The sequence below is a fragment of the Manis javanica genome, chromosome 12 (genome assembly GCF_040802235.1).
Source record: "Manis javanica isolate MJ-LG chromosome 12, MJ_LKY, whole genome shotgun sequence".
Lineage (NCBI taxonomy): Eukaryota > Metazoa > Chordata > Mammalia > Pholidota > Manidae > Manis > Manis javanica.
In genome coordinates, this window is record NC_133167.1 from 108,034,749 (window position 1) to 108,304,175 (window position 269,427).

Here is a 269,427-nt window from a genome sequence, read left to right on the forward strand (position 1 = left end):
GGGAAGATAAGGTTCAAGGAAAAACCGCCCAGTTAAGGGGCGTTGCTTGAAGACAGCAAAGGCTTTGCAGGGAGATGACTTCCTTGCCTATCCGGATCGGGCCAAGCCCGTCCCCACAAGATCACCAAGCAGGTGCAACGGAACAAAATTAAGAACAGCCCAAAGCACCCCTCATCATTATCTCATTACATAAAAACGCAGTTCTGCACCCCCCTAACCGCTCCCCCACCTCCACCCCTAGCTTTTCTGTGTGCATTTGGGAAAAGACATGCACACCAAGAGGAATGGGTGTATAGCTAGAACTGTCAATCAAATGACTGCACCCTTTCCATCAAAGAGGTGTCTCCCAGTTAGGACATGATAAACAGACCCTCCCCTAACAGACTGGGGCCCCGTCCGCCCGGACCCTGGCCCGCTCCTCCCTGGGACTGCGTCCAAATACAACTCCAGCTCCGCCTCGCTGTCGTGTCTCTGCCTTTCAGTTCTTTGTTACGTTGGGGACAAGAACTGAGGCGAACAAACTCGACCCGCGACAATACTGTGTGCTTTTCACTCTTTAGATTCTTAATACTTTTATTCCCTCGCTTACGTAGATCCTGCTCTGGAGCAGAAATGACTGTAGTCTGGGCGGAAGGAAGCCTGGGCTTTCCCGCTTCGGTTTTCCATCTCCAAATGCTGCCACAGCCATATGACTTCATGTTTAAATAGTGCTTTAAAGTGGTTCCTACAGCTTTTGTAAAGAATCTTTCAGCTCACGTTTTCCCCAGAGCGTTTGCATGAGCAGACAGCATTTCTGGCATCCTGCAAATAAGGCCGAAGCTGAAGATCACACGGCCAAGGAGGGACGGGTGGCGACCAGACGCAGGACTGCTCTGACCTAAGCTGGTGGTCTTCCCTCCACGTTATTCTGACTCTGAACAAACAGGTAGATGGAAAACAGTGCTAGTCACGCAGCAGTGGGGGCAAGGTGCAGAGTGATTATCAGGGAAGTCGGTTTATTATTATGCTAATTAAGATTCTATAGAGTCAAGGTTTGCTTGGGTTAGTGGAGGAGGAAGCTTCCTGGGAGAGAGAGAGAGATTCTGTGTCGATACTGAGGTATGTGGCCAACAGGTGTCACTGAAAGGTGACGTATTTTTACAGGGCATGGTTGGAAATTTGAAGGGAAGGCAGCAAATGCAGGGGAAGTCATTGAGAGCCACTGAGGTCCGAGAAGAGCCGCCCCAGAGACTAGAGAGACTCTAGTGAAGAGCAGTGCATGTAGCTTGTAGATGACCTACTGGGACATTGTGTCAAAGCAGCCAGAGACAGGTGTTTGCTAGAGAGAGTAAGCTTTGCTCCTGAGAGCTTGGCTTCATTTTCCCTGATGAAGTAGGGAATATCTTGTTAGCAATATTCTTCAGATGTAATGGCCGTGCGTTGTAGTAAGAACTGTGAAGGAAAGAACAGAAGGTGTTATGACAGAATGCAGTGGGGAAACCAAGTTAGCTGGGGAGCAGAGAGATGCTTTTGAAGATGTGGCATTTGATCACAACTCTGAAAATGTGTGGCCTAAGTCTTGAATTGTGTGAAAACTCTATGTTGGGGTTAAATGTAAAGTTGCCATGAATATGCAATCTAATACATATTTTCTGACATGAGGAATTCTTTTACTATGTATTATGGTCAATCATTCAACATTGTATTATATATGCTAATAACTGTAACATACATGTATGTATGCATACATATTCCTATCACACACATAGATGATAATGAGAGACAACCAGTAATAGACTTCCTTGCAGTCTTGAAAACCTGTCATCAACTCTAGAAACGAAGTATTAATTCCCCCTGAATCTGTGAATGCCTTTGGCAGTTCAAGAGAAGGATCTGTGCTTTCTAAAATGGTATGAGTTTATTTGGCATCAGACATCCTGAGATCTCTGTGTTGTATCTCTTGGATTCTGGTGTCTATAGGAAAGCACACGTGCAAGGGCCCAAGTGGTTTCTGCCATCGGGCTCCGTCCCGAGAGTGTCCACGCTGGTGTTCAACGTCCAGGCGCTTTGCCCTTGAGTCACCACCTCCCTCCCCCACACCCTGGCACACCTCGTCTGCCCTTTAGCTTCCTGTTTTTCACATTTTAGGATTCGTGACCTCGTCGCCTCTTCATTCCTGGTCTTCTGCCCCCCACGTTTCTGGCCCCAGAGCCCATGTGGGCTCTGTGTCCCCTCGCTGGAGCCCCACAGGGTTCTCAGTCAACACACGTGCTCTCTCCCAAGGCAGCGCTGTAGCTTTTCTTATAGAAAAGACAAAAAAAAAAAAAAAATCAGCCAGAGTAATGTCCCTGGAGGAAAGTCCTGCGGGATCCCATTAGCAATCAACGGGCAGGGGCTGTTTACCTTTGAACATGAAGGGCTGCCTGGTAGGATCTTGGTACCCATTGCTCGCGTTAATTGGGCATTTCAAAGATTTTTCAGACATCCTTGTGATAAATGTTTGGTCTTCCTTACCGGCCGGGGTGTGGGCCTCTTGATCACAGGGACTAAGTGTCATTGTTCCCTTTGACAGCCCAGAGCCGCCAGGGTGGACACATTTGAACAATCGAGTGAATGAGTGAATAAAGGGCTGAGCAGGTGTGAAGTTGCCAGCTCCTGTTACTGCAGTGCCGTGTTTCCATCCAAGAACTGGAGTTCTATGGTGGGAGATTTAATAGTATATGTTTGTTCACCAATCAAGAGAATTTCTGTTCTAGGAAGAGCATCTCGCTGTTGGAGGGAGCGGGGCTGGCGTCTGGGTCCTGAGGGATCGGGGAAGATGGGCGGATTGCGGAGCGGAAGGGGATTTTTGCAAGGACGCACTTGGGAAAGAAAGCCGTGGGAAGCAAACCGCTGTTCCTGCTCTTGGATTTTTAGAGGGAATATGCTGATTCACGGGTCAGAGGGTTCGTTCTAGGATGTGCCAGCAAGGGTGCGCCAAAATTTCAATGAGCTGCAGAAAAAATACTTTTATCTTTACATTTTTTATCTTACGAATGGATATTAGTACGCTTTGGTGAAATACAGGGGGAGAACAATCTAAAAAGCGTGCAACTCAGCAAGGATAGTAAAGGAAATAAAGTTTTAGTGTTGATTTTTACCGGTTTGCAGGGCATGAAATACAGCTTCATTCATTCATTCTTGCTTAAAAAAAAAAGGGGCTGTGAACTGGTACGAGCTGGAGACGGAATAGGTCATGACTGAAGGAGCAGCATCTCTGCTCTCCTCCTAAGTGGGGAGAAGGGGAAGGGCTGAGGTGGGTGCCCAGTGTGTGTGGGGGGCTGATGCCAGCTGCGGAGAGAGCAGGCATGAGGGTGGGAAGTGGGGGTCTGGGGGTGGCTCCGGGGTGCCGTCTGCTCGCCCAGAGCCCTGGGCTGCTGATTCCCAGCAGAGGGAACAGTGGCCGAAGCTGTAAGGCAGTGGGAGCTTGCGGGTGGGGACACGGGGACTCAGAGCAGCCTGGTCCCAGGGAGCTCGACCCCCGTGGTGCCCCCTGGAATCCCACCCAACTCCTCCCCACCAGACCCAAGTCAGCCTGGTAAGGACTGTGGGGGGTGGGGGGTAGGGGCGGGGCAGCTCCACTGGAAAAGAGTGAAAACTGTTTCATTTGGGAAAAAAAAACATAAAAAGTACATTCTAATGTTTTTTCCTGCGTCCAGTGGATATTTTTGTGCTCAGTCTCCGTTGCTCGCCCTCATTGTGTGTCATGACTGATAGTTAAACGCTCTGTAGGCCAAGCTTGGCATCATCTCCAAGCTCCGAGTCTCAGGCTAAAGCCCACCACCCCCAGCCCCAGCCCACAGGAGACACAGGTGGACATCAGGATAATTTAAACTACAGACTATGATGACCTCTCTCCTGAAAATAAAATAGCCAGAAACCAACCAACCAAATGAGCTACAGGGCAGAGAGAGGGAAAGAGAGAGAGAGAGAGAGAGAGAGAGAGGGAGAGTGTGTGTGTGTGTGTGTGTGTCTGTGTGTGCATGTGTTTGTACAGGTATGTGTATTATGTTTGGGTGTGTGGGCACATGCATGTGTATGTACATATGTGTGTTAGTTGTATGCATATGCAGGTATGTGTATGTGTTACATGCACACGTATAGGTGTTTAATATTAGGATATGTGTGCACTGCTGCATGTATGTGCACATGTGTTTGCATGCGTGGCTATGACTAGGTCATATATAAAAGCGTTTCCTAAACTCTCAGCATCCCTGCATTTAAGCATATTGCTTAGGGCAGGATTTTTCAAACAGTGAATCAAATTTCTGGGTCATTAAATTAGTTTAGTGGGTCTCGTTCAGCATTTAAAGAAAAATAATTTAATAAAAAGAGACAAGATTATAATGTTTGGAAAACACTGGCATGGAGATTGAAGGAGGGTTGGGTCACACAGCCCAGTATTCCATGCCCAGATTGTGACATTCCACAAGTCAGTTATCTAGAGAGATCCAGTGTCCTAGTCTATAAAGCTGATAGGGTTAAAACTCATGGGACTTTATGATTAAATCAAGGAATTAACACATATAAAGTGCGTAGTGATATGCTTGGCATAAGTAAGCCCTTAATAATATTATACATGATTAAGGGTACGGTATAAAAATAAAAACACTTTGAAAAGTATAATTTATCCTATCAGTGTATTGTTAGGTGATCTGAATAAACGTGCATGTTTTAGAAATTTTTTTATTATTTCAAATCGATTTGTTTTTATCCCAATTCCCCTTAGTTACCCAAACTCCGGAGAACAGTAACATTCCTCACAGCACCGGATATATTTTTAATCTGTTTCCCTTGTGTCTCTTACCTGTCTTGCTGACTTTATAACACTTGCAGTTAAGAACAGCAAGTAGAAACCGAAGGGAGGTCTTTGGAAGTACATTCTGTGATGGCCGGTTACTCAAATAACCCAGGTTTCCCGTCCTTGGACCGTGACCTTACTCCTCCCCCCACCCACTTACCCCGCCTGACTTTCACGCTGCCAGACTCCCTCCGGCGGCGTCAAGCTTTCCAAGCCCTGGATTTCCCGTGCACTTCGGTTAACTACGGTTCAGGGACTGAATATTGCTGGTGCGCTGAGTGGGCAAGTGCCTTCCTTCTTTCAATGGTGTGTTCCCAGATGGCAAGGGGACACTTATTTATATTTTTATCTAATAATTCATCCCTCTATCCTGTTACATCATACCCAGAATTCTGTCTCTTTGAGATTGTGCAACTGACTCTCTCCCCAAGCTGGACAGCCCCTCTGTTCCCAAAAGACATCTTGCAAACATCCCCCTATTTCCTTCATTTGTTCGCTGGTATAGTTGCAAAGACAGGGAGCAGGTTTGTCTCCGTATCTTTCCTATTAATGCAGTTCATGTTTTCCATTCCAGCCGTTACCTTTGATGTTTCTTCTAAATGCTTTGTGGGTCTCTGAAATCCCCTGCTTCTCTGTAAACAAAGGGATAAATGAGGTATGGAAAACAGCCAGCAGCTAACAGAAGGTCATGGTGTGGCTCCAAAATGCTTCAAGGGTAAATATAGTTTAATGTCTTTGTGGATGATTAATCAATTTATTATTTCTGTTTATACTTTTTCAAAGCTAATGGTTTATGAGCTTTGCCTTGATTACAGCAATTAGTAAATGAAAATGTGTTTGCATTCCCACCATTATGTTTACATTTCACGAGTCTTACTTTTCTCAGGAGGGAGTCCTCTTACTAACAGCTCCAATCAAGGCCGACTGCCTCAAATACCCAGTCAACAAACCTCCAAGCTGGTAGCACAGATAATACACATTTCTCACTCTTTGGGAAAAATTAAGTTTTTTTCCCAGACCATCAGGGGGTATTTCACTTAGGAAAACAGCTCATAAAAAAAAAAAATCTTACTATAAAAGAGTGATAATAGGGAAAAACTTCTACTAATTTTATATAGAAACAAAAAAAGATCTTTTAAACTTCATGCTCCCCTTTGCATCTAAAATACAGTTTGCTGAATAACATTAGCAGGTACTATTTTCAGAAGCATGTACAAGAGGCAAGGTATATATTTTTCTACTGGTTCTTAAGAAAAAAATTAACAAAAGACACAAGAGAAAACAGTGACTTTTAAGATCTTAGATTAATATTAAATTATCATTGGTTTATTCTTTTCTCCTTTTATGAGATAATCCCTGTGAATTCCATGAGATTTCCGTTCTTTTGCTACAAAACAATCAGTTAGACTTTACCTGGCTGTTTAATGATCCCTTTATATTTCATCAGAGGACTAACATGCAGAGGTGTTCGGGGCACTCCAGGAGGGTAATATAGAATGTGTCTTCTAGCCTTCTGATTAAGAACAGAACAAAACAAAAGAGCAAAATTGAAATATAATAGGTCTTTTCTCCCCTAGCTCAAGTGCAGATTCCGTTTGGGTTTCCCTGAGCCATAGACCCGCAGTTCTCGGAGGTCGGCTGGTTGTGGAAATCGCAGCTGGCAGCTCCCACAGGTCCAGCCTGCATCTCCATCCGTCGTTGCTTGGGAGCAGTTAGGTAAACCTGCTGTTCCACCTTAACGCAATCCAAGCCTCCAGATACACTGTGTGCAACACCTATTCCCTGGACGGATAGACCTGTGCAGTTTTTGAATCCATATCTAAATTTGACTTTAAAATTAGCCTTTTACTTAACTTAATGACCATCTAAGTGTCCATTTCAGCAATCCCTTTTGAATGCATTTGAACAAGCACTTAGGTGTGCACACACACACACACACACACACACACACACACACACACACACACACTGTGTCCTTTAATTAATTAAGTTAGTTCTTGAGTGAGGCTGGCTGGTAGAAAAGTCATCGTGTAACTACAGTTATCCTGATGTCCACGTGTGTGTCGCACAGGTTGGGGAGAGGGATGGTGGGAAGCAATTTAGCCTGAGACTCAGAATAGAGTTAGGAGATAATGTTAACCTTGTTTATCAGAGAAATATTTGAATTTTATTCATTGTCGTGACATGCAGTGGAAGTGAGGGGCATGAATACTGATCTCCAAAATAAAGTTTGCAAGACGATTGGCTACCACAAGAAAACATTAAACTTATTTTCTATGTCAATTTTTTTCTACCTAGAGCATGTTTTGCTGTGTTTCGCTGGTCCTGGTGCCACCCCTTGTTCTCCATCAGGCTGACTTTGTGTCTGGGGTGAGGGGAGGTGTTCTTGGGGGAAGGCAGTGGGGCCCATAGGCATTGAGTTCGCTTGTAAGTTCTGTAATGTATTTTAATTTACTTCCTGTCTGGTAAAGTGGAATTCTAAACTGTCTAATTTTGACCAAACCAACCGTCACAAAATGACAAAAAGAAGTGAAAAAATAATCCCAAGAAATATGTTGAATGAGAATATACCAATGAAACAAATACAGTGAACAGCCAGAAACTAGCTGAGGCTGATCATAAACCCCAGACGTAATTTAGCCCTCAAGATAGGTAACCCTTCAGTCAAGCGTCCGGAAGTCAGTGGTGTCCCGGGAAGGGCAACTCATGCTGGGAAGGGAGTGTGAGTTTAGAAAGGGTGTGTTTCAGAAAACCATCTAAGTATGTCTACCCTAAAAGCTTTTCATATTTACACACTGGGGAAAAACGACCTTGGAAGTAAATTACAAAGTCTGTGAAATTAAGCGTTATATTAAGTATTTTTTTATTTTTTGGAACCATTTGAGATTTACAGAAAAATGGCTATGTCAGTGCAGAGGATTTCCATTTGTTCCTGTTAGTAGCATCTTACAGTAATATGGTACATTCATCACAATTCATCAACCAATATTGAGACATTATTATTAAAGTCCATACCTTTTCCAGATTTCCTTAGTTCTCACAGGTTTTCCAGTTTTCTATTTCAGGATTCCATACAAAAGGCCACACTTTATTTCCCTGTCATGTTTCCTTAGGATCCTTTGGCTGCGAAAGTTTGTCAGGTTTTCTCTGTGTTTGGTGACCTTGAGAGTTTTGGGCCAAGATAGTCGGGTATTGTATAGAACGCCCCTTACTTGGGATTTGTCTGAAATTTTTTTCATGATTAAACAGGGGTTATGGATTTCTGGGATGGGGACAACAGAGGTCAAGTGTCATTTTCACTGCATAATATCAAGGGTATAAACTCTCAGTTAGGACTTATCCCATGTTAATAGTCCTATATGTGAACACATTAGTCACAAGCATAAAATATAGTACCTTCTAACTAATTTGTTAGAAAAACTGATCTAGGTGAGGGAGACAATCATTTGATAACCAGACTTAGCACAAACTTTTGTGTATTTAGTGGACAGGCGGTAAATAAACATAGCCAGTCATCCCTTTCTTCCACTTTGGAAGCAGCGGTGCCTCTCCCGTTACGGCAGCCGTGCAAGAGTCAATACTGAATCCATCGGGATTTAGATCCAGTTCTCCACACTGATGTTTCACAAAGGGATAAACAAAGAATTTTTTTAAATTAAGCATATTGAGTCACATCCAGAAACATATACTGGTTTTGTTAAGTTAAACAAATGAAGCAAGTACATAAATAAAATGAAGCATATTTAAATTAATACAGCATAAAACATTTTCTTTCATCTTTTCTCATTTAAAAATATATCTCTTTTCCAATGCCTGCAGAGTGCCAAAGCAATCAATCAAACATTAAAGGGCTTTCTATGAATGCTAGAATTTTAGGATTGGAAAAAGCTAAAGAGTCCTTTTTATAAATTGGAGAACTGGGGCCTAGAGTGAGGCAGAGCTTTTTAGGGCCAGAACTAGGATTCAGTGCCCATCTTTGGATTCAGATAGATGTGGATTCGTGACTCAGTTGCGATATTTCAGTGACTGTGGACAAGTTGTCTAATTTTGCTGAGCCCAGATAGTTTCACAAGTGGTCTGACGTGCGGTTTTTGTACTAAGTACTGTTACACCGCCTGGTCGATGAGCTCGTGAGCGGCTCTCAGTGAATGACTTACATTCCCTTTCCTTCCCTTTTCAGTCAGACCTCAGTAGGAGTTACAAAATTATTTATTTGAAAAATGCCATGATGCTTTTAATTAATGTGCCAGCGACTGTTGTTTTTCTGTTTGACTTTGATATTTGAGCTTCTTTCATGAAACTGAACATGACTTTTCTCTCAAACTACTTAATTGGCATATGATTGATATATAAAAGCTATGCATATTTAATGTACATGATTCTGTGCATATGGGGATAAGTATATACCTGTAAAACCATCACCACGTAATATCAAGGGTGTAAACTCTCACTAAAATTTATCCTATCTCTGTCCATCTACTCTGGAAGTTTCCTGTCCGTGTATAAAGGAGCTCATACAATATTTGTCTCCCTGGACCTGGCTTATTTCACTAGCATAATGGTCTCTGGGTCCATACATGTTGCGAATGGTGGGATTCCTTTCACCTGTTCAGGCTGAATAATATTCTACTATATCTTTATCCATTCATACATCAGCAGCATCTACTCTGACTGTATACAAATTGGCTAAGTCTAAGGATCCCTAGTCATTATACCCTGTGATGTTCATATGAGATATTTATGGTATCCACCAAAATCTTTTCAGGTAGATTCTATTATTTTAGCAGAATGGCAAATACATCAGATTGTTTCCACATCTGGGCTGTGTGAATAATGCTGCTGTGCATGTGGGGAGCAGATAACTCTTTGAGATCCTGATGTCAGTTCCTTTGGCTACATACCCACAAGTGGCATTGCTGGGTGACGTGGTGACCGGCGGTTCAGTGCAACTTTCTGATACCTCCGACCGGTGGCTAACCCTATGTCCCCCTTTTACTCTCTCAGTATATCCAGAACTTTTTAGCCATTTCTCCTATTAAATACGCTTTGTTTAAAATTTCCATAAGTTTCTGTTTATATTTCCACAGCCAGCTATTGCTTGGTACAATTAATTATATTCAACGCAGAAGATGAGATACATGCAATAATTTTTTAAAAATCACATTCGTAATACGGAGTTTTTGGATTTAAAAACTCAAAATATGTTAACTTTTTTATGGAAAACCAATCATGAAGCTATAAAGATCATAGATAAATGGAGTTTCAATCTTAAAGTAATGAAAATATATATTACATCAATTTTTGAGCAATCCCCTGCCATTTGTAATTGTAGTTTTGCTCTAGATATTCTACCGTGGGATGAAAATTTACACTTCTTTTTTTTTATTGTCTGAGATAATCTGCAACAAAGTAAATTTTTAAATCTGAATAGAAAAGACTAAAACCAACAGAAAAAAATCAGTAGGAAACAGAGAAAATGCAAGAAACAAAAAAATGAAAAATAATCAATGGTGTCAGGAAGCTGCGCTGAACCAGGATCTCAAAGAGTTTATCTTTTTTCTTTTTTCTGAAGTGGATGGTTTGGTCGATGGGTAATTTAATTCCTAAAATAAATAAGGGGTGTGTGTGTGTGTGTGTGTGTGTGTGCGTGCGCGCGCTGAATAATGCTGATTTGGTTATAATATTTCAGTCTCTGGGAACTGGCCAAATATCAACTTACAATATTACAGGACTTTGAAAAAGCCTAACAGATGGTTTTAAATATATTGCTTCAATAACTTTATTTTTAAAAAGAACTGACTTGGAATTTGTGGGGTATATGCTTGGTTTTGGCCGATATGTGGGAAGTTAAAACGAATGGCAAAAATTCTTCAATCAGAAATGAAAATCCATTTTTTAATCTTATCTAAAAGTGAACCGAACGGATTTTCTCTTGCGATCTGTAATCCCAGAGAGAAAAGGGCATCAGCACTCTCCTCCTGCGGAGGCTGAAGTTGTAGCATCTTGAGCACCTCTTTAAATATGGAAAATCACTTCGACCTCCGTCCTCTTTCCTAGGCCTTAGCCACCAGCAGCTGAAAGGAGCCTTTTGCGTGTCCCCTCATGCCTGCACCAAGACAAATGCCCCCTTGACCCAAGTATGTCATAGCATCTACTCTGACTGTATACAAATCGGCTAGTCTAAGAGGCCCCTAGTCATTATATCCTGTGAGGTTCATATGAGATATTTATGGTGTCCACCAAAATATTTTCAGGTAGATTATAGAATGGCCACCATCTTTCCCAATTCTGAGGACACCATATTTGTCCTACTACTGCTGAACTGCAGTTAACAGATAACAAGGTAACTTACTTCTAAAAGATAATGTTCTTGTCACCTAATAGGGACCAACATGCCAAAGGACTCACGTGTTTGCCTATATACATGCACCAGTTTTTCCTCTTTAGTCATTGTAATGTCTTGAACTCTATTTTTAATTCTCTAGGAAGTGCACCTTTAAAAACTTGTAGGTAGGTCAGTTGTCTATATGAGTTAGTAATACTAATTTTCTCCATTATTCTCTTTGAAGTGCCATGAACTTGGTGTCTATAGAGCCTGGCTTCCAAATTTATAGATTGTAGTGGTCCATTTACAGGTATTTAAAGGTTCTAAGTTGCTGTCCATATTTCCATGCCATTTTTTACTTAGCAGGTTTAAAACATGCAAATATTTGCCCACTTTAAAATGAGAAACTGAAGAAGAATCCTATGTTTTCAACTCAAGTAAAATTAGTAAACAGCTTTACATCTGGTCTCTTCTGTAATAATAATCGTAAATACGATTATGTGCCAATTACTAAATTAGAGTGAATTATCTCCATAGAGAAGTACGCAGGAAGAAGGGTTAGGGTCAGGGTTAGCCAATGTTTCCATTGTAATATATCTCTGTATTTATTTGTTATAGAGAAAACTAAGTACAATGAGTATATTTAAATATATATAAGAAACCTGTAAATAGTAGGGAAGGGTATTGTATATTTTCCCAATAATATCATGAATGTAAGGGAAAAATGTATTTTGTGTAAATACACACACACATATATGTATTAGACAGGTAACAATACAGTTCCATCACCACAAGACAGAGTCGCTCTTTCTCTGCACTGAATTGTGGCAATTGCACCGTATTTGGCTTCTCTGAGACTCTTCCAGGATTTCTGAGGCATCCTTTTGTTGTGCTGGAAGTATTTTCTAGGTTGTGCTCAGTTCTTTCAGATGTCCTACCAAGTGTGGTGCAATGGCCATTCTTCTATGTTGGTCTTAATCCTGGGGCTGCATTTTCAACAGTCACAACTTTGGTCTGGTAAAAAATGATTTCCTATTTCAACCTTTCAAGTCAAGGAATAAATGGGTTCTCTGCTGCCTTCTGAATCTGCCTGCAAGATGACTTGCTTTTTCAGAGTTCCATTTATTCTTGCAGTAACTGATGGATGACGTAGCCAGCAGTCCCTGGCTCTCCCATGAAACGCACTTCCTTGAAACTTACCAATGCAACATACTTGTTATGTATACTTTTCAATCTTCCAATGATCAAAATTCAGTTTTCCCAATTTTTTTTCACTATGTGACAATGGTTACAATTTTTCCAGTATCTTAGAACAGTTCCTCAGCTCACTTAGTCCCAGGGCCAGTGCCACGTATTTCACATTCTGGTTACAGAAACACTCCCCTTCTGGTACAAGTTCTGGGTCAGTCACGTGGGTGTATAACAAACACAATGTCTCAGTGGCACAAAACAGTAACAGGTCAGTCCTGCTGGCGCAGCTGCACTTTCCGGGTGGTTCTGGGCAGGGGGCTGCTGACCGTCTGTGATTCCAGCGCCAGGTCTGACTCGACCTCCCGAGTCTGATTCAGCAGCTCAGACTGAAGGGGAGGGTGGTCCCTTGGGTGACATTCTTCTGAGGATGGTGGTAGAGGTGCAAGAGGGCCAGCCAACCTCACCCTCTGCTGAAACATCTATTCATATCCAATCAGCACATGACCAGCCTGAAGGCAGAGGCTGGGGAGTAGATCCCTGTTGCCACGAGGCAAAGATGTGAATGCAGAATTCATTCAGAGGAGGAGTGAAAAAATAGAACCAGTAATTCGATCTAACAATTATTTTTTTTTCAGAACTTACACCTTTCTTCTAATAGTGCTTGTCATTGTCAGTCACTTCTGTCTCTATCAGTAGGTGCTGAGCCACTAAACTCTTAAAGAAACTGATGTTTCCTCTGCATTGCACGTGCCTACTAAGGGTGATGGCACATCATTGGCGTCTGCAGAGATGCTACTGTGTGATCATTGCTAACAGAAAGGTGGAGACAGAAATGTTTTCTGTGATGCATTTTCATCTACTTGAATTGCTGATAGAAATAAAGGGGAAGGGTTATTTGGGTCCTCGCACTGTTCTCAGTGTCTGCCCTCGCTTTTCTGCGTGGTGCTTAGAAGAGATCTCGGACCCACGGTGGATGACGCCTCCCTCTGCAGAAAGTGTGGCCAGTCTGTTCTTCTACATGTTTCTCCCACTTAAATCTCCTTTGTCAAAACCCTCAGCCCACTTAGAGGCATTCTACTATATTCTATTTCTTTTCATGTGCAGATATAGAACTATTGAATCTCTATCTCTTGTACTACTCCCATCATGACCTGCAACCTTCTGGACATTGACATGTCACTTTAGGAATGCAGTGGGGCGTTTAAATGATTAGATGTTTACTGATCTCAACTACATGGTGAGAGAATTAGTAGATTTTTAAAGTCAGCATATCATTCTTTTGTGTCTATTAATCTTTTTCTCTTGGTTACTTGTGCTCATAGAAAGATGATTATTTCATTTGTGTAATGTTCAGCCTTACTAGAAATGAAAAAGACCCAGAATTCAGAAACTCAAGAAAATTTAGTAGGAATTGTAATTTATTAAGAAAGGGAAATCCACTAAGTATAATGGAGTTTTGAACTCATAATTTGTACTTAAATTTTGCATTTGGACTCTCAGCTTCATGAGTCTACAGAAGATCTAAGTGTAGGTTTATTGCATTAAAAGCCAAAAAAAAATCAACCTAGAAACGCTAACACCTACATGCCAGGAATATTCCCTCAAAGCTAAGGTAGCTAGAGGCTATATCATGCTCGGGGATTCCAGTGAGCAGATAACTTGATTATTTGGTTTCAGCAGCTTAAATTCACTAGTTCTGCCAGGGGACTACCATGGAAAGGTTTCAGAAGGTTCTTATTTTCCTTCTTGGTCAGCTCAGAGCATCTTTATTCCCTCACGATCTCTTTTTAATCTTCAATTCTTTTTTATCTTGAGTCTTGTTTTAGCTTCACAAGGTTGAATCCCACTCTATATTTATTTACAAAGAACCATGCGTCTGAACAATGATCTCGAGCCCTCCCCGTGTGAGCCACTCTATGGCTGCATCATGACAGCAAACAGGAAAATCATTGTTCAAAGCTCTTTGGGAAGACACGGCTCTCTCGGCTGCCTCCTGCGCTGGCGTGGGGCTGCAGCTGGGGGTGTCACCCAGCAGCGGCATTCTGAGCACACAGTCTGTGTCTTTGATCACTTGCTGGGAGTCTTGGAGTATCACTGAAGATTTCTGGGAGGTATTCTCTTTGGATTCTAGCAACAGCATGAAAACAACTTTTGGTCTGCATGCCACTTGGTGGGGCTTCCTCTCACGCTGTAATCAGCGGGGCTATGACAGATTCTCACCGTGAGTCGGCATGAAGATGTTTGCATTCTTCGTAGTGAAACTCAGAAAGGATGTGTGGCTAAATCTGGAACTACAAGCCGTGCATGCCCTGAGGCCATCGGCCGAGGAAGCCAGGCAGCAGTTTACCCTTGAGGAGGAGACTGGCCCAGGGCAGAAGGGAACCTCTTGCCGAGTGGCTTCTGGCTCTTGAAGGTGGGGACGTTGTCCGTGGGGTCAGAGATGGAAGCTGACATATCAGAGAGCCGGGGAGGCACCTGCTGCTACTCTCTGGGCTCCCAAGTGCCCCCGTGCCCTGGAACACAGGAAATCCCGTACAGTGAGAGGTGCCTGTGGTAAGACATGTAGGGGGCTCTGTAGATATCCCGGCTCCAGAGTTGGGGCCTTTACCTATTACACTGAAATCTTACTGCTTCCCCTTTACAATATTTTATTTTATTCATTCACATACCTAATAATTATTGAGTACTTCCTATGTGCCTATGATACACAAACATGAATGACCTCTACTTTCAAAGACCTCATATTCTAGTTTGAATAAAATAACTTGTCTTGGAAAACTAATGACTGGACAAGGCAACAGGAACTTAAGTACCTAGTTGTTTTTTTTATTGGAGCACTGCTTAACACCCCGTCCCTTGGGTGAGATGGTCAACCTCTCTAAAACCTCTTCTGTAAATGGAATTTCTGTGTATTTTGTCATTCAATGAACCAACATAGGTAGAAACAATTTGCAAACGGAGAAGCCAAACACATGCCAGATGGTAGCCAACAATGATATGGCTGTGTATGCCTGGACTTCAAATACATTGCTGCTTTCCTTCTTCAACTGTGGGTGTATTTTTATATCCAAAAACTTTGTTCCCTGAATAGGTTTCATTCCAAAAATATTTTACACTAATACTTTACACTTCCTGTAATTTAATCTTCATGATACTAAGCCTTCTGTTTTGATTCCATTTCTAAGATTTGGATCCTGAGGACCAGAGAGGTTAGTTAATTCACACAAGATCATGCTACCAGTAAATGGAAGAGCCAGCCAATGAATCCCGTTGTTTGATCCTGAAGACAGTGCTTTTCCTACTGAGTATGACTTCTCTTGGTTGGGTTCTTGATGAATGAACCTTTTCATTCTTCAGGGATCTTACATTTTCCTGAAAGATCTGGTGATAAGGCTACAATTTAACATACATACTCTGTTAAGCAGGGTGAAAAAGGCAGTGAGTAAATACTGCTTTTCGTGCAGACTTCAGAGAAGAAACTATTTTGTTCCAGTTGGATTTTTGGTTCAAGAAAGAGGACCAAGGCTGACATGTCAAAAGAGACCCCACAGAACTCGCTGGCCCTCTTCTACCACGTGACGACACCGTGAGAAGCTGCTGCTTGTAACCCAGGGAGCTCTCACCAACCCCAGATCTGCCGGCACAGCGATCCTGGACCTCCCAGCTTCCAGGACTATGAGAATTTCCCGTTGTTTATAAAGCCACCAGGCTGCAGTGATTCTGTCATAGCAGCCCAGCCATGCTGGGCATACATATATCCACTTGCAATTATTTATCTGCCATTGGTTGTTAAACACATGTCTCCCTGGCAGGGTCAGAGAGGCGAGCCGGCTTTACCGCCGCAGCCGCACATGTGTAACATCCGTCTGCAAAGCGTCGTGATCTTTAGTAACGAAGTAACCCTGGCGGTGGAGAAGCCTCTTCACATGCTCCTGGGGAGCTTGAAGCAAGCCCGCCAAACTCAAATAGGCACAAACATTCCTGTACACTTTCTTCTTCATCTTTTCAGCGATTTCTTGTGTCTGGATTTGACCTCTAGAGCTGTGTCATTGCCCTGTAAATCCTGGGGAGAAAGCTCCTATAGGGATAATGATGGAGCCAGAAATAGAATCCCAGGACTTGACCCTTCCTGGTGACTTTGAGTCTCTGGATTAACCAGCCTGCAGCCACCTGCCATGTAGACCTGCTGCTACATGAGATGATGGACTCTTCTTAAGACCCTGAGTTTGGGCTTTCAGGCACTTGCAGGAGAAAGGACACTTCCTCAGTTACCCCCAGCCTTGCAGAGAAGTTAACACACCAGGAAGATGCATAATATTAATCTCAGGGATTTCGGTTTGTCTTCTCCCATCACATGTCCACCACTTCCTCATGGACATGGTCATTTGAATTTAATGCTTATACTTACTCATGATAAAGTATGTAAAAGATAAACTTATAAAATGTGCATTCATGGGACAGTCCTAATGAATTATTTTCCCGTTCTGTGCCTGTATATGGGGATACTTTGGTGGGAACTGTCTGTCTAATGACAAGGCTTAATTTTGATGTGGGGAATGATTATGTTCAATTTAGCACTGGGGGAAAATGGGTTTTGTGTGAATAAACGTATGTCTTGTGAAAGCTAGTTATTTTCCCCAAAGTGTAAAAGTATACATGTATAAAAACATTCTTTATGCAATATAAACAAGTTGTTTCATTTGTAACATCTTAAATCCTTGTTTCACTATGCTGTTCAGTTCAGTATCTACACTAATTTTCAAACAAGGGCTTTGCTACGTAACATGAGGAAGGGCCCCTGGGGGCTCCTCAGAGGCAGCAGTAAAAGGCAAAGAATATTTTCTTCTTCTTTTTTATTTTCCTCTGCCAGCACCTGTTAAAATAGGGTGGAAAAAACAGAAATCTTGCAATTTTCTCTCAACTGCTTCTTTAAAAAATAAATGAGATACTGATTTGCTGTAAACAATGGAATATTTTTCCTTACATGGATATTGAAATTTAGTGGGATGAAAATTATGGTCACTTTATATACCATCAGTGCATATTAATTCTGACATAAGTTTTTGTGGCTTCCTTACATTTTTATATTTCTTTAGGATTTGGGTTTATATATATCGTGCTGGGAGTTACTTTGGAAGGACATGATGACACGAATTGAATCCTAAGTTGGTATTTTAAGATCAAACACTAAAAAAATAGATTTTATCTATCCTCTGGAAATTCTGTTAGGGATGGGTTTTTCCTAATATGATTTTTCTTTGAATGGAATGAATTTTTCTTATATTTAGGTTTCAAATCCCATTAGTTTCTAGAGGAAAAAGCACATGGCTCAGTATTTAGTAAGAAATCCATTTTTTTCACTGGAATCTTTCTTGGTTACTCTTCTTCACATATTTTTAGTAATATTCTTGAACATGATAGATGGAAGAGAATAAGGAGAGGACAAGTTCTGTGCACATGTGGGTGGGTTTCTCTCAGGTGTTTCCCATTGTCTGGAGCTCAAGCCCTGCCCTCTGGGCTGTATTCTCCACCCCCACCCACTTCCCTCTCCTCCAGTCTCACCTTCTGAAATACCCCGCTGTTCACCCAGGCTCTGCTTGGGGAAAGAGCACTCATCTTGGAGTCTGAATTTTAGTTCTACTATATCCTCGTTTTAACTCTAAAACTATGCTATTTAAGCTGCTATTTCTTCCTTTATAGAATCAAGATGCTAGGAACTTCAGAGGGTGTTTGGAGTCTGAAGTTCACATAACTCATGGACTGAACAAAATAGGCCATTTAGTTCGAGGGAGATCCTACACCAAATATTTGCTGGACCTTGTTTCTTAAATGTGCAATCAAAGAATCACCAAACTGAAAGAGCTGAAGAAGTCTGTAATCTGCGTCCTGATTTCATACATCAGACGACGTAAACTCTGACAAGGGTATAATATACAAAGGTCACCAAACAGCCTGGTGACAGAACAAGCCTTGGGACGGCCATGGGTACATTTTCATTCCACCATCAGTGGACCTACATACAAAACCAGGCTTCATTCCAGCCCAGACCTGTGTTTGCATTTACCCCAGGCATCCATCAAAATGCCAATTGCAAATTGACCTTTAGAAGCATTAAGCAACTTAATTATTTTCCAAAATTTAATTTGATGGTCTGATGCCAACTCATTGCTGGATCTAGACATTTTCTGTTTCATGAAGTTTAATTATTTGTGTACTTTGGGTGTGTTGCTGGGGCAGCATTGTTGTTTCTGGGAGTGTAAGGAAAGTTTGGAGGAGCAGGTATGCCCAATACACCCAAAAGTCCTGCCTCCTATTATTATCTTCTTCCAAAGTGTCCCTTGACTTGAAGACCACTGGTTCAACTACACAATTGCTTTTTCTTGATTTCAAATTGGCTGAACATTATAAAAAAGAATCTTCAGAAATTTAAAAAGAAATACTCAATGTTGAAGATGTTGGTTTATATTGGAATTATTACTAACCTAGAAGTCTAAGATCCACTCTTTACTAATGTCATGTTTTGAATAAGCCAGTTAATAGTTCTAAACTGTAGTCCCTTAGTCAGCACAAAGGAATAGGGTATTAATGATGTTGTCAATATTTTGGGTCATCAGTAATCACCTAGGCATTTTAGAATAAGATTGGACCTGCATAAATGTACTGTCGCCTTGAAAAAGCTGAATGACTTTTGCATGTGCAATTATTGTCTAAGACCTGTGCTAGGACAAACATGTTTAAAGAAACTGTCACTTATCAGGAGGGGACTGGTCGGCCATGGAATCCCAGAAACCATCGGAGCCTCTGATGTCAGCCGGGGCCATCTCCAGGCACTGTGACTTACTATTCTTGAGATATTCTGGTCTCATCTGTAAGACCATTTCTGGGGTTAGACAGACAATGAGGTGACTCCTGAGAGTGCGTGGTGAGGGTGCCTAAGAGGAGGATGTCTTACTTGGGGGTGTTTATGGCATTTCTCAGCTCATAAATCTGTAAGGGACAAAAGTGTTCCTACCTTCCTATCTGCTCACCCTATTGCAAACTTGAGAAGGGCCTACTCCCTCTGGGGGAATGGAATTGGGTGCATGGTAGCATTTGGGTTTTGATTTTCTGCCACCTTACAGGTCAAACACTTAACTGATGTTAACCAAGCTTGAGCCCACCATTTGCTGGGTTTTAGGAATGTGAACCCAGGACGCGTAATTTGATGCGTCTGGGTCTTCATGAGCTTGACCTAAAAGCGGGCAGCACCGGGGGTAGAGGATGTCTAATCGCCTTCCTCCTGTGGTGACGTCGGTGGCGGTTTATCTCACATTACTGGCTCTGCCCCACATGTTCCGGCTCCTACTGGAGAGAAAGCCAATGTCAGCCTGTGCCAATGAGAAGCAGTGGCTCAGCAGCTCCCCGGAGACCACGCGCCACACGGGGTCAGTGGCGCTCTGCCTGCCGAGCGGACCCGCCCCAGTCTCAAGGCAGATGGTCAGCGGAGGGTGCATGCTACGGACTGAGTATCTGTGTCCCCCAAATCCACGTGCTGGAACTAACCCCCACGGTGATGGTGTGCGGAGGGGGCCGTCGGGGGGGGGCTGAGGTCATGAGGTCGGAGCCTCACGAGTGCATCAGTGCCCCGAAAACAGCGCCCAGCCGCTCTGCCCTATGAGGCGGGGCGAGAAGGTGCTAAGAGCAGGAAGCCCTCGCCAGCCACGGACCCTGGGGGCGCACCCCTGCGGGACGTCCCGCGTCCCGTGCGGTGAGAACCAGCCCGCCGTGTGTAAGCCCCGTGTGCGGGGCTGTGGCGGGAGCCGAGCTGCGAGCCTCCGTAGAAATGCAGACGGAAAACAAGCACCGGCGCGCCTTGCTGCCCAGGAGGGAGGCCGTGCCGTGCGGAAGGCGCCGTTTCCCCGGGACTCGGTCTGGGAGCCGCTCAGCGGGCCCACGAGCAAACCTCCCCTCGGCCTGCGCCCACGCGCAGCGAACCATCTCTCTGGGGAGTCGCGCTGCAGGGAAAAAGCGACGGGGGTCCGAGCTCGGGCACAGGGAGGGGAGACACGGCCGGGAAACCGGGTTCCAGGGCTTTGTTCTGAATGCCCCCCACCCCCCGCTTTGGCCCCGCAGCCCCAGGGCCCCGTGCAGACCGGCTCTTCGCTCGCAGGGCGTTTGCCCGGGGCAGGGATGATCGGGTGTGATCTAGGGGGGAGAAGGCCTGTTTGAGGAAATGTGCCATCTTCAGGGAGGCCCCCGCTGGCATTGCCCGTTGCTTCCCAGCCTTCGTGTCACCCCGACGTGTCCCCTGCCTCGCGGTGCACGGCCCCCGAGCGGGACCTGGCGGCCGTCACGATCCTTGCTCGGGTGTCAGTCAGACTATTCTCACGGGTTCTCTCTCTCTCCTTTTCTCGTCTGGCCCGCCCGGCGGTCTCGTCTTTCCGCAGAACCTTCCACAATCACTGTTTCTATTTCACAAGGACTGTAGTCTCCGTGTGCGCCGTGGTCCCCACCCGCCGAACCCGCTCATTCTCTGGAAATAGCTGTGCGGCTGGGTTTCTGCTGACAGAATCCGATTTGCTCCTACACCTTCGTGTTTTGCTCAGTGCCCTTTTGGAGTCTGGCAAGATGACTTTTAATTATCTCTGCTGCTTCCTTTAATAAGCAGCTCTGAGCAGTTTCCCAGGGCCTCCTCCCGTCTTCCTGCTTAGGTCGCTGTCGTCTCCCAGAGTGCTGTAAACGGGGACATCGAGGGCAGCTTGGTGCCAGTAGCTGTTAGCCACGCTGTCAGCGTGGGGCCAGGTCTTGCCAGGTTGAAGGGGGCACCTGCCTGAGACGGGACGTGGCCTGTTTGGAAGTGGAGGCACCGGTGGGGGCAGTCATCACAGTGCCAATCGCCTCTCCCTCCTCACGGTCCCCTGGCCCCCTGAGGCAGAGAGAAACGCCCACCTCTCGGGGACTGGGTGCCCATCTGGGCTACTTCCTCATGTATGTTGGAACCCATGAGCATTATTCTGCTGCCCTTGTTCTGAGACAGAGAGATGACAGAAGGAAAACTTGGAGCAAATTATGGGGAAAAAACAAGAAAAAAACAGGTGCTTAGTTTGTAGGCCAGGAAAACATATTGGCTACCTCAAACTGGCAACTAGCATGATGCCTCAAAATCCCACCTCCCAAAGGAATACCAGGGCCCTGTTTGTAATTTTACTCCTTATGTCGTTTGCCAGGGTGAGACTTAAGGAAGCGGAGCCACGTTTAATCCTGTGAGCAGCTCCTTGGCACCTGTAGTTGCTGGGGAAAGTTTACTGAGAAATTCCTCTCATTGTATTTGTTCTCCTTCAACTTTCCCCCTCCATCCGTGAATGTTTCTCTGGGCATCTGACCATATTGTCCTTGTCCTGAGTCAACTTTGCACATTGGCCTCCATCTCCACCTTCTCCTGACGCGCCGGGCTTGGGTCCAGCCACCAGCCTCCCTCCTTTCAATCCTTCCTTCCCTCCAGAATCACTCACTCTTTCTTTCTGTCTCTCCCTCCAAACACTTCTCTCCTTGACCCTAAAAAAAAAATGAAATAAGCTAGCATATTAACAAGGTCCAAAAGAGGAAGGCAAATAAATTATCTGCAGCCACCCAGTCCAATAATTTCTCTGCATTGTTCTCTTCGGAGGGATGCTGCCTGTGTGTACTGAGGGTTGGTAGGCAAACCCCAGCTATGGAAATGGTTGTTTCTTCTTAAGCACGTGGTTGAGAATGTTTATTATAATACACAGTAATTTGGCAAAGAAGGACAGAATTATTACAGTTAAATTGGTAAGTTATGCAGCTGTAATTGATTTATCTTGCTTATGAATGAACTTATGAAACTGGACCCCTTTTCTTGGGAACAGCCTAAAAGCACGGAACTCAGCGGGCAGGTTACTCTCAGCAAGTGTAAATACACTCAATGGTGTTCACTGTGCATTGGGTGCATTTTGGGCTTCATTTCATGATCTTCCCTTTTTTCTGGTTTATCTGTAAGATCAGAGAGAATGTCTGATAAATATGTAGTTTCTCCTTTCCTTCCCCATGAAGTGGTGGCAGTCAGAACTGTGGCCTGGGCACGGCTGTCCTGCATCCTTATGTCTGTTTGTCCCCAGGACCCCTGCGTGCTGCCCTCTCTTCTACACTCTGCATCCCAGGATTTCTCTGGTGTTTTGTCCCCTGAGTGATGCCATCTGATTCCATCTTGTCTGGCTCCTGCCTGTACTTTGTCATCCGCCTCGTGTGGTCTGACCTGCTACTTTGGTGTGAATGACCTCTCAGCCCACAGCGTCTTTCTCTCTGTCCAGTGCTGCTTGTCTAGCTGTCTTCCAGGTGTCTTCATTTGTGACCCCACTGACCCTCCGTTACTGGCAGCCGAACTCACCAACTCCTCTCCCGAACCCGGGCTTCCTGGTTCCCTTTGTTTCTATTACTTTTGCTGACATCCTCCCAATGGTAAGACCTCAGAGGGAGTGACTTTCCCTCAGCTTTCTCCTTGTCTGTGATCCTCTCCCTACACAGCCTTCTATTCTTCATCAAATTAAGACTCTCACCAGCTTATGCTAACGCCTGTAAGTCTCCTTCCTCACTGACATGTTGCTGCCTGCTTAATCATCTTTATTCATGAATGAATGAAAGTAGCATGACACACTGAATGAGCCTGGCCACTCGAGTCAGAGAGGCATGGGTTTAAGTCTTCCCACTGGCTCTTGCTGGGAAAGCTGAGTTACCTGATCTCATCATGTAGCTTCAAAGTTGTTTTTGCAAGTCACAGTGGCTGGTTGGCTCTGCCTATGTGGCTCCGGGCCGAAGGGGCTGTGGCTCCGGGCTGAAGGGCTTTCAGCTCCAGGCAAGTTCACTCTGGACTTGCTGAGACTGAATAACAATGGAATGCTGGGGGTAAAAGCACTTACACCAGGCTTTATTCTCACAGAGGCAGGTCAAGTGCTAGACGCCCGCGTGAATCTCTGCCTCTGCTCTCCTCTGCCCTTACCATGGGGTGGAGCTCTTTTTATACCAACTTGGCATTAAAGGCTGATCACCAATGGTGTATGCAGGCATGTGTCTGCTCAGGAGGCTGAGCATCATCACACGGACAGAGTGGGTGAGGAAGTTAGGAGCAGGTGAGGATCCTGGCTGTGGGACTTCCATTTTCCCTACAGCCTCATGACAAGTCCCGTGCTTTTTACAGCACAATTGTAGTTCTTTTTCATGGGACATATCCACTGTGCGGTGGTAGGGGACTGTAAGGACAGGGACCATGCACTGCTCTGCAGAAACAAGGAAATAATGTGGCTCAGAGGTGCCATGGGTGGCTGCCATCAGTTTCACTGCCAAAGCAAATCATATGACCGTGGCTCACTTCCAGCAGTCAGAGATGGGTATTGATAACCTGTAACCTAGTCCTGGGCTTGTGCTTGGAAGGTGTGTGTGCCATGTCTAAGCAGAACTGTTGGGCCCTATACCCTCTTCCATAAGAGAGGATTATCCAGGTGGGATGCCCCTTCAGCCTAGAACAAAACTTTGTGGAACAGAATTGCTACTGACCAGGGAGGAAATTGCAACAGAAATGAGAAATGAACTGTTACTCCAAGCCGCAGAGATTTGGGGATAATTTGTTACTGCAACACAACTGAACGCAGACGACAGTATGAGTCAGAATTGTACTTTCAGTTGTGACCTGCTGCTCTGCAGCCACAGTAGACGCAATAAAATCCATAAGAACCTATAAACAGTAGTTACCAGGTTAATTATCCTAGTCAGGGTCCTGGTCATGCACTTCCCCTGCTCAAGCCCCATTTTCTTAGAATAGTCTAGTTTTTTTAGTTTGCCAAGGTATTTTTTTTGTTTTGTTTTGACCTCGACCACTTTAAGAAACTACTAGTTGTTAACCTCCACCATCGGCTGTGTGATCTTCAAAAGCCTAGTTTCCTTCTTTGTAATTTCTAATTTCTGATTTCCTCCTTTGTAATGTTCCTTTAAGATGTTCCCCTGAATATAATTTACAGTCCTTATGCTTCAGAGACCACTTTCCACTGATCTTCCCTTCTTGTAAAGTTCTTGATCCCTCAGGTAGGTGACAGATCCCTTCCTCCTGTTTCGGGAACATTGTAACTACATCATCAGCTGGCATACCATTTTCTTATTAAGCAACCAATGAATATGCCATCTTTATCTGAGAGAGGCTTTATGTGTCACACTCTTGGTACAGCCATGAAGAGTTAAGTAAGCTTCTTAGATCCTGAATAGAGGAACAATTCTATGTCTGATGTGTTAGGTTCTAAAACAGGCTGAATCAATAAACAGTAAAATTTGATTTTTTTGGTGTGCTCTTTCTAAGAGTATTTTAAGCTTGAAAACCTCACCAGAAAAGCTCGCATACTCATAGGTTGGTGACTTCATGGGGTCCCTTAAGCAACACCAATCTTGAACAGCCAACTCCCTGCCTCAAAATCATCTTCCTCAAACGTACACCACATTTAAGTACAAACTGTGAACTTTGTGTGTGAAGAATGAATGAGTAGAAGTCTTCTGAGGCTTCATCCCAAATTCCTGCGATGAGAGTCCTGTTATTTGGAAATTCTAGGAGCCACAGTGACCTTAGTCTCGGGAAAAATGCCATGAACCGTCCGTCTCCAGAGACGGCTCCGTTCTGCCCGCGGGGCCGGCCCCGGGCCTCGTGGGCGTGTCCGTGTGCTTCTCCACGGCTCTGGATTCTCCGAGTATTCTTCCCGGCTCTACAGAAACGACAACTTTTTTTAAAGTGTGAAGTTCAGCACGAGCCCAGAGCCTTCATCCCGAGACCTTTCAGGGCTCCTGGGACGCGCAGACCCTAGAGAAAGCCATGCTAATGGCATTCATCTGTTTTTGAAAAAGCTCAGACTTCCCGGCACCATTTCAAAAGCAGGATACGAAAAGTCCCCTAAAATCAAAATTGAATGTTCTCCAAATTGAACTGAATCAACCAATCAACCAATTCTGTTTGTTCCAATCTTGTTAAACTTCACCTCCTTGGAAATGACTAATGGAGCAGAAACCTAAAGTGCATCAGCAGCCCAGTTTTCTGGACACTGGACTGGTGGTTTTAAAGTGCAGCTCTCTGGAGTTCTGGGGCTACGGCAGACATCCTGGGGTTTTCTCTGAAGGAAGCTGGGCAGGCCCAGGGACCCAGAAGGAGGGAAGGAAGCCCTCCCCGGGGGCTCTTAGTAAGTTCTGCTGGTTGTAGCCATGAGGAAGACTGCAGGCCTGTCACACAGACACAGCTCTAGTGCTAGTATCTCAGAATTAAAGTGGTTTTTTTTTTGAGAGGGCATCTCTCATATTTATTGATCAAATGCTTGTTAACAACAATAAAATTCTGTATAGGGGGGTCAATGCTCAATGCACAATCATTAATCCACCCCCAGCCTAATTCTCGTCAGTCTCCAATCTTCCGAAGCATAACGAACAAGCTCTTACATGGTGAACGAATTCTTACATAGTGAATAAGTTCTTACATGGTGAACAGTACAAGGGCAGTCATCACAGAAACTTTCAGTTTTGATCACGCATCATGAACTACAAACAATCAGGTCAGATATGAATATTCGTTTGATTTTTATACTTGGTTTATATGTGGATCCCACATTTCTCCCTTTATTATTATTATTATTTTTATTTTTAATAAAATGCCGAAGTGGTAGGTAGATGCAAGATAAAGGTAGAAAACATAGTTTAGTGCTGTAAGAGAGCAATTGTAGATGATCAGGTGTGTGCCTGTAGACTATGTGCTAATCCGAGCTAGACAAGGGCAACAAAACATCCACGGATGCAGAAGATTTCTATCAAAACATGGGGGTGAGGTTCTAAGCCTCACCACTGTTGATCCCCAATTTCTCACCTGATGGCCCCCCTGCGACTGTGCCTGTCTTAGGTTGTTCCTCCCTTGAGGAATCTTACCCATCTCTGGCTAACCAGTCATCTTCCGGGGCCATACAGGGAGATGTAAAGTTGGTAAGTGAGAGAGAAGCCATATTGTTTGAAAAGGTTAGCTTTTTACTTCTTTGCAGATTTATGCCCTGTGGCTTCTATGCCCAGCACTTGTCTCGAGGTATCTTTACCACCTGGAGGAATTATGATACTCGGTAAATTCGATATGAGGCACGAATTCTATTTAAGGGTTGTAATTAGGAAGGAAGAAGAAAAGCTATAGAGGTAGCAGATGGAAGAAAACATGGGATTAAAGTGATTTATATGGAAAAAACCCATCCCACTGTAAAATGGGTGAATGAATGAATACATAAATGCAGAGACCAACATTCTGCATTTGTTCTTTTATCCATGTGGCTGCTTCTACTGTGAAATAATTTCCCATTTCTTTTCAGAACTACAAGGAGTCTCTTTGCGGCCACTCTGCGTCTCTACGTGTGCTCCACGTCCCCGCCTTTTGCCCCTGCAGGCTCCCTGAATCCCTTCCTTCTTTAACCTCGGCCCTCCCTGGAATTAGGCTCCCCAGTGAGCTGATGCAGACAGCAGCTGGGTAGCTGGGCCTGGGCTGGGGAGTGTGCTGTGACCCCCCACAATGAAGTGAAGGCAGTGAGTTTGGGCAAGGGGGGGACCCCGACTCGGTGCAAAGGGAGGATCCCTCAGCCCGCCTTTAGGAGGCGCTCAGACAAGCCCCAGAGGTACTCAGCTGATGCTGCCAGCCCCAGGAAGGGTCTGAAAGGGGGCGGGTGGGCCATGATCTTGTCCTCAGCAAACACAAATCCCATGAGCTGCTGTAAGAGGAGGCATAGCAGACTAGAGCCAGACCAGGCTGGAACAGGACCATCTTCATGCATCCCCTTTAATTTCTGCTCAGCAGTGGTGGTTTCTGTGTCCCACAGGGCATAGACATTTCTCAATATTGCATCTTTATTGTGAATTGGGACCTTTAAAATAAAGTATCCTTTTTCTTTACTCAAAGTTTCTCACCTGAATTTGACCTTGTCTTTCTTTCTGAATGACTGCATTTGCTGGGCAACACCTAGCCCCCTCCCTTTCTTGGTAGTTTTTTCCAGTTCACTCTGTTTTGGGCTGTGTCTCTTCTCTATACAGCTGGACTGTTCTGTACAAACTACCCTAAAACATTTTTTTTATATTTAAGTTATGCCCGTTTATAAGTTTTGTATTTTCATGTTACATTTGCTGTATATTTTTGTTATATTTACTGTGCTCTTTTCCCTCTGAATTCTTATTTATGTGTACTGCTTATTGTATTTAGGAAGTCAGTGCATTTTGTTCCCATGGGTACCACTGCAGTGACACTTCACGTAATGACGTCAGAGCTTTATTCCTCACTTAGACGTGTGCTGTGCGCTTTACCACATTCAAAGGATGTCTGATCACTCCTTGTACAATCATCAGTGCCAATAATGCACTTTTTCCTCCCTTTTACCATTTGCCTCATCTTGTTTCGATATTGTCAGACCACGCCTCCAGTCCTACCCCACCTTTGTCTTACTTCTACATCTACATTGAATACATTCAGGGCTCGGCCTTCATCTTTGGCTGGGGGAGGGTGAGTCTCCCAGGGGTGTCCTGATTACATGAAGCTTGTTCTCTGCAGGATCCCCATGCAGGAAGATGAGTGTATATTTCCTGAGTCCTTGAACACTTTTAAACCTTTTCCATGGATTCATACTTGGGTAACTTGACTAAATGTAATAGTTGGCTAATACTCTTTTATCAAATTTACTTAAAATGTAGCTTTGTATGTACCTTCCTTTGCTACTTTCAAGAGCTCTGATGCTAACTTGATTTTATTTCCTTTGTGACATATTTTGCCTGGAGGTTTAGAAAATGTGTCTTGACTTTAAAGTCAGACAGACATATTTAGGTCATATCTCGGAACTGACCATTCTGTGTCAATTTCCTAGGCACCTAATAGGCCCTTTCAAATGTAAATTTATGTATTCTTAAATCTTGGAGAAGCTTCCGTGAATTAGAATTTTAAGCAGTCTGCTGTTTGGTTTTTCACTCTTTGAGGACTATAATTATAATTTTGTATCTTCTCTTTTACGTTAACTTCCTCTTCAATCATTGTATTTATTTCTTTATGACATATTTCTTTTGTTTTCAGTTTGCGTTCCTTTCTCTTTAGGGATAGTCTAACTTATTCCTTATTTCATAGATATTTTTTTCCTTTAAATTCCTTGCCTGCATTCAGGTGAGTCTCAATCAACATTTGCTGTGTGTGTCCATTTCTGTTTCAAGGTTTTGAACTTCTGATGGAAAGTGTATTTCCTGTATCATATCTACAAATAGTTGGTGAAGGGTACTTAGCTACCGCTGGGGCAATTTGTCAGTGAGTTCCTCTGTCTTCTGTTGAAATTTTGAGGTGGTTTTTTTTTATCAGAATCAATTTCTTTTAGTGCCTTCTTTTAATAGCTTTGTATGGAAGTTGTCTGGTCTTTCTTCCTGTCATTTCAAATATTTTGTAATGGTTCATGTATTCATGACCCAGGTGTGGGTGCAGATTTTGGTTCCTACTTGGTTCAGTTTTGTTCTGTCGTCTCTGAAGGGCCTGACTGGCTGTCGCTCCCTCTTCAAGTGCACAGTGCCTCTGAGGGTCACTTCTCCTTCCTGGTCACTTTCCCTTCTCTGAGAGCTTGGGTCTTTCTTGGTCTGCCCTCTCTTCAGCACTTTTCCAGATTCCTTCCTTTTTCAGGGCAGCAAGTTCTCTGCTCTTACGGGTCTCATGCCTGTCCCCAGGGTTTTGCCTTACAGGGTGGGACCCTTTTCTAAAAGCGGTTTCATTTATATTCTTCCACCACTAAGCCTCTGGTGTTGACAGTCATTTTTCTATGGCGAATATATGGGTGTCACGAAAAATCTTGTATCTGTTTCCTGGTACACCTCTGCAAAATTCTCTCTGGATTATATGCCAGGGGGATATTGGTGATTGTGTGGGAAACTATACAACCAAGAAAGAAGTCTCGCCAGAAAAAGAAAAAGGGCAATTATAAATTGTGCCTAAGCATGTCATAAAGAAATTAAAATATTCTAATAAAATATAATTTCTACATGTGTAAAGTAAGAACACAGTAGGGTTGCAAGATTTTAGGGTAGAAAAGCTAAGACATGGGCAGATAAAAAATGTTAGCTGGCAGAGATCAGGGAACAAGTGGAAAGAAAAATATCAGAAATAAAAGCAACACAGGCATTATTGTGAAGATAGGGAAAAAATGTGTCACTGGATACACATAAAGGAGACTTGCTTGTATATCAAATTCTTATTCATATAAGAAATACTGTGGAGAGATCTTCATATATTTCTGTATATAGATATAGACATAGACCCATAAATGTAATTCCCTGAAGAAACAGTCTACATGATTATTTTTTAAATCTATAAAACACAAAGATTAAAATAATTACATAACAGATATAATACACACATACATATAATATGTAATATAATGTATATACATATATATAAAAAACAGATGTAATATATATATATATATATTGACAACATATAAATGCAAATGCAGAAAGGTAAAAACCCCTGTCTGCGAAGTCATAAGAGTCACTCTAAACTTTGTCTCAAAAATAATGGAAATAATGAATGGGCAAACATACACCAGGCATATACAAATAAGCAGATAGTTAGAAAGAAGTCAGATAGATGACTGACAGGTCAGAGAAAACAAAGTAACTTAGTAGGTGTCATTATGGTGCAATGAAGCAATATCGTATTTAGGCTAAAGACAACCGTTTAAAACAAGGAAAGTACCTACAATGTTAAAGAACACATTTCATCATCCAAATAGAATACTTACAGTTTTCCAAGGAAAAACTATCATAGTATATGTTTTCATCAAGCAAAAACTACAATTTATAAAAGTAGAGATGAAAGCACAATAATTTTACAATAGACATTTTCTACCTGTCACTACATGAGAGAGGAAGACGTGGGAGACCTGAGCGGCATAGATAGATCAAACCGGACTCCGAAGCTAAAAACAGATACACATTGGATTCAGTTGTCCATTACTTATTCACAAAACCTGACTACAAAACACCTCAATATTTCTAAGCAGTAGGTGAGTTCCCTTACTAAAAGAGGGAAGCATAAAGTCGTTTAATTCTGTGTAAGTTTGGAGCTGTTTTTTGTGTGTTCGGTTGAAGTTGTCTACAAGGCCATCAGACACTGGGTGGGCAAGTTTTATGTAATTACTGATTCAATTGAATCAGTGACTATAGATTCATTCAAATATTCTATTTCTTTGGAGTCAGTATTCCTGCAGTTTTAATATTTCTGGTGTCCAATAAGGAGTCACCCTTGTATTATTCAACTGTACAAAAGTTCACAGTGGCATTTTCTTAGCAGAACCAGAAATGTAGCTTCCCTAGAGCAGAAATGACCTCTTGAAATAATTCATCAGTACAAGTAACAGAGGGGTCTTACTATGAAAGATACCATATTATGCTCTCTGGAAAGGTAGGGTTAATAATTTCATAGTGTTTTAGGGTTGCAGCTAAACCTATTGTTAACTTTCCTGTTACAGTCTTCTGAGAAGATCTTCCCTTTTACTCATGTGCAGTATTTTCTTTGCTATATTTTAATCAACAAGGTCTATGTATACTTGAAAAATCTGTCTTCTTTAGTATGCAATTCAGTAGAAAGAATAATCAGCTAGCAGATATTTATCAAAAATGTATAATGCGGTTAGATACTGGATGTGGTCCTACCAAAAGCTGCCCTGGGAAGTTATTGTAGTGAGTAGGTAGGTATTCGTGGAAAGAGAGCTGAGCTATACAGTTTAGCCTGTGATAAGAACTGGCAAGCTGTTCAGGTAACAGATGCTACATTGCGAGAAGGCTGTGTGCCTAAATAATTTCTGGAGTATTTGGGAAAAGCTTCAAAGTAAAGATGAGATCTAAATAGAATTTGAAGAAATTTTATGATAAATAAAGAAAGCACTCATACATTCCGTTTTAGGTCTCAGGAGCCCTATGTGGCTTACAAAGAGGATGGTAAGAAACTGGTTCCAGTTTCCTTTTCATGAGAAAGGGTTTCCCAAAGGTAACTATGAAAGGTTTTGTTGAAACAAGTCCTAAAAATGTGACTATGTGGAAATCAGAACTATCTGAGAAGTTTCCAAGGAAACAACGGGCTTTTATTTAACATACTTTATTACAAACTTTTGTTTACTTTCCTTTTGCGGATAGAATCAGAAGAATTTCCTAGTTTAGGAAAATAGCTGAACTCCAATACAGTAAATATATTTCTCTCTTAACCCTATCTTAAAATGCTTCCAGGATGGTAGAAAACAGGAGAACATTCTCACTGTCCATTACAACTAATACGATATAAGGAACCAAGATTGAATTTGCTTGATTGCTTAGGAGAGTTTTAGAGGAAGAAAAGTTCTTGAGGCATAAAAATAGGTAAGTAAACGCAGGACTCTAAAATAAAAAAGGTTGATTTTTTTAAAAACTTTATGTGACTCAGAAGTCACATGGAGACAATTAAATAATTTCTCTCTTTTGATGCCAAAAGTATGGAAAAGTACCAGGATAGGAGAGAAGACAAATCTAAGAGGTCTCTAACATTCTGCAGGAGCTAAATAGTGAGTGGTAAGGACTGACCTAACCTGTTACTCTGTGGAAAAAAATCTGGCAGGTGTGCTGTGCAGAAGGTTCCATGAAAATCACTCCCAAGCTTAGTTTTTTTTGTTTAGGGGAATCTGGAAAGTTGTCTTCATCTATAAGAAGTTTAATGTTATATTTTCCGGAATAATTTATAATCTACTCCTTTTTTTAAAGAACAATATAATATTTTTAGAGCAGCTTTAGGTTCACAGCAAAATGGAAAGAGGGGGTCCAGAGATTTCCCATATGCCCTCTGCCTCCACACATGCACAGCCACCCCCATGATCAACGTCCCCACCACTTGGGATGTTTGTTACCGTTGATGAGCCTGCATGGACACGCCATCATCACCAAGAGTTGGTGTCACTCTGGCGTTGTACTCTCTATAGGTTTGGACAAGTGGATAATGACATGTGTCCCCCATCAGTGTCACACAGAGCAGTCTCACTGCCCCCGAAACCCTCTGGGCCCCACCTGTGCCCCTGCCATCCCCTGACTCACTGTCCCCATACTTGGGCCTTTTCCAGGATGTCACAGAGTTGACGTCACACAGCGTGTGGCCCCTTCACACTGGCTGCTGTCACTCACTGATGTGCATTTAAGGTTCCCTCATGTCTTTTCTGGATTGACAGCTCATATCTTTTCAGCCCTGAATACTGTTCCATTGTCTGGGTGGACCACAGTTTACTTACCCACTCACTGATGGCAGGACATTTTGGTTGCTTCCAAGTTTTGGCAATTATAAATATTAAGGTTGCAGCCATGTGTAGGCTTTTGTGTGGACTTAAGTTTTTACCCAACTTCTCTGGGTAAATATCAAGGAGTGTGATTGCTGGGTCATACGGTAGGCATATGTTCAGTTTTGTAGGAAACTGTCAGATTTCCAAAGTGGCTGCGCCATCACGCATTTCCGCCACCAGAGAACTAGAGTTCCCACTGCCCCGTGTTGTCACCAGCACTTGGTTTTGTCAGTGTTCTGGGTTTTAGCCAGTCGAGTTGGTGCATAGTGGTATGTCATTGTTTTAATGTGTGTTTCCCCGATGACATATGCTGCCCCTTCTTTTATATAATTGGACAGATAGTGCTTGTGAACATTGTATTTTGAAGTATATTCTTCTAGATGTTTTGCAGATTCCCGTCTTGCAGAATGTATGGTCAGCTGTGGATTGCTCATGGTAGCCCTTCACTTGCTCCCCCTGCTGCCTTGGATGAGGGCACGTTGCCCACTGGCAGCTAATGACTGAAGATAACTGACTGATCTTTTACAGCATAAATGAGCAAAGTACCTCAACTCTTTCAAATAGCCTGTGCAATTGTTGTGAGATGCCTGGGAACCAGGCACAGAACAGGGTCAGGGTCCTAAGGAGGCCAGGGGTCAAAGGAGCCTGACTAAGGAGCCGTAGGAATGGGCGTTTAGAATTCCTCGGTCAGTAGTACTGCCAGCGCTGTTCAGACAACACTAATGAACGTCCCTGCAGCATGATTCCAACCAGCCCCACATTTTGAGCCATATGTTTGACATTCCTGGGTGGGATGTTCAGTCAGCTAAACCTTGCCCTGACCCCCGGGAAGCGTGGAGAGAAAAGGCCAGGCACCATTCCCTGTAGTTTCCCTAGAGAACCTGTGCCTTCTGGCTCTCAAAGTCCTGCATGTTGGGAGATTTCTACCAAATACAAAGCAAGTTTGGATGATAGGCACCCAATGCGAGGACAAACATTTCATCTAGAAACCACTAAAAATACTGCAAAGTGCAACATGATATGATTTGCATTTTGAAAATCCTCTCTAGCTTTTATTATAGATCATGAATTGGAGTGAGGGTTTCCTATAGGCAGGGGGTGAGTTAGAGTTCTAGTCCTTTTTCCTAAGAGAGAAATAACTGTCTCAGTTCCAATGAGAGCGCAGGCCCTGGTGGGCCCTGTGTGGGTCCGGTGGTCACTCCTGCACCAATATGCCACAGCCCAGACAACGGGACCCCATAGGAACAGGTGGTGTCTGCGGAAACCACCAGGTTGGGTTGATGTAAAGCTTCCCAGAGAAAACGGTTGCCGTCCATGAAGGATAAGCTGGATGCCGGGCCAGTAGGGGGCAGAAATCCAGTGTGGGTGGCAGGTGGAGGGTCACCCCAACTATGAAGGCATTTACCTCTGCAAGTCCAGAGATGGCTCATTAGTAACGTGAAGAGGCGGAGCTGATTGGCGGTTGACTGTGACTCAGTTTTTATCACATGATTAGGTGTTGTATTACAAGTAGGATGACACAGATACTGCTTTCACTAGTCAACAAAGTGTAGACACGCCGTGTGCAAGAAATGTCAGACAAATGTGATCTTAAGAATCAGGACCTCTCACATTTGCTGAGCGCCTTCACATCCTGATATACTGTCTGTCCCTCACCCCTTTTCCCTGAACATCACACCAGGATGGGTACTAGAATTGAAGCCCAACATGATGCCCTTGTCAGTTGTAAAGGACATGACGTGTCCCTGGGAAGCCTCGGGGCCATGTCCCAGTTTACTGCTGCTGTTGGGTCCTTCCCTGCCGCCTCTCGCTCTCTGATGCTCCTCTGATTAAGTGTCCGTGGCCCTTCAGGTTCTCTGCTACCTTAAGATGCAAAGTGATGTAACACAGCCTCAAGTCTGGGCATGTTTGGGTCGGGCTGTATGGTTATAAGACGTTGACTCTCATTTGTCTCTCCCTTTCTTATTTGGTGCCTGGGATAAACTGTGAGCCCGAATTTTCATTCTTTATCCCAAATAGCTTTGTGGTTTCTCATACAAAATAGAATTTGTGGGACCCCTGTGATGTTACTTAGTTTCTAAGCTGAGCATGCCTGCACTGTGATCATTGTTATATTAAAGCAAATAAAACTATGGTCTGTTAAAAGCTATGCAAAATGTGGGTTATACAGTTTGAATTATTCATCTGGAATAGATCTTCAGTGCAGTGAGTGATGGTCTACTTGACAATAAGTGATAAATAATAGTGATTTTGATAAATCCTTTCGGATAGATGGCTTATGGCAACGCATAAACAGTGGGAAAGCATTACATTATAAATTGGGATCACTACCCCAGCACAAAATAAACAGCCGCTATGACTCAGCTGTTAACAACAAGAACCTAAAAATCTAAAGTAAAGAAAAATGATTGAAATTCTAGAGCAATCATTCTGCCTGGTGCTCTGAACTTAGTTTCAGGTGGGAGCAGAGACTTCATGGTACCGTGGAGTTTGTGAACTTAGTGCGTTCTTCCCAGGGGTAAACATGGGGTTTCATCACCCACCCATCGTGAACGTGTTTATTGGAACTTCCCCTGGGAGAGGAGAGGCACAGTACCGACTACAGAGGAAATAGAAGCCTGATTAAAGCATTTAAAATTAAAATTTAGTGAAACTCTCCTGGAGCCCTATAACAGAATGAGTGAATGTTTAATATTGTCATTAAGGTTGGTGAAATTAGTAGGAATTGATCTAAAGATTTTCTGTGTTTATGTTTTTTTATTTTCTAATAGGCACTCTATAATGCAAAATCTTTTTATTATTATTATTTTTTATTTTTTTATTTTGGTATCATTAATCTACAATTACATGAAGGACATTATGTTTACTAGGCTCCCCCCTTCACCAAGTCCCCCCACGTACCCCTTCACAGTCACTGTCCATCTGCATAGTAAGATGCTGTAGAATCACTACTTCTCTTCTCTGTGTTGCACAGCCCTCCCCGAGCCCCCCCCACATTATACATACTAATTGTAATGCCCCCTTTCTTTCTTCCCCCTTATCCCTCCCTTCCCTCCCGTCCTCCCCAGTCCCTTTCCCTTTGGTAACTGTTAGTCCATTCTTGGGTTCTGTGATTCTGCTGCTGTTTTGTTCCTTCAGTTGTTCTTTGCTCTTATACTCCACATATGAGTGAAATCATTTAGTATTTGTCTTTCTCCGCCTGGCTTATTTCACTGAGCATAATATCCTCCAGCTCCATCCATGTTGCTGCAAATGGTAGGATCTGTTTTTTTCTTATACCTAAGTAATATTCCATTGTGTATATGTACCACCTCTTCTTTATTCATTCATCTACTGATGGACACTTAGGTTGCTTCCATATCTTAGCTATTGTAAATAGTGCTGCAATAAACATAGGGGTGCATATGTCTTTTTCAAACTGGGCTGCTGCATTCTTAGGGTAAATTCCTAGAAGTGGAATTCCTGGGTCAAATGGTATTTCTATTTTGAGCATTTTGATGAACCTCCATACTGCTTTCCACAATGGTTGAACTAATTTACATTCCCACCAGCAGTGGAGGAGGGTTCCCCTTTCTCCACAGCCTCGCCAACATTTGTTGTTGTTTGTCTTTTGGATGGCAGCCATCCTTACTGGTGTGAGATGATATCTCATTGTGGTTTTAATTTGCATTTCTCCAATGACAAGCAATGTGGAACATCTTTTCATGTGTCTGTTGGCCATCTGAATTTCTTCTTTAGAAAACTGTCTATTCAGCTTCTCTGCCCATTTTTTAATTGGATTATTTGCTTTTTGTTTGTTGAGGTGTGTGAGCTCTTTATATATTTTGGATGTCAACCCTTTCTTTGTCGGATCTGTCATTTATGAATATATTCTCCCATACTGTAGGACGCCTTTTTGTTCTATTGATGGTGTCATTTGCTGTACAGAAGCTTTTCAGCTTGATATAGTCCCACTTGTTCATTTTTGCTTTTGTTTCCCTTTATAATGCAAAATCTTAAAAAAATTTATTAAGAAAAAGACACAACTTACAGTAATCTATATCAAAAGTTGATATCAAATCATCAAATTTCATAGGCAGCTGGACTCATTTTAATATCCTTGCAACTTCTCCTAACAGAAAAAAAAGTGAGGATCTGTTAAAGAAATAGCCTAGGAAATATTTTTTCCTCGTCTCTATTAGAATTCTTCTCTTTCCTTAATAGTCTTCCTCTGTGAGGTTTCCCCCCCAATCTCATGATGAACTCCTGGTTATTTCTTCCTCTGAGCTGTTCTATTGCAGCAACCTCTTGTCATGTGAGGCACCTACTGCCTTGAATGACAGGAGCTATGCAGAGGTTTGTTTACAACGTCATCGTACTTGAAATCTGACACCAGTGGGTCCCTGCTGCTAGACCATTGCCACCAGGAACTACAACTCACTGCCCATCAGCTTTGCACCACTTCACCAAGATTCAGTGCCAAGGGTGAGGGCTTCTGTTGAGCCAGTTCTCGTGATGGGTCTGTGCTCCTGGACAGAGAGTGGGGGGCATCTCGGTTTGTCCTCCAAACCTGGAGGTGGGTCCCTACCTTCCACCATGACTAATTGGGGTCCTTTAAACCAGAAGGAGGCAGTGGGTTGGAAGGTGAGTGGCCAATAAAATACAAAGTGTCATTTATAGAGATAATTGCCAAACATGATAAAAAGTGTTGACATAGACTCAAATTCATACATAAGAGTGAAACACTCAGAGATATTTCTGTGAAAGTCAGAAACAGAATGAAGATATATCATTGTCATTTGCCCTTATGCTGGAAGTTTTTGGCAATGTGATAGTACATGAAACAGAAAGAATATACTGGGTTGGGGTAGACCCTAAATCCAACGACTGGTGTCTGTATAAGAAGAGAGAAATTTGGACGCAGAAACACAGAGAGGAAACACACAGGGGCAGGGTGAAGGCCATGTGACACTGGGCACATTTATTAGAGGGTGCAGCTATAAGACAAGAATACCATGGATTTTGCCAGCAACTTTCAGAAGCTGGGAAAGATTCATCCGTAGAGTCTTTAGATGGAGTATGAGTGTTAGGTTAATACCTTGACATCAGGCTTCTAGTCTTCAGAAGCATGAGAGAATAAATTTCTGTTGTTTTAAGCCACCCAGCTTGTGAAACTTTGTTATGGAAGCCCTTGGAAACAAAGTGCTATTTAAAATACAAAGTGACATTGGGTGGAAGCCATAATAATATTGAATTATGCTAATTCTAATTATTTGTAGGTACAAACCTTCATACTATTTTTTATAGATAGTGCCATTGGGGAAATCTATGAGGTCTCTAAGAAAATGCAACAGAAATTGATAGGCCTTCTCCACAAATCTACCTCACGGAATGCCTTTACTTCCATGGTAATGTGATTATTTGTGTCGGTTCAGTAAGAATCTGTCATGCTGTACAACAGAGTATAAGTGGAAACACTGAATTTGTAATGTAATTTTCTGCATGTCAGAAAAGTTGCAATTAGAAGTTGTAACTAATGGTAGAGCAGATCTGTTTGGAGGTGATAATTCCACCAGTAGTGGACAAGAGCTGTACTTCCTATTTAGGAGTAGTGATTAGCTTTTGGACCCTAATAGCAGCTTAGCGTCCATCCCGTGGCTTCAGATTTGTTGACTATAAAGCAAGGAGAACTACATGTGATAATTTAAATTTTTTGCTGTACTTAAGTTTCAGAAAAATATGGCACTTTTAGAGCAAAATATTCACAGTAAGAAACATATCCAGGGATTTCCCTTTCTAGCCAGGATAGGTTAACTGGAATGAGACTCGCTCTCCTACCAAAATGACTATGTAACTAAGAACACAGGCAGCAAATTCCAGACACTAAACAGCAGGCAGTGCCGGACCTGGTCCTTGACAGAAGAGAAACCCAAGGGGTGAGCGTTATGGCTGCCCAGTGTTCTGTTCTGTGCACACTGTCCTGTGATTGATGCTGCCAGGCAGCATGGCAGACTCACTAAGTGGGCAGGAGATGAGGTCCAGGATGCTGAGCCAGCTGGGATTTGTGGGGTACGGGACTCACGACTGGCCTGGATGGAGGACTAGGCTTTACCCATGTGGAGTGAGACTCCACAGCACTTACTGAAGTTCTCCTGTTGGAGCCCTAGACCTGAAGTGTGATGCCAAAGGCTGTGAGTGCTTAGGGACTTATAGCGCACAGACTGGGGTCCCTCTCTCCCATGCCAGAGATTCATGTGGGATGACAGAAAGGCCGCGACTGCCCCTGCATAACAGTCCTACTCTAAGATTGAGATCAAAACCCAAACACATCCACCCCAACACAGAGCAAAATCAAACATGATTGGAACAGAGCCTACCAGTGATTCAACTGGCTGGCAGAAAAATACTCCTGAGAAGTCCGTCTCTGCAGCATTACAGTGTGACCAGCATACAGTAAGAAATGATTCAGCCTAGAAGAAGCAGGAAAATGTGATCAATTTAAAAACCTGCTGTCAGTTATACTTTAAGTCAAAATGTTGTCTGTTTTTTAAAAGGAACTAGAAATAGGTCTGAAGCCAGCTCAAATGACGGAAGTGCAGTGAGCACTTTTTGGTCATTATTTTAAGTCTGTTTTGTAAGTATATTCAAAGACTTAAGGGAAAGGCTATCCACAATTAGAAAAGAGATGGGGAATCATAGTGGATGGATGAAAAATATCAAAAAGAACCAAATAGAAGTCCCATAGTTAAACATGTAATATTTGAAATAAAAATTATAAGGGGTGAACATAATATCATATCAGGTACTACTGAATAAATTGTTATTGAACATGAAAATAAATAAAAATTCATCCAATAAGAAGAACAGAAGAAAAATAATGGGGTAAAACCAGGGCCTTAGTAACCAATGGGACAATATCAAATGGTTTATCCAGTGTGTATTTGTAGGTCCAGATGATAGGCAAAGGAAAACAGCATAAATCAGAAGAATTATTTTTTAATAATAATAAGTGGATTATATTAAATTTCAAAAGTCAATTTATAAAACCATGAAGCTCAACCATAATAATTACAGAGTATATCAGAACCAATATAAGTACAACATACAAAAATAAGCAACTTTAGCATATCATAGTCACATTGTTGAAAGTAAAAGATAAATATATCATCTTAAAAGCAAACAAAGATCATTGACACATTTCATACAGAAGAAAAAGGGTGTAAATGATTGATGACTTTTCATCAAGGGTAATGGATGCCAAAAAAAACCTATCTAAAGTGCTGAATGGATAAAAATAGTACTCTTAAAATTTGCTTTTTTTATCCAATAAAATTTTCTTTCTAAGTTAGAGGAAATAGACACATATGCAGAATAAAAAAATATATATATATATATTAGAATAAATGCTAAAGTAACTTCTTCAGGAGAAAAGGAACTCACAGTAGATGGAAGCTCACGTCCAAAGAAGAAATGAAGAATGGTGAAGATGCGTGGATGAATATGAAAGTCAATTTTTTTCTTTGAACGACAGCTGACTGCCTAATTAAAGAAAAATACCATTTTGTTGAGAGTTTATCACATATTTGGGGGTAAAATAAGTCACAATAATAAGAAAAATAAGGGAAAGTAGAATTTATAGCTTCCAGGGTGTTATTTTCCCTAAGTAGGATATGTCTAACTTACTGTGGACCCTACAGTGCAACACCAAGGGCAAATTTTAAAAAATGAGGTTTATAAAGACAAGTAGCTAAAAAAAACTAAAAACACCTACAAAGAAATTAAAATTGATGTTAAATTAAATCACTTAACCCAAAAGAAGGGGGGTGTGCGGAGAGGAACAGAGGGGCAGTGGTATGTGGCCAAGCTGGAAGACAAACAGCAAGACGGCAGGTGTGGACCAGACATGCCAGTGATCATTCTGAGTATCAGCAGAGCTAATGGGCCCATGAGGAGGCAGAAATTTTCGGAATAGGTACAAAAAGCAAGTCCCAAATATATTCTGTCCACAGTAGACACTTTAAATCAAAACATGGGGATAGCTGTGAGCCGGCAGGGTTGCAAGTATTTCATTCAAGTCATGCCGCTCGAGCCCTGTTGCTGTCAGACAAACTGGATATTTGAAAAATATCATTTCAAGCTAGATTTTGAAACAAGCATTAGCAGAATATAGAGGAACACAGTGATAAAATTAAAGGAGGAAACAGAGAAATCCAGAATCACCATTGGGGATTTTAATGCTCTATCTTAAAATTTGGTCAGAAGAAATTGGAGGGCAGACAAAAAGCATCAGTGATAAGAGGAAAAAAATTGATAATTTGATTATTTATATTTGAGACTTCTGACAGAATGTGGTGCCCAGATTTCCTGGTGTTCAATGCCTGGACCATCCTGATGGTTGATTAATGCAAAGGGATCTTAAGGGAATTCACTGAAGGGGATCTTTGATACCATTACCTAGTGACCTAAGCATTTATTTTTTTACAGCCTTATTGAGATATAACCTACATAATAAAGTTTGTTTATTCAAAGTATGCAGATGATTTTTAAAACATATTTACAAAATTGTTCAGCCATCGCCATAGCCTCTTTGTCAGTGTTTCCATCCTTCCCCAAACAGGCTCATTCCCATTAGTAGTCACTTCCGTTCCTGCCTTACATCCCAGCTCCACTCAGCCACGGATTTGCTTTCTGTCTCCGGACATTTGCTTATTCAGTACATTTCTCGTACATAGGACCACACCTTACAGGGTCTTTTGTGACTCCTCTCACTTAACAGAATGTTTTTGTGATTTATTCATGTTTCAGCATGTGTCAATATTTCACTCCTTTTTATTGATGAATAGTATTACACTTTATGAATATATGACATTTTATTTATTCATCAGTTTATGGAAACACGTTAATTTTTTTCTACTTTTTGGCTAGTATGAGTAAGGCCACCTTGAACATTCGTGTGCAACTAAGTATTGCTTTTTGTATGTGTGGATCATTTTTATTCTTTGACTGAGATATGACTGACACATAAGTTTTGGTTTTGAACCTGCTTTGGGGCAGTTACAGAGATAGCCTTTTTAGACAGCCCAGTAAACCACCAAGGCAGAATACACTTTGTTTCCTGTCTGACACCAACTTGCTTTATGAAGTTAAGCCACTTACTTAACTTCTCTGAGCTTCAGTTTTCTTTATCAATCTGAAAAATATAAAATGGATATAGTAAGACTTAAATGAGATAATGCATATAAAGTACCTCTTTGTATGTAAGGGGATTCAATAAATGATAGCACTAATTATATATACATAATTCACATATTATGTATATATATGTATATGTATATGTGTATAAATATATCCATACATTTGCACACACACATATATGTACATGTGTGTGTGTGTGTATATATATATATCCTTTTCTCCCTAATTCTTCAATTGCACTTAAATCCTTGCTGTTGAGTTAAAAAATTAGAATCAGAAAAAGAAAATCCTGGTTTAAATGGTACCTTAGTGCATTGTGGCCTCACATGGCTGCTCTGTTAAACAGGGGGCTTGCCTGACCCCTAGTCCTTTATGACTTTAATATCTTAGGTTGCGAAATGCATTTGAAACTGTCTTCCACAGACTTGGTAAGTGAGCGTTAGGCTATTTCTCCAGGACCACATAGCAAGACTGCTGTAGAGTCAGCATTTGGATGTGGTGGCCTTATTTTAGGTGGAAGGAATTCGTGTTACCGCCATTCTCTCTCAGAGTTGTAAAGGGTCCCGAAGAAATGAGTGCAGAGTTGCTTAGTCGGCTGCCTGAAGAACCAGATGTGAGTGGCGACATGTTCATGTTTTGTGAGTTTCCATCGTTTCCAGTCTTCGTCTCGCCTGTTGATGTGAGGGGGCTTGTTCGTTGCTTTGGCTTGAGATCCGTCCTGTCTTGATTCTAGAGCATCCGAAACACAATGTGTCTGTCTCCCTCACGCTTTCTGTTGTTGAGGTGAAAGTGTGGATTTCAAAGTTTACTCACATAATTTAAAAAAAACAAACGTGATTGAGTGATTTTCCCCTTTCAGTCCTGACGTTCCACTGTTTTATTTGCCGGGCACGTGGACATCCCCGGCTCTGGAGTCTGTGTGAAGGATTTGCAGCAGTCTTGCACATTTAACGCGCGTGATGTGCATAGCCTGGGCGGCTTTTTCATTAGACCTGAACAGCCTTAAATTGGTGTTCTAAACGTTCCACATCCTACACGGAACTGGTTGTGTCGCTTTTCTTGGGTGTGAAAATAATCAGTATCTTGAGTATCAAAACTGCACATTCCATCTAGAGATGACATAATGGCATCTATTACTGCAGTGTAATCACGCTTGTTTAGTAAAATGTTTGTACGCTAGGGGATGATCCCAGTGAGTACGTTTGAGTATGGCTAACGGTTTATAATTCCTTGTCTATCAGGCCCTGCTGGGGGTGTCTGTGTAAGCCTGGCAGACTGTCCACAGGCTGGGCACAGCCCTCGCAAAGGCGAGCCACAGGTTGTGTGCCACCCAAAACACATAGTCAGACGCACAGTTATAAGTCATAAAGGGACACAGACGGAGCCCGGGGGGTGTATCTCTGAGAATGCGCAGGCATTGTTTTGCAGGCGTGATGTCACCTGGGGTCACACTGGGTGGAATCATTACTGCCTCGCAGGCTGATCAGAAACTCACACACTTTGGTCCAGAGGCTGTGCCAGTCAGGGCTCATCTCCGTCTGCCGGCTCCGTTTCCTGTACACAGTTGGGCTCTCTTGGGCCTCCTTCTCAGAATTAGGTACCCTTAGATATTTTTAAGCTTGTCTTTCATTTATGCCAAGACAGCAAGCATATTTTAACAATAATCCCTGACTGACAAGCTAATATCTTTTTCTGCATTTCCTTCTAATGTCTATTGTTTTTGATTATTCTAATACATAGAGTCTTGTTTTCTTATGCTTGGATATCTTTCGCTTTGTATTGATTTGGAGAAATAACCTGAGACTAAGGATACAGATTTTAATTTTATCCTCCCCTCTGGTGTTGGGCAGGCCCGTGGGACACCACAGGTATAGATGATTGCCATCTGCAAACACAGGATTTTAGGGTCTCTGGACCACCCAGTTGACACAATTTGGAGGTGTATGTTCACTCAGGCATGGTTTTATTTCTCGTTCTCCTTTGCTGTGTAATGAAGGGTCAGGAAATCTAACTCTACACTGATTGTTAAAGAGAAATCGGTTCTTGTGAAACCATCGGAGGGGCTGGGAGAAGCACCGTCACAAAAGAATGGAAGTTGCATGTGGAAACCAGGAAGTTTCAGGACGCCCTGGAAACTGCTGTGAGAGACCCCAACTGCCTGCTCCAGGGAGGTGAGAACACGCTGGGGGGAGCGGTGAAGCCCTTGGAAGACCTGCGGCCTCTGCTGGGAGGGCAGAACCTGCAATGCAGCCCTGCTGGAGAGGGCGGCGAGGGGATGGAGTGCCTAGGTTCCTGCCTCTGTAACATAAACAGGAGCACAGAAGGGAGACACCCAAACCCGGTCTGTAGCCTATTTCCATGTACGAATTCCTTCCAGGGAAGAAAGTCAGTAAATCCTTCCTGGCTTTGCTGGTACTTCTTTAGGAAACGCAATTGCTGGCCGAGCAGAAGGGAGGCGAGCTTTCCTCTTGATTTTGCCCTTGTTTTTCTGAGATTTGATTTCCTAATTTTACCTTGTCTCATTAGCTCTTTGGTGTTTTTATTAAGTTTTCCTTGGTGGGGATGCCGATATGAGTCACGCATTTGCTTTATCAGTAGTCAAAGTCTTGCGTTCTCTTTTTTAACATGAAATGTTATCCCCTAGTGGAAGTAAAAAGTGTGTGGACCCCTGTCCTTCAGTCTCTCAAATAGATGGAAATGAACAGAACATGAAAGTTAATGGCACTAAGTACATTTTTTAATTGAAGAGTCTTCATTGAGGATTTAATACACTAAAGGGAAATTGCAGTCTTGTTTTAATGAACTTGAAATCTATGTTAGTATGTTTTTGTTTTTTATTTTTTTTTGAGATGCAGAGGATCCATATGCATTTATTCAGTACATTTTCTTCTTTAATGTTTCCCCAATCCTTCAAAAATAAAGGCAAATGAGGAAAGAGATTGGAATGGGGAAATACGGTTAGGAGATTGGGCTTTGCCAGAATAAATAATCCCACTACATAATATAACAAAATTACTTTTTAAATCAAAATAAAAATAGGATAGTCTTGCCCTCAAGCATGCCTGAAGACTCCAATGTCACCACACAAAAATCTTTGGAGAATGACACAAACGTACATGGTTTTTTGTGCTGACTACTGTCCCCAGTAACACTTCGCAGGTTCCAGAAGCATTACGATGAAGGAGTGATTGCACGTTGAACTAGATAGTTTCAATGCCAAATAGCTCCCAAAGCCCTTTCATTTACAGCCAGAGAGAACTTTAAATCTTTGCAGAGTCTGGTTCATTACCAATGAAAAACAAAATCCTCATGCCCAGAATAGTTCTGATTAAAGAAAATCTCAGTGTGCACAGGAAAAGTCGATGTGTTAAAGACTCTATGATATTACATGCTATATATACTTGCTTCAGGAGTGCTGCAGCGTATGGGGTACAGTTTTTCTCTTTTTGTTCTACCCATGTGATTTTATTTTTGTAAAATGAAATGCTAAAAATCACTGCTACAGAATTTTATATATCTTTTTAAGGAGTACATCACTGTGCTAAGAAACATCTGATGTATAATGTCAGAAGGTAAATTAGATGAAAGAGAGAACATGGAAGAATAGAGTTTCCTTCACAAGTAAAGATACAAAATGAGTGGAAATGTGGACATGTATTCACTTTATTGTTTAACAGGTATTTGCTGCCTGCCTGCTATTGTCCAGTTACTATGTTGTTTGTCTTGTGCCGAAGAGATGGAACTGAACTCCTAGGAGGGAAATATCACAGCGTTGGCAGCTTCCTATGTCTGTGTTTAGGTCTTAGTATGGGTCCTCAGATAATTAGAACTATCGTCTGATCCAGCAGTCTCCCACGTTTGGATATATATCCAAAGGAAATGAAAACAGGATCTCGGAGAGTTTTCTGCACCACACGTTTGTTGTAGCCTTATTCACAATAGCCAAGGTATGGGGGCCACTGTAAGTGTCCATCAGAGGATGAAAGGATAAAGGGAATGTGGGGGCTATATACCCAATGGAGTGTCACTCAGCCTAAAATATATATGGACATTATGCTAAGTGACACAAGGTGGTCACAGAAGGGCGCATGTCACTCTAGGAGGAGAGTGACAGCTGCCGGCGCAGGGCCAGCGGGTCTGGGGCACTGGTGCTCAGTGGGCTTGAAGCTCGGTTACACGTGGTGAGTGAGTCCTAGACCTGCCGTGCAGCATTGCGCCTATGTTAATACAGGCTCATACACGTGACACCACAGTCAGAGGAGCCTCACGTTCGGTGCTCCTGGCACAGCGAAAATGATCTGGAAAGCAGCCTAGACGTGCAGGCTTGTTGAGTGTGAGCCACGTATCTATTCGGCCTTGGGCAAGTTACTCTCCTGTGATTCGGACCCCCATTTGTTAAATGGGAGGATAAAAATGGTAGCTATCCTGAAAGACTGTTATGAGGATTGAGGAGTTACGTTTAGGAAGTGCTTCCAAGAGGCCCTGATGCAAAGCAGTTGTTATGTAAGTGTTTAAATAAATGAAATTTCAGGTAAGGTCAGGACTGAACTTGTCCACTGGAATCTGACGTTGTCAAAGGCAGGGACAGTAAGTGGGGTGAGGGGTGGAGGTGGAGTGAGGTGGGGGCACCCATCATCAGACGAGTGGGTAACGAAGGTGGGGTACATGTGCACAGTGCAATATCACGCAGCCCTGCAAAGAATGACATCCTGCCGTTTGCAGCAACATGGAAGGACTTAGAGCATATTACGCTCTGTGAAATATGTCAAAGAAAGACAAATACCATATGATTTCCTTACCGTAGACTACAAAACAAAGGAACAAACAAAATGGAAACAGACTCATAGACACAGAAGTAAGAACAAGAAACAAACGGTTAGTTACCAGAGTGGGGAGGGGTTAAGAGGCAGGCAAAATAGGTGAAGTGGATCAAGAGGTAAAAACTTCCAGTTATAAGATAAGTAAGTCATGGGGATGTAATGTACAGCATAGGGAATTTCGTCAGCAATATCGTAAGGACCACTGGTGACTAGGCTTATCATGGGGCTCATTTTGTAGTATAAAGCCCAATATTTTTGTAAATAAATATAAAGTTTTAGATTATCACTATGGTATACCCCTGAAATGAATAGGATAGCATATGTCAATTACACCTCAATAAAAAAATTAAAAAGTCATCAGGACTGAAGAACAGCTCGTATAGAAAACCTGAGACAAAGGTCCAGCACCTTTGGGGTGTGGTTGTGGTTGCCTGGACCTTGGTCAGAAAATGGGGGAGGAAAGGAGAGAGAGGAAGGGAGGGAGGAAGCCAGTGTCGCCCTTCACACCTCTGTCCCCTTCCGCTCCTGCATCATTACGTAAGAAACCATGTACGGCTCTTCATTATCTATCTATTACTTGAGGATCATGGAGTCAGGGTGTAGACACAGTTCATCTAGCCCCGAGCCTGGCTCCGTGTGGTGCCAGTGTTGCCCTGCATTCCATGGCCGATCCACGGGGCTTCTGGTCCTGCTAGTGATGTGGTGGGAGACTGAGGCTCAGCACAACAGGCTCGTCTGTCCCCACTCTTTCTGTGGATGGAACAAGATCTCAGTCAATAGGTGGGTGAGCTCTGGTTATAAACTGTTGGCCTTTTTGTCTGACATAAGTAAGGTGTTGTAGGAACTGCCTCACATCACTGTCTGTCTTGCTTTCTGTGTCCTGAGGCATGTGACCATAACACGGGACTTGGTTTGCAGAAGATTATCTTGAAGCCCTCGAAGTCAAAGGAAATAGAGTTCCATGAAGTGTTCCACTGACATTTTCACTGGAATATTAATATCCTTCTTCCCTCAAACTAGATGCATTTAGCTTGATTACACCTCCCGCCTCCCCCACCCAGAGGCTCCACTCTCCCCGCAGGCTGCATAGCAATTCCTCACCTGCGGGTGCTCCAGACCAGACGAGAGAAGAGTTTTGTCTCATGTCTGTTTTACTTCGAATCTGTATAACTAGCAATACGGAATTCTGATTAATACAGCATCGAGCATATTACTAGAATTCCCTATGACTTCAGCATTTGATTGGGATTTGTTCAATGTGATGACAGGATAAAGGCAGTGGGGATGGTGTTTTGCAGGGAGTCATAGAAATTTCCGAACCACACTCAGTGCTCCTGGGAAAAATGACTTCAGGGTCCGACAAACATCACCTCACCCATCTCTGCCTAGGACAGTTACTGTCCCTTCTTTGATTAAGACACTAGAAGCTAAGAAGATTGAAAAATGATAAACAAGGCAAGGCTATGTGTCCTTGAGGGACCATTCTGTAATGTTTTAAGAGAAATGTGATGTAATTAATCTAATCCAAGTAGAAAAAGAGAATATACATCATCCTGACAGGTGAATACTAAAAAATACACACAGGAAAACAGGAACCATCTCCCCCGCCACACACACCAAACACATGCACTCACAGTGTCAATTCAGTCTTAATCGTGTAAGACCTTGGGTCTGTTCTGGACACATTCATGGTGTAAGACAAGTCTGGCTTTGTCAGCCCCTTTAAAGCCCAACACTGCCCCTGTGCAAACAGGACAGGTCTGTAGAATCAGCAACCCTACTATCTTCTTTCAAGTTAACTGTTAACAAACCACTGGGTATTTATAGTATATTTATTCTGAGAGCTGGGTTGGGGTATTTTCATTTGATAGAAATTTTGACGATTCAGAAAAGCTCTGAAGGAAAAAAGGAAGAATGCTCTTTTATCTCTTTCTTGTTATATGATAGAACTACCCTCTTGAAGGAACTTTTTCATTTTTCTGGTCAGGACGGCCCTGAGGATGGGCTGTGGGCTCCTGGGGCAGCCACAGAGCTCACCACCTCTACTTGTTCTCAGCACATATTCATAGATGGTTTTGCCTCCACATCTGAAGGTGCAAATGAGAGAGAGTGATTTGTGACCTGTTTCCTGGTAGTGCTCGTGAAATACCTGAAGGCAGATACTCTGTGTAAATCCTCTGGGAGGTGCTATGCTCAATGAATGTGTCACTCTGCAAATTCATAGTTCAAAATCCTAAAGCTCCATGAGATGATGTTTGGAGGTGGGGCCTTTGGGAGGCAATTAGGTCATGAACATGGGGTGTCATGAGTGGGATTGGTGCTCTTATGATAGAAATCCCACAGAGCTCCCAGCCCCTTCTGCCATGTGAGGGCCCTGGGAAAGGATGACTGTCCACGAACCATGAAGTCAACTCTTAATGGACACTGAAACTGCCAGAGCCTTGATCTGGGGCCTCATGCCCTCCGGAACTGTGAGAAATAGAGTTCTGCTGTTTGTAAGATGCCCCAGTCAGTGGTGTCCCGCCTGCCACAGCCACTTGAATACTAAGATGGGGATTTGTTTCTGTAGTGCCTGTATAACGGGATGGTGGCCCTGGAAGTGTCCTTTGGCCTGTCACTCCTCGTGGGTCAGTCTGGGTGCATGTTTCTGAGCTTCTGCAGGTGCTGGTGAGGAAGGAAAGGGTGATGAAGTAAGACACTGACTGAGCCAGGGGAACAAAGAAAATCTGGATTTAGTGCTCCGTTTGTTAAGCTTGCTGTTGGAGGAAACGGGAACTGAGAAATTCGTCATTAGAAAAATCCGTCTGCACCGCGAGAGGTCTCCCATTCCCATGGCTGAGAGCTCGCTCGGCAGCAGAGCCCATGGACGTGGACTGAGGAAGGGCACCGGGGGCGGTGCCCCTTTACCAGAATAGGAGCCCATGTGCCTCTGGGGCCAGCAGTGCCCAGTGCCCCCCCATCACTCCCACACCTCCCCGTGTGGGGACTTTTTGCTGTACTGCGGGCTTGTACCACAATATCAGTGCCACTAGTTCCACGGTATAATTTTCTTAGCTTTTTAGGAACCTCTTCCCTATGCAGTCCTACTTCCAAAACTAAACAATGTAGCAACAGGGAGACAAAGCAGAGGAGCATCTTTGACTTTCTGAGTGTGCTGTGGGTTTCCGTCACTGCCACTCGGATGTCCATGACCTGAGTGGCTTGAGGTGCCCTGTGCATTCTCTCAAAGCTGTGCAGCCGGGAGTGTGGGGAGCTTTTCAGCTTCCCTGCTTCGAGGCTCCAAAGCTGAACCTGAGATGTTGTTCGGGCTGCGTTCTGCTCTAGAAGTTCTGGGAAGATTGGTTTCTGGGCTCCTTCAGTGGCTGCAGGACTGGGGTCCCTCATTGCCCATTGTGATGGCCTCCTGTGAGAGGACGGCCTCCCTCATTACCCACTGTGAGACCCCTGGGGACCTCTCTCCTGCACTTGCAGGCCCCCCTTCATCTCAGGGCCAGCAGCCGCGAGGTACCGAGTCTTTCCCGCTCTGCCACCCTCGGCAGCCTGTCTGTCTGTCTGTTTGTCTTTCTCTTCAGCTCTTCCCTTGGGCTCACCTGTGTGATCCAGAGTGATCCAGAATAATCCTGTGTGCCACTGTGATTTATAGTAAGTGCGTGTTTGGTCTTTGTCGCCGTCTCTGGCACAGGGCTCCTGAAACCCTTGGTATCTCCTAAGTCCTGATAGCGGTACAGGCGTCGTGTCATGTCGATGAGGGGACCCTGGGAGGCCCTCAGGGTGGGCACTGACTGGCAGTTGGGCCAACCTGTGACAAGAAGGCTGGGCCTGTCAGTCCCACCTGACCTCAGGGAGGGGAGAGGGGCAGGAGGGCAAATCAATTGCCAATAGCCAGTGGTTTAACCACTCCCACCTAAGTAGTGAAGCCTCCATAAACACCCAAGAGGGCTGGTTCTGAGAGCTTCAGGTTGGTGAACGCAGGGAGAGTGGCCCCCAGGAGGGCAGGAAGCTCACCCCTCCTGTGCCCTGCTCAATGCAGCCGGTCCACCCAGCTGCTTTTTATGACATACTAGTGATCTAGTGAGTAGGGAGTTCCTCCAAGGCCTGTGAGCTGCTCTTAGCAGCTAATTGAACCAGAGGACAGGGTTGTGGGAACCTGGGATTTAGAGCCAGTCATTCAGAGGCCCGGGAGACAACCTGGGGTTATGACTGGCATCTGATTTGGGGTGAGGGGATATCAGCAGGGGTGGTCTTGTGGAGCCGAGCTGTTCAGCTCTGGGATCTGATCTGTCTTGGTGGTTAGTGTCAGAATTGGGTTGAATCATACGACACCAGTGTCCTGAGAATTACTGGAGGCTGAGTGGGAAGTGCCCCTCAACCCCCCCAACAAACACCCTGGAAATTGGGTCTCAAACTATTTCATATTCCTATTTCTAATGTCAGCTGGTGAGCAGCTTTAATTCCCTCTGCAAAGCGCCTTTTGCGACGTGACATGACCTATTCACAGTCATGAGATTACAGGGGCTGAAATCCCGCCAGCCTCATTCTGTGCAGAATAATTTCTGTGGAACTGACAGCCCCAGGGATGATTGACTTCTGGATGGAGAAGAAATAAGGGGCTTAAGAGAAATTCTCTTCTGTCTGACAGGCCCGAGGTGACACTGCTTTCCCTGGTTTCAGCCAGACCCAGGGACGCCGCTGCCCTGGTTTTGCTTCTCTCCCGGCCTCTGCCTCGCCTGGGGCTGCCTCCACTCCCGGACCGCGGCAAGGGCCGCCGTCGGCCTTGGGCACCAGTTCTGCACCCTGGCAGCTCCCCTCGTGCACATCTCGCATCCAAGTCCCGGGATGCATCTCCTCGGGGCCTCCTGTATGCACACTCCTCACCCTCTTTAGGGAGAAAAGGGCGCCGAGCTGTGGGCCTGGCTCGATGCCGACCCTGCAGACCAGAGGGCAGGTGCCTCCATCTAACCAAGCCGTGGGAGAGAATGAGGCAGGGGCACTTCCCAGGGAACAAAGCCCCGGGGGCTAGAAGACAGCCCGGCAGGGGCAGGGCAGGAAAAGCCGGGTGTCTTTAGGGGTTTTCAGTTTTGCCGTCAACCCCAGAGCTCACTGCGAAGGGCTCCTTCGTGAGAGATTCTGCAGATCCATTTGGTTGCCTGATATGTTCGGAAGGGTCTTAATCAAATGTCTTTGTCTCCATATTCCACCCCTGGATGTGTTTCAATCCTAGTAGTGTTTCATGCTAAAGTAAACAATTGTGTTTTCTGCAAATCTCACTATCTTTTTATAGTCCCAGACGCTGTGTCCTGCTAACTGATTTTGCCCCAAGAATTGACGAGGAGGTGTTTCCGCTGCAGCTACCTAATTCTGCTGAGTTCTCTGTATCCTGGGCTTGGCCAGGGATCTGCCGGGGGTCCTCTGCTCCCTGAGCTGATTCCTTTCTCTGTGGCCAAATGTATCCCCTGGCATTTGGAAAATTGAGTTTAGCAAGCTGCAGATTCCCTAAGTGGCAAGGGTCTCTCTTCAGCTCTTAAGGTTTTCACAAAATGTGGTCTAAACTGCAGGAATACTTGGCTCAGAGCTGAGAACAGATAGGGGCTAAGAATAAATGATTTCTGCTTTTATGTTTTTGACCAGGGAAGCCGAGCAGTTCTGGTGACACAAAGGATTGAGCCCTGCCTGCTGACCCTGCTGACAGATTTTGGCTTAGATCACGTTGGTGCCCACCTAGGTCTCCAGCGGACACTATTCAAGGCAGCAGGAGTCACTAAAATGTACCTGCTGGCAGGTGAGTGTTTGTTACAAGGGATGACGGATCTGAAAGCCACTCCGACTTTTCTCACACCCAAGGGTGGTTGTTGACATCCTTTGTCAATGCTCAGTGGCCGGGAGGGACTATTCCAGCGGGGTAGAGTTTGCAGCATGTTGAAGATCACATAGTGAATAATTGGAAAATTTCTGCTGTGTGCATGCAGGCTCTTCTGTGGTCAGGAGGTGGGGGACTGTTTGAGTAGCCGTGCCAGCCTGGGATGGTGAGGGTCATGCAACTGATCAAAAGATACGCATGCATGTGTGTGTGTGTGCATGTGTGCATATACACATGGCACCCTCCTCTGCTCCGCAGCCCACCTCGTTTACTTTTGCCCTAGCATCCATCACCTTGTATTGTGAGCACAGTTTTTTTGTTTTGCTTTGTGAAATTGACATCATCTGTGTTTAGCTGAGCATATAGCTCAGGGAAGGCCTTCGAATACCTGCTGAATGAATCAATCATGCTCCACGTAAACTAGAAACTCCTATTCATACAATCCTATCCTGAGGACCCCAGCTAGTTTTCCTCCTTTCTACTCTTGGACCAGTTCCTTAAGGAAACACGACTTCATGACAGATAAGTGCAAGCATACTCACTTAAAAAAAACATGTTTTAAACTTTTTTTTATTGTGCTCTTTATATGGAGCATTAATAAAAGAAATACCATGTTCCTTGGTATCTTGCCTTCCTAAATACTTCACCGTGGCTCTCAGGCCAAATGGCGCAAGTGACCAGCGAGACGGGCTGCTGGCAGCTCAGCTGCTGCATTAGGAGGAGGACCGGGTGGGCAGGCCCGGCCCCACAGGGGGCACACATGTTGGTTCTTTGGTGGCTTCGGCCAAGACCACCATTAGGAAGTTTTTCCACCTGTTTTGTCATCAGAGATTTACAGTCCCAGGTCTTACGTTTAAGTCTTTGACCCATTTTGAGTTGATTGTTGTACCCGGTGTAAGATAAGAGTCTTATTTTATTACTTTGCATGTGACTAGCCAGTTTTCCCAACACCATTTGTTGAAGAGGTTGTGCTTTTTGCCTTGTGTCATCTTGGCACCCTTGTTAAAGATCAGTTAACTGTCTATGCGTGAGTTTATTTCCAGTCTCTCTATTCTCTTCCATTGGTCTATGTCTGTCTTATGCCAAAACCATACTGTTTTAGTTACTATAGCTTAGAATATATTTTGATTTCAGGATGTATTAAGATCTCCAGCTTTGTTGTTTCTCAAGAAATCTTTGGCTATTCAGGGTCTTCTGTGGTTCCGTCTGAATTTTGGGATTTTTTTTTCAATTTCTGTAGAAAATGCCATTGGAATCTTTGTGAGGATTACATTGGATCTCAAGATAGTGTGGATGTTTTAACGATTTTAAGTCTTCCAATCCTTGAACAGAACATGTCTTTTCAGTTTTCTGTGTCCTCAATCTCTTTTTTCAGTGGTCTTGATGACAATTTCTTAAATATGATGCTACAAGCACAAATAACAAAAACCAAACAGACAAGTTGAACTACATCAAACTCAAAAGCTTCTGCGCAGCAGAGGATATAATGAGCAGAATGAATATGCAACCTAAGAATAGTAGAAAATATTTGCACACCATATATATGATAAGTGGTTCATACCCAAATATGTAAGAAACTCCTACAGCTTAATAGCAAAAATCCAAACTTTCTAAAAAATGAATCAAAGAACTGAATATGCATTTCTCCAAAGAAGGCATACAGATGGCCAACAGGTACATGAAAAGATGCTCCGCATCGCTAATCATCAGGGGAACACCAGTCATAACCATGGCGAGGTACCACCTTGCGCCAGTACATAAGGCTTCTGTCAACAAGACAAGAAATAGCAAGTGCCAGCGAGGATGCGGGGAAAAGGGGACCTCCTGCACCGCTGGTGTCAATGTAAATTGATGCGGCCACTGTGGAAAGCAGTATGGAGGCTCCTCAAATAATTAAAAGGAGAACTACTATGTAATCCAGCAAGCTCACTTTTGGATATATGTCCAAAAGAAATGAAAACAGGATCTCAGAGAGGTCTCTGCCTCGCACGTTTGTTGCAGCATTATTCACATTAGCCGAGGTACGGGGGCCGCCTAAGTGTCCATCAGCGGTGATGAGTCGATAAAGGAAATGTGGTGGATATGTATCCAATGGAGTGTCATTCAGCCTTCAAATAGAAGGAAATCCCGCCATATGAGACAACATGGATGAAGCTGGGGGACATTGTGCTAAGTGACATAAGCTGGTCACAGAAGGGCAAATTCTGTACGTCTTCTCACGTATGTGAAGCATCTTATACAGTCAAACTCATAGACACCAGGAGGAGGGTGGTGGCTGCAGGGCCAGGGAGGTGCAGACAAGGCAGAGGTGCTGTTCGGTGGACGTAAAGTTTCCGTTACGCAGGATGGATTACACCCTGGAGCTCTGTCTGGTCAACAATACTGCGCTGCTGTGCACGTAGAGATTGGCTAAGAGGGTGGATCTCATGTGAAGTGTTCTCACCACAAATTTAAAAACAAAATGAAATGAAATGAAATGGCCTGGGCTGCCTCCTGCCTGTGGTGTGCGCTGGCCATGCTCCACCCTCACCCACCGAGCCTGAGCCTGTCTCCCGGCAGGGCTTAAACAGAAGGCAGCCCAATCAATCGGCAGGTGATTAGAAGTGATTATCCAGCTGCCTCTAGCGCGGGTCTACAGGGAAAATTGAATCCTTAACTGTAGGCAGAACTTGGCAGCTTTTTCCAGGGCTGCCAGCCCTGAAGTTATCAGAGTTGGTGACTATTTACAATGCTTTCCATGTTCACAGCGACATGGGGCAAACAGCATCTAGGGTTGTTCCGTGTAACTGACAAGTAGATACAGAGCACTTGACCTTGTTTGAAAATAACAACGGTGGCAGTGGCGGCGAAGAAGGTTTTGCTCAGTGAACTGCCCACATATTTTAAGTTTGTCTTCTTGACAGGGAGGTAGGCAGGCTCCCCTCAGTTCAGGCTCAGAGATGCTGCATTAATTAGGATGGCACAGCACATGGACGGTGTGGCCAGCCTTCGCGTCTGACTCCAAAGCCTGTGCTCTTTCTCCAGCCTTGATGCTCTTCAGTAAAATCAGCAGGAATAGCCCCTTGCCTGTCTGCTGCCTTCGGGGCAGAACTCCGTAAATACAGGAGAGGGTGGCGGCTTCTCCTCGGGTCCGGACCTGCCGGGGCACAGGCAGGAATGGCCCTGCGCTCTCTGGATCATGGTTCCGGAGTGTCCATCCTCTTCTTCAGTGTTCTCTGGTTTCTCTTCGTGGTCTTTGGTGTCAAGGCCGGTCTGACCATGGGGTGGGGTGGGGTGAGAGGGCAGGCAGGCTGTCCAGGGGCTGACTTCGGGTTCCGAGAGGCAGTGTGAGAGGGAAGATGGTGGGTCACGTGATGGGTATGAGCAGGCCATCCTGGAGAGTTGGGGCGCGCTGAGGAGGGCGGACGGGAAGATGCCGGTGCGGGTCCTCTGTGCATTGCACTAAATCCCACTTGCTGTCTGAGGAAACCGAAGCTCGGAGAACCCGCAGAATAGCTCTCCTTAGGCACACAGAGAACGTGGCAGCGCTGAGGTGGGAACTGATGCTTTAGAACTGAGCCCAGGCTTTGATTCTCTGACTTCCCATGACACCTAATGAAGGAGGACCATGCCCCTCAGGGAGGTGCTGTGAGGCATGGCCCAGAGGTCAGGGGATTCTCCTTCTGCAAAACAGCCCTGCCCCTGGCCGTCAGCACTGCCCCGTTTGCAGGTCCCCCGGGGGTTCTTCCTCAGGGTTACCAAGTATATGACAAATGGCCCTCAACACTGAAAAAGCCGAAGGACTTGCCATGCAGTAAATGACGAGCAAATGATCACTGGATTTGGGGATAAAAGAACTAATGAAGACGTAAATGAACACAGGAAAATGAACCGGATTGTCAATACCATACCGCAAGTTAAATCAGTCAGAAAAATGGCCCCAGTTCATTGAATAGCAAAACCCCATGTTTCACACGGAGATCCAAGATTCATTCCACGCTGGGAGTGATGGGCATGTCCTCGGGACTGTCCACTGTGGTGACCCAGCTAGCGCCTGTCTGCACCCCGCACCCCAGATCTCTGACATGTTTTCATCTTAATAATCACTGGTATAGCAACACCCCGAGCAGGCACCGTGCTGTACCAACCATCAAAGAAAGCTCAGAGTCGCAGAGCCAGGAACGAGGGGTGTGGGGCCCTGCGTGGGGTTCCCCCACTTCGGGTCACTGATGGTTCTCCTGCTGTCTACGTCTGAGCCATTTTTGTCCTCCCTGGGTGTCCTTGTTTTGCAATATTCAACATTTCTCATGAACGTCCTCATTCCACTTGATTTCCTTCCGCTTGGAACTGCAAATGCTCCTCTGTCACTCTCCTTCCGCAGGAGCGCGTGGAGCTCAGGTCTTCGAACGGGGCTGGGTCCCCAGTGTGTGTTGGTCTGTGTCTGATTTTTTCTGCTGCTCCTCAGCTCTTGTCCCTGCTCCACACACTTAGGACAGATAGTTTTACATTCTTCTCATGTATTTTACAAAAATCTCAATCTGTCCTTCAGATTACTGATTTAATTTAAAACTAGCTGCCTGTTACTTGGGAAGGACCCGAAATGCCCCGCCTGCCTGTCACGCGGCTGTCCACACCCTTGTCAATCTCTTCCAAGTGCTGGGATCCTGTTCAGTCCCTCCATCTATCCATGCATCTTTTGGCACGTAAATACAATTTGTCATTCTCTGTTTTAGAAATTATTTTGAAAATTCTTTTATTTAAAGCAATACTTCATTATTAGGAAACATGAGTTATCTTAAGAAATTCAAGAGTTACACTTTTTTGTCATAAAGCAGCAGCAAAATTGAAGAACAACATTGCATTTCTTTAGTTGAGGCAGACATTTATCATATGAGTGTGGAAACCCTGATTAGTCTAACAAGATGCTCTGATTGTACGAAGATGCACACACCACATTGATTGATCCGGAGTGAGAAGTCCAGTGACACTTTTTTTGAAAATTTTATTTGGTTATCAAATGTGTATTTTAGCATAGCTTATAGGAGAAAGTCAAGGGGATCTTCTGTGGACTTTGGAAGCACAGGGAACCTTTCCTCCAAAGGACGGCCCTCAACACAGCATATAAAGGCCTTTACGTGATCTTTTGTTCCTGAAGAAATCCCATCTGTGCTTTGAAGACAGATGCAGATGCACAGCCCTGGGAGCCTATCCCCCCCCCCACTCCGGCTGTGAGCCGGTCCCCCTGCTCCAGGCTCCCACGGCACGTTGAGTGCACCACCAGCGCAGCTCGGCTACACGGCAGCAGACAAACCCGGGCAACGTCCTCACCTCTCAGGGATGTCCGGGGAGCATTTGTTTTCTGCACCTTAGAGGGTGCGCACCACAGCCTGAGAGAAACGTGCATTTCACACCATATTTATTCCGAGTTGGAAACAGGAAAAACAGGATGAGCGAAGCTTGGAAGGAGAAAGACCAAGGGAATTTGCTGGCTGGGATCCAAGCTCATCCTGAGGACAAAGACACGCTGATGGGCTCTTCAGGCCTGCGTGCACCAGGTTCTGGGTGCCCCGTGTAGGAGAAATTGCATCTTTTGTCAGAAAAGCTGGGCAATTCAGCACATCTGGCACAAGGACAAGGTACATAGGATATGTTAAATGGTTGCAGATGAAGCTGGAGGAAGTTTAAAAGTAGTTTCCAGAAGGAAAAGTTAATTAACATTTATGGTGCATCTGATATGTGTCCAGAACTAAACTATGAGTTTCCACAAGTATTATTGTCTTTTATACTCATATCACCACACCAGGTGTATTTTTCCCATTTTTCCCATCTTTGGATGAAGACCCAGGATCATAGAAGTTAATCTTGTTCCATAAGCATATTGAATGCCTACTGTGTGACACTGTCTATAAAGATCAAAGGAGTCATCGTCGTTGCTTTCAAGGTTCTGGACACTGGTAGGGCAGCCTAGACAACTCAACACTTAGAGATGGCGCTATTAGCAGGATATTACGGGAAGGTGTTTGGTCTTCCTGGGGCCAGAGGTGTGGGTATCATCTAGGAGCGTAGGGCTCAGGAAAGCTTCACAGAGAGGGCAGTCATCACACTGAGACCTTCAGGAGGAATAGAAGCCAGCTATTTGCAGGCAGGGAGTGGATGGAAGAGAGAGAGAACATTCCGGGCAGAGGACAAGGCCTGCATGCGAAGGCTCCGTCGCATGAAATACCTGCAGACAATTTGCTGTGGTTGAGAGAATGCTGCTCTTAGGGCAATTATGGGAGCGAAATCAAGAGAAATGTGGGCACCAGGGCATGAAACGCTGGGTAATCATGGCAGACATGCATGTGGCTGCAGTAGGGAAGCAACTGGTATACCCATCAGCACAGTCCCGCCTCAGCATTCAGCTCAGCCCATTACCCAGAAACTCCAGGCTAAAGAGTGGCAGGGATGGAACCCAGGTAGAGCCAGGGGGAGGCAGGAACCCTGCCGAGGCATGAAGAGGGGCCAGGGTGCACTGTTTGGAGGCAGGGAAACAGGTTCTGCCTCAGGGGGCAGGTTGGAATCAAGCAGGTGGTGGGCTTCACAGACCCATGCATGTTTCCTGAGCACTCGTCAGTGAACAGACGGATGAAGAAGATGTGAACACACACACACACACACACACACACACACACACACAGTGGAAAATTATTCAGTGTGGGAAAGAAGGAAGTTGTGCCATTTGCAACAGCATACATGAATCTAGAGGGCACTGTGCTAAGTGAAATAAGGCAAATACGGTATGAGCTCACTTTATATGGAGCTTAGTAAAGCCAAACTCATAAAAATAGGGAGGAGGCGGGGGTGGGGGAATTGGGGAGGTCTTGTTTATAGGTGCAGACCAGCAACTGGTAGATGGGGACGTCCTGGAGATGGAAGGCACAGTGGAGTGATGACAGCAACATGACCATAAACTTTCAAGTCACCGAGAGAATAGATTTCACCTGTTCCCACCACAAAAAGTACACAGTAATTATGTGAACTGATAGAGGTGTTACTCTATCTACAGTGGAAATCATACTGTAACATATAAACGCATCAGATCTACCTGTGTATGCTGGACATTTGTACAACATTACATTAGTTAAATATGCATTTTAAAAAGGTCGCGTGCATGAGGGCAAGGGCACAGGGGATATAGGAGGACTTCAGCTGTTTGAATACCATCCTCTTCCTCTTCAGTGGCCCGTCCGTCCTGATGACTTCCTGAGTCTGCAAAGTGCAGACGTCAGACTTCACTGCTTTAAATGTTTCCCCAGAACTGGACCTGGGTGAATATAGCTACAGCTAGTAATTTGATGTGCAATCATAATTTCAGGAAAAAGGAGTTTTTCTCTCCACACTGTTACCCACTGGCCAGGCAGAGTTGTCCTGCCCAGTCTGCCATGTGCATCGCCGCCTCCCCCCGCAGCCTCGAGGGAAAAGGTCACTGAGGCTGTGTCCACGCCGAGTGGACCGGTGTCGAGTGTGAGTGAACACAGTGTCTATCTTTTCTTTTTATATTCCCTTTTTGGTTCTCGAGTAATTTTTTTGTTCTTGGAGACAATGTTAAAAATGGAAAGATACTTAAAAATATACCATGCAAACAGTTTGGTGAAAACATGCCCCTCAGGGTGTTTATCACATAATAACTGTGTCTGTCTATGTGTTTATCAGTAATTACACTAATATCATGGTTGTAGTTCACAGCTTTATGTAATTTTTTGTGTAAGTCCAATAAGAAAGTCAACAAAGGCAGCTTTTGTGACTAAATTTCTGTTAGAATCTTCCAGGAAATAAGGTCTAGTCATAGATTTTGGAGAAAAGAATTATGATCCAGTTTTGGCCATTGGCAGAGCCTTGCTTTTCCCTGTTTTATCAGATTTTTCTTTTCTTTGAGTACCCACGGTCTCCTGACCTTCTCAGTGTCCTGTCTCGGCCACTTTAACTGGGACATCTAAAGTATTCACATTTCCTAAAGGGCTGTTACACCCTCCTGTTGTTTATTGAATTTTGCCTATTGATCTAATTTGAATACACAGTCCCAGAGGCCTTCAAATAATGATGCATTTTTTTAAAAAGAAAAGGGATTTAAAGCAAAGTTTATTTTATTTTCATTCGGTTTTCAAGTCAAGACATTACCTGGGGAAAATTTCAGCAGGGGAGCCAGTGTCTAGTCAGGGAAACATTTCTTTTAAGAAGGCAACATTGCACAAATGTGTTTGGGTGACTAGCAAAAAGTACACTTACAGAATTTGGAGGGGAAGTGAAGTGCCTCATTAATTTGTCATTTAGAGACGCTGTAAGCTAAATAAGTGTTGGAAGAACGTTCAGTGTGACTTTAAGAATGTTCAAGTAAAAGCGAGTAAGCAGCGTGTCCTGAAGAGGTGGGTGCCGCCGTGGCCTGGCTGTGGGCCCTGCAAGCGGGGGTCCTGAGGCAGACGGGGAGAAGCCACGCATTTTGCTGACGGACAAGAAGTGAAAGGTGTCAGAGCGTGTGTCTGACATAAAAGTTGTATTACGGCATCCACTGTCTTCGGGAATCCTGATCTGAGCAGCAAGAAAAGGTGAGATGCAGTGATGTAGTGACCCACGGGGCTCTGCGTCCCTCTCAGAACTCACAGACGGGCAGACGTGTGTCTGCAGCGGGGACGCAGAGCAGCTGTACTATGCCACGTGCCCGGTGGTGGATGGGACAGAAAGGCAGGAGCCAAGACGGGCTCTCGGCAGCTGACGGCTCCTCTGCCACTGTCTGCTCCCCATTCCCCACCACCCCCACTGTGTGGGGGGGCACCTGTGGCAAATGGAGAGGCGCTGGTCCGTCAGACGGACCCTGGGATGCACGGGGAGCAGTGCTTTGGCTGAAATGAATGGGGTCGTAAGGTTGAGGGAACATACTTTCTAGTATAAATGTTTTATCTGAGGCTATGTGCACGTGAGGATGGGAGCCATCACATCCGTGCCATTTTCCATCTTGTGCTCAGATGCCTGTGGCGGCCCAGCAGGCAGTCAGTGAGCCCACAGGGGGGCACGCTGGAAGGCTGGCATTAATCATCAGGTGGTTTTCATGCACCCCTCTAATACCTACGTTGACTCCAGTGCTGGTCTTGGGGCTACCTAGAGGAAATTCAAGCACTTCTCCTCGTGATGGTCTGTGCGTGCGAGGGCGGCCATCAGCTCAGACTCTGTCCTTATTTTCCTCAGTCATCACGTGTCTTCTTCCACCCCTGGGAGGCACACGTGTTGTGATGATTTCTGTCTGAAGTGTTGTCTTCTGGACACGTCCCGTTCTCTGACCCTGAGCCAGGTCTTAGGGCTGAAGAGACAGCACAACCCATTCTGAGAATGGCGTTGAGGCCGGAGAACTGGCCGCAGAGGCTGCGGGTGGACAAGGCAGAACCTCTGAATGGGCTCTTCTGTTTCTGCTGACGGGCCACAGACTTGGCTACATCGTTCCCTTCTGTTTGGAATAAAAATTTTTAATGATCTGGAAGATACTGTGTGCTGCCCATTCACTCCAGCGCAACAAGACTAACGTGATTCTGTGGCTTCCAGAGGGACGGGAAGCCCCGTGATTGCATTTGGCTTCTCCCAGTCCCCCCCGAGACAGGCTGTCCCGCTCTCTGAGGCCTCTGTGAAATCTGTGAATGCCCTCGTGTGTTGATATGCGATGGTAATCACAGAGCCAGAACGATTGGCCGGAACGAGATGAATAATCAATTCTGCAGAAGGAAAAGCAAATGTTCTGGAAACAGAGAGATTGCCTGAGCTCGGGCCAGCCGGCTGGGGCGGTCCCGCCAAAGGCACAGCTTTAGTCTGTGGAATCAGCCAGGTGAGGTGCATTCCTGCTTGTTTCTTCCAGTTCATGAGATTCAAAGAATTATTTTCCCTGATGAAGTCTGGAAGCCACAAAGAAATGGCCAAGAAGTCTGGTTTCTTTTCTCTTCTTGAAAAGCCTCTGAAGCAGGCAGACCCCAGGCCCAGGCCTCTTTCGAGGCACCCTTGGGAAGTACAGCACCGTGTGCCTTATAAGGTGCAAGTACTTGTGTGAATGTTCAGTTTAGTACATTTCTGCCTAGGATCCTCATTTCCACGGGAGCCAAAAGGGATTTGAGAGAGTATTGCAATTGACAACGTACATGGGCATTATCGTAAACCCTCTCCTTAAAAATGACAGGACATGACAGAGAACAGTGGGTCTGCACATCACAGGCAGAAAGTGTGAGTGAATGTCTGAGAGGAAAGCATCTTTAAAGGGCAGTCTTCCCAATGAGGAAACTTCTGTCAGTGGTCCCACATCTTCAAAAAGAGTGAAAAAGACAGGAAGCCAAGGATGGCCCTTCACGTCAGCTCAGAGCCTGTAATTCCCCCAGAATCTTGAATCGTATTGGGGTGAATTTCCAGAATGCAGCCATGAAGCTGAGAAACCAATATTAGGATTTCAGCAGATATGGAAGCCACCAGCCATGGGACAGTGGGACAAATGATAGCCCTTCAACATCTAGGAATACATCCTCGGCCTTGACTTACTTAAGAAAATGATCCGTAAGATGTAGAGTTAAAGGCCTGTCAGCTACACTTTGAGATTTTGGACCTTTGCTTTTTTAAGGTCTTCCTATCAGGAAGGGATGAGGGGATTTGCAGGTCATAGACAGCATCGCCTCTGTCTCCAGCTGTCGCTCGTCAGAAGGGTCTTAGGATGGGTCGGAATCTGGGTCCCACGAATGAGCCCTAATGCTGTCCTTTGCAGTCACTGAGCACCCTAGTGGATAAAGGGTTAATGGCACAAGCCAGGCCCCTACGTCACCCACTTGCTGGCTCCTTAACTGACTGTACTGGTGCCAGTTGAGTCTGGCCTGGCCACAGCATAGCTTTGTAGAGGGAGAGGTCTAGGGTACATGTTGATCATTTGCTCCTGCAGCTAATTTTTCCAGGAACGATTCTGTCCATACTCTGATGAGCCCAGTGAAGGGCACCTCAATTATTTTGGCATCTTTCACTGGCATAGAGGGGGGCTCCATGATGCAGTGCTGGGAGTTTTAGGGTGATTCAAGGGAGCTTTGACATCCTGCAGAGAACGGAGGCAGCTGATCCAACCTGGCAGCTTCTCTGCCCGGAGGCAGGCTCCCGCACACTACCTCAGAGCCTTCCACCTCCAGGCCGGCGTCCCAGGCCAGGTCCAGGAAGCCTCTGGGGGCTCATGGGAAGGAGAGTGGAGCTAACTGATCTCCCATTTATTCTGCCAGTCAGAAAAATGTCATGAGTCACAGAATCGTCCACACAGCCATGAAAAGGGGAATGGGAAGTTTCAAAATCTGTCTATGAAGTGCCAACCCTAATCACTCATGGAGGCCTGTGAGGTTGGTTGGGTGTAGATTCACTGCAGAAATAAGCTGCAAAGGAAACAAATCACAGGCTGCCTCCCAGGGTGCCCTGGATTTTAGGCCACAGGTTGTGTGTGTGTGTGTAGGGGAGGGGACAGGAATGGAAGGTCACTCGTTCCAATCTTGGGTATAGAAGCTTCCTGTAAACTTCCGTTTCTATGCCCCTAAATCTAATCATTTCTGAAAAATAGGACATGAACTTTTCAGTTCTGTTGAATCCAGGAACCTCAACCACTTTGCTGAATGGACTGTATGTTTTCCTGAAGACCTCCAAAATTACAGTGAAAACCACTGACAGATGACTGCCCAAACTTGACTTAACTGTTACGGTTGAATCCTGAGAACGTGCATCTGGTTTAACTCATGTCCCAGGGGAATCAGTAGCACAGTTGTCTTTATGTCTGTTTTTATTTTTATTCTAACCCAACCTAACCAAACTGTACCATTATGTGGAAACATTTATATATTCAATGAATTTTTGAATCTTTACTCAGTGCTTAGAACTCCTTTAGATTCCAGGCAAAGTTGTAAACCTTGGGGAATGACAGTGGATAAACTTAAGTAAAAATCATTGCTGTAATGTCTTACATTCTAGAGCAAGTAGATAAACACATGGAGAAATAAAAGATGCCAGTTGGTGATGAATATAATGGAGAAAAATAAATCGGGGGGAGGGATCAGGGGTTGGGGTTTCTGCTAGATGGGTCTGGGAAGGCCATAAAGAGAGGAACTATTTGAGAAATGATCTAAAGAAACTGGGAAACGATTCATATGGATACCTGGAGGAGAAATGTTTCGGGCAGAGGTCTATAAAATTTGAAGAATAAAGTGAACATGCCTGGTGCATTCCAGGAAAAGGATGACTCGGGTGGCTTTAGTGAAGTGAGCAAAAAGAGAGAGAAGTAGGTTAGGTCAAGAAGGTGGTGGGAGGCTGCTTAGATTATTCTGGGTTTTTTAATCATGGACATGGCTTTTCAGTTGGAGGGCTCTCAGCAAAGCAACTGAATTATGTGGTTCATATTTGAAAAAGATTGTTGTGAATAGTTATAAAGTCACAAAAAGGCAAGGACAGTAGAAGGAAGAAAAGTTAAGAGATTTTTATGGCAAATCAGGCTGGAGTTGGTGATGCCTTTGACTGCTGAGGTTGTCCTGATGGCTTCAGAAATGGCTGGATTCTACATGCATTTTCCTCCAACTCTTTGTTTTGCAAAAACTTAAACATCTAGAAAAGCTGAAAGAATGTTACCACAATACCCTTATCATTGTATCATCATCTTTACCTACATTTACTAACTTGTCACATTTTGCCACAAATGTTTGACTTTCTGTTTTTGTACACACACATATCCATGCACACATATACACATGAAGGCATGTAGACGAACCATTTGAAAGTGGCAACATGGTATTTCAGCATCTATCTCATGAGAAAAAGGACATTCTCCTATTTAACTTCAAAGCCAATACAACATGCAAGAAAATTGTATTGATTACATAACATTATCTAATATTCAACTCATAGTCAGATTTTTCCATTTCTGTCAAAACTTTCCTTTTGTAAATGGTTTATCTTAGTTTTTTTTGCTTGATTTTAATTCATAGCATGTTTCAGGGCATGCAGTGCACAGTAAGAAGCCCCAACAATTTAAACAGTTGCTTAGATTCTGAGTTGTCTTGCGATCAGGACAGTGTCATCAATGCAGACAGAAGAGCTGCTGTGGGTAAAACCGCAATATTTCCAGGATCCCTCACCTGGCCTTAGTCCATTTCCATATTCATAGGTGCTGCTTCCTGCAGCCCCCAGGGACAAAGGGTGGAGAGAAGCTGTTCTGTCCTCCCCTCTGTTGTGCAATTGGCCTGGCACAGGGGTGCTGCCTGTGGAAGGGGCTGGGCAGGAGGGAGCCCATGCTGGGTTGGGGAGGAACGGTCTCAGCAAGCGTGGCTGCCAGCACGTGACAAATGGAGCCAGGCCTCTTGTGGGTAAATAAAGGATCTCTCTCAGTTTAGCTTCTCCTTTGACTGATTTCAGCTTTACCGATTTCACTGGTTTATTTGTCCCGGGGTTGGAACACGCTTTTCCGCCAGAGCCACAGCTGCCCTTGACCCTTCATTCAGAGAAGACTTTGATGACAGGCTTTGCTGAGAATTAGGTAGGAATATGAGAGAAAGGCAGGGCTCATGCAGGTCCAAGGTTTCTGAGCTTGGATAAACTGGATAAACAGACCTGCTGTTTGCTATTAGATGCCTGGAGTTCAAGGGGAAATCTGGGCTGGAGATGTAAATGTGGAAGTCATCAGCATGTAATTGGTCTTTAAGGCTAAGCAAGCAGATGAGCTCACCAAGGAGTACAGTTTAGCAGTGAAAAGGCCTGAGGACCATGGCCTCTTGCTCTTCCCAATTAAGAGGTCAGATAAATGAGGAGACAGCAAAATGCAGACCAAGAAAGGAGGTACAGTGAATCTGTACTGCTTGGCGCAGATAACACTAGAACAACTGTGATTCAAAGTGGAGCATTTATCTGCATCAAACTCTGGTGACATAGAATAAAGCCTGAAATCAGACCCTTTGCTTTAACAGTGTGAGGTATTAGTAAGTTTGACACAAAGAAGACTTGGTGTAATGATGGGGGCAAAAGCCCAACTGACAGGAGAGAAAAAAAAGGAGTGAAGCCATTAAACTTATCAAGGGATTTTACTCTCAGTGGCCAGAGAGAAATGGAATAGTGGTAAATGGAGGTGAACGTAGGGGATCAATAGAGTCTTTTAACTAATGGGAAAAGTTAGTTCGGGAGAAGGGTGTATACTGAATCTTGGTAATGGGGTGGCCAATTTTATTTGTCCACCTGTGTAGGCTACAGTACCTATGTATTGGTCAGACATTAGTCTAGGTGTTACTATGAATGTATTCTTCAAACGGGATTAACAGTTAAGTCAGTAGACTTTGAGTAAGGCAGATAATGTTCATAATGTGTGTGGGTCTCATTCAGTTAGTTGAAGGTCTTAAGAGAAGAAAGACAGACGTGCCCTGGGAGGAGGGAATCCCATCGGCAGACCGCCTGCAGGCTGAGCTGCATGAGAACTCTTCTCTGGGTCTCCTGCCCAGCCTGGCCTGCCAGCGAGATTTTGGGCTTGTACCTTCACAAAATGGTGACATCAGTCCATTCATTGAAATATGTCTATTTGCCATCTATCTGTGTGCCAATGTATCTGTTTATCTATATTTCCATCCATCCACCCATCCACCCATCCATCCATCCATGCATCCATGCATCCATCCATGCATCCATCCATCCATCTATCCATGCGTCCATCCATCCATCCATGTGTCCATCCATCCATCCATCCATTCATGTATCCATGCATCCATCCATCCATGCATCCATCCATCCATCCATCCATGCGTCCATCCGTCCATCCATCCATCCATCTATCCATCCATCCATCCATCCATCTATCCATGTGTCCATCCATCCATCCATGCGTCCATCCATCCATCCATGCGTCCATCCATCCATCCATCCATTCATGCATCCATCCATCCATGCATCTGTCCATCCATCCATCCATCTATCCATGCGTCCATCCACTCATCCATGCGTCCGTCCGTCCATCCATCCATCCATCCATCCATCCATCCATCCATCCATCCATGCATCCATCCATCCATGTGTCCATCCATCCATGCGTCCATCCATCCATCCATCCATCCATCCATCCATCCATCTATCCATCCATCCATCCATCCATCCATCCATCCATCCATCCATCCATCCATCCATCCATCCATGCATCCATCCATCCATCCATCCATGCGTCCATCCATCCATCTATCCATCCATCCATCCATCCATCCATCCATGCATCCATCCATCCATGCGTCCATCCGTCCATCCATCCATCCATCCATCCACCCAGCCAGCCAGCCAGCCAGCCAGCCAGCCATCCACACATCAATCACCCTATTGGTTCCTTTTCTCTGGAGAATCCTAAGGGATGCCAGTTCATACATTGCAACACTCCCTTTAGAAAGGAACAGGAGCAAGGAGTTGCCTTTTAGCAGGAATGAAGAGAAGCAGCTGAATCCATGTAGTGATGGAGTTTCGGATCCTGCTGATGGCCTCAGCGCTGGGTATTCCTGGGGTTCACTGTGGTTCAGTCATATATTTGAAGTGAGATGTCAGAAAGCTGTGTGCTTTCTCCACTCACATGCAGCTACTCCAATACTGGGCCAGAATGGCAGAAAATGGTAGGCGAGGGGTGAGATCTTGCCAGACAGGACAGAGCTTGTGAGGGTGAGGTTTTCAGAGTCAGTCTGGCATTGTGATTCCGTTCCCTGCTGTTTAGGCTTAGGGGTTGGCGGGACTGCACTGAAGGTCTCAATTAGTAGTGTTGACATACTACTCGAGTCAGGATGTAAGTAAGAATGAGATTGGAAGAGAGGATGAAGGTACAGCGTAGAATGCTTGACCTTGAGATTAGGAAGAGGTGGAAGAATTTAGTAGTAATGACTAGGGTGCAATTGTGGGATTAGGTGGTTTAGGACTGGTGTTGGCCAAGGCATTTGAAGGGTAGGGCCCAGGTACAGAGTGGAGAGAGCCCTGGACAGCCACCGCTGTAGATACTGCCACCAAGAAGTGTGACATGAATTGTGATCTGACAGGAGTTGACTTCTTCAAGAAATGAAGAAGAGGTAAGACCTGGAATTTGGTGGATGACAGAATCTGTGTCACCAGTTTCTATCCCTCACTCACTACTTCTGTGAAACCAGAGAGTTTTAGCAAGAAAAAGAGAAAATTATTTGGGGGTGGCAATGATGAATAAGAAGCTGTTATAGAAAAGTGAAGCTCCTGTCCCCCCATGATATCCACACCCTAGTCTGTGGAACCAATGAATATATCATCATACAAGGCAAAAGGGAATTGGTAGATATGACTAAGCTTAGGGAACTTGAGATGGGGAGCTGATGGTTAGGTGGGACTCACGGTAAACGGGAGACCCTTTCCTAGATGTGGCTGGAGGAAGAACTCAGAGAGGGCAACGCTGCTGCCTTTGAAGGCAAGGAGGGGGGCCAGGAGGCCAGAACTGCAGCAGAACTAACATCCCGGGTGGTCTTAGCTCACAGAGAGCAAGAAAACGTGGACCTGGATTACATGGCCTCAAGGGACCGAATTCTGCAGCAAGTCAAACGATCAGGAAACACATTTACCCCAGAGCCTCCATAAAGGAATGCAGGCAGCCAACACCTCATCTTAGGCCACAAAAGACCCACGTTGGACTTATGACCTACAGCAATAAGGAACTAAAATGGAATCGAACCCGTTCCACTACCGAGTCCTGTGCTGTAAATGAATGAGAGAAAAAATATCACAGCTGGAGAGAGTTGTGAAGAAGGAAATTTCATCCTCCTCACGTTTCTATTGATGAAGTTGGAGTTATTCTCAGGACATCACAGCCAGCTCCTGCCTGGACTTCCTGAACAGATGTGAGGTCTCTGAAAATGCAGTCGGCCATGTGGGGGCTGAACCTGCTCCAGAGAAGGAGAGGGTAAGCCTGGTGTTGAAGGGACTGGGTAGGAATTCAGAATCTTCTTGCTCAACTTAGGTCTTTCGACAATTCCCTGTGTCTATGAGCAAAAATACAGCATTCGTTATTGAAGCCAGAATTTGGGAGTCATTTTAAAATATTTCTTTCTAAACTTCTTTCAAATTCCTCTACTTTATTTATCTACATTTCCTCTGTCCAAAGCATCATTATCTCTAATTTAGATAGGATAATAGGCTCCTAACTGGTCTCTCTTTTGTTCCGTTGTCACCCATCTCAGGGCTTTGCTAAATCCGTGCTCTCTCTGGTGAGCAGACCGAGGTGCCCGCGTAGGTCAGCCACTCCTATGTTGTCACTCATCTGTAACTCCATTTGTAAGCTTACTTAGTGACGTACTTCTTTGTTTTTTTTTTTATTTTGTGCTTTAAATAAATTCATCTCTCCAACTCTGAACTTTGATCCTGTTGAGGGAATAGGGTGCCTGTTTTCACTCTCCACTGAGGTTTCTGGGACACCTACCAGAGACTGAGAATATGAGTGCGTGCGTGAGTGCCCCTGAGAATAGCTGCCTCTGGGACGACACCAAAATCTACAGGCATGTGTTGAGAAAAGCTCTCAGTTTAGCCTGATTGACATCTTTGAGGAACACGTCTGGGATTGGCCCACACTCTACATTCCCGATGGACTACCTTGCGGGATTGTTTTTGTACTGACATCTTTGTGACATAACGTATGCCAAGGCAGATCTGCAGAGAGCCTGTCACCTCACCCTCATCACTTTGAGGGATGGAAGGGAGCATGTGTGGCAAGCCTTGCAGGTGTGTTGGAGACGATGACAGAGAGATTCACGCAATACCCCATCCAGTTTCTAGTGTTTCGTGCAAAGCATTTTAAAACATGCACGATCAATTTGTTCAGTCAAGTGCTGTGTGTCCGGGATGGAGGGGAGGTTTCCTTAGATCTCAGCAAAGCTACTCCCACACTCTTCCTGTTGCCTTTTGCCTTTGCTCAGTCTTGTCTAGAACGAATCCGCATTAAGGGCTTGTGTCACAGGAAGGCCAGGGAACTCTGCATTGACATCCCCTGCTATTAGCCTTTCTCTGCAACACACCAGTGTGCATTATTGTTTGAACGAAAATTTGGTGATTGTAAGTGCTCACTCCCTTTAGGAAGAGTATCTTAATTCAGAAAATTTGAAGCAGGAAGAGGTCAAAGGACTAATATAGTACCTAGTACAGCTTTCAGTGCTTGGATTTGTTTTGGACCAGGTTGCAGGCAAACTGAACATAGTAATAATATCCCTCTGTCAGGCGTTATGCTATCATTTCCACATGGACTGCCTCACTGAATCCTCCCCAAAGCCTGTGAAGCTCGGAGATGTTAGGCAAACTTCCCAAAGTCATGTAGGATAGTCAGTGGCTGTGTTATTTTTTTCCCCCTCTTCCTTCCTTCCTACCTTTAAAGCCACATCAGACTCTTCCAATCCATCAAGTCAATTTTTATTTCATAAAAAAATTATTTCAGCTGGAGGGAAGTAGGAAAAAGAAATACAGTATTTATTCCAAGATTGTTTTTTTGGGGGGAAAAAGACACATAGTAGTGCCATCAAGAAGCAATATGTTCAGCAATTATTTCAGTTCCTCGGAACAAAGAAAATCCCATGGTCCTCCTTTGGGGGAAATAATTTGTAGGTGGAATCTGTAGGTATTAATAGGTTCAGGAGATGATGAAATAGGAAGCACGTAAATCATGTTCACTGAAAGCGAAGGAGGAGCTCCCAGGAACACCTGCCAGCGTGACAGAGAGCCAGCCCCAAGTGCCGAGAAGCAAGTCCCCAGGAAGCGAGATGATAATGTACGTGGTCTGTTCGATAAGCACTTAGCCTGAGGCCTTTCCAATATGCAAAGGACAGCCAGTCACTCAGGTGCGTCCTTCTGTCTTCTCTGGTGTGCTGACTTCCTCGCAGCCAGCCCAGACTCACCCTGCATAAGTTCATTTATCCCAGAAGATCTCCCTGGTAGCTGCTGTTGGAAGAGATTTTAAAATGTATGCTTAAAAGAAACGTATCTGAAATGGATAAATGTGGCTAATGAGATGTCTTATCATTAAGCTGTGGAACTCACTGCCACAAGTTATTAGGACTCGAGAATCTTCAAACAAGAATTGAAACAGGGATTGCCTCAGCAATCCCGTTAAGGGAGATAAAATTAGCCAGAGGATCAATAGTTCTACTTTAGGGCTTCCTCTGAGGACTAGATGAAGTTGCAAAGATTTTTCTTTGTGTCGTAGGATATCACTTAAGCATTGTAATTTCACATATGAAATCCCTCAGTTATCATAAGCATGAGCAGTTTTCCTATAATTACTCCCTTGTGATATCTAGTATATTTACCAGGAATTAACCAGCATTTCCCTTTCCAACACTAGGTGCACGTTTTCTGTTTTGGTTGCAGTACAGTGGTTATGAGATTCTAGCTCCTTTTAGGCCCATGGAAATGGTGCAGTAGCAGTGCTTGTTGAAAAAGAAGAAAATGATGCTTAGTTTTCCATTTCCTTCTCCTTCTAGTGAATGATTTACAAAATCTTACATATCAAAAAATAAACATTAAACCTTGACTTGAAAAAAAAAGTCGCTTCTTTTTGCACTATCTTAATTCCATCTGCTTCAGGATACACAATTGAGGTTTCAGTGTGAGAAATATGGAGAAAATGTCTCTACCTCATTTCTGGGCTGACTTCAAGCCTTTAAGAGGACAATGCTAGAAATGAGCTCACTCTATTTACCTTTCCCCCAAAGCATCCTGATTAATTACACTCTTCCTCAAAACAGTTCTGCAATGCTCAGAGGCAGCCAAGACCCTCAGGAAGAGGTTTTTGCATTTAATTAGCACATAACTAGATCAAATGCTTGTAAATATGAGTATCGGTAACATGGTATGCAGTCTTGGGACACAGAGTTGGTAATATAAGGCCAGCAGTATTGGGGAAATTTTTTATTACATTATTGAACAGGGCTTTTTAAAGTTTCTGATAGAAATACATGCTAGAACTGTGGAAAGCAAGATTTGATAGGACCTCTGGAATTCAAGGCTTGTTATTTTTCCTTCTGTATTTCAGTAGAGGTTCTACTAGAATTCGGGATCTGACTATAAAGAATAAGGCATAGATCTAATGAAAAAATACAAGTTAAAAGTCGTAGAATGTTCTTAGATGTAGCAATAATCTTAGCTTTAGATTGCTTTGTTCAGTGTACGCAAGATGGTCCTACACACAGAGGGATAGTATCTCTGGTGTGGGTCCAGTGCCTGCTAATGACAGAAATAGCATCCCCGAGCCACATGGTAACCAAGCAGACCTGCGTTCCAGACATTCGGGGTGCTGACCGTCTCCCCAGCCAAGGATGCTTAGATGGGCGTGCCGGAGGTGATCGGTGATCGTGAGCATTTCCCCTCCCGCCCACCCCCGCAGCTCAACCCCTGGGCACCACCAAGGTCACTCAAGACATGAGTGGGGGGCCTGGGCTGGCACTCTGGCCGCTGAGTTCTTCCTGCAGGTCTGCTTCCATTAGGCTGCCGTGGCTGCCGTGGCTGCCAGCGTGGACTGACAGCTCACTGTCAGCAGAAAGCAGTCACCCTTCTGTGACGATGACAAAGCGAAGTTTTCCAGGCCATTTCCAAATAGACCGTTTTCTCTGGTATCTTAAGTGTTCTTAGCATAGCAAAGAATATAATATTGGCAGCTTACAAAACTGTTTTCCTCTATGCATAAGCGCATGTATTTAAGTGACGTACCCATGGTGCTCCATAACCCCAGGTACAGGGCTGACAGGAGAGAGGGGACATTACCTTACTCGAGAGCTAAAGCCTCATGTACTTTGTTGTGAAAAATAAATGGGTGTTTTCCAAGGATGGTTTGAAAATTACTGCAATCTTGAGGCAACTACAATTTTTGTGCCATAAAGCCAGTCTTATTTTGCGATTCCGTTTCCATGGCAAAGCTGACATTCAGGAAGTGAGACAAAGTTGAAAGTCACTTCACTGTGACCTTCTGTATTTTCATTTTTTAATATGTCAATTGTCTATTGTGATGAATTTGCATAAATATATACATTTTTAATTTAAACTTTTTATGTTACAAAATCATTTTAGTGTTTATTATTTTAAAACATAAGTGACTTGCAAAAGTAATCATTCAATATTCCAAATGCAGGGAAAAAATATACACAGCACACCCTGTTTGTTTTTGTTTAAGGAATAGTGGGCATAGAAGTAGTTGAGAACCAGATATTTGGCCAAAAAAAAAGAAGAAGAAATAGTATCATAGTCTACGCTGAATAAAGATCCCTTTTGTATCCTTTAGAATGTGTATCTCCTCCTCCTTTTTTTTTTTTTTTTACAGTATTATATAAATTCGTTTTCCTTCACCTCCTGGGGAATTATTATGACTTTAACTTAGAGTTGTTCCAAATATTGACTAAGAATGGAAAATGAAATTTTCAATATTTTCAAGGGTATTTTAAGGTACATCTTGATTTTCCTTTCCTAGTCTTTCTTACAATCATTACAATAAGAGATACTGATAAATTGAAGTATCAGAATTCAAAGTTATTCTAGAAAGTCTGTGATCTGTGCCAATATATCATGAGAACCCTGTTGCTTATAGAAAAGAATGTAAATGCTCCAGACTGCAGAGTCTTTTCAGTTTGAAACAATATTTTGGCATTAATTCAATGAGCTAACTAGGACTTTGGGATAAAATGTGAAGCAGTCTACATGTAAAGGACTGTATGGGCTCCAGCCTGAGTTCTAAGCCTCGCACAGGGTGGTGGGAAGGGAAGGGAGAAAAACTGTCAGTTTGCGCGGGCACGTGGCAACACTGGAAATTCGGCCAATATCGCAGACCGTGGCACAGGCAGTGCCGTGCTCTGCTTTGCTGCCCAGAGGACATGTCTGCCATGGATGAGTAAAACAAAGTTGGCTGGCTGTGCCTTCTGATGTCTCCCTTCCTCTGACTGCAAGTCTCGGAGAGCATTTCAAAGTACACAGCTCAGTCTTTCTGGGGTGTTTACATAGTCACCCCGCCACGTGCCCAGATGCAGCCATAGCGGAGACTCCTGTCACCAGGTTCCCACCCAAAGTGCACGTGACCCTTCTGGAAACCATGGTGCAAGGATGCGATGATGTCACTTGCCAAATATGAAAAGCCGGAAGTGTGTATGGCACTGAAGTTACCGATTACAATTAGTGTGAATGGTTTTGGTGAAACTGTAAGTGGCTCATAAAACTGTCTAGAAAGATTTAAGCAGTAGATTTCTGGAATGATGCCAAGGGCCACTGAGAATGGAATGAACCAGCTGGAGAAACTTCATAACCAGGTACACATCCGTAAAGTGAGCCCAGATGATCTCTGTCCCCCAGTAAAGCATTCCTATACAAAAACTGAGAAGCGATGCAGCTACATCGTTAAAGAGAAAACATCTTCATTAGTAACGTCAAGTTTAGTCATAAAGGCATCATTTGCGTCAACCTATTTTTATGGAAATGATGTTTGGGGAATAGCTCTCCATCTCTTAAATAAAAATCCATTTACTTTAAAAAGTAGGGCATCTTCTTACAGGTAGAATTGCATTTGTAGTGAGGGGGCCAAGCTAGACCTCCTCGTTGTCTCTTGTGTTGGGACCCGAGACCCGATGATCCTTGATTTTACTCCTACGTATGAACTTTCCTCTTTCTGTGTCTTTCTCCCTTCAAACAATATTTTTGAATTCCAAGTGTATGTGAGATAGTGTTTTACCTTTGGCATTGTGGAAGGGAGACAGATACAACAACGCCCTCGGACAGGTCATAGTCCAGGAGGTCATGTTGAAATGAAGCTTAGGTAACTAGGCTTGATTTTTTTTTTTATCTCTCTCTCTCTCTCGTTTTTTTTTTTTACCAGTTTACTGCTCTGTAAATGCAACTCTGAGTTAGTACCAAGTCACCATCCATCTGCTCCAGAAACTGCAGCAGTGCAAAGGCCCTGGTGGGCCTAGAGGGCACAAGAATGGTCATCCGGCTGATCGTAACCCCTGGATGTTTTCAGATAATCAAGAGGGTCGATCTTCCCATCCTTCTTGTAGGTTTTGGACCACAGTTTGAGAATAAAGAAAATCTGAGGCACAGAAATTTTATTTTTACTTTAAAATACATTAAAAGAAAACTCATGTTATTTTTGCCTTCAAAATTACTTTTATATCAACATAGTTCAACACAAGGTAGAAACTCTCTTTAGAAGCATCAGAATTTTATTATGCAACTCAGGTAAAAATAAAGTCTTGCTCAATACTTTTTGTTGTTACAGGGGAAAAAAAGCTAGCAGGGTCATTTTCAATATCAAGTCGACAAACGCACTCTCAAAAATGTCACCATTGAGTGAAAACCAGAAATGCTTGTTTGACTCCATCTTGATGGTCTCCTTTCCTCCGTGGTTGAGGCTGATGCATATGGTAAAGGTCAGGCAGGGTCCTCCGCCTTTGGTAAGAGCCGGTGCTTCTGGCCCACAGAGTAGTGACCCTCATTGAGGGGGAAGCATGATGCAAAGACAGAAACCTAAACGCAAAGCCCTAAGAACCCTCCGTTTTGCTCTCTGAACAATGTCGGTTTTGACATGAGAACCCACGTGTATTGAAGGGCATGAAAAATGGGAATATTTCTGGACGGGAGGCAGAGACACTTTCTCCCTGTGTTTCCTGCAGCTTTGAGGGTTGTCTGGGAGAAGCAGTGACTCCTTGTCAAAGCAGCATTTGGAAGGGACCTTGAAGAGGGTGAACCGAGCCGCCTTCAGGAGGCCGGAGACACAGCTCTCAGGAGGCAGGGAGGCTGATCAAGGGCAGCAGGTGAGCACTTAGAGCCTTTGAAGAGAGACACCCTAGAGGTTTATGGGGGGCGGGAAGGAGAAGGCTGAGGAAACTGAACGCTTCCAGCAGCACTTCTCCGGAAAGGACATTGTGCATTGCTGCTTCCGCTTTCTCCCTCTCCTTGCTGAACCCCCACCCCCACTCCCCCCATTTCTCTTGTAAAGCCACTGATTTAATTGTCTCTTGGTTGTTTATATCCTGGGAAAGAGGCATAGAGACAGTGGGAAATAGTCCCAATCACACATCCCTGAGTTGTTATCCTACTAGACTGTAACCCTGCTGTTGCTCCTCATGGCACCTGCTTCTATTCAAAGACACGTGATCCTTTTAGAATTCAAACACACGGTGCTTACTGGTGAAGGATGTCAGTGTGGGTTCTCGAGTCCAAGACGCCAGGGCGGCAGCAGCTGGAGCTGTGGGGCTGGGGCTGTGAGCTGTGGTGTCTAAGGAGCCCTGGGGGAGGCACACTGAGCCGGTGCTGTTCACTCAGAGGCCCGGCCGCGGGTGAGGACATGGGGGTGCAGAGGGAGACGAGCTGTGTATGCTGTGTGTGTGTGGCTGCCACGCAGTGGTACCTGAAGTGCAGACTCAAGAATCTGGGATGTCAATGAGTACCAAGATCAAAGGGGTGGTAGGAAAATGCAGAGCGGGGCTCCAGCCGTCGGAGTTTGGGGCGAATGATGGGAATGACAGAGGTGGGTCGGGGGCTGAAGCTGTCCAGGACTGTGGCACTAGCTCGCCGACAGAACAGACGATGGATACCTGGTCAGGGAGCCGCAGCGGTGCGAGGTCATCATGCCCGCTTTGCTTCCTGGCCTCTGATTATATCTTAGAAGTACAGTTGTGGAGTCGTGACGGCACCAGTGGTGTCTGGGTTATCCGTGCTTCACTGAGTATGTTGGGGGGAGAACACAGATGCTGGAAGCCTATCCATGATAGGAAAACGAAGGTCAAACTAAAGTGGCAGAAGGTGAGTCAGCATTAGAAAGGAATCCCGTGCAACGGTAAGAACAGGAGGCAATGCCCCTCTAGAAAGCTTGGCATCCTGGGTAGGAACGGCAGGGTGGGCGCCAGAGGCTGGCTGTGGGCTGCGTGTTGAGGGTCCTGCTGCACCAGTCCAGGGGAGCCCGTGGTGGACAGAGGAGGCCAACTCTGAGCTCTGTCCGGTGGGGGACGGTCCCAGTTCTAGCATTTTCCGGCAAGTTCGGCAGGGAAAGGGGCAGCCAGTGTTGAGATTCATTCCCATATCTTGCGCCAGCAAAGAAGAAAGAATCGTCTACATCATTGCCATCACCATGGAGACCATTTTCGTGCCCGAGCAGCTTTGTCTTAAACTCCCTCCCAATCACGTGGAAGATACAGTGGGATGTAGTGAGCTCAGCACAGTCATGAAATCTGTGTATCTTGGCGTGTGTCACTGACCACGATGTCGTCACAAAGGAGTGTGCCATTGCATCTCCGCTGTGCGTGGCTCTCTCCGGGAGCTCCCCCCGGCCACGCGCAGCTCCACGCGACAGCCTTCTGTGTCAAAAACCAGCTCTGCTTCATTGTGATATAAAATGGTGAACGAAGCTGAAATTTATTTCCTTCCGCAACTCTTCAGTCCACAACTGTTACAGTTACACCAACGTGAACTTTTCTTCCTTGCATGCGGGAGTCACCGAGTTGTTACCTGGGGGGATGTGTCAGGTGTTTGGTGAGGAAGTTCTCTCACCAAAACTGGGGGACTGAGGCCAGAGGCGCCATCTGGGCAGGTGCACATCAGCCGGGAATTCACCTCTGCCGCCATCCTCAGCTTCCAGCTCTGTAGCTAAAAGCAGTTGCCAACAGTTAGGGACCACGGTCTCCTCCGTGTGTAAGGGAGACTGTGACACGCCACCTGCACGTGGGCGGAGGCGGCCCTCACAGCTGGTGCAGGTGATTCCCCGCCGTGAGCTCTGGGTTCTTTGCATGCAGCCAAACTATAGAGGATCCCAGCCGGTTCCATTTCTGACGCCTCTCCTGCTACTCTGAAAAAAAGCGTCCTCTGCAGGGATCCTTGGAGCTGAGTGCCAGCAACTCGCATCCACTGGGAGAGGGGGCAGATAATTGCTGGCTTGAATTGATTTGCATGCATGCTCCAGGCGTCTGTATGGCAGGTGTGCAGGTGTGGAGAATACTACTTCTCAAAATTTCCTGCTGCTGAGCATATGCAGAGCACCTAATGTGTACATTCCCCAGGCTCCCTCTCAGACCGGCTGGCCAGGAACCCCTGGGGAGGGGGCGCCTGTGGGTGTGTGTTTTGTAGGCCCTCTGTTTCTTATACTCTAAGAAACCTGATAAACAGTGGTTTTGTGAAAATGGCAAATTGGTATCTGTAGTTAGACACTGGAAGAACACACCTATATTGGCCACTGTGAATGAAATCCTGAGTCCCTGTGGCTTGAAGCCCCTATAATTTTGGAAGCGTCCCCTAAACACGCTCCTGCTTCTTTCTTTTCCTAGCCGTAGGACAGGGGTATTGTGGGCAGCTAATATCCAAAGGAAACATGGAAAACAGGCAAAGAGAACACAGCACCTCTCTTCGATCAGCATCTCTGGGGCTTCGCGGGCCACAGGGCGGGACTGGGTCATTGTTCCCACAGTGTCTTCTTTCAAAGATTCCTCAGAACTACAACCAGTCAGAGCCACACAGAGAAGGTGCGGGAGGCAAAGGGCAGAGCAGGAAAGCACATGCGACATGTGAAGTCCTGAGCTCAGGCCCCCGATCACCGCCAACCAGGCAGGCCGCCCCGGGGGCATCCCTCGCCTACTGCCATCACGGTCACTAGGTGCCCTTGCCTGCTGAAGACGGGGTGAGATCATGCGTGTGAACACTGCTTCCTAATAGGAGGTCGCCTTTCATTCCCATCCAAGTTTCCTATTTTAGAAGTAAAATGAAAACCTAACAGAAGAATGCTCTGACTACCAGGGCTTCACGAGAAGCACTTGGGTGTTGGAGCAGTTTTGAGTTTCCACTAACCCATGAGGGGAGAGATGGGTGTCAGTGGAATGGTGACAATGCCACAGTGATCGGGGCTGAGAAGAAATGAGCTGTCAAGTCAGGAAGGACGTGGAGGAGCCTTAAATGCACATCAGAGTGACAGCAGCCAGTGTGCAAAGGCCACACGCTGTGTGATGCCAGCTCTGGGATATCCCAGAAGAGGCCCAACTATGGGGACAGTAAGTCAGGGGTCGGCACAGATGGGACGCAGAGGGTTTCGGTGCACAGAGACCGCTCTGTGTGACACCAATGGGGGACACACATCATTACACATTTGTCCAAACCCACTGGGTGTGCACCACCGAGCGACCCTGATGCAGGCGGTATGCTCTGGGCAATGGGCACGTGTCCGGGCAGGCCTGTCACTGTGACAAATGTCCGTCTGAGGGGACATGGATAATGGGGGAGGCTGAGCAGGGGGAACACTGGGGTGTTTGTGGGAACTCTCTGTACTTTCTTCTCAAGTTTCCTGTGGATCTAAAACTGCTGTAAAATATACAATAAAAGTAAAAAGAGGGGCGGGGGTACCACCGTCTGTCGCATTGCTGTTGCAGATGGCCAGATGGGGCCGTCCGCAAGGGGTCTCATGCCGTCCTAGAGCAAACACGGGCAATTTGTGTACTTAACCATCTTCCAAAGCAGGTCACTCTCACCTCCCCCGGATACGGCAGGATTCAGGAGCCGGCAGGGGCACTTGCTGCAGCATTTTTGTATAGAACAGTAGTGAAAGTCTCCGTTCAGTCTAGCCCCACTGTCTGTCAGGAGGAAAAAATCAATCGCAGGTCACATGCAAGGCAAAACAGCCCGCCTTTAACACATAACGTTTTCTCTGAGAAATAACTGAATTCCACATCCTGGCAAGTAAGGGTAAAGGCCAGAAAGAGATGGGGAGAGTCAGGAGAAAAAAGAAAAGTGTTGAACATTTTAAAGAGAGGAAGAGAGGCTGGGGGAGAGTAGAGGAAACATAGGGCCTGGTGTGGGAGGAAGAACTGTGTGAGGGAGAGAGACGGGGGTGCCCAGGAAGAGACACACAGGGGCTCCCTGTGGATCACTGGGCCGTGGGCATGAGATCTGTTATCTCCCGTGACACCCCCTGTGAAGTCCAGAGCACCTTTGTAGTTTGGAATCAGCTTTTCTACAACGCAGGACAGATTTCTCTGCTTCCAAATTCCAACGTTCACAGTTGCTTTGAGAGAAAATTGTATTATTCTTAAGCCTTTGCAAATGTTGCAGTAAAGAGTCAGCTTTGGAAGTGGGCTGTGGACGTCCAGACCTGTCCATGCATTTATTGCCCATAAACGGTTTTAGTTTGACTCCAAGTATGTATTTCCTTCCTGCCTTCTTTACCTTTTAATCTATTGTTCTGAATTAATTTGGAAATGAAGTGCAACTTTAAAAGTCTGTACTGTTGGAAATGATATTGTAAGAAGAACAGCAACAAAGCTCTTTGTGAAAATATCTTGAAGACTAAATATTTACAATTGGTGGCCATTTTTCTCTAACACAGTATTGACGGTGCCAAGGAGCAACCGGGCAGTCTTCAGCGAGTGGTTTCTCTGGAGAAATCAAGGCATATACCATTGGTCCAAGGCTGGGCAAAGATAGACTGTTCATGTCAGTTACAGATGAATTGAGTCTTGATGTAGAAGTCGGGGTGGGGGCCCAAAGACAGCTGTTGAGGAAGAACTACAATTGGAATGGCTGACCCGTGTACAGGAAAGGCTATGAAGGAGAAACCCCGGGTTGGAGATGCTGTGAAATGCTACTGCGGCCATGGGGAGGGAGGCTAGCTGTGGGCACAGCAAGGACAGGAACGTGACAGGTGTATTTAATGGGAAAGTGTAAAGGCATGGTGGTTCCTTTCCCTGGAAAGAGGGCAGGGCCTTGGGGGATGCTGATGGGGCGCCGTGGAGAGGTAGGCAGGCAGGGGAACTATTCTGAATTAAAATATTGCCTTAGATTTTGAATGGATGGCAGTTCAGGTGGCAGTAAAGGCGGCTAATTCAAGGTGTTGGGAAAGTAAACTGTAAAGGGTGAAATTGTGGATTCAGGGGAACAAACCCCACAAAATGGCACATAGTAGAAGGGAAAGTGCATTGCAGAGGCTCACTCACCGCTTTTCCTCCAGACATATCTTTAGGAAACGAGTGCAAAGTCTTGGCCCTGATATTGGCGTGCCTTGTCCGTCACGGTGCTCCTTGTGACCCAAAGACAATACGTGTCCCTGTTGTGTATGGGGTGCTTAACTGGCACATAGCATGTCCTCAGTAAATGCTCAGTGGTACATCTGTACATGTATTAAGCAAAGTGATAAGGAGTGGATCAGGGCTCACAGATGCCAATCAAGTGCTGACAGAATCTGTCAGTGTCTCCTGGAGGGGTCTGGCGTGAGTGGAACTAAGACCGCATCAGCCTCTATGCGGAGTAGACATGGGCTGAGCTTAGTGCGCAGGTGCACAGAGCAGAGGCTGTTACTGTGCAGGCAGGATGTAGGTGCACCACTGTGCGCTGACACCCTTCATTCCCTGCTTGCACAAAGGGTGGGATGCGCGAAGCCAAGAGAGCTGGCTTCCCTCGGGGCCCTGATTTTCAGTGGCCATGTCCCACTGAGGATGCCCCTTGCATGTCCTTGGCTACAGGATTTATATGTTGCTATGTCCATTCTTCCAACGTTATAGATTTGGTATGAATATACTTTGGGTAATTTGAAAACACTTTGCAAATCGTAAACCCCTCTAGGAATGTCCATGTAATATTTGGTCAGGTCAGGACAGAGCTGTCAAGGAAAAACCAGGTACAAAGCCACTGAAAGGCTGTGTGTGGCGCTCCTGTGAGCACAGTCTCACCAGCTCTCCACGAGACTGGAGGCCAGCTGCCCGCAGGAGAAAAAGGTGATTCCTTCCCAGGAAAGGCTGTTGGAAAGCAATACTGTGTCCTTGAATACTATGCACAGAAAAATCTTGAGAAGAAATTCCAGTTTTTCCTAGAAATTAGAACCCAGTAAATGCTTCAGTATTTCCTGATGATAGAACTACATTGCACCTGGGTCTAGGTGTGAGCCTGCCCCACCTGTCCCGCACTGGGATCCCTGGTTCATGTGTCGTCTCGGTGGCCTCACTGATAATGCGCTAATGTGCTGTGACTAAACAGTTAAACGTTGGTCTCCTGCCCATGTCCACCTTACGTACCCAAGCCCTTGGCTTAGTCAGAGAAGGGGCCCTCATCGATCCAGTCATTGAGTCAGCTCAGAAGAGTGAGTTCTTGAATTTTCATAGCTGCTGAAGCTGGTGGAGATAATTCCACAATCCCAGTGGTCACCTGAGGACAGGGAGGGAGATTTGTCTCCAGATTGTGGGTGGAGAGGAGGCAATGAGGAGGTGGCTGACCTGAGGTGGCAGGCGGTCGGTGCAGGTGGGACAGGACAGGACTCTGTCGGGACATGTGGCTCTGAATCCTGCCTCTGCGTCTTCAAAACTGTGACCTTCAGAAGTTTGTTTAACCTCTTCAGGCCACAGTTTTCTCATGCAATAAGCCTATTTACTGGGATTAAACGAGCCCAGTACCTAGGGCCTAGGAAATGCTAATACAGTACTAACACCGTGATCTTCATTATTTTTATCCACTCCTGCCTGCAGAGCAAAGGAGGCACACAGCAACTGATGTCTTGACCCTGTTTTAGTGCAACTCTGCAGTGTGAGCCGCGGGCCACTCACGGTCCACCCGTGGGCCAGCTTCGCCTGGTGACATCACTTGCTGATACCCGGCCTGTGTTCTCCTGTCCCTGTGTTTGTCTTCACACCCACAGCAGACAGATGCTCATAGGTGATACACCGGATCATTTCCTCCGTTTCCTTTGAAATGTCCGATACTTAGTACTGAGTCTCAGTAAATGTGAGTTGAACAATTGAAATTTGTTTGGCAGATGATACAGATATGTTATGATCTGTTATGGCAAGAACAGGGTAAAAAGGCCTCAGGGGGGTGGCAGACCACGAGCTGGTAAGATAAGTGCTTCTGCGTGTTAAGGCTTATTCCTCGGCTCAACTGCAGTTTATAAAATGCCTCATTTAATTCAATCCTTATAATAGCATTCTGCAGGAGGCGTTCAGTCTCATTTTTTTAGACTTAAATTTTTAGTGTAGTTTTAGGTTCACAGCAAAATTGAGAAGAAGGAGATTTCCTGTATAACCTTGGCCCCCAACACAGACACTCCCTCCCCGTTGTCCACGCCCCCACCAGATGGGACATTCATCAAGGTGATGGACCTGCACAGGCCCGTCCCCATCACCCAGAGTCCAGGGTACCTTAGGGTCACTCTTGTGCACATTCTGTGGGGTTGGACGGATGGGTAATGATGTGTGTCTGCCATTACAGTGTCATACAGAGGAGTTTCACTGCCCTAAAAGCCCTCTGTGCTCCACCCGTTCATCTCTCCCCACCTTCTAACCCTTGGAAACCATTGGTCTCTTTACTGTCTCCATAGTTGTGCCCTTTTCAAGGATGTCCTATAGTTTCACATCACACAGCATGTGGTCCATTCAGAGTGGCTGCTTTCACTCAGTGACGGGCATTTAAGGTTCTTCGATGTCTTATCATGGCTTGATTGCCTATTTATTCTTAGCCCTGAATATTATTCCATTGTCTAGATGGATCACAATTTATCCAATCACTGTGGAAGGATATCTTGGATTCTTTTAAGTTTTGGCTATTATGAAAAAAGCTGCTAGACACATCCATGTGCCAGGTTCTGTGTGCACATAACCTTCCAACTCCTCTGGGTAATACCAAGGAGTGCAAATGCTGGATCATATGGAAAAAGCATGTTTAGCTTTGGAAGTGACCACCCAACTGTCTTCCAAGGTGGCTGCACTGTCTGCATTGCACCAGCAAAGAATGAGAGTCCCTATTGCTGCACGTCCTTGCCGGAGCTCGGTGGTGTCCAGGTTCTGGATTTTGGCCATTCTGATAGGTGTGCAGTGGTTCAGTCTCATATTTGAAACTTTCAGTTTTCTCAGAAAAGGAAATAAACTCGGAGTGGTTAAGCAACATCTGAGGTCACAGTCTCACGAGGAAAGAGCTGGGATCCAGGTACAGTTGTGTTTGATGCCAAGTTCTCTCATCCTTGCCTTGGAGAGATAGAGTCCTCCTCAGATTTAAACTTGAGGACTGCCCAGTTCTCCTTATGCACAGGTTCATATGGGAGATAAAACGAGAGGGTCTCCTTTAGAGTACTTTGGAAATTATAGAGCATTATGAATACAGGTAGTGACTTGGTATAATATTTAGAGAAAGCACAACCATTTTGAGTACCAGTTTTAGCAGGAAGTTATTTGCATGATTTTGAGTCCATCAACTTCACCAGACCTTAGTTTTTCTGATCTATCTAAAAAAGGATGGCTACATTTTAACAATTACTGTGACATGTGAGCGTGTGCTAAGCATTAACAATGTAAAGCGTCAGTGTCTGAGGCTTTGTAGGTGGCGAGGAGGGTAAGGGGCATCCTGATGGGGACTGGAGGGGAGTCATCAGCCTCCAGGCCAAGGGGCAGGAGTTGCTGGTCACATGGAAAGACCCCAGAGGAAAAGATAAAAGTTGGGATGGTAAATAGATACCAGGTCCTGGTCTCCCTCAATCTCGCGGTGACGCGTACCATAAGAAACTGTATCAGATGGCCTACGCGATGGCAGATGCAGGTGAGAAACAAAGACGGGCCCCTCTTACTGCCCCACAGGATGTGGCTACTCAGGATCCATGAGAATTTCAATGACATGTGCAGCTGGAGCTGAGATAACTTGAGTTTCTTCATTTTTAAGTTAAGAATTTTTTTTTGTTTCTTTTCATTTCTTAGAACAAAAGTATTTAACCCATTTTCATCCTTAGTATATTTTATCTTGGTGACTGTGTATTGAGTAAACGGGTGTGTATTCCTTATTCTGGTACATACTGGCCATGATCCTGCCCCCCCGTCCCCCGAGCTTGTGTCAGCTTGCAGCTCTGTATTGCATCCCTGCAACTTTACAGCAACGGAACGAACTCATTTTTAAACCGATGAACAGAATATCTATGGCAACGTGCTATGGATGGGCTTCTTTGTAGATAATGTTATGTGAATTTGAATATTAGCTTACATTGCAACATTCTTGTTTTCATCATCCATAACATTAAATTCTAACATCCATTTTTATAGGCAATTGTAGGAATAAAATTATTTTTTGCTCCATAATTTTATTATGTGCATTAAAGAAATATTTTCTCAACTCCCTTCTCAGAACGCTCCTCTCACTTTATAAAAAATTGTTTTGATACAGCAGAATGCTGTGACAATAGTTCCAAATCTTGCACTACTAAGATTCCAGAAACACCATTATTATTAACGTCTTAGTCCATTGATTCTTGACAGAAAAGCACAATAGGAGCAGACAAACACATCTGCGTATTTTGAGAATACAGGATAGACGTAGTTGGCTCGGAGAATTGCACAAAGCCGTGAGGTGCAGGAGCCCAGCGCTCGCTTCTGAAAAGAAGGACGTTTCCGATGGCTTTGATTGCTCCACAGCAGATGCTTCCTGTGGCAGGTTAATTTGCAAAAACATGAAAACAAAATAAACCTACTTATTAAGACCTTCTCATTTAAGTCCCATTTTGAGCGGGGCGTCAGAGCACTTTACAGAGCTGCTGTGGGGATCCGGGAATGACGCGTTTTGTTCTGCCGTGTGGTTTTAGTGAAGCATAATTTGGTGATTCACATTCTGACTGGTGACTGGCCATCCATTCAGATCCCTTCCCTAAAGGGTACAACTGCCCATTCAAATGTTTATTAATAAGAGAGTAAGACTTTGATTCAGCCCATGCACACTGTCAGATCCACTGATTGCAATGCATTATTTAAGAGCTGTTTGCAGTGTGTTAGAGATAAAAAATTGCCAGTATTATCAGGTGGAATATTGCAACAAAGAGTCTACTATGTAGTGAACTCCCTGAGAGACAAATGGTACTTTTTGGGAACCACACACTTTACTGTTGATGTCAAATCGTGTTTTTGGTGGATTGCTGTCATGGAGCGCTCTCAGAAGTAGTCTTCGGTGGACAGTAAAAAATGCAAATGGCAATTCGTCGAGTAATGGTTGCTTTGGACCGGCTCTGAAGTGTTTTGTGTCATAAGCCCTAAACTATCAGCCTTATTTATGAGGCCTGGGTTTAGGAACTCACCAACTATTGAGATGATTTTCAGCCAGTAGTATAGACATATTTCTTAATTGCATGTTACTGTTGTGGGTGACTAAACATTATCTTCTCTAGAGATAGTGTGTATAGGTTCGAAGTGCTCCGTATTGGTTCAAGTCCTAATGCCCAGTGGACGTGGCGGCTGCTGGCAAGGAGCTGGCCCAAAGGACAGGGCTCCTCGGGCAGCTGGGCCAGCCCAGACAGCTAACCCTCGAGGTGTGACCCACGTGTGATCATGGCCTACATGTCTTTTCTGTCTAAGTGTGAAGCTTCCTGTGACACCATGCCTGACTTTGGCCTTCCTTTCCCATCTGTCTGTTGCGCCAGTGAGGGACTGGCACCACCTGCTCATGACTTGCCCTTTGCACTTTCCTTCTGTTCCTCTTGAGGGCACGAGTTCGCTCTGTCACACAGTCTGGTGAGTAAGCTGCACATGGTCAGCACAGCGCACCGTCGCACCTGCCTGTGAGACATTAAAGACTCCATCTTTGTTTTCTCAGTAAATGGTCCTGCATGGTGGCTACTGAGTCATGCGAATCATCTGCAGCCAGAAGAAGATGGTTCTTTCACAGGTCCTTTAGCGCACCATCAATGCTGTATAAGATACATCCAGACTTATCTGGAAAAAGATGACTGTCGTTACTTGTAAGCCAAAGAGAAAAACCATGGTATGTCATGTTTCGTTGTTTCCAACTAGGCTTAGTGATTATCTCCTATGAAGTTGGGGGCCTTTGAGAAGTCCTCTGGTGTAACACCTGTTTCCCAAGTACCCACCGTTTCTCAGTAGCCGTAAGTGAGCTGTGGATTAGGGTGTTAACGCTTGGTCTCTGGCCTGTTGAATTCTAAGGACCGTCCCAAGAAAGAAGAAAAAGGGAAGTACCGCCTCCTACATGCAAAGGACTGAGGGCACAAAGTAATTTAATGCTTTTGTGTAACCAGCAGTGATTATCATTATTTTTTACCTTTTTGAGCATGAAACATGCAAGGGCTGGCCCTATTGTAATGATAAACACCAAATAAAACTTCTTTCACATGGTGAAAATGGGGCACATCCTTATTTTAGAGATGTTTTGCACAGAGATAGATTTTCCTTGGCAATCAGTCACAATGTTGTTTTTCTTACACTTTGAGGTAAGGTTCACCTGTTAGAATCAGCTGTGTATGTGCTAAGACTCTTTGTGGACTTTGGGAAGCATTTCTGTTTTTCCTTTTAAAATGAAAATCAGCTTGGAACTGGAGGTAACGGAAAAACAAGAATTATTGAAAGAGGAAAGCGCTTAACAATAGGAAGGAAAAAAAATCCTTTATATGTCTTAGGAGGTGCTTTCTTTAAAGAGAGGAAAATCTGCTTTTCTGTTTCTAAAAGTTGACCTCTGTGGGGTCTCCATTCTGCACTGTGGATTATCAAAAGGGAGCCCAACCGTAACGAGAAGTCCAAATCCAGCCCTTTGTAAGGAATTTTCTTTTTTTTTGTACGGACCCCTGAGATGGAAGCTTCCAAACTGAGTTCCCCTGCTCCTGCCGAGGTTGGAATCGAAATTTCTTTTCACAATTACTGGGCGGCAGGTGAGGCCTGAGCCTCCGCAGGCCGAGGGGCACGGCACAGCCCCGGCGCGGGCAGACTTGGCATGGATTTCCTTCCGGCAGATTCAAATCTGCCTCCCTGGATGGGGCAGAAGAGAAGAAAAAAGGAGGATGCAGTCGCGTTTTGCTGTGACTTACCAGGTTTCTGTCGCTGGCATGTGCCACTCTCAAGGAAAATTTCTGTGAAGTTGTTCAGACTTGAAAGATTCTTTTAAAGGTTTGTCTGCATTTCTTTCCTAGGGAGAAAATTTCCCCTAAAAATGAAAACTTGGGAGAGTAGGTGAAGGACCGATGTTTAAAAGAGGAATTTGTTTTTTGAAAAATCAAAATCTGGGATTGTGTGACTTGAGGTGGTTAGTCACCTGAATGGAAGAGAAAATGGCAGATGGTTGCCTTAATTGGCACCCATTCATCCCTTATTTTTTTCCATTTTTATAGGATGTCTGCTATGCCTGGTCATGGGCCAGAAGCTGTAGTAGATATAGAAATTAAAAAGATGTACCTTGTGATAGCTAAATATTTGTGTCCACTTGACTGGGTCATAGGTGTCCAGATAGCTTTTGTAGAGTTTCTGAATAGGTACGTACTTGACACTGTTCAAAAATACGACACATCTTTCCCATGTGCTCAGCCCCCCGACCCCGCCTCCCCCATCCACAGAAGACGGCTTCTAACTGTGTTTATGTGTATCCTCCCAAAGGCTCTTTTTGCAAATGCAAACATCCATTATTATTCCCCACTTTCACACAAAGATAACACCTTATGCTTTCTTTTTCCTAGTTTGCCTTTTTCCATTAAAATACACGTCTTGGAGATTTTCCATATTTTAAAAAAGCTGAATGCTGTGGAAGTGCTGTATTTTACTAGTGTCCTATTGATATTTCAGTGCTTTTCATCTTTTACTATTATAAACTATGTCATATAATCAGTTTGTATGTCACGAAGATACCTCCAGAATAAGTTGCAAGAGCTAGGATTGTTGAGTACAAAAGATACTGAATTTGCAATTTGGATTTTACGTGTATCAACAGTTGTCATTTGCATTTATTATCTTGATTTTATTCTATGCGGCACTTGTTTTTTGATAGCATTACCAATAGTATGCTGTTGTCCAAATTCTGACACTCTGATTAGTAAGCTAAAGGACTCTTGGGGTAGGTTAATAATCACTTTTCTTATTAAAAGTAGATTTGAGCACCATTTTTTGTATGTTGAGATGATTTTGTGTGTGTTTTCCATAAACTCACTGTTCGTTGTTTTTGTGTATTTTTATGGAGTCAGTGGTGTTTTACTTGTAAATTTAAAGGTGTTAATTGTAAATTAGTGTTAGAAATCCTTCAAGGTCATATGAGTCGCAAATATTTTTTTCCTAATAGATTGTTTGCCTTTTGACTCTGCTTATGGTGCTTTGTTTGTTCCATACCCTTGACTTGGTGGTTAGAACAGAACACGCTTTTCCAGGGTTATGCATGCATTCCACCATTCTCATATTTTAAGTCTTTTTCAAAATATTGACTCTTCAACTTTGATCCAGTTATTTTAGTTTATTTTGATGCAAAATATGACATCATAACCCAGGTTGGCTCTTCTTATGTCGTTAAGTGCTTTCGCAGGATGCAGTTCCTTAATAACAACTCTTTTCTTAATTGACTTGCCACGCCAGCTTTTATCGTGCATCCAGAGAAGACGCCGGGTCTATCCCCGCCAAATTAGAGATGTAGTGAAACCCTTCAAAGTGATATTAGCTGAGTCACGATATCATGCAGAAGAGAAAGTCAAAAACAATAAAATAATAAACTCCAGGGAAACAGTAAAAAATTAACATTAAAATTAAAAAGGAAAATGAAGACAAATAGCCTTATCACATATAAAGTGCACATTATCAAGCTCCAATAATGAATCCACATGGTGTAAGCCCATGAGTAGGTGGACAGATCAATGGGACGCACAGGACCTCCAGGACAAAGTCTCTGCAGGGACACCATGTGCTTTATATGGGCACTGTTTCACCTGTGTTTTTTAATTTTTAAAAAAATTTTAATGAACCTACTGTTTTTTTTTTTCCTAATCAATATTACTCCCTGTTTGTTTCCTTTGCTTTCTCTGTTTTAAAATGTATTTCCTCTTCTGTATGGGTTCCTGCGTTTTCTCCAGTACCTTGGGATCTTGCCAGTGTCTTACATCCTGCGATGTAAGACATCCAGGTCTCATCCTCTCCTGCTGTGCCATCCTCTCTTCACCAGTTCCTCTGTTTGTGATTATGGGTACGATTGCTGCACTGAAGAGGTTTTTTAAAGGTGGAGAACATTTTCTGCTAATGTTAATTGCTTCATGACAAAACCTTCTAAGGATATTCTTCAAAGATTGACCAAATTTCCTCCTTTGTTTTGGTATTTAAATTTTTTATTAGTATATTGACTTTTCCATTTCTTTATTACTCTGGACCTGTGGTTTGCCAAGGTTCCTGCAAGGCCAGAGCAGTGTAACTTCCCAGCCCAAGGACCCTATGAAAGACAACCCCCCATTCTTGCCAAGATGCTCCTCCGTGGGAGCTCTGTGGAGGGCCTGTCCGTTTTCTTCTCCAACCAAGGTGAAAGGGACAGGATTTTGTTGGCCAGCCCCGCCTTGCCCAAGACCCTGCACCACCTGCAGTAGAGACCACACCTGCAGTAGAGACCACGAGCCGGACGGTGCAGCTTTTGCTGGATCTCCGTGACTTTTGGCAGGCCTTACACATTTTTGCACTCTGTCTCCTAGTTTTGCTGAAAACTGAGTTAGTGCTTTCTGCCTTTTCTCCTGATGGCACCTGTACAGCAGACGGGAGGGACAGATGAACGGAAGGAACGGCCGCTGCAGCAGGGGGCAGCAGGAACAGTGTACGGGACAGATCCTTTTCCACAGCGTGTCCCACGCCATTTAATCCTGACAACACCCCAGGAAGAAAATGCACGTGTTATCCCCATTTTACAGGTCAGGAGACGGGCACCTGGAAAGTTAGGCATCTTGACCTTTGCACTTAGCTGGCAAGTGGGGCAGCTGCAGATGAATCAGGACGTCCTGCTCACGTCTCTGTACCTATGCCTGCCAGGCTCCATGAGACCACGCGTGTGCTGCAAGTCTGTTTTGCAGACGTTGGATCTTGGAAGTTACATGGGTTTAAGAACACAAGTGGCCACCGGGTGGAGGGAGGAGGCAGCAGGGGGCGGTCAGGCTGTCCTTAGACTCCTGTGGACAGGTCCTGACTCATGGGCCGGGGCCTGGGACGCTGCATTCACAGCAGGCTCTCTGGGCAGTGCGAATGTGCTGGGACAGAGGACACTGGCCGGGCAGTTCAAGGCAGAGATAAACAGCATCGGAACCAGGACATCTTCCAAGGGCATGGAAAGAATGAGAGGGGGTGAGCAAGTAGCGGTGGGGTCACAGGACTTGTGGACAGGTGGAATGGAGGGATGATGCATCAGCAAAAGGTGCCCCCCCGCCCCCAGAGCCTCCGGTTGGGGCGATGCTTTCAACCTGCAAAAAAAATATATAGTGCTTAAGGGAAGAGAGCAAAGCAGCTTTGTAGATGTCGAGTCTGAGGTTTCCACGGAGAGGGAGAGGCACGCATCTGGGCATCAGCATCGGGCCTTAGACAGAAGGACATGGGAGGGGCTTCCTGGGTGGGTGCACGGGCCCTGTGCCAGAGGAAGGAAGCCGGGCATGCCCTCAGCCACTCATTTCTTGGACCGAAGGTGCAGTGGTGTGACCGTGACAGTGACAAGGAGCAGCACAAGGACAGGGGGTTCTGTGTTGCAGGAGTGCACGAGATGAGCTTGCACGTGTGGAAAGAGGGGTGTCTGCCTTTTCTGATTTCTGGCAGGGAGGTCCACTTGCAGGGGGACATTGAAGCCTGCCTCTTAAACCATTCCTGGGTCTCTGAACAGCTCCTCCCATCACAAGCTCACCATCTCAGGAACTAGCTTTTCTCTTGCAGATCAGCCTCAGTATTTGTTTGTTTTCCATAAGTTAAAATGCGATTAGAATTCAGTCTGCTTCCCTTTACCCACAATCCCTTGTTCAGCTCCGGTCTCTGAAGTTAACACGCAGTGAAGTAATAAAGACGATGGTTTCAGCCAAGACACCGCAAGCAGTGTGCCTGTCGCCCAAAGCCTGGGGCTGCGAGCTGGAAGACAGAGTCTCACTAAACTGAGTTAGTCTCTCTGAGAGCCGGTTTAGCTGCAGCGAGCTCCTGTATTGTGCCTGCAGAAGTGGAAATGGGGAAATTCCAGCGAGATCCGTGCAAATCAGGGATTGAGCTTATTTCAGGGGGTCACCCCCACAGCATCCCCTCCTTCCAGGGAGACTGTCACCGTTCGTCAGGATTACCGTTGTCCTGGTCACGTCTCTCCTGGAAATGCCTGTGACTCTGTTATTAGACGTCGGAGACTCACTCATGCCTTAAGGGAATACGGGCTCTGTCAGAAGGAGAAAATGAGGGACATTTCTGGAGTCCTGGACATTTTCCAGAGAGGCCTTCAGGATGCGCCACTCAAGTAGGCAGATTCCGTGAACCAGGAGAGGACAGAGCGTCACAAGGCTCCCAGAAGTCGGGGTTTCAAAGGGCACAGAGGGGCAGATGGCAAATCTGAGACTTCCCTTTGCCAGATTTCCTTGTATGCAGCCCTTTCTGGTATCTTCTTTGAACACAAATATTATTAGATCCTGTGCCAGCTCTCTTTCTGCACAGCAGTCTGAATATGATAAAAGTTTTAATTTAATTTTTACATGTTTTTGTTGCCTACACAGTCTGCATTTCCTCCTTTCTGGCTGGGGAGTGGAACCCGGCGTGGGCGGGCAGGTCCTGCTTCATCTCCTTTGCTCATCTTCCTCCTGCCTTCTCTCTATTCTGTAGTCATAGTCCTGTTTCTCCTCTTTCCTAAGAATAGTACATAAATAAGGTTTTAAGAGGGTATGAAGAGCGCATGTATACAGCCAAAATATGCAGAAACACTTCAACATTTATGAAAAATACAGCTGAATTGCAAGTGTTTTTAGGATTAAGTACATTTTCTTTTGTTTTTCTTAAACTTACCAAATCAATCCTATTAATATCATGTTCTCATGAATTATGTAACAGCTGAGAGCAAAGGGTAGGATCTGAGAGCCCTGCATTTTAAGGGTCTGTATCGTTTCTATGCAAAGTGGGAAGCTTTGTGCTCCAAGGCCTTGGTGCCTGTGTGGAGACACACCTGACCTGACCGGCGGCGGTGGGGCGAATTGCTTCGTCTCCCACTGCAGCTCATATCAAAACATTTCGTGAAAGTTCGTTAAATTTTCCAATGTTTTTTGAGAGGAGAAAACAAGCTGTTATGATTTTAAAAATAGATCTATAAACAGAAGGCATAAAGAGTTTGGGAGATGGAACTTTAATGAAACAAGGAAGGGAAGAAAAATACATTAAGGAGAAAGTCATAATGAATCATAGAATGGTGGAGTTGAAGCAGTCCGCTGAGATGGTCTGTTCTAAGCCCTCATTTTAGGATGGAGAACTGAGGCCCACAGATGTTATATAAGCTCATGGAGTATTAGAAGGGCTTGGATTCCCATTCTGTGAACATAACTCTCTCGGAGAGTGTTAGCCACTTGTGAGTGTTCCATTCATATTTTTTTTAGCCCAGCAGAGTTCTCTGGGGTGCTTTGAAACAGTAATTTCCCTACAGTAATCTTGAGCACAGAGGCTATCTGACTGTGTAAAAATTAAGCTGGGCCCTAGGAATTACTCAAAATGATCTAGGATCTGGGACGTGCAAGCTTGTAGCTCCAGAAATTCAATTTTGACCATTTACCAAGAAATGATCAGGTGCTGGGGAATGCACTGATGCAAACCTGACTTACGAGCCATAATTAAGCATGCTCATGTCTTGAAAGTTTAAATCAGTGAGTGAATGAACTCTATACAATGTGTAATCCCATGCATGGAAATTACATTGGTAACAATGAAAATAGGATGATTGTTATCATTCCTCATGGCTAGGTCCAGGCAGAAATCCCAGTTAGGTCTAAAACATTTTCATTAATGTTATAGCCTGACAAGATGCCCCTATCTTCTGCAGGGATGTTGAGCTTCTGATAACCCATTTCTAGAAACTACCCTCTTGGAAACAGTGGGGAAATTTAACCAATCCTTGGTGTACACAAAATGATACAGTGGAAAGCTCTCTGATTTAAGACTCCTGAGACATGGTTCAGTGTCTATTTGGTACTGTGTAGTCATATCACCCGGGGAGAGTCAGGACATTGCTCTCAGCAGTCACTTCCACATCTCTGAGATCTGGAAGTAGATCGTGGTGAGTTCCAGGGCTCTTTGCAACGCTCAGTCTCAACCATCACGGGAGTTTTCTTTTCCGGACACTACAAGCCCTTCTCTGCCTTTCTGCATTTTGCTGACGCTAGTCAGGGGGATACCGCTTGTTTGTCATATTTTTATGCTAGACAGCGATTTCTAAGTTAGTGTCACAGTCGAGATTTTCTAGGAGACAGACCCGAGGTGCGGACCAAATGCTGGCACTGCAGTCGGGGGGCCTCGGCAAGGCTGTGAGGGTGAGGGAATTGGGGGCAGGGGGTGGAACACGCTGTCCGGTGGGGCGTCACGGCACAGCCCTGGGCTCACGCCTCGCTGCGCGTCGGTTGCCGGATGCCTGAGCTTCTCTGAGAAGCCTGGAGTCTGTGTGCCGTGGAGTCCAGCCCTTGCCCCACCATTTGATGTGGCTATGCCCTGTTCCTGGTTTGCAGCTGTGACACGGTCTTCCTTGTGTTGTCCCCGTGGGAATAAACCACTCCCACTGCCTCCCTGAGACCCACTCAGAGGACTCACTCCTCCCGAAGCTCCGGGCTGGTGCTGGCGCCTGTAAATCCCGGCAGCGGGCTCAGTGGTCCAAGCACAGGCCCCACCAAGGTGGCTGGACTGTGGCCATAACTGATCCCCTCTACCACCCATTTTAAGTTTCCTCACCCTCACTGTGACCTCTCTGGGTTTTTGCCTCTGGGGGTGAGCAGGCCTTGAACCTGAGGGCCTGGAGCTCTCGTTTATCTCCCTCTGTGGGTTGCTTTCCCCCTAGTGGTTGTTGCTGGTCCAAAGTGCAAAGAGGCTCCCCACATGGGGCCCAGCCCCAGGGCCACCCCTCCTTCTGTGGCAAAACCCCACATTGGCCTGGTAATCAGGAATATGTCCCAGCCTGTGTGCCCACAGATCCTCTTCCAGGAGGAGCTAGAAGGCCCCGGAGATGGTTGCAGCTTCCGCCTCCATGGAGTTCAAATGTCCTGTGGCATCACTGCCTTCTCCTGGGACCTGGGATGCTAACTCACAGAGGGTTAGATTTTGGCCAGAGGAAGCCCCCATATTGAAAGTGGGTACCCAGGTGTGACAGTGGGAGGGGCAACCTCCACACACTGGTACCAGGATCCTAACATTGTGTGAGCCATTTGGATCCGCCGAGACACAGATGTGGGCCAAAACTCCCTTCTTCACCTGCTTCCCTGAGCTCCTGGTTCCACCTTGCGGTTGATGGCAGCATTTTAGGTCATCAGACGGTGGTGTCAGCTCGTGCCTGTCCTTAGAAGTCTGGAGAGTCTGCTGTGCACATCACATGCATGCCCTGGAGAATGGCCTGATCTCTTTAGGGCAGGATCAGGGTCCACCTTGGGATGGATCACACAATCCCTCTTCAAAGAACTCCTTAGGGCAGTGGTTTCTGTGCATTAACTTCCCAGTCCTCTGACTGTGAAGATCGGTTAGACCCCTGCTCAGCTGTTCATCTGACTCCTAGGAAAATTGTGACCTGTGGCCCAGGGTCACAAATAGACACCCAGATTTCCACTCTGGCTTTGCTACCATTGCAGGAACTATATCCATGCTTCAACTCCAGGGATTTGTGAACGCAACGTTGAATCCCAGATCATGGGTGAGTGTCCCCTGTTGATTAATTCCCCACCCAGAATTACACTCTATGCTCAGGTCTCTGAAGAATGCACACTGAGACCCTTTTGCAGCTCTGCCCCTTTTAAAATCAGGTCCTCATCTTGATTCTCAGCAGAGGTTCATCTGTGGCTCAGAGGGAAGGTCCATTTTCAGAGATGCCCCAGGGACCTCAAACGTCTGCACTCTATTGCAGGTTGGCAGCTGACAACCCTGTGCCTATCGTTCTTATCGGGCAGCCCCTCTAGGGCACTGGGGAGGCTGCCGGACCCCACAACCATGCTTTCCGTTTTCCTCACGGTGGTTTGGATGCCCCTGCTTGTCAGGGGTTACTGCCCTCTTGTTTACCTTGTAGACTTAATATTTCTGTTCCCCGAAGATGTGCTGAAGCCCGAAGCCTCAGCATGATGACATTTAGAGATGGGGCCTGTGGGAGGTAATTAGGTCTAGATGAGGCTATCCTTCTAAGAAGAGGGAGATGGGAACCCCCACCTCCCTCCGTGCACGCCCCAAGGACAGGCCATGCAAGGACGTGCCCGAGAAGAGTTGCATGTGGCCGTGATCCTGGACCTCCAACCTCTGACACCAGGAGGCACACATGATTGCTGCTAAGCCCCACATTCCACAGTGTTTGTTGTGGCCTCGCATGCTCGCGCTGGCCATCCAGAAAGGGCTCCTCCTATTTCAGGCAGACGCGTAACCCAGCGTAAGATTCCCTGCTGAGGCCTGCTTTTGCAGAAACACCGTGACAGCGAGCGTCTCGGCCTGGGTCCCTCAGTATGTGTGTGATTTATTCAGGGGTTACAAGCCAAGGTGCTGAGGGCCTGGGTAAGAGGAGGTGGGCGGGAGGAACATGTGAGAGAGCTCACTGTCCCTGGGCTGGCCGCCACCGGGGCAAGAGCCGGGAGAAGGCCCCGTGGGGTTGCCAGCGGCTGCGTTTCCTGGAGTGCGGGGTGCTGAATGCATGCAGGAGGGCAGACCCTGCACAGCTCAGCAGTCCAAGGGCAGAAAGGCTCTTTTGCCTGCTCTGTGCCTCCCTGCCGCCCCCCGCCCTGCTAAGGCGTACCCCGGGGCAGGCATTCCTGCTCTGCTCTCTGCTGTCTCTTCTGATCCCTTAGGGGTTTCTGGGGATGCCACGTGGGGGGTCAGCATGTAGGGTGTAGTCCTGACGCTCAAGGCTCAATCAGAGCCTCGCCTGTTTGGGAAGCATGGCAAGACATGACCGTGAGGTGATGTCATGCCAGACCCTGGCCGGGCCTCCAGAGATTGGGACGGAGTCTGAGAAAAGCTGAGATGGCACTTGGCATTTTTGACTACCCAGTAGCTCATGTCCTAGACATTGTCTGTATGGCAGAGGGTGAACAGTTAATAATACTCCATCATATACTTAAAAGCATGCTGAAGAGTAGGTCTTCTGTTTAGTGCCTTTAGCACCAAAATGAGTAAGAATTTGTAAAAATTAGAAAGACAACTGAAGGTAAAGAATATGTTTATGGCATCAATTGTGGTGATGGTTTTGTGGGTTTATTATCTCTAGACTTATCACAGTGCGGATGTCACCGGTGTGAAGTGACATCACGGGCATGAGAAACTGCTGCCTGCATGTCCCCCTAAATCGCTGTCTCTGTGGTATGTGCCCAGCGCTGAGTTGGATGGTTCTCAAGAAGACATGCAATTCTCATGCCACAGAGATAGCTGTACATTCCCTCCAGCTGAGAATTCAGGTTAGCCCATGGATTTTGCCAATATCAATATTGATAAAAAAATTATCCAAAAGCTTTCTAGTTCTAGAACATAAGAGAACAATATATTCTGAGACACTGGTTTTTAGAGCTTGAGTTTGTGCTTTGAGGACCTATGTGTTTGTGCAAAATAAGATGTGATGCCTCTGTAGAGAGAGGATAGCTACAAGGCTGGTACAGTAATGTCAGCAACCAAGAAAATCTTTGGATTGGAAGTGATCTAGAGTTTATGTAGATGCATCTCCTAATTTTAAAGATCAAAGTGACACTCCGAGAAGTGGCTTGACGATTAGGAGCAGACAGACACACAATGGCCATTTAATTTTCAAGTCTTGAAGACTTCTCTCGTTTCTGCTACAATATGAAAAAACAGTCACTAATACATAAATACTTAATTAGCAAAGACAAAGTCTCCATTTGACAAAGAAATAGACAGTTGTTTTGCACATGTTTTAGGACTTCTTTCTCTGGCTATTGCTGTTCCACTATTTAGACTCTAGGCAGCGTCTAAGAGTTTATGGAATTCCCCCACGTGTGTCCTGAGAGCTTGAGCTCATTGGACTGTTGACTCGGGGCTACTGAGTAGCCTTAGAAAGAAGTGGAGGTGATTCAGTCGGAGACCATAGCCCCCATTTCAGTTCTTTCTTGGCGCTTGTGTTTTGCCTGGCACAGTCCCGGTGCCCTGCCAAGTGTAAGGGAAAAGTCTATTACAGGAGCTCACAGATGTCCCCCAGTACAGTTTTACAGCAAGGTTCAGCGATCACAAAATTTAAAGGACCCAAGCAATATAATCTGGAGAATTATATTCCTTGAAACTGTAACCCTTTAGCAAGAAGAGTGTGTGAGACCAGCCATGAGGCTGTGGGGAGGAGGGCATATTGCCGAGTCAGGCCTGGGTCCAGCCCTTCTCCTCAGCAAAGGCATTTTGTTGGTGACTCAGATACTGTGTGTAATTTATTGTAAACATTTATTAGTATGGGTTTCAATTCATTCTCCTTTGTAGCCACCTACGTCTTTTAAAAGTAGTTTCAGATAAATGTATACACATACACACACATACCTCTTACGTATATATAGATATATATATGCATACATATGTGTATATATGCGAATTAAAAACAAACTCAACTGTGCATTTCCTTGGGTAGTTTTGAAAACCAGTTGCCAAGATAAGATATTCCTGAAGTCAGGGTGAAGCTGGAAGAGTCTGTGAGAGGACAACTTAGTTTTGCGTGGGGAGATGGACAGAAATCGCTGTCAGCAACACTGAAGAGCTCGAAACTTTTAAATGAAATAACAAACCCTTAATTTCCCCCCTCCTGTGTTACTGCTTTACAATCCCTCCCACACAACTGAATGCTGCCCCATCCTAGTTGCTGCAGGAAAGACAGGGAGGGCGGTGCTCACACAGCGGGAGTGGCGTTCCCAGGCCCCGCCCACTCAGCTGTTGGCCCCGCCCAGCACGCAGTCTGTAGATGCTGCTCTTTGGCTCAGAGCCGCCTGGTGCTGTAGCTTCCTGCGGGTTGTTTACTCCTCAAGACCAGCGCCCAGCATGTACTTCCTTTGGGCCGTTGTTTGTGAATGAGAGAGAAATCCTAGGCCCCGAGATTGATTCCCCAGCAGAGGATGCAGCTGACCGTGTAGTGTCCCGAGAATAGCTGCTCGCGTGCGTGGGTGGGCTTGTTGGGTGTGGTTTCCCGAACAAACCAGGTCGCCAGGTGAGCAAAACTCACTCACAGATTTGAGCCACAGTCTGGCCCATTTTGAGTGGTAAAAGCTACCATTTTTGGAATGAGCAGAAATAGTGAAATGGAGGCAGGGTGGAGAGATCCTGACTTATTCTGGAGTTCTGCCAAAAATATCAGCCAGAGGCAGCCAGGTGGTCAAGCCAAGACTCATAAACCTGGCAGTTCTCATGCCAGCTGTAAAACATAAATGTATGCCTCCAACTGAGGTACAGAACTTAATCATGAAAAGGGAAGTTTTATATATGTATGTACACATCCATATACACATATATCACACACAGACCTGCATATATGTACACATACTACACACATGTGTGCAACCCATATATGCACACATACACATCCATATACACTCATATACCACACACACATATGTATATACACATACTGTGCACACACTCCGTATACACACATATACCACACACACACCTGCACATATATATATACACATACTTCACACACACGTGTGCACATCCATATATACACACATACACATCCATATACACTCATACACCACACACACATACATATATACACATACTGTGCACACACATCCATATACCCACATATACCACACACACACTTCCACACACACACTTCCACATACACACAACCATATATACACATATACTACACACACATACATCCACATATATGCTTACTATGCACATATACACACACAGAGGAGGGGAAAAGTGAGAGGGTGCTGATCCTGGGTGGGGTACTCAGGAAATCACACAATCTATTACCACTTAATCATTGAAATAGCAGTACTTCATGCCTTGTTAAAGTCTGCTTTTCCATTGCTGTTGCGACCACCACTGTCCCTTGACGCAGCTGAGGCTGAAATGGCACTAACTGAAGGTGGAGGGGTCACCGCCATCGCTTCTCCAACTCCCAAAGCTCTGAATTTCATTGATCTTTTCTGTTATTTTCTTAGTCTCTATTTCACTTATTTCCACCGATCCTTATTTCCTTTCTTCTCCTAACTTCGGACTTTGTTTCTTTTTCTTTTCCTAGTTCCTTTAGGTGTAAAGTTAGATGGTTTGTTTGGGAGGTGTGCTTGCCCCTTGCAGGAGGCCTGCATCCCTGTGAAGTGCCTGTGCCGCGTCTCAACACTTTTGAAAATAGTGTTTCTGTTTTCATTTTTCCCAAAGTAGTTTTTGATTTCTTCATTGACTCACTGGTTGTTCAGTAGCATGTTGTTTAGCTCCACATGCTTTTTTTCCAGCTCTTTTCTTGTGATTGATTTCATGTTTCATAGCATTGTGGTTACAAAAAATGCTTGATATAATTTCAGTCTTCTCAAGTTTATTTAGATGTGTTTTGTGGTCTCACATGATCTAACCTGGAAAATATTCCATGTGCACTTGAAAAGAATGTGTATTCTTCAGTTTTCAGATAAAATGTTCTGTATGTATCTATTAAGTCCATCTGGTCTAATGCATCCTTTAAGGCCAATGTTTCCATATTAATTTTCTGCCTGGATGATCTATGCATCAGTGTAAGTGGAGTGCTAGGGTCTCCTACTATTATTCTATGCTGTGTATTTCTCCCTTTAGGTCTGTTAATATTTGTTTTATAGATTTAGGTGCTCTTATGTTAGGTGCGTAAATAGTTATGAATGTTTTATCCTCTTCTTGGATTGACCCCTTTATCATTTTTTGATACCCTCTGTCATTTGTGTAGTCTCTGCTTTAAAATCTGTTTTGTCTAAGTATTGCTACTCCAGCTTTCTTTTCATTTCTATTGGCATGAAATATCTTTCCATCCCTTCACTTTAAGTCTGTGTGTATCTTCAGATCTGAAGTGAGTCTCTTGTGGGCAGATCCATATAGATGGGTCTTGTTTTTTTACCCTATGTCTTTTTATTGGAGCATTCAGTTCACTTATGTTTAAAGTAATGATTGACAGCCATGCACTTATTGCCACTTTGTGTGTCTTTTTCTGGTTGTTTTTGTTGTCCTTCTCTGTTCTGTTCCATTCTCCTTCTCTTGGTCTCTTCCCCAGTGGTTGTTGATTTTCTTTAGTGGTATGTTCCTTTCACTGTATCTTTGTTGTATCTATTAGGTTTTTGGTTTGTAGTTACCATGAAGTTCACATATATTGACCCATGTATAGACAGATCTATTTCAAGCTGATAGTCACCAAGTTTGAATGCATTCTAAAAGCACTACATTTTCAGTCCTCCCTCTACATTTTATTTTTTGTATCCCTTAACTATCTATTGAAGTTGGAGCTGATTTCACTTGTTTTGTCTTTTATCCTTGATACTGACTTTTTAAGTTGCTGATCTTTTGCCTTTTACCAGTGAGAAGTTTACTTTCCTGTCTTTTTTTTATTTCTGGCAATGGCCTTTTCTTTTGCAGTTACAGAAGACACTGTAACATTCCTTGTAAGGATGGTATGATGGTGATGAACTCCCATGGTTTTGCTTGTCTGGGAAAGTCTTTTATCTTTCGCTCCATTCTGAATAATGACCTCGCGGGGTAGAGTGTTCTTGACTGCATGTTCTTCCCTTTTGGTATTTCAAAGATATCCTATCATTCCCTTCTGGCCTGCAAGTTTCTGCTGAAAAATCAGCCAATAGTCACTCCCTTGTCTGTGACTTCTTATTTTTCTCTTGCCCCCTTAAAGACTAATGCTGACTTTTGCATTTTGATTATAATATGTCTTGGTGTGGATCTCTTTGGGTTCTTCTTGTTTGGGGTTCTGTGTGGTTCCTGAACCTAGGTGTCTGTTTCCTTCCCCTGGCTAGAGAGGCTTTTAGCCATTATTTCTTCACATAATTTTTCTGCCCCTTTCTGTCTCTCATTTTCTTCAGGAACCCCTATAAAGTGAGTGTTAGCACACTTGATATTTTCCTAGAGATCCCTTAATCTATCCTCTTCTTCAAATTCTTTTTCCTTGCTTCTGTTCTGATTGAGTGAGTTCCACTGTTCTGTCTTCCGTATCTGGTGTTCCGTATCATGCAATCTGCTGTCAATTCCTTCTAGTGTATTTTTTCATTTTAGTCACTGTATTCTTTGACTCTGATCGGTTCTCTTTTATATTATCTAACCCTTTGCTGAAGTTCTCACCATGTTCCTCCATTCTCTTGAGTTCACTGAGAACTTTATGACCATTACTTTTAATCCTTAGCAGATAAATGACCTATTTCCATTCATGAGGAGATTTTTCTGGGTTTTTATCTTCTTCTTTCTTTTGGAACATGTTCCTGGTCTCCTCATTTTGTTTGACTTGCTGTGTCTGTTTCTTGAATTCAGCAGAACAGCTGCCTCTTCCAGTTTTTGAGGGGTGGCCTTGTGTACACTGCATGAGCCTGGCAGCTTTGGCGAGCTGGCTGGAGCTGGAGCAGGCGCTGGTCGAGGGGGCCTGCAGCTTGCTTTACCAGAACCACCTAGGAGGCCCCAGAGCTATTGCAGGTTGGGACCTGGAGCCCAGGATGGCTCCAGAATGCGGAGGCCCTGCTCCTATCTGTGATATCTGGGAGAGGGATGGTGCTCAATGGCACTTTAAAACTGGAAAGAGTTCTAGCACTTCCCCACCCAAGTGACGTATGCTCTGGGGTCAGTAAGTGGATTTCCTTCACTTGCAGTCCAGTCCAAATGCCCTTTAAACCACTGTTTTCTCGTCGTGCCCCAGGGTGGGTGAGTCTGCACAGAACCCCGCAGGAGTACCCCTCCCTACTGCAGGCCACAGTGTCAGGGGTGAGTTCCCTGTTGTCACTGTGTCTTCATCTCTCCTGCTCTTCTCTGTGTGGGTCCCCTACATCTGCTGTGCAGAAGCTGTTCACTCAGCCCCCAGTTCTCCTTCAGGGGCACATTCAGTGTGTCCACTGGGGAGATCAGTTCAGGGTCTTCCTACATCGCCACCCTGGACCACCATTCAGGATTCTGCAATAAAAAAAAAAATTCCCTATGTGAATCAAATGGACTCTGGTTTGAACACGTTGCATTTCCTCAGGTTTTCTTTAATTGTCATTCTCAGAACACAGCATCAGCCTCCCCTGAGTCTTGCTAGAAATGCAGATTCTCAGGCCCCTGCCTAGACCAACTGAATCAGGAACTCTGTGTTTTAACAGGCCCTGCAGGTGAGTCAAGTGCCTGTTAACATTTGAGAGCTGCTGCCCTGACTTACCTCTCAGATCCTTAGGGAACAATGCATTGGTCTGGACATCAGCTCTCTAGAGAGGGACACTGGTGCTCCGACAACACGGAGGGTAATTTTGTGTTACAACTACTCTATGATACTATTTCCTAGTCATGTTTCATTGTTCCCACCATGCAAAACAGGAAACCAAGTTGCATATAATATTCCTACAGGGTAAACGTTAAGAGGAAAGAAAACCTACTTTCATAGAGAATGAAAAAATCAGTAGAGTTTTTTATGAATCATTTTTTCCTTATTTAGTCATTATTGGTAGAAGTTATGCTTTGATAAACATTATTTTTATTCAAATTAAATAACACTTGAAGAATCGGACACTTTATCACCTTTCTTTAAGCCAAAATATTAAAAATCGTTTCCAAATACTAATAAATCTCCTTGCCATTTTGGGGAAGTAGAGGTCAAAGATACTGCCCTTGTTTGCATGTTAAAGATAAAGAAGGATTACCCAATTTATAGTCACTTTAGTCATAGTGTTCTTTCCATTTTTAACTGACTACATAGGAACACATAGTTGACTTTTAGTTGCTAATTTCTTACATTTTTGGAAGCATTCATTTATAATTAACCTTTGAACACATTTTAAATATGTCATTTTGGCTTATAGCTCTTAAAAAAGCTGTACCTAAGAATAACATACTATTTTGTGGAATAATTTAAAATAAATGAAGTAACTAGCTTGAAAAAACTCACTGGCTTTTAGTGACCTTTTGTCATTTGTCACATAATTACAGAGCCTGCTCTTTTTAACAAACCCTCTTGTAATCATCCCATCAAAAATTAGAGATGCTAATATTTTAATCATCTGAAGTTTTAAGTGCTTTTCCTAAATATCTCCCTATTATCTACTTTTTAGTAGTATTATTAGAAAGCACACATATGCAAACAGGCTACACTGAAGACTTAACACATCTTAATAAATGTACACACTTCTGTACATCCCCCAGTTAGGTAGGTAAATTGTTAAGTAAATGACAGATAAATGGTAGATAAATTGAATATATATAAATAATAGAAAGATGATAGACAATAGATCAGCTTACCATTTCTTACTGCTTACCAAGAAATAAGCATTATTTTATAAGAAATAAGCACATAATTTGTGTGTGTGTGTGTAAATATTTTAGGTCAGCCACTAAGTAAATAGGCATTATGGGACCCTAATCCTAAATCAGTTGAAGTTGAGATGGTTAAATTAATTTATTGGAGCTTAAATCACTCTATCAGTAGGCCAAGTTTCTCTGTGCTCTTAAAATACTGTCCTAGGATTTGTCAAGTTTGCTCCTATACTTTGAGGCACCCAGTGGAGTCCGGCGTCAACAACAACCTTATCGTGGGGCTTGTCCTGGCATTGATTCATGTGACGCGCTTTTATTTAACACCCACCACTGACCAATGAATTTTTTTTTCATAGTTAATCCTCTTGCTCACGACTTAATCCATGTTGCTGGTGTCTCATTACTCTGTGCTGTTTGGATGGGAAGAGGATGGTCTCTGGCCAGCCTGCCTTCTGCCCTGAGTAGTCCTCCGACCTTGGGCTACTGACAGAATGTCTTCATGCCTTCCAACTGAGGACAGTCGTATCTGTGTGTTAAAGATCTGCTGAGTTAATGCGTGCAGTGTTCTTGCAGAACGACACAGGGAGGTTTCACGAAGGTAGCGGTGGTTATCCTGTTTAAGCATGCCCTGTGGCATGCGTGATGCTCACACGCAGAGATGGCCGTGCCAGCTCCACCGAGTGCTGCTGTGTGGCAGCATTCAAAGCAACAGGCTGCGTGCTGGCTGCCCATGCCATTTCGAAGCATCAGATTGCTTTTCTTTTCCCCAAAAGAGACCCTGGGAATCCCTTCTAGTATGGAGGTTATTTAGAGTTGTCATGGGAGAATGTGGTAATAGATTTATGCTGATTCTATGAGACTGTCTGCAGCAGGGTTGGGGCAGTAAATTTTCCCTGGAGAGCAGGCAAAAGATACTATATATATATTTTCTTTTTTCTTACTATGTAAGTTTCAGGTGTAGAGTATTAGAGCTTTGCATCTGTATACACTACAGCGTTGATCACTGGAGGCCAGCTGCCACCCACCAACGTGCATTTGACCCTTTGACCCATTTTGCTGACCGTTTTGCCCTTTGGTCACCCCCAGTCTGTGTCCACTATGTGTCTGTCATTGTTTTGGTTTGGTTTTTAGATTCCACCTATGCGTGAAACCTTCTGGTATGTGTCCTTCTCTGTCCAACTGATTTTTCCAGCCTGACACCTTCAGGCCCATCCTTGTTGTCGCAAACAACAAGATTTCTTTTTTTTTTTTGATGCCCTGATCCCTATACGATTCGCGTTTCTCCAAACAGGGGAGTGGCCTTCCTTAAATTCCATTATTTCATAAACAAGTTTACAAGTACGCGTTTCACCGCACGCTGGCCTACGAGAGCCCCGTCCCCCAGGGCTGTGTGGCCTTGTGGTCGGGGCGCTGGAAGGGAGAGCGGCACACCCTCTGCTCAGCGCCAGGACCGCAGCCCACCCTCCGCTGCCACGCGTAGCAGGAGCATCGTGTCCACGGCCGACAGGTGCACTTCTGCTCCAACCGGGAGGACCACGACGACTGCTGGGCGGGCTGGTGACAGGGGCACAGCTCCAGCAGGCGGCGAGGAGGATGGGGCAGGTGCCCGATGGATATCCTTACTTTGGAGCGTGAGCAGTTCAAGGCCAGCAGGGCGAAGGACCGAAAGTCTGATGTCCGGAGGCAGGCGGGGAGGCGCTCGGCAGACACGCCCTCTTCCGCGGCCTCTGCCGGCGAGGTCCCCTGCCTGAGTGACCCCCGAGTGACCACCTCCCTTCCAGTGCGCGGTGTCCGGCCACAGCAGCCCCACCGCCTCTGGACTCGCACCAGCACCCGAGGGAATGGAGCTGTCAGTGCTGAAAATAGAAAACCTTGGTTGAAATTAAATAATAGAAGGAGGTAAAGAGCCCTGCCCTCCACAGATCTGCGGTTGATAACGCTGCTCAGAGCCTCTTGTCTTTGCACCACGCTGCACACTGGTTCTGAGAAGCAGTCGTGCACGCAGGCAGGGCTGCCGGAGCTGACCCGGGGCAGCAGCGGGGACGCATGTGTGTCCCAGGGCCCCTGTTCTGGGTTCCTCTGTATCTGAAGCGCAAGCGTTAGACTTTTCATTCCCCCTGCCCAACGAAGGTCCTCTAGTGGCTCATTATGTTTGATTGTGCAGCTCCATCAGGGGTTTTATTTTGCTCTGAAAATGGGTTTCGTTGACCCTTGGCTCGCCCGTGCCGCCTGGTGCAGGATGGGTGGGGGCGCTTCTGCAGTGTTCCCGGAAAGAGGTGGTCTAGCGAGGGCTCCCCTCCTCCGGCGAGTGGCATGGGGTGGCACGGCGTCCGCCAGCCCCTGTAACGCGGCCCTCGGTGTCCTGGGTGCTCTCCGCCTGCCATCTCACCGGATCTCGGTGACCCCGGGAGGTGGGGGCAGGTGGCACGCTCAGTACGCAGGCCTGGAGCTGACGCGGAGAGCCTGGGCAGCTTGTTTAAGGCCTCAGGCTGGTGAGGAAAACCCCAGTGATGCAAAAGTGCCCTGCAGTCGCTGTGCTCTCAGAATATTTGTATCTAAAAAATCTGTACGGCGTTAAAGGCCTTTTGTGTTCTCCCCTCCAAAAGCACCCTGGTGTAGATGATTTCATATTCTAGCCAAAGAAATAAATAAGGGACTGTTAATATTTCCATTTTAACGACTTAATCATATGTAATGATACAGTTGTCTAACCACACTGAGTTGAAACCACTCTGATAAAAAGTTTGGCTTGCCCTATGGAATTCAAGGTTCCATAGACAATTAAAAAATTTTTTAAATACTGCAAGTAAGTCAAAGACCCACATCACAAAGCTTGAGGTTTCCGAGGGGCTCAGAAACCGCTCCATACAAACGTCATTCTGCGTGCTGTTCAGCTCTCCTTGGCTGTCCCTGTGACGTGGAGCGACGCCGCGGCCATCGGACCGTGCTGTGCGAGGTCCTCTCTCTCTCCTCTGCCCTACAGCCGTTCCCTTCTTGGTGGTCTGGGTGCTTCACTGTGCCCGATGTCTCCCTGCACCATTTCTCACTTCACTTCTCTCTTCCAGCCCCTCCCTGCATGTACTATGCCCTCCAGCCACATCAGATGGTGCTTCAGAATGATATGAGATTGGAAATGCATTATTGAAGGGATATTTAGCACAGGCTAGTCTGTGAGCATGCTGTTCATGTTCAACCACTGTACTTCCACTCAGCCAGATTCCACCAAGTTGAGCGCCCTTTCCCCCAAGTGCCCACCTCGGACAGACCTCTGTGAAGCCCTGTTCATTCATCAGTGCCTGTTAGAAGCCCTGCTGGACATCCTGGGTGTCAGAGTGAATAGCTGTCTCATCTGGGTCTCTCCATGGTCTTCACTGTAACACTTGACATGTGTTACCCACGCGAACAGAGATTTTGTTTTGTTTATCTGTGTTTCTAGAATCTGTTACGGCATTGTGTGTGCAACAAGAATTGGTGAATCGGATCCTTGCCACGGTGGAAGTGCTCATTGAAAGGTTCAGGGGAGAGAGAAAGGAGAGAGGTGGTACTGCAGGGAAGGCACACTGTGGTTGCACGGGAATAGCAGATTTTATTTTGGGGTATTTTAGGGAGCATTTACCCTTCTATAGGCTGTCTGTATTAAGGTGGCTGTGTTTGCTGTACTTTCTCAAGCCCCAAATTCTGTCTCTTTTAAAGCATACATGGATGAACCCTATGTTATTAGTTTTTGGCAATAGCTCAGAGTACGATGGACTCTCTCATTTCATGTGCAAAGAGGAGATAGAAAAGCATTTGCCCTGTCTCAGGAATCTCAGAGGCCACTGTAGCATCAGGGAGAGGGCTTTAGGAGCACTTACATATGAATCATCATCTGATTACACTGTAAGAGATTCAGTACAAACTAATGTTTTCAAAACAGGATTGAAATATGAGCACCATTTCAAGTTTCTGTATGATCTTAAGGAAGCTGATAACAGTTCAGTTTGTTTTATAATTTGCATGTTAGAATGCTGCAATATATGTAAAGTGTTCTGGGTTCTTAAGGCATATGCTTTTAAAATTCATTATCATAAAGTTAAAGGCATCATTTATTTACAAAAGCTTGATAAATTGAGAAATATTTGTTGAGCATTTATTCTAGGCATTGCCTGGAATCCAAAATACATCAGGTATGGGTCTTGCCCTCAGAGAGATCTCTGTACTCACGACGTTTTTTTTAAATGTAAAGGAATAATGGTAACCACATGTTATTAAGTCACATAGAGCAAGCCAGTTTGAGTTCATAGTGTAGTAAAGCCATTCAGAAAATTGGGGCACTTTGCACACATGGTGAATTATTAGAAGAGCTAAGGAAAGAAATCGTGTTTGATGAAATCTTTGGAAACTGTCATCAGAGCTGGGTACTGATTTTTCTCTTCAAGTAGTGCCATCATGTTTCGATTTTTCTTATGTTTTTAATAAAATGTGTTTCCAAATATTCTACATTTTAAATACCTGGCACCCCCTCATTTATTGCCCTTCCTTGAATGTGACTGTATTGCCAGGAGAAATTATTTTTAAATTGACAGAGAGAAGTGCAGGCATAGATCAGTAATGGAATCAGTAATAGTGGGCGTTTCCAAAATTAATCTTAGGTTTTAGTCTTGTAATTTTCCTTAGAATTTTTAGTCTTCGAGAGCAGGTCCACTGTTTTCCTTTCTTTGCATTATCACTCAGGTCATATTATTTCTATGCCTTCATTTAGTGCATAATGAAATAGAATAAACATGTACAAATGTCAGTTTCCTATTGGCCAATACCTGTTTATGCCAGAAGTGAGGAAGGCACAGCACGTGGCCCTTACAGGTGACAATGTTGGTCTGTTAAGGGGCAGCACTCAAGAGCACCTGCTGGGTACTAGACACTGAGATAAGCCTGGCTCACATCTGTAGGCTTGTCTCTGGACATCCTCAGTGCAGGAATGTATCAGGGCTAGGGTTTGATTTTCTTAATCTGATTCTTTAGAAACAAAATCCTTTTAAACAGAATATAAGGAATGTACAGCACATACGTAGTAAGAAAAGGGGTAAAAAGAAACACTAAATGTTAGCAATATACTTTTTTTAAAAGACTGATAAAAATGTATGTATTTATAGGGATTGCTGGTTCTTGATGAAAAGTGAAATAAAAAAAAGAGGACCTTCAGGAGACCACTAGAGACTTTGAAAGATTCCTGTAGATATTTTCAAGAACGTTAGTATTTCTTGACTTTGATCTCTTGTTATATTTTAAAAATTAAAGTTGTACAGCCCTGTTGTTTAAAAAAAAAGGAAGGTGATTACATACTGTATACAGTAAAAAGTAAAAATTTCCATTTCTCTCTTGACCAAAACCCCTCTCCACATTAAAAACAGTTGAACAGATGTGCATTATTCTAGGCCTTTCCATGTGTATGTACAAGCACCTTGATGTCTGATTCGTATAGGTCTCTTTCTATTCCTGATGCCACCCCTTATTATTTTTGTCAGCACCACAGAACTATTTTTCTATTCTAATTTGCATCATATCATACATATTTTTTGATCTATTAATTCATTTTATAATGTTTCATGTACACTATTCTTTATCTGCTTATAAACCATACCTTACTCTTTTCAGAAAGGGCATAAAACACTGTAATACTGTTGTGCCATATTTTAAACATTATTTTATTAAGAGTACTTAGAGTTATAACTGCTAGTATAGCAAGCAGCAATTCACAGTACATTAATGCAAAAAATACTTATTTTCCCACATGTATAAGGGTTACTTAGGATGGATTCTGATGAATACCATACAGAAAAAAATCCTACTAAAACACTACAGCAATTAACACTCTCAATACTTGGTATGAGAGGGACATTGTCTTGCTCTGAGCAATACAAGGCAACACCGGTGTTTGCTGACTTCACTAAACTTCTAAGTGAAATTGTTTGTTATTGTTATGTGAGTCTGCATTTCTCATGCACGTACCGGGAATGTGTGTGTAGTCGACGCCTCTCTGAATTTCTTACTAAGATTTTAGTTATGCATGTTATAATACTACAGAATCTCTCAGATGTCTAGCTTAGAAATGGTCTGAATAATTTGAGCTTTTCAAATGGCTGTAATTGAGGAGTTATTTCTGCAAACACCATTCATAGTCATTAGAATAGGGCCCTCTTCCCTACTGGAATGTGAACTCTGTAAGCAGAGATAGTCCCACTGCCGTCCCCTTAGCCGAGAGATCCATTCTTGGCTAAGTAGGTAGGCGAGTCGTAAACACCAGTGGGGTAGATGAAATGAGCTTACGATTCGAACTCAGTCATCGTTTCCTCTTTGCCGAAGTCTGCAGCATCGGCCCTTCATACAGGAGGCAAAACTCCCTCCTTCCTAAAGGGAAATTGGCACTATGACTTCTGTTCTCTTAAGGCAACAGGACTGCTGTGGCTTCTTTCTCTCAAGATTGTTTATTTTTTTCTAAACAATGTTCTTAATCCCTTATTTAATCTTTTACCAGCTCTTGCCAATGGGTGTATTGCGCAGTTTGTGTATGCCACATCTACAGGACTCACTCTAGGAATGTGAAATCTGAAAGTAAAATAGTGCTTACCAGAATTTCTAGAGAACTCATGAAATAAGTATCCTATTTATAAGGTAACTCTCAAATCATCATTACTTCCATTTTTCATGAAAAACATTTTGTCTCCAAGATAACTTCCCAAGATAGCATCCGATGGTTGACTTCACAGTGTAGTTTTCATAGTTCTGGAGATATTATTGCCCCTTGTCAATGAAAAGAAACCCCAAACCCAATCAGTTAGTTAATATATGTGAGCGTTTTATGAACTACAAAGAGCAATCAAAGAACTAGGTGGTCACATTGTTATTTATTGTATCTCTTCACAAAGCACAGTGTGCGCCAGAATTATTCTAGGTGTGACCCAGAGACACAGATTCTTTTTTATGTAGGTAGTTTCAAGTAAAAATCATAAAATTGACTCCAGACCATCGTAGACTATCCCTCACAGACATCTTCCCAATGCACAACTATAACCAACACATTCTGACTGTCATGTAAAGTTTTTCAGTTTTTGAAGTTTTAAGTCTGTGAACTAATGGTATAAACCAAACTAAACGAAACAAAGTAGTTTATTTGCGGAAGCCTCTGACCCCCCTAAGAAATGCTGTGGCTGATAAATGACGTTCGCTGCTTCATGCATGACTGTGTTTACATGTATGTATGTTCATGAGGATGGCTGGATGGATCCATAGGTACAGAGACAGGCAATGTGGGACTTTCTATCCTTTGTTATGATACCTTTTGGAAAAGTCACACTTCAGATTTGGTATTATTTTTATTTGACGATACCCATTTGAGTAAAGAGTTAGATTTTAATTTTAGACAGGATTTCTAAAGCATGCCGAGGCCATGCCTGCTTCATGAGGAATTCCGTTCTCAGTGTAAGTCTAAGAAGGAAAGTGTCCATTCGCGCTCTCAGATTGAGATAGTTCCCCACCGCGGCTGCTCCTTCATTATTGTACCTGCTGGCAGGAATTGATAAACTAGTTTTGAATTTAAAATGCAGACCTTTCTCAAAGGTTCTTGCCACATTCTAAATAACTGCCCATTTATAGGATGGACTCTCCCACTGGGACGTGAATTGGTAGAGGATATCCTTCGTCTTTGTAACTTCTGCTCTCCTTGTTGAAGTAAATTAAGGCGAGTTCCCTTTGATGCTGGAGAAGATTCCATCCCGCTCACCTAAGGGTGCTTTGCCTTTACTCTGGAACATTAATTCTCATAGCATGTTCTCCTTGACCTTGGAGAAGGCCGCGCACATGCGGGGGCCCACCGGGGCCTGAGTAGTAACCAGCATCACCCTTCTCGCCCCCCTAGACATCCCCGTGTCATCCCGGGCGTCTGGAGCCAGTTCTGTATGACTTTCTCCATCAGGCGGACCTGTAAAGAGAATTTAGCTGAGGGCCCCTCATTCCTTTGTTAATACACGATGACATTTTTGTTTTTCTTTTGCATGTTTTTTGAATACTGATTAATCCACAGAAATCAAATGTAAAAATTACTCTTCTCTTTTGTTTAACTGTAGAAATTATGTGTATTTTCTTTTTTAAAAAAATCATAATACATCTAAGCAAAGGCTGGTACATTGCCAGTGAAGTGACAGGTCCCGATGGAGATGCCACCATGAAAGGGCATTTCTGGAGATGCTGTGCTGAGCTGGCTTAGGACAGAAGAGTATAAAAATGGGACACATTTCAGCAATTTCATTCAACAAACTTTTACTGACGCCTGCTGTGTGGCTGGCATTACTAGATGTTCAGGATGTACATGTGTGTACACACAGACACCCACTACTCAGTCATTATTATTGTTTATTAAGCATTTTTTGAGGAGTTTTAGGTTCACAGCAAAATTGAGGGCAAGGTACAGAGAGTTTCCATATAACCTCTGCCTCCCCGCCTCACAGCCTCCCCCATTATCCACGTCCTCCCCCAATGGCGCATTTGTTGCAGTGGATGGACCTCCATGGACACGTCATCGTCCTCACGGTCCACTGTCTACCTAAGGGTCACTCTCGGTGCTTCACAGCCCGTGGGTTTGGACAAATGCACAGTGGTGTGCATCCATAAGCGAGTCATAAGGGGCATGTCCCCTGCCTGAAAGTCCCCTGTGCTCGTACTATTCATCCCTCCACACCCCAGTCACTGTTTTAAGTCCATAGTTCAATAAGGGAAGGCCATTAGAGAAAAATAATATGTACTGCCAAGAAGTCGATGGAAAGAGCTGTGGAAAGACAGCTTGGGACAGGCCTCACCAAAGAGCAAGCGCTGGAGTCGGACCACAGAGAGAAGGAGGATCGTTCCAGATGGTGAGTGTCGGGGCTCTGCGCGCTCCGCACGAAGCTCTCGGTGCTGGGCTCAGGCAGCTACACGAGTGTCGTTTCATGCGACAAAGGAGAGACAGGCGGTGAGGGGTCAGGACAGGACACCGCCTTGGGCCAGGTAGCAGTGGGTCCTGAGCCCCACATGCGGTACCTCAGATTTCACTCTCAGATTCAGGCGGTGGAGAAGCATGGAAGAGCTTGATCGGTTTTGGGTTTTATAATAATTTTATTGGGAAACTGAAGGATTCAGAGAAATGGGAAAAAACTAAACACAGATGATTAGACAGAAATTATTACAATGGTATAAGCAAGAGATTTTACTCAAGAGACAAGGTCCCCCCCATTGTGATAATTAGTATTTATAAATATCCTTAAGAATTGAAGGTATAAGCATGGTATAGGTTAAGTTGGACTTGATATTGAGTATTTGACAATGGGTTTTCATCTTTTCCTGCATATTTCCTGCATATTTTTCTGTTCTTGTAAAACACTCAAAAAATACTTGAAGAAAATATCTATAAGGCATCATAGCTTTGGACACATAAAATGCAAACCAAGCATTGGGAACTTTGAGATATGCTCTGATGGGATTGGAAAGAAAATATATATAGTCTGGCTTCATCCCTTCCCGTCTTTGTGATCTTGGATAACTTCTATAACCCTCATTCTGATTTTGGGATAATACATTATAAGTCCCTTCTCTATGTGGAAGACTTCAGATCGCTTTATTTTTCCCAATTCCAGTGCCTTCAGGTTGGATGGGATGCCTGACAGTGGCGTGAGATATAGTAGGAAGAAAAAGCAGGATCATTTAGCTGTGACTTGATGTTAGAAGTTAAGGGGCACGTGGCTCGGTTCTCCTCTCCGGGTCGGGAGAGCAGACAAAGATGTGAGGCTCATGAAGGCATGGAATCTATAAGGAGTAGATATTCCTGAAATATCCTCAGTGAGCATATTCTACAGAAAATAAGACAGAAGTTGTGGCGAGTGGTAGAATAGATTTAGGTCTAATGGAAAGTTAATGCCAGGGTCTGTTCACATGCCCTGTGTTTTATCACTACCAGTTTTGCGACTGTCATTTGGAACTTGAAACCCACCCATTTGCCAGGTCTTATTATAAGTACGTTTTTGGGTTGCGTGTCCCCTCAGCCTTTGGCGTAAGTAGTAGAGCCTAATCTATCTTGGACTCTTCCAGACAGTACGGAGAAGGGATCCCCATTTCACTCTTTTCATTAGTTGCTGAGTTACTTACTAAGGGCCAGATTTAATTTCTCAGAAAATCTGAAAAGCATCAGTTTATTAAAGACATCGGATATGTCCTTTTATCACCCCAGTGGGTGCAGCCGGCTAGTTCCACAGGCCATTCACAGGGTCTGGCAGAACGGAACGGTTTCCATCCCCGTAAGGTCTCCTGGAGAACGCACAGAGTGAGGAATCAGGAAAATTCCACAAGGGACAAAGTGATCTCTTCGAGTAAAAGAAGTTGGCTAAGTCAGGCTGAGCTTTAATTCCACGTAGCTCTTCTGAGTTGGATGTGGAGACCAGCAGGGATCCGTCCATGGCTGGGACGGGAAGGATCAGATGTTTGTCTTTCTGCCATTGGCAGTCTTCCAATCTAGTTAATTTCTGGCATCGGTACTAGTCTCCCTGCCTTATCAAAAGCAGTTCTGCAGAGATATGATTTATCCTAGGTGTGAAGATTTGCAGGTAAGCAGATTCCACCACCTTTACTGCTAAATCATTCTGACGTTTAACAACCTTCCCTGCCAGCAAGTTCTTTCTTATATCTTAAGGGGTCAGCAGCCCGAGTCATAGCAGACTGTGAAGAAGTGTGTCAGCCCGGACACGCGTGTGAGCGTGTACCGGCAGACACACCCATGTTGGTGAGGGGCAGCTCATCTGACTACCACACCCTTTGTGGGGCCACTGACGGGTGATGGTCAGATTCGCATTAAAATCCAGAAACACAATGACCATAGAAGGAAAAATGTTTCCAAAGCCAGTTTCTCAATATTTGCATCTTTTTCCCAATGTTCTCTGGGCCCCTTCTTACTCCTACTGTGATCTCAATATTCTTGTGAGTCCCTTTCATACGAGGTGACTGGAAGCATGTCAGTTTCTGACAATCACTGGCATCTTACGGTTTTCAGGCTGTCTCCATGAAGCCCTCCCAATGGTTTCCAGGTTACTGTGCTATTTTCTAATCTTCTTTTCCACCTACTTGTCTTAATTATAGCAAAGCAAGTGAGACTGGAAATCCATCCCATTCAGTGGGGCCTACCTGTGCCGTATCTGTCCATTAACATCACTTTCTCTTATTGCTTTTTTGGCTGTGGGAACTCGTAGGATTTAAATAGCTCCGAAATTACTTATTTAAGATTCACTCATTTCCTACTGTGGGGTGAGGTGAATCGGTTCCGCTACAAAGGCGCCATCAGAGCTCCACACAGCTCTGTTCTTGGGGGCTGGAGCTGGGAGTGTGGTACCGTGACCCACCCCCTGAAGGGACAGTCACGGGAGAGCTGCTCTGAAATCGGAAGCCAATGAAGCATTCAGTATTTCTCTGTGTTTATTTGTTAAGACCAGAAAAGATTGTCATGACACACATCAAGTGTTTGGTTTTGGACGGTCACTGAATTGGTGATTAATTTTGCTTTTTTGTTTTGTTTTCAAGAGTATTACTCAGGTTTATTTATTTTTTTTGTCCTCTTAGTCATCTCAAGAGGTATGGAATAAAGATATGGCCTGTTTCTGTCTCAAGCAAGTTTTATTTCAGTTGAGAGAGATAAATAATACACAGGAGAGAGAATTGGGCCACAGGATGTGACAATGCACAAGTAATACAACGTGCGAGGCAGAGGGGTTCTGAGAGGGAGGGAAGCCCAGTGGACTGGGTACAGCTGCTGAAGTTTAACGGGAAAGGTTTAAGGAGAGGTTTGTGAAGGAAGAAGAGGGCATGGACTTGTCAGTGTCTGCTGGACAGTGGGAGCCGAGGGGTGGGGGACCCTTGATCTTCTGTCCTGGACACCTCAGACTAGCCTTAATCAAAATCCCATTAATGTCCCCAAACTGAGAGAATTCACTCCACTTGCACTGTGCACCTTTTTCCAGCCCTCCTGCTAAACTTGATAAGTACCTTAGGGATGGGTTGCTATGAAGATTTCTTCAGAGATTCCATTGAACTCTGAATAGATTTTCAAGAAGGCCAGCAGAAACCAGGTAATTAGTAACTCTGAGGGTCAAAGAATTCTGGAAAAATCTTTGTAAATTGAGTTCAGGGCTAAGTAGCCCTGATTCCAGAACCGTGGGTGCTTTCTCTGCAAGACCATGCAGAAATCTCCATTTCTGCCTTCTTGAGTTGCCATTTCTGAATCAGTCACCCCAGTTTCTTTGAGAACTCTGTATTCAAACATATATTATCATTGATACACATGTACATTTATTAAACTCTTATTCTAGTAAGATTTTTAACTGTTGCCTATAAACATTTCTAAAGATGAAAGGCATATCTTACTGTAAGGCATCCTAAACTCTAAGATTAAATTGTGCCAAAATTTAGAGTGAGAAAATATATATACTTGGATCCCAGTGTGATATTAAAAAAAGAATCTTGATTTTTTTTTCCTACTTTCTAAGTGTAGTATTTAGTTTCTATGTTTAGTTTGTCTTTTTTTTTTGAAGATAGTCACATTTATTTATTTTATGTGTTTTTTTTTACTGAAATATAGTTGATATACAATATTATATTGGATTTTTGGAGTTGAGTTTTTGAAATATAAGGTAAAAAATGCATTCCATAGATTTCAGGGGTGTTTCATTTTTAGGGATGCAGTAGCAAAGTACTGGGCTTGGGTGGCTGGGAACCTACGACAGCTGTGGTCTCTGTGCAGACAGCTGGAGGTGAGGCCAGGGCTCTGGCAGGGTCGCGCTCCTTCTGTGACCCGGGCGGAACTCAGTCCTGGCCTCTGCCAGCTTCGGGCGGTCTGTTGGTGAGCTTTGGGGTTCCCTGGGGCCTCTCCTCACCCCATCAGCCTTCCTGCTCACCTGGCCCTTTTCCCAGGGCCCTCTGCCTTCGCACGTGGCACTGGATACCCACCCTTCTCCTCATCTGAACCACTTACACCTGCAAACCCTGCTTCCAAATAGGTCACATTCTGAGCTACTGGGGGCTTGGATGTCAACATGGCATTTGGGGGGACAAGGGGAGGCACAATTCTGCTCCTAACAAGGGATAAAATGATACAATCTGAGAAGAATTGCAATGGCTTCTCCGTTTTTAATTTTCAGGTGTCTGGAACTTTTTATGTTTAGATGACTTGGTTAAAATCTTCAGAAAGATATTAAGTAATAGGATGATAAAGGACTTTATGTCTTTCTTTGAAAAGAGTATATACTATTTAGGCTGAGTAAAGTATGTCTCAATAGATCTTTAACAAGTTGCTGCAACTCTATTTTAAAAAGCTGAGGATTCACTGGTAATATCAGCTGAGCAAGAGTTTTCTACTGCCAACACCCAGATCCGGGTCTTTAATACTGTTATTCCCAGCATGGACAGACAGGCACCACACTGACAGGGTATCAGGGAACACCTAGGAAATGACTTGCAACTGAAATTAAGAAAACAAATAAGGATAAATATAAAGCATTTAATTCATTTTTAAAAGATCAACCTTTAATTCTCAAGTAGGATATTCTTGGCTGTTTTATATAAAAAAGAGAAGCAGCTTTTGGTGGAGCTGTCAAAGTTCATTCATCCTTAAATAAAAGTGATGTAAATATAATATCCAGAACATCCAGAATATTCCTCATCCTATGTGCCTAATTCAATGAGGACGTGCATCAGAATGGTTAAGCCCAGAGAAAGTGGCCAAGAAGGTGGGTTCGGCAGGTGGGATGGAAGACCCTTAAGGCAGCTTTAGCTCAGTGCTTTGAATTGCGAGGTCCCTGCATTTCTTTCGGGCGTTGGAGGTCAGAGAAGGCAGTCAGAGGTAGTGGGAGCTGATGGAGTAGTTCCCAAGCGCCACAGTCTCCAGGGCCAAGGGCACTGCCCTTGAGAGCACGACGGCATGTGTGATCAGCACACACCCTGCCCTCCCTGCATCAGACCCCGATGGCTCTCTCTCATCCCGCCGCTGGTTAGGTCTGTTGAGCAGATTGCTCCTGCTGCAAGTTAGATGATGCCCATGAACTTCTAAAGACGTTTTGCAGTCTTATTTTTAAACTAGCAAATGATTGGCAAAATGACTGCACCCACCTAATGCTGATGGCTGACACTGATGCCTGCGCCCAGTAGGTGGCGCTGTGGAAACTAAAAGCACAAATCAGTCACTGTTGTCACCGGGGTTCTTCTCTACCGTCTCCCAAGGATCTCTTGTTTGAGAATGGATGCTTATTAGTGCTTGCTCCCTTATTAAGAACAGATCTTTCCCCACCCCTAATTCTGATAAAAGTGCAAAATTCTTAGTCCAGGATGAAGAATAGATTTAGTGTTTTTGACATACTGACCAGCCTTCAAGTCAATTCTGATCCCCATGGATATTGAATATTGAGAATTCAATGGCTTCTAGAAATTCAATACATGCAGTAAAATAAACTCTGTGATAAAGCTAATGTTGCTATCACCACGGAAGTCTATTAAGACTATTGTTTGAGAGAACTGGACAATGTGGGAGCTTAAAATTAAGAAATCAGAATCTATTCATAAAAAAAGAAATCTGATTGAAAGCAGATGTTCTATTTTTCCCTTTCCATATCTGTGACATCTAGCTTTATTTTGCTAATGACCCTGATTGCCTTTTGTCCACCAATTCCCCATGACAGTGTCACTTGGACTCTTGCAAACTTTCCTTCACCCTTTTTACTTACTATCTTTCATCCTGTATTTATTGTGCCCTGACCCTATTCCAGAACTGTACTAGACCAGGATATATAGAGACAAATAAAATAAAGACTAACAGAGTCTCAGCGTTCCAAGATTTTACAATCCTGTAGAGGTGATAAACACTTCAAAAAAAATGAGTGCACAATTTATTAAGTAGTGTCCACCTTCCAATTCTCAGTCCTGTCACTAGGGGATATTCATCACTGAATAAATGAAAGATGGCTAATCCCATTACCCTGGACAATCTTGCTATTTAAATGTGTTAGAGGAAAAAAAAAATCACTGGACACTTTGTTAATAGAAATGGAAGGACCACTGCCTCTAATGAAGGACTTGAGCTAAAAATATTCCAAAATTGGTTAGAGGATACCACTGTCACCCGAGGTTGACCTACTGCATCGGGCTTTTATTAGGCGAAAGACAAAATGGTTTCCTGTGATGGGTTTATTCCGATGGGAGTTGGGGATTTTCTTGCTTCTCGGTTATTTTTATGACCTGATGAGGCCGCACTTAGTATTAACTATTCTTGACTCACATTAATACACAGAATTTGCAAATTAGAGTCAACTATGATTTGCAAATTGGAGTTAATTAGGAAGTCCTAATACAGTGCCTCCTGAAAAGGCCAAGACACTTTGCATAGAAATAGCCAATTTACAAGCCACAATTTTCCAATTGCTTTTTGGCAAACAATTATTCTTGCGAGCTGTCCTCAGAATTGGACTGAAGAGAGAAATCTTCACAAAGTGGGTGAGGATTCAGGAAGCATCTGCAGGGCTTTCTCTCCCTAAGGACTTGGGGCCGAGCTGCTCTTCAGGTACAGAATTTAATAAATTTGAGGAACTTCAGTAACTCATCAGTGAAAAGCAAGGTGGTTAAGAAGAGTTCCAGAAGCAATAAATGCATGATTGTCATTGAGATGCATGTGCTGTCACCCCTTATTCTTCCTTCTTGTGGAACTTCAGAGTGCTCCAAACAAGAAAGCAGAACCCCTTTTTTGAACAGTAACAAACTTAGAACTGACAGAAGTGTGTCACTCAGAATGTAAGGTATGAAGATCATGAATAAGTGCCTCAAGGAATTAAGTGGAATCATACACCAAAAAAATTGTGCCATTGGCCACATTAACGGAGTAAAGGAGCGTCATTGCCTTCTTAGTGCATGCTGGAAAAGAATCTGATACAATTCACTATCCAGAAATTAAAAATAAGAGCTTCACGTTTCTAGAGACCACTAAGACATCCTCCAGTCAAGAACACATATGATACAGAAACTTTGTACTCAACATTGCTAAGAAATGTCCAAGACCAAGTCAAGAATGTTTCTAAGATCAAGGGCAAGGGAAGGGTGTTCAACACTGAACCAAAGTTCTGGGCGAAGCACTAGGCATTGAGCCGAGAACACTTGAGCTGAGAAGCAGAAAAATCAGAATGAAGGAGCAGATTTCATAGTTTGAAAAGCACATGGTTACCTGATCTTGCAGCTAAGTATAAATAGCCAGATATTAAGAGATAAGCTGTTGACAAACTCAGAAGAATTCGGTAAAATCTCTGGAAAATCAGCTTACAAAAAGAGTGCATATAACACTAATGGTTTAGAAAATACATTTGAAAAAGAAAACCTTTATGAAAGTAAAAAAAAAATAGAAATTGACATCATAAAGTATGTAGTAGACAGTTATAGGCAGAATTTAAATTCTGTTAAGGGATATTAGTGATGTGAATAAATAAGAGCAATTATATTCATGATCATAAATTCAGTGAAATTTCAGTAAAAATGTCTGCAATATGTTTTACTAGAGATGTTGAACCAAATCTTGATATCTATATGCTCCCACATCTTATATTTCCTAGTGTGAATTCTAAAATATATAAATGTCTTAGACAAGTTTAAAACTAGGACCAAAGGACATAAAATCACTATACCAATACTAATATATAAAATGCTGTAGTAAAAACGCAGTGTATAACAAATTACAGAAACAAACAAGTTAATGAAGTGGAATAAAATGATAAGGAAGAGACCAAAGATAGATGAGAATTTGGTTTATGTCTCAAGTGACAACCCAAGTTATTCAGGAAAAGATGAGTGACATGTAGGTCACATTGGGCAGATCTGCTCACTAAGGTGAATTTTCACCTACAGCACCTCATGAATATTCAAAATAAATCCTGATGAGTTAGTGACTAAAATGTTGTATATAAAACTCTTAAAGTGATGGAAGATAATATAGAAAAGTATCTTTATAACCCTGTGGTAAAGATGACTTTCTTACTTTAAAAAGCCTTAACTCTCAGGAGAACACCCTGGTGGATTTGAATACAGCAAAATTAATGATTTCTGCTCAACCTTAGGCCGTGTACACAAAGCCAAAATAGAGGTCATGGGTTGGGAGAAGATATTTTCAGTGTCTGACACCTACAAGAAATCAATACCTAAAATATGCAAGGGACAGCTGTGAAATGAAACTCAGTAGAAGGAAGATGGGAATGTAGGAGGTCATCGAGAGCAGCCGAGCTCAACAGCAATCAGAGCTGGAGCAGAAGGACAGTGAGGTGTCAGCCACACCCACAAATTAAAGAGGAGAGTCAGAACACAGTGCTAGCTTGGCTATGTGGGAAGAGGACTTTCCTGCACTGCTAATTGTTATCAAGTTAAAGCAGATCGTTAGGGTGGGTCCCAGTCCCACAGGACTGGCGTCTTTACACAAAGGGGATGACTTTGGACTCAGGGACACAGATGGGTGGAAGACGACGTGATGACAAACAGAAGAGATGGCTGTGTACCCGAAGCAATGTACACCTCCTGGGCTTGCTCGCCAACACCCGGATGCTGGAATTAGGCACTGAGGAGTCTCATTCTGGATAATGGTGCGGCCAATACCATGATTTCAGAAGATTTCAGAGCAATAAATTTCTCTTGTTTAAACGACCAAGTTTTTGGTACTTTGTCATCAAGTATGCTCACTTTATTTAAATTGGCATAAATATTTTTGCAGAGCAATCAAATAGTACTTCATTATGCATGTGCACTAACAATGTGAGGATCCCTCTGGTACAGGGATGCACAACAGGAAATCTCACCCCGGAGTCTGTGTGGGTCAGGAGGAACCAATTTATGGAACATGTTAATAGTAACAGACAGTTGAGGGCTGTGATGGGGTGTTTTGAGCAGTCAGAGGAATGAGAGCTTTTCACAGGGCAACAAGACTGTGGCCAGCGTGGCTTTGCACGCTTGTCACATTCTGCTACATTGTCGCCTCTCAGAGACAGTGTTTTTTGTTTTTTGTTTTTTTCTTATTGTGCTATTATTAATGTACAATTAATTGAGCAACATTATGGTTACTAGACTCCCCCCAATATCCAGTCCCCACCACAAACCTATTACAGTCACTATCTATCAGAGTAGTAAGATGCTATAGAGTCACTACTTGAGAGACAGTGTTTTCTTAAGAGAATGTTTCATTGTTTGAATCAAATACATATAAATTTCCAGTACTTATAAGCAGTGTTGCATCAAAGTCATTTTCCAAGGGAAATATAATTGTTATTACATTAAAAATACATTTGTGGAACTTCAATATTATTTCAGATGCCTAACGCCTCACAGGGTAGGCAAGTTGTGATTAATTAGCCCTTTATCACCTATGCCACATCTATATGGAGTTTGACCTTTGTATAAAATAAACTTAAAAGGTTTGTACATTCAAGATAAACTTGAAGGCAAGTAGATTTTGATTAGCTTGAGCTTTTGAAAGCTGGAAGGAAAAAATACTAATGAATGGAAATTTTGTGTAGTTTAAGGTTTTGTTAAACAATTTTGGAAGAGAAGTTATTGCCAAATTAGAAACTTACAATAGAGAAAGATGCAGCCAGTCTCTTTTTAAAGGCTGTCTTCATTCTGAGTGAGTTCACCTCCCAAAGCCTCAGACTACCATCAAAGAACCCTGATTTCATTACCTTCTAACACAAAGGTGTCATTTTCTAAGAATACATTTAAAGAAAGTAAAATACAAATTAATAGTATGGCCAAAATACTCCCAAAAGTTTGTTCTAGAAGTGAAATAGCTCAATCTAATTGACATTTTGTCTCAGATTTTCCCAGTCTGGTTGTATCTCAAAAGGACCCCTAGGCAAAATATATAAAGAACTCACATGCCTCAACACCCAAAAAACAAATAACCCAATTTAAAAAAATGGGCAGAGGATATTGAACAGACAGTTCTCCAAAGAAGAAATTCAGATGGCCAACAGGCACATGAAAAGATGCTCCACATCACTAATAATCAGGGAAATGCAAATAAAAACCACACGGAGATATCACCTCATACCACTTAGGATGGCCAGTATCGAAAAGACTAAGAACAACAAATGCTGGAGAAGATGTGGAGAAAGGGGAACCCTCCTACATTGCTGTTGGGAATGTAAGCTAGTTCAACCATTGTGGAAAGCAGTATGGAGGTTCCTCAAAAAACTAAAAGTAGAAATAACATTTGACCTGGGAATTCCACTCCTAGGAATTTACCCAAAGAATATAATTTCTCAGATTCAAAAAAGCATATGCACCCCTATGTTTATTACAGCACTATTTACAATAGCTAAGATATGGAAGCAACCTAAGTGTCCATCAGTAGATGATGAACGGACAAAAAAGAGGTGGTACATATACACAATGGAATATTATTCAGCCATAAGAAAGAAACAAATCCTACCATTTACAACAACATGGATGGAGCTAGAGGGTATTATGCTCAGTGAAATAAGCCAGGTGGAGAAAGACAAGTACCAAATGATTTCACTCATCTGTGGAGTATAACAACGAAGCAAAACTGAAGGAACAAAACAGCAGCAGACTCACAGAGCCCAAGAAGGAACTAGCCATTACCAAAGGGAAGGGGTGTGGGCGGGCGGGTGGGGAGGGAGGGAGAAGGAGATTGGGGTATTATGTCTGGGGATCAGGGGGAAGACAGTGTAGCACAGAGAAGGCACAGAGTGCATCTGTGGCATCTTGCTGCACTGATGGACAGTGACTGCATTGGGGTATGGGTGGGGACTTGATAATATGGGCAAATGTAGTAACCACATTGTTTTTTCATGTGAAAGTTTCATAAGAGTGTATACCAATCATACCTTAAAAAAAAGGGACCCCTAGAATCATTACATATGCAGTGTGTCAGCCCCTTCAGAGTTTTTCTTAGCTTAACCTATTCATTTACTCTACAAGAAAATAGAAATGGAGGGAGTCACTTATTAATGTGAACAGCTTGTCCTGGAGGCATTAAAACTGTGCTGAGCACTGTTTGCACTTGAACATTTGTATTTAAGCATTCACCAAAGTTTATCTAGCATTCTTTTCCTATATATAAAGTGACCGTACAGTTTATCACTCAAACCCAGACATTTCTGAGAAGGAAAGAGAGAGCTCATGAATCCAACACTGAGACCACAGAGAAAAGCTGGGACTGTCCTGGGCCGACCAGGACACACGTGCCACTCCGTTTACAGAGTCAACATTTAAAGGCAGAATGAACAATCGATGATGTTGAAGCCCAAGGACACGGCGAGAATAAAAGTTTTAATCCCAAAAAGCCTTATCATCTTTTATTTTGTTGTAGGTAATCAGATTCTTTTTTGGCTCATGATAAAATTCAGATGTTAATTAAAAATGATGTAGAGAGACATTTCTCTCCCGCCTGTGTCAGGGTGAGTTACAGGCTCCTTGGAAAAGATGTTCTAATTACGGGAAGAGCAGTGTATTAAAACACCGAGGTGTGCAGCCAGTCCCGTGGCTGCCCCCTCTCTGCTTCACCACTAAATTGAGAAGATGCTTCCCTTAAACTCAGCTCTACTACCGTCCATCAATCAACGGACTCGGCATAGAATTCATGCAGTTTTAAAGGCATTTTTTATGAAGAGGATTATAATTCATGTTCAAAATCCTTCTTTGAAATGTGCCCAACTCTAAGTTTTTCAAGGGCGTGACAGCTAATGGAGAAGTGTCCTGTGTTTTTGTCACTCCTACCTAACTTTGTATCTTTTGAATTTGATTTTACCCTTCGGATTTTTTTCCTTTATTACTAAAGAGAGTGAGGAAAACATTGCTAATTGACCATTGCCTCTGAGAAAATATTTTAACGCCAAAGTTGTAGATTTCATGTTTGATGCTAGAGGTCAGAGCTGCATTTGTGCGGATTGTTTTTGAGGGAGATGAAACATCAGACACATTGGATGGGGCACACTGGTTCTGCATGCAGGGGGTCACTCTCATTTCCTTGGTTGGTAAATCACCTTTAAGTCAAGGTAAGAGGACTCCCTTCTCTTCTGGAATTGAGAGCCCTCAGGTCTTTTGTGTTGCAAAATTGCAGTCTCCTGGAGAACATTTGAATAGATGCCCTCAGAAGTTTGAATGGCTAAGTCTCTCTTTGGGAAAGGGGATTAATTGGATGCCCCGTTTGGAAATGAGTCCTTTTGTAGACGGATGGAGAGGAAAGGGATAGTTCTCTTTCCTGTGTCTGTGAGAGTCAGATATTTGTGCGTCTGCACCATTGCTGGCAGCTTTTGTGACAGTTGTGTGGTATCATTTCAGCATAAATTATTCCAAAATCTTTTGGCCACTCATCCTTCCAACAGCGAGTGCTTCTATCTCCAGGACCCAGACGCCCTAAGGAAGTCCATGGGAGGACCCAGATGTGCCTGTGAAGAGCATTGATTTTTTTCCCTATTACTGGTCAGACCACATTATCTGTCTTATTTAAATCCATCTAAACTGTAGTGACATCACATATGTACATGTAGCATGTATTTTCTCCATGCTCCCCTTTGGAGATATTGAATTATTCAGGACAGTAATGTCTATAATGAGGGTCAGAATCCACGCTTTTATAATTTGGGCTAGTAAGGAGCAGGGACTATTGTATTTAGACAGATTTCCATCCAAATTATTAATTCAAAAGTTGTCTCTTAAATTGTGAATCTTCAGTAACTGAGAAGATGTATTCGCTTAGAAAAACCTATTCCCAACCCATCTTCCCTAGAGAAATCATATGTAATTCAAAATATCAAAACATAATTTTAATGTAGTAGAGATCTTTAAAATAACACTAAGAAATCCTTTGAGTAATATAAAAATATAGTTCTTGTTTATTTTTAAATTTTTATAGTTTTCTATTTTTAGAGTATTTAAAACATAGTTATAAACACAATGTTATATAAATAGAAAAACTAAACTAGCAATACCTGTTAACACACGTGATGTACCTTATTCTAGAATTACTGCCAAATTGGTTCACACACCTGATCCTTAACCTTTTTAAAGCCATTTCTGTACTTAAGGGACTTGAAAGGGATTACTGCACCTTAACTGTTTTCATAACTGCCAATTGGTATCTTACCAGTGTAGAGGTGGTTTTTATTTCATCATAAATGTCAGCCATGTTTTTAGTCTGTATTGAGCTCAGTACACTTGAGTGTCCTTGCTTGGAGGCAGTCTGCACGGGTAGAGTGCACTTTGGGGTCACCCGAGGTCTGTGCACATGAAGCATGTCTTGTAGCTTAAGACCCAGATCTCCCCTTCGAAGCTATAGATGCAGTTGTTTCTGAAATCAGTTGCTGTGACTCTTTATCGCTAGAAGAGGATCTTTGTGTTGGCAGCTTCCTTTAGTGTAGGCAGCTGAGAGATCACCCATCCTTGGATGGTGCCAGTCTGCACCCATCAGAGGTGCTCCCGATGGCACTCCTGGGGCCTCTGTGCCCCCCCCCCCAAATAGGGGCTCCTCTGTTCCTGGCAATCCCTAGGGTTTGTCAGACCCTCTTAGTTCAAGGGACGCCTTCGCTTGGATTGTCTTTTCCTCTTGTGGTTAATTTCTAAAGATTTTGCATAACTTTTTGGATATTACTAGTATTTCAGTATTGCATATTATATATGATAAAATATTTGAAAATTATCAATAATCAGGTATCACAATAGAAAGGTGTTTCTCTTGCTTAACTGTGTTATTGTCAGATTTGATGAACTATGCATTAAAGTTACATTGTATTTAGACAGATTTCCATCCAAATTATTAATTCAAAAATTGTCTCTTAAATTGTGAATCTTCAGTATTATAAAAATATATGAGTAATATAAAATTAAAAAATATCTTGCCGTAACTCATCACATTTTGATTATTTAACTGGACCCAAGGTATGTATCATTTGGAGTTAGTCATTCCAGAGACTGATAAGATAGCTTAATAATATCTAAAATTACATGAAAGACATCCTTTTCTAATGTAGTGGAAGTGACATTAAGGTTAATTAATCTTATCTTTATTCCTATTTTCCCCTCACAGCTACAGCAAGTCATTCAGATTTTAGAATGTATTTAAGAAATATTAGGTATTAATATTAGAATTTAGTGATGTATTTTTTGGATAATTGGTATGTTTAAATAATTTATAGCAAATTTTTTCAAGGGAAATTAATTATGATTGACTGTAAATTAACTAGTTCAGGTGAAATAGGTATACTGTATAATTTTTTAAAAAATATGAAGCAGTACTTAATAAAATATTGGACAAAGAAATCAAATCATATTATAAGGCAATCTAAATGCCCAAATTCTTCTGTTTTGGAACTTTAAAAAAAAATCAAATATTTGAAATAAATGGGACATTTACAGATAATCCTCCTTTTTACATGGCTTAGAAATTTTTGCTAAATTTGGATAAAGTGATAAAGAGTCACAGCAACTGATTTCAGAAACAACTGCATCTATAGCTTCGAAGGGGAGATCTGGGTCTTAAGCCACGAGCCATGCTTCATGTGCACAGACCTCAGGTGACCCCAAAGTGCACTCTACCCATGCAGACTGCCTCCAAACAAGGACAATCAAGTCCTTGGATTTGGAGTGTATAAAACATCACATTTAATAAACTCCATAAGACATCCATTTATTGTTCTAATGGCAGCTTATTGAAATAGACGCGCTGTGCAGAATCACATGCCTTTATTTAGAGGATCTGCAGATTAAATATGACAGAATTTCTTCCTTTCTATAATGGAAGAATTAGCAGGTAAATAGAATTTTTGTGTGCCCAAGAAGACAGGGGTTATTTGTGCCACCTTTCCAAGACAAGAGCTTGGTTCGGGAGCAAATGAGGGCCAGTGTATATCCTCTTTGTTTATTGGTAGGTTGGCACATGTACGTATGCATCTGTGTGAATGTGTGTTTGGTGAAAGAGGGCAAATGCTAGACAGAATTAGGTGAGGGCACAAACAGAAATCAGCTTATTTTATTTCCTGCTGTTAAAATGATTAATGGATAATATTTTCACTATCAAGAATATTTGAGAATATAGTACAAAGAAAAAATGCAGCACACTATTAGACACGTCCATCTTTTATTTCCTTTCCCTTATTAATTTAGCCAATACATATTTTAGTATTCCCCATGTATCATGTATTAGGCAGTTTGATATAGAAATAAATATATTAGTCCTTGACATTTATAGGCTCACAGTCTAGTAGGGGAGGTTTTCAAACATATTCCTGACATTAATTGGGATAGGTGTTGGGGTGATGTTCTGTACGGAGTTTTGGGGAGGGGAAGGGGAATGAGCATTTCTGCTTGGTGGGGGAGAAGGTCAGGAAAAGTTTAAAACCAGGGAAGTCATGTTTAAAGTGAATTTTAAGAGGAAATCAGGTATTTATCAGTTGAACAAGTTAAATAACTATATTCTGGTCAGAAGAAATAACATGGGCGTAGGCCATGTGGGGTGGCGGGCCAGAGCTGTGTAAGTATGTCCTGGCTAGAAAATGCGGCGCAAAGAGGTGTGACTCAGTACAGTATCACATTTGTCACTCACGGGGTTTATTTTCCCATGTGACAGCTCCAGAGAGGCAGTTGCCGGGATGGGTTTGGAAGCAGGACTGTGGAGGCTTATGACTCCCCCAGTTCTCTGGGGTGCACCCACAAGGGTGTGCTATGGCCACTGATCATTTCAGGCCTCTCTTTGCTTTGCCTTTCCTAGACTATGTCTCCAAGATACATTTACTCCACCCCAGGGAGGTAAGGTTGTCAAATATTCTAAGCCATCTCATCCCATTAAAAAGAATCATTATTTGGCGGTTTATCACAGCTTGTTTCCAAGGGAGGGAGAGAAGTAATCCATCTCCATGTCCGTATCAAGAGGTGATCACAAGGCGGGGGGGTGGGGAGGTAGCGAGGGCATATCTGGACCAGAGAGGTTTGGTGGGGCCCCTTTTTTGCCGCCTGGTCATGAGAGACGCAGGCGAGCAGAAGTGGATGACTGCTTGTAGGCAATAAACAGGTTTCTCCCACTTTATTTCTCCCTTTGACTGATTTCAGCTTCAAAGTTTATTTGCCATGCTGGGAATATATTTCCTCCCCTGAGTTACATGGAGTAAATGAGTACCTGGTAGAATTCCTGCCATTTTCCCTCTTTGCATTGCTGCTAAAATCAACAAGAATATGACAAGTTCTAATCCTGTTTGGGTATGGTCTTTAGTTATAATAGCAGTTTAATTTTCTTAGTGTGCCCAGCAATAATTTCTGATATATGTAAATGGAGTAGCTGCCTGTTGAATATTCAACAGCAGAAAATAGGATTTATTTTCATTCAGCTTCAAAAGTTCAGCATCACCTAGCCTGGGATCTAGAATTTTGCATTTGTTGGGTTACATTCCTTCAGCTTAATCTAAAAATGTGCCTTGTGTGTATTATTTTTCTCCTCTTCTTTCTTGTACCTCCTGCATTACCATAACTGCTGTCTTTAGAGAAGAACCTAGTGTCAGTGACACAGCTGTAAATAAGGCCAAGAACACAAAATAAGTTTATTTTTTGTTTCAATCTGAAGAGGTCCTAAGTTCATAGAATAGTAACTGTTATAAATTACATGATCAGCTGGTAGTAACCACTCATATGCTTTCTGCTCATGGTGAATCTTTGTGCTTCTTATAATAGTCAAGTTGCATTTATATTTACCTTATGGAAGAGAAATGTAAGGGCCTGATCACATCTATTTTTAGAAACTATTAAGAATGGGACTTTGTGTCTCTTAAAACATTACAATCTCAGGGAATTTGTTACTTGAGATGATGCAGTAAAAGTAAGAATATGCCATCCCTAAACACCTGGGATCCTTCCAAGCAAGGCAGGATGGTGCCAGAGGGGCAGCATGAGGCAGCCGAGGGTCAGGCTGTTCTGCAGGGGCCACAGTGTGAAGAGCCAGCGTCTGCACGACACTTGTCTAAGGCAGGCACTGAACAGGGACCGTTCTTGCCCCAGCTGGTGAAATTCTTTCTATCAAACTATTAGCAACTCACAGATTGGGAAGCTGAGGGCTGGTGGCTTTAAATACCCATGAAAAGGTCCATTAGCCGGGTTTAGGGGAGAGAATTTCCCAGCCTGCATTTTGGTGGTGATACTTTACAACATGCAACCTGTGCTTTAAATATTGTTTTTTTAAAAAAACATCTAAAATGCACTCTGTTGCCTGTTTTTAGGTGTTCAATTCAGTAGCATTAAGTACATTTATATTGTAGAACAGCAGATACCTGGGATTTCTTCATCTTGCAAAACGGAAACTCTTCATCCACTGAGATAAACTCGCTATTTCTCAGGCCCTGGCAGCCACCGTTCTGCCTTCTGTCTGTGAAACACAGGTTTCGATGACTCTGGGGGAGATTGATTCAAGTCCTGACAATGTATGTGAAGGTTTCTCTGCCACTGAATTAACATCATCAGGGATGGATGATGTTTCTGCAGGGCCTCTCTGCTCACAGTCAAGATCTGCTTAAAATGTTACTGAGTTGAAATTTACCAACATGAAGATGTCAGCCAGTGTCACAGGGAAAATAATTTCTGGTTTTTCATTCAGTTTAGCACATATTTATAGCATAGCTCCTATGTGCCAAGCTCGGTGCTGGGACATGGGGGGGCCACCACAGTGAATATCCCTTTCTGAATCGGCTTGTTTTGTGACTGAGAAAATGATCGTGTAAGAATTCTTTTTAGGCTGGAGGCAACATTGTTACACTAGAGGAACACGGGACTGAATAGCAAGGAAGGAAAGAGACGCTGTTTTCAAGGAGACCAGGGAGGGAAATACAGAATGGCTGCAAGTAGCTGGGCTTTGAAGGTTTCCCAGTTTAGTGACAAGGAGTGTGTCAAAGTTTGAGCCCACTGAGTTTCGTCCTCAGAGAACCAAAGGATATTCCAAGATCAGTCAAACCAACTCCATCCATAAAGTCTGTCGTGGCCAGATGTGATGCTCATAACATCCATTCCTATTCGACTGGGCAAAACACAGCCAGCATGACCTCGGGAAGGCTGTATCTACCCTCCGTCCTCTCGGAGAGGGGTTAGGTATTTGTTAAAAATAGTTATAGGTGTCCTTGCTAAGCTCTGGCTATCCATTCTTTGATTTGATGTTACTTTATAGAAATAGTAGTAGTTAAGAGACATAACATGCCTTTTGTATGTCAGAAGAAAACTAAGTGTATGCACAAGATCAAGAAACGAGGAGCTTCAAAAGATAAAAATATGTAACTAATCCTCTTTGAGTAGAACATTCACTTTACAAGCATCTGTTGAATCGCACCTGGCGGGGTCCCTATGCTGATGTGTGAGGTCGGAATGTGCAAGACGATGGGCGCTCAGAATGCCAGTGCTGAGTAAAGGAGCACAAACCGTGCTTCCCATGTTTTCCCAGAAACTCTTAAGTACTGTTAGTGAAAAGCTTGGGCAAAAAAGATCTCACGTCTGAAAAAGAAAACCGTGAAAACCAGACCCAGGAAACCAACAGCTGTGGTAGGTCAGCCCAGGCAGACGTACGTTTTGTTAATATTACCGGGGCATGTTTCTTGATTTTTAAACTTAAAAGTCATGTCAACATGTAGCTCAGAGCCAAATAGTTGGGACTGCGTCTTCCTCTGGCTTCAGCGGTGACAGATCCGAGATGCACATCACAGGCAACCCACTCGTGGACATGGAGCAGAGTGACTGTGACCCGGAGCCCTTTGAATAAATGTGGTTCTTTATCAGCTCTGGAGACATGGTCTCAGGCACAACGTGTCCATCAGCGTTTGTTGAAAATAAGTCGTCACATGTCCCCAAGCCATTGGAAAGTAATTAGCCAGGCACTAGCTAAGTGACATAAAAAGCTCAAAGTAGGAAAATTAATTTAAAAAAATGAGAGGCAGTTAGGCTGGCTGCACTGCAGTGAACTCCTCTCTCTCCTCCGAGTGACCAGTTAGATGTCCACTAATCTGCTTCCTCCAGGACAGAATCATCAGTATCCTGAGTTCAGTTCCTTATCAGAGTGTTGGCTACACGTCAGAAATCCTTTTTGGCATGTAGAAGTGGTCGTGATTCTTCGGTTTTTCTGTTTCATTGTTTATTTTGTTTGCTTTGCTTTTACGTGCTTGTCAGCAATGCATGAACACCAACCCCTTTCACGGGCCTGATGGTTTCAGGCTTTCAGGTTATTTAACTCACAGTTTTGTCCTCAGATAATAAATACTTTCTTGTAACTGTCATGTAGCAGTTTTGGGGTTCCAAGTACAATATGAGCCCTACAAACGGAGGTGGTGATTTGGGGTGATACTCTTGCTTCCTTACACTTCGAAATACCATATTCTTACAAGAAAAATATTTTTTTTCTTAGTTGGGTGTATTGATTAATTTCATTTCACTCCTCTCCCATCTGTGCTTATGATCATTTCGCACCTAACAATTTGGAAGTATTTTGAGGTGGCTGTCACTCGTGTATACATTAAAGAAGGAAAAAAGAGAAACACAGTTAATGCTGAACCATCTCAGTTCATTCTACCTGCAAATTCCTCAGTATGATGGAGGAAGAACCTCCTTAGCTGATTCCGCATCGAGCACCCAGCCTTGGTCGCAGCAGGTGGAGTAGGGGTCTAGTGTGATGTCTGGGGTCCCATGGGGGGGCGCTGGGAAGCTGACTCCAGCCTACTCTCTTCCTGTGCCTTTACCATCACTGTTGCATCCTGAATGATCCCAACTGTACTGAATTCACTATGATGGGCTATTTTTGGTCTTTTCCTTCTGTTTTCCAATTAATAACAAGTTGACCATAAACAGGTATAAGAAGGGAGACCTACAGACAAAACAGGATGACAGGGAAGACAGGGAGAGAGACACTAGTCTCTTAGTGGTGGCCTTTAAATTTGGTTTTCAACTCCTAGCAGCCAAACAATGAAAAGGCCCTGCTCTCATGGGATTTGCACCCACAAGGAATTCATACCCCTGGTTCCTCAGATAGAACACAGCTCTCCCTGCCCCTAGAGTCTCAAAGAGTTTCTCACCCAGAAACCTTCATAGAGGCCAGTGTGTCTTCACACTGGGATGTGATGGCATTGCCGGAACAGAGACTGAATAAAGGGCTCCAACTAAGGGCGCCTTCAGGGGAACTGAGATTGTGAGGCTCGCATTTCATGGGTTCTGCCTGTTAGACCCAGTCTGGCTGGAAAAGCACCTATAATTTATTCCATGAGTTTTGTTTGTTTGTTTTTAATTTTAAAGGCTTACAGACTCATGAAATATAAAAGCATTTTTTAGAAGAGCATGACGGGTGACCAATAATGGCCTTAAAGAATGAATGTAACTTACATTAGGATAAAATTATGGGGGTGAACGGAAGGGAATTACAAGGTCAGTGAGGAAAGAGTAGCAATCTGTGATTTCTTCCTTCTAAAGAAGGGCTTGTTCCTATTTTTAAATGGAAAATGGTCAAGCAGCTCTGGTATTCAGATTTCATTGGACATTTTAAAAAATGATATCACGGTTTTACTTTCAAATGCCAGTATTTGTAATTTCAAGTTACATCCTTTGAAAGTGTTTCAATTTATTATAAATATTTTAGATTCAAACTTAAGTAGGAATGGATAGGCCATTTTCAAAATTCTCTTATGCATTGTAAGAGCAAAAAAATTGGATGGCCTCTGTTAGAACTACTGTCTCAGAAATGTCCAATAATGATTGGCGTGACTGGCTTCATATGAGTAGTTTTGGAAGCGTTCCCAGTGCTGTGAGACCAGTGTGATGGGAAAGCGTGTGAGCGTGTGGGAGTAGGGGGAGGAGAAGGCATTAGCTGGGATAAGGCAGTCCAAGTACATATTCCCCAAAGCATGTAAGGTCAGAACTTAGACTTTCTAGTGGCAGTCCTGTCAGGGTCGTCACCAGCCACATGTGGACACTTAATTCTAAATTAACAACTGAAAATTAAAAATTAGTTCTGCTGCCACACTAGGCAATTTCAAGGGCTTAATAGCTACATTATTTAGGGGCTGCCTCATGGGGTATCAGAGGTGGATTATTTTCTCACTGACAGTTTTGTGGTCTTGAAGAATGGGTGGACTGCCTAAATATCACTTTTCTCAAATGGACCTGACCTCAGATTTAGGCAGCAGTGTATTTTTCCCTGACGAGGGTCTGTAGAGTATAATATACTAAGTATTCTTTGTTGCACACCGGGGGACAATCCATGAGCTTCCAGCTCTTTGGAGCATATGGTGGGGTTGACAGACTTTCAAGAGAATGCAAGAAACTGACATTTGAGTCCGTTGGAAGCTATACTTCAGCCAACATGTGAAAAAATTGAGCCTTACCTGAGACCTTTTCTTGATAGAATAGGGTATTTCTGAATATGTCACTTTTTTTTTTGTAGAATCAGAAGAAAAACAAGCATTAAACTTAAACATTTTTAGTATTTACTGTTCACAATACAAATGCAACACTGGCCATTGAAAATGACTCATGGATTCTTCTCACAAATGCATAATCCTCCTACGTGTTATTGACTCATTTTCCTTTATTAAATTTTGTCTTTGGTGCAAGGCGGTGTGATGTATTCCAATCTGACACCTCGTACTCAATTATTATTTTTTTTTTGAGAGGGCATCTCTCATATTTATTGATCAAATGGTTGTTAACAACAATAAAATTCAGTATAGGGGGGTCAATGCTCAATGTACAATCATTAATCCATCTCAAGTCTAATTCTTGTCAGTCTCCAATCTTCTGAAGCATAACAAACAAGTTCTTACATGGTGAACAAATTCTTACATAGTGAATAAGTTCTTACATGGTGAACAGTGCAAGGGCAGTCATCACAGAAACTTTCGGTTTTGATCACGCATTATGAACTATAAACAATCAGGTCAGATATGAATATTCGTTTGATTTTTATACTTGATTTGTATGTGGATCCCACATTTCTCCCTTTATCATTATTATTATTTTTATTTTTAATAAAATGCTGAAGTGGTAGGTAGATGCAAGATAAAGGTAGAAAACATAGTTTAGTGCTGTAAGAGGGCAAATGTAGATGATCATGTGTGTGCCTGTAGACTATGTGCTAATCCGAGCTAGAACATCCGAGCAATAAAACATCCACGGATGCAGAAGATTTCTCTCAAAATGGGGGTGGGGTGGGGGTGAGGTTCTAAGCTTCACCACTGCTGTTCCCCGATTTCTCACCTGATGGCCCCCCTGCGACTGTACCTGTCTTAGGTTGTTCCTCCCTTGAGGAATCTTACCTGTTTCTGGCTAACCAGTCATCTTCCGGGGCCATACAGGGAAATGTAAAGTTGGTAAGTGAGAGAGAAGCCATATTGTTTGAAAAGGTTAGCTTTTTACTTCTCTGCAGATTTATGCCCTGTGGCTTCTATGCCCAGCACTTGTCTCGAGGTATCTTTACCACCTGGAGGAATTATGATACTCGGTAAATTCGATATGAGGCACGAATTCTATTTAAGGGTTGTAATTAGGAAGGAAGAAGAAAAGCTATAGAGGTAGCATATGGAAGAAAACATGGGAGGATTGATTGTTTCTTTGACATATCTTCTTGTAGAGTAACTTAAGCATGTATGGGTTTTAAACTACTAACTTGCGCACACATATTAACAAAATAGGAATACGGTGACATAAACAAAGCAAATCTATAATTACCAGCCATCTCCAGTGAAGCCAAGAAAACCAGTTAGGCACCCTAGGCATTTGTGAAAATTTGTCTATGATATGATGGATATTGTTCAACTGTACTTGAACAGCCTGAGAGAAATCAGACAAATTAAAGCAGCCCATTTCCGGGATCTGTTCACCTCCCATATGTCCTTTTAACCGTAGATAGTCTATAGTCGTAAGATTTTGGAGAGCTACAACTTGCACCCCTCCCAACTCCTGGTTGAGTTCCAACAGTACAGACCTGGTCAAATTCGTTGTCTCACTGTATGCACATGCCAGCCTAGACATCTCCCTCCTCATTCCAATGGCAAGTCCAGGAAACGGTGGGGTGGACGCAGCCACAACCGCAGCATCGCCCGGATCCGTGTGGAGGCTTTTTGATGATCATCCCCCGGCACGAGTCCTCCAGAGAGTGCTGATGCCGGAAGCTCCTCCTCATATCGTATCTTAGTTCATTTTCTGGGTATCCAAGCTAGGCCTTGATCTTCTGCATAGAAACAAACAGACCCTTTGCCCACACTTTGACATGCCCTCTATACCACTGTGCAGAACTCACTGGAGGTCAGCACACAGGGACTACTTTTTTTTTTTTAAGAGAAGGAATATTATCAGAAAAGAGTACCTCCATAGCTGATCATCTGACACCCTTTAAGTGATCAACATTAAGGATATTTAAAGCATGTGTTAATCTTTGATTTACCAATAGTTTTATCCTATCAAGGAGTAATCCCCCTTTTCTTTCTTTCTTTCTTTTTTTTTTTAATCTTTAATCTACACTTACATGAAGAATACTATGTTTACTATGCTCTCCCCTATATCAGGTTCCCCCTAAAAAGCACATTACAGTCACTGTCCATCAGCATAGCAAAGTGTTGTAGAATCACTACTTGTCCTCTCTGTGTTGTGCAGCCCACCCTCCCCTTTCTCCCTCCCCCCCATGCATGCTAATCTTAATACCCCCCTTCTTCTTCCCCCCCCTTATTCCTCCCTGCCCACCGTTCCTCCCCAGTTCCTTTCCCTTTGGTACCTGTTAGTCCATTCTTGGGTTCTGTAATTCCGCTGCTGTTTTGTTCCTTCAGTTTTTCCTTTGTTCCTATACTCCTCAGATGAGTGAAATCATTTGGTATTTCTCTTTCTCCGCTTGGCTTATTTCACTGAGCATAATACTCTCCAGCTCCATCCATGTTGCTGCAAATGGTTGGATTTTTCCACTTCTTATGGCTGAGTAGTATTCCATTGTGTATATGTACCACATCTTCTTTATCCATTCATCTACCGATGGACATTTAGGTTGCTTCCAATTCTTGGCTACTGTAAATAGTGCTGCGATAAACATAGGGGTGCATCTGTCTTTCCCAAACTTGATTGCTGCGTTCTTAGGGTAAATTCCTAGGAGTGGAATTCCTGGGTCAAACGGTAGATCTGTTTTGTACTCAATTATTTTTAAAGAAATTCTTTAAACTTCCTATGAGGTATTATGAAAATTAGTTATTTCAGAACATTTAGCAAGGAAGTCTTTCATTAACACAAATGAATCAATTGAGCACATTAACAGTGATTAGAATGAAACATTTTTACAAGTCAGATGAAAGTAAACCCAAGCAGTTTTTAGAGTAAAAATCTGAAGATCAGTAATATCATTTAAAATAGAAAATATAGACTTAATGCAGAAAAAAGTATTTGACACACTCCCCAGAAAAATTGCGATTGACTTACAGTGAGATAAATATCTAGTTACATTTATACCAAAGCAGGGGTATTGATTGATGTTATTAAGGTCAAAACTTACCTCAAGTGAAAAATAAATCTTGAGTTTTACATTGAGTCGAAATGTCAATACGTATTTTGTTACAAAAACACTGAAAACACACCAGGGGCATATTTTAATTTTTCTTATAATGGTTTTCAGGGAAGACTGCTCTTTCTCTTACCACAGTTTTGAAAGAAATAAACTCTAAGATATTGGAGCAAGGAATTTATCATGTCTGATTTGGAAGCATTTCCTTTGTTCTTTTTGTTTTTGTTTTTTTCTTTTGGTCTCCTAAGAGAGAAGGTGTCTTTCCACACACCTGCCCCTCCACTGTTTATTTTTAGCCTGTAACAGGCAACTGTTCATTTGGTAAGAGGGAAAAACAATTTCCCACAGGTGATACAATGCCTCACAGGGGTCCCAGAGTGACCGCTAATGTGCAGAAGGACCCTCCTGGGGGGTGCCCTTGAGGCATGGGCAGGTGCCCAGGTTGGAGGAAAGAGCAGGAAAGGTCCGTGATTTTAAATTGTGCAGGATGTTTGCTAAGTCTAAGACTTGATTTTCCTCCCTCAGGAGAAAAATACGCTCCGTGCAAGTTGTCACGTGCTGCGAGGTGTGCATGTTAGTGTGTGTGTGTGTGTGTCGGTGTGCATGTGCACACGTGCATGGGGATGTACAGGATGGATTCGACCTCTCTAACGTTGTAGGTCTGTGTGTTTGCTAGTGTCTTCGGGAGAGAGGTCAGGGAAGGACTGCCTGGCTCAGAGACTTGGCCGTGTTCTCTGCAGTCAGAGCTCCCTTGTACCTTGTGCTAGGCTTTGCCACAGGCATGACGTCATTAACACTGTGACGAGGCGAGTCTGAGGGAGGGACAGTTTGGAGCAACAGACACTCAGTGGTGTTCACCTGCAAATAACCAGATTTAGACCTTTCCTCGGCCATGTCCCATTATCTCTGTAAACAGCATCTCCACATGGTGTCACACACATGGTCAGGGCCACAGCAGGTGGGCAGAGCTCTGCTGGCCGTCAGGACCAGTTCTTGTGTCTCCTGCCCTGCCTTCTGCCTCCACTGGCCTCCTGTAACCCACCCTGATGGCTCCATGTGGAGTCCTAAGTCCTCTGATCCAGTTAGTGTAGAGGAAAACGAAATCTGCTTTCAAATCTGGCACAGGCTGCCAACATCTCCCGAAAGTGGAGTGTTTTGTGTGAACCCTCTGCTCCCAGGTAACCTTGAAGCCTGGAGTGGAAGGGAAGGCTCTCCCTGGCTGAGCTCTGAGCTCACGGTGCAGCCAAGAACGGCCCGGCAGTGCCCATGTACACCAGCCTGTGGGCGGTGTGCAGCCCAGGGCCCTGGGCTCAAAGTCCTGGAAAGGGCAAGATCCCGAGGTTGTCAGCAGGGGTGTTTGGAGCAGAAGGGTATGCATGGGCCTCTTCACATTAAGCCCAGTCTTTTTTTTCCTGGAAATTTTCCCAGTTTTCCTGGAATTGTCCCACATCTTGGGAACTCCTCATTCCAGACACACTTGGAGAGCTGGCCGCCCAGCTGATGGTGAGAATATTTTGAATCACATGAGTGATCACAGGAGGCTGGTTCTGCAGAGGGCAGACACGCTTTGAGGTGGCAGAATGCCGAGCCGAGACAGGCAGCCCCCTCTGGCAGGCAGCCAGTGCCGCTCGGCGGGCTGTCGCCCAGAGCAGCCCTGTGGGGGGCTGGGGGCTGGCCTGGGCGCAGTGGCGGGATTCCCACAGCTCGTTGGCTGCCGTCACTGTGGGGAGGCTTGTCCGCCTGGGGGAGAACAGCGCCCAGGCACCGCGAGGGTGCTGTCCTCGAGGGGCGCACACATCTGTTGGTGCATTGGCAACATTAGGTTGCTTCAGTAACAGACCCCGGTTGTCTCTCCCCGGAGCAAATGATGGTTCCCCATTTCTGCCACACTTCCCCTGGCATCAGCTCCTGGGCACTTACTGAATTTCTTCTTGATAATGTGGTGGTGACCTGCACACTGCCAGACTTCCCCTGGAAGGACCATCCTTACAGAGCAGGGGTGAGGCCCGTGGAGATTGGGGTGTGCATTCTCCAGCAGGCAGCACACACCAGAGGGGGAGGCTGGCCCACGGGGCACAGCACTGGGGCTCTGCCCTCGGAGCCTGAACAGAAGTCAGTGCTGAGCGAGACCAGAGCTGACATCCTTGGTGCGAGCAGTGGCGGTGAGGGGACAGAGGCTGGCGTGAGGCTCCGGGCTGAGGGCCTATAGAGCCCCCGGCACCACACCGTCCCAGGAGCAGCACACAGAGGCCCTCCCTGCTGTGTCCCCCTGGGCCTGGCCACGCTCTGTCCCTCCACCTTCGGGACAAATGCTTAATACCCTTACAGAGTTTTTATTTTCTGCCTAAGTCCGCCGGAGCCAATTAATTTTGTTTTTAACAGTGACAGTGACGACCCAGAAGGCATCCATAGAGCTCCATTGAGCTTTCAGATGTCATCTTACTTAACAGGGAACTAGCCTCTGTTCATGGCTCTTCTCCCTGGTAGGGCCTGGAGCCCAGCCCTGACCGAGCCTGGTCACCGCCCGTCACTGTGCTGTGACCAGGCTGCTTGCCACGCGTGGCCATGCCTTCAGCCTACCATTCCCATGGCTTCTCATTTATAACCTGAAACAGTGCTTCAACATGAGTGTGCTGTGAGGGGGAGCCCAGGGCCTTTCTGAGGCTCTGTGACCCCACACAGAGTCGCGCATGGGCCGGACACAGAGCCTGCAGCTGCTCCACACGTTGCCAGTGCCCCACAGTCCCTGAAGCATGTTTGCACCTGACAGCAAAGGCTCTGTTAATCCCTCCTCCCGTGTTTCTTGGACGTGCTGCGTGAGGTGTGATTTCAGTGTGCCTCGTCAGGATGTCCTAACAGAAAAACAGACGTGGAGGGACAAGACTTGTGTGTGAGTTCCAGCTTATTACATGTTAATCCTTACAAGTGACATTTAAGAAGGAAACGTATTCAGCAACTCAAGCCCAGCGTCATCTTCGGTGTTTGTACTGGCTTCCTGCTTCGGAGTTTTAAGTGTTTAAGTGTTAGCTGGTTGCATGTTATTTGAAATTGCATATTTTACCCTTCATCACTGCTCACTCTGTGTGCTAGCGAGCCCCGTGTTTTGCATTTGTGGGGGCCTACTCCCACTTTACGGCTGGAAGATCAGGCTCAGAACCCTCTGCAAATGCTGCAGTCGCAAGCGGGTTATTACTGGGGAAGCTGGTAGTAGTCGTTCATTGTAGCACGTCTAATAGTGTTGTTCAGCGCAGTTGTCAATGGAGTTATGTGCCTCTGTCTGTAATTGGTAAATTATTCATTTTGAAGTTGCTTTTATACAGACAATTTCAGTGGAGAGCAGTTCTATGCTTAATGCACAGGTAGAAAAATGTAAACAAACTATTTGCCTCAACAAGGCCCATTAATTGTGGTGCCCCGCCTCCTCTGTGACAATATGTAATTGCTTCTTGGACATGCATTAATATTTTCTTTTAAAAAGTGGCCCATTGGCCTGGAGGAGTGTTTATTGTTTTGTTTATGAAAAATTGCTTTCTGATGTCTGATCCGAGTCATTTGTTACCTTGTATTTAAACCCCACAGTGCTGTCATCTATCAACGTCACATAGGGGTTGTCTTGCATGAACTGCCGGTTCCCAGTGTGTTTCTTCTGAGTCCCTGCGGTGTTGCCAGGCCTTCCCTCCCTTGTGAGCTATGTGCTGCAGACTCACTGTTTTCCCTCTTGGAAAAAGATCGCCTTAATTCCACGCGGCAAATGTTATCTCGCCAATCAATTGTTATTCAGATGGTGCACCAGAAACCACCATTGCCTTTTTTAAGATTAATTTTCTGTTCTGACAATTTTAGTTTGGAGCCCGGCTGCCCAGAGCAGACCCACCTTTCCTAGCCTCCCGTGGTGACATGGGGACTCAGGGACAGAGGACTCTACTGTAAATAAAGGGTGGACACTTTGACAGACCTCCCTTAAAAGGCAGCTGACTCAGGCACCTGGCCCTTGCAGCCAGAAACCGGGCCTAGCCAGGGCTCCCTCAGCGTGTTCTGCATGGTGCGGCCCTCACCTGTGCCAATCAGCGCCAGTGGCCCATGTACAGGACCTCACGGCTGCAGCGGGAAACCAATTTCTAGCCACATCTGACAGCAGCCAAGGAGAAAGGATATGTGCCTTTTCTTTCATTATCACACTGTCACCTGTGGGGTTACAGAATCCCTCTGACTTCCTGAAGCAGGTGTCAGTGACAAGCATAGATGGTGGCAGTGGCATCCAGGTCCTCTCTCTCTGAACAAGCGCTCTGCCCTTTGCCACTGTCCACAGCTGGAGTGGGGGTGGGCTTGTGCACAGGAGAGCCCCGATATCACTTATTCTTCCCCAAATGCTGCCACCTGCTCAGCCTCTCGCCTTTCCTGCAGGGGTTTTTACTGACTGAGTTACCAAAGACTGTCACAGGGACTTACAGGCACATTGGATTCTATTTTGATATATGGAAGAACTTATTTTTTCAAGGAACTCAACTTGCCTACTTTCCTGTGATGGCAGCCATTCTAGGGCAATGTGCATGTGTCAAAACGACGGTTTCTTTTGGGGGCACTGCTGCCAGACAGTTTGCTAATTAATCACAGGTCATGCATCATCATAAAGTCTTAGATGGATGTAATTAGATGAGAAGGCAGGTCATCTAGGACAATGCTCATGTTTGGCAGACAGAGAAAATAAGGCCCAAGAGATGAAGTGGTGAAAGGCACTGTGTTAGGAAAGGGCCTTTGCTGCAGTGAAGCAGCCCTGGGCTCGACCTCTGTCTCCTGTTATAATTTCTGTTACTTCAGCCCGTGTGGACCCACAAGGTGGTTCACAGAGTGACCCTGGGCCACCGAGTGCTGCTGGCCTGCCGATCCTCAGCCAGCCTGAGCGTCTTGTTTAATTAACATCTTTATGTTCTTTGACTGACTTTATGAATTCGTTTGCCGTTTTAAAAGCAGTTTCTCTGAAAAACTGCTTGTTTGACAGAAGTAAAAATTCAGGCGAGATCCCAAGGAAAATCGGTATGTTGGAAGCATCAGACAATTCTTCCAGGTCGGGTCTCCACACGCTCTCTCTGTAGATTCTTCCTGCAGAGCCTGATGGGGTCTAAGGGGGTTCACCCAGTGCTGTCGCTCCCAGATAAGAAGCCACCCCAGTCCTATCTAGTACCAGATCTCCCTCTTCCAGTGTAAAGCTCCCACCTCCCCGCACCCCAGACCTGGTTCGGAATGGGAGACCCGCAGTGCCAAGTGGTCCTGTTGCTCTTCTCTCCTTCCCTTCTTATGCTCCCCCCACCCGTCCCACTCAGGAGCGGTTCTTGGTTGAGCATAAGCCTCCTGTGGTTGGACAGACAGAGAAAAAGGGAAGGTCTTGTGAATACAAGCCCCTATATTTCTGGGAGTTTCAGTCTTGCAGAATGTGTGTGTGCGTGCTGTGCAGCGGTGGTATTGCAAGCGGACGTTTTCACATGGGGCAACTGCAGATGGCTCAGTTTCCCCTTCCCCGACCCAGCCAGGGCTTCCACACAGAACCGTCCACAGGGGAGATGCAGGGTCCGACAGGCGCCCTCGACCCCCACCCCCAACTTCCACCTCTGACGCCGGCAGACTGTTCACCTCCAGCCTCTGCCCCTGAGATCTCCTCGTCCTGGTGGAGGGAGGCCTGCTAACGCGGGCACTTTTCAAAACAGCTTATGGGTAAAATGCCACAGCTGGTTCATGGAAAATACCTGTATATTCTCGGACAGTCAGCTCACACCCAGCGTCAAGTTCTTGACTCTGTCTCCAGTCAGCCACAGCCGATGTGCATTTAGACCATTAACACGCGAAGCAGTGACCAGGACCTGTGTCGTTTGGATTCCAGGCGACCAGGATTTAACCTTCTGAATGGATCCTTTAAGCCTCCTGTTCACTGGCTCAGAGTGAAGGGTACACAGCTGGATCAGTTTCCTATGGACACTGTAACAAATGGCTGTAAATTCAGTGGCTGAAAACCACAGAAATCTATTCTCTTGCAGTTGCAGAGCTCCAAAGCCCTAAATCGTTCGCAGGGTCTGTTTGGCCTCTGGAAGCTGCAGGGGGGTCTGGGGGGATCTGCTTCCCGGCCTCTCCCGCCTTCTGGAGGCCATCCGCATCCCTTGGGTGGTGCCCTTTCCTGCATGTTCAAAGCCTGCACTGTGGCCTTTTCATACCCCTCTCTCTCTCCTTCTGACCCTGCTTCTCTCCTGGGCCTCTTCGCTGACCCTGCCGCCTCCCCCTCCCGTATGAGGAGCCTCATGGTGATGTTGGCCCACCAGGAAAGGCAAAATTGCTCTTCCAAGTCAAGATCCTTAAATTGACTACATCCGCAACGTCTCCTTTGCCACACAAGGTGGCATGTGAAGGGTGGAGAAGTATTCTGCAGAGAACACATGTGAGATTTTGTCCACCAGGACAGCCTTGGGCTGGACCAGATGAGGCCCCCGATCCCCGGAGGCTGAGCCACAGACCCCCAGCTGGAGGAGCGGAGCACATGTCTGCAGCCTCCCCTGAGCTCTCAGCAAGAGACCCCAGTGCCGGGAGAATGGGGTGTCTCGTCCAATTAAAAGAAGTCAACTTTGAATACCCACTGGCTCCAGAAACCGTGCTCACTGGCTCGCTACAATACCTGCGGTGGGGTAGTGGGCGTGGTCCCCAGCTGGTGGGAGATGTGGTGAGCAGTGGGGGAGGGGAGAACAGCCAAGCCATCTCACAGGTGATCGGTGTGCACCTGGAGTTACGAAGGAAAGACGTCACTGATTGCTTTAAAGTTTTCATTATCATCATTTTGGTTATCCTAGACCGGTGGTGTTTATTATTTTATTATAAAAGATACCCTGTTTTGTAAATGCAACCACCCAGAGAATGTTTTTTTACCAGAGTTGCCTTGAGGCTTGCCCTAAGTTTATCCAGAGATGGGGGAACTTCACAATAATATTTCTACATTCATACATATTTACACTTTAAAAAAATTGCCTGTAAAGGTAAATTAAATGTTACTGAATCTTGAAGCCTCCTTTAGCTTCAGATTCCTGTGGTTTTAATAGTTTTCTTCTCTTCTACGGATTTCAATTTTCTCCATTGAGAATTTAGGATAAGGGAGTCTATCTTTCTTTTGTATAATTGCACAGTATTTAAATGTGGACACTTTTATTAATGTACTTTTAAGTGCTATTTAAAGTTAAATCATTTTTTTCATGAAAATGAAATTAGGATTTAAAAATGCATGGAAATTATAAAGGAGCTGTACATTATAATGGATCTTCGTAAACATACCTTTAGCCCAATTTTTTTTTCTAACACTCATGTTTAGGAAACACAAAGAACAACGATAGAAATAAAAATGTTATCTAGAAATCAAACAGAATAATATTTATTGAGATAGCTACAGAATTTCTAGGAAACAGCTCCTATCTCTGTGCATTCCTGTGTTTTTCAGAATGCAAGCCTTTGGGCTGTGAAGATGAAGAGAAGAAGTCTATAAAGAACAGGTTAAGGAAATTAGACAGAACCAACCTCTTGATGAAACTATATCACTAAAATAAACACAAGGATTAGGGTCCTAATTTGCTTGAAGCCAGACTGTGATTCATATTTCTTCTTACTGGTAATGTTTCTGTTATTTTTTAGTCTCATATATATTCAGTAGAAACCTAACCTTTATGACCAGGGTGAATCAATCATGAAACTCAGCAGAAGACAGTATCAGAGAGAAAAAGTGCTGCCTTCTGAGATGATCACCTTTGACCTTTGCCAAAGAGCAAAAACGACAGAAAGAAGGTGGCTGAAAACAGTAAAACCACCTTGGTAATTGCTATGCATTTGCCATGTTCTTTATTTCCAACACAATAAAATCTAATAAATAATAGAAGAGGGGCTCTAGCAACCCATGGAATCAATATTTTATCTTTCTTTTAATGAGTTTCTTAGCAGCTTGTATGCTTTCAAACCTGCCTATGATTGTTTTAATTGTGACTCATCCTTAATAGGACGCCGAGAATGAAGGAGTCCTTTCCATTTTTTTCCATTTTTTATTGCATTCATATTTCATTTTTAACTTCTGAGGTATAACACACACAATTAAGAACACTGTGTTCTCCTTTTTAATACAAGGATCAGTAAATATTTACATTTGTATTCTCGTATTACCCCACCCATATCGTACTGTGGTGACAGTGCTGTATAACACATAATGTATAACACAGGAAATGTAACTATGTAACATGTAGAGATACTATATAACATTAGCGGGTTTATTATTCCTACTCTAAAATAACTTGAGCATTTAACATTCTTCTCTGTTTACTTTTTGAATGCATATTTATATTTTAAAATAGCAATAATAAACCCATTATATGTTAATACAGAAAAAAATTACAGTGGTAAGAGGGCTTACCATGGGATTTCTTCCTCGTAATAAAACTTTAAGTGCACAATGGCCGTAGCACAGGCAACAAAAAGCAACAGTAGGCAAGTGGGAGCACGTCACACTAATAAACCTCACAGCAGAGGACACAACGCAGTGAAGAGGTGACCTGCAGTGTGGGAGAATGTATTTGTGATACCTGTTAAGAGGTCAATATCCAAAAAAAATATAAGGGACTCATACAACTGACTGCCAGCAAAGAAATAACCTGATTAAAAAATGTCCAGAGGTCCTGAACAGACAGACACTCCTCCAAAGAAGGACACACAAACGGCCAACTGGTGCATGAAAAGATGCCCGACATCACTAATCATCAGGGCAATGCCAATCAGAACCACAGTGAGATGTCAACGCATACCTGTTAGGATGGCAGCAAGAAAATCAATAAGTAAGTGTTGGTGAGGATGTAGAGAAACTGAAACCCTTGTACACTGTTGGTGGGGGTGTAAATTGGTGCAGCCACTGTGGAAAGTAGTATGGAGGCTCCTCACAGAATTAAAAAGAGAATTACCATGTGATCCAGCATATATGAATATAGACCCAGAAGAACTGGAATTGGAATCTGTTTAATTTTTAGTGTGCTAGATATCAGGAGGTGTGATCCACATGAACAAAAGACATTTGGGAGCCTCAATAATTTATGAGTATAAAGGTTTCCTGAGATCCAAATTTGAGAGCTGGTGATGTAGTCTAAGGCTCAGGGGCTTCACCTGTGGCTGCATGCCTACGTGCCTACGAGAAGGAGTGTATATGTTCCCAGAAGACGCGTGTGAGAGTGCTGCTAGCAGGTGTATGTTCATAATAGCTCCCAAATTGAAATAACCTGAGTGTCCAATGACAAGAAAATGGATAAATAAATTGTAGCATGCTTACAAATTAAACACTATAAACCAACAAAAAAGAACAAATTACTGTTATATGAAACACCATGGATAAATATTGAAAACAGGATGAGCAAAAGAACCGAGACACAAAAATAAATGAATTCTGGGTGATACCATTCATCACAGAATAGTTTGTCACAGAACAGGTAAAACTAAAACTCAGTGGTGAGGAAAATCAAGCACCCCTCAATTCAGGAGCAGAGGTGGAGGTGTGGGCTGGACAGAGTCACAACGGAAATGTTGACATGTCTTGCTAACATTTTTTATTCACTATGCTTAAATGAGAGAGACAATAAAATCAGGCAATAACAATAAATATGTAAATAATATAACACACAAGAACAGTAGACATTAATAGAACCGTTGGAAGAGCATAGGAATTGAGGACTAATGAGCCCCATCACCAAATCATATTCAGAGACGGCCTGGTTTGAGGCTGAAGGAAAATCGCTCCTGCGGACACCCTCTGCGTTTTCATGTTTTTGCTGTCGGTGCGGTTCTCCTTGACCGGGCAGTCTCCTCTCCCACGGGACTGGCACGCGCTCTCTGTCCTGCATGGGTTCCAGAGGGTATGGAAGGTCCCTGCACCTTGTGAAAGCCCAGCTGTGCTGCTGTGATTCCTGGACCCCTGGCCACTTCCCCGGCCAGACTCTGAACCCTGCATGGAGGGACCATCACATCCCACTCCCCCAGCACATAGTAGGTGCCGACACGCTGCGTTTTCTCTATTAATCACACTCATTGATTAGGCAATTATACATTTATTAATTCCTCAAAGTATATAAATGTATTAATTAAATATTTAGCATAGGAAGGAACAGTGCTGCTTATGAAATGAGAACATAGGAAGAATGTTCCAGGTCAGAATAAAGCTAAGGCCTGGAGCAGGGGCACTGCCCCGAGCTGCTGCAGCCAGGTGACCACCAAGGGGGGCGCGTGCTGGGACAGCCACCTGCATGCACCTGGCTGAGGAGGGCCCAAGAGAATCCAGCCCCGCTGGCTCCCAGGCCCGGCCCAGGCTGGGGAGGGTGGCAGCAGTGGTTGGTTGGAGGAGGCGTGGGGGTCGGGGTTCGGAGTGACAGAGGCTGGAGCACAGGCAGCCGAGGACCGTGCAGGTGAGGGAGTGCCGCTGCGTCGGGAATCGGGACCTTGTGGGAACCAGCGTCAAGTCCCCAGGGCGTGCTCCTTGGCCAGACTTCACTTACAAGACACAAATGCAAAGACAGGACTCCTAAGCATCTGGACTTGAAGCTCTAAGTGCAGGGTCCCCGTAGACCTATCCGGCACCCCCACGAAGTGGGCCCGGGTGTGGGTGGGAGGACCCCTAAGGGGCCTGGTTGTGAGCGCCCTACAGGCCGTGCCCCTGGCCGCAGGTTGGGCAGCTGGGGCTCTGCTGTGAGCAATGCTGCCAGCAGGGGTAGGTTGGGGAGGGGTCCCCAGGCGGCACGGACACAGCGGGCCTGATGGGGAGCGAAGCTGCACCGCCCCGTCTGGACCTGAGGGCCAACATCGTCCGGATCTCTCAGGGCCAGTGACACGCTGAGCTGCCATTAGGACCTAACTGAGGGATGATGAGAAGCCCGAATGATGACTGAGGCTGACCTTCCTTGTATCCTGAAATACTGGAGCTCAGGACAGAGAAAACTGAGTTGAAAAAATTAAAAAAACAGGACATTTCTTGAAGCTGCGTGCTGTCGAGCAAATCCATGCTGGCTAAGGTGGAGGTCCCACCTGCCCTTAGGGTCTGCAAGCCCCCCGTCAGGACTCCGATGGCTCCATTTCCAGGCTCTGCTCTCAGGCAAGGCAGGCAACGTGCACCAGGACATATACAACCTAGTTACATGTTGTTAAAAATTTCTTCTGGCCCCAGACAGACTGGGGATGCACCCAAATCCATATAGGAATTTTTGGGGGAGTGGATATTATTACAATACCAATAAAGGAGTCTGTAGGCATAAATGAGTATCTCTAGTATTAGATAGCTTTAAAATATTTTTTTTAATTTAGTTTTTTTTAAGCAAGGGAAGGACAAACAAAATCTCTACACAATTAAATTAGCCCCTAAAAGTAAAGTTTAACCCAGTTAAAACACAGGCTTATGAGATTATCAATGATGTCATTTACATGTAGAACTTTAATTTTCATAAGGTTTTATCTTTATGGCTCAGGTATTTCCATATCCTCTAGTATGTTTGATTATTTATGTTTTACAATATAATTCTTCCTGAAAAAAAAAAAAGTAAATGCCAGGATTTGGAAAGTTTTTAACAAGTATAGTTTTTCTCTTTGTAAGTTTTTTAAGAAATTACCTAAATTCTTATAACATATCACTATGTGGATGAGAATAAGTAAGTCAATAAAATATAAAGACTATTTCAGAGACAGGTGGAAGGATTTGTTTCTGAGATAAATTTGCCAAGTCTTGCTCTTTACAATGAGCTTCTGCTGGTCCCCCAAATGTCCTGATTTGCTTTGCTTTGCCTGCGCCTCACACCGGAATCCCTGTGCCCCGTTCCGTGCTATTCTTGGTTGGGGGCTTTTAAAGCAACCCCACGACGTACCTAAGTTTGTGCTCTTTCCTGCTCTTTCCTCCTGGTCCTCCTCTCTTCCCTCACAATACAGTTTTCTAATGTGCTTTTTTTGGGGGGGGGGTGAGTGCGGTGCAGGTATTGACCTGTCATTGATCTATATCCACCCATGGACTTGGTGTCCAGCAGGATCCAGTGATGTTCTGAGGAAGGTGAAACGTATATGAGGAAAGTAGATGCAGGTGAACTGATAAAATAATGGAATATATATGCGTGTGTCTGCCCAGGGAAGCCATTCTTGTCCCATTTACCACTTGAGTTAGTCTTTTTCTATCAGATTAAACTATCATGTGTATTTGGTGGGTGAAATAAATCAGCAATTAGCATTCTTACACCGTCCAGCTCTTCTCTCCCCCGTCTCTGTCTGTCTGTCTCTCTGTCTCACCCACAGACTGTACAAAGTCATTGACACCTCCACGTTCAATGATTTGGCCATATTAGTTTAGCTGCTCATTTTCTCTCATTCAGTTTCTTATCCTTCAAAAGGTGCACGTGATAGCTTATTATCTTACTTGACTAGCTTTGTTAGGAAACAGGGTGGTCCACCTAAGTGCATTCACTACTGGCTGATGGAAAGTCACCTTTACGGGAAGCCTATGTGACATCACCTGTGTGGACCGAACCCTTGCAGAATCCATCACATATCACCCTGTGTTCTATAAAAGCATAGGCACAATGCCTCCCTTTCTTCCTGCATGCCCATCATTATGGCACCGACCAGCGTGAGCAGATCCCTGCAGGGGCTATTAAAGTGTCGGGGATGATTTGCTTTGCCATTGTATGAACCCAGAATAATGGATTTTTAAAAACACCTTTGTCTATTTTGCACACCCTTTGCTCTCCTGCTCGCAGGGCTCATTTCTTATTGCCTCGGTGGTCTCTGCCTTTTACATCCCTCTCACTCCAAAATTCTAACCTGCTTCTAACAGTCTTCTGCAGACTCCGAAACAAAAGGATCCAGAGGTTTGAAATTCTATTTGAAATAGATTCTGAAGTTATTACTTCAAAAATAACATAGGACAGTGTATAGACTTTAGTGTGAGGCTGTTTTGATCCTCAGGCTGCTCACTGAGCCACTCTCCTTCTGTTTTGGGTGTTTTGTTGGTAAGGGGCTGGGTACCATTAGTCAACAGCACACTTTGACTTTGAGCAGGTGTGTTTATTTGTGAGCATCTATTTTCACATCCTTGAATGAATAGACTTGATGGGATGACTCCCCAAATCCCTAACATACATCAAAAATTTATAACCCTAAGTGAGATGTGCCTCTGCGTACGAATATGAGTTGGAATATGATTATAGGAAATACCATAATAAAAAGCAAAATATATGTTTAAAAATGAGTATCATTAATATAGGCCTGTAGGTATGCAAATAAGGACATTACAGTCTATATTACATAAATATTTTCTCATTGTTATAAATATACTGAATTACATTAATTGCTTTTAGAGCAAATATGATCTTGCCAGAAGAATACTTAGACTTATATGTTATTTTTTCGAACATATATAATATCCTTTATATGTTGTATAATTAATTTATATATAAAATTATATATGTACTTTTATTTTATTTGAAATACTGTGTTACATGCATTAGCCAAGTGTTGGCCAGTATGTCTCAGAGATTTTTCTGGAGTATTCCAATAGGGGCACTTAACATATTTTAATCCTTTTGGTGTATGTTACAGCCTATTTTTTTGTTTTGTTGAGATGGCTCTTCTTATCAGATTTTTAAATTTCTTGTCAGTGTGATATCTCAAAGATAGGCCACATCATCTGTTAATGACAGTGAGTAAAACTCTACTAAACACTTTATCTGCATTATTAGTGATGGTGGAATGCTCGCTGTGAGAGAGAACCATAAACCTGAAACTCCTGTGTGAGAAACACATTCCACTCTTCTTGAGTTCAGTTGATGCTGGTCATGGTTTTAAGGATTTCAAATTTAGAAATGTGAGGAGCTGTTGTTTCAGAAACTAACAATGTCATGCAACATTAGTCCATTTCCAACAAAAAAAAAGAATCCCCAAACCTCCAGGGATGTTGACCTTCCAGCCGACCCAGTTTCCAAAGGGTATGTGGCACGAACGAGCGCTGAGAAAAGGCCAGGGAGGTAAGTGGGGCTGCGGGTGTGAACAGAGGTCACTGCAGCTGAACCAGAGTTGCCCCTGGGCTGGGAGGAGCATGATGGGCTACATGGATTTTCTGCCTGGTAGATTCCTGCCAGAACTGTCTCCGCATTGGCACCAATGGACAATAGCCCAACAAGATGCAGTAAACAAGAAAATCTTCAAAGGCAAAATTATATTTTCCAACCGGCCTGTCTCACTCGCTCTCGGCTGTCATTTCTGCTCGAATTTGACAGGTAGTCATTGGAGGCATATGTTGCCTGTGAGCCTTGATCTCGCAGCCGTGAGCCTCAGAGCCAAATTGACAGTAATTGCATTTTAAGTATCTATCAGCTCAAGAATCCGCAGATCTGTACGTGGTTTTTGTAGAGATATTGACCACATGAAACCAGAGTGCTGTGAAGTGTAACTGCCTTCATGAACTCGGATTTACTGAACGCCGGTTGGACTAGAGTCCAGAGTTTGCCCAGAGCTGCGAAGGAAGTGCAGGTGAAAAACACCAAGATCCCACCCTGTTGTCTGTCATCTAAGAGCTGAAGTAAAGCACACCCCTGGCCCTAATGCCGACACAGCGGGGCGGGCACGGGAGAGTCGTGAATAGAGTGCAAAACTAATTTAGATGAGGGAGTGACCTGTTCTAGCTGGAAGTTTCAAGGAAGGATGAAGTGACATCTGAACATCACATCTGTGTATGAACAGCAGATAAAGTTAAGAGAATGATCCTGGTGAAAACATACCTGGAGATGGGAAAGGATAAGGTAATTCCTTAACATGGGCAGGAATTAAAGGTGAATTAAATGCAGGCCAATGAAGGATAGAAATGCCAACGCAGTTGAAAATCATGTTGAGTTAGATTGAAAGATCTGAAAATTATTACAGAGAATATGTTAGTTTTTTAATAGGGAGACACCCTGATTAGAAGAAAGGAAAATATGTAGATACATAAGGAGAGGGACAATTTTCTGAGGATAAGTTAATTTCATATTTGCTATAACCATTTGTATGGATGATAAACCCATTGTCTGGGTGAGGCAGCCAAGGCCCGGGGAAGGTAGGGAACAGGGTTCCGGGGCACCCAGCTGGTAAGGAGACTTTCAGTGTTCAAGAGCCTCATTCTGACCCAGAGCCTGGGTGCTCACCCAGCATCAGGATTCTGCCTCCCAGAAGGTCACAGGGTCAGACTGGTCGTGTGGCCGTGAGGCCCCTGGGGAGTCAGATGCCCATTCGACCACAGAGCTGAGCCAGACACCCCTCTGCCTGAATGTTTCTAGTGCTGGGGTTCTCCTTGGTCATCACGGCTCATTATTTTCTTAATGAAATTTGCATTTGTGAACACCTTCACATTTATGTGAGAGCTGTAAAGATAATGCCAGGAGGTGACATGTACTCAGCCCTGCCCTGAGGCCCGACAGAGTATCTCCTGCTGCCTGGACATTTGAAGCCAGGGGCGCCTGGTGGCCTAATGCCCCCTCTGCTCCTGCAAGTCAAGTCCCCTGGCAAATGGCCTTCCGCATCCCATGACTACAAGCAGCTCCTGCCTGGCTCTGGGGACTGGGTTGGGGCCACCGCGAGCCAGCAGTGGAGTGACTCAAACAAAACAATCACATCCTCCCACTGGGGGCCCCTCACCTTCTCGATACCATGGAGCCTGCTTCCTGCAGCCCCTGGTGGCCCCCTCTGCCCTGAGCGCACCCCACATGTGGGCTGTGGCCTATGGTGGCCTATTATGGACACTGATACATTGGTATTAACTGAACCCACACTTTCCTCAGATTTCCTTAGTTTTGTATAATGCTCCTTTTCTGTTTGAGGACATTACGTTATGTTTAGTTAGTATGTTTATTTAGCTCCTTAGGCTCCTGTTTCCTAGGACAGTGTCTCAGGCTTTCCTTGTCATCTGACCTTGACCATTTTGAGGACAACCGGTCAGGTTTGTGGAGTGTCTGCTGAGACGTGCCTAGTGGTTTTCTTCATGATAATACAGGGATTGTGGGTTTGGGGGAGGAGACTGCAGAGGCGCAGTGCCATTTCATTGTGACATACAGAGCGTACGCGTCACCAGCGTGAGTCACCACTGCTGATGCTGACTCGATGCCCTGGCTGAGGAAGCGTTTTCAGAGACCCCTGCACCTCTCCATTCTCCTCTTGTCTCTCTTCCTACCTACCTACCTGTCTACCTATTTACCTACCTAACTACCTATCTATCTACCTATCTACCTATCTACCTATCTATCTGTCTATCAATCATCTATCATCTATCTATCTATCATCTATCTATCTACCTATCTACCTATCTATCTATCAATCATCTATCTATCTATCTACCTATCTATCTACCTATCTATCTATCAATCATCTATCTATCTATCTACCTATCTATCTACCTATCTATCTATCAATCATCTATCTATCTATCTACCTATCTATCTACCTATCTATCTGTCTACTTACCGGAATGGAATCACGGCTGTTTAGCTTGTGGATCGGGTATAATCATCACTACTTGATTTTGTTGCTTGTAAAGTGCCAGCATTGGCCTTCGGGGACCCTTCATTGAGAGTTGGTTTCTGTGTCCATTTCACGTGCCCACATCACTGTCTGTTTTTTAGCTGTTCTCTCAGTTTCGGGCACCACAAAGCGCCCCAGGATCATCCTGTGTGATTCCTCCCTTGGTCCCAGAATCGGGCATTCCTCCAAGGAGCGTGGCTCCTGGGACGGAGGTGGCGCTGTGCGCTGAGGGCTGGCTGCTCCGTGTGCCGTTGCTCCTGGGCCTGGCTCAGCCGGCGGAGCCAGGAAATGGGTGTGTGCGTGCCGACCCATGTCCTTCAGATGCTCGGCCCTCCCCACCGTCCCACGGCTCACCTGCCTCATCAACCTTGCCACACAGAACTCCTGGAAGGGGCAGCAACCCGGTCCACTTTGCTGTGCATCAGGAGTGTTTTCCTCAGTGTTTGCCAGGTAGCAGGTGCTCAGTCATTCATGGGAGGCAAGGAAGGGCAGGAACAAGGGAGAAGGAAGGAAAGAGCCAGCCCTTCCTTGTGCAGGAAATACCCGCTTCAGCCGCGATTCCTGAGGTGGCTCCTAGTATTTCCATCTCACAATTAGCTGCACTTACCATCCAAGTGTGAAAGCAGATCGGGTAGTGTATTGAATTCTTTCTAGATACAGAAGCTCGGCGCTAATCTCTTAAAATATTCATTGGCTACGTGAAAATAACACCTCTCAGTATGTTTGGCAGGGGTGGTTTTGATGCCCCAGCTCTGGTATCCTTTGCATGTGCACATTTGCTTGGTTAAACTTTACTGTCCTTGCTCTGGGGCCAAGGAGGAAAGCCTCAGGGTCGCTTTGGTTCTGAGCAGTGATTTCTGCCCCACGGAAGCCACGCTGCATTGCCTCCGCTGAATGGCTCCCGGATGGCTCCTGGTGGCCACCTGAGGGGCCAGGTGAGCCTGGGGATGATCGGTGGAGACCCAGTGTGGGGAATATAGTGGACAGTAAGCTCACTGTTGATTTGGGATATGGAAAGCGTGCATATATAAAAACACTAATGATATAATGTGCTTAATATGAAAACCTTTGCAAAGTTTTCCCCTGTAAACAACGGCCACAGAATTAGATAACTGTTCAGTGAGTTATTAGGTGCTTATGGGAAATTCCCAGGCCATAAGATAACATGTTTTTTTGTATAATACTCATGAAAAACGGGGGGAGTAGGCTTATTTGGAGTAACACCGTAACACCACAGGGCCCTATGTGAATGGGTAATAACCCTCATGAATTAGGTAAAGGCATCTAGTGTATAATTTAATTGTCTGCAAGTCCCAGAAAATTCTTAAAACAATGCCATGATTTCTGCTGATAGCTTCCAAATCCGCCAAGTTCAGTGACTAATTAACGGTGCATTAGCAGTTTGATAAATGGGCCACTAAGCAGTTCCACGGGACTGGAGTAGGCTGCTGCTGGTTGAACACTGAAAATTGAAATTCCCTTAAAATATCTGTGTAACAAAGGTTCTTGAAAAGAAGAGAACTGAATGACCAAAACTACCATGAGAGTATTACTGTTTTGAGGAACTTTTCAGATAATCACCAGTTTCTATGGAAAGTGAGAAGTTAACACTCCGAGGAAAATAACATTATCTTGGCAAAGTTTTATGCTCAGTCTCAAAATGTGAAGACGACCATTTAAAGCAGAAGATGGGTACGTGCCCATGTCTGTACGAGTGAATGCCTTCAGAGAAGGGCACCCATTCCTCCAGTGGCCCACACAGAGCTCACTGCCACGGAGGAAAAATCGCTTTCCCTTGATCCTTCCCAGTTCTTGGCTGAAACCCCCTGTAACAAAAGACAGATTAATGAGACAAGAACATCTGTTAATACGTCTGCCTTCCATATACACAGGAGAAGTTCAGAAAAAATTTTAACTCCCTGAGGTGGCCAGAGCACCACCTTAAATACCATCTCCAGCTGAAGATAAGACGGGTGCAGGATTGGGAGGCCAGTCCAGGTGGCCGGGGGAAAGAGAGAAGCTGAGGCTGTGGCTGCCGGGCAGACGTGCAGATGGAGGCCAGCGTCTCCCCAGAGGTCAGGGCTGCCCCCCACTTGGAGCCTTTCTTCCCTTCCTGGGACTGAGAGGGAGACACTTACACACAGAGACTTCCCTTATAAATGCGCATTTCCCTTACAGAAGGCAACTTCTCTGCTTTCAGAGCTTCTCCTGTGTCCACAGTTTCCCCAAATAATCCTCATGTCAATCAGGCATATTCTTCTCCCCAAAGATCAGTCTATCTGGACAATAAAAAGGAATGATTTGTTGCTTAATGATTACCTTCCTTGTTATTTCTTCACCACTGACAGCCTATAGCCCAAACTGCTCTGTCCTGTTCACTGCAGAAATGTACGGTTTCTTTGTCTGGAGGTGTGAACGCTTCCTGCTCCGGGCTGTCCTTCAGGTCTGCAATCTCGTGTAAGGCTCCCAGTGCAGGTAGAAATTCAGGAGCGTTTGTGAGCCTCTCTCCTGTTGATCTGTCTTTGTCAGTTCAGTTTTTACACCCAGCTGGAACCTTAAGAGGGTCGAGGACAACCTTTTCCATCCCTGCAGAAGGAAGGGAGGGGCAGAGCGGGGGAAAGAACGAGGCAGAAGAGAAGCCAAGCCCTGAGGTGTCCACCTGGGGCAGGAAAGCGGAGCGGTTTAGTCAGCGGCTCTGAATCTGGCCTCTGGAAGCGGGAGAGGAAAGGGAAGCGGGAGAGTAAAGGCTCCAACCAGCTGCGGGGCCCTGTGCGCGTGACCAGCGCGGGATGAGGGGGCACCAACGCCCGGTCCCGGGTGCACCGCTCCACCAAGTGAGCCCCCCGGACCCGCTGGTGGCTGGTCGAAATCCGTGGAGAATCCCGGGTGCAGCAAAGGGGAGGACGGAGGTGTTGCTGGGCAGCTTCTGGGGGTGGGGGGGCTCCCTCTGAGCACTTGGGGAAACCTTAGGCCGGATGGGGCAGGGCCCCTGACTCTGAGCAGCAAAGACCTCTTTGTCGTTGGGACCAGCCTAGCTGAGGAAGGGATTCACTGAAGCGGGAGTGGCAGCGGATGGCAGCGGCCGGGCAGGCAGCAGAGCGCAAGGAAGGGCAGAGGGAGGGAAGGGAGGCTCCCTGGACTCCTGCTCCGCACAGGGCAGCTCCCCTGCCAGCTCCTGAAGCCAGGGTCACCCGGAGTCCCGCGTCCACTTGAATCCACACGGCATGGGAACCAAGCACCCCCCAACCCCAGGATCTGGGGGAGCCGCAGAGCCCTGCATGGAGTGAGACGGTGTTCTGAGAACTTCCCCAAGCAAAGAGGGGAGATTTTCAGGCAGGCTGCTAAGGAGCGTGATCGCGCAGCTGCAGTGCCGTCCTGGTCACCCAGGTGATGGGAACTTGCAGGCCCGGATCGGAGCTCTTAGTAGCTACTTCCCTTCTAGTCTGAAGTGGAAAAGAGAGAGTGAAGATATCTGCTTAAATCTAGAAAACTGAAATAGCAAAGTAACAAAGATGCTTACCACTGGGAAGGGGGCCTCTTAACCTCCTGACAGGCTTGGAAGAGCGTGGACACAGAGCAGGGTAAGCTAAGCAGCAAGAAGATTTTATTTAAGACAAAGTACGTGCTTGAAGAGAAGGGGGTGAGGGCAGCCTCAGAGAGGGGCATGCTTAAAGGCTTAGGATGCGTGTCTTTCAAGGATTTCAAGAATGAGGCCAAGGGCCAGGGTGGCATAGATCTGACATGTGCTCCCATGGTGTCTGTCTCCAGTGGGAGACATCACGTCACCCCACGGTCAGTCCTCCAGATATCCTGTAAGATAAACTTAATGCAAGTAATTGATTGATCCTGTTTTTCTCTAGGGTAGTGGTGACCCTCAAGCAGGGGAACATATCATTTAGGACCGCTCACCCTGCCTTAAGACAGGGTCAGTTATTGGCTGATTACCATGAACTATGTTAGGAATCTTACCTCCTAACTCCCTGGTTTTTAAAATGGAATCTTAGCCTTGAGATGGAGTCTCTCCTGTTCCTGCTATACTAGTAAGATCGTGGCCTTTTTCATCATAGGCAGGAAAAATTAATCATGGTGCTTGTCCCATGTGCCTGCCCTGTCTCAGAGGGACCAGGAGAGAATTACTGTTGGTGTTTGAATTTTGACTTTTACAAAACAGCCTTTGGTGAGTTCAGGGGGAGATGCCTTAAAGCTCTCCCAAGACCGTGATTCATGTTATGTTATATCTATGACTATATGTGTAACGCACACACGAGTGTCTGTCTGTGTGTGTGTGCCTGTGAATCCCTGATGGCATAGGCGTGCCTGACGTAAGGAGGAAAATGTGCATGTAAGTCCCATTCCCCCTCAGTCTTAGATGCTATGACGTCAGCATCTCTTCTTTCTTGTGTGTGTGGTGAGCCCATGTCCCTGCTCTCAGGCGTCTTCTCCCGTTCGCAGGCTGGACACACTCTTTATGTTTTGGTTTCAGCCACGGGAGCACTGAGTCTCTTACCTCATGTGTATCCTCGGGTTACAGGCTGGGTGTACTGGGGGCACTGCCATCTGTGGGTGTCCTCTGTCAGCAATTGCCCTGTGAGTCTGGGCATGTGGCCTTCCTCATGTGCATGCACCTCAGGGGTTCCAGGTCTGCCCAGGCCACAGCACAGGGGACCCTGGAGGCTCAGACACACGCTAGCAGCATTAGAGCTTTGAAACCACCTAGCACCCTCCAACTCAACACCCCGCAACTCAAAATGTCTTACCAGTCACCCTTGCTGCCAGGTTTTAATCTTGGAGCCCCCCGCATATCACCGTTCCTCTGTTATTTCTGTCTATTGCCAGAGGCAGAATAAAATAAACACTAAACAGACCCTGAATTCCTCTCCTCTGATGGCTAATACATGGTTCCCTACTATTTTCACTTGTATTAGATCAATTTATTCTACTTGGAATAATCTGTTTAACTTTTTTGAAAGTGAAAGTCTCTTATCTTCCTATTTGAGGCACTTGTGATATCCCACACAGATAAAAAGGGTCAATCTCACCCTGGAATATATTAATTCTGTGACCTCAGGTCATCATACTTTCTGGCTCTTGGTTTCTTTCCCATTAAAATGAATATGTGGGGGTTACATGATCTCTAATATCCTCCCAGTTCTAAAATTGTACAATGCTGGTAGTCTTCAAAACATCATCAGGTTGCCAGAACAGATTATTAAATACTGCCTCAAAGAAAATGTTGCACCATTTTAAATCTGAGATTTTTAGAAATGCCCATGGGTTTTCTTAATTGGTTGATGAGTGATTTAAAACAAAATAACTGAAAGAAAAATAATTTTTCCATCAGCCTTTTCTAAACAATGTTCTTGTCTTTTTTTTTTTTTTTTTGTATTTCTGGTTATGGAACTAATAGAAAGACAATTAGTATCAAAGTTGAAATACCCATCTGTCAGTATTGCTAGAATTCCTATGTAAAATTAGCTGGCACTCAGCATTTGTTACTTTAACAAAGAGTTCAAGATCCCTACTGACTTGCTAATTGTGAATCACACAGAACTTTGATTAGTCCTGAAACTTTCTTTTATGTTTCTGCCATGAGCCTGATTGCTTGGCAAAGCACACAAATACTTTGCACTTCGTTTACACCTTAGCCTCCTTTGCAAGGGTTCATTCTTAAAATGTCCCCGGGAAAGAGGTCAGCCTTAGTAGTCCCATTCCATGGAAACAGTAAATGCCAATGCAAAGTATTTCTCCCAAGGCTCAGACTCTAAGTAGAAATTAGAAATAAAAATAGGACAGAAAATGAATGATCTGAGTCCAAACTGGGAGTCACGAACAACTGAGAGGACAGTTGGTGTGATCCAAGTGCCGTATTTGTAACAAAGGTAATTCAGCCTCCAGGCTCAGCCAGGTACCATCAGGAGAAGCAAAGTACTCTGAAAACATCACTGCAATAGGCTTTTAGCAATGTGTTCTCCATCTTACATCTGCCTTTTCTTCTACTACCATTTTGGTGCAGAAAAGTTAAATTCTCTCAGAGCGTACTGTGCCATGAATAATACATAAGTACTAATAATAATTCTAAATCTATGTCTACATAGTTAGATTCTATTAGGAAAACAGTAAGACTGTGTTATAATTACATTTAAAAAAATCAAGAACAGCTTTTAGGTATCTGTTATTAGTCATTGTATGTATGTGGGGGGTGATAGAGGGTCCACGTAGTTCATCAATATACCATCTGGTGGGACGTGAATCAAGGGGACCCTGGGTGTGGGAAGGGTTATAGGGTGTATGAGAAATCTCTGCACCTCCCACTTGGTTTTGCTGGGAACCTAAAACTACTCATTATATGTATGTGTAGGTATATATATCCCATATGGTAGTTGCCCTGTTTTTAATTTTTTGAGGAACCATAAGTTTTCTACAGTGGCTGCACCAATTTACATGCCCACCAAGTGCACAAGGTTTCCGCCTCTCTATATCCTCGCCAACACTTTTTTGTCTTTTTGATACAAACCATCCTAACAGGTGTGAGGCGACATCTCCCTGTGGTCTGATTTGCGTTTCCCTGATGTCCAGCGATGTGGAACACCTGTTTCTTATATTTGTTGGCCTTTTAGTTTTTTCTTTTAAGAAGTGTCTATTTAGCTGCTTTGCCCATTTTAAAAATTCCGGTTATTTGTATTTTTGGAGTTGAGCTGTATGAGTTTCTTATACATGTTGTATATCAACCTCTTATTGGATATATGATCGGGAACAATTTGCTCCCATCCCGTGGGTTACATTTCTTTTCTTTTTTTTTTTTTAAATCGTCTCCATGGCTGTGCAGAGGTTTTTCATGTGATGTGACCCCACTTGTTTATTTTTGTTCTTGTTGCTTCTGGTTTTGATGTCATAAACCAAACAATTGTTGCTAAGACCGGTGTCAAGAGGTTGTCTTCCAGACAGGTTTATGGTTTTAGGCCTACATTTAAGTCTTTTAATGCATTTTCAGTTGATTTCACGTGTGCTGTGAGATCAGAGTCCAGTTTTATTCCTTTGCCCGGGGAGACCCAGTCTCCCCCACACCATCTGCTGAAGAAACCCTGCCTTCCCCACTGTGTGTCTGTTTTTACGTCAGGATCAAACCGTGTTGATCACTCCAGCTTTGTAATACAGTTGGTCTCTGGAAGTATGATGCTCGGGATAGGTTTGACTTGTGGTGGTCTTATGTGGTTTCATGTGAATTTTAGGATTGCTTTTTTTCTCTTTTGATGAAACGTACCTTTGGAATTTTGATAGAGGTTGCAGTCTCCCTTGGCTTTACCCGTCGTGGGTTCTATCTAGTATTCACCTGGCCAAGTTCATGAGGCCAAAACATGTTACCGTCAGTGTAAAGTTGACTTTAATAGACGGTCACTGTGACTGCTGAGCTGGCCACGGGAGGATGGGAGGATAACACCAGAGCAATTCAAGTGATGCAGACAAGGGAGGCATGTGGACAGGAGTTGGTCACCATATTGCTGAGGCCTCCTAGGTCCAACACATTTGCAGAGGGGCTGAGAGAGACGGACAGGTCAAGAATGGCTTTGTGCATTTGGGATGAGCAACCTGGGATGGAGCCGTCTTGTGTTGAGTTGGCGAAGGCAGTATGAGCAGCAGGTGTTGGATGGAGGGGCAGGCAGTGGGTTAAATTCCGTTGCTCGAGATGCCTGCATTGGGCATTCAAGCACAAATGTTGAAACACGTTTGACCAGCTGGGGTTCTGGGGTATGTCATAGGGCGTTGATTGGCCAGACAGCAATGCCATGGGCAGGAGATGAACCACAGACTCCAGAACAGCTATTAATAACCTTAACAAGGGCATTTTTTCTGCTTCACATGGTTGAGGTGAAGGCCAGATTGGCACAGGTTTCCTAGAGAATGGGAGGAGGGGAGATGGCCCAGTGCAGACGACTCTGCTAAGGAGTGTGGCTGCAACAGGGAAGGGACAGGTAGGGGTGTCGTGCCAAGGCATAACTTTGTTTCCTTTCTAAGGTAAGAGAAATCGCAGTACATCACTGCTGCTAGGCCTTCTCGGGCACAGAGTTGGGAAGTGCATGTGTATAGGGAGCCCTGCGTGCACACACCTGTATTTCTGCGTCACTGTTTGGGCTGTGTCCATGTTTGTGCACGAGTGCGTGTCCCACGAGGACACACTCCCTGAGATCCAGTTCAGTGCTCCACAGCTCACGGCGGAACCTCTCCTTTTCTCATTGTGAATTCAGTTTCCCACGATGACAAACCCACTTAGCCACAGTACGCCTGTTGATGTGGTGAATTTTAATGCACACCTGAACCTTCAGCACTGTTGACCTGTAGCCCTGGGAAACACATTATTAACTAAATAAGAGCAGAATGTGCCACTGTTTTGGTCTCTGGCTCTTCAGTGTCCAGTCAAGGTACCACTGTCCAATGTGACCCCCCAGTTTAGTGTAGTAAAAGGTTTCTCACTTTACCAGAGCTAGGTTCATGCGTTACTGTTTACATTTCATTTTTGTTCACCTCACATGCTGGTTGTCTTCTTGTAACATGGACATCTTCATGTAAATTCTTCATGTAACATTGGATATCTGGGGGTCATAGGGTATCCCCAGAGTCAGGGTCATGCAAAACATGGCACACGGGGAAGTAGTCCTCTCCGCCCATTCCTCCTGCCCTCCGCACCCCTTCTTTCCACCCATCTCCCACCCACCCCTGTGAGTAAGCAATTCCTCTCCTTTCTGGTCTATTCTTCCCCTTTTGCACGAATAAGCAGATGCATGTGTATTTGTTATGGCTCCCTTTTTACATAAAAGCTTTGTTTCACTAGAAGTATGCTCTAGTGAAATCACTTCACATGTGTCTATAAAGATCTTTTTTTTTTAAATGGCTGAATAGTATTTCACCATACAGATGTACCATAATTGATTATTTATTCAAATGCCCTCCCATACATGGGATTTAGGTGGTTTCCAATATTTTGCAATTCCAAACAGTGCTGCTACCAAGAACCTTGGTTATTTGTGTTCTTGTGTTATCATCAGTGGAGCATTTCTGTGTAGATTCTTAGAAGTAGGTTTTCTGAGTTACAGTTAAGTGTCTGTGTAGATTTTGTTGGCTTGTTTGGGGTGCTTTAGGTATGGGCAAGCTTCCCTTCAGATGTGTTGAAACAACTGGCGTTCCCATCAGTGATGTATATGAGAGGGTCTGTTTTCCCAGCAGCCTTGGGAGCAGAATGTGTTGTCATATAATTTTTAAAAAACGGGTACCAACTGATAGGTGAGATATATGATCTCGGAGTTATTTGCATTTCTCTGAGAATGAGTGAGTTTGAGCATGTGTTCTTACGTTTGAAGGACACGTCTCACTGTTCTGGTGGCCTGTCTGGGTGTTCAGTTCTTTGTCCGGCAGTGCATACTGAGAATGTTTCCTCCCGGAATGTCTCTCATCTTATGATTTTGCTTATGTTGTTTTCATCATGCATTTTTAAATGAATTTTCTGTGTAGCCCAGTTGATCAGTTCCTTTAATGGCTGTAAGATGTTCAGTTACTCTTAGGAAGCGATTTTCCCTGCACCAAAGTTCAAGAGGAAGTTATCCATGAAATTTTCTCGGTCTTCCATGGTTTTGATGTTTGAATTGCATCCCATAGATCCTGATAAGTGATGCACCGGGGATATAATGTTTTTAATTCTGTAATTTTAACTTGTTCTTCGTCCTTCACACAGAAGTTGGGTCATAGAAATTTTAAGTTTTCCAGGTGGGAGGACCATTCTGTCACTTCTTTTTGTTAGTGTCTTTCCATGTATTGCCTTGTGATCAGAGAATGTTGTTTGTAGAATTTCAACTTAATGGAATTTACTTGTATTTTCTTTGTGCTGTATCACATTTTATGATTGTGCTGTGAGCCCTTAAGTATTATGTTTTTTCTATTGTCCAAATTTAGGCTTCAATTTATGCTTATAGAACTTACCCTATTGATATGGTTGCTGAAATCTTTTCTCTCTTCACTTACTTTGTGTCCGTGTGACCTGTCTGGATGTGAGACTGGGATCTTAAGGTTTCCTGTTGGTGTGTTTCTATGTCTCTTAGCATCGCCTGCAGTGTTTGCTTCGGGAGGATGCTTGCTGAGTTACTTGGTGCATAAATATTCTTAAATGTTCTATCTCCAGTGTGGGTTTTGACTTTTAGCATTAAAAAAAATGTCATTTTCTCTTAAATTGAGTGTTTCTGACCTTACACTGCTTTGTTTGACATCAGGACTTTGAATCCTTTTTGCAGTGTATAATCTGATCTTCCTGTCTCTCTTTCTATTACATGTTATATATATATTTTAGCATTCTCGACTCTAGGGTGGAATTCCACTATTCTGGGCACCCGCCCACCCCCAGCCACTTCGTTAGTGCCCCAGCCCCGCCGGCTCTGCAGCTCCGTGCTCTGTGGCCTCGGCTTCCCTTCCTCCCAGAGACGCTGGTGTGGGGAGGTATGGGAGGGGCGTGTGGGGAGGAGGTGCTGGTGTTTACTGTTGTTTTCTCTCTGTTTGATCACAGTCATCTTTAGTTTCACTATTGTTTTCTTTCTTCAAGTGTGTCTAAGGGGTGTTTCTGTGTGTGTTTCAGCCCCATGTCACTGTTTGGGCTGAGCAATTTGTGAAAAGCACTCAGAGAGCTCCGCACACAGCTGTTGCTGCTGTGCAAGGCAGCAGAGAGGAAAGATGTGCAGCTGACCCAGGGCACGAGGCACGGCTCCTGTGTGAGTCACTCGGACTCGGTATTTCCTCCATTTGTGCACTGTGACGTGTGCAAACCATTGTCGACCAGAGACACACAGGCTCCTGTGCAAACTGGCCTCATGGGCCTCCTTCGCCCAGCATGTACCACCGTTCTAGACTCCAGGAGGGAGAGCAGGTGCTCAACATGTGCACAGAGTTGGTACACAGAGGTAGGCCACAGTAAGCCATTTTTATCATCCAGGGAAAGGTCCACATCAGTCTAAGGAATGCAGACTCCCAGGCAAGTGCCCTGATGCCAGGCTAGAAGAGCAATCCTTTCTAGGGACAGGCACATTCAGGCTTGTAGGTGTTTTGCAAATGCTTTTCACTTATGTGAAGTTATTTCATACAGTTGTAGAGAAGCTTGGAGATACTGTTTACCACACACCCTTATTCCAGATCTTACCAAACAGAAGTGATCACTGTACAACTTTGGTTAAATGTTAAAACTGTTTTTCTGTGTTAGCATTTCCTGAGAAACATTGTGTGTAGGGTGGTAACACATCAATGAAAAGGTAGAAATTCTGCAAAATGTGGAAGAAATAGGTTAGAGGGACAGGAAGTACCTTTGGGAAATTAGGAAATAACCAGTATTATTCAGTACATATGTAAATTACTCTCATGCGTATTAGTATGTATTATGTAACATGTGTTACATATTTCTAAATCAATGAATGAACTCAATATGAACCATGGGGACATGTTTATTTTCATACTTTTTGGAATGTTTACATTCTGGTAAGCATTGCAATCCTGAGAGAAGGACGTGCTCTATGGTTCAGGCTGCAAATCCCAGTGCTTCTTGCTGCCAGGTCAGTAATGCGGAAGTGAGGTGTGACATAGGCTGAGTGACAGTGAGGAATGGTCTTCAGTTAACTGGAGAGCATATGTCTTCATTAAAGCTCTTCAGGCTCAACAAAGAACGCACATAGATTATCCATATGTGCAAAAGGGTGCTTGCTGAACAAATGAACAACAACAAAACAAAACACACTTGGGGACTGGATTCATCCTTTTGACTGCCAGTTTGCAAATTTCCCTCAGATCTTTCAAATCTTGACTCATGGAACCTTTCATTTTTTTTTTCATTCGTGTGTAGTGTTCACAGAACACATGTGGAAAACACACTGTTCTGTGTATATAATCCCAAGTAGTCCAATAGATACAATTTTAAATGAACGGGTTCATGGTATGCATGATATTCAGACTACTTTTTAAATAATGTGTCAAAGATACCTTTGCTGTCAGTGAATTTTTTTGTGTGGATTTGTATTAAGAAGAAAAATTTTAAAACTGTATTCATATTACTTTTCCTGTGGTTAAAAAAAAAGCTCTATTTGCTAACTCCGAAACCATTAATTTTCTTTTTTGGGGGGTGGAATAGGAACATGAGTGATATCATGGGACAACGGAACTCCCCGTGTCCCCAAGTCAGACCGGCGCTTCTCATTAGTCTGCGGTTTGGGCGAGTGTCTCCACCGCCCCCTGGTCCCCGAGCCGTCCAGCCGAGAGCCTTCCAGGAAGCAGTGAGTCATGGCACAAGCCCCCTCGTGTCACCAGCCCAGCGTCTTATGTTTGAACAAGTGATGGGTAGCAGCTACCGGGACCCCCGGGACGCGGCGGCGGCGGAGCGGGGCAGGTGTGGGCCCCCTGGAGGTGCAGCGCGGGGCCGCCGCCAGATGGCGCCGCTGAGCCGCGGCCCGGGGATGCGCGTCCGCGGGGCCGGGGTCTGTGCGGCCCGGGGATGCAGGCCCAGCCGTGCGCGGGGCTTTGCGAGGCGCCTGGGGGTCCCGGCGGACGGAGGCTGGGCCCCGGCCCAGGTCCGCGCCCGGCCCGCGGTGCCGCCCAGGCCCCGGCCGCTCCAGAGGGCTGGCGGTGAGGACGCGCGCAGGGGCCGCCCGCTCCCCAGGTAGGGCCCCCGCCCCCGCCCCGGGCCCCTGTCACCGGCCGCCCCCGCGACGACCAGCGCGTCCTCGGGGCAGGGACTCCCCGGGGTCCCGGAACATGAGGGGGGCTGGGGGTGGCGCGGGGCGGTGGGCAGGGGCCCGTCAGGTGCCCGGGGCTGCGGGGGCGGCGTCCCCGCCATGGGCCCAGGTGTGCCCGGGAACCTCCTGGGGAACCTGCCGACGTGGTCGCCGTTTCTCAGTTTCCTCGTCGGTGAAGGGAGGTCGGTGTGACGCGCTCCGCTGTGCAGTGTCCCTCTTGCCCGGAAGGGCGCACCACGCGGTGTTGTCACCACCTGGAACATGCTGGCCGTGCCTCTGGCCGCTGTCCCCACATGGGGTGGGACCCCCTTCCAGCCCCTTCTGTGTCACGTGAGTCCTTATGAAACAGAACCGGCCCGTGCCTTCCCCTTGCTGGAATGCTTTGGTGACTCCTCCGCTGCTTGTGGCAGGACCCCTGGGTGTGGACGCACTCCTGGGACCTGGCCTCTGCGAACCCCCTACCCCGCAGCTGTGGGGCGTGACCGGCTGTCTGCCTGGAGACCCTTTTCCTCTCCTTCAGCTTCCTCGTTTCTTCTGTCATCAGATACCAATTCTAGGACTCTTTCCTGCCGTAGAGCCCCAAGACCCCACAATTATTTATATGCCGGTACTTCCTACGTCACCTGGAAGCTCCTGGATCCTTGTCTGTCAGCAGCCTTCCACCTCCAGTATAATGAGTTATTGCAGGGCAAGATCTGGTCTTTTGCATGCTGATCACCTTATTTTCTAGATTTCCTGGATAAATTCAAGAATTGCTTTAGTAAAGTTAAGACACTACAAGTTTGCTTCGAGTAAGGCTTATACAAAGATATTCCAACCTGGAAGGTGGTGAATAATGAAATAATTAAATGGATAAATAAGCAACCAAAGAATAATTGATGAAATTTAAACTTTTTCTTCATCCTCTTGAGAATCCCCAAAGCAGGATCTAATTCATAGAGCTCACATACATCCACTGTTCTTTTCTTTCCCTGGAAATTCTCCCAGAAAACTTTAAATTGAGCTTTTCTGTCTTCTAATCTTTTTCCCCTTTGATTGTTCATGCAGTCAGCCCATCCGAGATTATTTAAAGCTCCTCCCAGCATTATCCTGACTGCCCATTTCTAGGGTCCAGAATTCAGCCAGATTAGATTCACTTTTACAGGTGATAAGGCTAAAAACTGTGGGTACTCCCAAGGTTCAGATATTCTTGTCAAAATAACTGAAAAAATATATATTGTTAATCCTCATTATAAACTCGATATTTCCTGGCAACTGGTAATAAAGTAATTAAGCAAGGAGGCCATCGGACGGGGGTGGTTCTAATGCCTTCAAGTCAGAATCAGTGCACTTGAACCTGAGAAATGAAACTGAAGGACAGCTAACCTCAGACAGTCAGCGAGGCTTCCCCAGATAAGGCACTCGCTCAAAGATTGACAGCCAAGTATTAACGGCTTTGCTTCACCTCTACCTCTAAATAAAATCGTTTCCCCAAGTTTCTGTGGCCCAGCTCGGCTGACCAGTTTTGGATGGCCAGTTGGAATCAATGTTCGCGCAAATGAACTGTGGTACATTTTAATGTACAACTCTTTTAACACAATTTTCGTTGTGGCAGTGTGTTTTCTAGTTAATGAATAATTGGAATTACTGTTTAGGTACCTGAAATATTCAAAGCAGTTAAATAAAGTCATAACAAATTTGTTGAAACTTAGAAGTACATGTTAAATTCGTGACATTCTTCCTTCATGATAAATCTGCTTTATCTGAGAATGTTTTAGGTCAGTTTTACTGAAGCAAAACTTTGAATTCAATAAAATTTTCCATTTCTAGGTGCATAGTTACATGGATTTTGATCATTTCAGACAGTCATATAACCATCATGACAATTAAGATTTAGAATGTTTCAATCACACCAAACATTATTCTCCTGCTTCTCTGGAATAAATCGCATCCCAGTAGCTCCTGGCGACCCCTGCTCTGAGTTCGGTCCCTATTCTGCATGGTGCAGACTGTCATATAAATGGCATTGTGCAGTGTGGGTCCTCACAAATCTGGCTTCCACTCAGTTTAGTGTTGTGGTGTCGTCCGTGTTTCCGTGCCAGTTACAGACCCCTCACTACCCTCACTTGCTGAATGTGTCTCCTCTGTTCCCCCGCTCACAGCATGGCCAAAAGGTTGTACCCTGTATTTGACGATTACAAATAGAGGGGCTGTAACTACTCCCAGGGTTTTGGTAGACATGTTTTCAGGTTGAGGAAGTCTTGAGTTTGGTGAGAGTTTGTAATCAGGAGTGAACATTGAATTGGGTCTAAAGCTGTTTCTGAACCGATTATGATGGTCAAATAGGCGCTGTGTTCCATTTGTTGGTGTGGTGAATTACATGGCCTGAGCCTAAAATTTTCAGCTACCTGGATTGCAGTGGGATTTTTCTTGTTGTGTTGAAGGGAATGTATTTGTTGTCCCCCCCCCCCCTTAGCATCTCAAATATTTTATTCCTGGGAGAGACGGGCCTCGAGGTGCAAACAACACTTTACAGTCATAACTGCCGGTCCCCCCCCTACGTCCTCTGCCCGCCCAACCTTGTTGCCTGGGAGACGCCCTCCTTTTTCTGATTCCTGGAGGTGTCAGGTTGTTTGAGTTCTTTCCTTTTTTCTTAATCTAGGCATGTATGTGATAAACTTCCTTTTTGCAGCCACTTTTGCTGCCTTCCATAGGCTTTGGTCTCTGCGTGTTCAGATGATGTGGGCAGGGCCCTTCTCGTGGGCCGGGTGTGTGCGACACCCTCTCTCACACTGCAATGGACTGTCTCCGCCCGTGAATGTGTGTGTGTTTGAGTAACATTAGGATTGCATACAATTTATCGAAGTTTCTCTCTGCATCTTGAGCATGATTTAGTTCCTCTCCTCCTCATTTAAAACTATTTTTTGCTATTTTAACTACTTTTCAGTTGAAAATGATCCTTATTGTTTTTTTATCTGAGTGAGAAGACACATATACTTTAGAACCTCTTAAATTTCACACAGGTAATTTAGAACGTCTTAAATTTCTTTTTACTTGCTATTATGGCTGATATGATTCAGCCATTTTTTACTTCTATTTAAGTTACTCCAGGAAGATACATTTGTTTATTAGTTCTTACAATTGTGAGCTTTAAGTTTATCATCCTTTAAACATGGGTAGTGACCTCAAAGTTCCATGATTTGAAGTATCAAATTATTGTGTTGTTTGTTGACTACATATTTTTAAGCTGTATTAGTAGCATTCTATTTTTGTTTATAGGGGCATTTTCCTCAGGAAGAAATATGTCCCTAACTATATTCTTTACAAAATTATCATTTTTTAAATACACATTCCTGTGCGAGGTACTTACCAGGAACCCTTTAGTGGCACCACATAAGCTGTGTATCTACAGAAGTGTAGTATAATTTTTTCTTCCAGGGTTGTATAGAAATAGCTGAAGAAAATATAAGCACTCAGGAAGGCAGACTTTAAACAGGAAATGATTCAGGAGAATTGTAAAACCTCTCTTTATATCGAGGCAGTGATTTTTAAATGTAGCAATCTCGTTCGTTTTCACCTTTTATGTGTGGTGGGGAGCTGACAACAGACGCAGATATTTCAAGAGGACATATAATCAAAACGTCAGCTTACCAAAGTAACCAAAAAAGATACAGTTCAAAAGGGCAAAATGATTACAATATATCTCAAACAGCACTATGCAACACTACTGAAAAAATAGTCAGTTTTCCACATTTTATCAGTTAAATTTCTACCAAGTGATCACACAGCACAGGGGCACTTTCCCTGAGAGGTGCCGGTGGCCTGTGGTGCCTCAGTAGATAGTCTTGTATTCTCTGATCTACGTGACACTATATGGATTTAACACGGAATCTGAATCTGTTATTTCTTTCCCACAAGCTACTTGACACATTGAACTTATGTAAATACAGTGTACATAGAACCATCATTGCTACCTAGATTAATTTTTTAATCAATGCAGAATAATTAATAATTGATTAATTCTTTAAATCAATGCAGAATATTTGCTTGCGTATTAGTCAATTAAACCCTCTTGTGATTAAAAGTATATACAAATGTTTTGGCTGATCATAAAGTTGAGATTAATTGAAAACCATTTTTATTATTTTTGAGTAATTTAAAGAGTAGCTATTTTAAAGAAAAAGTATTTCTAAACTCATCCTTTACAGTCCCCAAAATTTACTTTTTTTCTGTTCTCTCTGTATATACCCCCAAAACATTAATTGTCTTGTATCAGAAGGCATATAAGCCCCCCTCTCCGGTCAGTGGTCAGAGTCCTGAAAGTGGGGTGAAACAGCCCTGCTGCCCCAGCCTCTGGGGGAAGGGGTACCCTAAGGAGCATGAACAGACCGGAGCCGTGGCCCCCAGCCCTAGGGCAGTATAATCCTTAGGGACCTGGACCCAAGGCTTTATTTACTAGGAAACTGAAGCAGTCAGAGACCAAAGAAAGCATGTGAAGCCACAGCAGGTGTCCTGGCTGCGGCCTGTGAAGCATGGTGAGGTTCAGTGTCTCCTCAGTAGATGCTGCCCGGCTCCTGTGGACCTGGGGTGGCCTGGTTAAAGCGTGTGGACCACACTGACATTTATTTCTTTGTAGGCAGAAGCAAATCAGCAAACAGAGACTCACTTCTGATATTGAAAGTTGCTATGTACGTGCATTTTCCTAAATACTCCTTGGAGCTGTCGCTGTAGGGAGTGATGCCACAGGTCATCCCGGAGGGCCGGCTCTCTGATGGCGCCGCACGCGCAAATGCATGCACATGGAGTCTTTTTCTTTACCTTGTGATTTGTATCTCACTTTTATCCACACTAAAAAGTAAGAATAGAGAATTAGATAATAGTCTATGTGCAGAACAGCTTACAATAAAACGTTGAACATATTTTATTTGCATAGCTTATAATCCACAGCTTGGGGCTGTGAGAATTTATTGAGGACTAGCACACAGCTTTGTATAATTTTAGAGACAGATAGATAACTGAGATTGTCCACATATATGTAATAATACAGAAGGGAACAGTTTTTAAAGGCACTAATTTATGTTTAATAAAATAGATATTTTAATAAATATAAAATATAAATGCATCTGATACAAAACTATTTTATAATTAGATGTAAATGTGCATCTAATATAAAGCATTAGTTAATATTTAATACAATAGAAATGGAAATACTTGAAAAAAGTTCATAAATATTGAGAATACAGATTATTCAGAGCAGCAAAGCAAAGTAAAAATATTAAGTAATCAAAAACTTTTTACGGAACGCTCTCAGAATATACACACACAAGATCAATTGATGTGGGCGTTTAATGTAGTGATGATTATTTATCCCATGGTTTTATGGTAAATGTGCTGATTTTCTGGGACAAAGTAATTAGAAAAGTATAAATGACAATACTTTGTCCCCTAACTTAAAGCTTTTTCTCAGTGCCATTTTCCTTTCTTCTGCATTAAATTGCAAGATTTGTACTGGAAGAGTCCCACTATATTTAGCCATTTAGCTCTTTATTGGATATTTTACATGGACGAACATCTTCAAATAATCATTCAACAATAAAAAGGTGTTGTTAAAACAGTACTAACCAATATTATGTTCTTAGTGATTCAAGAATCACTTTAGAATAACATTTAGAGAACTATATGGTATAAGTACTATTTAATATACAACTTAAATGTGCATTTTTAAAAGTTACTTTTAAAGTGGGATTATTTTATTAAAGCCCTTTATTCGCTAAACTTTACATTTAATCTGAAACATTTTGTAATTATATCCCAGCGTAGCATTTTGAGCCTTGATCCTTAGAAGTCATGTTTTATTACTCAGCGTTTCCTTTTGTGGTGAGGAGACTGCATAACGGCCCCCAGTGTTATTTCCTTGTATTTGTATCTTTGTTTAATCCCCTCTCCTGGATTCTGGACTGACCTGTGCTTGTCTGAAGCCAGGAGAACATGTCAGGGGGGTACGTTGTCCCGTCCATGACTGCGTTACGTGAGGCTGTAACTTCCGTCTTGCTGGCTGACCCCCTTGTGGGCTTTGATGAAGCAAGCTGTTAGGTGGACATTACAGTCAAGAAAGAGGAGAGAGGGGAGAGGGAGAGACTGTATGAGTGCATTGCACCTGCAGGGTGCATGATGGTGGCATTCTGTGTAGAAGTGGCATTTTGCCATAGCTTGCCCGATGCCCTTAATAGAACACATGATTCGGAGTTGCTGTGGAGGTTGATGTGGGCTGAAAACAATTAAAGCTAAATTTCCAATTGTGAAATTCTGACCTAGGTCTGTCAGAGAAACGGTGAATTTTTATTTTTTAAGAAAAAGGAGAACTCATTCCTTATGTTAGTTTGAAGCTCTGGCTGAGAGTTAAATAAGAACAGATAGTTGTACCTAGGATTCCTATAGCTCAGAGCAGTAAGATTCACGGTGGCTCTTTTAATGAACAAGGCAAAACCAAAATATTTTCCATCTCTTTATGCGTATTCAGAAAATGGGTTTGTGTATAGCATGCTGCTCCTGTGACCTTTGGAAAAAGTGTAACTCTAAGAACTCCAATTGCTCGTTCTTGGGAAGCAGCAGGTGAGGGCGCACATTGACCACGGTCAGCCTAAGGGCCGGGGTCAGCCACCCAGGTGGACGCTGAGAACTGAGCAAAGTCCGTGTGGTGCGCGTTGGGGCAGATGTGCCGCGTGTTCCTCATGCTGAGGTCCCATCAGGGAAACCACACGTTGAAACTTGTCACCTAAGAGAAGAGATGTATTCTCACTCTTGATGGCCAACACTGGTATTTCTTTTTCTCGTCTAAGACAAAGCAGGTGATCAGAACAGAGACCCGGAACTGAGTCCATTGTCAGTTAATAGCCCTTGATCACCAACTGGCTGGTTTTGTGAATTTCTTTAAGTATTTACTGAAAGTCTCCATTCCTAGTTTACCACATTGAGAATTAAGTGTGTAGTTAAGCCAACTTTTGAAAGCTATACTATGAAAACGTGGTGATGTTAGAAGCGCTGGCACAAGGGAACACATAGAGTGGACGAAGGTACAGGGCCATTTGGAGGTCAGTAGGTCGAGAAACCGGGGTCCATGTCGGTGTGTGTGTCCCTTAGAAATTCATAAACTCAACCATCATTTAGCTTCATTAAAAGTGTCTTCAGTGGGTATTTGAGAGTCAGATCAGATCTACTTGACCTTCATAATCTTACTAAAAATCAGTCCAAGAACCGAGAGGCAAATTATACTGTTCAAGTAAATTCCCTATAATGATTTCACTTTCACTAGCAGGGTATTGCACAGTTTTTGTTTATATTTTCCACACTGGATCCCCAGTGATGTATTTTTTTTCATAGTGTGAGCACAAAATGAAAACTGCAGGTTAAGTAAATAAATGAAGAAGAAAACAGCAGTCACTTAAAATTACTGAACCAAGGCTGGCCAGTCTGACTGTATTTTTGTTTTATGTATCTTGAAGGCTTCTAATTCTTGCAAATTGGGGAAGAACTTAATGGGGTAGTTGTGATCAAAACAGCTGGTAGGATTCCTTTATTTTTTGTTATTTTTTTTTTATAGCTGAGTAGTTTTGAGTAAATCTGGAGGAAGGATAAAGCAGAGTGTGGTCATTGGGAGGAGAAAAATGGAACAGCGCCACGGGTCAGGTAAAGTCCAGTAGAGACACGCAGTCCTTGTACGCAGCAGGCAAGCTGCTGACACGTGGCTCTCAGAAGCACAGTGCACCCTTGCTGAACAATGACAAACAGCAAAGGTGGCAGGAAAATAAAGATTCTCAATAAAAGATGGGCAGGCCTTTAATAATTACCAAAAATGGGCAGGAAGTCCATGATAAGGAAGTGGTTAAAAACTAACAGGGGGTAGACAACACGCATTGTTTTTTGTGCATTTCGAAGTGTTGGGAGAAGAGATTCATAGACTTCAGCACAGTAGGAGGGTCTATGGCCGAAAGAATCCTGATGAAGTGATGAACATGGAAAGTAAATCGAGCCCCAAAACTAGAGCATGAGAGGAGAACTGTTGTGCAGATCAAGTTTATTTGCCGTCTTGGTGAGCTGAGAATGGTAAGTAAGAACCAATAATAACAATGACTCTACATGAATTAGATGCGCCTAATAAATGCTCAGCTTGGGTTTAGAACCTAGCTGTGTATTATTCAGAAGCAACGCGATTGATTTTAATGCCGTAGAAAGATTGGGAAGCAAAGGAGAATTCTATCCAGGGAAGTGCAAATGAGGGCGAATATTAACATCCACCAAAGAAGAATCTTAAGGTGAAAACCATGAATATCAGTTAAGAAGAACAGACTAAGGAGGAAGATCACATAGGAACTGGAAACCGTGTGCCACGCATGTTGGGAGCGCACTCGGCCTGACTTTGTCTAATTAAGTATGTGCTTGCTCTGTGACATACCAAGCCCACTCCCGAGTGTGGAGCTCAGCAAGCGTTTTCAAGCGTGTTCCTAAGGCCAGGTTACAGGGATGTTTGTCAGCGTGGTGTTTGTGTCACGGGAGGGGGTCGTTTCGTCCATCACTGGGGGTACGGAGAAATAAAAAGTGACAAAGTAGGAAATGCTAGGCAGTGCCTAGTATGAACATGATGTGTGCGCACTGTGATGTAATTAGATACTAAAAACATAAAGCTGAATAATTTCTAAAAAGTGAATAGAATGGGAACTATAATATCATGCCATTACTATGGGAACTGTAATTACCATGAGTTAAAATTGAGTGAACTGCACACAATAGTGCATGTCGGACAGCTTCATGCTTTTCATCTGCATCGCTTCCTGTGTTCTTCACATGCAACATTTTAGAGTGTTGTTCGCCTCTGGGAAATGGCACATGTGAGGAACGGGGATGGAGAATGGGCGTCAGTTAACCCATTCATTCATCTGCAGGGGAAGCTTCCACAGACCAGTGGTAATAGTGTGTGTAGTTTAAAAATGTGTAATGGGCTCAACATCTGCACCCAAAGACAGACAGAAAATGCAGTTAAGTAGCAAATTCCTGACACAGCAGCTAAGCCTCTAAAACATCTGTGAACAACAACAAAAATAAACAACAACAACCTGTTTGAAGTACCTAGAGAGTGAATAAAAGCAAGTGGTGCTTCTCATTTGTTTATGTTTTTAGGTGGGAGGTGGGGAAGTCTAGTCCTGACACGGAACAATCACCCTACCAGGGATGGGTTTCCCGGTTTCTTTGAGGGTCTGTTCAGTCCCAGCCTGGGAGGAGAGAAGCCTGACAGGAGGAGCCACAAGGACCCAGGGCCAATATAGGGTGCAGCCAGGAGCTCAAAAAGAGATGTATGAATTACTATGTGCATGTCACATGCTCACTGTCGTAACTGCATTGTGAGTGATGAAATCTCAGGGGCGAGTTCTCACCCAATGTGTGACTCAAACTGGAAAGTCAGCATGGCCCCGAGAATTTATAATGACTCCATGCACAATAGCCAAAAATGGAAAAAAGCCAGAAGACATTTCAAAAGGTGAATTAATTAAGAAAATACTACGTATTCATATATGATAAGGAGCTACTGATATGTGCAAAAATACGGGTGGATCTAAGAATCATTGTGCTGGTTTGAAGAAATGCAACGACAAAAATAGAGTCTCTACTGTGTGACTGAATATATATATAAAATTCTAGAAAATGAGAGCAGCAACCTCATCATTGGTGTTGGCGGCACAGAGGGCAGGGTAGCTGCCACTGTGGGAGGCAGTTTGGGGAGGGTGATGGAATTGTTCTAACTTTATTATAGTGGTGGTTTCATGCATATTTTCTTCTGTCAAAGCTCATTGATTTGTGCACTTAAATAGATACATTTTATTGAACATAATTTATACCTCAGGAAAGGTGGCTTTAAAAAGTAATCTGAAAATATGTGAGGCTGGGCAGACCTACAAGATTACAGAGAACTCCACATGAAATTTTTCTCAGAAGTGATTGGTGCACATAAAAGATAATTGGTACACAGCAGAAAACTGGATTATCAATTTATTTAGATATAATGACTTCTATGTATATTTGTATTTAAAATATACTAGGTCACAAAGCAAGTCTCAGTAAATTCGAAAGAATCAATAAAACAACTTATTTCCTATCATAAAGCAATATCAATAGAAAATAAATCATTTAAAAATAACACAAAATACATAAGCTTAGAATTTGAATAAAGTGACCTCTAATTAAATTATGGATTAAAAATAACTGTTAATGAAATTAGCATTTTTTTAGAACTATGATAATGAAGAGTATATGTATCAGTTCAGGTAGGGTTCAGTTAAAGTAGTGATGGAATGTTACAAAAGACTGAAATTGAGAAAAATAATAATATTTAATGATCAGAGTTAAGATAACACCTGAACCAAAGCAAGTTCAAAGAAGGAAATAATCTATTAAGCCGATCAGATAAGAAACAAAAATATAATAGAAAAAACCAGTAATGCCACAAGTTCATTTGTTCAAAAAATAATTCAGTAGGTAAATACTAATATCTATGAAAACTTAAAAAGAAAAAAAGTATGAATAGAAAAGGTATATATGTTCTAAGAGAGCAGAGATGTTGACAAATCATAAGAATAGATCTCAGTGACTTTTCCAGTGTCATTCCTGTATAATGCAAAAGTTTCTATAAAAATAAATTGAAACAGAATTTGATTAAACTTGTATCTCAAAAGATAATTAGATATCTTCATATTTTTATGAAGATATGACCTAAATCTAAAATCATTACTTTATGGTAATGACATTCTTTACTCCTCCAACCCCAGCTATAAGAAAAGTCACCAGGTTCAGGTGGTTTTAGATAAACATCTTGTCAAAACTCCAAACAATGGTTTTTATGTATCACGAGTTGTTCAGGTGGCCCCAAAGAACGCGGTGCAGAGATTGGGTGTGAGGGTGTATCATGAGCACTATGTTTTCTTATAAGCAATTAAAAATTAAAAATATAATCCAAAAAGTAGCTTTTTGAAGGTAAAAATTATTTTTCCCAACAGATACAGAAAACACATTTGGCAAAATTCATTAAGAATTTGTTTGATAGATTGAGAATGGCAGCTTTCCTAAATTGTTTATTTACCAAAGGTACAGGAAACTAATAGTGAACTTTTGAAAATGTTTCCTTTAAAGAAAAAAACAAAGTAAAGGTGCCTGATACACTTCCCCGATTCCATACTGTATGTGAACCTAGCCGAAGCATAATAGACCCCCTTATGTGTATAATGTTTGAAATGACCTACTTAAAAACAAACAAAAAACAAAAAAAACCTCTTTATTCTTAACTGGATTGTCTATACTTCAAAACAAACAAACAAAATCTTAAAAATAGAACTTAGAAAAGCATTTGGCCTGGTATTTAGTCAAAAATCAAGAGAAATTTGGTAATATTTCTATATACCATAAATGACTAAATTAGCAAAAAAATAAAAACAACTATACACCATTTTGAGTACTGACAAAAATTGTAGCAGTTACAGGATTAATTCTAAGAAAAATTACATAAGTCTTTACAGAGAAAAACTGATATACGATCACAAAGAGAAGGATGCCATACTTGCCTAAATACCAAAGATTTTATCCTAAAGGCCCTGACTCCCTCCAAAAATATTTAACTTTAATGCAGTTTCAAGGAAACTGTAAAAAGAAATAATTTTGCAACTTTGAAAAATTCAGTCTAAAGTTTATGTTCAGCAGTCATGGGAACAGAAGCAAGGCAAATATGAAGACATCAAGAAGGGGGATTTGCTTTAAACATCTAAGTGTGAATATGTGGATCTACTGAAATTAAAGAGCGACAGCCAAATAATTCAGTGGAGCAACATCAGAGTTTCCAGAAACAGACTCAAGCTCTTACTTGGCATGTGTACGTAGTAGAAATACCATTTCAATTCCATGGGGAAGACAGGTTGAAGTAGGAAACAGTATCGGATCGCCTCTCAGATCCCTGTAATTAGGGTGCTCATCTCATCTCACCTCATTTGGGAAGAGTCCCCCTCGTGACATATCAGCTCCCAAAGGCCCCACCTCCTCATACCAGCACCTTGTGGGGGGTAAGATTTTAACACATACATTGTGGCAGGACACAAAATTCACACCATAGCAAACGCCTGTCACCCACCCACTTGGATCTGACCCTCTCAATATTTCTTTTAGAACAAAACATTTCTACACCAGATACAGGGAACTCCATCACTTCTGTGGCACCGGCTCCCTCTTCTAGTGGTGGCCTCTCCCTGGTGCCCACATGTCTGTCTGTGAAATAGAGATTGATTGTGCAGAACTGAGTGATTTTTCTACAAGTCCATCTTGCGGGATGGAGTCAGCTCCTGCCCTTCCCACTTGTATTCATGGGTATTTCATCGGCGACATTTCTTCTGTGCATAAGCAGCCCTAAAGTTCTTAAGGGAAGACGGTAAGGCTTCTGCTCAATCTCTATCCTGCAGAGCCTCAGTCTCACCTGGCCTATGAGCATAACAATATCTTTCCTGCCTAAACCTCCAGGGGAGAGTAAGGGCCAAATGAAAGTTTTGCAGGTAAAAGCATTCTGAGAGCCACCAGTTAGGTACAAATGTTATGTTTTATTCTACCCCAATGGTTATTTTTATATTCAAAATGGACCATTGATTTATAAGCTATAACCCTATGTGCAGTTATACTTTTCTGCCTAAAAACTGGCAGATTAGGCTTCACCCATGTTAAAATAATTACATTCACAAGTGAAAATACTTTTCCATGATATTCATCTGCTCACACTGGGTCCATTCGCCCATCACTCATACTAGAACTCCGTTGGCTCATGGCATCATTTTTAAAAGCCATAAAAAGCTCTTGTACAAATCATGTAAAACTGTTGTTCTGACAACATAAATGTCCCATGCATCAAAAAAAACATTAAAATTATGCAACCAGCTATGAAAATGTGTCCACAGGAGGAGGCTTCATTGTTTCACGAGGACCCCTGCAGCAGTACAGAGCGGGGTGCCAGTCAGCCGTCCCAGTGGAGGGCAAGTCCAGCACGAGCAGTGCCAGTGACCTTGGAAGGTCTTCACCATGACAAGAAGCAAGAAGCCACGGGCCAGGCCTGCGTGGGGCCCCACGGGCAGGTGGAGATGGTGCTCATCGGATCAAACTGTATCTGTGCCATGGCATGTAGATTCTCATTTAAAGAAAAGAATCATCTGTTCTTTTATACTCTTTCCTATTTTAATATATTTCTCTGTATTCTTCATTTCAAAATCAAAACACTTTAATATTGGCCTAAGCTAATATTTTGCAAGATTTTTTTTTTTTGGTACTGAACCAAGCCACTGAGATGGAAAAGTCTTTATATAAACCTCTTGATTTGTTATGCAGCTCTCACTGTACCACACTTGGCTTTATCACACTTATGCATGATACCTATCCGTGTATGTGTAAGTCTACCCGTGGCTACTTCAGGAGGTATGTGCTTCACCACAAAACTTGGATCAAAAAATATGTGGCACAGTCCCACTCTGTGGTGTCCTTCTCTTTCCGTTTGGTTTTTTAAGAATGTGTATCAGTTGAAAATCATACATACAGTAAACAAAAATGTTAAGAAAAATGGCATACTTTGTTCTTAAGGATTTCAAGGAACTTTAAACACTTTTGTGGTGTAATGTGTTTGCTACTGGTCAGCAATATGTACAACATATCAGCAGTACAAAACAATGATTACCAGCAATGAAATTGAATTGGCAATAAAAAATCTACTAAGAACAAAATCCCTGGAGCAGATGTCTTCACTGTTGAATTTTATAAAACATTTAGAGAAGACGTAATATCCAGTCTCCTCAAAGTTTTCCAAAAAGTAGAAGAGGAGGGAATACTTCCAAACTCATTCTCTGAGGCCAGCATCACTCTAATACCAAAACCAGGCAAAAACACCACAAAAAAAAAGGAAAATTACAGACCAATATCCCTAATGAACATACATGCAAAAATACTCAACAAAATATTAGCAAACTGAATTAAAAATTATATCAAAAAGATCATCCATCATGATCAAGTGGGATTTATTCCAGGGATGGAAGGGTGGTACAGTATTTGAAAATCCACCAACATTGTCCACCACATCAACAAAAAGAAGGACAAAAGTCACATGACCATCTCAATAGATACTGACAAAGCATTTGACAAAATTTAATATCCATCCGTGATAAAAAATTAGCAAAATGGGTATAGAGGGCAAGTACCTTAATGTAATAAAGGCCATGTACAACAAAGCCCCAGACAGCATCATACTTACCAGTGAAAAGTTGAAGGCTTTTCCTCTAAGATTGGAAACAAGACAAGGATGCCCACTCTCACCACTTTTATTCAACATAGTTCTGGAGGTCCTCACCACAGCAATTAGACAACACAAAGAAATAAAAGGCATCCAGACTGGTAAGGAAGAAGGGAAACTGTCCTTGTTTGGAGATGACATGATATTGTACATTAAAAACCCTAAAGAATCCACCCAAAACTACTAGAACTAATAACTGAATTCAGCAAAGTATCAGGATACAAAATCAATACACAGAAATCTGTTGCATTCCTCTATACTAACAAACTATCAGAAAGAGAAATCAGGAGAACAATTCCATTTACAATTACATCAAAAAGAATAAAATATCTAGGAATAAATCTAACCAAGGAGGTGAAAGACCTATACCCTGAAAACTACAAGACGCTCATGAGAGAAGTTAAAGAAGACACCAATAAATGGAAATACATCCTATGCTCATGGAGAGGAATAATTAATATTGTCAAAATTACTGTCTTGCCTAAAGCAATCTACAGATTCAATGCAATCCCTATCAAAATACCAATAGCATTCTTCAACAAACTAGAACAAATAGTTCTATAGGAACCACTAAAGAGCCTGAATAGGCAAAGCAATCCTGATAAGGAAGAATAAAGCTGGGGGGATTGCACTCCCCAACTTCAAGCTCTACCACAAAGCCACAATAATAAAAACAATTTGATACTGGCACAAGAACAGACCCATAGACAAATGGAACAGAACAGAGAGCCCTGATATAAACCCACACATATTGGCCAATTAGTATTTGATAAAGGATCCATGGATGTACAATGGAGAAGTGACAACCTCTTCAACAACTGGTGCTGGCAAAACTGGACAGTTACATGTAAGAGAATGAAACTGGATCACTGTCTAACTCCATAAATGAATTAAGCTTGAAATGAATCAAAGTCGTGAATGTAAGTCATGAAACCATAAAACTCTTAGAAGAAAACATAGGCAAATATCTCTTGAATATAAACATGAGCAATTTTTTTTAAACACATCTCCTTGGGCAAGGGCAGCAAAAGCAAAAAGGAGCAAATGGCACTACATCAAGCAAAAAAGCTTCTGTATACAGCAAAGGACAGCATCAGCAGAACAAAAAGGCATCATGTTTTTGATTGAACCATCTCAGTGGATGTGAAGTGGTAACACATCTGTGGGTCATATTCATCTTTTCTATTAATACTTGCAGTTTATCCATCACTGTTTTTTGAAGACTTTCTTTGCTTATTGAATTGTTTTGGTGCCTTTGATTTTAAAAAAACAGACATATAAGTGTTTTTTTTCTTCTGTTTTTCTTCCACTGATCTCTAAGCAAATTGTCTATTTTAAAAACCACTTTATTAAGGTATGAATGACATACAAAAATCTGTGTGTATTTGATGTATACAAACTGATGAGTTCGGATCACAATCGATGCCCTAGGCGTATCTTTCACCTCCCAGAACTTCCTCCTGTTGTCTTTAATAATGCTAACAATAATTATTATTATTATGTTTTAAAAACACTTAACATGATATCTACACTCTTAGCCAATGTTTCACAAAATAATGTAATGTTGTTGAGTCCAGCCAATGTGCTGTACTGCGGATCTCTAGGGCTTTTCTCATAGAACTGACACTTCGTACCCTCCGACTAAAATCTCTCTGCCCCCCTCCTCCAAGCCCCTGGAAACCACCTCTCCGCTCTGTTCCTATGCGTCTGAGATTCCTCCTGTCGGGGGTATTACACAGAATCTGTCTTTCTGTTTCTGGCGGATTTCCCTGAGCATAATGTCCTTCAAGTTCATTCATGTTTTTGCAAGCGTCCCTTTTTTTTAAGACTGAAGAATTTTCCAGTGTATGTGTGCACCACACGTTCTATACCCACTCACCTGTTGACGGACATGGAGGTCGCTTCCATGTTTGGTTATTGTGAGGAATGCTGCAGCGAGCGTGGGAACGTGGACACCTCTTTGAGATCCTGCTTTTGACTCCTTGGGATGAATACCCCGCAGTGGGACCCCCACATTGTCTGGATTATATAGCTTTAGAGTTAAGTCTTGAGGCTAGGTTGAAAAGAATTTCAACTTTTTTTTTTCTTCTGTTTTTGGTTGAACTAGGTTCTTGAATTTCCATGTGAATTTAAGAATCAGCCTGTTATTTCTTCAAGAAGCCCCTTGATGTTACGATTGGAACTGCATTTATAGATGAGCTGATGTTATTGAATTGGAGATTAACTTGACGGTGGCTGGGAAACAGTTAGAGTCTGATTTCAAATATGTGAAATTTATGGAAGATTGTAATATGTAACTACATACACATCAATGGGCTTTTCCAATCAAAAGAATTAATATACTTTTATGAAACTATATCGTGTCAGAGCACCCCAAGTACCTTATGGCTTTGAATGCTTGCCTGGCTTGCTGTCATTTCACTCTGGTGATTAGTGGGTGAGGGAGGGAGTAGCTTCCAGGGAGGTGGGTCTCCATCGCTGTCTCCCTGCTTGAGAAGAGCTTCCTGCTGGCATTTGGTTGCTAATTGCAGCGTTTCCCGACCTGTTAATACTCCTTGGCTACACACATGCATTAAACTTACATAAATGGTCCTGACACCCACTCCCTGGCTGGAGCAGAGGAGAGATAAGCAAACCAGCTTGTTCTAAGGTCCCTCCGCAGTTCACCCCCTGGAGAATGCCTGCCATCTCTCATGTCTTCAGCCTTCGGCACAGCTTGACTTTCTCTGCACCCTCTCCTCCCTCTGTGATGTTTCTCCTTCCTGTCACCCAAGCATGACTGATTCCAAGTAGGTTTTGCTTGGTATCTGATTCCAGCCATTTTTTAAAAAATCCAAGTCCATGTTTTTCCTATAAGGAGTTATGTTTGGAGACATAGTCATTTATGCTTAACTGCAACAAAGAGCTTAGAGAAACATGAACATTGATGAGTGAGAAGAAAAGTTCTCATTTGATATTTTCCAAGACCTGTTTATTTTTAATCTGGGTATTGTAGGAGGTCCTCTAGCTGTTAAGCTGAGGAAGGGGGAATCCTTCAGTCACAACTTATCGGTTATTCATCTGAGATGCACTGAAGTTTTGTGAAAAGTTATTTTTTACTTTCTTGGGAAGTCACTTTCTGGTTTTGATTGTCTTTTTCATTTTACTTAATTGTTGCTGATAAATATTTATTAGTTTTAGTGCTGGGAGAACTATGGAGAGCCATTTTTGAGGGGCAGTTACCAGTTTTTAACTATTTTTCTCAGATATGGTCTGTGTTATAGCAACTCAAAATAAGTTCTGCTTTAAAAAAGAGACCCTGTGCTCCCTTATCATTATAAACTCACTCATTCTTGAGGAAATTCTTGTATGAAGCAGCACAGAACAACTAACACAGAGATGACCCACATGAGTTTATAAATATGTGACATATAGGACCAAGGTCAGCCTTTCAATTATATGGATATGCCGTGGAGGGAGATTATTCCACTTCAGGCACACAGGCTAAGGGTTCTAGAATCTTTTGTAAAAATGTAGTATACATAGACACGCACACACACACACAAAAAAAAAAAAAAAAAAAAAAATTTTCCCAGTGTTTGAACAAAAGTATGGTGAAAGCTTTCCATACAGTATTACTGCATCCTGAGGTATTGCATAGTAAGTCAAGAAAATGTCAGAGGATTCAAATCTGTAACTAGGAAAGACACAATGTGATGCACGGCACCATGTCAGTCTGCTCAGGCTCTGTAACGAACCACAGCCTGGGTGGTGTGCATAAAACAGGCCTTCCTTTCCCACTATTCCAGAGAACTGTGCCGGACGCCGGGGCCAGCATGGTTGCATTCAGGCGACGGCCCTTCCTCTGGTTCACAGGGGGCATCTCACTGTGTCCCCATGTGGTAGAAAAGGCAGGAGACTGCCCCAGAGCCCTTTATCAGGGCACTCTTCCATTCATGGGGCTGCGTCCTCATGACCTAAGCACCTCCCAAAGGCCCCCTCCTCACACTGTCATATTTAGGAGTTAGAGTTTCAGGATAAGAATTTTGGAGAGACACAGATACCCAGAGCATAGCAGACATGCTGACACTGATAACGTTAATAAGAGCTCATTATTCCTACTTACAAATGGAAGAGACAATTTTAGTATGACAACAAAAGGTGTAGCCCTTGACTTATGCACCTGATCTTAGTCTCTCTGTGAATATTTTCCATGTCTATAGTTTTAGATTTACCTGCTGCATGTGAACCTATTTATTGTCTCCTACCTCATGGCCTCTCTACCATCTATTGACTTAATGCTCTTTTTTTAAGTATATGATCTTATAAGATTCAGTTACCAAATTGACTGAAAAAGTGTTAACCCCAATGGACCAATAATTAAAATTACTATTGTAAAGGTATTCAAGGAGCTGTGCTCCAAATGGCATCAGGCCCAGATGGTTTTGTAGGTGAATTTCACCAAGTCCACATGAAATAGAAAATCCCTGTGATCTATAACTGCTCCAGAGAGTACAAAATTTTCTAACTTATTAGCCTATCCCTGGCATTTCCTCTTAGTGATTCTACACCGACCATGTGCCACCCTCCTCATGACTGTGAATGCCCACTTATCCATGTGTGTTCAGAGTCCAGCCCAGTCCTTCTCCTTCTGGTCTCTAAGCTTATCATGATGCCCCTCCCACCCCCCTGAGTAAGTCAGTCTTCCTTACCTTGCTTGAACAGGTGCCACGGAATTATTTTTTCTCAACACCATGCTTCCTGGTTGAGAACCACAGTCCCAGGTAACTATGTGTAAGCCCAGTCTACTTGGATATTCTGTGGCTGTGGGTTGTTACACATAACATTTCAATTGGTTTCAATACATTTCCTTGCTGAACATTTATCATTCTCCCCATGTATTTGTCTCGATTAAATCTTTAGGCCACTGAAAGTGAAGACATTTATTTTACACTAAAAAAGTGTTTAGTACACTAAAAAAGAGCAAAATTTTAGGTACTTTGATCGGATGGGAAGAAATTTAATGGAGCACTTTTGCCTCCTTTTCTGTTATCAGAGAGGCAGTGTTTCCTGTAAAATACAATTACAGTTTTCAGTGTTCTTTTAGCTTGACTATAAGATCTTCAAACCATGAGAAGCTTCTTAAGCAAACTGATTTGTCTTTAGAATGACTTCCAGTTTCTCTCCTAAAACGTCTTCTTGCTGTGTGCTTCTGCTAGACTAGATTAAGTGGGACTTGAATAACAACTTTTGAGTGTACTGATTTAACTGTGATTCACCACTTGATATTAGGATCTAAGAATTTTTAGAGTCAGACTATGTAGACCATGAAATATAAAAAGTAGTGACCAGGGGAATTTTTGTTTGACTTCAAACTGTATCACAGAGGCTGTGGTTTGTGTTCCTGGTAGAAATAGTCCTAGACTTGCATCTGTGAGCATAAACAGCCAGAAAATTGCAGGGAACCACCATTTTCAGATACTGGGTAACAGGCACACCAGGGCTGTGACCCCTGAGAGATGGGAAGAAAGCAAGGTGAGAATATAGCCTATGCACTTTATGCGAGGTCTGGATTACCTCGCAGAGGGAAGGAGAATCTCAACAGAGGACAGAAGGTTCCCGGAGTTGAAGAGAAGGAGATCATATTTCATGAAGTCTGAAGTGACTTAATTTATAGACTAGAGTACCTGAGAAAATGAAGCCATTCAGAAAAAAGTTCCAGAAATCCCACAGGTGACTCCATAGAGTGTTTGGCCAATTATAAGTCTTAAAATCTTTGACTAAAATCCAGAGTGCTTAGGCAGAGTAATTCCTGGGGAAGAAAAATTACGAAGCAACTATGAGACAAAAAATTCCCAGGGCCTGTTACTCCCCTTCTGTAAGCCTGATCAGAGAGCTCTGTGATGTGAGCCACTCAACAGATACCCCAGGAGGAATGCACCTCAGAGTGGGCTTAAATCAGGGGCTGAGTCAAGACCTCTCTGCCCTCCCTGAAAGAGCATGAAGCAGGGTCTGGTAGGATCAAAGTTGCCAGCAAGTAACTCCAATGCCTGCCAGTTCTAAGTACAGTATTCTTGAGAAATACAAAACCCAACTTTCAAAACCATGAAATAATGTCCAGGATTTCTTAAAAAATTAATGGACTCATGAACAAGGGGGAAAACATGACATGTAACCTGGAGAAAAATCAGTCATTAAATATAGGAGCAGAAATAAGAGAGAAGGTGGACCTAGTAGAAAAAAGATTTGAATTACGTATGATTATGCTCCATCTGCTCAAGGATATAAATGAATATGGACAAAAAGAGTTAAATAGGGGAGTTCAAGAGTGGAAAACTACATTATGTGAAATGAAAATATCATTGGATGATGTTAACAACCAATTTGAGACCTTAGAATAAATCAGTGATCTTAAAGACGTGAAGATAGAAAGTACTTAAAATGAAGTGAATCAAGAAAAGAAACCCGAAAGAAAGAAAGAAAGTGAAAGAAAGAAGAAAGAACTACAGGGAACTTAGCGAAATATCAAGCATTGCAACATATGTGTAAGTGGAGCCTCAGAGCAGAGAAGCAGAAAAAAAATTACCAAAAATAATTGCCAAATTTTACATACTTGGTTAAAACAAAAAGGAACAGATCCAAGAATCTCAATGAAACCCAAGTAAGATTTCTTATAATGAAACCAAGTAATAAAACCCAAATATGCACATACAATACACAACACAGTCACACACATACAGAGAGGCATCACAATCTAATTTCTAAAAACCAGAGTATAGAAAATAATTAAATGCCACAGGAGAAATGCACATTATTATAACAGAACACATTTAAGAATCACCATATACCTTTTGTTATGAATCATAAAAGCCTATCAGAGCAAAATAGTTTCACACACACATGCACACACACACACATTCATCTTTGAATCCCATGCCTATTTAAAATAACCTCCGAACATTAGGTGAAACACACACACTTCAGACATACCAGTGTTGTGAAAATTTGTCAGCAGTAAACTTACACTACAAAAAAATATTGAGAAATTTCTTCAGCAGAAATGAAGATTTTACTTTACAGAAACTGGAAGCTAAAACCAAAGAATGAAAGTATCTGGATGTGGTAAATATGTGATATTTACCTAAATTTTAAATTTCTTTAAAAACAACTTACTATTTAAAGTAAAATGAATAATAATGGTTCTCCTATGGTTCCTGGCATGCACACTGGTGAGTGTATGCCCATAGTAATGCCAAAGCTGAGGGCGGAAAGTGTACGTACACTGCAGTGAGCAGCTCATGTCGTACAGAAAGAGGTGTCATGCCATTTAAAGGTGGGCTGTGAAGGTCAATGATGCCACTGTAAGTCCTAGGACAAACACTAATAAGTTAAAGAGTATATAGTTAGTAAAAGAATAATACAAAGAACAGGGAAACATAAACATTACTAAATCCAAAGAAGGCAGAAAACAACACAGTTCATGAAGGCACACATTAAAACAGATATCAACATGGCAGATTTAAACCCAACCGTATCAATAATAACATAACATGTAAAAAATATAAATGCTCAACTTATGAGATGGGTTAGATTAAAAAGGGAAACATGAAAAAAAACATCATATTTAAAATACAGTTAGAAATCATTACAGGGTGGCAAAGATACATACCAGGCAAATAGTAGTCATGAGAAAGTTAGGGTTCTATCTGACATCAGAGAGTAGGCCTTAGAACAAGTGATATGTTCTGGTTTTTCAAAGTGCTTTCCATAATGAGATAGCAGACAGTTTTTCAGAAAGGCATAGGGCCTATATAGAAGAAAAATAATTACTCTGAGTGAAAGAAGCTAGGCGAAGTATATGCCGTATGTCCATTAATATAAAAGTCTAGAAAATGTAAACTAACCTCTAGTGACAATAATGGATATTTATTTGTCTGAGGATGGTGGGAGCAAGTAGAGGTGGGTTAGGAAGTCCAGGAGGAAATTTGGGGGATGGTGGAAATGTTATTTTAACTGTGATCATGGTTTTATAAGTATATACTTAGGTCAAGTATATACTCGTAATATTGTATGTTTTAAATTGTAGGTAAACGTTAATTACAAGCACACTGAGACACCATTAGTCACCCTTAGAGTGGCTCAAATTAAAAATACTGACAATACTAAGTGTTGGGAAGATGTGAGGGACAAGACATGTCATGGATTGCTGGCATCTCCAGTGCGGTAGGCACTTTGTACCAAACTTAGGCGATTTCTTAGAAAAGGAAACACACACATGCTGTGTGGCCAGGCAGCTCCTCCTCCCGGCGCTGTGGGAGGCACGCACACTGCCTCTCACACTCTGCAGTGAGGCGTGTCACTGGCCAGCAGCCCTGGCTGCCAAGCTCAGAGGTCTAGCTGTGTGCCCGGACACCTGGGTCCTTTGAGTGTTCCAGCCCGTGTCTGAGGGTGACACAGGTGTTGCGGCAGGCTTGTTCCTGGGGACTGTGGCACTCGGGAGAGAGAGCCTCTCGTGGGTGATTCAGCTCAAGGGTCAGCTTTGCCAGACTGGTCTTCTCCCTGTTGACAAGCTGGACATCCCTTCATTTCTTTGCTTTCTTTGCGGAGATCTGACAGGCCTCAGCCCCAGCTGCTTTCTCCACCCCCCTGGCGCCCTCTGTGTTTTCCTTCACGTGTGTTTTCCCCTGTATGTCTCACATCTCTTGTGTTACCTCTCAGTGGACTTGAATGACCACAGGTGATTTCTCGAGATTTATTGATCACTGTCTACAGCCACTTTGTTTATAGAAACCCTGAAGTGGAAACAACCCCAGTGTCCCTCAGAGATGATTCGAGAAACAGTTGTGGCGGACTGAGGCAGTGGGAGTGGACGGGAGTCACACTCACAAGAGAGGTGTCCTGAACGGACACCAACCAGCATTATGCTACTAAAAGAGCTGATAGAAAAAGGAGAGTCCCCTTGTATGACTGCACTTCTGTGAAACTCCACCAAACACAGACATGGTCTGTGTGGACTGGAAGGAGATGGGCAGTGGCCTGGGCCAGAGGTTTGAGGCTTACAGAATATTCCTTGTCTTGATGGTGACAATGATGACTGCAAGTGCGAATTTATGAATCTCACTGAAATGTACAGGAAAAACAGGTGCATCTTACAGTATGCAAATTATCCCTAAAAGTTACTTAAAATATGTGCACGACAAACAATGTAGATTCTAAGTCAACTGTATTTGAGGAGGATTTTCTTGACAAATACCACCTCTCCTCCCATCATTTGACATTTAGTAAATCAGAGTATACGCGCACTTAATCATTACCTCTGTTCCACTCTTTCCACTGCCACTACCGAGGGGTAAGCGGTGGTTTGTTCTCATCATTCCCCCACTGAAGAAACGGCTCTCACTCAAATATAGCTGATGCTTCCTGGTGGGTCTGTCAGTTCAAGCGCCTTATCTTTGTGCCTTCACCTCATACGATGATCGTGTATTTCAAGTCAAATAGCGTAGCCTTCTGGTGGGGTGGGGTTACAAAATAATGTGGAAAGAGTTCATCGTCTCTGCTGGAGGATCTGGGGCTCTGAAACTGTGTGCATGGATCATGTAACGGTTGTGTGTGCTCCAGAAGGGGTAAGCCTGGTCTCGGAGGACAGAGCTCGCTGGGAGAGGAGCAGACAGGAGGTGGCCGTGTCCCGTCTCGAGGTCTGACACATGTGCTGTTGGTGAGCGCTGGCTCAGTCACATACCATGCTCGGTGTTCCACCTGCAAATTTTGCCTCTGAAACAGCTTTGTGGGGGTGAATGATGTCTCCTTTCCTTTATGGCTGAGAAGGCTCGGGCATCCGGCCCATAGCCACAGGTCAGGGAGGGCAGAGCCAGTGTCAGCCGTGGACTGCCCGGCTCGGAAGCGTGTGCGCCCAGCACCGTGAGCGCTGTCCCCGAAGCAGTTCCAGGTGAGAGCCGTTTCAGTGGGCCGGAGCAGCGATAACAGACCCGTGTGCATCTTAGAAATGGGCTTTGCACGGTCTCTTCTTTCCCCAGCACACTTTCTGTAAAACTGGCCTCTTTCTTGGATGATTCATTCTGCCCTGGGCTCCTTCAGGGTAGGGTGTCATTCTTCACAGCATTCATCTCCTTGTCTGGCTAAGAAGATGGCCCAGGGGGACATAGATGTTCACTGTCAGTTGATGAGATGTCATGAAATCTGTCCCATCCGAGATGCTGTTTCCCCCGCTTTACTGTTGGGGAGGAAAACATTTCCTCTGGCCCTCAAGGTCTTCTGGTTGGTCTAAGAATTAAATTGACATGAGACAAAATTGCCTGGAGAAAATCCAGTTCAATTATGTACATGCGAAGGATTCGTCTAAACATGAGATTCCCAAGGACAGAGAGAATGGTGTTCAAACGTCATCCTGAACTAAGGTGGGCCGGGGGCACGGATCTGGGGCCTCAAAGGGAAGGAGTCATTCGCAAGAAGATGAAAGAAGAAATGTGTGATAAATAAATGTTTGCTGAAACAAGGGGACACAGAGAGAATTTTAGCAAACAGGCCTGGGTGTGCTGAATGGCTCCTTGTCTGCCCACTGCCACACCCTGCTTCCAGCGTGGACGGCCAGAGGAGTTGGTGAACAAAGCCGCACACAGCTTGGACCAGCCCTCGGCTTTGCGGCGGGACAGACGTCAGCACTAGTCAGGCAGCAGATTAACCGGCAGTGGACAGAGTGGTTAGGACAGGGTCACCCTATGTGATGAGAGTCAGCCTCCAGGCATCCTCACAAGCAGGAGCCCCTTCAACAGGAATGACTTGACTTGACAATTTTAAAGAGAATTTACACTTTTAGAGAAGCATAAATTTCTATTATTTATCAGGTAGCTTTATTGTTGCACAGATAAAGTTACTATTCAGCACACTGAAAATATTTATAAATTCCTAAGTCTGGTTATTCCCTGTGCTGCATTCTGAAATGCCCTAACTTCCCCTTAGTCATTTCATATCCTGCCTTACCGCCCTCGGGTGTTTCGGTATGTTGGAAAAGCTGCATGATTTACAAATCCTCTAAACAGACGTTCCCTGCCTTTGTACCTACATTACCTTCTGCCTGTTAACTCCCTCTCCCCTCGTATCCACGTGCCTGTCTAACCAGCTTTGTCACTATTACATTAAAACATGCCACCAACTTATTGTACCTTCATTTTTTATTATCTTGCTTAATTTTTCTCAATGGCATTTACTAATGCATATTATATGTAAATGATATATGCCTTACGTTGTATAGGTCAGTGTTTTTTGTGACCCTCACTAGAATGAACTCCAAGGAAGTGGGAGCTTTGCTTTGTTTACTGCTGTATTTTAGGTCCTGGGATGATGCTTGTGATGTAAAATATATTTGAAGAAAATGTGTTTTGCAAAATCAGTATAGTGAATACTTATAAATATTCTGGGCATTAATTTCCTTGCATTATCCGAAAGTCTTCTAATTATTAATACTCCATAAGTAGGAATCTGTGCAGATAGGTAATGCTGAAAATGTTTGCCACAGTGAGACAGAGATTTGCTGTCATCTGTTTCTGCATCATCACTGACAGAAACAGTGGTGTCGGCGAACAGTAATATTAAATCTCACCCTGAACTCTGACGGCCACCCAGAATGAATACTATATTGAATTTCTCAAATGATCATATTCTCATTATGCCTGTCTTTAAATGGTGTTTACACTCTATTATTTCATCTTTTTCAGTGTGTGGCTTTAACCTCTATATGCCTAGATTTTTCTCAACTGTGTAGAATTCTCTAGTCAATACCAGAGGCCCAGAGCTAATTGCCTCTAGTCATAAGACAGCTTCTACAAATTTGCAGCTACTTACCTTAGCGTCTCCTATGATCCTTACTTCATTCACTTCATTCATAGCATCATTACCTATCCAGTGTCTCAAATTAGAACTCAGAAGTAACCCCAATATCTTTATTTCTCATTAGTTACACACAATCTTCATCTCATTAATGCTTTCTTCTTCTTAAATCTTCTAAACCAATTTCATTTTTATTTTCATTTCCATGGTTTTAATTCATATTTTTGTTGCCTTCAAATGTATCATTTCCTCCAATCCTGACTCCTCTAGTCAAAATCTTTTATTATCTTTCCATAACTTTTCCAAAGTTTTATCATGGCAAATAAAGCTCTTTAAAACGTCAGCCTCTGTTTTTCCCGCCTAATTTGACATCTGTGAGCTTCTCTGTGGCAGAGACATGAGCTTATTCATCTCTGTCACCCCAGCACCTAGGATGGTGTGTGATAAATAATGGCTGTTAAGAAAGAGTGCAGTCAATGAATAATATATTAACAAGTGAATGGACTTTAATAGGATAGTTCAAACATATCTGATTCTTTCTTAGCAGTCTTTACTGGCACTTGTTTTGGGGGGAAAAAGCACAAAGCCATTCAGCAAACACATAATAAGCCTCATCTTGTCCATGTTTAATCAGAATTCACTGTGTAAATAGATTATCATATGTAATTATGTAAAACTTTATAAACTCCATTCTCATGTGATATCGGATAAAATTTGTACATTTACTCTAATATCTAAGTATCCATCTCTGGAGTCCAGATTTTCATTTACCTTCATTGTTTATGTATCTCAAAATATCATGAAAGTGAGTGTTAATTTTTCTTTGGAAGAAGACGACTGTGTCCTCAAACTGAGGGTCGTCTTTGTTGCCAGCACCTCATTTCATAGGGAACTCGGTGTGCAGGACTCAGCTATTCTGCTTTATATGCCAACGTCACACAATTCGTCAGCTTATTTATCAAAATCTAATAAGTGCTTACAAGATATTAAGGGCTTGGTGGATTGTGAGGATTAAGATATGGATAAGAGACATTTGCGTTATTCAACTCCTGACTTTAAAGCAAGATGAAAGTCTTGCTAAATCCTACTGGGAATAAACACTAGTCCGGGATGTTAGGGGAACGTCGGGTGCAAGAGGCTCCTTTCAGAAAGTCAGGGTTCTTGTCTCCATGTTGAAGTTCTGAGACCAGCTTTGCTTAGGTCACAGACTCCATTTTTATTTTTTGATGATAAGAGCTTTTTTTGTCACTTTAGAAATTTTATTTTGCCCTTGAAACTTTTTATATCCTATAGAGTTAACGCAGGAAGTTACTCTTCCAACGAAGAGTAGCCTTGGGAAGCCCTGTGTAGGTAACAGGGTGATAAACTTTAAGCTGCTCTTGAAGAATAACAAACCTTTATCAGTTTCTTGGTGACTGAGAACAATTGTGCACTTGTTTAAAGGAACTTATTTAATGTCCAAATAACCTGGAGTGTCTGATCAAACTTAATCCATAAGTTTTAGGAGAAACAAGAATAAAACTCCCTTCTTTCTTATGAATGATGCTTTTTTATTAGCATTAATTCATTAGATTTATTTTAACATTCGAATGGATTTGATATTAGATTAGTAGAAAAGCAGTAAGAGATGTGGAATATGGAGAATGATGGATACCTTTAGTTCTAATGGCAGAGGCATGGTTTATGTGTTTTCTGAATATTATTAGGAAGTAAAATGCTAGCTTTACTTTTTATGTTCTAAGTTTATACCTTCAATAGCGATTATCTTTTTTCTCTGTTCATGTGAGAAAGGAGCAACTGTTAGGAATATCACAAATACACATTTTCAAATGCATGGCGCCTGTGAGACATCTAGGTTACACTAGCATATATAATATTGAATACTGATGTCCATTATAACACTTTCTTTTCACTTGCTTATAACTTCCTGAAAAATTACTCAGTTCAAAGTAAGGAAATCTGTCTTGGACTTCAATATATTCTTCTTCAACAGCAATTTAAGATGCTTATGACTTGCATAATTCAAAGCCAATGGAAGGTTTCAGCTTCAAATCCTAGAAAGATATTGTCCACATTTCATCCCATGCATTTTATTCAGAGCTACACTTGTGCTCAGCAATATACATGACCTTAAGGAAAAGATACGATATTCTCATAATTTAGTCATATCCATTTTTTTTTCACTATTTATATCTTTAGAAACCTCCATGAAGCATTCTTACCACATCAGTTGATGAACTTTGAACTACAGTTCAGGCTGTCTAATTATGAGCATTTTCTTTAAAAAAAAGTCATGGAATATATTGTTTTCTGTATTAAAAAATACATGAAAGAATATTATGAAAAATGATCATTTGGTTATGATTATTGAAGTGTCTGGATTTTCTCATATAGTTTATAAGTTTTCTCCACTTTGTATTCAATGAAAAAGTGAATAGAAAAAGAAAAGAAAATTTGGAAAATACTGGTGAGCAGAAAGAAACACATCCTCCGTGTTTACGCTGTGTAGACACTGCCATTTTGCATGTGAGTCATTTTGCAAATGACTATTTGCAATAGCCTGTCTGGAAATCAATGCCTGTTTAACCATGTATTTGCCTACTTGTGCATTTCTCCAAGCAATTTGAGAAAGGAATGATACTGTTCACAGTGTTTTGTCCTTAATACACAGTGTACGTGGCTTTCTTTGAATGGCGGCCGCCCTCCTGCCAGAGGAGTAGGGCTAATGGTGGGACGTGGGGTGCACGATGCGATCTGTCTTCTTCTCCTTTGTTTTAATTTTTTCCTGTCTTCCTCTTTCTGTATTTCCTCCTCCCTCACTGGTCAACAAAAGAAGCTCAATTGCAAAAAAGATATTAGAATGTTTCAAGTTAATTCATTATTCCCTTTATAAACTTTTTGTCAAAATGTGATAGAACAGTACTATAGGAGGACATTTCTTTTTTCTTTCAAGAGGGCTATACATTATGTATTCAGATTATTCATCTCTTCACTTCACTTTGGAAAGTATACTGCCCATTTAAAAGAATATTCCAAAAGAAAAAAGACTTTAACCCCCATGAAGATGGCAGCAAGAAGGGTTTAGGACGAAAGGATGCCGTAGACCAGTCCCGCGCCCCCCTAAGCAATGGCGCTTTCCTTTCTCATTGCTTCAAATGAAAGATGCACATTAAGTCAAGTAAGTGTTTTCCAGATCATATTTATTTTTTTTAATCAAAGAAAATATTTTACTTTAAGCATTAGAAGCTTAAAGAAAATACTCTAGGATCCACGAAGGGGATTTAGTAATTCTTGGTATGCCTGAATTTGTATGAAAAATATTTTTCTAAATTTAGTCATGGTATTTTGTATGGATCAGGATTCCACATCTTCTCCCCAATTCTCTGACAGTCCCAGGGCGGAGGAGGCTCAGGGACCACAGAAGGAAGGTGTCCCCATCTGACCTTTTGAGCAAATTGCTCGTTGTAGTTTTAGGTGGAAATACAGCACAAAGTCAGCACTGATAAGACCCAAGAAGTTTAAGGCTAGTTCGGAGATCACTGTTTATTTCCACATGTGTCTGGTTTGCAGTAGTGCCCGACAGCACTTACTGTTGTGCAGAGCTAGTGACCGCTTGTTTCCCGTGGGACTGCTGGGTGGGCTCCCTTCACGGGCTCGGCCTGCCTCACATATTACTCGAGGAGTGTTCAAAGCTTCCTCTTTCCTACTTTCATAAGATCTTTCTAAAGGTTCTACTTCATGCCTTCAATTTTATGCATATTCACTGCATATTTTTTCAATGGAAACTTTCTCTCCTAAACTCCTGCTAATGACGGGGATATTTTATTTTCCTGACGACCTTGGAAAAATGGCCCTGAAGATTTTCACTGGAAATTTCAACTTAAAATGTCCGTCCTTCATTTTAAACGTTGCTGCACAGTTTTCCATCTTCCTTAGGCCTACGGAACTTCATTTTATCAGTGGTGGTTCTGTTATCTCCATGGACATCAAGTAACTTCTGGCAGCAATGCTGCTCCTGCTGTGGCACTGACGGCTGTTTTCTGGGCATTAAAGCGATTCCAGACAATGGATTTCTTATGCGTTTGTGGGGCAATTTACCTGCCTGATTTCTTACAGTCAGCTTGCTGCTGCTTGCTGTTATCACAGCCCTCCTGGCTGCTAATCTGCTCTGAGCTAGGAAATGAGGACTGTAAGATATTTCCATTGTATAAACTAAGAATTAATACATATAAAGTGAGAAATTATGGATTTAACTGTAAGTAAAATGCATGGGATTTATTACATAGTGTAATATCAAGAAATCGTACTTTAACTCTGGTGCTAAATAGTTCAGATATGCTCTCAAAATCCATAACACAGTCTGTTAATTCCTTGAGAAGAATTTCGATTCACTTTGAAATATTTGACATTCATGTAAACATTGAAAAATTATAAAATAATCTATGTTTTATACATTGGTAGGTCATATGTTAAAATAGAAAATTTTTGATAAGGAGTGCAAAAATCCTTCTTGGACGACCACCTCTAGAGTGAGAGATGAGATGGGTCCTCAGATTCATCTTCAAGATTTTACTTCTTAAAAGCAAAATAAATAATAGATAAGCAACCCAAAAGGTATCTAAACAAAAACATAAAAACTATCCAAATTTGAGGGAGAGTAGACATTTCCTTGAGACTTCCTTCAACTTCACTTAAAAAAATTTTAATGTTTACTTTTCATCAAACATACAAATGTGCATAGATGTAAGAGGCACATACCTACAAAAAGCATGTAATGAATTGCACAGAGAAGGCAAGTGGTGACTCCATAGCATCTTACTACACTGATGGACAGTGACTGCAATGGGGTATGTGGTGGGGACTTGATAATGGGGGGAATCTAGTAACCACAATGTTGCCCATGTGATTTTATATTAATGATACCAAAATAAAAATTAAAAAACATGTAATGAAAAAACTATAATTTCTCATCTTCTTGACTCGTAATTTCAACGTAGTCCCTTTCAGCTATGATAACTGATATATACACACACATTCATATTACTATATTCATACACACATCCATATAGCTAGAACATGATTGTATTATGACTTATTGAGTTTTCAGTATCAGTTCACTTCCTCCAGTGAGACCTGTGCATGTAGCAATCTTTCTCCCTCACCCATCAGCCTTTGCCTATAGAAAGTTACATTTCCTCTGATCCCACCTTTTAATATTTTCCATTACATTTTGCTAAAAAATTTAGATTTGCCATGTAACAACATACAAGTCAGATCATGTAAACATTAATATGTTTTCCAACACTTAAGTTTTGTGAGTCTAAGTTACACAAATCCCACAGTAATTACAAATCCTTCTTATAAATAAAACTGCTGGGTCCTATTTCTGTGGGGAACTAAATTTTAATAGGTTACATTATAATTACTTTGAATTTATCAGAGGTTGTGGCGGGACTATAACTTTGAGTTTCTTGACTTTTGTAAAATGAAAATTGAAGTACAAAACAACCTAGATAGTATTTTATAATCTTAACATAGAAGAACGATTTTTGTAACTTCGGTCTAGCATTAAGATTGATTTTTGGCAAACAGTCTAGAGGCATTGCTGTCTTCTAAATAATCACATTTTGGATTTTTTAAAGATTTTGAGAGAATGAATTCTTTGGTGGGAGAATATATCATAAATAAGTATTATTTTAGCAAGTTACCCATTTATTAATGGAACATCCTAATTGAATATATTTTAGTACTTATTGTAGAAGGCAATTAGATGTGAGGAAAATTCAGTGGTAAAAACTATGGTAAGTCACACACACTATTGCTGTCTATGGCACAACTACTGTATAATTAATGCATTCATTAATTTACATTAAAGTACTTAAAATTGCCTTTACACCTTTGTAAACTCATATATGCAATGCTGTAGAAAGGCACACATGGGAAGTGATAATGGTGCATTTCCTAGGGGGAGCCCTACCCCAGCCCCGTCTGCAGGTACACAGAAGGAGAGAGGAGCTGCATGCGGAGGGAAGAGGCTCTGCAAATATGTGTAGACAGGAAGGAGCCACACAGCCAGAAATGAAGTCATTCCGTGTGGCTAGAGCCACAGACGCACCTGCAGAGAAGGAAAGATGGAGTGAGTGGTGGTGGGACAGGAAGGGGACCTGCGTGAGAGACAATGACAGACTACAGGAGAGGTGTGTGAGAGCGTGAGACCCCTGTAAGCCAGCACACAATAACACGACAGCTAACCAAAAGCACAACAGCGGGAAATGGTGCTAAAAAGAATCATTTTGTCAAACTTAAAAGCTATAGAGCCCCCCATTTATCAAGGGTTGTGCAGAGCCTAGAAGAACTTGTCTTTGAACTTAGAGTCACTGACGGGAGTCCTTTCGTGCTCGTGCATGTGTGTTTGCAAAACACACCAATGTGCGTACAAATATGATTTCAAGTTTTAACTGGATATTAAGAAAACAACTCTTTTAACACGGATACTTTACCAGTCTATTCAGTGCTTAAACTATAAAATGTTAACTAATAGGGAAAACTAAAATAAACAGGTTTGGGGAGAGCTGGTTCTTAGGATGCAGGGATTCATTGGATGGGCGGGAGGCAGTATGCTCTCAACAGGCATGGGGGTGCTGGGGGGAGAAGTCAAGGGTGCAGAAGGGACATTGGTCAATCCAGGGAGTCTCTTCATGGGATACTGGCTAATAAATCCTCAGAAGAGTGAGGACCACTCCTGAGGTCAATTACTGCGACAGTCATTTAGGGATGAGTGTTTAGCGAGATGACCTCCAGCTTCAGATTCATGTTTTACAAAGATCACTATGGTAGCATCATAAAAATGTAATTTAGGGGTAACTAGAAAAGCTGAAGTCCACTGCCCTCACATTGTGGAGGGCAGCAGCTTTACCCACTGAGGCTTCCAATCCCCACCAGTCACTCCCGCTATGTTTACAGTGGTTTCCCATCTGGTCTGTGTGCTGTGCATTCACAGAGCCCTGTACCCCGACTCCCTGCTTGTTCACACGGGAGTCCCGGCCCCCCAGCCCCCACTCCCTGGCCCGCGCCCGCCTCCATAGCCCCTGTCCCTCTGCGCCCTCCATGGAAAATGAGAAAAGCCAGAGGAGCGAAACCGTGCCACTTCTCCGTGGCTATAGCTGTGCTTCGATTCCACTAGAAAAATTGTAGAATTTGTAAAGAATAAACTCATCCATTTCCTAGAATAGCTGCTCCACACCTACCGCTCCCATCAGGCACCTCGAACCTCAGGGTGCTTTCCTCTTATGTTCAGCACGTGGTTATCTCCCCTCCAAATTCCCAGGCAAAGCGGTCACTAGATAGGCGCCCCATGGATTCCATACTGAACACGTTTATTTGCACTATAATGTGAGCCGTGTCTCCCTTCCTGCCCGAGGCTAACATGCCAGAAACTGGCATTCTATTCCCCTGCCCCTAGAGAACTCATTCCACTCATCACCCGTCTCCCTCCTCAGTCTTCAGTCTCCCACCGATGCTCACTTTCAGCACGTGCAAAAATGTTCAAGTCTCTCTCCGGCCCACTGTGCGTGCATGCACCTGCTGGAAGAGCTCTCAATGGGTGCTTCCAGGGATCCGAGTCCCACCGCAGCCGCACTCCCGGGCCGCCCCAGCTCTGGGCTCCGCCTCACCGCCTGCAGCAGCTCTGCCTGCAGCTGCCCCAGAAACTAGTAAACCAAGAGCCGACCAGCGTCCTTGCTGCTAAAGCGCGTGGGCACCCTGGAGGCAGCTGCCCATCATGGTGTAGGGCACCTTTTGAAGAGAGGCCTCCACCCGGCATTTGTTAGCTGCGTTATCTTGGGGAAATCACTTTCTGGCTTGTGAAAGGAGAAATAATACCTACCTCTTTCGGTCTTTGTAACTTCCTTAAAATACCGTGCGACATTGTCTAAGGTACTGAGTGCTGCCTGGTGACATCTCCTGAAGGAGCGCTAGTGGGAGCCATGTGGATCTGGAAAGGTAGGTGTTGCAGCATTGTTGACCACCTTGTAGAAATAAACCCCGATTTCCCTCAGGTCTGCTGTTTGTGAGTTTAGCGTTGAAGACATGCGAAGGTGGAGTAAGTGGATTCTAATTGAACCAAACAGCACAGAGAAGTGAGGGGAGAGAAAAACTATCAGTGTCCTCTTGTCTCTGGGGTTTTCACCTTTGCGGTCACAAAGGAACTCATACCTTCCTGAAATTGCACAGTACCGGACTGACAAAGACCTTGGTTCCAAGGCAATTACACACTCTCTCAGGAGCCCATCACGGAGCGATAATGAGGTGTGAGCACATTCCCCAGAAGCCACAGACGTGCCATTTAACACCTCTTCAAAAGATAGATGAGGCATGAATTATTCATAATGAGCTCGGGCCAGACTCCTGCTTTGGCCTCCTTCGGAACAGGGACTGGGGTGATCTGGGCTCCCTCACAGGCGGTTTGTCCATCTTCTCCCTGGGCAAAGGTCACAGGCTTTCACCTCGCCAGTCCTCTTAGACCAGGGGTCTGAAAGAACTCTTTCTGCCCTTCTCTCTCAAGTTCCCTGTTCCCTGTAGGATGGTGTGTGTACACACACGTGTGTGATCTTCATTTCTACAGATCCTACATTTGAGCACAAACATTAGTAAACGTTTTGTCTTTCATTCTTCAGGTGTGCCTATGGTATGTATGCTCTGGAGTCACGACTTCTATATATAAGATGATGTTACTGAGTTAAAATGCAACTGGGGTTCACTGGTGTGACTGGGCAGTGTCTGAACTCATCCACAGGACCACAGGAGGGGCAGCGATGTTGGCAAGGCACCTGATCAGTCCAGAATCTCTAAGAATGGAAGATCCTTTCATTGTATTGAGCCAGTTGATGAATACAAGGCCCAGACCCACCTGCTCTAAACAGGTTCCTGCCATACTGTTTCATGGAACTCCAGTGGTGCCATGCAAATTAAATTCTTAGAATTGTTTTGCAAACAAATATTGGTTTTAGGTGTATGTGAAATACTTTGTTTACTTCATTGACAACTTTGTGAAACATGAGTTACGTGCTCTTCTCTTCTGTCTCCAAATTATGCACTCTTCTGAAGCGGTGAAACCTATAAGTGGGCCAGAATACACATTGGAGGTATATTGGTAACCCCAGGATGCACACAGAGGGGGTTTCTCTTACTGAGGATCTCAACACTGCACAAAGGGATACGATGGTCTTCAATAATACATCAAATTGAAGCCCTATTTTTCTCTTCTAGGACTCTTACTGATTTCAGTGCTGTTACATTATGCTGTATTCGGCTTGCAAAAAAATTGCTCAGACTTAAACTCATTAGTAGAAAGTAGAGAAAACAGGTGCAGGGAGAAGGTGTGTACAGAATATGGAGAAGTGATAAAGCCGAGCTCTGGGCATGCTTGGGGGAGTGCGTGTGTGTAGGGGCTTTCGACCAAGGATAGCCCTCCCGTGAACCTCCGCTTCTGTTTTTTTTCCCCCGTTTTCCATGTAACAATAAATTTCCTTTCATCAAATCATAATTCCACATGTAACCCAAGTGAACTTCTTTCTTGAAATTAATCTGTTAACCAGAACGCTATAGTTGCTTCTGTGTTTCCTCATATTTACTGTTGTTTGTGTGTTCTATTTTTTTATTACCCTAATTATGGTAGTGCTTTCATTTAGAGACACCAGTGATTTTAAGGAACACCATCATTTATATATTAAGTTGGGGAGGGAAAAATAAAACATCAATTAAACCTACCAGTGGCTTGCATCCCCAGATTTTTGAACAAGAAATTTTTAGTGAGAAAATGTGCTTATTGGAATTTAGGATATTGAGATATTTTGCAAGAATTTTGACTATTTTGTGAATTTTCAATTTTAAAAAAAGCATGTTATTGTGATAATTATTCAGTTATATTCTTTTTAATCTGGTAATCTAAGGATATTATTTTATTTTTTCAGCTTTCCTTAGATTGGTTATTTTTTATGTATCTTCTTACCTGGACTCTTTAGTAGATTAATTTGCACTCCTTTTTATTTAATGAAGGTAGCTGTTGAGGATAATACTTGTGTCTGAGTAAAATATTTCCTGAATCTCAAATGTTATCTAATGAAGCATCCCTACTGTTATTTAGAAAAGTTTGTTCATATGTTTATTTAAGTTATTTTTAAAAAAGATTCCACCTGAGAGGTACTGGACTAGGTGCTTGGAATAAGGGTATCAGAATAAAACCTGACATTCAGTTCCAGTTGGGTAAACAGCTATTACACAAATTGTCACACAAAGGTGTACAAGTGAAACGTGGCAACTGTTACCAAGAGGGAGTTCATAGTGTATAGGACGACTGTGCACTGAAAGGTACCCATGGGATTTTAATTTAGAGAGGTTACTAAGGTCCAATAGGTAGAAGCTAAGCCATTGAAAAAGAGTTTATGACTTGCATTTCTTGGTAAGATGGGGCGTGCCATGCAGGGCCACATGGGGAAAATGCTCAGGTATATGCAGGAGGCAGCGAGAGTGACAGGAAACTGTGCCCCAGAGCATCTGGTGTGTTTTCGGTGGGAAAGGAAGGACAGGGATGGGGGACAGTCTAGGGCAGATTCGTTTGACTATGTCAGCAGGCTTTGGACTGTAGGGATGGCCTCTGCCATCTGCTGCCTGGTTCTGGTTTGACTTAAGGCAGAGGGTTTACCGTCCTGCGGCTTGAGAGAGAGACGGAGGAGGCGGTTGGGGGTGTGGAGTCAGGACTGGTCGGTTTGTACATGGCCGCTGTGGTCCCGTTCACAGGCAGTGGCTCATCATCTGTAGGAATGAGTCAGCCCTGGGAGAGGCAGTCTGTCCCCTCCCTGCCAGCCAGGCCCCCAAAGATGTCACAGTGTCATGGAATATTTTTAAAAACCAAAATGAATACACATTAATGGCTGGAGCTTAACCTAGGTGGTGTGTTAGGGGAAGTTTCACTGAGTTAATTATTTTGGGCCGAAATATATCGTTTAAATGATGAGTTTAACATTAATATATTTTACTAGGTGAAGAAAGACATAAAATTTCTAGATTCAGGGGATGGAAAGCTTTTTGCATGGAGAGGCACATTCAGGGTGCTTCTGGCTTTGGGGGCCATGCGGTGCCAGTTGGAATCACACAATTCTGCCCTTGTAGTGGGAGAACACCTGTCCATGGTGCCTGAACAAACATGTCTTGTGGTATTTGCCGTTCAGATGCAAATACCGCACATAGTTTGCTAACTCCCGTAATATATACAGAAAGAACTGGATTATCAGAAGCCCCTTGTTGGGGAAACGAAAGAACAAGAAAAAAGAAAAACCTGGTTCAGTACCAGGGTGCATGGACACACAAGTGTGCACAGCTCTATCCTGTGTTGTGACTCTCACCAGGCTTTCTGGAGCACAGAGAACATAGTAGCATCATTTAAAATGAAGTAGAGATGAAAATGTAAGACTGATATTGCAGGCTGTGTTACAATGTAGAAATTCAGATTTTTCAAAGATGTTGGTGTATATTAACTTCTTGGAGTGATTATTCTAACCTCAGCATGGAGTATGGACCAGAAACAGTTAAAGAAGTGACTTTTTTGTTCTTATAGAAATAATACTTATTGTTAGAACAATTATTGTTAAAACAAAATTATGTAACATTTTCAAAAATCATTTAAACATCCAGAAATAATTACCATCACTTGTATAGATGCTATTAGACATTGTTTCAATGAATAAATACAGATAGAGGATTAGAAAGATTTTCATAAAAATTAGTTCATACTGTACACTTTGTTTTAATAAAAGCACAAAGTTTATTTTTAATTTGCCTTAAAAGAGACAAATTAAAGTAAAACTAAATTTGTTTTAGTGGAGGCCTTCCTTTCCAAACCTTATTCCTCATTTTCTTTTCTCACTGTATTATTAAGGACTTACAATACAGTCTTGAAAAGGAGGGTGAGAGGAGACATCTTATCTTATCCAAGGGCTTAGTGGGAAAGCCTCAAGTTTCTCATTATACAGTGTGTTGTTATCTGTAGGTTTAAAGTAGATATTTTTCATAAGTTAAGAAAATCACTTTTTGTTTATTGAGAGTTCTTATCATGAACAGGTATTGAATTTGTCAAATGTGTTTTTTCTACAACAATTGAAATGATCATGTAACTTCTTTTAAGAGTGTTATGTGATGGATTATATTGATTTTCAACATTGTACTACCCTTCCCCATCCACAATGAATACCACTTAGTCATGTTGTAGAATTCTTTTTACATTTCTTTGGACTCAACTTGTTAGTATTTTGTTGAGGAATTGTAACACCAATTTCATGGAAAATTCTGGTCTGTAGTTATCTTTTCTGGCAATGTCTTTCCTGATTTTGGTATTGGGCGATGCTGGCTTTATTAGGAATTATTCTCCTACTTTTCTCCTCTGAAAGAAATGGTAGAAAATTGATATAATTTTTTCCTTAAATGTTTGGTAGAATTCACCAGTAAACCCATCTGAGCCTGGTACTTTCTGTTGTGGAAGGTTATCAACTTCGATCCATATTTAAATCATTTAAGGGACAATAAACAGAACATAGTGAGTAAATCAGAGACTGAGATAATATTTGACATAAAACTGAGAAATTCCCCTAAAATATGAAGTCAAAAGCCAAAGTTCTACCTAGCAGTAACAGATCAGATGGTTGCAGATGTCTCTAGAATAATAAATAACAAAAGCAAGGATCAGGTCTTACAGAAGAACTTTGACATGATGGAAAGCGGTTCCTAATCCATTGTGTGTGTGTGTGTGTGTGTGTGTGTGTGTGTGTGAGAGAGAGAGAGAGAGAGAGAGAGACAGTCTTGCCTAAGGCAGTGTAATTACACTGTTAGACAGGCACTCAGGGAACTTATGACTTGTTCATGTAAAAGTCATACTTACAGAGGCCTTTCAGTTCATCAAAAGTAAAGTTGGGGCATCAAAATGTTGAAGTTTTATTATCTAGAGCTATTCTTTTTTTAAATGGCATTGCCCTAACTGTAATTAGATTTAAAATATGAACTCTATCCCATGGCTACCAGCAGGCACAGGAATTAAGACTGCTGGGTGCAGGTGTGGATGTGCACTTAGGGGAAACTTTCAAGTGGCTCTGCCAGTGAGTTGACAGCATCTTTCAGCCAGTTGAGCATCGTTTCTCCTTCTTGCTCTTGTTTCTCCCCAGCACTCTCTCTGTTCCTGTTCATCACTTATATTTCCTACTGACGATCAGTAACAAATCACATCCCCTTTATTTTGTAGAGGAGACCGACATACAGAGGAAATTTGAGCTGATGATCTGTGACATTTCTAATTTTAATATTTGATGAATCTGGTATATTTCTCAGTTTTAAAAGAAAACATAGTTATGGGGGCATGTGTCCTTTCAGTAGAATTTTTAAATTTTGATATGTAACCATGCTATAAATGAATAGATTTCATGGCCATAAAATATAAATAAAATGGCAAATGTATCAAAAGGTGCTCTACGCTTCTGTCTCCGCCAACAGCCCTGGTAGTCCTTCATCTCCAGTGACCGCTAGCAGTCTTGGTGGATGGGTGGCTGAGCCAGCGACCCTGACAGATGTCTTCTGCAAGTGGAAGTGGGGATTGAAAAGTGGTCCTGGTGCCGCAGTCTTCAGGAGCCGTGTCCTTAAGGCAGACACTTCCCTGAATAGCTTTTTCAAGTTCATTGCTCAGACTTGATTTCCTCCCAAGTAAAATGAGGGCATTGGAGTAGGTGGTTTCTGAGGAGTCTTCACACTCCACATTTCTGAGATTGTATTTAATATTTGCTGATTCCAAAGCGATTCAGCTACGGAAGATGAACAGCTCCATTCCAGCGTCTCCGAGGTTTTACTCATAGAACTAAGTACAAGAGAAATGTAGTTTGACCTTGATATTGGAGAGAAAGCAAATGAAATGGAAAGCAGAGTAAATACCAAAGTCAGATTAAAGTGGAAACCTCGATTTTATTCTATTAGAGGTATTAGTCCGACTTGCCTTCTGTCCTGCGTTTGTAGTAATGCTGCTTAACATCGGTAATAGGAAGTCAGCTGGGTACATGATTAGTTCAGCCAAGTGTCAGATTCTTGTTAATGTCTGAGCACCTCCGGTAGAAAAGGAATGAGGGAAGAGGCGCTTGTCATTTCCAGAAAGAAGAGCTGTGTGTTCAAGATGCGCATTCACATAAGAAGAGTGTAACCCGAAAAAGAGAGTAACTACCCTCTGAACAGTGTCTTCCCGGAGGAGAGAGTCTCCCAAAACGTACCCCAAATCCAAGATCTTGTTAATTTTGCAGGCTAAGATGAGTGGTGGTGGCTGCTCATCGGAGGCACTCCCAGGACTCCCAGGAGTGAGAAACATGCGGAGGCTGGCCTGAGATTTCAACAGCAAAGAATAAACAGAGCTATTGTTTACTGAGGGTTGAGTGTGTGCCAGGCACTTCCCTATGTACCATACATGTATTTGTTCATTTAGTTCCCACTGTGTTTTGTGATCGTAACTTCAGAAGGGAAGTGAGGATACTGTGTCTGACCCTGGAACACACACCCCTAACCTTTATCTTATTCTACATGTTCAGGTGCAGAAGGTCAAAAGGGACATATTTGATGATGATCAGTTGCTGGGAACAAAAAGCCTGGGGGTCACATGTGGTATGATTTGTGAGGAGGCACAGTGGGCCGAGGGTGAAGTCCCTCTTTCAAAAATCGGAGTAACACATACACACAAACACACATACATACATACACATGCATATATATGGGTATTTATCAATTTCAGTGTGATTTCACGCAACTCACTGATACTTTAAAAATTCTCATGAGGTATTTATTAATACCGTGTTTCAGAATGAGTGTCTGAGATTATAAGGACAATTGTCTAATTTCAAATAAGTTCAGATCCCTTCTTTCCAGTCACAAATCCATGTTTATTCTATGACATTACATATTAACCCAGATTCAAAGAGGAGTGAGTGAGCACCAGCCCTGTTGACTTATTTATTTTGCAAATAATATGCACCAAAGATTTTCCTGATTTCATTAAGGTCATAGTTTCCAGCCATGTAAATGCTGGTCTCACTTAGATTATAATACTGATGGCTCAAGTGATATTCATGAACCTTGATTTTTATTAGATAATCATTGGAGTTGAAAGATGGACTTTTAACATCACCCTGAAGTACCCTGAAAGTGTGGGCAGTCTAACTTGTTATAGACTATTGTGAAAACAGATTTAGTTCTCCTGCTATCAGAGTGGGTCACACTCATCTGAGTTCTTCATGTAAATCTGGAATTCAGGATTAGAAGTTTGACTGATTCTCTTTGTTTGCCTTTAGAAATGAGGAGATGGAACAGAATCCATCAATCCACTAGACTTCAATAACTGACTCAAAGTGTCCTGTCATGTAGTTAACTGGGGAAAAGTCTGGGAATAAAAACTACAAAAAAAATGGAAAAATGCATTAAAATCGCTTTATGTATGAGAAAGTCATCATAGATAAGTATGCTTTTAGCATACTTAAAATAAATTTAAAGCCCCGGATGAGCTAACCAATTTAAGCAGAGTTCCTGTTTGATTTAGGCATCTCTCTCAAATCATCCAGCAATAGGACTTGTCTTTGGGTCTTTACTAATTAGCTAGAAATAAAAATTGAGGCCTAGGTCCTTCAGATCTTTAGACTGTTGTCCTTAATAAATAGTCGTGCCCTGAAAGTCTTGGAACCTACAGTGAGTGAGTTCACTAGATCTGAGAAGTGGAAACTACATATTCAAGTCGGAGAGGTGTGCAGGGGACAAAGCTATTTTGGGGCACAGGTGCCCATATTAGGCAAAATACAGCCAGAAAGGAATGGGGGACACAGGAGAGCTGGTTCCAGAAGGCAAACTTTAGATGTAAGGATGATTTAGTGCAGTTTTGTTTGCCATAAATATTCGACAGTTTTGCACAGTTTTCGCTAAGCAAATGGAGGCAGCTTGGAAAGGTAGCATCAGTGGGCGCTGAAGTACAGTCGCCAGGGGAAGCCGTGTCCGGGCCGTGCTGTGCAAGCCACGTGAGGTGGGAACAGGGTTGGCGATTTGAAGTAGAGATGAGCGTGTTTTATTATCTTCATGTCTTTAGTTTGTTGCATATTTTTCACCAGGATTTAACTGACTGCTGACCAGACTGTAGCCGGCATGGTGTGCGTGTGCGGTGCGGGGTCGGGGCGGGCTTGTTTTGATCCTTGTCGGTCTCTGCCTAAATCACATTGCAGAATTTGCATGGTTGGTTCTAGTATTCATTTTTATATTTTGCCTGATTTGCTGGGAATGTGAGCCATGGTGGGGAATTTGGGTCGCATTCCAACCATATATCTGGTTCCTAGCGATGTGAAACCTTTTCTTTACTTTCGGTGCTTCTCAGATTAAGAATGTAGAGCTATGGCTCATATGTTTTATCCATATGCAGATTCTAATATGAGAAGGGCTATTCTGACTTTACATTCACTATCAAGAAAACTTTGAATCCTTTCCTGTTTACCCCAAGTTTTCTTATCCTTTATTTTGGTACATTGACAGATGAAAAGAATCAGCATCAGAAAATATATAACTAGTATTTCTGTATCTTATTTCTTTATTTGTCCAAATCACTTATATTTCCCAAAGATTTTATTGATGGGAATCAGAACTTTACAATGTAATTAAAATACATGTTTTTTAAGACTTTTTTTTTTAGAAGAAACTTTAACATGCTGTAAGCATGATGCTTTCTATATAGTAAGAGATCAAGAAACTTATGGCAAATGAAACAATGGTTAAATGGATAAACATGAGATAACCTCTTGATTTTTTAAAATATGTAATAGGAAAAAAGGGGAATGATAATGTTCCAGGAATACTTGCTAGCAAGCCATTACCAAGACTCTGCTCATGGTTATTACTTAAGGAACTTCAGCATTAAATCGGTCAGCTTTTTTTTTGTTTTGTTTTGTTTTTTTGTTTTGTTTTTTTGTTTCATTTTTATACTTTATTTATATGTGGATCCCACATTTCTCCCTTTATTATTATTATTGTTTTTATTTTTAATAAAATGCTGAAGTGGTAGGTAGATGCAAGATAAAGGTAGAAAACATAGTTTAGTGCTGTAAGAGGGCAAATGTAGATGATCAGGTGTGTGCCTGTAGACTATGTGTTAATCCAAGCTAGACAAGGGCAATAAACCATCCATGGATGCAGAAGATTTCTCTCAAAACAGGCGGGGTGAGGTTCTAAGCTTCCCACTGTTGATCCCCAATTTCTCACCTGATGGCCCCCCTGCGACTGTGCCTGTCTTAGGTTGTTCCTCCCTTGAGGAGTCTTACCCGTCTCTGGCTAACCAGTCATCTTCCGGGGCCATACAGGGACATGAAAAGTTGGTAAGTGAGAGAGAAGCAATATTGTTTGAAAAGGTTAGCTTTTTACTTCTCTGCAGATTTATGCCCTGTGGATTCTATGTCCAGTATTTGTCTTGAGGTATCTTTACCACTTGGAGGAATTATGATACTAAGTAAATTCGATATGAGGCACGAATTCTATTTAAGGGTTGTAATTAGGAAGGAAGAAGAAAAGCTATAGAAGTAGCAGACAGAAGATAACATGGGAGGATTGATTATTTCTTTGACATATCTTCTTGTAGAGTACCTTAAGCATGTATAGGTTTTAAACTACTAGCTAAATTGCACACACATATTAACATAATAGGAATACAGTTACATAAACAAAGCAGATCTATATTTACCAGCCATCTCCAGTGAAGCCAAGGAAACCAGTTAGGCACCCTAGGCATTTGTGAAAATTTGTCTATGATATGATGGATATTGTCCAATTGTACTTGAACAGTCTGAGAGAAATCAGACAAATTAAAGCAACCCATTTCTGGGAACTGTTCACATCCCATATGTTCTTTTAACAATAGATGGTCTGTAGTCATAAGATTTTGGAGCGCTACAACTTGCACTTCTCCTAATTCTTGGTTGAGTTCCAACAGTATAGATCCAGTCAAATTTGTTGTTTTACTGAAAGCACAGGCCAGCTTAGGTATCTCCTTCTTCATTCCAATGGCAAGTCCAGGAAATGGTGGGATGGATGCAGCTACAACTGCAGCATCGCCTGGATCTTTGTGGAGGTTTTTTGATGATCATCTTCTGGTATGACTCTTCCAGAGAGTGCTGATGTTGGAAGTTCTTCTTCATATTGTATCTTAGTTCATTTTCTGGGTAGCCAAATTAGGCTTTGATCTTCTGTATAAAAACAAACGGACCCTTTTCCCACACTTTGATATGCCCTTTATACCATTGTGTAGAACTCATTGGAGGTCACCACACAGGAACTGCTCTTTTTTATTTTTATTAAGAAAAAGGAATATTATCAGAAAAGTGTACTTCCATATCTGATCATCTGACACCCTTTAAGTGATCAAAATTAAGGATATTTAAAGCATGCGTTAATCTTTGATTTACCATTAGATTTATCCTATCAAGGAGTAATCCCCCTTTTCTTTCTTTCTTTCTTTTTTTTTTTAATCTTTAATCTACACTTACATGAAGAATACTATGTTTACTAGGCTCTCCCCTATACCAGGTCCCCTCTATAAACCACATTACAGTCACTGTCCATCAGCATAGCAAAATGTTGTAGAATCACTACTTGACCTCTCTGTGTTGCACAGCCCTCCCTCCCCTTTCTCCCTCCTCCCCCTATGCATGCTAATCTTAATACCCCATCCTTGCATCCCTGGGATGAATCCCACTTGGTCATGGTGTATGATCCTTTTGATATACTGTTGAATTCTGTTTGCTAATATTTTATTGAGTATTTTTGCCTGTAATTTTCTTTATTGCCCCCAACCCTGAGTTTGGGAGTATTCCCTCCTCTTCCATTTTTTGGAACACTTTAAGCAGAATGAGTTTTATGTCTTCTCTGTGTGTCTGATAAAATTCTGAGGTAAATCCGTCCGGCCCCGGGGTTTTGTTCTTGGGTAGTTTTTTGATTACTGTTTCAATTTCTTTGCTCGTAATTGGTTTGTTTAACTTTTGTGTTTCTTCCTTGGTCAGTCTTGGGAGGTTGTATTTTTCTAGGAAGTTGTCCATTTCTTCTAGGTTTTCCAGCTTGTTGGCATATAGGTTTTCATAGTAGTCTTTAATAACTCTTTGTGTTTCTGTGGAGTCTGTCGTGATTATTTCATTCTCATTTCTGATGCTGTTGATTTGTGTTGATTCTCTTTTTCTCTTAATAAGTTTGGCTAGAGGCTTGTCTATTTTGTTTATTTTCTCAAAGAACCAGCTTTTGGTTTCATTGAATCTTGCTATTATTTTATTCTTCTCAATTTTGTTTATTTCTTCTCTAATCTTTATTATGTCCCTCCTTCTGCTGACCTTAGGCCTCATTTGTTCTTCTTTTTCCAGTTTCGATAATTGTGATGTTAGACTATTCATTTGGGATTGTTCTTCCTTCTTCAAGTGTGCCTGGATCGCTATATACTTTCCTCTTAGGACTGCTTTCGCTGCGTCCCACAGAAGTTGGGGCTTTGTGTTGTTGTTGTCATTTGTTTCTATATATTCCTTGATCTCTATTTTGGTTTGTTCCTAGATCCATTGATTATTAAGAAACATGTTGTTAAGCCTCCATGTGTTTGTGAGCCTTTTTGTTTTCTTTGTAGAATTTATTTCTAGTTTTATACCTTTGTGGTCTGAAAGATTGGTTGGTAGAATTTCAGTATTTTGGAATTTACTGAGGCTCTTTTTGTGAGCTAGTATGTGGTCTATTCTGGAGAATGTTCCATGTGCACTTGAGAAGAATGTATATCCTGTTGCTTTTGGATGTAGAGTTCTATAGATGTCTATTAGGTCCATCTGTTCTAGTGTGTTGTTCAGTGCCTCTGTGTCCTTACTTATTTTCTGCCCGGTGGATCTGTCCTTTGGGGTGAGTGGTGTGTTGAAGTCTCCTAAAATGAATGCATTGCAGTCTATTTCCCCCTTTAGTTCTGTTAGTATTTGTTTCACATATGCTGGTGCTCCTGTGTTGGGTGCGTATATATTTAGAATGGTTATGTCCTCTTGTTGGACTGAGCCCTTTATCATTATGTAGTGTCCTTCTTTATCTCTTGTTACTTTCTTTGTTTTGAAGTCTATTTTGTCTGATATTAGTATGGAACCCCAGCTTTCTTCTCGCTGTTGTTTGCCTGAAATATGTTTTTCCATCCCTTGACTTTTAGTCTGTGTATGTCTTTGGGTTTGAGGTGAGTTTCTTGTAAGCAGCATATAGATGGGTCTTGCTTTTTTATCCATTCTATTACTCTGTGTCTTTTGATTGTTGCATTAAGTCCATTTACATTTAGGGTGACTATTGAGAGATATGTACTTACTGCCATTGCAGGCTTTAGATTCGTGGTTACCAAAGGTTCAAGGTTAGCCTCTTTAGTATCTTACTGCCTAACTTAGCTCACTTATTGAGCTGTTATATACACTGTCTGGAGATTCTTTTCTTCTCTCCCTTCTTATTCCTCCTCCTCCATTCTTCATATGTTGTGTGTTTTGTTCTGTGCTCTTTCTAGGAGTGCTCCCATCTAGAGCAGTCCCTGTAAGAGGCCCTGTAGAGGTGGTTTGTGGGAAGCAAATTCCCTCAGCTTTTGCTTGTCTGGGAATTGTTTAATCCCACCATCATATTTAAATGATAGTCGTGCTGGATACAGTATCCTTGGTTCAAGGCCCTTCTGTTTCATTGCATTAAATATATCTTGCTATTCTCTTCTGGCCTGTAGGGTTTCTGTCGAGAAGTCTGATGTTAGCCTGATGTGTTTTCCTTTATAGGTGACCTTTTTCTCTCTAGCTGCTTGTCCTTGATCCTTGCCATTTTAATTATTATGTGTCTTGGTGTTGTCCTCCTTGGATCCTTTCTGTTGTGGGTTCTTTATATTTCCATAGTCTGTTCGATTATATCCTCTTCCAGTTTGGGGAAGTTTTCAGCAATTATTTCTTCAAAGACACTTTCTATCCCTTTTTCTTTCTCTTCTTCTTCTGGTACCTCTATAATATGGATTTTATTCCTTTTGGATTGGTCACATAGTTGTCTTAGTATTGTTTTGTTCCTGGATATCCTTTTATCTCTCTCTATGTCACCTTCTATACGTTCCTGTTCTCTGGTTTCTATTCCTTCAATGGCCTCTTGCGTCTTATCAATTCTGCTTATAAATCCTTCCAGGGATTGTTTCACTTCTGTGATCTCCTTCCTGACATCTGTGATCTCCCTCCGGACTTCATCCCATTGCTCTTGCATTTTTCTCTGCATCTCATACCATTGCTCTTGCATTTTTCTCTGCATCTCTGTCAGCATGTTCATGGTTTTTATTTTGAATTCTTTTTCAGGAAGACTGGTTAGGTCTGTCTCCTTCTCAGGTGTTGTCTCTGTGATCTTTGTCTGCCTGTAGTTTTGCCTTTTCATGGTGATAGAGATAGTTTGCAGAGCTGGTACGAGTGACCGCTGGAAGAGCTTCCCTTCTTGTTGGTTTGTGGCCTTCCTCTCCTGGGAGAATAGCGACCTCTAGTGGCTTGTGCTGGGCAGCTGTGCGCAGACAGGGCTTCTGCTTCCTGCCCAGTTGCTATGGAGTTTATCTTCGCTGTTGCTATGGGCGTGACCTGGCTGGGGCTGCTCCTCCCAAATGGTGGAGCCCAGTTGGAGGGGGAGCACCGGGAGGCTATTTATCTCCATAAGGGGCCTCTGTGCTCCCTGCTGCCCAGGGGGTTAGAGTGCCCAGAGATCCCCAGATTCCCTGCCTCTGGGCTAAGTGTCCTGTCCTGCCCCTTTAAGACTTCCAAAAGCACTCTCCAAACCAAAACAACAACAGCAACAACAAAAGAAAAAAAAATTAAATTAGTAATTAAAAAAGAAAAAAAGGAAAAACGCGTGATTTTCTTTGTCCTCAGGCGCCGGTCTCAGGCACCTGCTCACCAGTCTTGCTGCCCTATTTCCCTAGTATTGGGGTCTCTGTCCCTTTAAGGCTTCCAAAAAGCACTCTCCCCCCAAAAAAAGAATGCCGCTCCCCTTTTGTTTTCTCTCCGGCATCGGCCTCAGGCACCTGCGTTTCCCTAGTATCCAGGGCCCCGCGCATGCACTGTGTCTGTGCTCTGGTTCGGAGTCCTGGGGCTGGGTGCTCAGCAGTCCTGGGCTCCCTCCCCCTCCCTGCTGACTCCTCTCCTCCCCGCGGGGAGCTGGGGGGAGAGGCGCTCCGGTCCCACCAGGCCAGGGCTTGTATCTGACCCCCTTCGCGAGGCGCTGGTTTCTCACAGGTGTGGACGTGGTCTGGATGTTGTCCTGTGTCCTCTGTTCTCTATTTTAGGAAGAGTTGTCTTTGTTATATTTTCATAGGTATATGTGGTTTTGGGAGGAGATTTCTGCTGCTCTGCTCATGCTGCCATCTTGGCCCCGCCTAATTCGGTCAGCTTTTTAAGAGATGTTGCAGCTCGGCATTCCAGTGCTGATGAGAAGACATTTTCCCTAGTGCCTCCCGTCCACCACGACTGGCCACACCATCGGGGTCCCCATTCCTAACAGCAGGACGGGAGCTGGATGGGATGACAGACAGGAGTGGGAAAACTCACGATGGTGGAGTGAATTTTAGACTGAGTCTCTTTTCTAATTTCCCTCTTTCTCTTCTCTTTCAGATATTCAGAGGCCCGTAAGGATCTTCTACATGCAGGTAAGTGAAAGGTTTATTTTCCACCCTCTTGGTACTCATCAATGCCACAGGCTCTCCTCATTCCCAGCATTTTCCCATGGACCATTGATCCATCAACATTGGGATTCAGAGACTAATATTATTGCATCATCTAGAGTTGGACTTGATGGGATTCATAATTGCCCATTCAGGTACTTCATAAAGTTGAATGTTCAGTTATGGATCTCAGGTGTGTGCTGAGTAGGCTGATGGTCCCAGTGATTATAAATGCCTTATATTTTTGTTTATTATATTTTATATTTAGTTGATAGTTTTAGTTTTATGTTTCCTATGTATGTTAAAATGTGTATTTCAGTTTACTATTGATTCCTACTATGTGGATATAGGATTTCTCCCGGGGCACAAATAGACCATTTTAGATCCCAAATTGGACATGTGTCATAGAATAATAACACGAGACTAGAGCTCAGAGGGGAGGTCAAGATGAAAGACATAAATATGAAAGTCTATAGGTCCAAAGGACTAATTGTGTTCACTGTCTAAGTAGGGAGCAGGGAACACTGAGTCCCAGGAGTGGGTTGTGGGCATGCCAGCATTCGGGGTAGGAAGACTGAGAAGGAGTGGACAGTGGGGAAGGAAGAAAATCTCTTGCCCTGTTGAAAAGAGTATTGCATTCTGTAGGCCAAAAAGAAAGTGTTCAAAGCAGACGGAGTAACGGACGGTACAAAGGATACTGGAAGAGGTCCATGGGTTGTTCATCAGCTTCTGCAATGTGGGGACCGTGGAAGACCCAGACAGGAGCAGTGAGGGCTGAGAGCCCAGTGAAGCCTAGTGGGTGTGCGTCCCGGGTGGAGCAGAGGTGGGGACAGGTGGCCGTCAGACTGTGGGTTTAGGCTGCGAGATGAGCAGGCGTGCGGTAGGTCAGCGGAGGCAGAGCTGACAGACAGCTTTGACAGTTACGTTGCATGTTTGCCGAGATAGGGTGTGTCCCTGCATGCTGGGTGCTGACGGTAGTGGCCACTAAAAGCAGGGGACAGTGACGCAGGAGATGGGAGGCAAAAGTGAGTGGCCCATGTGAGTTACGTGAGTGTGCAGGAGGCATGTGAGGCAGGACCCAGGTGGAGATATCGATATTAGATACAACTCACAGAGGAATATCCCTGACACTGGGGATTGAGAAGTTGAATATTCAAGAAAAAATGGATCACTAATAGTGTAATATTCCAAAGTAGGATAAAAACTTCTCATTGCTACTTAGAGATATGTTTTTTAATGAGAATTGTGAGAACTTGGCAAACTGCAGACAAGATGCATAAATCTGCATTTGCCCTTCTACTTTTTAAACTGCATAAATGCTGTGTGTGTGTGTGTGTGTGTGTGTGTGTGTGCTGTGAGAGAGAGGGGGTGTGTGCACATTGCAAGTGCACATACTGGTGCTTTGAGGCCATCATAAAATCACACGGGGACAGTAGGATGCTGGCCCTTGCTATTCCTTCTCTGCTGTTTTCTTCCATATCTGCTTTGTCGATTGAAATGCCTCAAGAGGTATATTATTTCTTTCTAAACAATGTCCACATCAAGACATAAAATTTCTCTATTTTCAACTCTGAAAAATCTGCTTAGGTTTGCCAAGTACTGAACATTGTGTAAAAGCTATAGGCTCACTGTGTTCACAGATTCCCATGGATGCTCCTTGGAACTCGTGTGTAATTACTTCTGGTGATCAAGGGACCTTTAAAACCCAGTGAAATTGTTGCTTATTTCAGGCATTGTTTGGGTGCACCAGCAGTCTTTGTGGTATCGAGGATCCTCTCCATATGCTTTGAAGAGAAAAGTGGCTTGGCTGATGTAAAAATTAGACATAATGCCTTTCCAGAGAAGTTGTAGAATGATGGCATTTAGCCCACGTTTGTATGTAGTCAGGTGGATGTATGGATTTCTCATGATGATAAGGATGATTTCATTGATTAAATTGAATGTTCTGAGTTGAAGATTCCATTTAATGGTCAGAGAGACAAGAGACGTATCTAAATTTTTTCTCCTTTTGGGGGCCATTTTACAATGTGTAAAGTTACAATGAATTTTGACTCCGATGCTCCTTTGAAAAATATAGATTAAGAACTAACAGAATAAAATCAGTTTTCTGAGGCTGAGAAGAAAAGATAACAACCTTTTATTATTGGAACAGTACCTGTCAAAGAAAAGCTGAACTGTTGATTTATAGTGTAAACTTCCGTGATGGACTTCTTTAGCTTTCATGTTGAAATAGCCTTAGGCTTCTTGAAAATTATAAAAAGTAATACAGCTACACATATACCCTACCTATGGCTTTTGTTACTGTTAAAACTTGACCGTAACCGTAGAACAGTGACCAAAAATCAAGAAATTTTCATTGGTAAAATTTATTCAGGTTTCCCAAGATTTCTCCTAACGTCTTTTTTCTGTTCTGGGATCCAGGTCAGGATCCCACATGATACGTAGTCTCTACAGTCTTAAGTCTTAAGTCTTCTCCAATCCTCAGCAGTCCTGACATTTTTTTTCTTGGGGGCGGAGCATGGGAGGAGTGCTATATTTTATGGCCTTGGCATTTTTTAAAGAGTATTGTTTAGTTATTCTAGAGAAAGGCCCTTAATTTGTATTTGTGTGACTCGATCAAGGTTTCGTATTTTTGACAGGAATATCACGTCCGCGATGTGCCTTCTTGGTGCACCGCCTAGCGTACATAATATGAATATGTTTTATTTCTGGTAATAAAATTGTTCCCTCAGTTAATGTGATGTTGATCAGTTGCTGTACTGTGAAGTTACTGGTTTTCCTTTTCTAATTAATACATAGCTTGGAAGAAAAACCTTTAGACTCTATAGACTGTTTTTCTTCAAACTTCATACAACAATTGTAGCATCCATCAGTGGATCTTGCAATCATTATTACCTGGCAGTGCCAGTGGCATTATGTATTTTTCTAATTCTTGAAAAATTTATTCTTTGAAATTATCAAATTATTTACTTATATCAGCATGAATACGGCTATTCATTCCATTCTGTGCATTATAATCTAATGTTTTTGTGCTAAGACTATTCCAGATTTGGCCACTGAAGCTCTTTCCAGCTGTTTTCTTGACTCAGTTTCAAAATGCATCCACCCTTTTTAGAGCTATTCCTTGTATTGTGACACTACAAGTTGTTCAGGCTCTTCTTGTGTTATAACTGGTTCTTAGCAAACACAGGCTCACTGTTCTTCTGTGTCTGTATGACTATCCTGAACACATATTTTAATAGAAGTTGAGAAATGCAAGCAAAATTGCTTTTAAATGTTTCTCCTCTATCCAAATTTTGTAATAACTAGACTATTGTAAACCTTCTCTTCTGACAATAACTATGGACTGCCATTTTCCCAAGATGATGGGTGTACCTGGGCAGATGGGCCGGGTGATGGTCCTTCCCTAGCGCACTTTACAAGGCGTCGACCAAACAAAGCCGCAGACTGTCCCAGATTCCAGAGTGTCTGAAAATCCTGTGCAATGAAGATCAAACTAATCCTTCACCCATTCATTCGCACAACTGATTGGCACATTAAATGGAGGGGTCGGAGGAAGAAAAGAGGTTCCTGATCCCAGCAAGTTTGAAGTCTGAAGGCAGAGCACATGAATCAGATTTTCATAAGATATAATTACAAGCTCCCAGGGCTAGCGATCACAACCAGAGATGGGAACTTAAAAGTAATATCATTTATTAAAACATCAAAAACATAAAATACTTGGAGGTAAAGTATTAGGAATTAAACTATTTCAAGGACTTGTAAAATGAAAACAACCAAATATTGCTTAAAGAAATCAAAGAAAACCTAAATAATTGGAAAGATGGTTCTTGGGTCAGACTAAATATAGTTAAGTCAATTCTTCCCAATTTTGGCTGTAAATCCAATGTAATCCCAAGCAGTATTCTAGCATGGATTCGTAAAAAGTTGACAAACTGATTGTAAAATTCATATGGGAACGCAGAAGACTTCAATAGCCAAAACATCTTTGAAGAAAGAAGAAAGGAAGACACTCACTGATTTTAAGACTTATTACAAAGCTGTGTAGTGTGCTATTCACAGAAATAGTGAACAAAGTTGATCAATGAAGGAGATGAAAAAGGTCATAAAAAGATACCTATAACTGGACAACTAATTTTTTTAAAAAAATGCAAAGGCAATTTAGTGCAAATAAGAGTCTTTTCCATAAATGATACTGGTTTTCCTTATGGGAAAATAGGAACTTCAGTTCTTCATACCATATATGAAATGTTAATGCAAATGGATCATAAGTCTAAATGCAAAACTTAAAACTATAAAACTTCTAGAAAAAAAACATAAGCAAATACATTTTTTACCCTGATTTAGGCAAGTGTTTCTTAGCTGTAACTCCAAAGGCAAGATCCATAAATACACATTTGATAAACTGAGTTTCATAAGCATTAAGAACTCCTCTCCCAATAATAATATTAAAGAAAGAAAGGAAAATGCCCAGGCTTGGAAAAATATTTGAAAATCATACATTTAATAATAGACTTAGGCTAGAATATAATGAATTATCACAATACAGTAATAAGGAAGCAAACAATCCATTCAAATGTGTGCAAATAATTGTAACAGACACTTCACCACAGGGTGCATATGAATGACATATAATTTTCAGGATCAGTGATAGCAATGAATTTTAATGTAAATTTCACTGCAAGTACATTAATAGACTTAACAGTTTCTGGTCCAACATGTAAAGAGTGTGGCAATTGTTGCTCCTGCCTTGCAAGAACAAAAAGCCAAACAAACTGAAAGTCAACGTCCCTTAGACCCATTGGAGAATTGGAATCACAGGGTAAAATACGTCCCTGAAGACAGCGTAAGGACACAGGTGAGCCCCAGAGTCAGAACTCACTGGGGCCCCAGCTGCTACTAGAGCCGCTGAGAGGGATGGCCACGCCATGGCTCGACAGTGGCTCAGATCATATCAGAAGTTACAAATGTGAGCCGTGGAAGCGTGCAGGTACATGGGCTGGTTGGCGTCATGCTGGAGCAAAGCTTCTCAGTTTGGTAAAAGATGTGCCCCAATGATTGGCGGTAGAGATGAACACCTTCTGCGGAGGTTCACTGGCCATCCCAGTGATGCGGGATAAGCCAGCGAGTATTTTAGAAATTTTACAGTTAAGAAACTAACGACAATAAGAATGAAATGCTTTTGAGTGATGTATTAGAGTTCTGCAGAGAGACAGAATCAATAGATGATATATAATGTATATCTATAGCCATATCTATATATAAATGTACATATTTATAGATACATGTCTAAATATGGAATATATTTCTAAATACTTCTCTCAATTTAGATACACATCTTTCTATAGATACAGGTACAGATTTGCATACATAGAGAGACCAAGAGAAAAGGAAGACAGAGAGATTGATTTTAAGTAATTGGCTCATACGATTGGGGAAGTGTTGGGTGTGAAATCTATAGAGCAAGTCGGCAGGGAGGAACCGATGTTAGCCTTGAGCCTCCAGGCCTGAAATTCAGGCAGAACTTCTGTGCCTCAGCCTGGAGGTAGAAATCTGTCTTCCTCTGAAAACCTCAGTCCTTGCTCTGAAAGACTGCAATTGATTGGATGAGGCTCCCCACAGTTTGAAAAGTCATCTGCTATACTTAAAGTCAATAATAATAAATATTAATCACATCCACATGTATCTTCTCAATAACATGTAGACCAGTGTTAGATCAAGTAACTGGGCACTGCAGCCTAAGCAAGATGACATGTAAATTTTACCATCACAAATATGACCTACAAAGTAGAGCTTCCCAAATTTCCCAGCTAGTGAATTCTCGGTTAGAAGTCCATGGGGGAGCGCTCATATAAATGGCAGCTTTGTTGAGAGTTTGCATGTCAGTGCAATGGAAAGGAATGCCCTTCTAAAGAAGTTACAGGGATTTCAAAACGCTAATAAAATAATAATATTAATACAATTGAAGTAACACTCATTATCCACAGGTGCTTTGCGGGTGTGTTTTGTTTTCATGGTTTTATATGTAACTGCCTTCACGCAGTAGAACTCACTTGGTTAGTGTCTGTACTCAATAAGAATTTCAGCAACTAATTAGAGAGACATCTCAGAATGCTTCTCTAGCTAATTTGTATTTTTCTCATGATATTTAGGATACATCAATCTCCGTTCAGCATGAACTGTGAAAGTGTGCTTGTCTTTTTAAACTCAAGATCTTTATTAGAATGAAACCTGTGTAGCTTCCCTTTAATGACAGAAACTTGAGCCCCATTTTCATTCTAAGGAATACTGCTGGGGTTGGAAATGACAGTCACTATTTTTATAAGCAATCCACATGTGATCTCACTTTTTATTATAGCATTTTATGGTTTGCTACTTTAGTTAAACTAGTCAAAGCAATTTAGTTATAAAATAAAAGAAACCATATCCATTATTAGGCATGGTCCAGACATATATGGACATAGAAACATAAGTATTCCTGCTTTCCATTCCATAGCCTGAATAAGGATCTTGGAAACATTTTACAGGATTTTAGGGATAACCATCCTGCTTCCAAATACTAGTTGGGGGAATGTTGTGTAGACATATGTGAAGCACGGCCAGACCCTCTCTGGAAATCAGCCACGTGCCTTACCTGTCAGGGGGGCTGCAGCGGTAGTCCAGCCGGACCCAGAAGAAGGAGAAGTGGATTTTGCTGAATAGCTAGCTGTTGTAGCCACAGCAAATTCACAACACTTTAAAATTTGCCTATGAAGCATTGTTGTTCAAAGACCAGAGCAGGAGAGGGCAGAACGCTGGTTATGATAGCGCGTGCAAATGCGTGGAGTTGGAAGGAAGAGTGCAAAACAATAATTTTCTTAATTACAGTGCATCAGCTAATTGGGTAAGCTGTACACCAGTTACGTCACCAAGAATTAGAACTGCAAATAAGTGGAGTGATTTAGGTTTGTTTTTCTGATTAGCTCCAAGCATGAAGAATAATTAATCAACATATCGTCGGCTAATGAGTTATGGTTGGGCTTGTCGGCTAATGAGTTACGGTTGGGCTTAGTAGATATTTCATGAATGAAATTGTGCTTTAGAGCCAATTACAGGAGAGTTGTCATCATCTTACAGAGGAGAAACCTTGGCTCAGGAAGGAACCATCGCTCAGTCTGCACCCTTTGCATTCAGGGGCAAAGTGACAGCAAATATGGTGAGCAGTGTCCCGAAAGTCATGTAGCCACGCAGTGGCAAATGTGGGACTTAAACACGTTTCTTGAACTCTGACATTTTTCCCTCTGACATTTTAGAAGTCGAGGTCACAGGCCTTACTGAACCACATAAACTGGAGTAGAAATGGGCAGCTCTAGCTCTGTACTTTCCCACCAGAACTAGCCCAGTTGGTGCGGAGAGTTTCACTCGAGTCAGAGGGTCTAATACTTGTAAAATTTCCCTTAAATAAAATGCACAGGTTGTCAGTGGAAGTTCTTCAGGCAAAAAAACAAAAAAACCTGTGTGTGTCTGTGTAAAAGGCTCTGGTGAGTAGGGTTACGGATAACACCCTGTCGGGCCTTGGGGCCCTGCATAGCTGCAGTCGGGCCCCAGCTCTCATCCTGAGGTTGCTGAGAGTTCTGATTAAATTTTTATTTCTTGGCCAAGAAAAAAGAATCTCAGATGTGACTGTGTTTGGGTGCACGTGGCATCTTTGTCCTAACACAGAGCCCACTAGAGATGCTGTCCAAGCATCTGGACATGCTGTTAATTTTTCCAGGTATTTTCTCTGGGGTGAATGTACATGGGTGGGCGGGGCAGACACTGCTAGTTGTCCATCGCATTTTCCTTCTTTCAGAGAGATGATGTGACTGGCTTAAAAATTTGTGATTATTGAGGCACATTTTATATAGATAGATCTTTGAGTCATATTCCTACATAGTTCACTGAAAAAAATCTGTTCATTGTGATGAGTGAGCCGCCACCTGAGAAAGTCTCGTGGGAAAGCAAGCGTTTACCCAAGTAATGATGACATTCTCCTCGCACATGCCTCCTGCGTTTTCCTGTAGTCGTTATCCTTCCCTGGACTGCAGATATGATGGCTGTAGGAGGTACTTCAGTCTGTGACCATGAGGATATAAGCCTCATTTGAGGATGGTGGGATGATTTCTGGTTTATCGGTAATGTCATGGAGCCCCTGTAGTCTCCTTTGCTGCACTTCCAGTGGCATCTTGCTGCATACTGCAGGGAAAACCCCACTCCATCAAGTCACACTAGCTGAACTTCTGCTGTATGGTACGGCCATCACTGTGGCACTGTACTTGAAGAAGAAAGGTTTTTTCTCCTAGGAATAAGTCAATTAAGGGGCTCTGGCACTTGGCTTCCTAGACAAATATGCTTTAATTATTGAAATATTTTTTAGTTTTAGAATATTTTTAGATGCACAGAAGAATTATGAAGATACTTGAAAGCATTCCCGTACATCCTACACCTATTTGCGCTGTTAACACGTTAGCATGGCGCATTTGTCACAATTAGTAAACTAATGCTAACACGTTATCGTTCATTCAAGTCCACGATGATCCAGATTTCCTTTTCTTTTTACTTCTCCATAACATCCACTTGCTGTTCTAGGATCCCACAGGGTGGTCCACATCGTACGCAGTCACCATGCCTTGTTGATCTCTTGGCTGTGACAGTTTTTGAGACCTGCCTTGCTCTGGGTGACCTTGGTGGTTGGGAGGAGTGCTGGTTATGTATTCTGTAGACCATCCTATGATTCATATGTGTCTGGTATTTTCCTCATGACTGGACTGAGGAACTGGGTGCTGGGAGGAAGGAGACCCCAGGGGAACCATGCCCTCTGCTCCCATCACATCAGGGGCATATATATGAACGTGGCCGACTGCTGTCCACATTGCCCTCCATCCCTGCTGAGAGGCTTGTCTGTCGATCGTCTCTGTGTGAAGGTCTTCCTTTCCCCCACTTCTCCCTACTGGTCTCTTTGGAAGGAATTTGCTGTGCATGGGTCACACTTAATGACTAAGGAATTATGTTCCAACCCTGATAGTGAAACATCTGTATAAAATATGGAATTCTTGCACACAAGAGATGTGTCTGTTCTCCTCTATTTAAAACATTCATCAATGATTTACTTATGTCACTGTTGTTAAGGATGTTTATGTTATACCTATGGTTATAATTCAATACTACTTTATTATTTTGTGGCCCAAATTATTTCAACTTTGGTCTTGGAGTGTATTCTGTTGGCCCCAGGGTGTCTTTGACCTGCCCTCATCTGTGTGTGTATGTGTGTGTGTGTGTGTGTGTGTGTGTGTGTGTGTGTGTGTGTGTGTGTGTGAGTTTTGAGGACTTCCTCACTCCCTTGGACTATAAGATGCTCATTCCTCCATGGAGCCCTGGTTCTATTTATTGGAACGTGCTATTGGAAATCGAATCTGGCTGCAAGATGTGCATGTTCCTATGGGATTTTATTATTTCCAGTCCCTCTCGTCTGACAGCAAGAAAGCCTCTGTTTGCGTGCTGACACTGGCATACACAGCAGTCCAGACCGACTTCTGTCTCTGTGAAGCTGTGTGAGTCCATCCCGATGTCTGCCACTCTAATCCCCCATCAGCTGCATCCTTGTAGCTGTGTCCCACGAATGTTCTGTGACCCCCTGCTGCTAGAAAAAGAATCTAGACACCCACCATCATCCACCACCCATCTGCTTTCTTGTTCAATCCTATATATGTGTGTGAGTTGTATAAATAGAGATTTTAGAATTAACCTACACCCCCAAAGGGAAAACAATTACTTTTTAAAACTTGTGTACTTTAAGGCTCATTCTTTTTGCTGTAAAATTCTATGGTTCTGACAAGTGCCTAGCATCCTGCATCCACTATTACAGGGTCATACAGAACATTCTGCACAAAAGATGAACTGTTGGAAGCCCCTGATCTGTGTACAGTATCAGTAGTTTGCTGTTTCTAGAATGCTCCATGAGGGGCTGAATGCATGTGCTCCTCAAGGTTCCCGTGCTGAAATCCCAACCCCTGGAGTGACGTACCTCAATCTGTTCTTTCACCTATTGAAGGGCTTCTCAGTGGCTTCCAGCTTTGTCAGTTAAAATTAAACTGCTAGAAACATTCATGTGATGGCTTTTATGTGGATGTACACATTGAAAAGTACCTTAGATTGTGACTGTTGTGTTATATGATAAGACTGTGTTGGTCTGTAAGGAGTTGCCGACCGTCTTCCAACATGACTGTACTGTTTGCATTCCTGCTAGCAGAGACTGAGTTTCTCTCGCTGTGTATCCTTGCCAGGAATTGGTTATTTTCAGAGATTTTAAAATTGTAAGCACTCTAATCAGGGTGTGGTAGAAGCTCATTTTATTAATGGGCATTTCCCTAATGACAAATAACATTGAGCTCTTTTTCATGTTTATGTGCTTTCTCTAATTCTTCTTGGGCAAGATCTCCATGCAGACCATTGGCCCATTTATTGCTTGAGTTTTGTTATCGTATTTTTGACTTGTAAGAGCTGATTTGTGTATTTTACATAAGAGTCCTTTAACAGGTACGTGTTTTGTGAGTATTTCTCCCAGTTCCTGGCTGTCTTCGGATCCTCTGACAATGTCTTTTGCAGAGGAGAGCCTCTTCATTTGCAAAGTCCAAGTCATCATTTTTTCCAGTTACTGACTGGCTTTGGGTGTTGTATCTAAAAATCTCACCCCAAAATCCAAGGGCACTTCTATTTACTCCTGTAATTTCTTCCAGAAGCTTTGTAATGTTGCATAAAAAGTGTATGCCTATGAGACATTTGGGGTTCATTTTGGGGAGGGGTATCAAGCTTCCTCTCTCTCGCATATGTATGTTTAATATAAACATCCAGTTCTCCCAGCACCAGTTGTTGAAGAACTTTCTTTGTTGAAATGCTTTTGTGCTTTTCTCAGAAATCAGTGCACTGTATTTCGTGAGTCTATTTTCGGCCTGCCTTTGTGATCCATTGATCTGTGTGTCTGTTCTTTCACCAGCATCATATCGTCTTGATTAATAGCTTTATATTAAGTCTTGAAATTTAGTGTGCCAGTCCTCCGGTGTTGTTCTTCAGGGTTGTGCCTGTGAACAGGGGTTCTGCCTCTCCATATAAATTTCATTGTCAGCTTGTCAATACTTACAAAACAGCCTTCTGGGATTTTGACTGAGACTGCATTGAATCTATGGAAATTTAGGGGAAAATGACATTTTTACCAATATTGAAGCTTCCAGTCCAGGTCCATGGAATATCTTTCCATTTATTCAGATCTTCTTTTGAGATCCTTTACTGAGGATTGCTTAGCATTTGGTTTCTGAAATTCCAATCTTTAAGAAATGAAACTTTAATTTTATGTGGTGTTTCATCTGCTCTCCTAAAAGAGATGTAGCAACAGTCAGGGTAACATTGAAATGAACACCCCAGTCTTGTGACTGTTGGGTGCCTTAATTATACATCTTTAAATGTCATCTGAATTTTCTAACTCTGTTAGCCTAGTTCCTTTAGAAAGCAGAGCTCAAAGCAGGAGAAAATGCAATTGAATTTTACCTATTTCCAGACGTGGTATTGTTTCAAAACAAATCTCAGAGGATTGCAAGTCTTGACTTATTAGGACTTTGGCTCAAAGGCTGCCTGGAGGGTCCCACCTTGGAGTGGCTGCAAGACGCAAGACAAATAGGGAGCGTAGTCACCTAAGGTTTTCCCGTGTGGGTCCAGGTGCTGTCTTCGGGGGCCCAGCCTGTGTGCACTTCATGCTGCTTGGGGACACAAATGTCACTCCTCAAGGGAAAGTGTCTTCTCAATTCCCTAAAATGGGTGGGTGGGTGGGGGGCTGCTGTGCAAATGTTAGGCACTGACCCAGACTAAAAGGAGGGTGGTGGAGACAGTCTGAGCCAGCACACAGGGGTCATGTCCCAGTTCACCACCATGGGGCCAGACATACTAGACCAACACTTCAGAGATTAAAGATGATTTCGTCCAAGTCCTGCAAATTGCATGTCTTACTGACCAGTGTCTTCACTCCCCATAACTCAAAGTGCCCATGCGTTCTTGTTTTCTGTCACCGAGTGACCCCCTTGTGTGCCGTGTGTGGCCTTGTGGCTCTGATGCCCTGTCTCTGTGACCATGAGGCCTGTTCCCTCTCAGTGTGACCGCTTAAAATAAGTAGAAGCGATTTCCCTTTCTTCTCCTAAATGCTAAACCTTTAAATGGGTTCCTGGTCAAATAGGGAGGACTTGAAAAATTAAATATTCACAGCATATCCTTTCCAAAAGTAGGTAAATTATTTTAAGAGAGGTGTAGAATGATTTTCCACAGCCTCCTAGGTTGTCATAGTACCATTTTCCATTCATTATGGAAGTAAAAGTGTATCATTAAGGTGAAAAATGGAAAGTTAAGAGCTTAGAAGAGAAGATGCAAGTCAGGGACATGAGTCTGTGGGTCAGGGAGGAAATGCTGGGGGTAATGTCAAACTCATTTGTGGCATAACTGTGGGACCACATGCATTTTATATATTTGTTTAAATTCTGGGCCCTTCATTTTGTTAAACCTGGAAGTATAAGAATTTGTGTAGAATAAAAGCTTAAGAACAAAGAACTCTGAGGACTAGAATGATTGCAAATAATCCCAATGCTAAGCAAAATTAGCATTCTGGCTGGACATTGGAATTCTCAAAGGACCGTTGCTAGAGACATGTACCAATGTACTTTGTGCAGAAAAGTCTGTGAGGTTAACTCAGATCAGTAGAAATGCTTTTCTGTTGTCTCTTTCCAAAAACCCTATTTTGTGCATCTTGCCTTATTTAAATATCATATAGAGCCTATGAAGTTTATTATGCCATTTACACAAATCCCAAAGTTAAATAATGAATAATCCTATTTTAAAAACATAACATTTTTACGGTTTTCAAAGAATTACTAATTAAAGAATTTAACTTGTGTCTCACAGAACACCCTCTGAATTTAGTAGAGGAAATAATATAATTTGATTTTCTGGATGGAGACTCTCATATTTGATGATATTGAGGGAACAGCTGGCTAAGGTCGTAGTGAGACTGTTACACAGGTCATAAGATACCTACTCCAGAACTTCATGTAATATCCCTTTTTTTGCCATTTTGCCTATTTCCAGACATGGTATTGTTTCAAAACAAATCTCAGAGGATTGCAAGTCTTGACTTATTAGGACTTTGGCTCAATGACAACATGGCTTTAAGCCAATGACAACATGGCTTAAAATTATTGTCTTTATATTTATTCAATTATTTAAATTTTATTATTCATTTTTATAAATTTTCAGTGTGGTGAAATCTACTAAACAAAAAATGTTGCCATTTTAAGCATTTTAAGGGTGAAATTCTGTGGCACTGATTACATTCAGAATATTGTGCAACTATCACCACTATTTCCCAAATGTTTATCACTGCAAATAGAAGCTCTGTGCCCAGTAAGTAATAACTTCCGTTTCTGGCCTTCCCCTAGTCCCTGGAAACCTTTGACTGACTTTCTGAATACATGAATTTGCCTAGTTATTTCGCATAAAAGGAATCCTACAGCATTTGTCCTTTTGTATCTGGCTTACTTCACTCAGCATGTTTCATGGGGCAACCCTATGGTAGCAGGGATCAGAATTTTGTTCTTTTTATGGATGAATAATATTTCATTGTACATATGTAATGCATTTTGCTTATTCATTCATCTGCTGCTTAAAATAAGTAGACACTTGGGCTGTTTTCACCTTTGGCTATTGTGAATAATGCTGCAATAGATGTGGTTTCTAATACCTATCTGAGCTCTTACTTTCAGTTCTATACCTAGGGGTGGAATTTCTGGGTCCTACAGTCACCCCATGTTTAATTTTTTGAAGAACCATCCAGCCACATTCCTGCTGCAAAAATTTACATCTTACCAGTAAGGAATGATGGTTCTAATTTCTTCACAGTCTTGCCAATACTGGTTATTTTCTATTTTTTTTTCTAAATTACAGCCATCCTTTTAGATATGATGGAATATCTCACTATGCTCATGACTGGCATTTCCTTAATGACTAATGATGGTAACATCTTCTCATGTGCTTATTGGTCCTTGGTGTATCTCTTTTTGGACAAATATCTGTTGAAATCACTTGCCCATTTAAAAAATGTAGTTGGTTGTTTTTGTTCTTGAGTTATAGTAGCTTTTCATATATTTGCGACATTAAACCATCATCAGATTATGTGGTTTGCAAAAATCCCCATTCTTTGGTCCTTCTCACTCTTAGGATAGTGTCCTTTGATATATAATGTTTTAAATTTTAATGATGTCCAGTTTACTTATTTTTTAAGTAATTATGATTTTGTATTGTAACTAAGACTCTGTTGCCAAATTTGAGGTCATAAAGATTTAGCCCTCTATTTTCTTCTAAAAATTTTAGGGATTTTGCTCTTATGTTTAAGTTGTTGACCCATTTTGAGTTAATTGATGTGTATATGGTGTGAAGTAGAAGTCTCACTTCATTCTTTTGCACGTGGGAATCCAGTTGTCCAAGCATCACTTGTGGAAGAGACCTTCCCTTGTTGACTGGTCTGGGCAGCTTTTGGTCAAAACTATATGTGGGTTTATTTGTGCACTGTCCCTTCTAATCTGTCGTTCTGTGTGTCTCTCCTATGTCACTGCCACACTGATTTGATTATTTTAGGTTTGTATTAAGTTTTGAAATCAGGAATGTGAGTGTTTTAACTCTATTCCTCTTTTTCAAGATTGTTTTGATCATGTTGGGTGCTTCCAATTCCTTATGAATTCGGGGATCTGGTTTTCCATTTCTGAAAAAACAAACAACTGTTGCTGTTTTCATAGCGATTAATGCAAAGTGTAGATCGCTTTGCATCGTACTGATAACTGACAATATTAAGTCTTCCAAATCCGTGAACACAAGATCTTTCCATTTATTTATGAATAAAGAAAGTCTTTATTACTTTCTTTCTGTGATGTTTAAAGTGTCCATGAGGATTACATTGAGCTTAGTTTAAATTGATACCAATTTAACTCCAGTAGCTTAATTCTGCTCTTATACAACTCTGTCTTTCCCATTAATGCTGTTTTTGCAAATATTGTATGCCTAATACATACATATAAAATTTTCATAATGATTTTATATATTTCTCTTTTAAATTTGTGAGACATAAAAGTTGGAATTCCAAACCAAGAATGCAGTAAGAATAGTTTTACCTTTTAACAGAGATCTTTATTTCTGCATATGGCTTTTTGGTAATACCTAATGTTCTTTCTGTTGAACCTGAAGGACTCACTTTGATATATTTACAGGTTTAATTTAGTGGCAATAAAATCTTTAAGCTTGGTTTGGAAAGTCTTAATTTCTTCCTTATGTTTGAAGGATAGTTTTGCTGGATACAGAATTCTTGACTGATATTTTTCTTTCTTTTGACACTTTAAATATGTTTGATACTTTACATATGTTATCTAACTGCTTTCTGGCCTCAGAGGTTTCTGATAAGAAAATGGCTAATTGTATTGAGGATCTCATGTCCATTATGAGTCATTTCTATAGTGTTGGTTTCAAGACTGTGTTTAGATTCTGGCAGTTTGATTGTAATGTGTCTCAGAGTAGATCTCTTTGAATTTATTCTACTTTGTGTTTGTTGAGCTTCTTGGATATATCGATTCATACCTTTCATTGGAAAAGTTTGGGCTGTTATTTCCTCAAATATTTTTTTTCTGGGTGTTGTGCTCTATTCTATTTGGGTTTCTATAATGCCTATACTGGTCCACATGATGGTAACCACAGGTCGTTTAGGCTGTGTTCCCTTTCCTTCATTCTTTTTTTCCTTTACTACTCTCATTGGGTAATTCTGTTTGTTCTATTAAAGTCATGCTTTCTACCTTTTGCCTAATTAAATCTGCTGATCATACAGTGAATTTTTCTTTTCTGTACTTGTTCTTTTCAGTTTGGTTCCTTCTTACAATCCTATATAGCTATTGTTAGTGTTATTTTGTGCATTCATTGTTTTCTTAATTTTATTTAGTTCTATTTCCATGTTTTCCTTTAGGTCTTTGAGCATATTTAAGACCATTGTTTTAGGTCTTTGTCTAATAAATCCAGTATCTGGGCTTCCTTGGGGATGGTGTCTATTGACTTATTTGTTCCTTTGCATCAGTCATACTTTCCTATTTCTATGTCTTGTGTTGCTTTATTGTTGAAAATGGACATCTGGATATTGTGGCAGCTCTGTAAATCGTACCTTCCCCATCCCCCAAGGTTTTCTGTCTTGTTTTGCTTTTTGAAGGCCCTGTCTAGTGACTTGATGTTTTCCCAACTGTTTTTGCACAGATTGCATTCCTTGTCATGTGATATTCTGCTCCTTAGCTTGCATCCACTAGTGTTGTTAGAGAGATTTTCATGAATGCTTGGAGAGAACTAAGCAAAAGCACACCTCACCTAGTCTTTGCAGGTTGGCTCTGTGCTGGGGCCGTCCCTCACCACTCAGCATGACTTGCACTGAGCCTAACATCAGCCCAGGGTGGACACTCAAGGACTTCTCAGACCTTTGGGAGCCTGCATCTTGCCCTGGGCATGCACAGAACTTTGAGAACCGCTCTTACTTCATGCTGCTTTTGAAAGTCCTGATTTCCCACAGTAATTTTTTCTTCCAGGACTTATATTGTCTATAGTGTGTCTCAAGTGTAATCTTTGAGCCCAGGTGTCTGTAGGTTTGTTCAGCCATTTTACAATATTTTCAATTAATGTCCTTTGCTTTCCTGGCCTGGTTGAGTTGTGAGTTAGGCAAAACATAGAAGAGCAACTTGCATTCGACCCTTTAGCCCCCAGACAGACCAGAGCAGACCTGCATGGTGATTTGGGAATGAGGTCTGCCTGCTCCGTCTGGAGTCTGGGACTCGGGTCCACACTGGGAACTTGACCTGCCATCTTCAAAGCTTCAGCTCCGCTGTGATGGGATAGGTCCAGGGCAAGTAGAAATGCCACAGAGGTTTTCTGCCATTGCATTTTTCTTCATTTAGGGTTTGCTCGGTTGTTTTGAACCTTTAACTATTGTTCATAGTTCTGACAAAATATGTTCTGATAGTTTCTGCTGTGGAACTGCCTAGCTCACTATTTTGCTGACATTACTCTTCTGTCATAATTCATTTTTAAATTCTGTCTACTTCAATGGCAACTAAAGTTTTCATACTATACATTTTTATGAGATAGAACAAAGGATTTTTAACAAAAAATGACTTTTCTCCTACATTGAAATCAAAATTGAGCATATTAGAAATTTATTCAGTGATCCAAAGCAGTATTCTACTCACTTCTGTTATTAGCTTTTGAGTCATTTGTTACAAGTTTCTTTCTAAATAGCTTATGTGATGTTTTTCATGTCTCATTTCTGGTAAGGAATATAATTCAATACTATAATAATAATTTTTATTTTATAATTTTAAATATATACCTATGTATTCTAACATACTATGTAATTAAAATATTAATTTTATTAATATTTCTTACTGTTTAAAATTAGTACTTTTTCAATGTGTTTTAGATATACTATTTTTAGTGGTCTTCATTGATCAAAAACTATTAACAAATAACAATATTAGGCATAAGGTAGATACCCTAAAAATGCTCATACTGTAAGTAAATGACAAATTCGCCAGAGAGAAGTGCTCCCCCTCTCCCACCTTCCAACCTCGGGCTATTTATTTAACTTCTCTTACAACAAGGTGGTGGCACATTTCTATAAAACTTTGTAAAATATAAAAAAGTACAAAGTAAAGCCTCATGTTTTAAAATTGAAGGATAAAGAAATAGGAACACTTTCTCTTTCTCAGAAATTAACCAAAAAGCAAGGGTAAGAGTGGGAAAGCATCCCTCTCAGGGCAGGGGGAGTGTGTGTTTCTCAGATACAGTCCCGGAAAGGATACGGCAGAGCATAGGCCATGGTCGGCACACGAGAAGCCAGTCCCCGCGCTCCTGGGTAGAATCCAGAGCAATCTGGCACCGGGGGTTTCTGCAAGGGAGGGGATGTGATCTGCAGTGCAGCCTCCCTTCATGGCCGTGCATGGGCACGGAGGCTGGCCGGGAGCGTTCTCGGACTTGGTCAGCCAGCTAGAATGACTGGAAGCTCACGTTTTCAAGGACAGCAGGGGGAGAGAGCTGCTGCCGTGAGCGAGCCAGCAGTCCTCCATTTCAGCCATGGGGAAAAGTAAAGGTCAGAATTCCTCACGCTCCTAGAAATCCCAGGTGAAGTAAGATCCCTCTCGCCAGGCACACAGCCCTGACCCGTTCCATCACTCATATCTTTTTTTTGGTAAATAGCTCATTCAAGAACTACTAGGGAATAAACGAGAAAAAAAAAAAAAAGACCCAGCCCCTGATCACTGTGTAGAAATCACCCCACAGAATGGAGAAGAAATAGGAAAAGCAACTTGGCAACAAAGACCACTGCATTTGCAGTTCTTGATGGAAAGCAGATGACAGTTGGGTCTAAATATGTTGCTCTGAATTAAGGGAATAAAAATTTAATGAAGCAATCACTTTCATAAAATAAGAGAAAGATTCCCCCAATGCAAAAGCTTAGGGAAGATACGGTGCAAAAGTGAAACTGAAACATGAACTGGCAGAACTCAGCAGACGTAGAAAGAATAAAACTGTAATTGAAATGGAAGTCACATTAACAGCTAAAACACGAACAACACTGCTGAGAACACAGTACAAGATAAAGTGGAAAGGACTCAGAAACACCAGTATAACAAATCAAAAATAAACATGTAGTTAGTAAGTATAGTGAATGAATTACACATAGAGAAGAGACGCCAAGGATATTCATCCCATACAGATTTCTTGCATTGAAGCAATGCAAGAAATGCCTGCAATGACAATTTAAAGATAATTTTTTTTAAAGATGTAATGCTTCCAAGTATACATTGCAAAGAGAACAATGCAAAGATATTCTAGTAAAGTTGCTGCATATCAGAGTTAAAAGAAAAACAGTTCTTTGGGCATCAAATCAAAAAGAATAATCAACGTAGGAGGGAAATAATACCAGGCAGGCTTCATATTTCTTGGCAATAACCTTCAATGTTTGAAGAGTAATGATGCTTGTAAAACAGTATTAGTTAAAGTGTCAGTGATTTTATAACCAACCAAATATTCATTCACTTACTAAGATCACCCTACAAGTATTAAAGAATTTTGGGAGTATAGTTGCAAAAAACTCTTCTTGTAGAAAGTACTAGAGGGAGAACCATGCTAACAAATAACTGGATACAATTTTGGAGACTAAAAATATTTAATTATAGGGTTAAGACTAGTAGAAATGGGCACACATGTCACATGTAGAATACAAATGTAACAAAAGGTAAACATGTAAAATGAGTAACAAATGTTGACAGGTATAAAAGGAGAGAAGTTGGGAGATTGACAGGGTCATGTAAGTTCATTTATTTTTAGAAAGGAAGTGCTAGGGGAAAACAGTTGACTGAGTGGAGAGAAGGGATTAAAAAACAGAAATATGTGATTGTCCTCTTTGCCCACAAAAGTGAATCAGTAGATGCAAAGTAAGAATATAAAGAGTAAGTGTAACGATGTAATGCTAATTTGTAGAAACAATTGTAACAAAAACAGGAATCAAAACTAATGTGAAGGCAGAACTAACAGAAGCACAGGTCATACCATGGAAAACTCTTAAAAGAAAAGCAACATAAAAATATAAGAATAAAATTAACACCCAATATGTGTGTCCACTCTGTAGAAGTAAATTGCTTAGATTTAATAGGTCAATAGTAAGAGTTTCTGGATTATATCCCTAAGTAAATTCATCCGTCCACTCTGAAAATTGACTCATGAACGTTGAAAATCCAGAGTCAGCAGATTAAAAGAAAATGTAAACAGAGACCCATAATCCTGGTAGTGTGAGAGGCTGGGTTCTGGAGAAAAGGCGATCATGCGTCAAGGAAAGGCACTTCCTGAAGAAATCGACAATCCATATTGAAAGTAAAGACTCAGTATTCTTGGACAGCTGAGTACCAAATAACACGGTATTCACTGTCACCAAGCAAACACCGGAGGAAATATAAGGATAAATACACAGGGAAACAGCTTAAAACAGGGATTGACAAACAGAGCTCACCAGTGTATTCTGCCGTCTGCCTTTGTAAAGAAAGTCTTACTGGAACACAGCCGTGCCCCTTTGCCTATTTGTCAGCAGCCTTTTCCAAGCTACAGGGAAGAGCTGGGTGGTTGTAACGGAGCCTGCAGAGCCCGCAGAGACTACGGTGTTTACCATCTGACCCTTCATGGAAGCAGTTTGCCAACCCTGTCCTAGGAGACTGAGCCTGATAGCTACAGTAGAGAGGAAACACAAAAATGAAAACAGCGCTAAATAATAATTAATATTAGACAGTATTATTATATTATTTATAGGTTTATGCATGAGCATTATAAATTCAGAAAATACACTGTCTTTCCGAGTGCCACTCACCTTCAGGAAAAAAAAAACTGCATCCGAGGATACCAAAGTAAATATTTCCTACAAAGTAGAAAAAGACATTTGTCAAGTTCTCTGAATACAATTCAGCAAGCTAAAAATAACAATATTAATATATATAAATACATAAATTGATATATTAATAGATAAACAGGAATGATGCTATGACTTGGGAGTTCAAAATATTTCCCTTACTTGGGAGTTACCCAGTACTTGGGTATCTAGTGCTCAGCGGCAAATTGGAACAAATGAACCCGTAGCTGTACTTGGATTCTCTGTCAGGGTGAGTTTACCCATGTGGCGGGTCCCTGTTGGATGGTTTAGACATCATATACCACATTTGGAGCTGCCACATCGATTGCTCCTTCTGGAGAGCAGGTTCCTGGAAAAGTAGGAGCTTTCATCGGGCCCATAAGGTTCCCAGGTGGTGGTAAGACTGGCTAGCTGTCTCCCATCTGGGGCAGGTGGCAGCTGCAGGTGAGGTGTGATGTGGTCTCGTGCCCTCCCAGCCAGATGCTCCTGCCGGCTCTGCAGTGTCCTTGGTTTGGGGCACTTCCCAAGCCCTGTCTCCCAGGTCATTGCCAGTCCTGCAAGCCTCCCTGAGCCTTCCACCCAGTTCCCCTCAAGGTAAGACAGGCAGCTTCCATGCCTAGGACACATTGCACCCAGGAGCCCAGAGGATGCCCCGTGCTTGGGGGCTTCGGCCTTGTGTTCTGTTCGGATTTATGAGAGAACAGAAACAGAATCTGTTGACATCCGGAGTGTCATGGAACGTGTCCTTGATGAGTGATGCTGGTGTTGAAGAGACGTTTGTTAGGTAGAAAAAATTAAGAAAGCCACTTGGGACACATGAAATAGTCTGTTAGAATTTTCTCAATTGCATCGTGAGCTTCTTGAGGACCGATGGCATAGCGAGTGAGGACTGACCTCTTGCAGATGGTGCCAAGTGCACAATGTTTTCTCCCAGGAAAATGAAGGACCAGTGATGCTTAATCAAAATGGAAGCTGGTGATACAGGTGTATTAATTTAGCCTTTGTCATATGTATTTCTTACACAGGGGATATTTTATTTTTCCTGGCAATAGTTTAACCCCATAGTTCCCATTCTAACTTGTATTAAAATCAATTACAATGCTTGAAAAACTATAGGTTTTGGGGATGAACACTTGATATATAAAAATCAAAATTTCAGAGCCAAGGTATCTAGGATTTTGTATTTAAAAAGAGCTTCCTGTGGGATTTTTATTAGTAGACATCTTTGGGGTCCATTGGGATCTACAATCAATTATAACTAATTTTGGCTGCATAATTTGACATCAAATTCAGATAGATAGTACATAGATTAATTAACTTGTACTGGCTGACTTTGGTAATGTTAATGCAATTATCACTAGTAACTTTCTTGTCTCTAGAAATTAGCAAAAATGTAATATTTGATAATATTTTCCTTGTTAATCATGTTATTTGAGAAATCTTTTAGTTTTAATGTGAATAGTTTAGTGACTTTACCTGAAATATTTTTGGAAGCATGTCAAAGCCTTTATGTATACTCCCCAAATTACCATATTTATTTCCTATGATTTGTGATATATTGGCAATAAGCGTATGATTTTTATGGGTTTTCTCTTTGAATTATCCATTATCATATTAATGTTGACTCTTTAGAAGTATATATTAATATATATGCATATATATCCTAACATACATAGATATATAGATACAGTGTGTGTACATATATATATATATATTTATATATACCAGCCCAGATCCACAGGCCCAGTTATATAGGACCATAAACCAGTAGCTGAATATAAAACATTGAAACAGCTTCTTGAGTTTCGCATTCAGAGAAGAACTATTTTTAAAAAGGAAAAAATTACAAGTGCAAGATTTGAGTGGTTTATCATTCATACTATAGTTGCACTATAAAAAATGAATCTTGAATTAACACTGTAAACTTGTTCAATATTAATGAGGTATAACACATTTTCATGGTTGGTGTTAAACATTTATAAACCACCATATATCTGTACCAGGCCTGACTTACAACTTTATGTGCACACACACACACACACACACGGCAGGACTACAGGATGAGACTGTTGTCTGAATAAGTGGCAAGGTTCATAACTAAATGCATATTTTGAGTTTCATAATTTTGTTATCTAGTTCAGAGCCCTTATGTAAAACCCTAAGAAATATTAATGTGCCATTTTGTCACCTGATGTAACAAGATAGAAGGATGAACAAGATGTGCCTCTGCTTGCCTAAGTTATTTCAGTGTGTGGATCTTGCAAACAGCTTTAAAGCTTTTTAGATTGGAGTTCGGTAAAAGATACTTTATTTTGTAATGGGAAACTACAAATTCCCTGCCACAGATGACGTAAAGGAAAGTCATCCATTGGTTGAAAGGACTCCAGAGAGACTTGCTAATATGAGGGTAAATACTCATTTTTTTCATTTTTCAATCATTTAGAAATGTATTGTCTCCATTTATCTTCCTAACACATTTTGAAGAAAGTAAAGCTTTATTTGCCTCATGAACTTAAATTTGTGCAAAAGAAACCCTGCCTAATTTAAGTGATTCACCCAATTTCATACAGAATATTGGAAAAACGTTATCAACTCTAGAGTCTAAGATTCTTGAAATTAAACAAAGTGCTTTTCCAGATAATATTCTTTTTTCCCTTTGGGAGAAAAAAATAGAACCAAAGCCCATACAAGGATGTCATTCTGACGCTCTTATGTTTGGGCACCTTGGAGATGCAAATTTCTGGAAGTGGGTCAGCCACAAACCAGGACACGTGGAGGCAGAAGCCCGGGCCCTGCAGAACTTTGTATGCACCAGACCACATGAGAAACAGGCCGGGGACAGAGAGCAGGCCCCACGCCAGCCGTGGTGGTTGTTGAATGATGCCAAGGACCCTACGCTTCCCCACCCCACCTTTCCCCACATGTAAAAAATAATTATATTGAAAAGTAAATGTGAGAAAGAACGTCAGCAAGACGGCTCCCAGGCTTTGGTCCTCTTTCTCCCTCAGCTAATGATTCTCTTCTTTCCCACTTAGGGGACCTCTGGTCCAGGACTGCCTCCCTCGTCTGTCTTCCCAGAGCTGTTCTGTTTTATCTGCACCTCATATAGCATAACAGGCCCCGATAAAGTGACTCTAGAAAATACAAAGGTGATTCAAGGCTGAGAACATCGTCTACCTGTGTGCTGAGGCCAAAACACTGAAACTGTAAACCGAATGGACTCTTTTCTATATTGGAGTAAAGGAATAAAAAAAGCAAAATATTTTCTCCCTTAGTGAACACAAGTCCTAAATTTTTAGTTATATCCTTTGTATAGGAACAGAATAACCGAGAGCTGTTCATTTCTTCCACTGCTTATGTGTGATGATTGAGTAATCGGTTTCTTTAAGTTCTCTCATTTAAATATGCCTCAGCTGTGTCTCTGGGTCCCCGCTGATGCTCTGTCCCCAGCTCTCTTTTCTTTTTGCTTTATGGACTCTCTGAAGATCGGCTCATTATTCACAGTACTTAATAATTATTGCCTATTACAGGCTAGGATCTCCTATTGCCCAAAAAATATATCCGTATGGATTCATTCATATAATACCTCAATCAACCCATTTCTTCCTCCTGAATGTGCTGTTTAGCATTTGTGACAAGTTTCAGGTAAAGACACTATGTTCTTCGTAGTTTCAAGACGCTAGGAATGTCAGTATTCCTTTCTGTTTCCCGTAACTCAGAGGTGACTCAGTTCTTCCAGTTCTGTAACAATAATTGCAGGGCTTAAAATACAAATGCTTACAATGAAATGGACATGTTTTATCTGGGGTGCCAGGAGCAGAAGTAAGCTGGTAAGTGGTGAGTGACACACTCCTGGTGCTGAGGGATAGGGCCAGGTAGGGAGTTGGGCAAACTGGAAACCATGCGCGCATCTGAGTATTTCCTCTGAGGACACGAGAGTTTTGTTTTGTCTTATTCACATGTCCCTGCATCCCCTGTTACTACCTTACTAAAAAGAACCAAGAAATTCTGGATTCTGTGAAATGTGTCGTGTGGATTTCAACTTCGATGATTCCTTCTGGCAGGACCTTCTTCATCCCTTCTTCCTCTGTCCAGACACCTTCTTCATTCTGCTGCCAATTACTTTCTTAACAGGTTCAGTCATGCCCATCTGCAGACATATCTCTGCGGCTCCCTACTGCTGGCAAACTAACTGCCAACCGCTTGTCTCACGGTGAACCTCTCTCTGTAGCTGAGCCTCATCTGTGCAGGCCAGGGCCTCTGCCCCAGAGCATCTCCTCTTTGACAACTGCAGCCCGTGGCATGCCCATCTTGGGTCACATCACTCTGTCAGTATGAAATGCTCTTCTGTCTTTCACAACTTAATCTCCACTTACCTGCATGTGCTTCCTCCTTCTCAAGGTCCTCCTTGACTGATTGCCTGCACCCAGGAAGGCTCAGAAGTTGGTTAGCGACCCATCTCCTTGTGTCTGTGATGATAATGTGTTTGATAAATCGCTCTGCCTTTAGAGTTACTAATTAATTCCACCCCAGACCACCTGAGGGTCTGCAGGGCCTCCCAGACCCTGAGCCCAAGCCCCATGCATGTTTCCCCTCATCCTGTGAGTGTCCACCTCCGTGGCCCCCACTGAGGCCTGCGCCTCTGGCCTCTGATATCCTCCCTCTGCTACAGCCCCCCACCCTCAGAGGCTTGGTGCTCAGAAAGCCCTGCAAAGGGCCCATTACTGATTCACAAATTACAGTAAGAATAGCAATTCCAGCATTTTGCAAAGTTATACCATCTTATATAGAGTAACTGCTTATTTCACATGTGACTTAGTCCTCCGTGGAAAGCCAGAAATGTTCCCTGGTCCCTGCATCTGGTGGCACCTGGCCTGTGGGGGAAGAGGGTAGGTCCATAAACTCCGAGTTTGGAGGTGCTCATGACACGCCGTCTGTGATGTGATGCGATGAAGTGATGAGTATTCGAGGGACTCAGTGATGTGAGCAAAGTCCCTTGGGCGTTACATCACATAACTGGGATTCAGTCTGTATTTATCCGTCTGTCCCCCTAACACGTACTTGTGTTGAACCTATTATTACCCTGTTTGCTGTGGCTATGTAATAACCATATTCATAGTTACTTTTAATTTTGGGTGTCATCTATGTGTTTCATTTCTATTTTAATAATCAGTGGATGACTGAGTTTCTATAAATCCTACCAGAAAAAGAGAGTGCATATTTGATATTCTTGAATCCACTTCTGCTTATTTTATGAATGATAGAAGATTAATCTTTTGAGAAGAACCAATTGAGTAAAATGTACCCTTAAACATAATGATATCTTTGTTGAGTACAGTAGAAAAGAGCTCAAGGAAAGGAAATTAGACTTAAAGTGTAACAGTAATGACCATTCACTGAACAGCTATGAAATTTGAGTGTCTTCTAAATTATACTCACGACCACTCCATTCTCTTGGCACAGAAAGTATGTAAATGTTTGATTAATCAGGCCTCCGATCGCTGTTTCCATTGCAAATCATTTGTTCAAATCGAACATACCAATTCCAAAGGATAGTTTTCATAAATACATCTTAGGTTATTGTTAGATTTGCAAATCAAAACCCAGTTGCAGTTGAAAATGATAATTAGAATGTTACATCTCCCACTTAATATTTGTCTTTCCTGTTTAGATGACTTTCATGATTTTTTGAACTCCCGAAGATTTAGTTACCAGAGCCTAATCTTGTCTTAGTCAAATTATAACTCGGTAGTCATTTTCCTCATTATCTCATAAACTAAACATTTCTTAAAAATTGACCTTTAATACTTCTTTCACTGCAGGTAGGTCAGTGTAAAAGTGAGGCATTCTCTGCTGTTATGGTCTCTAAATTTTCATCATTTTTTATTCCCAGTGACAAGGAATTGCATTTGCCTGTTATCATTATGGTATAACATTATAATAAAAAACACAACAACATTATGCCAAATGTGAGCATTAATACAGACCATGACTGAAATTCATGTACTTTAACTTGAGTGGATGGCAGAAAAGGCTGACAATGGTAAAGTGTGCATTAATAGATTTTTAGATATACAGAGCACATCCATAGATCCATAGTTTTTTTTTTTTTTTAGTCTCATTTGGTGCTTACAATTACCTTATAAAATAATGGTGAATTTTTCATTATATAATTTTTTTGAGTAGGAAGCTGAGACCTCTAGTGTAAAAATGCTGTCCAGGTAATTCATGCAATGAGCTTCGGAAGTGGGCTCAGGGTGAGATGCCATGCTGCTTAGTTTTAGGTCATTTGGTGAAGCATTTACTCCCCTCTCTTTCTAACAGAACTTTCTGAGATCATTAGAAACCCACGTGGACATGTTTAACCTCCCTGGGTGGCCTGAGATTCAACGTCTGTGGAAACAAGATGCTGTCATCTATTTTTACAGACTATTGTGGGGACTTCCTGTGTTGCACACATGAAACATTTGGGTGAGCCCTTCGCACACGGTCAGCCCTCATGAAGGTGAGGCGCTCGTGGTGGCGGCACGCGTAAAGAAACAGCAGCACCTCTGCACGTAGGAAATGAGCTCATTGATGCAGTTACTTCTGTTACAGAGGAACTGGTACACATTCCCTCCTCATTCACTTAACAAAAAAGGGCTTGAATTTGGCATAAAGTGGTTTTTCACATTAGGAAAAAACCAACAACTTGAACTTATTGATGGGAATGGCCTTAACCATTTTGAGAAGGACATGAAGATACTCATGACCTCATTAAACTTAACCCAAAACTCTGAGAAGTGAAGGAGTTTAGCCCCATATAAGAAAGAAGGGAACCGATATACAGAGGATTGAATAACTTTCCCAGGGTCACGTGACTAGTAAGAGGTTACATAGAATGGAGACATGGTTTTCTTTTCATTTCTCAAGACTGCTAAGAAGGACAGACAGCCTCGACTGTCTGCTGTGAGTGGATATAGTGTCACGTGACTGTGCATGAGATTGAAGATTGAAGATGTGGGTGTGCATGAATACACCGACAGCTGGGGAGAAATCATCCCTTGGATGACGAGTCTGTGGGTTTGTTACCCCTGTTTCATGGCCCAGCAATATTTCTCAGTCTGGACTTAATATCGTGTGCACAGAGAGCAGGGAGAATTTCACGTCACCGCATTCTACTGCGTGAGGTTGTTGATGATTGTGCTTCATATGCGTTGGTACGGACACACACACGGGGTAGTCTGCAGGAGTCACTGGTCCTTAGTAAATCTCATTCGGATGAGCTTTGAGTTTGTTCTTTTTTGTTGTCCACATAACTACCCAGTGCCAATTAATTTTGCTTGAACACAATGAGGTTCTGGCAGAGTTCCATGTATTTTGCTCTGGGTAAACCAACATGGCCAGAATGATGAGTGGGACAAGATACTCTCTCCCTGGGCACCAAGGAAACAGCAAGGGCAGATTTCTGAATAAACGGAATATTTACTCAGAAGATTAATAAAACAAATCTAAAAACTGACTGAATTTACCTTGAATTAGCAAGATTGTTTTCCACTACCGAGCAGAAATGATCACCCGAGGTTTAAGCTATCTTCAGTTACAGGGAAATACGTGTGTGCTGTTTTTACATCCTCAGATCTGAGCTGAAATTCATTCCTTCTATACAAGCTTTGCATATGTAAATATATACACCCAATATATTGATATTTGTATAAAGGTCTATCTTAAAAGGTTGCAGGTAAACAAAGTTTTTATTTTCTAACTGAGAATAAGTTACATAACAGAAATAGAAGGAGAGAAGGTGAGAAGCCCTGAATCAGGTTCTGACCTTGTTTCCAGAGACGTGGATACAGTGTCGCCTCCTCTCCTATAGCACTGCTGCTTCCGCTGGCTTTTCACTGTCCACCTTTATCCTTCCCAGCCACCGACGCCCCCTGACCACCCCCCGAGCCCCACCACCTCCCTCCTGTTGCTTTCCCCACCCCAGATGTCTGTTGTCACTGCCACTGTTTCTCTAGCCAGGGCCTGTGCTCTCACCAATGAGCACCGAGATGTCTGGGAGACAATTAGGTGGTCAAACAATGTGCAATATTATATATATGTTCTTGAACATGGAATCACACAGAAGGCTCAGTAAAACTCATTATAAGAGCAATTTAGTTCCAGAAGTTTTCTTAAATGAAGAAAATGAGTTGTTAAGCAGAAGAACTAGCTAACATACTGTCACCTGGCCCCGGCTTCTCTTGTCGGCTTTGATCCTGTTAATCTCAGTGCGGGCAGATTCCGTCCTTGATTTTCTCTGGAGTTTCTCATCCACGATCGTCCTTGTCCCCTTGATAAACCTCACACATGAATTAGCAACCTATTAGGAGTCCAGGGTCAGAATGGATATTGTTAGGGAAACTTGTCACCACCACTCAGAAAATTACTGCCATTTCAGAAATAAGCATAAAATCTTGACCTGGCAGGGAACATCTTCACTGGTGTATTACTGCTTTTTGAACGTGAAATAATTCATCAAGGTGCCTTAAGTCTAGCTTCTGAAATATTGATTTGTGCTCTGAGCAGAAAGTTCTATCTTCTCAGGTAATTTTGGACCCAAATTTCTGAAAATTGAAGTAAGGCTTTATGTGAGCCTGGTGAGGGACAGAAGCACAGCCCTGTGACACTCTGCGTTGGTGGCCGGGGCCCCAGAGCACTTCTCCGTCATCCTCCAGGGCTGCTGGGACAGCCCGAAGCTGGCCTCTAGCCTCACCCGCTCCAGCCAGGGTTCCAGGCCATCTTGCCCGTTGCTGCCAAGTCCATCCTGTGTACACGCCGCTCTCTCACTGTGACAGCACCCCAGGGGCAGGTGTGCTGGACGCTGGGCTCTCTGCCCATCCCTCGCGCAGGGCCACGCGTCTGTCGGGGTCGCTTGTTATTTGCACGTGCCGTTCCCTCTACGTGCAGCACCTTTCTGGTTCTCATGGACAAGCTCTGCATATTCTGCAGGTCTCAGACCATGTCACTCACTCTGAGACCTTCCTCATCTCCCGCAAGGGGAGAACACGACACAGTGAGTCTCATGTCTGTGCTCACAGTACTGACTGCAGTTGTCATTCTAAAGTTGCATTGCAGTTAATTTGACTAATGAAATCCTCTGCTGGACTGTAAGTTCCATGGGGACCGTGGGCCAAGCCCTTCCTTACCAATAGAATCTGATAATTCTGGGCATAAAATAGGCCCTTAATAATAGTTCTTGATAAAGAATGAATGAAGCATTTAAAGGCCATCTGAGGAACAATAGGAGTCTAGGTATGTCCTCTGACTTGAGAAGACACATTTCTACCATATTGGCATTTAACATGGAGACTGTTAAAGATGACACCTGGCAACCCCCAGCCAAGCTACATCCGTTCCCTGCACCGTGGCTTTGGCATATCTGCACTGTGTGCGCACTTCTACTGTGTCCGTCAGATCCTGTTTCAGTCTGCTCATGTATATCTATTTCCCCTCTTGTCGTTGAGCCTACAAAGAACAGGCATTGAGCATGAGGTTTCTCCGGCTTACCCTCTGCTGCCATATTTCTGCACAAGCATCATAGACAAATGGACCATGTATTGGTTGAATAAAGGTGAGGACACATTTCTGACACATGAAGTACGTGCAGGTAGCTTTCCTGAGTATGTTCCTGCAGTGCTGCAGCCCCTCATGATGCTGTAGGAACCACGGTAACATGCATCTCGGGCTGGTATATGTCCTGGCCAGGGACTCTGGGCAAAGAGAAGGTGAAGAGGTCATTTCCTTTAATTCTGGGAAATGCATTTAAGGGAGAAAATAAGCAAATTTGGCTGGCTCTTTGGCCATGAATGTGTATAAAACATCTTCTCTGTTGTAATTCCTTTACCTGGGAAGTTGACGGCAATGAAAGTGAGATGTATTCTTAAAACCTAAAACTATACAAAGCTTGATGTCTGTCCCCCATTTGCTACCAGTAAATTCAATGAGTTACTCAGCCTCTGTGAGCATCGGTGTCCCCTCCTCTGCAGATCCTGATAATACCTAACTTGCAGAACTCTATACCTTGTAATTAATGTATACAAGGGACGTGTCCCTACCAGTGGGCAACACAGGGGATGGTGTACCCATATCTCATCAGGATAAAGTGAGGTAATAGGTAATAATAATTAATCAATTGCTTGAGAAACAAAAAGAGTACATTTTAAAATTTCACATGCAGTAACAAATGGATCTTCTCCAAGAGCAACCACATTGTTTGATAGAAGAAATCTGTTGCCGCTCAGCAGATAGTCACAGAAAACGGAACACTATGGCTTACATATTTGGAAAGAAATTCTGCTGGATCTAATTATCAATGTGCAAGTGAACTGTTCACAAGTACACAGTCTCCTGAGACAAAGCAGAGGTACCAGGCACCCTGGTTATGGTGGCTCAGTCATATGTGAAGAAGAAAACAAGCAATTTCTAGTGTTTCTGGAAGGTTCCATGAAATTAACCTTTTCCTGCCTATTACAAGCACAAATCCACAAGCTCTGTAAGTCCTCTAATAAAAGAAAACATCTTTATTAAACAGAATTATTTAAAATAATTTCAATGTCTTACTCGCATGTATTGGAGAGAGACATCTCTGGCATATGATACACATTGATGTCATGGACTAAATTGGAATGGATGGGTCACTTTTTCTCCCAAACCCATAGTCATGCTTGATAAAAGGTAAAATAGCTGAGTTCAAAAGAAGGGAAGTTAATTTTTTGAGTGTATATTCAAAACTAAAAAAAAAAACAAACACAAACAGTATTTGCAGAAAGGGGTTTTGGTCCCCCATGTAGGGATTAGGGAAGTCGGTATTAATACAGAGCTGGGTGTGGGGAATGAGTCCGCAGGACATGTGCGGTGGGGACTTGGAACAGATGCCTGGCATGAAGCCACAGCCTCTGCAATCTGCAATGTCCGGGAAGCTGGGAATAGACAAAATCAAACAGGCTCCGCATCCCAAGGAAGGGGAGGGAAGATGGTGAGCAGATGAGAACCACAGCTCGAAACAGACTTAGCGGTGAGAAGAAGTCGTCCTAGATTGCTGTTACCTCGCAGAGGGGCAGAAGTTAGATCGTTTGCATGGTGTGATCACCTTTTTACAACAGTATAAAAGTGTGTGTAGCTCTGGTAAAATCCTTACTGCCTAAGCAGAAACAAGGTACAAATATTTCAGTAGAGTGTTTTCCACCATGAAATCCCGAAGGTAACCTCTGCTGGCGAGGGGGACGTGATCACTAGAAGGACAGGCAGGGAGTCAGGGGGAAAGTCCAGCTTCCGACGGTGGGAAAATAGCGATTGTAGGATGAAAGCAGGAGAACTGTACATTTTCTAGGCTTGATACTAGGATTCTTGGATGAAAAGAATATTCTGGGCATGAGTCCTGAGTAGGAGACTCAAAAACAATCCCGTATCTAAAACTGTAAGACAGACAGTGAAACCTCAAAGACGTTGTGAAAGTTACCAGGACCCATGGACAGTGTGCGCACCTCACCTTCTCTGGCCCTGGATAACCTGATTCCTTACCTTTCTCTGTTGCTGACCTAGACTCTGGAACCCCAGGGGGTGACCCCTACCAGCCGCATGCCCTGGGGCTGCTTGCTCCCGGCTCCTCTGCTTCCTACCAGTCGGACAATGGGCAGGACTTGCAAGGAGAAGGGCTGGGCAGCACACATGCTCAGCCCTGCCTCCTCTCACCTCATGTGGTCTGAGGGAAGCTACATCTCTGGTTGATACTCAGTGGCTCTGAATCTCCACAGTGGGAACACATTCTCTCAGCTTCTAGACTGAGGCTCACAGGGTTCTCCTCGGGTTTTGAGTCCCAGAATCCCGTCTGTTCCCCAGTCCCACCTGCCATCCTGCCATGGACATACACAGTCTCATCATCAGCCCACTTCCAAACCCCAGTTGAGTTTGTCCTTCCTGCTAAGACCGCGGTCAGTTCCAACAGACTGCTTACAGGGAAGGGAAAAATAGACAATGTGCTTCTCATCAGAAATAACAGGAACCCACACAAGGCAAGGACTCTGGGGAAGGGACGGTCATAAAAAAACACTCAAAACAATGCAGAACTTCAGGGCCACATCATCTGAGCTGGAAGCAACGCCTGTGTGAAGAGCAAATAGCAGGCGCAGTGTTGCTGCCTAAATTGAAGAGCATTATTTGAAGCTAATAATGTCTACCAGCAACCCAGTTTGTGAGCACTCTGAGTGCAATTTTTCAAAAACCTGTGTTGATAAAAAATCAGAGAGACTGGAATGAAATGTGATGGAAGGCGTCAACGAACTAAGTGGACTGTCTAGAATAAGAAGCATAGAATAGAGTATAAACATGCAGAAAATGATCGACTCACTTTGCTAAGACGGAGAACCTAAGACAGCAGCGTCCAGGTGAGGAGGGACTGAATGCCGTCAGAGCTCGATGGGGACACAGTGATGGTTAGTATGTAAGGAAGCAGGAGAGACATACAGTCGGCTGTACGGTGGTCCATTTCAGAGGGAGAGGCCAGGCATTTTCACAGAATCTCCTTCCCCACCTCCCCCCCACCAAACCGTAAGCCACCATCTTCCCTGCCTGGAATTGTTCAGAGAGATTCATCAGAAACAGAAATCTCTCTAAGTTTCCCAGAATGGACATCCCGGATGCGATTTCTCTCTCATGTAACTGGTGCTTTACCAGACTGGGCCCCTGCATTTCATTTCCAGTGAGTCAGCCCTCGTGTAGCGTGAGTATTCTGACGTGTAGGCGTTCCTACCGCTTACTCTGTGGATACTAGTAACTATCTGTTTATGTTTTTGTAAGTCCTGGAAAAAGAAGGAATTTGTGATAATAGAAAAAGACAAACAAGTCTTCATATTTGTGTCTAATTGAATGGAAACCTCAGTGCCTCTTTAATTTAGGGAGATTTTTTTTTTCACTTACTAACACAGACTGGTTTAATGCCATTCATTTAGCCTTACTGTATGACTTGTTTGGGAGTAAAAGGTGCTGTTAATGCATGAGCAGTTTTCTCTAAAGAGCCCTGAAGGTCAGAATGACCCATGGTAACACTCAGAACTATATGATGGAAAGTTCATTTATCCTCATGAAACATGAATGCCTAAGAAATACAGGTGTATGCTTCAAGTTTTAAGTCTGTACATTTGTTTTTAGTGATAGGTAGATGCTACATGACAGGTAGGTAGGTAGGTAAATAGAGAGAGATATATATTCAACATGTTTGGTTGATTTATTTATGGAAAATACAGACCAATAAAGCCATTTATTCCCCCACCCAGATCACACAATTGACTCGTCTTCTCTATTTGCTTCAACCAATGATTTACCAAGTGAAAACCCCAAACACAGTATTGAAACGTCCTTTGACCCTGAGGTCAGTGTGTATCTTTCCTGCCATCCCACTGTACTTCCACCACACGTGGACCTCTTTTTAAGCAATGCATTTACTACTACTTTGTATTCTTTGGAGGCATACGATAAATAGCAACTCAGTGGACCTACCTTTTGTGAATTTTGCTCTTTGCTCAATCAATACAAAACAAGGCATGAGAGAGAGAGATTTAGATCCAATTTACTTGTCTACACGCCTTTTGTTCATTCATCTGTGAATACTTTGTTGCTTTATGCATTTCAGGTAGGTCCTAATGTGCTCATTTTTTCAAAGACTTGTAAGTTTGAATGGCAAATTTATCCATGTTTTTGTCATTCAATATGTGTATTCTGTTTTACTCAAGCGATTCTCCATATTCTAAGTGTGTTCATGTAAAATTATTTTTTCTGTCCTCTTATTGTTTTTTAGGTTTTACATTTATCATGTCATACGTTTAGGAATGTATTTTCTGAGCCGTGTGATGTAGGAATCAAGTTTTATTATTGTCCACGTAGTGAGCCAGCTCACCCCTCCGTGTAATCCAGTCTGTTCCCATGGGTGGGTAATAGAGTGCGTCGCACCCATTCCTACCAGCTTGTGTTTAAGAAGGGATCTAGAGAGGTTTGTCTAATCTGTCTTTTTCAAATATAAATTTGCATGGGGCTTGATACAGTGGTTGCCACCATGGCACGTTTCTAATTTTGCACAAAGGGAACAGGACCTTAAATGCCTCTGAGAAGCACTGTTATTAGGTCAGTTATTTCCCTTGGGCTTGGTAAATACACGTGCCACAGTGTCTCTCACCAAGTGGCACCTCTCATTTGAGTTTTTCCTGAAGAAATGGCTGATTCTATGCCTAGAAGAGGACATGTACAATGTGAGCCTGGAGCATCATGTGGCACCGGAAAGGAAGGGCTGAAACACGCACACCCTCATACACGTGGTGACGGGGATATGGCGAACAAACACGGAGGCGACCGAAGACGCTGGCCAGTGGTCACACCTGGAACGATTTGGGCAACAAAGTACAGTGATAGTAGGCTGGGACCCGAAGTATAAAATAAAGGTCCACAAGTCCATTCTGATGTAACTAAATGATTGAACAAATCAGCTAATGGGAGAGGACAGACAAATCTCACGTGCGGAAGAATTCAAAGTTACTCACGTAGGTCCTGCGCGCTAAGGGCGCTGTACCAAAGCGCTTGTCCGGTTTGGGCTGTGCAGAGTGGCTTCTTTGCATGGAAGACGAGGGGGTGTGACTTTACCCTGGGGAGTCCCAACAACACTCAGCCAGCTGTGCAGGTGAGACACAAGTCACGGTCATCCTTTCTCAACAGGAAACATGCTCCTTTGTTATGACGTGGTTCTCATTAGCCAGTCGAGTCACACACAGGGACTCAAGCCCTCTGCTGAATGAGTGTCTTGAAATGATGTGGTAAAAATGGTGCTTCACCTCTGTGGTCTTCCTCTCAAAAACCCGTAAGTCCCATCTAATGATGGGGAACAACGGCAGGCAAATACCGGCATTCCTCAGTTTACCTGACCATTCTATTCAAGCCCACCAAAGTCAATTAAATTGAGAACAGTCAACGGTCAAGAGGAAGCTGAGATGGTGACCATGAAATGTGATGGGGTGCGTTGAGTGAGATCGTGCCACAGAAAAAGGACACCGAAATGTGAAGATCTAGGGGAAGTACTGGCTTCTGCCAGTAGTAAAAAAAATGATAGTAAACCGCTAGCTGGAGACGTCGTGCATGCTAGAGCAATGGGAGAATCAGAAAGAAAGGAGAGGAATAGCTCAGTTTGTTTATAATCACCCAACAAGAGATGAAATGAATTTGTAATATTTGTTTTTCCTTTGGAAGGTAAATAATTTAGAAATATTTCAGTAACATTCTCATAATCCCAGTGAGTGTTTCATTTAATATGTGAAATGTACGTAAGTTCCTTAGAAAGTAAAAGGCACCCTGTGGAGGATCCTGGGAATGAACAAGGGTATTTGAAGGTTCCATGTGCATTTTAGCAACTTTCAGCTCTTTGCCGCCTTCTTGAAACCCTGTTCCGGGGTGTCTGCGGAAGTTCACGTCCTTTCTGGGACTTGGAGGCTGTTGGTGCTTATCGTCAAGCTTGGCAAGACGAATGCTTTCAAATGAAGAAACCAGCTGTCCACTGAGCCTGCCCTTACCCTGCCGTCAGGGAGCAATGCTGACTTACCAAGCAGCGGCCTGCTTCTTTCACAGCCTGAGCTTAATGATGGCATTGATCAAAATGTTAATTTATGTTGATTTATCAAGACAGGATGATTGTAGTGAGAAGCCTTCATGATTGGTACTTCCAAAGTAAATGTACTGAAATGATAAATGTGTGTTTCCCCGGCCACAGAAATGGATTTTGCTCCGCAGTTAATGTTTCATAGAACCCAACTTCATTAGGCAGAACTCAGCTAATGACATCAGGAATTTGTTTCATTTTATCAAATTGCATTAATTAGGGAAATGTGCTGAATGTTGATTGTGAAGAAACATGCTCTTTTTCCTTGGAGTAAGGAAAGAAAAAACAAGGTAATTGGATTAATTTGTCCTTCCTTCCTTTTTTATTTTATTTTATTTTCTTTTTAACCTCCATTAACTAGCAACTTGAAGATCCTTTCTCAAGATCCTTTCTCAACGTGAAAGCCTGGGCAACTTTGTGTTCCCACGGTTCTCTTTCGCTGCTTTAATTGTAGGAATTTTAAGTGAGAGTTCAGCTGGGCCACCGCCAACTCCAAGGTCCATGCACAACGTTGTATCTCCGGGGAACTGCACCTCATAAAGCCCAAGATTTCCAATAGTGGCAAAAGAAAAGAAAGAAAGAAGTTTGCCAGTACCTGCAGCTTTATATTAGTGACTTCTGTACATGGAAGGCTCACAAAAATCTCAACGTTGATGTGTCCGAATGTGTGGCCCTCTCCCCACCGCTGACTGAGCCCTCTCTGACCCATCATCAAGTAAACTGGAAACTCAGCCTTTCCAGACACACAGGGGAAGGCCTGGGGGCGTGTTGGACTTCCGTTGCTCTCACACGTGCCTCCAGTCTGTCGGGGAGTCCAGAGGACTTGAGTTCCTTTGTCGCCTCGTGGCACATCCACCTTCGACCGTAGCCCAAACCACTGCCTGCTCTTCCAGCCCCTGATTTCCCTGTAGGAGCTGTTTCTTCCCTCGTACTCTCAGACCATCCCCAGAGCAGCCGCCAGAGTGTTCCTTTCATAACACATGCGAGATAGTGTCACTCCTGTGCTCCAGCCACCCAGAGGGCTTCCTCACTGGTCTGCGTGAAGAGAAGTGTGTTCCCAGTGGCCTGAGCTCCTGACCACGTCTCCAGTGACGCTCCTCCCGCCAAGCCCAGGGCTCTGTTCTGTCTGGGACACATCAGCAGGTCCCCACTGCAGGGCCACCTGCTGCTTCTCTCCCTGGAATGCCTTCCACCAAGAACAGTGCAGTCTGGTCCACAGTCAGGGTCTTGCCTCAAATCTCACACTTTCATTGGGACCTTAAAATTGTACCCTGTCTCCCTACCTTCTCTGCTTATCTGCTGTCATAAGAACAAAATGCATGGAAGCAAATTTTTTAAATGAGTTAACATTCTCAATTTCCAGGAAGCCCAGCCCACGGCTGCTGCCGACAGCTGGACTGTGTTTGGAAGTCAAGTGTGTCCCCACAAAAGGCATCCGATGGGCAGTGCAGGCTGCCTGGTGCCCATGAGCTGCCTCGGCCGTTGCTGGTCCATGTAGGCGGACTGCTGTAGCCCTCCTGCAGTGCAAAAAAAGGCTAATTTTAAAATGAAGCACATTTTGTAGCTGCAGAATGCCCCTGAGCTTATTCCAAAGACTCATGAAAAACACTGATGTAGATTCACTCAGCCCTTATTCTTGTCATCTGGGCTATATGAACATCCTCTTTCTTCTTTAAGTAAAACAGCACAGCCAGCTCTAGAGATATTAAATGATCTCCAGCTTCACCTTTTACATATCTGTCACTAGCTGTCTAAGAACGTTGTTCCTCTTCTAATCGAGACCTTTGTGACGCCCTCCCCAGACCTATGAAGGAGGCACCTTCTGTACTGGAAACAGCATGGTTATCAGCCACGTCGCCTTGGCAGATAGATTCTCTTATTCTGCCTCTGCTGGTTAATGGCAATTGATGACTTCAGAGAATTACAATTTCTCTGAACGTTTTTTTGTAGAGTAAATATACCATCATTGCCTTCTTCATTTCTGTAACGGTTTACTGGAATAAATGATGTGAAAGTGCTATACAAACACAAATTATTATCATCAGCATTCATTTGCAAGTGTTAATAGCCCAAAACATTTCCTCTAATTAAAAGGATTTTCATTTTAGGAGAAATCAGATCTTAGGCTGCAGGGATAAGGCGCAGAAATCGGGGTCTAAGTATCACAGGGTGGGGACATAGAGGTTTCTCGGGCACCTTTCATTTCATTCATATCTGCAGAAAAAGAAGCGGCCTTAGGGAGACTCACGTGTACGTCCTGGAAGTGAAAAGAGTCCAGGAAGCTCAGCTCAGGGACCCAGGAGGGAGTGCCCGAGGCCCTCAGGGTTTCATTGTCTTGTCAAATCATCTTGCTCCAGACTTTTTGGACCCGGCATTTTCTAAAAGTTAAAGAGGGACTTGAAGGGCACCACCAGGGAGCACCCCTTCCTTTCCTGTGGGAGCTCAGCAGGGGCAGGGGGCACAGGTGGTGCCTGTGTCACTGATGCTGGTCAGGGCTGACGCCTGGGAGGATCTCAGGCCACAAGGGATGAAAAGTAGGTGCCATTGCTTAGTTATAAAATACCGTTTTCAGAAAGCCTCACATCACCTACTGAGAGGAAATTCTCAGTCTAAGATTCTCAGTGCCTTAGGAAAGCCTATGACTTGTGTTGCTCAGCTACTTGCAAGTGGGGGACAAGAGAGCCATAGGGGGTTGGTGACGTGGGCAGAGGCTGCAGCTCCGGAGAGAGTTCAGGAGAAGCAGGGGGGGATGGCTGCTCTTCCCTGCGCATGTCTGTGGAGCCTGGAGGGGGTACAGAAACCATGTCTGTGCTGATGGCCACTGAAATCTGAAGACAGCGATGACCTGCTGAACGTTGCCTAAGCAGTAAATGACCAGGAGGAGAGGGAATAAGTACCATTTCTTCCCAACCGCACAGCTTTGTCGTCTCCTTCCACTTTGTAAAACACTAAATCATTTTCCCTGACTTTGAACTGCAGCCTTCATTTACTCATCTACTTAACGGGAAAGTCATGATATCCGCCTCTGACTTGTAGGCATGTGTGTGTGGTCCTATGAGCATCCGTGTGAACACATGCTCTGGGGAGGTGAGGATGTCGCGGGATATGCAGTGCGCCGGCTCCTCAGGATGCAGCGATGAAGCGGGTGCCGCTTTCCCTGTAGAGCCACCGATGCGGGAACCAAAGTGACGTGGTGACCGTCAGGTCCCTCAGTGTACCTAGGACCTTGGAGCTGGGGCCAGGGACGAGCGGGTTGTAGATTTCCGCTGGAGCTCTAGAGATGGCCGCTCACTGAAGGAGGCCTTCAGCTTCCCCGGGCTCGGGATGGGTCGCTGGGGGGAATGAGCTCCGTCCGCAGCAGGCCATGGGAACGTGTGGTGTCATGAAAGGAAAGGAAGTATATCTGATGCTTTCTGCTTCTGTAAACTTCCCTTCTTCTCTTCTGCTCATCCCCTCCTTCCTTCCTTTCCCTCTTGCCCTCTCCTCTCTTGTCTCCCGAACAATCCACTCAGAGAAAGGCAAGTGTCCATTTCATAGGGAAGACCCACTCAAGTGCTAGAAGTTGTTGGAGCAGATTCTGTCATCTCAAGAAGATAGAAAGCAGATAATTAAGTAGATTGAATCAATAGTAATAGCTGAATGCTCCGAACTTAACGGAACTTAGGAAGAGCTGCATTACAAAGGGAAATATAGACACTAAAAACCACCAAGAGTGACAGGTGCTGTGGGGAAGAAATGATGTCATTATGCCCCGCGGCATCTGCTGGCCTGGGAGAGTCAGGACGTTCTCTGCAGAAGGGAACTGCAAGCCACGGGGCAGTGCGGCTCCCAGCTAGGAAGACAGTGGCTGGACGGTAAGCATCAGGAAGGCTAGTGCACAGGTGCTGGGGCTGTAAACCCAGTAGGCGGGTGTCCGTGGATGAGGCTGCAAGGACTCAGCAACTGTATCTTGCTGATTCAGAACTTGTACATTAAGAAAGTTGGACTGCTTTATAGGATAATGTGGGGAAGCCTTTTCACCTTCAGGGCAACTGCTGTGACTCCCTGTTTGCAGAGTGGAAATCTGTTTGCTCTGTAGCCTCATTTTTATCTTGGCTTTTCCCCTATATGATCCCTCGTTCCCTACAGGGACCTTCATGGGCAGCCCTGAGGTCCTCTTCTCTGCAGACACTTGGAAATACCAGTGTGTTAGTGTTCGTGGCTACAGTTCTCATCCAAGTGTCTGTGTGTCTAGGATGTCACCACCCCAGGTCAGGTTTCCCTCAAAACAACCTACTTTTACTCTGTAGTGTGTATCATCTTCCAGCACAGTATAATATTTACTTATTTAACATGCTCCGTTTATTTCACCAAGTCATAATGTAAAGGCACATCATTTTCTTTTTTCTCCCCACTAATATGTGTGTGTGTATGTGTGTGTACAGGTGTCTACAGATGTCCTTGTATACAATAAGTAGGCTTTTGATAAATAGTTTCTGAATGAGTGACTAGATGCCAAGAGAATAGTTCCCAGATTCAGTTCCAGTTCACCTCTGTCTTCGGATCACCAGTCACATGTATTCAGCTGTTTACAGGATGTTCTTGTTCCAGTGATGGAATTCTGCACGTCTAAAATGCCGCCTCCCTAAAACGGCTTCTGTTCCATGTTCAGTGTCTCAGAAGCACCACTACCATTTGCCAGGTTGTTCCATCTGGAAATCTTGCAGAGCCTCTTGACTCCCCCGTCCCTCTGGCCCAGGGTCTAACCGCGTCCGTTCAGCCTCGCTCCCACATGTCTCTGACATCTGCACCCTCACGTTCATTCCATCCCCACATCTAGTTGGCTACACCAACATTTCTTGACTGACCAACTACATTAACCACCTAAATCACCTTAATCAAGATCCTATATAGCTTTAAGGTTGAGCAATCTCATCTGACAACCCATCCAGAGCTATTTTTTGAAATTGCCAAGTCGGACAGGGTTCTGGAGCGTTTATGCCTTGAGTAAGTCTGTTCATGTTACATGAAGTCACTCTTGACTAAGGAAGGGTGGCTTCTGGGGGATGTGGGCACAGAGTTTAGACTACTTGGATGGAGGTGTAGTGGGTAAAGAAGTGGTTAATAAACAGCATTTCAGGAGCTTTTTCTCAGAAGGGAAGTGCTGAGATAGAGTTGTAGACAAGACGTGGGTTCAAGCAGGTGAGTCCTCAGAGGCTTGGGAGAGCGATTTGTGTGGTGAGGCCAGCGCACTGCTGAGGGATTAAGTGTGATGAGGACTTTATGGAATAAGCAGCACAGAGTTCTTGTTGTTTCTCAAGAACTCGCTGGAGTGATGGGGTCACGAGGGATATTGGAGTGGTTTGAAGAACAGGGGATTTGGAATTTGTAAAACAGAAGGTAAAACTTAAGAAAGTTGACTATAAAATGAAAGTATTACCATACTACTCAGAAGGGGATGTTCGCTCAAAGGAAGATGGTGTGTGTGTGTGTTTAAGAAAAAAGCAGATTCTAGATTTGTGATGAGTTATAAGTATACCTATAAATCTGGAAGGCCTCACTGCTAATGTAAGATTTTCTCAGACGTAGGAGGAAATATGTACTTTAGGTAAGAGAAGTGAAGCCTGCTTTTGATATCAGGAGAAAAAAAAGAGTGAATGCAGCCACAGATAAAGAGAGAGGTAGACAGACAGCCAAGCAAGACAGAGAGAGATGACAGATCGGCGGGAGGCAGACAGCATTGGTATTTGGGCAAAGAAATTGACTTCAGTTTTTTTTACGATAGTGGTAAGTAAGGTCATCATTTTGGAGTAGAGAAGCATTAGCGGTTTTTAAAGAGAGGAAGATCTGTGCTTGTGGTTAGTATTTTACTGGTGTTGTCTTAGGCACAGTACTTACTTTCTCTGACCTTCAGTATCTCTTGTAAAGTGAGAGCATTTGATTACATGTCCTCATGATCCTTTACATTTCTAAAATTAACTTCACGATTTGCATTTAAATGAGAGACACTTCCAATCTCAAAGTAATTCATCTCAATTCATCAAACACGGGATATTTTATTTTATTATGGATGTAAGGAAACTGTTCATCAGACACGGACGCATGAGATGGGTAACGAAGTACGCATGGGCCGGCTCACCCCCTCATCGGCCCTCTAATTTACACTTGCCTGCAGTACACGTGTGTGTAATGGGCAGGTGGTGTGTACCTGCTGGGACGTGAGGGCCATCGACAAGCCTGTATTGCTCTAGATTATTGCTGTCGTCCCCCATCATGAGCATGTCAAGCCAAAATATAAATATTCAATGTATGCACATATACAAACAAAATCAATTCCAGGTATTAGGTGGAGTTCAAGTTTATAACAGTCTGAGCTGCGCGTGACTGTTCATCACTCACATTTTCTTTTAGCCTGTAGCTAACTGGTTTCCACATTCGCTTCTCTCCCCGCCATGTATACTGTTTCACTAAACATTTATTAAAAATGTAGTCATTTTTAGTGTAGAGATTTGTTGGTATGATATGACTCTGCCCTTGTTTCTGAGGGATTAACTAGTGAGTGTGAACCATGTGGCCAGTTCAGAGGTCTTTCCTCTGTAGCAAAGATGTCAGTCATTGAAGGCTAATGCTGTGGGATTGCTTGTAATGCATACATTTGAGACAGTATTTAACCAGATATTTCTTCACAAAATGACGGGGGAACCTAGAATTACCAGGGAAAGTATTTCTTGTTGCAAAATAAATGCGGTAATCTCCCTGAAAAAAAGAGTCTGTTTATGAGATTATGTAGTAAAAAGACCCAAGTCTCATCCAGCCTCAGAGTGCCGCTCAAACCAGCCCGGTGGGAACAGGGCGCATTAGGTGCAGGGGCGCCCCAGAGCTGACTCTCCGCCCGCCCTGGTAGCCCATAGAATCGTGCCTGGAGTATTGGGACAGCAGGTCAGTGACTGCATTTCCAAGCTCTGGATCCCAGAGCTGCCTCTGCAGCCAGGGAGTGGCTTCACAGAAGGATTTGTCACCGCTGTGCCATTTAGGATCCTTCAGGTGCACGGTCCTGCTCACCGGAGCTGGTCATGGACGGAGCGCAGCAGCCTTCGCCACAGACGGGCTCTCAGCCCTGAGGTCGCCAAATGCTGGAGCGCCTGGCCATACATATTTCACCAGGTTGTCCAGTTAATCCTCTACGAGGCGGCGAGACTGTCAGGCTGGGAGGCAGCCATTCTCTTAGAGGCTATAAAACCGTATGAAGAAGTAGTTGTAAATGGTTTGAGTGTATAAATTATGTACACTGGCAATTAAAAATTACAAAAGGAAAGGGCTGGGCTCTGTCTTTGCAGTGATGGAGAACCTCAGCCGAGTAAGTGCTTTGGAAAACCTCTCCAGCATTTTGGATTTTTTTGTGGACTTAATATTAATTATTCTCTGAAGCACAGGTGACACAAATTTTCTTTCTCTTGCAGAAAATAATATAAAAAGGTAAAATGAATCACACTGAAATGTAATTTATGGAAACAAATCAGCTTCTAAGTATTACGATGGATTTCAAAGCCACCCCGGCTGTGAATAGGACAGCAGTTATGTACTGTGAATTATTTGTTTTACAAAAGTTAGAGGATTTTTTAAAAAGCCTTTGCAAAACTGCCTGAGTTCTTGGTCCTTAAAGAATGTTCTTTGGCCAAACACAGCATGTTTGATATAGTCTGTTAAATGTTTTTTTATTAAATAATTGTAAATGTTGGTACCGAAACGTATCATCCATTTGAGAATTCGGATGCATGGATTATCATCAAAATGCTTATATTAAGTACCTGAGTGACCTTGAACACTGTTTGTCACCTCTATAGAAACTGAATGAACAGATCTTCAAAATCCGAGAGCCGGCCATCCACCCACAAGCTCACTGCTGTGTATTCACTTCTTCTCTTACTGTAGCTCACCGACACTCAGACAAAACAAGATGATGTTTATTTTTGGCTGAAGTGTATTTCATAGTCAGGGTATTGGAAGCATGTAATGAGACTTCCTTTCAGCTTTATTAAGGGATACTTTCAAAGTTCAACATGTAGTCTGTAGTGTGCTTATTGCTTCATTATTACAACACATGATAATATTGATACAAGCCAGCATTTCTCGAGTTCTTACAGTAGGCCCCTGATTTTGCATGTGCTATTTCAATTTAATCTTTAAAATGACTATATAATGTAAATCTGTTATGCTGTTCATTTACCACCAACAATACTGGGACTTAGGAGGCACATTTGCAAATCTTAAGAAGTTATTAAGTAAATAACAACAATTTAAAGATTCATCCCAGAATCAGAATGCTCTATTTGTTTAGTGATACCTAATTCTGATATGTACATTTTATAATCTAGATAGGGTTCTATAAACTGACAGTCATTGATAGAAAAGCTTTAAAATAGGGAGTGTATTATGCATATAGGAAAAATGTAGTTTGAGTTTAATACCTTCATAACTAACACAATTGTATTTAAAGCTCGGGTAATTCTTTTTTCACTGAGATGTTGAATCCTGAATTTTATTTGGAAAATATGAGCCCCTTCTTAAGTCCCTATTATGCACTGCATACAATAAAGCAGAAAACGATACTCCAATAGCACAGGCTGCGTCCGGTGTAAGTCGCCTAAAATGGACTTGCGTGCACTTTCCTAAATGGATGAGCACGTCAACCCACGAAGGAGCCGTAGCTGGGGGGCCCTGTCACAGCCCTGGGGTGCAGGGCGCAGCATGTGAGGAGACCAGCCTGAGTGCCATGGCAGATGGCAGGAAATGCATCAGGCTGATGAGAAGAGCTCCCACAACAATCCCCAGACGGGGGAGGAGGCTCTGCGGGGCCGAGCTCCCTGGGGTTCTGACAGCAGCGGTGCCCGGTGGGAAGAGAACAGGCCCGGTGTGCGCGTGGGGCAGACACCTCCTCGTGGCTCCTAATGTTTGTCTGCCATTCAAGAGCCTCTGTGGTGTTGGGGGAAGTCCTGATACCAAACGCATCTCTCTCCAAATGCGAGTTTAGCTCAGGGCTCTTACGTGCCTTGTTTATCCTGCACTAACTTTTATTTATTTATTTTTTGGTCCTTTTAAATAGATTAGTAAATAATAATTTTTTACAAGTATGAATAGGCTATTCATGCAGAATTCAGCATGGTACAATAGAAAATGGATTTGAATCCTGGGAGTTGGTTCCCTCCAACTGTAAGATTACAAAGCTGCATAAACCACAATGAATAGTTTTTGCAAGTGCAAATCATTAGGGAACTCGGGCTGATTAACTTTTTCCATTTTTTAAAAAATACATTCATAAGACTGTGTTTACAGTTTATTTTATTATGTGTATATTAGGCAAGTACTGGAAAGCATGAATAATAATTCAAAAAAGTTTCTAGAACTGCCTTTTACTACTTATTAACTCTGGTTATTGGAGAAGCATTACACTGTATTATAATCTTGCTCTAATTGTTTCATATTCAACCTTCTCTTCTGCAATATGAGAGCAAAACCCAAATAGTGTAATTACTTGGCTGTGAAGTTCGAATCATTTTAAGTAGTGGAAAAAGGTCTTAGTACAGCATTTGATTACCACTCTATAAAACTTTGTAACATTTTCTCTCTCTTGTGTTAGTCCAATTTTTGTAAGGTTGCTTTCGTTAACTACTGGTTAAGATTTAAAATGGTCAATTTCATGTATTACAGTAAAACTCCAGGAAAATTTAATAATACTTGAAAATAAAAAGCTTTAAAAAAATTACTATTAAGCAAAGTAAGCCCTAAAGGGCCTTAGCTTAATTAGATAATCAAGTGAAAAATTATCTGGAATTTTGGTGAACCGCACTTACATGTCAATGCCAGTAGGAAAGTGGCATCCTATAAAGATTGTGTGCCTGTTTTATTTATAAAAGTCTTCAGTTTCACTCATGATCAAGAGAGATTTTATTTAGACTACAAGCAACTGTCACACTGTGCAAATTAGAACCAACTCTTTATGTCACGTGACAGCTAAGGTGTGAAATTAATCAACAGGTGAGGAATTTTGAGGTTGTGGAAGATGTGAATGGTCGGAAGATTTCTTTATACTTTTTCTTTTTCTTTTTTCTATTTGTTCAGTTGCCCTAAAATCAGGTTATCTGTGTGTTTTTATTGTACTTTATTAAATGAACCTATTAATTTTCAAAGGCAAATATTACAAGAAATAACCATTTCCAAGACGGAAGCACTGATTTTCTGATTATGTGTCACCCAGTTGTAGGCTAGTGTCTGCTTTCCAACACTGTATTTTTGCTGCATTGTTTCTCTGCTTCAGGAAATGCCAGGAGGGGTTCATTTGTATCAACCAGCTCCCAGATACAGAACAGAAGCCTGTTTTCCAACTGGGAAAACCCAGAGGGTCCCTTCAGTAGTGGACTGAGCCTAGAGGGAAGGGCAGGCATCCTGCAGGTAGCCGGCCAGGCAGGAGCTGCCTCCGTCGTGTGAAGCCCAGGGAAGGGAAGGCACCTGGCGCGAGGGGACAGCCAGGGGCGCCGTCTCAAAGGAGCAGTAGCGTTTCGTGAAGGGACGCAGGCAGCCTCCAGGGAAGGAGCGGGCAGGACCAGCAGCCTGCCTTCAGTCCCTCAGCGCTTCATCTCCTCGGGGGGCCTCCGCGTGCGGGACACCAGGGCATCCCCGGGCCTGCTCTTGGGCACCACCACAGCAGTTCCCCGGGGCTGCTGGCAGGTGCGGGAAGGACAGTCTGAGGGTGGACAGGAGTGCTCTGGCCCTGTGACGGGCATCCGCCTGTGCATATTCAGAATGCCCTGAATCATCTAAAGTGCGTGTGCTCTGCAAAGAAAGGAGAGAGGAGGCCTTGGCGAGCATCTGAATGTTAGGAAGGCGAACCAATGGATAAAGAACTAGAAGAAATGACAAGAACAGGGGCAGAAAGCAACCCTGGAGAGAGAGGGCAGGCACAGAGGGTGCATCTGAGAGCTCAGTGGAGCCTTTAGTTCCCCTGCCCTGGGTTATTTCCACTAAGGTTTACCCTTTTTAAGAACTCTTTTTCTCCTGTCAAAGTAATTTTCCTGTCAAAGTATTTTCTCTGAGCAAGTTTACTCCTAGAAATACACCTCATAGATTTTGACATACTTTTCTTTTAGATCCTGTAGCCCTTGCAAACTTCAGAAACCAGGTTAATATTATATTTACACCCAGAAGTGGCTCATGGTAATGTTAATCTGAACAGCTGAGTAACCCATCTGCATGGACGTCTGGAACCCATTCGATTTTGTTCTCTTGAACATCAACAGATCTACGGGACCTTGGAAGGATCACTCATAGAATATACACCTGGGGGTTTAGAGTAGCCACCTGTGTTTCAGACGCCCTCTGTTATTTCCTATTTGATTAGGAGAGGAGGCACGGAAAGAGATTTCTTCACTTAAGTTGAGATATATTCCAACCAGTAAACTTATGAGTCTAAAATTTGTTGATTGGGTCCCCCAAATCCTTGCCTGAATGACTACAGCTGTTTTGCTCATGCATGTACAAACTGTACAATTTTAAAGATGTTTTTACATGTGGTAGCTGATTCTGAGAGCCGGTGTCCGTGTGAAGCCGTGAGCGGTGTGGTGAGTGGCGCCCTAACACCCACCACTGCACTGGCTGCTGCGGCCTGAGCAGGAACTTCCTTCGTTGCTTCAAGGAAAGCCAAGCGGAGAGGCTGAGAGGTGGTGTGGCGCAGGGCACACCGTCAGGCCATCCTTCCCAGATGCTCCAGAAATTTAAGCTGCCCACCTCCTGTAAACTGCCTTATAGAATCACAAGTTTATAGAAAGTTAGGGCTGAAAATAGGAAATACATAGAATTTCAGAGTCGTAAAAGAACCAAAATGGGCATCCAAAAAAAAAACTCTAGTTTGCATGTCTTGCTCAGTCTTGATTGAATCTTCATTTCCTTTCAAGAAATGTTTCTCAAGTGAGAATGCTGGAAGGGGGCTCCGGGCTGTGGATGAAGGGCCTGGAAGTCCCCGTCACTGCAGACCCTGTGCTCAGAGCCCACAGTCATTAGCAAGGATCCGAAGTACATTGGATGTTTTACCATATAAGAAGGTAAAAAAAAAAAACTTTATTTACCTGAAATAAACTACTTCCCATTCCTATATTTTCTACCAGAAATTGAGGAGCCTCTATGCCAGTAAGAAAGGGAATGATGCCAATTAAGAGATTTTGAAATCTTTTTAACAAGGTCTTTTACAATTATTTCTCCTATATTTTTATTATATGTCTCACATGTGCTTTATCAAAAAGGGCATGTAAGTGATATAAAACATATTCTTTTTTTATTAAGGTATCATTGATATATATTCCTATGAAGATTTCACAAGAAAAACAATGTGGTTACTACATTCACCCATATTTTAAAGTTCCCCCCCACCCCATTGCAGTTACTGTCCAGTGTAGTAGGATGCCACAGAGTCCCTACTTGTCTTCTCTGGTCTACACTGTCTTCCCATGACCGCCCCCCACACCATGTGAACTAACCATAATACCCCTCAATCCCCTTCTCCCTCCCTCCCCACCCGCCCTCCCCCACCTCTACCACCTCCCCCACCCCTCCCCTTTGGTAACCCCTGGTCCCTTCTTGGAGTCTGTGAGTCTGCTGCTGTTCTGTTCCTTCAGTTTTTGCTTCGTTGTCATACTCCACAAATGAGGGAAATCATTTGATATTTGTCCTTCTCCACCTGGCTTATTTCACTGAGCATAATGTCCTCCAGCTCCATCCATGTTGTTGCAAATGGCAGTTTGTAAAATGTATTCTTGACACCTTTTCATATTCATGGTCCAGCTCTCAAGACATGTCCAGTAGTCCTTAAACTGAGCGTCTAATTTGTTTTCTCACGATACCATCCTTTGCTGTATTCATAGATAAATGCCCTGCTGTCGACTAACAAGAGGTGGGTGCTTGCATTCACCCTCCTGGGAAGTGTTGATAGAAGATGTCTAGGCGGTCCAATTTTTATATGCCTTCCTAAAATGGTGTCAAATCATTGTGTATCTCCTTGCTTTCCCAGTCATAGGGCAGGATTAGCAAGCGGTGTCACCCATGGCACACTTGCGTCTGTGTTACTACCACTGCCCACCTGAGGCACAGCACAGACTTCAGAGAAATTGATAGAAACTGAAAGAATAAAGGAATACAGCTTACATGGGAGTTAATATGGTAGTTTGATTAAAAGAGCTGGTCAAATTCTAAGAATTTCCAGCCAAATCGGACATTTTCTGACAGGGCTACATCTTGGATTCAAAAATACTCACTTACATAGTGCCTATCATGGTGGAGCAATATTATAGAAGCTTCACCTAGGTTAACCATATGGCCTACTTTACCACCATTGTCCTAATACCCAGACACATCTAGAAATTTTTTTTTTAGGAATTCTCAATTTGTAATCAAGTATGTTATTAACAGATACATGAGAATATGTGGGGTGGCTTTAGTAAGATTTCATTTTCCATTTCTTCTTTCAGAAGTATGTAATCATTTTAAGAAGTCTGGCCCCAAACATGATTACATAGCCCACATGCAGCTGCATGAAGTGTGTTTACCCAGCACTGTGGAAAGCATGTTTCATTCAGATCAAAAGATTGTTCTAGATGCGTGTTGCTCATTTTGGAAATGCTTTCCTGTGTATATACGAGAAGGCATCGAAGTTGCAGCTGCTGACGTGTCGGCTGCAGGGGCCGAGCAGCGCTCATGGCCCTGTGCAGTGATGGCAGCTTCGTACCCGTTTAATTCCAGTAATTTCCTCTCACTCACACAATCACTGAATAGCATAATGCTTTTGGAGTTCATTCTATCAAATGTAAAAACATTCTAAGAGCTACCATAAATAAAGTTAAAAAGTCTAGCAATGGAAATGCAATTATTTGTTTTTTCAGAGATAACAAAAAATACACTTTTTAGTAGAGCACAGTCCTGTGGTAAAGACTCTATTCTTCCTAAAATAGGATGCTTATGAAATAGAAATGTGTTCAAATTGGTTGTGAGGCGTACACAATTCATACTTGCAACAAATAACTGAAATATATTTACTGAGAGATTGAGCACTTTGTGTCTAACCATAGCGAAAAGAAAAAGAAAATCTGGCCTAGAATAGAGAAAGACTTACAGGAGGCATGTGGGAGTCGTTGGATGAAATGAGTTGGATGAAATGGCCCCAAAGTCCTGTCGCCTCCGTAAAATAAACTACTTTCCACTCCTGTATTTTCTGCCTGAAACTCTCTCTGATTCCCTCCCTTTGTGGGCAGTGCTTTCTGAGAGGTTTCTGCTTTGGGGTTCCATGTGCGTTTTCCCACCCCAGGCAGTGAACCCCGGTAAGACTCCAGGTGGGTGAGAAGCATGGTTTTATTTGGGTGAGTGGAGGTGTGAAGGGGAGGTGGGCAGGTGGAACCTCAGGCGGAAGGTGCCGTCTCAGGACCAGGTAGGACAGGGACTGTGGAAAGCGGGGCTTGGAAACTGATCCCCAGAAGCTCTCCGCAGCCACATCCCCAGGAGAGAGCTGTCCCGGGGGGGATGAACGCCGTATGTCCATGGCTGACATTTGAGATGAAATCAAGCCCAAGTGGTGGGAGCAGAGCTGGATCCCACAGTCCCATGATCTGAATGTGGCAGCTACATTCCAAGGACTTTTTGTGGTAGTTTAGGGATTTCCCAAGAAATGTTATCCAGAATTTAGGTTTAAGAATTTGATAATTTATAATGTCCCTAAATCACCCAGTCCTATAGTTTGATTTGGCACAACCACATAAACAAACTGTGCTAACATATGAGAGTTGTTCCTTGATCGATACTGACAGTCAGTATCAAATGTGGACTTCTCACCAGCAGTCGTGTTCTCTCTGTAGAAGCCTCTTAAATAAGGCAAATTATAATGTGTCCTGTGGTCGGTGACCACAGAGTCTATCAGTGCTAGGGTCTGGTCCTGTTAGCCACCGTCATGAAGCCCTAGTACATGAACACCACCCTCTTTGACACAGGCGCATGTGTATCTGTCACACAAAATCACTGTCCCATTCGCCCCTAAATAACCCCAAGGACTCCTTCCCTGTGCTTACATCTCTGACCTCCCTCCCATTCCGTGAGGCCACATCCTTCGTGGATGCATTATTTCCTCATACAGATACTGCAAATCCATATGACATTTTCTAGTAAAAGTCACCATCTAATTTCCCTACATTCAGTTTACGTATACATTCAAAGTACCTGGGGTAATTTTATAGATGCCTGATTTCACCCTTTGCACTTGGTTTTGTCTAATTCCATCCAGAGAGACGGCTTAATTTTAGCTCTGGTGATGTTGCTCCCCCTCTGGTTTGAGGCACAAGCTGCACCACCATCTGAGTGAGGGAGGCCTGAACCGACCAGTGTGCACCCTGAATGCCGAGCCCAGTAAACTGCCCGAGGCTTCGTAATGCCATCGGGGGGTTAGTGACGCTGCCTTCTGTCCCCTGGGGTCAGCACTGGAAACTCCCCCAAGAGAAGGGTATGTAGGTTTGACTTGGGGTCAGTGAGAGAGTGAAGTTGGGGGCCTGGGAGCCTGGCAGTCGGGATCCCCTTTTCACACTGTGAAGAGAAACATTTATGGATCAAGAGCAAAGTCTAGCTGAATTCTTCCATGTCTTACGTGTTTCCTTGGTCAGAATGTATATCTATACTTTTTATTTGAAGTGTATTAGAAATAATGGGCATTTGGTTTTTGTTTTTGGTTAGCAAAATACTGACATTTTGTGTCAATGTTTGTGTCTAATGTTTGTTTCCCCCTCCAAGATGCGTATGCTGAAATCCTAGCCCCAAAGGTAGTGTTAGGAGATGGGGTCTTCCAGGGCTATCAGGTGATGAGAGTGGAGCCCCCAGAAACGGGACTAGTGCTCTAATGAAAAAGCTCCCCCCTCCTCTGAGCTTCCAGACCCCTGGGCCATGTGAGGGCACAGCAAGGAATCAGTGACCCCAAAGAAGGACCTCGCCAGAACCCAACCAGGCTGGTGGTCCTGATCCCAGACGTCCAGCCTCCCAAACTGCAGCAGTAACTTTCTGGTGTTTTTAAGCCACCCAGTCTGTGGCATTTTATACAGCAGTCCCAGCGAACTAAGACACACATGCTTTGTGTGACACATTTATGGATGTGAAAATTGCTTTATTTTAATAACAAAATATATTCAGCATCACACATGTTTAATTATTAGTTTGGATAGCACCAACACTTCCCCTGAATGACATGATTTTTAAAAGAAGTGGTGTCCATCATTAGGTGAATGGATGAAGAAGATGTGGTACATATACACAATGGAATATTATTCAGCCATAGAAGGAAACAAATCCTACCATTTGCAACAACATGGATGGAGCTAGAGGGTATTATGCTCAGTGAAATAAGCCAAGTGGAGAAAGGCAAGTATCAAATGATTTCACTCATCTGTGGAGCATAAGAACAAAGAAAAAACTGATGGAGCAAAACAGCAGCAGAATCACAGAACCCAAGAATGGACTAACAGTTACCAAAGGGAAAGGGACTGGGGAGGATGGGTGGGAAGGGAGGGATGGGGGGTGGTAATAAAAGTGGCATT

General features: G+C 43.1%; 2 long non-coding RNA genes across 6 annotated transcripts; one reads left to right on the forward strand and one right to left on the reverse strand.

The window, feature by feature from the left end:
• Positions 1-39,032: 39,032 nt before the first annotated feature.
• LOC140844828 (uncharacterized) lies at positions 39,033-43,128 on the reverse strand. The gene is made up of 4 exons (XR_012123322.1): positions 42,172-43,128; positions 41,828-41,861; positions 40,112-40,210; positions 39,033-39,141 (listed from the first exon to the last, which is right to left on the reverse strand). It is a non-coding gene; the product is annotated as an uncharacterized lncRNA (long non-coding RNA).
• A 214-nt stretch (positions 43,129-43,342) lies between these two features.
• LOC140844829 (uncharacterized) lies at positions 43,343-240,379 on the forward strand. 5 transcript variants are annotated; one of them, XR_012123324.1, is made up of 5 exons: positions 43,343-43,463; positions 43,863-44,037; positions 52,315-52,465; positions 216,607-216,641; positions 240,216-240,379. It is a non-coding gene; the product is annotated as an uncharacterized lncRNA (long non-coding RNA). The 5 variants fall into 5 exon arrangements; XR_012123325.1 differs by lacking the exons at positions 216,607-216,641; positions 240,216-240,379 and adding an exon at positions 145,896-146,017; XR_012123327.1 differs by lacking the exons at positions 216,607-216,641; positions 240,216-240,379 and adding an exon at positions 76,195-76,311.
• The last annotated feature ends 29,048 nt before the right edge of the window (positions 240,380-269,427 follow it).